Source organism: Cnephaeus nilssonii (assembly GCF_951640355.1).
Source record: "Cnephaeus nilssonii genome assembly, chromosome: 7".
NCBI classification, from domain to species: domain Eukaryota; kingdom Metazoa; phylum Chordata; class Mammalia; order Chiroptera; family Vespertilionidae; genus Cnephaeus; species Cnephaeus nilssonii.
In genome coordinates this window covers 73,043,263-73,327,290 of record NC_137078.1, presented here as the reverse complement: position 1 = coordinate 73,327,290, position 284,028 = coordinate 73,043,263, and the positions used below count along the sequence as shown (strand labels likewise).

General features: G+C 44.4%; 3 protein-coding genes across 14 annotated transcripts; 2 read left to right on the top strand and 1 right to left on the bottom strand.

Moving 5' to 3' along the window:
- The first annotated feature begins 103,760 nt into the window (after positions 1-103,760).
- Positions 103,761-240,813, top strand: SCMH1 (Scm polycomb group protein homolog 1). 10 transcript variants are annotated; one of them, XM_079777382.1, is made up of 17 exons: positions 103,761-103,900; positions 132,780-132,861; positions 139,159-139,284; positions 144,936-145,004; positions 145,433-145,456; positions 156,179-156,249; positions 168,003-168,237; positions 182,539-182,627; positions 188,981-189,224; positions 212,228-212,460; positions 216,873-216,999; positions 223,391-223,591; positions 225,556-225,747; positions 230,438-230,632; positions 233,786-233,851; positions 238,584-238,726; positions 239,715-240,813. In XM_079777382.1, exons 3-17 carry the CDS (start codon positions 139,272-139,274, stop codon positions 239,838-239,840), a joined length of 2,028 nt encoding a protein of 675 aa, XP_079633508.1. In that variant the 5' UTR covers positions 103,761-103,900; positions 132,780-132,861; positions 139,159-139,271; the 3' UTR covers positions 239,841-240,813. The 10 variants fall into 10 exon arrangements, with proteins under 10 accessions (XP_079633508.1, XP_079633512.1, XP_079633516.1 ...); XM_079777386.1 differs by lacking the exon at positions 233,786-233,851; XM_079777384.1 differs by lacking the exon at positions 132,780-132,861 and having other exon boundaries at positions 103,765-103,900.
- Positions 240,814-240,941: 128 nt separating this feature from the next.
- SLFNL1 (schlafen like 1) lies at positions 240,942-248,754 on the top strand. The gene is made up of 4 exons (XM_079777396.1): positions 240,942-243,828; positions 245,406-245,927; positions 246,210-246,353; positions 247,008-248,754. The coding sequence occupies exons 1-4, from the start codon at positions 243,442-243,444 to the stop codon at positions 247,128-247,130; spliced, it is 1,176 nt and encodes a 391-aa protein (XP_079633522.1). The 5' UTR covers positions 240,942-243,441; the 3' UTR covers positions 247,131-248,754.
- Positions 248,755-250,134: 1,380 nt separating this feature from the next.
- CTPS1 (CTP synthase 1) lies at positions 250,135-281,519 on the bottom strand. Of its 3 annotated transcripts, none has more exons than XM_079777393.1 (19): positions 281,387-281,519; positions 277,995-278,173; positions 275,833-276,003; positions 272,647-272,747; positions 271,690-271,806; positions 269,197-269,280; positions 268,702-268,782; positions 264,003-264,154; positions 262,783-262,915; positions 261,443-261,531; positions 260,116-260,210; positions 259,386-259,448; positions 257,351-257,394; positions 255,903-255,999; positions 254,580-254,635; positions 254,393-254,489; positions 253,697-253,841; positions 253,078-253,169; positions 250,135-251,059 (listed from the first exon to the last, which is right to left on the bottom strand). In XM_079777393.1, the coding sequence occupies exons 2-18, from the start codon at positions 278,158-278,160 to the stop codon at positions 253,085-253,087; spliced, it is 1,776 nt and encodes a 591-aa protein (XP_079633519.1). In that variant the 5' UTR covers positions 278,161-278,173; positions 281,387-281,519; the 3' UTR covers positions 250,135-251,059; positions 253,078-253,084. The 3 variants fall into 3 exon arrangements, with proteins under 3 accessions (XP_079633519.1, XP_079633521.1, XP_079633520.1); XM_079777395.1 differs by having other exon boundaries at positions 250,135-251,062; positions 253,083-253,169; XM_079777394.1 differs by having other exon boundaries at positions 250,136-251,059; positions 253,083-253,169.
- Positions 281,520-284,028: the final 2,509 nt, after the last annotated feature.

The window sequence follows — 284,028 nt, the reverse complement described above, 5'->3', positions numbered from 1 at the left end:
ACTGGGCTGGGGAAAGAGGACCTGGGTTCTGGGCCAGGCTTTGCCACATTTCTAGCTTCTCCACCTGCAACGAGGTCTTCATCGGCTCTTAGGGTACAACGAGGTCTTCATCGGCTCTTAGGGTACCTGTGGACATAGTTTTAGAGCCTGGATTCTCAAAGTTTAAAGTGTAGCAGAATCCACCTGAAGAGCTTGTGAAAACATGTTGCTGGACCTCACAGGGTAAGCCTGGGTTGGGGCTGGAGACTTAGCATTTCTAACAAGTTCCCACGTGGTGCACTGAGGACTACACACTGCAAACCACTGGTTTAAACTCTGTGGGGTGCTCTTGCAGGAGCTGTTGGAAGAAACACTTGCCCCAAAATTCATCCTGTATGGGGAGAAGCTCTCATTCACTTAACAGATATTTATTGAACACCTGTGATGCTCCAGGCACTGTTCAGGCCACTATGGCAAGAGCAGCAGCAGAGACAGATGGGGTTCCTAGCATAGGCTAGGGGAAGAGTCGTTGTTTATCAGATCATCATATGGCCTCAGAAGGGGAGGCTGGCTGAGAAGCTGGGCAGCCCATGACCTCATCCCACAGGGTTCTAGGCTGGGTCTCCAGTCACCGTACCACCTGCCTGCCTTTGCTCAAAGTATGCCCTCTGCCTAGAACACCCTTTCCTCTCCTACAGGACATGATCAGAGATTCTCCCATTCTTCAGAGCTCAGCTCAAATGTCAACTCGTCCCTGACACCTTCTCTAACCCCAACTCTCAACACTGTCTCTGTTCCTTGCTTGCCCACACTACGTCCTGTTCTTCCAGCCATGCCTTATGTCCCTTTAGGACAATATTTCCTTTGCCAATCAGGAAACTGAGGCCCAGAGTGGGGAGGTGACTTGCCCAGATGGAATGGGCAGGACTAGAATCCCAAGCCATCAGTCATTACCAGACTCCTAGCGAGGCTGGAGACGGCAACTGGCAATAGTTCTCTGGGATGTGAGAGGGCTGGGCCCAGGCCATGGGAGACAGCCTCTCTCAAAAATTCCTTCCTTCCAACTGAAGTCCCAAGGAGTAGGGCTAAGGGTATGGGTGGGGGGTGGGGCTAAGGGGGCCCCTCCTCACCCCCTGGGGTGAAAGCAGGCCCAGCTTGCAAATGCCTGGCATGGCATCTTCCTGAGTCACATCCCCGTAGGCAAGGGTGGGCATGGGAACATTCAGCTACCCCCCATGCCCCTCTGCATAATGTGCACACTCTCCAGGTGGTTTTGGTTAGAGTCGCATGGGCTCTGAAATCACTGCTGGACCCCCTTCCACAGTACTCACATGCCCTCCCTGCCTGGGAGCCCACACTGGGAGCTGCCCTCTCAGGTACTCTGGAGGCCAGGCAGGCCTCTTGCCAGTCTTCAGCCCTGGCCCAGCCTGCTCTGTGAGATGGAGGCCTGCTGGGGGCCATACCAGAGCTGGGAGGATCCTTAGCTGGGGGCCTGGCACAGGCTGCCATTGCGGGGCTGGAAAGCCAGGTTGGCAGAGACACCCTGACTCAGGCTGACTCAGACTCTGCTTAGGCCCTTGCCCCACCCAGTGTCCACAGCTGCTGCCTGACTCTCCTCTGGGACCCACATCTGGCACACTCAGCCCCCCTCCGCACACACACCCACCATGCCACACACTGACACTCATTCTTCTTTACTCACAACTTGGCCCCTGCGCACACATTCATTATGAGGCAGTATAACAGTGATTAAGAGTGTGGGCAAGTTGCTTAACTGCTCAAAGCCACTATTTCCTAATCTATAAATGAGTGTCGTCATAGCACTGACTTCATAGGCTATTTGAAGAATTCAGTAAGATCATGAATATCAGCACCAGGCTCAAAGTAAGCGCTCAATAAAAGCTTGCCGTTTTTATTACTGTTGGGGTTGCCCCTGCATCTATACCTTCCCTTTGTACCTGTCCCAACTCACACTGCCCCATCTGCTCTCACCACGCACACACTTGTGCCCACTCACACACACTGGCTCACTTACATGCACACTTGCACATGTCCCTTCCACTTGCATCCCAATTGCACAGGCCGGAATCTTCCTATGGTTCTTGGCCCCAGGTCTCTCTCTCAAATTGCCTTCTCCTTCCTCCCTCCACTCCCCTCCCCTCCCCCATGCTTGCTCTCAATCTGCCATTTACCCTCCCCAACACTCCCACGTTCATTCCTCCTCACCAACAAGCCCCCACTTGCTTACCCTTGCATTCCTCCCCTTTCACACACAGACACATTTGCTTCTGCTCACACTTTTCCCAGGCTTAAACATGCTCGAATTCCAATGCATGCACACTCTCTCGCTCGCACACAGACATGTGCTTTACCCACTCAGCTCCTGCTTGGATCACAAAACTGGTACGCGTACACCCAAACAACCCCAGTGCGTGCCTCGGGACCTCCACTGGTCCAGCCCCTCCCAGTAAGGAGCACACAACACACAGCTCTCCCAACAGCACTGCTGTTGGCAGACACCCCTCCCTGGGCCGCAGCGACACGCCCCTCACCCTCAGAGGGCTGTCTCCTCCCCTGCTGCTTCCCCTCCTCCAGTCTCAGTTCCCCGGCCTCTCCCAGCTCTCAGAATAGCCCCTGCCATTGCGGCCACTGCCACCTCCGCTGCTGCCACTGCTGAGCTGTCAGGGCCGCCAGAGCCCGCTTCCCCAGCGCTCGGTGCCAGCTGTCCCGGCTCACTCGGGGCAAGTGAGGACAGGAGGACGGGCTCTCCTGAGGTCTGATGCCCATAGCTGCTCAGCACCCCTCTCCAGAGCCCACCTGGAAGACAGTCAGCTCTCAGAGGAGGCCACTGCCACTTGCCCAGCATTTTTCCAGTCCCCAAAGGGCTTTGCCTCTGTCCCCAGATCCTCGTACCACCCAGTGAAGGCAGAGACAGCGGATGGCTCAGAGCACCCAAGGTCTGGGGAGGGAGAAGTTTGCTCAAGAAGCACTGTGGGGTGGGAGCCAAGGCTGACCACGGCCAGCCTTTCCTAGCCCCTTGTGGGGGGCTCCAGAGGACCCTCCTCTAAGCCACACCGTTATCAGGACCCACCCCCAGCCCCCACCTGTCTGTGCACAGCAGAGCCGAGCCTGGTTGACATCTGATATCACAGTTGTCAGGAAAAAAGAACAGCGCAGGAGTGATGTCTGGGGATGCCTCTGCATGGGGAGGGGCTGGTGTCCAGACAGGCCTCCAGGGTGGAGGGGGGAGCGTCTGCAGGAGCCAGAGGGGACATCAGGACAGCTGGGAGAGCCTCCAGGGCAGGCTCAGGCCTGGCCCAGGGACAGAGGCAGGCAGTGGGTGGGGCCGAGCTGACGCTGTGCAGCTGAGGGGACAGTCCAGCAGGAGAGAACTCCTGACAAGACCCAAGGCTCCTTCGCTGACTCCGCAGTCCATGCCTGGGGCAGAGTTTTCTGCTGGCTTTGGGAGGCAGCTTGGCCTGGCAACTGCTGGGTGCCCAAGAACACATGGCACAGGCCAAAAGGACCTTGTGTCCTCCTGGGCCATGGCCGGGGGGGGGGGGGGCGGACTTTACCACCACAGACAGTGGTAAAGAATTAGTGCCCAAGTGAGCTGTTGGTAAAGGCCAAGCCCGTTCCACATGCCATCCGATTCAATCCAAATTCTTCTCCCCGTTCGTTTTATTGAGTATTTACTGTGTCAGCCCCTGCAGAGCACCTGGCAAGCATTAGCCAGAAGAATCTGGCCCCTTGCCAGCACGGACTTTGCCCATCTTGTTCACTGCTGTGTCCCCAGGACCTAGAGCAGGAGCTGGCACAGAGACCTTCGATAAATATTTGTTAAATGACGGAATGAAGTCATTTCAGTCTCACAACCACAGGAAAGGCAGATACTATTATTCTGGGTGAGGAAAGTGAGGCTCAGAGGAGGAAAGTATAGCCTCCTACCTCCGTGGGACTCAAACTGGCCTCTGGGTTTGCTTCTTACCCAGCACCTAGTGGCTGAGGGAAATGAGCTTAGGGACAAATCACTTCCCTTCTCTGGGCCTCACTTTTCTCATCTGTGAAATGGGAATGGCTATACTTCCCTGTGGAGAACGATGAAGACCACAAGCACAGAGCAAATGTCATACAAATGGATGTTCCCTTCATCCTTCTCCATCTCAGGTTAGCCCTGATCTTCTAAATTTCAGCACAGCCAGCCCTGGGGTCCACAAGTCACCCTCTTCCAGTACTATAGGAAGTCGGTATATTGGTTTGCTAGGGCTGCTGTAACAAAGTACCAAAGTGACTTCAACCCGCAAGTATTTATTTTCTCACAGTTCTGGAGGCTAGCAGTCTGAAATCAAGGTGTTGGCAGGGTCATGCTCTCCCTACTAGTAAAAGCTCTAGGGGAAAACCCTCTTCCTAGCTTCTGGTGGTTGGTTGCAGGCAATCCTTGCTGTTCCTTGTTTTGCAAACAGATCACTGCAGTCTCTGCCTCCATCTTCACATGCTGCTCTTCCCTGCCTCTTCTCCATGTCTCCACAGGCCATTCTCCTCTCCTCCTCCTCCTCCTCCTCCTCCTCCTCCTCCTCCTCCTCCTCCCCCTCCTTCTTCTCCTCCTCCTCCTCCTTCCTCTTCTTCTTCTTCTTCAATATGTTTTATTTTAAATTGATCTCAATAACAGAAAGGAAGAGGGAGAGAGAGATAAAAACCTCAATGATGAGAGAGTCATCAATTGGCTGCCTCCTCCACGCCCTCTACTGGGGATCAAGCCTGAAATCCCAGCATGTACCCTGACCAGGAAATGAACCGTGACCTCCTGGTTCCTGGGCTGATTGATGCTCAATCACTGAGCCACACAAGCCGGGCTCTCCTCGTCTTGTAATGGCACCAGCCATATAGGATCGGGGGCCCACCCTACTCCACTATGACCTAGTCTTAAATAATTACATCTGCAGTCTTTATTTCTAAATAAGGTCACATTCGGAGATTTTAGGAAGAGCATGACTTGGGAGAGGGGGCCACTATTCAACCCAATACAAGGGTGCCATGGGAAAGGTACAGGACTTGGAGGCAGGCAGGACCAGGCTTGAATTCTGCCTCCTTCACTAAAAAGCTGTTTGACTTCAGACTTCTGTGAGTCCTGTTTGTTACTGTGCAAAGTGAGGACAACAACCCTGACCTCCCAGGGGTGTTGAAGGGAGAAGAAGTGCGTCTTGACAGCAGCGCCTGGCAGAAGAAGACCTAGCACCTTGCCATGGCCTCGCTGCCCTGCCCTCCCCTGCCCTGCCCATGTGACCTCTCCTCTGGACTGTCCTGACCCCAGCCTGTCATCTTCCTGGTCCAGGGATGCCATCAGAACACGGGGCTACAATGTTCTGCTACTGGCCCTGCTCTTGGCTACGTTCCTCAGGGGCTCTGTTTTCTGATCAGTCAAATGGGAGGGAGGCCTGGAGCATATGATCTTGAAGGTTCCATCTGAGGCTGACATCCACAGAGCCCTGGGACCTCCGTGCAAAATACCAAAGTCGTTTGGAGTTCTAAAAGCCGTGACAATTAGAGAAGGACCCCAGAAAAGGGATGAGGTTTCTAGCAGAGGGTTTCCTCTTCCTGCAGCCAGGTCTCCCCAGGGCCCCCCAGGCCATGGAGGCAGCAGACTTTCCCAGCAGCGAGCCTGAGTCTGTGAGGAGCCCCCAGACGCCAGCCCACAGCACCTGGGTTCGCTGTTCTCTCCCCAGCACCTACGGCCCCAGCCCTGGGCATCAGGTGGCTATGGATGGATGCAGTGAGTGCCAGCCCCGTCAAGGACTCGCTGATTACCCTGGCCTGGTCACTTACCTCAATCTCCCCATCTGCAAAATGGAGATCACAACACCTATCTCCAAAGTGGCCACAAGGATGAAAGGAGGTAGCATGGGGGAGAAGGACCTGAGTAACTGCTGGGAATTGTAAATATTTCTCTCTCTGTCCTACATCTTGGTCTTGCCCTGTGTCCCTGGGTGCATGGCAAATGTCACCACCTCCTCGACCCTGCAGCCTGAGGAGTCCTGGTAGGAGAGGCCGTGGACTCCTGGTTAGGATAATCAGGGCAACCAGCCCAACAGAAGTGCTGATTGGAGGCTAACAGTTACAGAAGGCCAAGCGCCATGCTGTGTGTGCCCCCTCCTTCTTGAAAGCCCACTCTGCAGTCGCCAGCACTGTTCCCATTTAGCAGATGGGGAAACTGAGGGCATCTGCTGAGGAAATGTCACAGGGCTATTGTGAGGATGATAATAATAACAAATAATATTCATCAAGTACTTAGTAAGTGCAGCCTCTATGCTAGGTGACTCCATAGTTCTCCCTTGATCCTGAGTTAGCCCTGAGAGGTTGGGATTGTTTCAGAGGGGGCAGCAGGGCTCAGAGAAGCAGGATCTAAGCCAGTTTTCCAACCCTAAAGCTGCAACTGCTTTTTCTCACCTGGTTGCTGCCTGCACAGGTGGGCAATGCCAAATATGGGTGGCACAGGTTACCTAGGCCAAGGACAGCAGCGATGGGAGATGCCACTTCTCCCCTCTCATATATATATATTATTTTTTACAGAGAGGAAGGGAGAGGGATAGAGAGTTAGAAACATCGATGAGAGAGAAACATCGATCAGCTGCCTCCTGCACACCCCCTACTGAGAATGTGCCTGCAACCAAGGTACATGCCCTTGACCAGAATCGAACCTGGGACCCTTCAGTCTGCAGGCCGATGCTCTATCAACAGAACCAAACCGGTTAGGGCTCTCCCCTTTCCTTTTTAACCCTAGCAATTTGATACTTGAGTTAGAGTTAGACTAAGTAAGGACAGGCCAAAAATGTGGTCCATGGAAATGATGTCATCCACCCCTCCTAAACTCTCATCTCCCAGGTGCCAAGAGATGGCCCCCTTGGGAGGCCTTGCCCTGCCCAGTGCCCTGGGGCCTGGGTCCAGCCCCAGCTTGCTTTGTCGCCTGGGAGCTTCTCCATTGCTCCCCTAAGTGCTATGCATGGCCCAAGCCTGGTCCCACTACAATGACTGCAACTCTAGCTGCAGGGCGCAGGGCGCAGGGCGCAGGGCACAGGGCGCAGGGCTGTTGTGTATACCCAGGCTCTCTCGCAGCTGCCCTCCAGAGGCCCCCTCGCTGGACAGAGGGACCTAGTGCTGTACACACTCCCCAAGCCTAGCTGCTTCTGCACACTTGTCTTGAGCCTTTATTTCCTGTCCTCTGCCCCTCAACATGGAGGGAGCACAGGAATTGAGCCCAGCAGGCCTGGGTTCACTTCCTGGCCCTAACTCCGTGACCTTGGACCCTTCTTGTTCCTGCGCCTCAGTTCCTCAGTCTAAGCTGCATGGGTCCTCCTTCACAGGCCCCTGGTGAGGACGATGATGATAGTAATGACATAGATAATAACAAGATTATTTTTCAAGGGACTATCAAGTGCAAGCTCTATGCTAAGTGATTCCATGGCTCACACTGATCCTGTATCAACCCGGAGAGGTTGCTATTATTTTGTTGTCATCCCCATTTCACAGATGACGATGTGGTAACTGAATTTCCTGGGACATCATAGGCACTTGACAAGTGCTGGTTCTTTCTTATGGCTTTTGTTTTGCAACAGTCTAAATTCACAAATTAAGTCAGCCATGCTCAAGCCAAGCACTGGTGTACAACCGTCCTTTCCACCCAGACACCTGCAGGTGTCCAGTTGCTCTGTGACTCCAGCGCAGCAAACTGGACACCCAGGCTGGTTCCTTGTTCTGAGATACTAGAGGCCCAGGGCACGAATTCATGCACCAGTGGGGTCCCTCAGCCTGGCCTGTGGGATTGGGCCGAAATAGGCTCTTTGACATCCCCTGAGGGGTCCTGGATTGTGAGAGGGCTTAGGCCAGGCCAAGGGACCCCACCGGTGCACAATCGGGGGCGGGGAGGGACGTGGGAGGTTGGCCAGCCAGGGAGGAACCACGGGAGGGCTCCAGGGCATGTCCAGCTTGTTTCACTCAGTCCCAATCGGCCAGACCCCAGCAGCAAGCTAAACTACCAGTCGGAGCATCTGCCCCCTGGTGGTCAGTGCACGTCATAGCAAGTGGTGAGTGGCCTTAGCATATCATTAGCATATTATGCTTTGATTGGTTGAATGGATGACCAGACACTTAGCATATTAGGCTTTTATTATATAGGATTTCATCCTTAGAACCCTACCAGCTGAACTTGTGAAGAGGCTGTGCCCAGGTCAGGAGGCATGGCTCCGAGCCAGCCCTGCCAGTCTTAACTCCTCTGACCCTCAGTTTCTTCTCTGTTTATATCTGACTAGAGGCCCGATGCACAAAAATTCGTGCAAGAGTAGGCCTTCCTTCCCCTGGCTGCCAGCACCAGCTTCCTTCCGGCACCCAGGACCAGGGCTGCTTCCCTCCGTCAGGAAGGATATCCGGTCTAATTAGCATATTACCCTTTTATTATTATAGATTTGTGGTTATATATATATTTAAAAAGTAGGTAATCCAAGACTGTTGGCTGCACAGCTTCTCCATCCAATTTAGCCATGTACATGAGTCAGAATTAAAGACCAATTACCAACACTGACCAGCCCAGTACACAAGGGAGCCATAGACACAGGGAACAAACCAAGGGTCAAGTGTGGAGTGGAGGGGGCATGGCTCTCCGGGGACGCCGCACGGGCCCTTTGTCCCACAGGGCAGCCCTTTCCCCCGCTGGGAAGCATAGAGGTCAATCTTGTATTTGATTGCAGGAACTATCTTCAGTTTGGTTTATGGCTCATTCTCTTCTTCCGTTTTATCACAAAACTCTTACTTCGTTTCCTTGCTTAATTGTATGTGTCATTTTGTAAAAATTAGGATCTACCTGAAATCCCTTTTTTGGAAGTAGAGTTGGCATAAATGATGGATGAGGGCAAGAAGCCCAGATGCAGGACGTAAGTGACATGCAGGGTGAAGACAGAACCAAGGCATCAACCTCACAGCCCTGACAAATTCCTAGCACCTTTCAAAACTCAGCTGTCACCTCCTCTGAGAAGCTTCCTGGACGCCTGGATATATCAGTCCTTCTTCCTCTATTCCCCATGCACTTCTTCTGTTCTCACTCTGGGCTGTAATGATCTGTTTCCGTATCTGCTTACTCTAGTAGTGTGTGACAGCCTCTAGCACTGGGTCTCTACCCCACTCATTTCTCAGGCCCTGCACAGGAATGGGGTGGGAGGGGGTGGAATATGAGAGGCTTCACAAAGGTGAACATTTGAGCTGATCTTCCAATAATTTCCTGAGCACCTAATATATTCTAAGAAATAAAATCTCTCCTGATTGATTAAGGATCAAGTAAGAGCCGTGGAATTACTTAGCATGGACTCTTTATAAGTCCTTGAAGGCACGGAGTGAAGGGGAGGTGGCTAGCTGAGCCAGGGATCACAAGAGGGGGCAGGAACACCAGAGGCAAATGATGGATTCAGTTCGGGGGCATTGAGTTGGAGGTGCCTGTGGGACAGGCAGGGAAGACATCTGTCTGACAGGCACTGATACACAGCCCAGAGCTCTGGGAAGAGGTGTGGGCAGGAGATGTGAATTTGGGAGTCCTTGGCACAGAGATGGTGAAACCATGGGAGGTGCTAAGCCCCTGGGGGTGATGTGGAACAAGATATGGAGAGAGCAGAGGGCTAAAGGGGGATGTTGGAGGACAGCAGCACATTGGGGAGTGGGAGTAGGGGGAGCAGAGCAAGAGTAGACACAAAGGATTCTGGGAGGAGCTGCCAGAGAGCCAACAAAGGGTGGACTCATGAAATTCATGAGAAGTGAGTGGTGAAAACAAAAGGAACTAGTAAATAGAGCAAATGTTACAGACAGGTCAAGAAAGCAAAGGTCAGATGCATGTGCTACAGTATTTGCCTTCTCAGACCAGTACAGGCCAAAAAGTGAGGCAGCAGCTGCCCACAGTAAATACCACCAGCCCCAACAAGGGTGAGCCAGCCTCTAAAGCTCCTGTAAGAAATCTTAGTCAGTCCCAGGTCCCCGAGAGGCAACATGCATGAGGTCCTGCCCAGTCTCTGAACAGCTCTGAGCCCCAGTTCCTCATCTGTGAAAAGGGATGATATCCAAAGTTTAACCAGGGCTGTGTAAGAATTGAATGACATCATTGTAAGATACTTGGTACATAGCGGGCAATGAACAAAAGTCACTGCTCTCACTCTTTAATATTAAAATGTCTACCCCTGATGCTGATCTTGAACCATGAAAATGTTAAATTCAGGTCAGTTATTCTTTTTTAGGTGTAGGAATCCCTTTCCCACGTCCCGCGTGGTCCAGGGTTCCGGTTCAGGGTTCGAGTTCTGGAGAAGGGCCGCACACAAATGAAAGGAGACTTGAAGAAATTCAATTTGGCGAAATGGGGGGCCAGGCGGTAGTCCAACTCTAGTGGGAGAACTACTCCCTGCTCTGGCCCTGCCATCCCTTTTATTGAGACTTTGGGGAAAACATCTTAGCCAGGATAAACAGAAATTTACATGGGAAAAACAAAGGTGGAGGCTGCTTCAGCTAACAATGTCTCAACTAAAGGGTGAGTGGTTAGAGCAATTAAGGTTGTTGACCAGCCTTCCTGGCTTCCTGTCAACATCTCTCTTTTACTGAAACTGATTTGTTTCTGGCATTTAGGGAACACAGGGAAGAGGGTACATACTTTAGAAAGATTCCCAAAGAAGTCACATCTGTCTTATTTTTGAAGATGGTTGGCGTGGCTGCCAACCTCCCCTCCTGCCCCATCGTCCGTGCTCTCCCCAGAGAAAAGCGGTCATCTGTGTGGGATCTCTCCACTCAGAGGGTGGGGAAGCCTGCCCGGCCAGGCTGAGAAAGGCCGGGTGGCTAGGGAAAGCGGAGAAAGCTATGCCGAGTGTCATGGAGGAGCTGGGTGAGGGCCAGCCTAGGAGAGTGAAGCCAAGTCACAAATAACACTCGCATAACGTGCTGAGCGAGGCACACTCACATAGATGGTCTCAGTTGTTACTCCCAGCAACCTGTGAGAAGGGAGCATTCTCCCCACCCCGGACAGAAGATTCTGTCATGTAAAGTGATTGGCTCAAGGTCATACAGGTGATAGGTGGTGGCTCTGGGATGGAAAGCCACACCTGTGGTCAGGAGGAAGCCAGCTGGACTTGAGAAGCCAGGAAGGAAGCAGACGAAGGAGGGAACCTTGGCGATGTGATGTCCGGGTTTTACTCTAATACGTCCTGATGTCACAGGCACAGGGAGGGGCCGGGTCCTGGCCTCACAACCATCCATGGAGGTGAGACCGCTCTGGAGAGACCCACCAGACACCTGAGCAGATGGAGGTGTTTCCATCTAGCAAAACTTTACCTGCAAACTCACCTCAAAATCCTCACCTGTTACTCAGAGAAAGAGTCACGACAAGGAAGAGGACAGGAGTGGGAGCTGCCTGCCTGAAACGGAGCCCCACCTGTATCCACAGTGGCCAGAGGAAGGAGCGAGCAGCCCACCTGCGAGGTGAATCCACAAGCGCCTGGAGTGGGGAGCGGAGCGGGGAGGGGTCAGACCCCTCTGAGCTTCAGTTTCCTCACCTGGGAAACTGATAAGGAAACCTACATGGCAGGGACACATAAAGAGCACCCTGGAGAGTTCCTGGCTTCAAGCCCAGGCTTCTTTCCCCTCTCACTTCCCCTCTCACTTCGAATTTGCCAGATGAGGAGGCCCAGGGAGAGGCAGTGACTGTCCACGCCACATATGCAGTGCGCCACGATGAAACCCAGACTGGCACCTCGATCCCTAGCCCTCAGGCACTAGATTGTGCTTTCCTCCCGAGTCGGGGAGACGTGTTAGCCACAGACCCGAGCCAGTTCAGACCCCGTTAATAGAGGTGGAGTCTAGAGCTGCCTTACACTGCCCAACACTGTGGCCACTAGTCAGTCACCCATGGTTACTACCAGTGAGTGCTTAAAACATGGCTAGTTCCAAATAGGACGTGCTGTTCATTGTAAAAAGGAGCCAGATTTTGTAGGAAGAAAATTTTGAAGATAGTTCATGATTTTTATATTGATCCTATGTTGACATGATATCATTCAGATATATTGGGTTGAGTAAAATACAGCTTTAAGTTAATGTTACCTATCTCCTTTTACTTTAAGGTGGCTGCTAGAAAATTTAAAATTACACACGTGGCTCATATTATGTCGCTATTGGAGCAGTATAGGTCTCAGATGCAGGAGGAGCTAGGGCTACCTCCTCTGTGCAGAGTGAAACTGAGCTGAAAATTCCAGACCACACATCTCAAGAGGCACTAGGCAGGGGGCAGCGTGTCCAGAGAGAGGGAGGGGGTAGGGGAAGGCCTCAGAAGGAGGCCACAGCATTGCACAACTCAGGGCCACCTGGGACCGACATCACAGTCCAGTGAACTATATCACTGAAGGGACAGGGGGAGGACCTAGACTGAGACTATTTGGAGAGGAGACGTGATCACTGTCTCCAAATAGCAAAGGGCAGTCATAGGGCTACGGGAGCAGACGTGTTCTGTGGCCTCAAAGAGGAGAGCTGGGCGCGGATGGAGAGCTATAGGGGAAGTGGTCTTCACTCAAGGGCAAGCCAGGACTGTCCCCAACGGGGCTGTGCTGCCTCTTCCGGGGGTGTGGAGGGTGAACGGGGCCTGGTGGACTTGCCTTGGAAGGGGCTAGCATGGAAGGAAGACGCGTCCTGAGTAGAATATGCCCTCACACCTGGAGCCTCTGGAGCACTCTAGGCTGGGTGGCTGCTCCAGGTCAGGACAGAGGGGCTCCCTGAGGTCCCAGCCTAATCATAGTACCAACACAATAACTGCTTACAGTGGTCTCTCCTTATCCATGGAGGATAGATTCCAAGAGCCCCAGTGGATGCCTAAAACCGCGGATAGTACCAAACCCTATATAACCTGTTTTTTCCTATACGTGTATACCTATGATAAAGTTTTATTTATAAATTAGGCACAGTAAGAGATTAGTAACAGTAATTAATAATCAAAGAGAACAATTATAATGATATCTATAATAATAAAAGTGTAATATGCTAATTAGACCAGGCGTCCTTCTGGACGACCTTCTGGATGAAGCTGGGGCTGTGAGGGAAGCCCTGGTCCTGGGTGCCAGAGGGAAGCTGGTGCCAGCAGCCGGGGGAAGGAAGGCCTACTCTTTTTAAAATTTTTTTATTTTATTGTTTAAAGTATTATAAATAGTAGTACATATGTCTTCTTTTTTTCCCCATTGACCTTCCCCTGGCCTCCCCTACCCTCTGGCACATGCCCTCACCCCGCCCCCCCCCCCAATGTCTGTGTCCATTGGTTATGCTTATATGCATGCATACAAGTCCTTCAGTTGATCTCTTACAGGAAGGCCTACTCTTGCATGAATTTTGTGATCGGGCCTCTAGTACTGTAATAAAAGTTATGGCTTTGGACCATTATTAAGCAAAATAAGGGTTACTTGAATACCAGCGCTGTGTTAGGGCAACACCCAATCTGATAACTGATAAGTGACTAACTGGTGGGTAGCATATACAGTGTGGATATGCTGGATAAAGGATGATTCACGTTCAGGGCTGGATGGAGCAGGACAGCATGAGATTTCATCACGGTGCTCAGAACAACACACCGTTGACATAAGAAACGTCCAAACCTGTAGAGAATTTTTATAAGAGTTTATTTGAGCCAAATTGCTGACATATGCTGGGGAGCAAGATCTCAAATGCTCCTGAGAGCAACGGTTTTGCAGCATGTTTTATGCATTTGAAATTAAGGAGGGCATGTAAGGAAGATTGGAGAAAGCAAGGTGGGAATTGGATTACAGGATAGTTAACATTATGTGCCCTCTTGAGGGTTAATACCCCTTCCAGCGGTATTCTGGCATTTCAAAGGTGTGTTAACCCAGATGCACATGAACAATGGGTAGGGCTGGCTTAAAACCTTTCACTAAAGAGGTGATAGGCTTGGGGCATGACTACCTTCCCACCATGACCTGCCCACTTAGGAATTTATGGTCAGCTTACCCTGTGAGGTTATGTTCCAAGAACCTCTTTTTCTTTCTTTCTTTCTTTCTTTCTTTCTTTCTTTCTTTCTTTCTTTCTTTCTTTCTTTCTTTCTTTCTTTCTTCTCCACAACACAATTTAAAATTTACAAATTGTTTATTTCTGGTATTTTCCATTTAATATTTTTGCACCATGGCTAACTGTGCTTAACTGAATCATCAGAAAGGAATGCCAGATAAGAGGGGGACTACTGCATTCAGCATCTACTTTGTGCCAGGGAACTTGACACATATTATTAGCAGTCCTCTCATCTACCCTGATGAGGTGGCTACCGCTTCCCCATTAGGTGGGCAGGGAAACTGAGGCTCAGAGAAGAGGACTGGACAAGGAGCCTTGTCCAAGGTTCCCCAGCCAAAATGAGGTGGATTTGGAACCTGTTTGGCTGAAACTGGTGCCCACAGGCATGGGGCAGCTTCCTCGGGGAGTCAGAGGGGCAAAGGCCAGCTGAGCCCTTGGGACTGGCTCGTTCTTCACAGGGAAGCCAGGGCCCCACTGGGCTCTCCAATTAGCAAGAGCAGAGAAATCAGAGGCAGCAACAAGCTCTGCTAATGAGCTGCCACATTAAACAATGAGTCACACTTCCATACGGTGCCGCTCCAGCCCTAACCCCGAATAAACAAGCTGTGAGAAACAGTTTACAAAACAGCGAGGTGTGACTGTCTCCCTGCTGCCGCCCGCCCGCTGCTGCCACCACCACGGGCACTGCAGCCACCACTGCAGCCACCGCAGAGCCCACGGCCCACGCCCACGGGCAGACAGAGGCGCAGGGGCTGGCTCGGAAGAGGGGCTCCAGAGCCAGTCCTGGCTTCTGAGCTCAGGAGAGTCCTCATCTCCAGAATGACCTCAGGACAGACCCCATGTTCCAGCTTCCACTGCCATTCTAGCCATCTCCTAGGATTTATGGGCTCTGTCACTTGGGCATTCTGTGGCCTGGGTCTCAGTTCTCCTGTCTGATCATATCAAGCTCACTTTCCAGTTGTGATGGTTCAGTGTGATTATCACATAAACTGCCTACCACTGTGCTGGCACACAGTAGGTATGCAGTAAACCATGGATCCATTCCTCCCCGTGGAGGGAATGCAGCTCAGAGGCAGTCTCGTGGAACGCTCCCAATAATAGCAACTGCTTTCCTTTTTCTGCCCTATATTACAGTTATTTGTGCCCCTGGCTTACCCACCTTCTGATGTGTGGGATCCTGTGGATAGGGACTGTTTTATTCATTTCCGCACTCCCAGGGCCAGCACAGGGAGGCAGCATGGTAAAGTGGCAAGAGCAACAGACTTCGGGGACAAATCATGCCCCTGGCAGTTAGTTATTAGCTGTGGGATTCTGGGTGACTATGGTAAAAATCATTTCTTGAACCCTACCCTGTGCCAGACAAGTGCTTCATGTACATTATCTCATTTCATTCAGCGATGGGTATTCTTATCCCATCTCACAGATGAAGAGCTGGATTCTCAGAGCAGTTAAATACCGTGGCGTGGTGGCTTTGCAATGTGTCAGATTGGCTCCGCTGAGCTACTTTCCCCAGAACTTTCTTTCCTATGTGGTTCTGGTTAGAATCTCCAAATGGTCTTGCTTCTTTAATTGAACCTGATTGATACTCGAGGCACAGGAGGTATAAAGTTAATAATGGAGCTGTAATTAAAAAATGTGCCTGATACTCAATTCTAGATTTTTTAGCTATTCTACCCTGGTAATAATAGCTAATACTTTATAGTAAACATATGCCAATTATGTTAACTCATTTAATACATAACAATTCCATAAGGTAGTTTTTATTATTATTTCATTTTTACAGGTGAGGAAACTGAGGCTCAGAGAGGTTAAATAATTTTCCAAGGTCAAACAACTAATAAATGTTTGACTAGACAATCCATTTTTAAAATCTGTTACATTATTCTGCCTCTCACCTCTAATATACTATAACTCATTCTCTAAGCCTCATTTTTCCTAATCTGTAGTTATAGGGCTTCCAGGAAGATGAAATAACAGGAGTGGATTTACCTTCTGTCTGGAGCAACTGAAAACCTAGGTAAAAATATATTAAACAACAAATTTTAAATATTGAACATCAAGCAGCACAAAATAGCAATTCCTGAGAGAGGAAAAACTAATGAGGTGAGCCTTACAATTGCCAACTTCTGCTTGGAGAGAGTTTCCAGGCTACAGCACAGGGAACAGGGTCCCAGCTGTTTCCCTGTGTTAAGGAGACAGAGCAGGGAGGCTGGGGAGGGCAAAGCAACTAAAGTTCAAAGGCAAAGGAACTTCACAGAAGAGCCCTTTGCAGAGAGACAGAGAGCTTCAAAGATCTGCTGAGAGTTCCCCTCAAACCTTCAACAGAATATTAAACAGCACTTGTATGTGAGGAAACTACCCAAGTTTGAAGAAAGAATACCACAATAGAGCAGAGGAAACAATTTCCAAAGTACATACAAGATCTGGAATGGTTTGTATTTCTATCAACCAGAGTGAAAAACCTCATAAATTACAGGGCATCAAGGTGATTCCTTAGAAAGGCATTGCTTCAGTAGTGGGGGATAAAAAAGGTAATGGTCCCACCTAATAAAGTTTAAAAGTAAGTCTCAACAGAATCATACTATTTTACAGGAATTTGACAGCATTCTGAAACAAAGCTCAAGAATATTTATAGGAATATTGAAATGACTAGCACACAATAAGGTAAACTTCACAATGTCTAGCATCCAACCAGAAACTACCATGCATGAAAACAAAAAAGGGAACAGGAAAATACAACCCATAAGGAAGAGAAAAGTTAGTCAATAATAACAAACCTAAAAATAACCCAGAAGATAGAATTAGTATATAAGGACACTAAAACATAACAAACATAACTATTTTCATATGCTTAAGAAGCCATAGGAAAGATTGACCATCTTCAGTAGAGACTGGGGGGGAGGGGGGAGCGAAGGGGGGGAAGGCTCAAATAAAACTTCTAGAAGATGAAAAAAATACCATGTCTGAGATGAAAAATACACCAGATTGGATTAATAGCCGATTTGATAACACAGAAGAAAAGATTAGTAAATTTGAAGACATGGCAATAGAAAGTTTCCAAAAGGAAGTATGTATATAGAAAAAAATTTTTCATGAACAAATAATCAATGGGCTATAGCCTAAGAGGCCTAATATATGTATAATTGGACTCCCCAAAAGAGGACAACAGTAGAAAAATATTTGGAGAAATAATAGTCAAAACATTTCCAACTTTGATAAAAAACTATAAATCATGGATTCAAAAATTTCAAGAAACATGAATACAAATTCACAAAGTCACATTTATTATTACAGTGTTAACAATAAATTTGCTTAAAAGCACTGATAAGAAGAAAAGCTGAAACACAGCCAGAGAAAGAGAGACATATCACATACAAATAATAAAGAATGACAGCAGACTTTTCATCAGAAACAGTTCAAGTCAGAAGACAATGATACATCTTTAGATTACAGAATGTAAAAAATAAACAAGAAAACACATCAATCTAGAACTCTATACCCAGTGAAAATATATTTTCAAAACAAAGCTGAAATACATTTTCCAAAATAAAAAAGCTGAAATAACTCATCACTAGCAGACCTGCACTACAAGAAATGTTTTAGGAAGTCCTTGAGACAGAAGGAAATCAGTCTCAATTTCCATACCACATGGAAATCTGGATCTATACAAAAGAATGAAGACCTCTGGAAATGGTAACTATATGGGAAAATATAAAATACTTTTTTATTTAAAAGTCTTTAAATGATAATTTAATGGTTAAAGCAAAAAATAATAAGTATTCTACGTTTACAACATATATAGAAGTAAAATGTATGACAATAATAGCATAAAGGCTGGTGTGGGGGAAATTGAAGCATATTGTTGTAAGGTTCTTTTTCTGTAGATGACATGATATAATATTACTTAAAAGTAAATTGGGATAAGTTAAAGATGTATACTATAAACCCAAAGTAACCACTAAAAAAAAAGTTATAGCTAATTAAGCCAATAAAGGAGATAAAGTAAAATCATACAAATAACCAATCCAAAAAAGGTAGGAAAAAGGGAAATAAGTATATGTGGGACAAATAAAAAAAAGTAGCTTTAAACCAAATCACATCAATACTCACATCAAATGTAAGTGATCTAAAAGCCACAATTAAAAGGTCAAGATTGTCAGATCATTTATCCAAAGGAAGATTCAACTATATGTTGCCTGCAAGAAACCCACTGTAAATATAAATATTTAAATATAAATTTAAATTCTATAAAAAAAAACTGATAGAATTATAAAGTAAATTAGAGAATCTACAATTACAGCCAGAGATATTTCAATATCCATTTCTCAATAATTGATAGAACAAGCAAGCAGAAAATCAGGAAGGATATAGTAGACTTGAACAACACAATCAACCAACTTGACCTAATTGACATTTATAAAACACTTCACCCAAAAACAGTAGAGTATTTAAAAAATTGATTTAGAGAGACAGAGAGAGAAACATCAATATGATATGAGAGTGAAACATTGATCAACTGCTTCCTACACACATCTCAACCAGGGATCAAACCCATAACCTGGGTATGTGCTGCTATGAATATTCATGTGCAAGTTTTTGTGTGGACAAGTTTTTTTATTGTATTCCTAGGAGTGAAATTTCCTAATCAAACAATAACTCCATGTTTAAGATTTGGAAGAACTTTCAAATTGTTTTCCAAAGTGGCTGTACCATTTTGCATTCCCACTAGCAATGTATGAGAGTTCCAATTCCTCCCATTCTCACAAACTGTTATGGATTGAATGTTTGTGTCTTCCCCAGATTCATATCCTAACCCCCAAGTGACCATATTTGAAGATAGGACTGAGAGGCGATAAGACGTAAAATGAGGTCATAAGGGTGTGGCCCTAATCTGAATGGGTTGGTGCCATTATAAAAAAAGAATAGATACCAGAACTCTTTCTCTCTCTGCACACACCCCAAGAAGATGCCATATAAGCACACATCAAGACAGCAGCCATCTATAAGCCAGGTAGAAAGGTCTCATCAGAAACCAAATTGGCCAACACCTTAATCTTGGACTTGCCATCCTCCAGAACTGTGAAAATTTTCTTTTGTTTAAGCCAACCAGTCTGTGGTATTTTATTATAGTAGCCTGAGCAGACTAACATACCAATACTTGTTATTGTCCATCTTTTTTTTATTATAGCTATCCCAGTGAGTTTGCAGTGACATCTTATTGTGGTTTTGATTTGCATCTCCCTATGATTGAAGATGGTGAACATATTTTCATGTGCTTATCAGCCATTTGTGCATCTTCTTTAGAAAAATGTCTATTCAAATACTTTGCCCATTTTTAAAAATTGAATTATTATTTTATTGTTAAGCCTATAGATACTCTTATACACATATAAAATGTTGCATACAAAGTCTGTTTGTTACAACACATTGGAAATAACCCTGGTGTTCATCATTAGAAACTGCATAGTTCATCCACACAATGAAATATTACACAGCTGTAAAAAAAGAAAAAGTTCACAGAGTACTTTATGGAAAGACCCCAGAATATACATGTCAAATAAAAATAAACAAGGTGTATAGATATAATTCTTTCCCTTTTAAGAAAAAGGGAGAAATATTAATATATACATATGTATGTGTGTGTGTGTTTTCTTATATTTCCATAAAGAACATTGAAAGGAGCCATAAGAAACTTTTTAAAGTGATTACCCATGTAGTGAGAGATGGGTAATGGGATTGACAGAAATAGAAATAAAACTGAGCCTTCTTATTTATACCTTTATATATTGTTTTAATGTCTGAACCATTTAAATGTTACTTATATGAAACATAAATAATTGAAATATGAAAAGTTTAAAATTTCAGTAGAGTATCTGACCCTTAGCAGATGTTTCCTCTGGGTGTAGGCCCCAGGCTGCCCCTTGTGGATGGATGTCCTCCATAGTGGGGGGAGAGTAAGACATGGCCACACCAAGTTCCAGGTTTGCACCATTCTGGACCCCAGAGGAAAGAGAAGCATTTTCTCATCCAGCATTCACAGATTTAAAAAATCTCAAGGAAGGACTCTTATTTGCTCTGCTTGAGTCACATGCTCATCCCTGTAACAAGAAGCTGGAACTGCAAGGTGTGAGGCAGGAGTGACAGGTTCTTGTGATGGACGGTTATAAGCACAGCCCTGTTCTGGAGAAGCATATGGTTTAGTGGAAATAAAAACAGCTCATGTTTCCTGAGTGACTATTCTGCCAAACATTATATGCACTCACTTGTTGAATTCTCACCACAATCCTCTAAGGCTATCATCACCCCTTCGGTACAGTAGAGAAAACGGAGGCACCTGCCCAAGTTCACACAGCTGACAAGTGATGGAGGTGGTCTGATTTCAGCCCTAAGGTAGAAGGGATTCTCAGGATCTGGTGACTGCCTGGGAATGGTGATGGGGAGCGGGGAGAGGACATGGACAATGACTGAGGTTTTGAGCCCAAATGCCTGGCATATATAGTAATGCCACGGGCTTCCAAGACCTGGGGTGGGCTTGAGGCTTGGGAGGCAAGGTAACCTAAGTACATGAGACTTGAAGCTAAAAGCCTAGTTTTAAATCCCAGAACTACTTCTACATATGGCCTTGGGCAAGTGCCTTTGCCTTTTTGCCTTTTTGAACCTCAAGCTCCTCATGTGGGAATGATGTATTTCTCTCCAAATAATAAATGATAGCTAATAATAGTATTTTTGGAAATTTCCCAGTAATTATAGCTACGGCTGCCATTGCAATCATGAGGAGGGGTGGGAGGTGATGTGCTCTTTTGAACGTCTATTTGCTCTTCCAGAAGCTCTTCCCCAAGGCCACTTCCTCCTGAAGCCCTCCCCACTGTTGTTGCTCAGGGTTCTTGAGTGAGTACAGTAGTCCCCCTTTCCCACGGGAGTATCCATTCCTGAAACCACAGATAGTACTGAACCCTGTAAATACTATATTTTTCCTATACATACATACATACTTACTAGTATGATAAAGTTTAATTTATAAATTAGGGACAGTAAGAGATTAACAATAACAATAATAAAATAGAACAATTATAATAATATGCTGCAATAAACGTTATGTAAATGTGGTCTCTTTCAAAAGATCTTACTGTACTGTACTCACCTTTTCATTTAAAGAAAGCGCTATACAGCTGCTCTTTGGTGTATCCGAATTGTCAGCATCATCATGAATCTTGTACTTTGGGACCCTTATTAAGTAAAATGAGGGTTACTTGAACACAAGCACGGTGATGCATCGGCAGGTGATCTGATAACCCAGACAGCTACTCAATGACTAACGGGCAGGGAGGGTGTGCAGTGTGGACACACTGGAGAAAGAGATGGTTCATGTCTCGGGTGGGACAGAGTGGGACGGCATGAGATTTCATCATGCTACTCAGAATGGCACATAATTTAAAACTTACGTATTGCTTATTTCTGGGATTTTCCATTTACTATTTTTGGACAGTGGTTGACCATAGGTAACTGAAGCTGGGGAAAGCAAAACTGTGATAAGGGAGGATGACTGTAACTCTGTTCTGCCCCCACAGGGTTAGTTGCTGCAAGGGGACAGGAGTGTCTCCATTCAAGTCCATGGTCTCCCTCCCTCCTTTCCTTCCTCGTCACTCTTCTTCTAGAATCTATGGCATCCTTGCCATCAGGCCCCTGCAACGCGATCACCTGGGTGACAAGAGACCCCAGTCTTCACTTCTAAGCACCTTCATTACCTAGAGCCCAAAAAACAATTGGAGTGAGGTAAAGCAATGGGTGTCAGAGGTTGGCCTCCAAGACCCTGGTGGGGCTCAGCAGCCACTCTCCCTCAAGTCTGATGGCCTGATGAGCCTCCCCAGCCATTGCTTCTTTCATTTCTGGGGCCTGGCTGCTGACCCTGGGTGGAGGGGAGTCAGAGGGGGTCTCATTTCCTCCCTGTGAGATTTACAGAGGGCTGAACCAATGTAGGGTCTGCCTTGCCCTCTGCTGAGGAATTGGGACTGATTAAACACCTACTGGGTGCTGGGCCCTGTAATAAGCACAGCCAGGACACAAGAACGAGGCTGCCCTTGGCCCGGGAAGGGAAACAGCTCATCCTGGGGCTGAGGGCAGGGCAGGAAGGTAGCCTGGGAACCCAGGGAATAGCCTGCTCCCTCCTCCTGCCAGTCGCCATATGGTGAGGGGCTAAGAGGTCGCTCCCCAACCTGAGACCTGCCTTGGGGTGGCACTGTTGGGGTGGGGGTGAGGGAATACTTGCTAGGGCTTCCAGGCAGCAGCCCCCTAACCACCTGCCCTTCTCTGCCCTGTCCCTCTCGCCCTTTCGCGTGCTGTCACACGTATTAAATGAGATAACCAGAGTAAAGCACTTAGCATCCTGCCTGGCTAACAGTGAGCACTTGATAAATGTGAGCTTGTCGTCATGCCCCGCTCCCACACACGCTGTCCCACACGGTCTGCCTTGCACAGGCCTCGCACATCAGCACTTGCAGCGGCTCTCCGACACCGGCATTCCATTTGCACACAGATGCACCTCTCCTCCTCCAACTCACATAAACACACACTCACAGGGGCACCCTCATCACACACAAACACACCTCCTACCCGCCCCATGTTTCCTCTGTGCTGAACTCCCCTGGCAGGCTCCTGGGCAGGGGCTGAGAGGCCCAGTGGCAAGGGCAGGGCAGTAGGGAGAGGCTTGCTTCCCATGGCCCAGCCCATCACAGAGGCCTGGAGGGGACCTGAGGCTGGAGGGCGGCATGGGAGAGGAGGTGGGCCATGAGGGGGGGGGGGTGACAGTGTAGTTCATGGGTGGGTAAGAAGACTGGAGCCCAAGACCAGCCTCTGAAAGAGACACTGGGGTGGAAGGCAGAGGGGTGCAGAGAGGCACACCGAATCCCTACGAGACCAAACTGGGAGCAGGGGCCTGGAAGGGCCATCCCTGACCCACAAGGCCTCTCCCACCTCAGGTCAGAACCAGGACCTGAGCCTGAGGGCCTCGAGGCTGACAAGAGCCTGGGATAACATAAGCAGAGGACCAAGGACTTTGCCCTCTCCCCATCTCCACCCCAGTGTCATGTGCCAGAGCCATGATCCCTGGACAGCCAGGGGCCGCCAGGTCTGGGACAGACAGGCAACATGAAAAGAAACAGGAAGCCCGGCCAGCGTGGCTCAATGATTGAGTGTCGACTTATGAACCAGGCGGTCATGGTTCGATTCCCAGTCAGGGCACGTGACCGGGTTGTGGGTTGCGGGCTCAATCCCGAGTGGAGGGCATGCAGGAGGCAGCCGATTCCATGATTATCTCTTATCATTGATGTTCCTATCTCTCTCTCTCTCCCTCTCCCTTCTCTCTGAAATCAACAAAAAATATGTATTTAAAAGAAAATAAACAGGAATTGTGGCCTGGGCATCAGAAGAGCAGGGAGATGAGGGGCTGAGCTCCAACAACTGCCTGGTGCCATCAAGGCACACGCAACACAGACTCCTCCACAGACACGCAGACACACCACACAGGGACATAACCCAGGCTCCACAGATGCAACCCAGGGACATGCAGACACACACTCAGCCGCACAGTAGGTACCTCTCCGCTAGCTCACATACCCACATACACACAATACACTCTCACACGGCAGGAAGACAGCACCCTGAGCCCCCCAAGATACACTGAAACGCCCCCAGCCGAAGGCCAACACCGCCAGCAGCGATATCCCTCCCTCCCCTGCCTACACTGATGATCTGGAAACCGGCACACCGGCTGTAGGATGCAAATGTACAGGCACACAGACACACATGATCTCAAGGACACACACACACACACACACACACACACACACACACACGGACACATGTGCCCAGACCTGCGGACACTGCTCCTCACACTCAGTTCATCCTGAGATTCTCCTTCCTTTTCTCCCCAGTGCCCTTCCTAGTCTCTATTTCCATCCTGTATGTCTCTTTAGAATTGATTAGTCCCTTTAATCCTTAGCTTCCCCGTTTGCTCACTGAGAATTCATGCATGTGCACACATATCACATGGTGGTCCTGGGATGCCCTGGGGAGCAGTCTCAGGTCAGAGGGCATTCCCCTGTCACATTGAGCCTCTGGAAGCCTGAGGATAGGGATTTCAGCAGGGCGTGGCCTCCTGGCTCCTGGTTCAGACCCACTAGGAGCCCCTCTCTCCGCTGCTCCTGCTACTTTTGCTACTGAGTTGCAGTTCCAGAACACACGGTGTTTCCCTGCACCTTTGTCCTCTGTGCATGCAGGTCCCTCGGCCTAGAATGCCCGCCCTGCTCCAGCTCTCAGTGGGTCTCATATTTCTGAATTTCATGAACCAGTTAAAAACTCAGAAGAAAGTTTGGGGAATGACAAGTTTCCATGTTGTTAGTAAGGCTATTTAAAATATGAGTGCCATCCTCTATCCACCCTAATTTCATTTAAAAATGCTTTAACACCAACAAAGTAGGAAGAACATAATCTCAGGATGAAGGGTAATCCTTTATGTAAAACCCATTGCATGGTCCTTCTTTTCCTCACTTCTCCCATGAGCTCCTGAAAACTTTCTCACAGCTCAGTGCTTGGAACCACTGAGCCCTCAGCTCACACCGCACCTCCTTCTGGAAGCCTGCCCCAGCCCCGACACCCTCCCCGCCAACTTCCCATCAGACTACTCTGTACTCTGTACACATAGTCACATGGGGATTGTTTACTGAGAGCCTACTCAGTTAAGCACAACCAAGTACTTAACATGGATTATCTCATTTATCCTCGTAACCCCGAAAGGTGAACATTTTACAGATGAGAGACTGTTTAGGGTCTCCTCCCCCACCCCCACCCCCACCCTATTCCTATACTTTCTGCTGGAGGCACTGATAGAAAGTAGCAGCATGGGATGGCGGGAATAATTCCAAAGACAGGTCTGGCTGCAGATCCAGGCTCTCTGCTTGCTGGTTATAGGACTGGGGCAATCACTTCATCCATCTGAGTCTCAGTTTTATCATCTCTGTAATCTATACACAGTAGGTCCTCGGGTTACATCAGAGACCCGTTCCTACAGCGTGACGTAATGTGATTTTCACCTACGTCACTCACATGGAGCACATACACAGCAGTAATGAAGTGAAACAGTAAAAATAGTTTAAAAGAAAGATAACAATTCCTGACCTTTACTTGTGGTAAATAAATAAAAAACATAAAGCAAATATGTACATACGTCAAAATGACGGAACTTTTTTTTTATATAAATAAATGGGAGATGGCGACGTAACCATGAAATGATGTATGTCGAGTCCGATGTAACCTGAGGACTGCCTGTATATAAAACTCTAATATGCAAATAGACCGAACTGCAGAACAACCAAACAACCGGTCGCTATGATGTGCACTGACCACCAGAGGGCACGTGCAGAATGTGGCAGGTGTCGGCAGCAGGCAGCAGAGCATGGAACATGGTGGGTGTCAGCCGCAGTGGGATGGTGGAGCAGGGGCGCCAGACCAAGGCGGGGTGCTGGTCACTGTCATCGGGTGAGCCTCTGCTGATTACTGAAAATTCTTTGCTCCCGGTTCCCCTCCCCCCCTGCCCCGCACTCATACCTGCTACTGGCGCCAGCCCTGCTCCCACCCGCAGCTGGAGCCCGGCGTCAGCCCCGATCACTTGGCGCTGTCAGCGGGTGCGAGCAGCGGCTGCTGGCCCCTGAGGGGCAATTGGGGTCGGCAGCTGCCTCTCACACCCACTGCCAGCACCGGAGCCACCACTCGCACCTTCTGCCGGTGCCAACAGTGGGTGGGAATGGCGGCTGCTGGCCCCAGTCGTCCCTGAGGGCTTCACCTCCCCCTGCTCCTGAGGGGCAATCGGGGCAGCAGCCGCCACTCACACCCGCTGACAGTGCTGTTCCCAATCACTCCACGCAGTCAGCAGGTGCGAGTGGGGCCGCTCTGTCAGCGCGTGAGAGTGGTGGCAGCGGGAGCAGGGCTGCCGGCAGACAGGGGACCAGGGGCTGCGGCAGGAGGGGCTGGGCAGGGGCACGGAGGATGGGCCGAGACCTTGCACTGTGCCCACCGCAGCTTCTCAGCCCACAGTTCCTTTCAAGGTGCACAAATTCGTGCACTGGGCCCCTCATAGAATAATAATACCTGCTTCACAATGTTGCCCTAAGGGAGTACAAGTAAAGCTCCTACTGTAGTGCCTGGCACCTGGAAGACACTGGGCAGTGGGGGTTACTCCTCTCCCATGTCTCCAGTCTCCCCTCCCTGATCCCCCGTGACTTTCTCTATACCCCATTCTCTTTAATGTCCTCCCACCTGTCTTTCCAGGATCCTGTATTAGACCCAACCACTTTCCTTCACTCTAAAGTGGGAGTGCTCCAGGAGACAATCCCTGGCCCTCTTCTTTTCTATCTACGCTCCCTGGCTAAGTGATCTCACCTGTCCCATGGCTGGCACATCACCTGCACCCTGGCTCCAGAATTCAGATCACCAAGCCTGATCTCTTCAGAACTCCAAGCCTATGTAGTCAACAGCCTGCCTGACACCTCCCATGTATCAGACTTGATACATATAAAACAGAGACTTGATTCTTCTCAGCCTAATCCATTCTCCACAAATTTTTCCATTTTGGTAAGTCACACTGTTATAACCCAGTTACTCAAGCCAAAATCACATTTGATGCTTCTCTTTCTCTCACCCCTCACCTACACTCAGTGGCAAATCTCACTGCTTCTATCTTCAAAATACAGCCCAAACACTTCATTTCTCTTTATCTTTATTGCTGTCACCACAGTCTGAGTTCCCATCCTCTCTCATCTGGTTCACACCAAATACATCCTAACTGGTTTTTCTCTGCACCCACTTTTACTCCTTTAAGAGACATATCTGAAAGTATGTCTTTAGATTAGCTAAGGTGAGTCCTTCAACTTGGTTCTTTTTCCAAATCGTCTTGGCTATTCTTATTCCTTTGCATGTTTCCCATACATTTTAGAATGAACTTGTCACACATACACACACATTTGTTGGTATTTTGATTGAGATTGCTTTGAACCTATATATCAATTTAGGCATAACATACATCTTAGCAATATTGAGTTTTCCAATCCATGAATATAGTCTATCAGTCCATTTATTTAGGTCTTCTTTATTGCAACATTGGTTCATAGTGTTCAGTATAGTGGTCTTGCATGTCTTTTTCTAAATCTATTTCTAAATATTTTATGTTTTTTATGCTAGTATAAATTCACTTTTTTAAATTTCTCCTTTCTAATGGCTTACTGCCAATATACAGAAATACAACTGATCTTTGTATATTGACTTTGTATCCTGAAAATATGTGAAATTCTATTCTTAGTTTTGAGGGTTCCTTAAGGTCTACAAATAAAAGCAGTTTTACTTTTCCCTTTCCAGTCTTTATACTTTTATTTCCTTTTCTTGCCTATTGCCCTGCCTAGGATTTCCAGTACAATATTGAATAGAAGTGATGAGAACAAGCATCTTTGCCTTGTTCCTGATGAGAAGAGCATTCATTCTTTCACTATTAAGTATGGTATTAACTGTAATTTTTCCATAGATGTCTTTTATCAGGCTGAGAATGTTTCCTTCTATTCCTAGTTTCCTGAGAGGTTTTTTGTTTTTAAAATATGAGTAGGTGTTGAATTTTGTCAAATGCTCTTTTTCCCCATCTTTTGAAATGATCTTATGGCTTTCCTCCTTTATTCTATTGATGTGGTGAATTAAATTGACTGGTTTTTTAAATGTTAAACATTGCATCCTTCAAATAAACCACACTTTGCAACAATGTATTCTCTTACTTATGTATTTCTAAAACTTGATTTGATAATATTTTGTTAAGGATTTTTGCATCTTTGTTCATGAGTGATATTGAGCTATAATTTTCTTCTCTCATAAATGTCTTTGTCAGGTTTTTGGCATCAGAGGTGTGTTAAAGATTGCTGCAAATTCTTGGCTACTTTCCCATTGAGAGGTAGAGTCTAATTCTCTTCTCTTTGAATCTGAGCTGCCTTAATGACTTGCCTGACCAACAGACATGCCCTTCCAAAGCTAGATTATAAGACCCTTTGCAGCTTCTTCTCGGGCCACTTGGAATGCTTGCCCTTAGAGCCCTGAGCTGCCATGTGGGGAATCCAACCAGCCTGAGGCCGCCATGCTATGAAGGAACCTAAGCTAAGCAAGAGGTCCTGTGGGGACGGAGAGGAGGATTCCCAGCCAGCTCCCAATTGTTATGGCCGCCAGACCTTTGAGTCACCAGCTGAGGCCCCAGACATTGTGGGGCATCGATAAGCAAGCCATTCCCAGTGTGGTCTGTCCAAAATCCTACCCCTAGAATCACAAAATATGATAGTGAGAAATTACTGTTTTAAGCTACTACCTTTTGGAATAGTTGTACAGAAATAAATACCAGCAGGAAGATTATGCTGGGCTCATAAAATGAGTTGGGGTATGTTCCCTTGTCTTCTATTTTCTGAAAAGGTTTGTGTAAGATTGGTATTATTTATTCCTTAAATATTTGATAGAATTTACCAGGAGAGCCATCTGGATGGAAAATTTTTACATTTTAAATTCAATTTCTTTAATAGATATAGAGCTATCCAGATTTCCCATTTTTTTCTTATAGAATGATCTTTTTAAGTGTCGATAAATTATATCACTCCCCTCATGAAAACCCCCAATGGCTTTCCCTTACACTAACAATAAAATCCAAAGTCCCTTCCATAATCTATAGGGCCCTTTAGGATCTGGCTCCTGCCTGCCTTTCAGATATCCACTTTGAGCCCCATTCCTGATATTTACAGGGATGATTCCTTAATGTCGTTTAGATTTTCAGCCGAGTGTCACCTTCAGAGGAGGGTATTTTTTTAAACCAATAAATCAAAATAATATTCTCAATGGGTCTATAATATAGACACTCTCTACATCATATTATCCATTTTAAAAGGTTATAGCATTTATCACTAGTTGACATTAGCTTTATCTTTGGTTTACTCATTATTTTTACATGATTGCCACACCTCCCTAGAATTTCAGGTCCATGTGGCAGTGACCTTGTTGGTTTTATTTACAGATGTGTCCATGGAGACTAGAACACCTTGTCACATAAGGTGGTAAATAGATGTTTACTAAATTGTTTACACGTTGCCCTGGACCCCCCAGTGCTGACCTGGGTGTAGGTGTTGAGAAAATGCTGGGAAAAGAGAGCTAGAAGGGGCTTGGCCTCTACTTTGATTGGTCCCAGAAGTGGTCAGCATTATGTGTACCAGAACAGGCAGTTTCCGGTGGCCTCACCTGCCCACAGGTCTGTTTGTTTCCTATGGGGGTCTGACTCCATCCAGCCCGGCTTCTGCTTCCATCTCCCGCAGCTGGGCGGTAGCTTGGAGGCCATTTAGGAGAAGGAATCCAGGTGCAGCGTCTAGGAGCGAAGCATGGCTACTAGTTCTAGTTCAGAAGCCCCTCAGTCCGGGTTTTTGAAAAGTCACTTTCTCCCTCGGGTTCTCGCTTGACACACTGTAAGTGTTCAGTCGTTCTTGAATAAAGATCCATTCCGTGCCTACATTTCAACGATTCTACCTTACCCCCATCCCCTGTCACAGGTGAGGAAACCGAGACACAGAGAGGCTAAGCCACTCCACCAGGGTCACACAGTAAGTTACTACTGAAGGCCTTGGAGCTCGGAGATGTTCCCCTCAATTTACGATCCCACCAGCAAGGGCATCAGTTTCAGAGATTAACAGCTGCAAATGATGGCATCCAGTCAGCTGGCCCGGCAGCTCTCCGAAGTGCATCTCCAATTCAGGTTTATCTTCATTAAGCAAGTAATTCATTACCGGGCGGCAAGCATTCACATCAGAGAGAGAATATTAAAAAAGTAATTATATTTTTCACAGTGCAGCTTTCTGGGTAAATTGTATGCAAATTGCTGTCTAAATCAGGTTGGCAGACTCCATGCAGGTCTCGGCACTGTTTGAGGGGATATTTTAGAAGCTGGACTAGTCATCCTCCACTCACCTCAGTGAGTGTCCCGCATTTCAGCCAAGAAAGGCTCAAAAACAGTAGCCATAATTATTATTCCTTAACTCCACTGAGCCTCAGTTTCCTCATCTGTAAAATGGGGTCCCTACGAGGACCAAATAAGGGAATGGACAGGACAGTCTCCAGCACAGTACCTGCCTGGCATGGACACGGGAGGCATGTGACTTCAGGAAATTGCAAGACAGATTCAGGGAGGACCACTGACACCTAATGGCCCTGAGAGAGGATGGGGTCAGCTGCTGGGCTGGAAGGAGGGGGCACTGAGGAAGGATCAGGGGCCTGCCTTCCTTCTCACCTCTGGGCTATGCTTAGCGCCCAGCCATGATTAAGCCCTGAGTAACGATCACCCAGCAGGTGCACACAGCTGCCCAGATTTGCACTGACCTCCTACCTCTGGGAGCCAGAAGGTCCATGCTGAAACAGGGGGCTTGAAGAGCAAACACATCAATTCTCTTCGTTTACAGATGAGAAAAAGAAGCCCAGAGAAGGGTGTGAATGACCCAAGGTCACACAGAGGGTAAGTGATGGCATCAGGACCAGAATCCCAGGCCAGGGGAGCTCCCATACACACGGTCAATACCCATCGGTCAAAGGGGCACTTTAGGAAGGCCTGAGATGGAAACTCTGAAGTACGATTTGCACATTTAGTGTCATCAGCTTTATCTCAGCGTTGGGATGTAGTCCCGGGATTTGGTCTAGGGCAGTTCACTTCCTGTCTGAACCTCAGTTTCCCTGTTTGTCAAATGAGGCCATTGGAAGAGATATCTCTATGGACTCCTCCCATGAGACTTGTATGGAGGATTTTAATGACATCCTTCCCCTTGCCCCTGGGCACAAACTCTGAGAGAAGCCCGGGGATTTCCCAGGGACCTCGAGGCAGAGGCAGTTGGGCCTGCCCGAGGGGGTCTTTATAGCCGTTCCCAGCCTACCCTGCCCTCACGGGGAACCAGCTGGCGGTGAAGGTTTAGGGAGGTGCATAGTGCCTCTTGTGTTGGGGGCCACCTGCTACAGAGCTCTAGCAGCACAGAGCCCCAGGCCAGAGGCTAAGGCTACCCCAGAGACAGTCTCAAATAGGACCACATAATCCCAGCAAATGTGGCTACAGTGCAGCATAGAGCTACGTTGGGGGCCATGGCTATGCCTGGAGCTATATTCCTAAGCACACAGCTGTGTCCAGACACAAACTCAGGCTGGCACACACAGCTAGACCCACGGGAGGCTCAGAGAGAACAGGCGCCCACACCAACCTGGCCAGACACCACTACACCTGGTAACACCTTCACACACAGATACCCAACAATACTGGGCCACAGCTACGCCCTGGGTGGTGGTCAGCCAGTGGGGCACACCTAGGCATCTGACAGCACCACACGTACCCTGAAATATCCGGTTACATCCAGACACCGAGCCCCCTGGGAGACCAGGGGCCTCCTCTCTGACCCAGCTCTTGTTCAGAAACCGTCACCTGTGCAGACCCTCAAGTCCACACTCGTGGGGCTGCTCACAAGTCTTATCACCACCCCTGGACAGCAGGCTCCAGGCAGCACACGTAAACACCTGCTTCTGTACATGCCCTGACCCACGATGTGCTGCACCCTCTATCTGTGAGGTCCTTCGCACGTCTTCCTACAGCATCATTTCAGAGCATCCAGTTGTGCAGGGGATTTTAGAGAACAGCCAAGCCACGGCTCCTGTCTCCTCACCTTGATGTCTCGGAGACACAGCCCAGGGAGCGACCAACCTCAGACCTAGCTGGTCAGGCCTCTACATCCATCCTGGAAGCTGGGTCCGCTAGGCTGAGGGCTGGACGTGAACTTACAGAGCTTTCCCCAGGCAGTGAGAATGCCCCAGGCCTTGGGAATTTCTCTCTAGCTGGCCTTTCTTTAACTTACCTTTCCAGAAGAAGTTCAAGGCTCTCCCGGAAGGCTTTCATGACGTGACGGGCAGCACTGCCCCTGGATGCAGACATGGTCAAGAATTGACCCAGGAGTCAGGGGCCCAGGGGCCTAATCCTGGCTCCTGTGCTAACACGCTGACTGACCCTGGCCCATCCCTTCTCTCTAGGCCTCGTTTCTCCTTTTGCACCATGAGGGTGGGTCGGGTGGAATGAGGAGGATAGCATTGAACAGAATTTGAAAGTCCCTTCCACGCTCATATTTCTCAGGCTCTTCTCTCCCCAAAGATCAGGGCCGGTGACTGAAAAAGCCAGAACCAGACCCCGTCTCCTGACACCACTCCAGGCTGCTGAGCCCAGGCTCCCAGCAAAGGCAGAGTGGAGCAGTGGAGAAAGCAGTGACATCCAAATGAGAGAGGGGGCTGTGGGCATGCGCTGTGCTTCTGGAGGCCAGGGATTGCAGTTTGTACCTGCAGCTTCTTCCTCAGGGCCTGGCATACAGAGGTCACCCAGCAAACATTTGCAAATTGAATCCAACCCACTCCTTCCTAGCCATGTAGCCTAGGCAGGAAACTTTGTGTTCTGTGCTTCGCCGTCCTCCACTGTGAGGTGGGGACAACAGTTCAAGCCTGGTTACAGGTGGTCATACGGACCCTGCAAGGGACCCGCACAGTGTCTGACCCAAATGGGGCCCCACCAACAGGCATCCCCACCCCTGCCCCTCAAGGCCCACTCTCACTCCAGCTGTCTCAGGAATGGGACTCCCTGGAGCCTGCCCAGCTTATCGAGTGGGGGGGGGGGGCTTGCCACAGGAATGGGATGGGGACAGGGGACAGAGGAGGGACTGTGCATGCCAGCATACTGGCAAGCAGCTTGGGCTGATGGGAGCAGTTTGCTTCTCACTCTTTCCTTACCGGGGACCCTGCAAAACCCTGGAGAGCACGCTCACCAGCTCCCCCACAGATACAGAATATGCTGGCCCCGGAGGTCATCAGTCATAAAGTGTCCCCCAAGGAAAGGAATCCTCTCCGAATCAGCCTTGGCAGGCTTTGCCAGGGACAGGTCGCTCGCTGCCCCCAGGGCCGCTAGGTCCACGATCAGGCATGTGTAGAGCCACACTTACCTCCTGGAACTTCCCTCTGCTGGTCCCAGCCCTGCCCTCGAAGGCCCTATGAAGGCATCTGCTTGCTCCTTCTGCTGCCAGCCCAGAACCTGCAGACCACCCCAGTGCCCCACCCCCGCCCTTCACCTCCTGGACCTGCAGGCCAGACAGCAATTCAGCTGTTGCTTCTACATCATGGATCTGAATCCTCTCACCTGCTCAAATATGCCCCTGTGCATCCAGGCACGTGCTCACATATGCACACACACACACACACACACACACACACACACACGCTCGCACTGAGCCTCCTCCCAGGGTCCAGTCCATCCCAGAAGGGCACACCAACCCTCTCTGCACAGAAGCTGCTCCTCGCCCTCCTCTTCCCCCACCCCCGGCGTCCCCATGGCCACAGACCTGCCCTGGGGAGCAAGGAGCAAGGAAAGATGGAGGGGGCCTCAGAGGACACATCTCCCACCGGGAGCCCTTCCTCTTCCCCCACCGCTGCCTTCTGCCACTCTCCTATGTCAGGGCCATGCTGATGACACCAGAAAATCCATCAAATGCCACCCCCATGTCAGGTCATGTCACAACATAATTAAAGCATTAGATCTTCGTGATGAAGCCGTTGCCATCAATTCTGAGAGTGACTGATCCAATCTACAGAAAGGGGAAATTTCTCTCCGCCCGCCACCACTGCCACAGCTGCCTTCCCCTCCCCAGAAGGGAGACAGCATGGCTTGTTCTATTTAGGGCTCTGGACCTCAGGGAGCCAGGAGCTGCGCCGCAGGGAGGAGGGCCTGGCCTCGGGATGTGTGCTCCTCCTGCCTCTGGGTTCTCTGGGGAACAACACAGCCTGGAGACTTGGGGACTCCGGGGCTCAGTCACGGACTCACTCTGTGACCTTGGAAAAAACTCCCACCTCCGATTTCAGTGCCTTTTTCGTAAATGGGAAGTGGGAGGTGGGAAGGGCAGGGAGGAAGGTGTCTTGATCTCTAAGGACCACAGCAGTGGAAGAAGCAGGAGGGTCAGACGACTTAGGTTCACATCCTGACTAGCGGTGAGGCTGTGGTCAAGAGAGTTCTCTTTTCTCCTTCCCCTCACCTGGAGGAAGGGGAACCTACTCATGCCTCACAGGATTCCTGTGAAGGTTAAAGGACATGGGGAATGTAAGGACCTACCACAAAAGAAATGTCCCAGTTGCTCAGTGCTCCCATCCACCTGCCCTTGAACTCCTGGAAGGCTCTGGAGTCTAAGGTATTGGTCCAGGCGCTAGATCTAGGCCTGGTCTTTCTTAGCACAGGACTGCTAAGTGGAGGCACAAGGATGCTGGAACTACAGTGACAGGGGCAGATGGAAAAGACAGAGAAGCAGGGACAGAAGTGCTGTCTCTGTGGCTTCTCAGATGACATCACCACCTGGAAGTCTAATATAGTAGGAAAGGGAGCCAGGCTAACGGGAACATGAGGTTAGGGATGACGCGGGGGGCTGGGGGGGGGGGAAGAGGCACTGATGGCTCAAGACCCTCCGTCTATGGCTGGCATGTCAGAAGAGAGGGTGGGCAAGAACCGGGCAAGTAGCTGGAGCCTCAGGAAGTGAGGGCAGAGGCAGAAGCAGGGAGACCAGTTTGAGGCCATTGCAGTGATCCAGGCGAGCGATGAGGATGGTTCAGACTGTTCGAGCAGGAATTGAGGGATGACTCCATGGTCTTCGGTCTAAGTAATTGCGTGTTACTATTTATAGAGTTACCATTTATCAAGTTTGAGTAGACAGTGGCGGGAGGAGGTTGGAGGTGGTAATCAGAAATTTGTTTAAAGTTTGAGATGTGTAATAGACACCCAGGTGGAAATGTTGAGCGAGCAGGTAGATGCACAAGTCTGGAGTTCAGGGCAGAGGTCTGAGCTGAAGAAATACACTTGAGACTTGAGAGTCATCAGCAAAAAAAAAAAAAACAACACAAAAAACAGTACCTAAAGCCATGAGCTAGGAGGAGACCCTTTGGGAAGTGAGGGTAGGCAATGAGAAGAAATATAAGGACCAGTAATTGGAGCAGTGCAGCATTAAGAAGTTGGGGGAGTGGAGGGAACCAGTAGTGGAGACTGAGCAGGGGAGTCACAGGGAAGAGAAAAGCCAGGCCACTGTGGGGCCCTAGGAGAGGAATGAAGAAAGTGTCTCAAGGGGGAGGAAGTAATCATCTGTGCGAAGGGTAGCGACTGCTCAGGTGAGATGAAGATTGAGAACCGGCCACAGAAAATGTGACGTATAGAACTGGAGTGCTGGCCTCATGGATAGCAAATGAAGTCATGCCAGTTCAGCAGCAGGTAAGGAGGCTTAGGGTCAAGTATCTCAAAGCCAGGTTGGAGGCCCTACGATTTCAGCCTCAGGTCAGGCGAATTGGTCCTGGGAGCTGGGAGACCTACTGCAGTTAAATCAGGTGAGGGCAGCTACGGGGGGAGAGGTCTTTAGAAGCCAAGTAGGGCCTGAAGGTCAAATTGGACCATAAATTCAGAGTCAGAGGCAGGATGCAAATGCTACAAAAGCCTGCTGAGAATGTTTCATGTGTCAGGCACCATCCAAAGCATAGAGGGGAGGACCCAAAGGCATAAGACATGGTCTTTCCGGTAGATGCTATCCATCTAATAAAGGAGAGACACAATGGATGGTTGACTTTTGTGCTACTTTAAGTACCCAGATTTGCTCCTGGAACTCTGATTACCACCTCCAACCTCCTCCTGCCACAGGTCTCCCCAACTCCATTTTAATCAGAAATGGAGCGGCTGTTAGTATAAATGGACTGCTATTTCTAAAGGGCTCTTCTGAACCATATAGGTTTTGCGTTTCTGTATTCTGACCTCACTTCTTAATTCTCTTGTTTTGGGATCACCTTCTGGACATGACCTTTAGGGTCTGCGTAAGCCCTGACCCTTTAAGGCAGCCATCCATACAGGCCCCTGAAGGTGGGCTGCAGACCCCCATAGAGCTCCTGGACACCCGTGGCTTGTTCTGAACCTGCTCCCATGCCATCCTGTCCCAGTTCTGCTTCCTTTGTGAGGGGTGTCCCAGGATCCACATGTACACCCCACTGATGGAGCACTCACTACCTCCTATCTTTGGACAGCTCTGAGTTTTTCCTCCATCTAAATCAGCAGGTCCACTTAAGGTCGGGGGTCTACACTCAGGCACCACAGAAATGACCCCAGCTCCCCCTTCACACTAGCCTTGCCGGGTTTGGAGAATGGGGGACCTGGTGCCTGACCTTGAGGATTTTCTTTCTCATGAGGCTGCTGAACCAGCTCAGCGCCATCCCTCAGGCTTCTAGTCAAGTCTGCATCTTGGGTCACTAGCTGGAGGGGTGTGCAGAGCAGTGTCTCTGCCTGTGTGTGCCCAGATGTATCTGTGACTTGTACCATGTCTACACTTGGGGCCAGGGGTTTGCAGGTAGGTGTGTGTGTGTGTGTGTGTGTGTGTGTGTGTGTGTGTAAAAGTGTCACTCCATATGTGCCTGGGCTTGGTTGTGTGTATGAGCACATGATGTGTGAGTATTTATGACTGTGGCCGTATATGTGTAGGCCGCTTGTGACGGCCGGCCAGTGACAGGCTGTGTGGGATCTGGACACTGACTAACTGGGGTCGCAGTGTGATCTGCACCTGGAGGACTTGTTAGGGCTCTATGTGGATGTGACCAGCCATGTATGTTTGAGTCTATGACTCTGGTTAGATTGTCTCTGAGTATCTGGTTGTGACTCTGTGTGTTAAGAGTGTTTGTGTGACACATCGCAATTTAATGCATCTGTGAGACTGTTTGTGACCGATTGCAACTTAATGTGTGTGAGTGACTGGCTGAGGCCTTGAGTGTGTGAGAGAATGTGTTCCTTGTGTGCCTGCACGCCTGAGCATGAGGATGGGGTTGTGCGTACGTGCTTAGATGCATCACTGTGCCTGTGTGTCAGCGCCGATGGCTGTGTGTGCACGACTGTAGCTCTGCGTGTGTATAATGATGCAATGTGTGTGTTGTTACTCGTGTGTGTGTGTGTGTGTGTGTGTGTGTGTGTGTGTGGCTGTGGCTAAGTGCACATGAAGGTGCCTGTGTGTGGAGGTGGAGGTGGACAGGGTGAGGACAGTGCAGGATAAAAAGGGGACTTGCTTGAAAGGTCTCCCCAACCCCATTTTAATCAGAAACGGAGCAGCTGTTAGTCTGAATAGACACTGCACAACGGCAGACGTCTTAATCTCTTCTGCATTGTGATTCACTCAGCAAAGCCCTATTACTCAGCTTTTGATAGGAGCTTACTTGTCTCAAGTGTTTTCATTATTGCCCTAATACTATCTATTAACATACTGGAGGGAGCTCACTGCTGTCTGGAGCTGGCATCACTGGGCTTTTAAAGATTATGGGCCTTGCAAATACATAACATTTTACTGCCTTACAGACGTAATTCACTGGGGGGAAAGGACTCACGTAAAAAGATAGGTAAATAGATAACCAAGTAGGGGGGAGAAAGGGTGCTGGAGGGAGAAGGAGAGTCTACGATCCAAACGCGGCTGTCATCTGTCAGCTCAAATAATCACCTTTTGGGAGGAGGGGCCAGACAGACATGTCTCATTTGGGGCAACTCTAGCCTCAAATCCTTCATCTCTGGGTATCCTGGGGTGGGGGTACTGCTTGGGCCCAGTCCAGACAGTAAGACTCCGGGCTTCTCTGAGGGGTGGTAGGAGGTGCCAAGTGGGACAAGATGCAGGGAAGGGTGTGAGGGAAAAATGGCAGAATTAGGTGCCAGGAGGCCCAGCTTCAAACCCCAATTCTGCTGCTGATTTGCGGGGTGGCCTATGCTGCCATCTCTGTGCCTTGTTTCCTGAGCTCCAAAGGTGTCAGCCCTGGTCTCCGCAGGGGCTTGAATTGAACAGATCATCAGTAACACATCAACCTAATTCCTGAGAAGAAGTGGCTGAAGCAACAGTATCTCCAGCATCTCGGACCTAGCAAAGAGCAGCACTGTCATCTGGTCTACCCACCACTTCTCTTCTTCACATTCCTGCCGTGTGAGTGCACACCCACGGTGAGAGGACTCTCACTACTTTCTTTTTCCTTTTTGAAATATGAATATACCGTAAACATTTTTGCTTGTTCTGGTGGTTCAAGATGGTGTTTGAAGCACATACAATTTCCTCCCCTTCTTCATCAAAGTTCATTGAAATTATAGGAAGATATATAAAAAGAATACATAAAAAATAATAATACAGCCATATCAGCCCAAGAAAATGAGAAATGCTGGCATCAGCAGATCAGGAAAATTTGAAGATTTTCTAGAAGATAAAAAGCAGATAGAGTCAGATTTATGGAGAAAAGCAGAGTGGTTAAAGCAGCACAGAAGAAATTGACAAAAGAGATAAAACTGTCTTTTTCAATAGAGCCTTGGGGAGACTCCAAGTACAGGGAGCAGGGAGCAGGCCATGGTGCAACCATCAGGTAAGGAACTGTGGAGTGAACAAATAGCTAGCCAGTCCCTTCCTCTCCCAACATCTTTAGCTTTATTCCCTGATATGGAAGCCTGGTAGACCACTTTTCAAACAAAATGAAAAATTTACCTTAGAAAGTGTGGTCAGTGTTGGTGGCAATGAACCACCCTCTCAGTATTCACATCCTTATGGAGTTCCCTGCACATCGACTTTGGCCAATGGAACATTAGCATTGGCCATGGGCCAATGTTGTTGGCTAAGGGGACATTATCAAGAATGATGCAATTGGGGGGCTTGTCTGCTTGGAATACTCTCCTTTGGAACCTAACCACCTTTCTATAAGGAAGTCCACACTATTCTGGAGAAAGAGGCTCTGAAGGATTAAAAGCCATGTGGAGAAAGAGGCCACCTGGTGGAGAAGTTAGATGCACTGAAGCCTTCTTGGGCCTTCCAACCTAGCCCACCTGCCAGATGAATGCAGCAACACAACTGGGCCCAGCCAATGCCTTATGAAGACTGAGCCCAGGCAACCTATCCTATATAATAAAAGCCTAGGTGGCATCACGCCCTTGCACAACATCGTCACAAGATGGCCACCACAAGATGGCCGCCACAAGATGGCCACATGCACAGCGGAGGCAGGGCCCGGTGGCCACTCTGCAGTGAGGCCTGAGGGTCCTGTGGCTCTGCGCGGCGTGGAGGAGGCCAGTCCCAGCATCTCCGCCGCCTCACGCTGAGGAAGCAGGTCCCGGCAGAGGAGGCGATCAGGCCAGCAGGGCAGGGCACTTGTGGTTGATCAGGCCAGCAGGGGAGGGCAGTTGGGGATGATCAGGCTGGCAGGGGAGCGGTTAGGGGGCGATCAGGCTGGCAGGCAGAAGCAGTTAGGGGCAATCAGGCAGGCAGGCAGGCGAGTGGTTAGGAGCCAGTGGTCCCGGATTATGAGAGGGATGTCCAACTGCCAGTTTAAGCCTGATCCCACAGGAATCGGGCCTAATCTGGCAATCGGACATCCCCCAAGAGGTCCCAGATTGGAGAGGGTGCAGGCCAGGTTGAGGGACACCCCTCTTCCCTCCATGCATGCATGAATTTCGTGCACCGGGCCTCTAGTAGAATCATAAGAAATAAGAAGTCATTGTTGTTTTAAGGCACTTTATTGTGGGAAGTTTTGTTATGTGTCACTAGATACCTGACAGGGGAGATTGACAATGTAGGTGCTGGGATCAGAGAAGCAAAACAACTAAATCTCTGTAGTGGGATTAGAAGGGAGAAAAGAAAGAGAAGACGATGAGGCAGTCTGCTCAGGAATGAAATATAGTAAAGTACTTATATATAGAATAAAGTCTTTGTTACTTCAGCAATTCTAAGGGCTCTCAGCCTGCTTGTGTGCAGTCCCCTCACTCCTCCTAAAGGGAATCCCACAGTGAGCAAGCCCACTGCATCCTCTCACTTACACAGAGCTGCAGATGGCCTCCCAGGAAAAAGCTCATCCTGGAAGCAAGTCTACACAGCCATGAAAGAAATTCACACCAGTCTCTTGAATATATTAACCAGCCTAATTTTAAATTTATGAACCTGAAATGACCATCATGGAACACCTTTGAGGCAAATCAAGAGTATGAAAACAGCAAGATGAAAAACCAAAATAATTCACCTTAGAGGAAATGGAGATAATGTAGAAAACAGAAGGAAACTTCAAAAGGATCTAGGTTGTATCCTCAGAGAAAGCCCAAAGAAATTTGCTTTTATAAATTAAGAGTACATTTCTATGGAAAAGAAGCAATCAAATTAAAAAAAACCATTCTTGAAAATTAAAAACATGAAGATAGTCAAGAAAATTCCCTAGATGGTAGAGTGAAAACACAAAGAGATACAAAATGTGAGAAGATTAAAGACCTAAAACTTATAGGAGTTCTAGACTGGACTGAGATAACAGAGACTAGAGGTGATGAAAATTTAAAGATATTATTTAAAATATTTTGAGAGCTAGAGAGATCTGAGTCTCAAACTATAAAAAGGCCCACCAAGTTGTAAGCAGGAAACAATAAAAAGACACATATCCTGGCAACATTTCTAAATTACAAAAATAAAAACAAAATTCTCAATGCATTTGGATTATTTTGAACCTGCAATTCTATGTCAGCCAAACTATCAAGCATGAAAGCAAATGCAAAATTTTTTCTGATAATAAAGGACAAAGGAAATTTACTACTCATTACTGAGGAAATAATTTATGCACTGCAGAAAAAAACAAAGGAATTCAAAAAGAGAATGTCATAGGATTTCTTTAATTTTTAAAGGAAACTAGAAAATGTCTAAGATTCTGAATAATAAATAAATACAAATCTATAAATATTCATACAATTTTTAAGAATTGTTTAATATAAGAAGTATATAAATAAAGTAAAATAATAATACCTGAAACTAAAATTTCAACAAAATATGAAAGACAAGAGGGAATTTAAAATAATATTAGAAGCAAAAAGTGTTTAAATAAGTTTATTAAAAATTTAGATCACTAGAAAACTAGAAATAGTACATATAACTTGCCAAAAATAAAAACACAACAGAGCCGGGCTGGTGGGCTTAGTGGTTGACCATCAACCCATGCAAGAAGAGGTCAACAGTTCAGTTCCCAGTCAGGGCACATGCCTGGGTTGTGGACTCAATCTCTGGTGGGGGCTGTGCAAGAGGTAGCTGATCTATGTTTTTCTCTCATCGATGTTTCTTTCTCTCTCTCTCTCCCTTCCCATCTCTCTAAAAATAAAAACCCCACATATTTTAAAAAATAAAATAGAAATAAAGAAAACTTGGTCAAACAGAAAGCAGGGGAGAATTCAAACATATCAAAATCAAAATAAATGTGAATGGGTTAAACTGCTATTAAATGACAGAGACTTTCAAAATGGGTGAAAGAAATCTCAACAACATACAGATTGTACATATATGTATACAATAATATATATGTGTGTATACAAGCATATCCACACACAATGCAGTTATTTTAAAGAGTCACATTTAAAATAATATAATACAAAAAGTTTAAAATAAAAGAATGGAAAATAAATAAATGCTAACAAAACAAAAATAAAGGCATAGAAATATCAGTATATGCCTTTAAAAAAATTGATAGATCAAGTAAACAAAAATATGTAAGGCTATAGGAAATTTCAAATAATAGAACAAAAAATTGAGATTTATATAAGAAAATTTATTAAATTGAGAATACACATTTAACACATTCTTTTTAATATCTATGTTACATTTGTAAAAATAGGCCATCCATTAAAATTTCTTAGTAAACTCTTAATTCTGAACAGTGGAAGTCATATAGGCTACATTTTCTAACTACAAAGTTTAAAAAACTGAATTCAAAGACAAAAGAGTAGCAAAACAATATAGCAAAAACTCAGCAACTTAAAAATTTTCAAACACTCTTTTATGTTACTCTCAGGTTAAGGAGAAACTCAAAATTGAAATGACTGTCTATAAATGAACAACACTAAGAGCACCATATAATGAAACCAATTGTCGAGGCTAACGCTGCATTTATAGAAAAAATGCATAGCCTTGGACACATTTATTGGAAAACAGGAAAGAGAATCAAAACCAAGCAGCTGAGAAACGGAAAACTAGAATATGGAAAAGAAAACCTGTATAGAAATGAAGAATGAATAGAGATAAAAGCAGAAAGTAATGAAATGAGAAACAAATATAGGTTTGGTAAATAAAACCAAATGCTGCCTCTTTCACTTATTTATATCCTAATGGCTCAAAAAAAAGATAAAAATTCTAATATACATACAAGAAATCAGATTATCAAAGATATACTTCTAAACATGGCATCTGGCCCAGAACGGAATTAATGGTGAGTTATAGTAAATCTTCAAGGAACAAATAACTTCTGTTATATAAATGGTTATAGAGCATAAAACAAAGATGGAAGATGTCTCAATCCATTCTGTTGGGCTAGCATAACTGGAGTAGGCATCTGTTGTTTTGGTTCCTTGGAGTTCATTCATCCTTCTAGCAACCACACCCTGCTTTTCCTCAGAAAGAGCTCTCTCCACCCTACTCTATGTCTATGTACTTCCAGGGCAGGTGACATCATCCCTAGTTCCAGGGCTGGGTCCACAAACTTCATCAAGTTTTGCTTTTCCCCAACTACTGGAAAGAGTCAAGCATGTGATCCTGTCAAGAACAATGAAGCACAAGAGATTTTTTTCAGTGACTTCTGGGAAAAAGTTGCCCTTGACATTAAGGTAGAGTAGCCATTTGCCTGCCATGTGGAGCCTGAGACTAAAGCTGACACAAGGCGAAAGCAGAATCAAGAAAGGAGAGAAAAGTTTACATTGGTTACATCATTGAGCCCTGAATGCAGCCATGCCTTGAGGTATGCCCTCCTCCTGACCCTTCAGCTCTCTAACCAAAGATTAAATCCACTGAGGTTGAATCTTCTGTCATTTTCAACGGAAGTCATTAACCCTGACATACCAAAGCTGAATGAAAATATCACACACCAGAAAGTAGTACAGCCCAATCACAATTACCTAGTCGTACAGTGCATAAATAAAACGGTAGCAAATTTAATCTAGCTATATATTATAAGACCAATAAATCATGACCAAAGAGGTTTTATCCCAAGAATCAAGCATAGACTTTAACATTACAAACTAAATTGTTTTTTAATTCACTATAATGGTACATTAAAGAAAGAAAACTAAATGATGGTCTCTATAAGATGATAAAGATCTGTTATAAGCTTTCTTAACCAGATAAAGGATTCTGCAATGGTCAGTTTTATACATCTACTTGGCTAGGCTATGACCCCAGTTATTCAATCAAACACTAATCTAGGTGTTACTGGGAAGGTATTTTGTAATATAATTATAGTCCATAATCATGAGATGTTAGTTAAGGGAGATTATCATAGATAATCTTGGTGAACCTGATTCAATCAATTGAAAGGCTTTAAAAGCAGAACTGAGACTTTCCAGAAAAAGGTATTTCACCTTTGGGCTGAAGCATCAGCTCATGGCTGAGAGTTCCAGCCTACTATAAATTTTAATACACATCTCCTAGTAGCTCTGTTTCTGTGATAGAGCCCAGACTGATACAGGCTTCTAATTGCAGCAAACATCATACATACCTGTGGACCACAGGTAACATTCCTTCTCAGGCAGGGACAAGACAAGATACTCACTCTGACCAACATTTAAAAGGATGATTGGAAAGGGTCTTACTGGGAAGATGCAATACACAGACGAATGCCCCTTCCTCCTAAGGATATCCATGTCCTAACCCCAGAACCAGTGAATATGTTAAATTACATGGCAAAGGGGACATTGCTGGTATGATAAGTTAAGGGTCTTGAGAGAGGAGATGATCCTGGGCTGTCCAGGTGGTCCCAATGTAATCACAAGGGTCCACATAATGGAGAAGAAAGAGGCAGGAGATTTAGAGTCGGAGAAGATGTGAGTGAGAGATGTAGCCATAAGCCAGGGAATGTGGGTGGCATCTAGAAACTGGAAAATGCAAGAAAATGGGTTCTCGCCCAGAGCCTCCAGAAAGAATGCAACCACGCCAACCCATTTCAGACTTCTGACCTCCAGAATCTATATTATAAAAGGCCAGTGGCCCGAAGGCTGGAACGCCAGAACAACCTAACGACCGGTCACCAGGATGTGCATGGAGCACCTCTCAGTCCCTCCCCCCCCCCCCATCCCACCCCCACCTGTGAGGCCGGGCGGGGCTCTCAGTCTGGGTCCTGCCCGCACCGGGGTGGGGGTGGGGGTGAGGGTGGGGGGATGGGGGAGGGTGAGGAGAGAGAAGGCGGCGGGGGGGGGGGGCGCAGGGAAGAAGGCAGGTGTGGTTTGAAGCCAATAATCTGTAATCATTTGTTACCTTCTGTATTAGTAGGAAGCTAATACAGAAGGCAATATGTAAACAAAGACCTGAAGGAAGAGAGCGTTTAAGACAAGTATGTATCTGGGAGAACTGAGTTTCAGATACAGATAGAAGGAAAAGCATAAGGGAAGGCTTGCTATTTCTGTCCCTCTAGCATGCAGCTCAAACCTCAGAACTCTATACTTGCATGGGCCCTTCCCAGACCCCAGCAATGCATTCATGTGGTCATATGTGTTGCAAAAATGTCAAAAGTAAGATATCATAACCACAATTGGTTAAGACCACTTGATCTCTTTCTTGATTTTTCTACCATATCAATTCTCAGCACTGGAATGGCCACAGGCATTTAGGGAAAACTGAGTTGGAGATATCTGTAGTTTGAGTACAGTGGGCTATATTTGTGTGGTCCACAGTTTATTCCATGTTATTGGAAGTTATTGCCAGCTGCCTTGGAGCAAGAACAGCTTCTAGGAATTTGCCTACTACCCACTGTGTTGACTTACCCAGGATGGTGACCTGAGAGCTTTGAGTATTGTCAGCTCAAAGAATTTTTAAATATTAATCACTGACCAAGAAAATTTGAAAGACCCAGAAATCTTAGTTCAGATATAAAAGATACTTGATAGAGCTTTCCAAAATTTGACAATTCTAAAAATTCACCAATAACAAGTTATGAAAGTAGAAGAAGCTTTTAAAAACTGTTAATAATAAAAAAATTAAAAAAACAAAATTTAATCAACCAGAGTAGAAAAGACTTTTTTGTATTCATTCTTTCCATGAAAAATACCTTGTCGTATGAAAAGATTTAACAAAGAATATGAAGCAAAAAAAAAAAAAAAAAAAAAAGGGGGAAAAGTAATATAAAGGTATGCCAGACAATTAATTAATAGAAAATATTGTTAGTGAATTAGGTCAGATGTTTGTGGTATTTATCTGCCTTTTAAATTTTTGTGATTTGCTATGATTTCTTTTTTTCATATAAACAAATATCTCCTTTTATTCCTAATTTAGTGATTTTCATCTTTTAATTTTTTCTTAATGATCCCCTCCCCCCACAACTGAAGGAGAGAAATGGTGTAATAGCTGGAAATGAAAGTGAGCTCAAGAGAAGAATGCAAATACATATATTTATATATATTTATCTACATACATATAGATACACACACGCACATACCAGGACATCTATAATAACTTTCTATTAAAGTATAACACATAGAAAAGAGTACACAAGTCATGAGCATCAAACTCAGTAGGTTTTCCCAGTTTCACTTATCCACATAACTCCCACCTAGATCAGGAAAGAGGACGTTGCCAGCATCCCAGAAAACCCCTCACGCCCAGTCATCACCTGTCCCTTTCTCCTCAAGGTAACCACTATTCTAACCATAAATTAATTCTGCTATTTCAGTCATACACTATGATTTTCACTCAACATTGTTTGTGAGCTGTTGAATATAGCATTGCCATTCATTGCCATTGCTATAAAATAGGCCCTGTATGACCATTCCACAATCCCCATATCCATTCTGTCCCTTGAAGAATGGGCATTTGGATTGTTTACTCTTTGTGCTGGTATATTTAATGTTACTCTGAACATAATTGAGCATGTTTTTTGGTGCACAAGCATATGCATTTCTGTTTGGTTTATACAATAGGTGTGAAATTGCTGGATCATAGGGTAAGTGTATGTTCAGCTTTAGCAGATATTGTCAAGTAGTTTTCCAAAGTGGTTGTATCATTTTACACTCCCACCAGCTGGGCAATGCAGTTGTTCCACAGCCTTGTCAACACCTGGTACTGTCCAGGTCTTTTTAATTTTAGCATCCTTGGGAAAGAGATTTAGCTGGGAGCCAGAAGGATAAATAAGAATTATCCAGACCAGGAGAAGAGAAATGAGTGTCCATGGAGAGGCAAGAAGTTGGGGGATATGACTAGGATGTAGTGCACAGGTAACTGGAAACCAGAAGCATCCCCAGGGAAAGGCTTGGCGACTGATTAGACATGAGGGGACAGGCGGGAGAAAGAGGAGTATCTGCATTTTTAAAATGTTAGCCTCAGGACTGCATGATTTATGTTCAGGAAAATTCACCCTTCTTAGGTGTACAGTTTGATGAATTTTGACAAACATGTACAGTCGAGTAACCACTACCACAATCAAGTCATAGAGCACTTCCATCAACCCACAAGGTCCCCTGATGCCCATTTAGACTCAACCCCTTTCCCCAATGGCCAGTCCCTGGCAACTACCGATCTGCTTTCTGTCACTATAGTTTTGCCCTTTCCACATTATCACAATGGGATCATACAGTGCATAACCTTTCCGGCTGGTTTCTTTTATTCAGCATAATCCTTTTGAGATTCATCCATGAGATTGTGTGTATCAGTAGTTCAGTCTTATTACTGAGATGTAGTCCATTGTATGGATGTACCACAATTTATTCAATTACTCGTTGATGAGCATTTGGGTTTTGGGAATTTTTGTTTTCTGGCTTGGGCTATTATGAAGAAAACTGTTGGGAACATTCATGCACCGGTCTTTGTGTGGATAATCTTTTCATTTCTCTAGGGAAAATACCTGAGAGTGGAATTGCTGGGTTCAGAGCAATGTCTTAACTGCATAGAAACTGCCAAACTGTTTTTCTAAAGTGTCTGTATCATTTTGTATTCCCACTGGTAATGTGTATGAATTCCAATTGGTCTCATTCTTGCCAGGACTTGATATTGTCAGTTTTCTTAAATGATGATTATTATTACTTCAACCATTCTAAAAGTTGTGGGGTAATATTTCATTGTGGTTTTGATGTGCATTTCCCTAATGATTAATGTTGTTGAACATACTTGCATATGCTTAATTACCATCTGTATCTCTTCTTTGGCAAAATGAGCCTCAGAACTTTTCATTTACATTAAATTCTTTGCAAAAGTCCAAAATATTAAATAATAAATAAATATTAAATACTAAAGCTGGGGCCAGGAGTCCTGGCTGCTCAGTTTCTTCTACTACGGTCCCTATTGTCCCTCCTCCCAAGCCCTGACCTTTAAGAGGGCTCCACAGAGCAGTGTTCCAAACCAGCTAGACGCTGGATAGCTAGCCTCCAAAGATGACTTCCCAGCTAGCCACACCTTCCTGTATCCAGGCCCTTGTGTATTCCCCTCCCATGCCAAATCTGGGTCAGCCAATAAAATACAACAAAAGTGATGCCTCATGACTCCTGCAGTTAGGTCAGAAGAAGCCATAAAGCTCCCGCTTTAGAGCGCGCTCTCTGGGAGAAACCAGTTGCCATGTAAAAAGTCTAACAATGTCAAGACCACTGTGCTATGAGAAAGCCCAAGGTAGCCATGGAGAGAGGTAGCAGGGAGAGAGAGAAATAAATGCCTGGCCAGCCCCCAGCTACTCCAGCCTCCCCAACCCAGACACCAGACATGTGAGTGAAGGAGCCTCTTGGATGTCCCATCTAGTCAATCCTTTGAATGACTCCAGCCCCAGCTGTCTCTGACTACAACCCTACCAGAGTCCACAGTTAGAACTACCCATTGAAGTCAATCCTCAAAACCATGAAGATAATAATAAATTGCTGTTTTAAGACACCAAGTGTTGGAGTGGTGTGTTATGTAGCAATAGCTAATTGGAACATGGATAATGACCAGTCTTGGGGTCTGGCTGACTTGGAAAGATGGCGGGATCTGAGTCGGGGAACAAGAGAGACGACTTTGGATGCTGCCGCGTTCCTTCTTTTTTCTTTCTACATTAAAACTCCCTGGATGTCATCTTCTATCCTTACACTGTCAGTGCCAGAATCGTGGGTGGCTACAAGAAACGGAGACTGAGCAAGAAACAGGAACTGAGAAAGTCAAAGCAGATGCCAGGCCCAGGAATGAGCCCAGCTCCGACAAAATAATAAGAACAGTAATGCCTTACATGTTCTCAGTCCTTTACAGTTTCTAAAGCACCCTGAAATGTGTTATCTATTTGACCCTCATGCCAGCTAGGTGTGGGGGAGTATTATGACTCCCATTTAACTGGAAGAAGAAACGAAAGGTCAGGAAGGTTAAGTGTGGTAGGGAATTAGGACTAATTCAGAACTGCCTTCGGATGGGGGCTGGGAGCAATAAATCATTTAAGATAAAAAGTTGGTAAAGATAAAGTCAAGGCCTAATTATTTACTGAGCACCTACTGACACTAGACTATGTTCTTGCCTCATTTACTCCTCCTAACAATCCTGTAAGGTAGATGAAATTACCATCCTTATTTTGCACCAGGTCTCTGCCACCACCACTCAAAGGTGTTGCCCTCACCCACCCAACCCACCTTGTCTCCATAAGGTCATTACCAATTCACCAGACACTGGCTCTGGGGCTGGAACCTTGTGCCTGGATGACGAGCACAGCGTCCTGGCTGACCTCCTTACCACGCCTGTGCCCCTGGTGTCCTCACTTCCCTTAATCCTCACTTCTGAGCATGCCATTTCTATGCTCAGAAACCCTCAGGGGCTTCCAGTAGACGAGGCTTTTCATCAATCTGCCACCATGCCTGTTCCTAGTTGTAGGGATTCATTCATTCATACATTTCACAACTAATTATCAAATGCTTGCTGTGTGTCAAGCACTGTATGAGGAGGACAGCATTGTGTACAATAAGATAGACACCTTCTTTGACCACAGGACACTGCAATCTAGCAGTGTATATAAACGAGTTCCCTAAGGCACAAAGACATTTGTAGAGAATGATGGAAATATACTAAAGGGAGAGTGACCTAATCTAAGGGTGAGATGAAGAAAGTAGTGGAATGAAAGGGAGAGAGTTGAGGGAGAGAAGCATGTGCAAAGGCCCTGAGGCAGAAAGGTGCACATGCAAGGAGAGAAGGTGAGATAAGAAAGAAACTAGATGATGTGGGGCTTTACAGGTCTCGTGAAGGATTTGATTGTGAAGTGAATATAGAGCAGAGATGGTGATGAGGAGTTTTTGATTAGTAGTTTGACCTGTCTGCTGATTCCACTTGGACACAAGATCGAATCTCAAATAACTGGTTCCTGGATCTGGTCTCCCAGTGTGGAGCTCTTACCTCATCAACTTTCCTGTAACTCTGTCCTGTACACATTACCCTCTGGCACTGGTGGAAGCCTGGAGGAACAGAGATAATTAATTGCCTATCCAACATCCAACCATTGTTCTTAACAGAAATATAGTTGGGCTCAGAAATTTCCCTTCCTATGTGGGGCCTGTGCTTCAGAGCAGCTGGTCCCAGCCCCAGGAGAGAATTCTGACTGGCATGAGTCAGTGTTGACAATTCCGCTCCCCTGCCAGTGATAGATTTAGAAACTGGCATACAAGGAAGAGCCTGATGGGAGACTTCTGGGAAGGGACTCTCATTCAGAGACACCCAATAGGAGAGTGTCTTTTCTTCACAGGACATTGTGTTGTCTATGTCTAGATGGGATGCCTGGATCTCAGGCAGCCCTTTTGTGATCATGAGGACAAAATGAACACAGAGTAGCAACAAAAGACTGAAAGTGAACCTGTGCCCTTGATGACATCATTGAGTGACTGTATAGAGCTCCTTCTCCTTCTCCAGAGGGAGTTCTGTTATATGAGATCATGCATTTTCTCATCATTTAAGACTGCTGGGTTTGAGGTGTTCTGTCACTAATATCCAAGAGCCTGATATACTTCTGGTCCCAGGCACCCCTGCTCATCTCCTGAGCCTCTGAGGCTGACCCCTGTTCATATGCTCATATCTGACCCCAGATTTTGAGACTCCCTATCATAGCATTCCTTTTACCTTCCAGGACACTCACCTTGTTGGCAATCTGCATATGGCACCATAGCCCCCTTTCCCTTTAGCCCCCATCAATCTAGCTTTAGACCTTTCACCATGCCTTAGACCTTGGTTCCCTCAACATAACTTGTATCTTTTTGCATTGCATCCATGCCATTATAACTGAGGATAAAAAGGCTCTGTCCAAGTCCTGGCTCTTCTCTAGCTGAGCTGCCCTTTGTCTGGTCCCCTGGCTTATTCAGTAAGAAATCAGACAGAAGTTTCTACACGTGTTGGACATGGCAAGGCTGTAATCAGGAAACTAAGTCAAAGTCAGAGCTTGGGAAGATCAGGAGGCAAGGAGGAAGGCAAATGCAAGATGGTGATTTAGGACCAAGAGCTTAGAAGGCAGGTCATGGAGGAAGTGACTGTGAAGAGGCCTGTTTGGATTTTAAAAAACAACAACAGTGTAAGTTATGGAGACAGGTCTGCCAGGCTGAAGGAGTTGGTTGAAGGAGGTGAGCAAGGGTGGGTGCCCCTTTAGATACCTAACATCCCATCCCTCCTCCTGTCGGTCATCACCCAGTGTCTAGTGTAGATTTCTATGTTCCCCTTCAGTAAACTACTAATTCCCTACTTAGAGTGGTTCAGACTTTGACTCCAAATCAACTCAACATACAGAACGCCTACTCCTGCACTAGGTGCTAGAAATGCCATGATGAATAAACAACAGCCTCTGCCTGCTAGAAGCTCATTGTCACCAAAATGGTTTGCTGTCCCAGCCCCAAGTCTTACAGAATCAATCTGTCCCTGTTCCCCATTGCTAAAACCAGAACATTCTCCTCTTCCCTCTGCATCCTCTTTTCCTTGTGATTCCACTGAATATTTCCCTCTGCCAGAAAGTTTTCTCTGACTCTCATTTTATGCCATTCCAGCAACTCTTGGAAATTCCTATTGAACTATGTCCAGCTGGGACTAACACAGCATGTATCCTTTCAGCCTTCAGAGGTAGGTGGGTATATGTGTGTTCACCTCATTACAGCCAAAGGTCATGTCCTCCAATGCATTGCCAACTGAACACCTTTGGATGGCAACCTGAGCCAAGGTCTTCCTGCCCTTTACTCTCCCCAGGACCCCCGTCCTGCTTCTCTCGATGTCTCCCCTTGATGTTCTGCCAAGACCTCAGCCTCATCTCACCCCAAACTGTCCTTCCAACCTGCCTTCCCTCCCATTGCCCCATTCTTGGATTGTAGCCACATCAGCCGCCCAGGCACACTGGCTCAATACCCCTGACTCATTCCAACAGACACACACACGATGTTGTAATAGCCACACGCAAAACTCAAAGACTCCACAGCTGCACAAGATCTTCACCCTTATGAATAGCACCCTCAGTCACATGACACAAAACTCCCACTCTTTCCTACAAAACTCATGTCAAATTCAGAGGCATGGTCAGTCCCACAAAAATAAAGTTGGATGGCCCTAACCGGTTTGGCTCAGTGGATAGAGCATCAGCCTAGGGACTGAAGGGTCCCAGGTTCGATTCCGGTCAAGGGCATGTACCTTGGTTGTGGGCACATCCCCAGTAGGGGGCGTGCAGGAGGCAGCTGATCGATGTTTCTCTCTCATCGATGTTTCTAACTCTCTATCCCTCTCCTTTCTTCTCTGTAAAAAATCAATAAAATATATATTTTTAAAAATAAATAAAGTTGGACACATCAAATCATGTGTATGATAAATATATGTACACACTCACATATGCACAGCCCTGGGTGACAAGGTTTTCACCAGGAGCATTCTGGGAAAATGGAACATCGTAAAGCCCAATCTTCTTGAACCCAGACCCGGGCCCTGGACCCATCAATTCTGCTGGGGGAGGAGGGCAGGCAGTGCCTTTCCTCTGTGCTTGACAGCCTTGTGAGTTGTGCCTGCTTCGTGGGCCTTGGTGCCGTAATTCCCCCTCCATGCCCACAGGATGGCTGCCCACCCTGGCATTTTGCCCAACTTAAACTCCAGGCCTGCCTGGGCCTGTCTTTCTGGCCCCAGAGCCAAGCTGTGTCCACAGCTGGGGATGGAAGTAGGGACTGAGGTCCCATAAGGCTCTGTCTCCCAGGAAAGAGAATCACAAGATGTTTCTATCTTCCAGGATGCCCTGTGCTGAGCAGTTGGCCAGGGACTCCAGGACAAGCTCTCCTCTATGCCCAGACCACAGTCAAATCCATCTGCCTTAAACAAATTGGCAAAGAGGATCCCAGCAGCCTGACCCTGGGGCTGCTAGAAGCTGCTGCTTCCATCACTTTGCCTTCCCTTTCCTCCACCTCCAAACCCACACTCAGTCTGCCACAGCTCTGGGCTGCCTTCCTGAGGATGGGCAGTTCCTGAGCCATCCCAGGAGCTGATGCTCACTGCTAGGGCAGTGGCAATGTGGATGCACAGACAGGATGAATTACTTACATACTAGTGTGACAGCGTGGAGGACCTGGGTGAATGGAGGAGATAAGGCAACAGGAGGATCTGACAAAGATCCAAAGTTACAAGGCAGCTTGCTATTGACTCCAAAACAAGGAGGACAGTTTTCCTTTTCATCTGCCGAGAGCTGGGCACAAGGCTGTCCCTCTGATTGCAATGCAGGGTCCGGTTCAGTCCTTCTAACATGCTGCTAGCCGATTCTGGGGAATCTTGTCAAGAACTGCTCTCTTAAACCTGTTGGCATCCTTTTCTGTCTTAGAACGTTATTTATTTACCTTTTTCCCCTCTCTGGTCCTCATTGGGGAAAAGATCGAATAAGCAAATGTCATTGCGATAACTGACCAACCATTTGGAAAACAACAAAGCTGAAATCATACTTCACTCTTTACACAAAAATAAATTCAAAGGGATAAAAACATAAATGGTAAAAAGTGAAACCACACAAGTACTAAAACAGAGTGAATATTTGTATTATCTTAAGGATAAGTGGCCTCTCTAAGCATGACATGAAATACAAAAGTTATGAAGAAAAGGCCTTGTAGACTTAACCACATAAAAATCAAGTACTTATGAAGGACAAAAAAATAAATAAGATTGAAAGTCAGGATGAGGTAGAAAAACATTAGGAATATTAGCTCTAATCTATAAAAGAACTCCCACAAACATCCAAAAAGATAAATATTCCAATAGAGAACTGGGCAAACAACATGATGAGACAATGCACAAATGAAATATGAATGCCCATTAAGAACTAAATATGCTGATCAAAGAAATGCAAATGAGAAATCAATTGTCACCTATCAGGGGGCAAAAGGTTTTTCAAAAACTGACAAGGGTATATATCACTGCCAATGGTGTAAGGAAAGGAGCTCTCTCCCACTCTGTGTTCATGGATTGGAAGACTTAATAGTGTCAAGATATCACTACTACACAAAGCAATACACAAACATCTAGACCAATAGAATAGAATGAAAAGCCCAGAAATAAACCCTTGCATATATGGTCAAATGGTATTTGACAAGTGTACCGAGACCATTCAATGGGGGAAGGGATAGTCTTTTCAACAAATGGTGCTGGTATAACTAAATATCCACATGCTAAAGAATGAAGTTGGATGCTAACCTAACACCATATACAAAAATTAACTCAAATGGATTAAATACCTAAACATAAGACCTAAAACTATAAAACTCTTAGAAAAAACATAGGGCAAAACTTCATGACATTGGACTTAGCAATGATTTTTTGGATTTAACAATAAAGGCACAGGCAAAAAATAAATACATTGGACTTAGTGACAATTTAAAAATTTTGTACATCAAGGGTGAAAAAGTAACCTGCAGAATGAGACAAAATATTTGCAAATGATATATTGGATAAGGGATTAATATCCAGAATATATAGAGAAATAATACACACAACAAAAAATAAACAAACCAATTAAAAAATGGGCAAAGGATTTGACATTTCTCCAAGAAAAATACACAAATGGCCAATAAATACATGAAAACATGCCCAACATCCTAATCTATACTAATAAAAGGGTAATATGCTAATTAGACCAGATAGACCAAACATCTTTTGGATGTCATTCCAGATGTCCGTCTTTCCTGACAAAGCCAGGCGTAGCCGGCCTGCAAACTGTCCGTGGCCCCTCACCCAGGCCTGCCCCACCCCCAGCGGGGACCCCCACCCCAATCAGGGGCATGGCTGGCCTGCAAATCCCTCAGCCCCTCTCCCCACCCAGACCCCCCCCCCAGCAAGGACCCCCCCACCCTTATCTGGGGCCCCCCTTCAGGGCAGGCCAGACTGCCCCCACTCATGCACCAGGCTTCTATCCTATATAATAAAAAGGTAATATGCAAATTGACCCTAATGGCAGAACGACCAGAATGACCGCTGGACCAGTCACTATGAGGTGCACTGACCACCTCTTAGTCCCTTTCCCTGGCCAACAGACTCTGATTGCCTGATGGCCACCTGCAGCAGGGGTGGGGCCAGTGAGTAGGCGGGAACATCCAACCTCTCGGTCCCTTCCCCCAGCCATCAGTCACCAATCACCCAATGGCGAACGGGGAACCAGGGGTGGGTGGCGGTGGGGAGCAGAGCCAGTTGTGGGCAGCCAGGTAAGATGGCCCTGATCGCAGGCCAGGCCTAAGGACCATACCCATGCACAAATTTCATGTGCCGGGCCTCTAGTTATTAAAGAAATGAAAATCAAAACTATAATGAGCCCTAGCCGATTTGGCTCAGTGGATAGAGCAACAGCCTGTGGACTGAAGGGTCTCAGGTTCAATTCTGGTCAAGGGCACGTGCTCAGGTTGTGGGCTTGATCCCCAGTAGGGGTCATGCAGGAGGCAGCCAATCAGTGATTTTCTCTCATCATTGATGTTTCTGTCTATCTCTCTCCCTCTCCCTTCTCCTCTGAAAGCAATAAAAATATCTTACCTTATAATAGACAAATATGCAAATCGACCACACCTTCGCCACGCCCACCAACCAAGCCACGCCCACCAACCACGCCCACCAGGAAACGGTTGCAGGGACGTTGGGGTGTGGCGGAGCCCAAGGCCGGGAAAGCCTCAGGCGGAGGCTTTCCTGGCTTTGGGCACCAGCGGGGAGCCTGCACGGATCGCAGGAAACCACTGGGGGTCGGGTCCTGCGATCGGTAGCAGGGATGTTGGGTGCGGCCGAGCCCAAGGCCACCGCCCGGAGCCAAGCCCCGACCCTGAAAGAAGGCAGAAGGCGGTGGCCACAGCCAAGGCCTGGGTCCCCGGTGCCGGCAGAAAACTGGTGCAGGCAGCCAGGTGAATGAAGGTCTATTGCACGAATCTTTGTGCAAACGGGCTACTAGTTTTAAAATAATAATAATAAATAAATAAATTACCTTTAAAAGAAACTATAATGAGATACTACCCCACACCTTTTAGGATGGCTACTATAAAAAAACCAGAAAGTAACAAGTGTTGGGGAGGATGTGGATACTGGAACCCTTGTGCATTGTTGGTGGTAATGTAAAATGGTACAGCCACTATGGGAAAAAGTATGGTGATTCCTCAAACAATTAAAAATAGAATTACCATATGCTTCAGCAATTACACTTTGGGATAAATAACCAAAAGAATTGAAAGCATGGTCCTGAAGAGATATTATATACCCATATTCATAGCATTATTTACAATAGCTAAAACGTGGAAGCAACCTACATATCCATCAATGGATACATGGATAAGCAAAATATGGCATATACATAAAATGGAATATTATTTACCCTTAAAAAAGAAATAAATTCTGATATATGCTACAACATAGATGAATCTTAAGATGTGCTAAGTGAAATGAGCGAGTCGCAAAAAGACAAATACTGTAAGATTTCACTTCTATGAGGTGGTACTTAGAGTAGTCAAAATCATAGACAGAAAGTAGAATGGTGGTTGCAGGGCCTGGGGGCAGGAGGAAATGCTGTGTTATTGTTTAATGGGGACAAGGCTTCAGTTTTACAAGATGAAAAGAGTTCTGGAGATGTATGACGGTGAGGGTCACACAGCAATGTGAATGTACTTAATGCCACAGGACTGTCAATTTAAAAATGGTTAGGATGATAAATTGTATTGTTGTATGTATTTTGGCACAATAAAAAAAATTGGGGCCCTAGCCGGTTTGGCTTGGTGGATAGAGCGTCAGCTTGCGGACTGGAGGGTCCCGGGTTCGATTCTGGCCAAGGGCACATGCCCGGGTTGCGGACTCCATCCCCCCCAGTGGGGGGCATGCAGGAGGCAGCCGATCGGCGATTCTCTCTCATCATTGATGTTTCTGTGAAATCCCTTCCTCTCCCTTCCTCTCTGAAATCATTAGGAAATATATATGTTTAAAAAAAATTGGGAATGTCCTGGCCAGTGTAGCTCAGTTGATTGAGCATTGTTCCATACACTAAGAGATCATCTGTTAGATCCTGATCAGGGCACATGTCCAGGTTGCAGTCTCGATCCCCAGTAGGAGGAGTACAGGAGGCAGCTGATGGATGTTTCTCTCTCTCTCTCTCTCTCTCTCTCTCTCTCTCTCTCTCTCTCTCCCTCTCCCTTCTTCTCTCTCTAAAATCAATAAAAACATATTTTTAAAAAAATTAGGAATAAAAACCTAAAAAAAAAAAAAAAAAACTTGACAAGGGCGTCTATCATTGGCAAGGATGTAAGGAAAGTGACTCCCTCCCGCACTGCTGGTGGGAGAGATGAGAACAGGTTGAGTGTCCTGGAGGCTAGCCGGCCAATATACCCACAGCTGTAGCGAAGACATGCAGCCCTCACTACACACCAGGCATCCTTCTAAGTGCTTTACATGTAATAATTTCTTTAACCCGAACAGTAATCCCTCAAAGTAAGTCTTATCATCATCCCTATTTTACAGATGAGAAAACTGAAGCCCAGAGAGGTTAAGTAATTTGCCCAAGGTCCCTTTGCTAGGGAACAGCAAAATTGGTACTGAATCCCAGGCATCTAGCTCTACTATGCTAAATTATCCCAAAATGCTAATTGTGCAAACCCTTTGTCCTAGAAATTCCCCTCCTGGGAATCCATCTTAAGGAGTTAATTAAGCAAGTGCACAGAGATGTGTATACAAGGATGTGGCTCTCTGTGTCTAATATATCAGAGGAAAAATGGGAACAATATAAATGCTCATCAGTAGGAGATCCATTGACTAAATTATGCTACTTCCATAAAAAACAGAATGCTATGCAACCATTAAAAAAGTATGAGGTATATTTCTAATTCACTGATACAGAAAGATTGCAACAACATATTGTTGAGTGGAGAAACAGGTTGCAAAACAGCATGCAGAGTATGATCCCATTTAGGTAAAATTATACATATATCATTCAAGATCTGAAAGGATGCTCACCAAAACGCTAAAGGTTATTATCTTGAGATGGCAGAGATTTCAGAGAATTTTTATTTTCTCCTTTCTTCCTTTCTTGTGTTGTTTGGATTTTGTGCAGTGAGCATATATTATCTTTGTAAGGAGAGGCAATTTTTTTTTTAAATGAGCCTGCTGGAATTGGTGTCTCCTTATTTGTATCTCTCTGCACTTTGTTCAGCCAACCTATAATGAGAACCTACTATGCGTTCGGCCCTGGATTGAGAGGCAAAATAGGGAAAGGGACACTCAGAAGGTATGGTGTGTGTGTGTGTGTGTGTGTGTGTGTGTGTGTGTGTGTGTGTGTGTGTGTTTCGAGGGGCGGTGGGGGTCGGGGTGAGGGAGGACAGAGACAAGCCACGGTGGGAAACCTGGGGAGAGAGACGCCTACACTCTGCTTGACTGAGACAGAAATCGGGCTGGAGCAGAAAAGGCTCCAAGAACATGCACCAGAGAGGAGGAAAGATGAAAAGGTACAGACACAGGTACTTGGTATGAGCACCATGTCTCACTCCCAGGTTGGCTAATGCTGTCCTGTTAATGAAGTGAGTGATTAATAGCCAAGGGGATAGAGAGCTGGTATATGAGATTAATCCCAGTTAATGAATCCATTGTTAACGGCATTAAATAGCAACGGGGGGTGAGGGGAGGCAGCCTCCTCTCAGCACATCCAGGCTGGGCTGGCTCTACAGCTCCTGGGGTGGGGGAGAGAGGAGAGGAGGCGGACAAGTGGTGAACATGTACCGCATACCTACTGGAACCGGCACTTTCTCATGCTCTTCTGTGCTCGCCCGGTGGCTTCTATATCCCCCTTTCACTGGGGCTGGGCTGTGAAGATGACAGCTTGTCCCTGTGCCCATCCCCCCACCCCCAACTGCCCGACCCTCATAGACCTGACTCCAGGCCAGGCTCTGTCAGTCAGGCCACACTCCCTTTGAGGGTCTGCTGAGTGACAAGGTCCAGGGAGGGGGTGGAGGGTGAAGAGAAGCAGTCACTGGTCACTGGAGACAGGAGGACATGAAGGGACGAGAGGAGCTCTCCCAGAACCAGGGCATGAAGGGCCCTTCATGGAGGCAGAGAAAAGGTAGGCGGCAGAGTCCTTCTTGGAGGACAAGAGTCCAAAGGTGAGGTGGCCTGGCTGTGCACTGCCTCTCTTCCCCGGGACCCAGGCCTCAGGACTGTCAACGCATCAAAATAGAGAAGTCTCTCTCCCCAGGCTGCCTCGCCACTGGTTCCAGCTGACCACCTAGGGCAGGGGTGGGGAATGTCTAGCCAGTGGGCTGTATACGGCCCATGAAATCATTTTGGTCTGGCCCTGCCAAGGCATTAGGGGTGAGTTAATTAAATGTTTGACCAAATACAGCAGGCTAATTTTTAAGTGGGTAATTTTGTATGGCCTGCGAAGGATGTTATAAATCTCCAAATGGCCCTTGGCAAGAAAAAAGGTTCCCTACCCATGACCTAGGGCCATCTGAGTGGGAGCCTTGGGCCCACTCCTGCCCATCCCAATGCTTCCCCGGTTGTAGCAATAACATCTCCTGAGCCTCAGCTTGTCTGGTTCCTATGCTAGAAGCTGAACGTAAGCTGATTTGCTTGGCCCTCACAATAACCCTGAGCAATAGGCGTTACTGTTCCCATTTCACAGATTAGAACACTGTGGCTCAGGGACAGACACTGCCTTGCCCCTGATCCCGCAGCCAGTTAGTGGTAGAGCCCGGATTTGAAATCAGTCGTACTTGGCTCCAAATCTATGCTCTCGCTGCAACTTCTTCTTCCCCTAGACCAGTGGTCCTCAAAGTGCAGTCTCCCCCTGCAGCAGTGGCGGTAGCACCGACTTGTTAGAAATGCAGCTCCTGGGCCTCATTCCAGAACTAGCGGGGGTGGGCCCCACGTGTGTGTTTTAACCAGCCTGAATGCTTCTGAGGGCCACAGCCCTGTACGCTGCTTGCCCGTGGGCAGTGGAGGACTCTTCCAGGGTGATGCCCGGTGAGCCCCCTGAGTCCTCCTGCTCCCCCCCACACTGAAGCACCAGGGGCCCTTCACTCCGACAGGTGCACTCTGCGTGATTTCATTCTATCCTCCGGCTTGAAACAACATTTATATGCTGACAACTTCCCAATTTATATCCTCAGTCCTGACACCTCCCCTGAACTCTCATCCATCCAGCCACCTACCTGCCATCCCCATTTGGAGGTCTCAAGGCATCTTGAAATTAAAGTCCCCAAACCTGTTCCTCCCCCTCTCCCTCCTCTCAGTAAATGGCAACAACACTGACCCAGTTGTTCAGGCCCAAAGTCTTGGAATCGTCCTTTTCTCTTTATCTCAAAGCCCACATCCAAGCCAACAGCAAACCCTGTTGGTTCTGTTTGTGAAATATATTTCAAATCTGACTGTTCTTTACCACCTCCGCATCTACCACTGTGCTCCACACTGTCTCTCTTCTCACCTGGACTCACACCGTCGCTCCGTAATTAACCCCTCTGCTCCCACTCACGCCCCTTACAGTCTTGTCTACAATCAGTGGCCAGAGTGGTCCTTTTAAAACGTAAGTCTGAGATTATGTCACCTTCCTGGTCAAACTCCTCCAATGGCTTCCCCAAAAAATACAGAATGAAGTTCACAGTCCTTGCCTGACCTCCTAAAGCCCCATATAATCTACACCCTCACATCCCTCACTTTCCTCCGATCTCATCCACCTCTCACTTCACCTGCCCGCCACACCACAACCACACCTGCCTTCTTGCTCCACCTTGATTACGGCAAGCAGGCTCCCACCGCAGGGTCTTTGCACAGGCCACTGCTTCTGCTCGGAATAGCCACGCAATTGCTTCATTCAGTTCTCGGCCTCCTGCCTCCTGATCCTCACTCAGCTTTGTTTTATACACAGCACTCATTTCACTTGACATTGTGCCATAGATTTATTTCCTTTACTACCTCTCTCCCCTACCAGGCTGTAAACTCCATGGGGACAGGGACTTTTCATTTGCTCAGTAACTAGAACCATGTCGTCCACGGCAGGCACTCAATCTGTATTTGCTGAATGAATGAGTGAATTTCTCTGTACTTCTCTTCCCCCACTTGTAAAAATAGGCATATTCACTTCATAAAGTACCTACGAAGACTGAATAAATATGTTAAAATACACAGCTTGTGATTGACATAAAAAAGGTTTTTTGGATCTTCCCTTCCCTTGCTTAAGAATCCATGCTGGCTCCATATTTCCTACCACCTTCCGCGTGAGCCTTGACCAGGCCAGGCCATGCTGGTCAAGAGCTGACCAGGGTTTGCCAAGAACTGGCAAATAGCCGGACTACAACTCAATCTGCCTTCTCTCTGCCCCTGAAAGAAACCAACAATAAATTCTCATCTACATGATGCTTTACAGTTTGCCTTACCCTGATGTCAAACAGTCTTCACAACCACCCAAGCTCATACCGTTATGCCACTTACAGATGAGGACGCTGACCTTGTGAAGCTACGGGATGGTAGCTCCCGGGTGTGGCTGAGATGGGAATCACCCTGAGTCATCCGAGGCCAATTCCCCCACTCTTTCTTCTACTTCAGGGTTCTAGTTCCCACCTTTCTCTCCTGCCTGGACTGCCCTTCCCTCTGCGCCGAGTCCCAATTCTACTCCTGCTCACCTGTCTCCTCCTCCTGGAAGCCCTCCTGACTCTCCCTCTCTCCTCCAAACTTCGCTAGGACGTACTGCATCTGTACTCTCTTGCCCTGTTCCCTGATCCTCTCCCATGTGTATCCTCTCCTCGACTACAACAGTAGTGACACGTAATTTTTAAATTACATTTGCTATATAGGCAAACAGATCAGAGAGATATAGAGGAAAAAGTCAAAGTTCCCCTTCACTGTCCCCTCCCCAATCCCACTCCTCCTCGGAGTAACCACTGCCAACAGTCTGGCCTGAGGGCTGGCAGCCCCCTCCCAGGCATTTACCCACCTACACTTGCTCTCACGTGCTAACAACAATGCTTAGTAGGTGGGATCATGCCACACCTATTCTCCAACCTGATTTTTTGACTCGGCAATAGTGATCGTGCCCTGCGCACGCACAGCCCCCTTTGGAAGAGCTGTAAGACCGAGGATGCGCCACGATTCATTAGTCCCCTTCTCTGGTGATGGACAGGGGGCCGTTTCTGATTGTCCGCCCTCAGAGAGCACCTGCCCCAGCAGCCCGTGGGGACCTCTCTGAACACACGCGCGTTCCTACAGGGAGGAGAACTGAAGTGGAGTGGCAGGAGCAAGGCTGCCCTTCGAAGAGGCTGGGCCACTTTAGACTCCTTGGTGGCCCACACACTGACCCTTCACTCTGAATTTACAAAGCACTTCCACAAGCACTATTTTATTTGCTCCTCACAAGAACTCTGAGAGGTATCGAGTACCATTTCACAGGCGAAGACTGGAGTTCAGCCCCATCCTGTCACTCTCCAGAGCGGCTGCTCAGATCTGAGCTGGTACAGACCAGACAGGTCCCCAGACCCTGAAAGCGGGGTGTGTGGGAGGGCACATGTGCCCCTCAGGAGTCCCAGCGGGGTCAGGAGCAGCAGAGGAGCAGGGGGACTTGGGTGGGGGTGTAAAGGTGGGGCACTTGGTAGGGGCTCAAAAGCCTGAAGAGGGCCTTTCTTCCCACTCCTTCCATGGCTCAGAAGAGCCTGGGCTCAGGCTGAGAAGCAGGGCTGCTATGTTGCCATGGAAACAGAGGGTTCCTCTCTCCCTCACAGCAGGAATCACGGTGATTGGGGGGTGGGGGTAGGAGGAGGATGTTTCCCTGGCAGCACCAAGGGTTGAGGCTAGGAGGCCGGTCACTCTGCCCCCTCCTTCTTCCCCCTTCCTCCCCCCATCCACTGTTGAGGCCAGCAGCCAGCAGGAGGTGCGGGGTGGGTGCAGGGGTGCTGGTATAGATCAGGAAGGGACACAGTCAGTGGGGTGGGGTGAGGTGGGGAGGCAGAGACTCCCAAAGGAAGCTGCAGAAGGTCCCTCCTGTTAGACCGCCCACATATCAGGGGCTCCCTTACACCCCAAGCCCTGCCCAGGTTCTCTTACAGGGAGGACACAGCCTCCCTCCCATCCACTCACAGTCACACAGTCAACCCCACTCTGTAGCCTAGCATGTCCACGCTGACCCGAGGCACATGTGTAATGAACTTCTTGTGCGTGCACACACACACACACACACACACACACACACTGCTAACCACACACACTCAGAGTCATGCACTGATATGCTCATGTGTTGACGTGTTGACACACTCATTCATACACAGTCACACCCAGATAGGCAAACCACATGCACCTGTTACCTGATGCACAAGTGTGGTCACATATTCATGCACACGTGCAGGCACGCACTCTCTCTCCGCCCCTGGGACTGTCAGTCCTGGAAGCGCCTTGCCTTCTTCATAACTCCTCCTGCTCACTCCCCCTCTCCTTTGTCTCTTTCTTCCTGCCCCCCCCCCCACTACCTACCCCCACCCCCAGCCCTCAGCCTGTCCTTGGCGGGAGCCCTGCCCTCTGGGCTCAGCCTGGAAGGAGATGTTGTCATTTCCAAGGGGGCAGATTCTCAGACACAGACAGCGCTCAGCCTTGGAAAAGCAGGAAGGGCTGGAGGGATGCTGTGTCAAGTTTGATGCCCCGCCTACCTCCCTTCCCTTCCAGATGACACTCCTGTCTGATCCCAGCTGAATTTAAGAGCAGCAAAACCACCCCCCTCCCCAAACAAAGCAAAGCAAACAAAACTCTCCTGCAAGCTTGCCACTGTAAAAAACAGTGACTATCTGAATAGCCATGGTTAATAATAATAGGCAGCTAAGTGGCTAATTATTGAGGGCTTGAGTACTAAGTTCATGGCCCCACTTACTCTTCATATCAACCTCCAAGGCAGAGAATAGTATATCGATTCCACAGAGAAGGAAACTGAAGCTTAGAGAACGCATGTAACTTCCAAGTGTTGGGGTGAGACCTAAACTCAGGCCTGCGAGACTCCATTGATCTCTAACCAAGAGATCAACTGCCCGTTTCCACGCAGCGAGCTCCTGCACTGGGCAGGGCACTTTAGCAGAGATCTGGGTGTGGGCAGGATGACTGGCACAGGAGAGCGGACACCTGCTGGTTGAGATAGAACACTAGACATCTCCCTCCGTAGGGCCCGTGGTCATTCTCTGCCTCGATCTCAGGGAGCCGTCACAGGTAATCTCTGGGACCTGAACCCCCTGCTCTGTGTCTGGACCACTCCTCGCAGCCTCTCCTCTTCACGTCACCAGCTTGTTCATCCTTCCAAGCCCCAGTTGCAAATTAGTTCTTTTGCAGAGAATTATTCTAGTTCCATTTCCCTTCTGGCCCACTCCAGCCAGGCCCAGAGAGCTATTAGAAACGACTACAATGTCTCATCAAGGTGCTATGCTAAACACACATTAGCTCATTTCTAAGGAGAATTCTGTTCTCGGTCACTTTTTTTCTCCTCCCTGCTACACTGAGATTATATTCTCCTAGCATTTTGAAGGTAAAATGTGTTTTTGTAAGTGTCCTTACTTGACAAAATTTTAAGTTGCCAAATTCTATGAGTTTCATTTTCTTTCTTTCTTTTTTTTTTTTTTTTATAACGGCTCACTCTTTCTATTTATTGTGCTTTTGTGAAAACAAGTCTTTAGGGGACACTGAATGGCCCCAAACATCGGCACTCATTTTTCTTTTTAACTAAAAGGGTCTGGGAACTACTGATTGAATACTAATCTAACCTAACCCCTCATTTTCACGGACAGAAAAAATGAATCCAAGAGAAGAGGCTTGTCAAAGAATTGGCTTTATTTGTGAGTTCCACAAGCTCTGGGATCAAAAAACCTGATTCAAAGCCATCCCAACCATGGTGTGGGCAAGTCAGTAGACCAATGAGAACCTCAGTTTTCTCATCTGTACGATGGACTGATCTGAGAATCAAGTGAGACACTGCAGGGTTATCACTCTGAAAGTATAAAATTCTATCAGGTATTAGTCGTCACATAACCCTTCAGCTGCAAAGCTGGAGCCATAACCCAGGCTCTGTTACTGCTCCATGCCCTGCTGTGTTCAGTTGGGACAAGGATGGGCGGTGGAGTCAGAGTCCTGGATCAAACGCCAGCCCCTCCATTCACTAGCCGTGGGACTGTGAGCAAAACCCCTCACGTCCCCATGGATTCTTTACCTGAAAACAGGGGATTATAACACTCACTTTGTGGTTGCCGGGATTAAATGAGTTAATATGCGGGAAGGGCCTGCCCAGTGCCTAGCACATGGCTGGCTGACAATAAGTGGGTGTTTTCTCCCCTTCCCCTCAGACTCTTTCCTCCCCAGCTGTCATTCTCTGCATTTCTTCAGTGGTGACCAATCTCCTGCTTCCTTTGAAGGAAGATTTGATTTTGGAAAGAGCCCAAGGTCACGGAGAGGCTCATCTGGCCAGGGAGGCAGACGCTTAGTAATCAAGCCCAGGAAGGAACACCCTTTGGATGTGCAGATGGGTTCCAGCCCTTCAAGGGGGAGGACGAGCTTCTCCGGTGCCTCCAGCGCCAGCTTGGAGAGAGGCCATTCTTGCTGGGAGCCATGGTTCTACGCTGCCGGGCGTCTTCTGGGGGCCACGGAGGGGAGCAGACCTGCACCCCCCGGACGGGGGCAGTCAGCATTGCCAGCAGTTCGGAGGGGATGGTCCTGGCTCCTGGGACTGCCTCCCCTCCTTGCCGAGCCGGATGTCAGAGCCAGAATGACACATCGCCCAGTCCACTCCCCCATGCTTTTTAAATGAGAGAACGAGGCCCTCCCTCCCCCACCTGCTCTCTGATGGACAGAAGTGAAGCTTCAAGTGCAACTCGGAATGCCCGAGCTAGAAGCTGACCTTGGCGATATCCAGCCCAACCTTCTCTTTTTTCCCCCACCCCACTTTGTAGATAAGGACGCGGCAGGCAGGGAGAGAAGCCATGTGCCCTGGGCACGTGCTCCCAAGGCAGTGACAGAGCTGCTGTACACCCCAGTCTCCCGGCCCGACCAGTGTTGTCCTGCCGCCCGGCCCAGAGATACAGCTAAGCACCGAGGAGCAAATGACTGCTCTCCCCGCCTCTCCTGAGAGCACCCTCAGAGGCAGGGGAAGGAGGGCCAGCCCAGGAAGAAACCTGGGAGGACAGGAGGCCACCCCAGGAGGTGGAATGTGTGCTTTCATCAAGGGTCCTGTCAGGAAGCCCTGAATCAGCCGAGGGGCCAGCGGGCAGCAGCTCTGTCCCTGACTCCCAGGGCCAGGCCAGCCCCCTCCTCTTGGGCCTTCAGCTTCCTCATCTGGAAGAGAATGGGTGCTGCACTGCCTCCACCCCTGGCCCTTCATCCCTCCACCAAGGATGGCCCCTCGGGTCCCTCGGCTTGACCTGATGGCCAGGGTGGCTGGGATGCCTGCCTCACTCACTCCCACAGCGCTCACTGGATGAACAGCAGGAATCAACAGCTGCAGAATTGTACCTCACACTCCCACTTCATCGGTTTCCAGTATCATCTTTGCCCCTCAGTTTCCCCAAATCTCCCCACTCCTTCGGCGGCAGCAGCTGCTGGGGCCTCGGCCTGGGAAAACTGCGCCACCTAGGGGCGCTCAGCCTCCCCTGCAGCTTGGCAGAGGGAGGAAGGCTGGACCCAGGCATTGCCTTGTCTCTCAGAGCCGGCTCTGATCCTTATCTGTCCTCACTACTACTTTGAAAAGGGCAGGTCAGGGCTTTTTAAGACGAGGAAACGGAGATCAAGCAGCAGCAATGTGGCAGAGTCCAAACCACAGCTCAGGCCTCCTGATCCTCGCAAGCTTTTACTGTCTACCACCCACACCCCCATTCCAAGGCGACCCAGGGAAGGAGTGACAGTTCAAACAGAAGAGATGAGTAAGTCTTCAACAACTGCTCTTCAGTGGGGCAGAGATCATCTTAAATAGCCGTGAAACTTATTGTGTTGGTTTCAATAAGGACTTAGGATGGACGGAGCCCGACCATGGAGTGGCCTGGTGGCAACCCCAGGAGATCGACAGACTGGGGGTCAAGTCCTTGCTCTGTCAAGGCCTCAGCAGGGCCATCCCCATCCCCCATCTGGGAGAGAACTCTCTGAACTACCTAGGAAGCTGTATCAACTTTTTTTACCCCTGAGTCCTTGGGAGGATTAGCAACAAAGTATGAGAAACACCTGACACCTGGCTGGTCTCAGCAAGTCTGTCCTCCAGGCAGCAGCCAGAGCAATTCTATCACTCCTCCACCCAAAACCTGCCGCTGGCCTCCCAGCCCAGAGCGAGAGCCCAAGTCCCCACCGTGGATCACCGTGGACCAGAGGACACCTGGGAACTGCCTCCCCTCCCCTCCCTCACCACTCTCCTCCTCCACCCCCTCACTCCCAGCCTCCTCTCTGTTTCTATACGCCCTGTATGGTGTTTGCTCTTCCTTCCATCTGGAATGACATCGGCATAACCTGTTCCCTCACTACCTTTAGGTTTTTACTCAAATGTCATCTTCCAGAGAGGGGTCTTCCCTACCTAAAATGTCACCCCCCCCCACTTCCTTGCACGATTTTGCTTTTTCTCCTTTCGCATTTGTTACCACCTCACACACCATCTATACACCTAACTTATTACTTCTCTTGTTCATTGTCTATTTACCATTCACTGTGTTCCCTGCTGAGTTCTTGCCATACAATAAGTATTTATTAAAGGTGTGGATGGCAATTCAAAAAATAATTTTTAAAAAATGGGGAAAAAAAACAGAAGAACACTGACCTTCCCAATGCCTCTTGGAAACTCAGAAAATAGTTAACATGTTTAGGGCTTTTCTGTCCATAAAATCTTTTCCTATAAAGCCTTCAATGCGGGGCCAGGAAAGGGGTGGCCCGCACACGTTATGGGTCAGGAAGTGGAGGCTCTGCAGAATGAAGGGCTGGGGTCTGGGTCACGCAGCTGCTCAGGGCAGAGCCAGGAGAACCCAGTCTCCAGGCTCGGAGGCTGCAGAGCTTTCTTCTTCCCACGTTTCAGCGGCTTCCATGGAGCAGGGGACCTGGAAGTACTTACACTGAAGCACTTGGTTGAAGGATTGTTCTTAGCATAAGTACAGTACTTAAGTGGCCACCCAGTCAGCTTTCTGAAAACTATCCCAGGGGACCAGCAGAGCCTTTCTTGACATCTGTGAAAGCTTATTGGATACCAAGTCCATGGCAAGATCTTGAGACCAACCCGGGGCAGAGAAAGCCAGACTGCTCAAGCCCGTGGGCTAGCTTCTCAGAGCAAAGGCCACTCGCAGACGAGCCCAGGGGCACACATGGACTTTGAGAGAGGCAGTGAGATGTCTGGTAAGAGAACAGGGCACAGGAATCCTGGGCTGGAATCCCACCTCCATTGGAAACTTGCTGTATGCCCTTGGCCTTGCCGCCATTCGGTCCAAGAAACCTTTCCTGGCTCCTGGGCCATAAGGCACCCATGCTTACCTCCGGCATAGCCGTCAGCACATTGCTTTGATATGTCAACCTCCCTTCCTCCCTAAGCCAGTGGTTCTCCATCAGGGAGAATCACTCCCCCTCGCCCCCCGGAGGACATTAGGCAATGTTTGAAGACATTTTTGGTTGTCACAACTGGAGGGATGTTACGGCATCTGGTGGGTACAGGCCAGAGATGCTGCTACACACCCTATAATGCACAGCCTCCCACAAGAATTATCCGGTCCACGTGTCCAGAGTTGCTCGAGAGAACTCCCGGAGGAGTAGAAAGCGTCTGATTCTACTCTGCACACCCAGTGCCCAGCGTGGCACGTGTGAAGCCATCCATGTGTTTGCCGATTGCAGAAACCCCCGGGGTCCCTATGATTTAAAGCCCCTGACTCTCCCCTCCTGGCCCCACTCTCCTGACTGGCCAAGCTGGTGGACCTGGGGTTGGAGGTTGGAAGGCCTTCACAGAAGAAGGGGGTTCGAATCACTTTTGCCTGTGGTGCGTCTCCCTAAGGTTCACAGTCCCCAGCTCTGCCCCCACGTCACACCTGTCTCAGAGACGGCACTGGGCTTTAGAATCAGACCCACGTGAGTTTAAGTCAGATCTCTACTCACTCTCTGTGCCCTTGGGTGAGTCACCTCTCTCCCCTTCTTCATCTGTATGTAAACTAGGAGCACAATCCCTGGCCTACTCCTACAGGGCTTCTGTGAATGTGTGTAAAGCACTGGGCCATCATGAGAAGAACTTCCTATTGAAGGTGACAAGTTGGCTGGTTCCAGTTGGAAAATCCCGAGTTTCAACAGCCCAGGTGGAGAGGACAGCTTTCCTGGAGAATCTGTGCTCACCACGGCCCCTCCCGCAACAGCCAACTGTGATGCCCAGGAGCAGGGTCTTGCCCAAATCAGCAAAAAAGCCAGCCCCACCTGGCCGGCCTGGCTCAGTGGCTGAGCATCAACCTATGAACCAGGGGGTCATGGTTAGAATCATGCCCAGGGTTGCGGGTCTCGACCCCCAGTAGGGGGCATGCAAGAGGCAACCAATCAATGATTCTCTCTCATCATTGATGTTTCTATCTCTTCATCTCCCTTCCTCTCTGAAATCAATCAATAAAAAAAATATTTTTTTAAAAAAGCCAGCCCCAACAGGATGATTCAAGAAGATGTGCGGGGTCGAGAAGCAGCCCCCTGAGAGCAGGGCTGTGCCTGAGAGGTTTGCCCTGACGCTCACCATCATGTCTGGCACCTGGTGGGCTTTCAGTGAACAGCAGTGGACAAGTGCATATTCACTGTTGCTCCTGATGGAGCCCTACTGTTTCTGTGTCCTGCCCTAGCTGTGTACACAATCCTACAACAGCCCTATAGGCAGGACTCCATCCTATAGGTGCAAAGGAGCTGAGGCTCACAAAGTGAAGCTTCGTGCCCCGCATCACAAGTTCATAGGTGGCGTCTCTGGGATTTGAGCTCAGCTCAGTCTCTCACTGAAGCCCACAGTCTTTCCATAACCCTCCCTGTATCCCCTCTATCCAGGGGACAGAAGCTCTTTTGAGAAACAGTTCTAGGAGCAGGCCCCTCCAGCCCAAAGGAACTCCAGTTTGCACTGTGGAGAGAGACCAGGAGCCAGCTGGGATTCTCACTTCTTCAGGCCCCAGCCCCCCAGTCTTGTCCTCGCCAGTGTGGGGGTGTCCCTGGAGCTGGGAGAGACCTTAGTAAGCACCTAACGCCATTCCCGGCAGAGCCTCCAGTATCGAGGTCCAGAAATAGGCCCTTCTTGCCAGCAACCTCGGAACCCTACTCCAGAACTTCTGATAAGGTTTAAGTCCCTCAGCTAAACTCCTGGGACGCATGTAACAGGGCTTGCAAGGCTGGGTCCTCCGTCCGTCATTTCCTATTCTGTCTCCTGCCAGTCTCTTCAAACACCTAGTGTTCCACCTCTTAGGTCAATGTGCCCTTGCTAGAACCTGCTGCCACCTCCCCCCTCTCTGTCTTTGCACACGCTGTTCTCTCTACCTAGGAGTGCCTTTTCTATCCTGTCAGCCAATCAAATTCCTTCCAGTTCTTAATGGGCCTGCTTATCCATTAGGCACAGCAGGCACGGTGCCTCGGCCTGCAACACTTTTAGGGACCCACAAAAATGTTTTCATTTCTTTTAAAGTCAGAAGGAAAAAATAAACTACAGGTCAAAGAAAATGTTTTAATATGTAATCTTAATAATTTGTCTTTATACCAAAGAAGTTGTAAAATATACTTTCAATTATGTATGTGTGCATCACTAGTTGTAATAATGTATACGTGTGGCCCAGTGGTTGTAGCTCAGTGGTTGAGCATCAACCTAAGATCCCAGTTAGGGCACATGGTGGGGTTGCAGGCTCAGTTCCCAGAAGAGGGTGTGCAAGAGGCAGCCGGTTGATGATGATTCTCTCTCATCATTGATGTCTCTATCTCTCTCTCCCTTCCTCTCTGAAATCAATATATATATATATGTGTGTGTGTGTGTGTGTGTGTATGTGTATATGTGTGTGTGTGTATGTGTGTGTGTGTGTGTATATATATATATATATATATATACACATATATATACATATATACATATATATATATATATATATATATATATATATATATATATATATTAGAGGCCCAGTGCAAGACATTTGTGCACTCAGGAAGGGGGGGGGTGGGGGGAGGTGGTCCCTCAGCCTGGCCTGTGCCCTTTTGCAGTCCGGGAGCACTCGGGGCTTAGGGCTGCCACGGAGGCAGGAGAGGCTCCAGTCACCACCGCTATGCTCACCAGCCATCAGCCCAGCTTCTGGCTGAGCGGAGCTCCCCCAGGGGGAGCACACTGACCACCAGGGGGCAGCTCCTGCATTGAGCGTCTGCCCCCTGGTGGTCAGTGAGCATCACAGCGACTGGTCGTTCCCACCATTCGGTCAATTTGCATATTACCCTTTGATTATAGGATTTTAAAAGACTGTGTGTGTGTGTGTGTGTGTGTGTGTGTGTGTGTGTGTGAAGGAAGAGGCTATGAATGTAAAGTGTCTACGACCCACTAAAGTCATAATGTGGGCCTGTCCTCAATCTTCAAACCCAGCTGTTGAGTCACTTCCTCTAAGAAGTTGTACCCTGAGCACACCCCCAATAGAACTGTCTCTTCTGTGTCCCCACTATCCATTTCGTACCTGGCACAGGGTGTTATAACCACTGCTAACCTGTTTTTCCATTAGATGGTGAGCTTGGTAAGGTAAAGGGCCATATATTATACATCCTCGTGTCCCCAGCATCCAGCTCGGGGCTGGCACATGGCAGGTACCCAGCTAATGTTACTAATTCAGTTGAAGCTCCTCATACCAATAAGGAACAAAGGCCTGACCTCCTCAGGTCACCCAATCATGTACGCAGCAGAGCTGTGTCTAATCATGTATTCAGTCACATATGCCCATTTCGGACCAGACACTATCCTGGGCAGCAAGAATCCATCGGTGATAAAGAAAGCAAACATGGTCCTGCCCTCATAGAGCTTCTATCTGCCGGCTCCTCTTGCCAGTCCCCGTACCTCATACTCTCTCATCATTTCCCCCTCCTGCTGCACAATGTGTCCCCAACACCGATGCAAGGAGAGAAAACACTGATACCCACCCTCCTTCCCCACCTGCTCCAGTCCCTCGGGCCCCACTGCCTGCCTCTCCCACAGGGATTGCATTCCTCCTTCCCCTCTGCTGGAAGGTGACTACTCCAGTTCCTGTGTGCTCATTAATTTCACGCTCCATCTCCTGCGTGACTGACCTACTTTCTGCTCTTTCCCCACGTGGCTGCCCCGCAGCACTGGGTCTCTCCCACACCTGGGCCTGGGTTTCCTGAAGGCTCTCCCTCTCCCTGCAGCCAGGTGTTCCTCTGATGCCTCAACCCTCCCTCCCCCTGCATCGGAGGCTTCCAGCCTGGGGAGAGCAGGAGCATCTCTATGTGGACTCACAGCCCTGGATTCAAATCTCAGCGCCATCCCTCCCAGGCACAGGGTCCTAAGCAAGTCAGGTCCCAATCTGAGCCTGCTTTCCGCATTAATATGCGAATCTACCCTGCCCAGTGGTTGTAAGATACCGGCATCTGTAAATGGGCAGGCATGGCAAGTACACATTCAAAAATATCCCTTGTCCCAGCCCCATCCATGGACCCCCTGCCCCAGCTGCAATCCACCATTTCTAAGGGAGCCTGGTACTTCTCCCTCTGCTGACAGGTGCCCAGGTCCTGCCCGGCCAGGCCCTTTTATCCTCCGGCCTTCTTCCTTCAAGGCCAAATGCAGGCTGTACTCCCCAGTCTCCCATCCCCCCACCGTCCTCCCTCTCCCTCAGCCGGTATTTATTTACACCCCACCCCACTCAGAAAGGGATGTGAGGCATGGCTTTTAATTGGTAACCCTCGTTTGGCATTCAGCACAGGGACTTACATCTGGGCTTTTCTGGGAGAGCCCCAATGTCAAATACCCTGCTTCCCTACTGCCGCGAACGCCTGGCAGAATAACAATAGCTCACATTCCCTGTGGACGGCTCAGACAGAGGCTCTGCTCTGGGGGCTTTCCACAAATCCATTCATTTCATCCGCACGATGATTCTATGAAGTCGGTGCTATTTTTCCAGTTGGGAAAACTGAGGCACAGAGAGGGGAAGACCCTCGTCCAAGGGGGTGGCACTGGGATTAGAACCAAGGCAGACTGGCTTCAGAGCCCAGCCCTAAGCCATTACTGAGGCAGCTAGACTACAGACTGCCGCTTGCACTCAGAACTGGCTAAAAAAAAACCCACAAAAAACTCTTTGAAAAAAACACAAAAGTGCCCCAGACGCTGTATGTAACTTTCCATACGGCAACTGGGACTGACTGTCTTCTCTCGGGCAGGAGTTATGGTGGCGTTGGGGCTGACAGGAGGGAGCTCTGGGTTCCAGGCGTACCCCGGGGAGGCCGGTGCTGTGCCAGCTCCCGCAGGTCACACTGCATGGCTGCTCCGTGTGAAGGCGGGGGGGGGGGGGGGGGGCGGGGGGGGCGGTGCTGAGTACACAGGGGCCGTGGGATCGTCTAATCCACTTCGGGGCTGTGAGCACCAAGGACACTGCACCAGGGAGTGGGCAGCACCCGGTTTCAGAATTGCAGTGCAGAGATGAGAGACATCGCCTGGCAGAACCTGCCAACCCCACAGACTCTATCTGAAAACATAAGGGGGCGGGGCAGGGTGGCCGCACAGTTTTAACGCAGATCATGGCTTTCCACCCACCTGGCCCAGTCGGAGGGGCCTGAGCTCATGGAAAGATGCCTGGACAGGGGTCCGCCCGCCCCGTGCGGGGAGGCGCTAAATCTCTGCACCACACCACCTGAGCTGTAGAAACAACTTTTACCCCACGGTGTTCATTTAGTTTCATTTACATGTTTGTTTCTGATTGTACAGGTAAAACATGCTTATTGTGAACATTAAGAAAGAGTTTAAAAATCATCTGTAATCCCACAATCCAGACATAAGAATCGTTAACACTTTCGTGCCTTTTCTCCGAGCCATTTTTCCGTGTCTATGTGTTTTTACATCAGTGGGATGCTAACGGTATAGCATGAGTATCTCCCATTCTGAAAACTCTTTAAACCAGCGGTCGCCAACCTTTCGGACCTCACGGACCACCAGTGGTCTGCGGACCACCGGTTGGCGACCGCTGCTCTAAACCATGATTTTTAATTTTTGATCCTCTAGGACTTCCCACAACATCTTTATTCTTTTTATTGAATAGTTAGGTTATTTTTGATCAACCCCATTTCAAAACTGCAGCGGCCGTTGGAGCAAGAAGCGCTACTGCCCAGTCATATACGACTGAAAGAATAAATGAATGAATAGGGTCAGCCCAGATGTTTAAGGCTTTGAACATTCAGAGAAGGGGGGTTTGGACCTGATGCTGTGGTTGCCAAGGGGGTGAAAGGTCTTGAGCTGGCCATGAGCATGCTCTTTGAACTCTCCCAAGGCAGGTCAAAGCCTGGGCCAGCTGGGCCGGTAAAGGGGCACTCCCGCCCCCGGAGACCGGCCTAGGAGACAAAGCGCTGCAGGAACTCCAGGGAACTTGCCAGCCAAGCTCCCCTGGTGGCACAGGACTGAAAGAGGCACTCGCTCTAGTTTTCACAGCATTCAAAGGCAGAACTGTCAAAAGCTGGCCCCCAAATGCTCATATTATGTGGGAGAAAGTCTTGGGGAGAAAATGAGGAAGGAGGGGAATTATGCAATTGAAAACATGTACGAATCCAGACAGAGTAATGAAGCACAGACACAAGATTCTGCACTCAATGGAAATTGCATTTAGCCATGTTTTGTGGTTTGAGAAAAAGAGAGAGACTGACTCAGAGAGACAGATGGAGACACACGGGGCAAGGAGAAAGAGAGGGGGTGGGGGGGAGAAGAGAGACAAAGATGCAGAGAGAGGGGAAGCAGCAGCCAGATGGAGCTCTCAAAGGAGAGGAGGGAGCTGTGGCCTGGGGTGAACGGCGGCGTTGCCTTCTCCCTGTCTCCTCGCCCCTGATTTTGCAGCTGGGTCTGCAGAGGGTCAGCCCGACAAGTCCCAGGGCCTAAGTCAGGCCTGACCTGGACAAGAAGGAAACCAGGAGACCTTCACCCTCCAATCTGGGGCCTTGGGATTTTTTTCTCTTTTAAAAAAAATATTTTCTCTATTTCCAGGTTTTTTTTTAAAAAACTAACCACTGATGAAATACTACTTAACAATAAAAAAGGAACCAACGATTGCTACGTGTAACAGCTTGGATGGGCCTCCAGGGCATTCCATTGAGAAAAAAAAAAAAGCCAATCTCAAAAGGTTAGATAGATACTGTATGACTCCATTTGTATGACGTTCTAGACATGACAAAATATAGAAGATAGAAATGGGAGATTAGTGATTGTCAGGGGGAGGGAAGCGGGGAGGAAAGTGGGTGCGTGTGACTTTACAGGATAGCACAAGGCAGCTCTTTGTGGTGATGGGGAAGTTTTGTATCTTGACTGCAGGTTACATGAATCCATGCCTGTGATGAAATGACACAGACCTATACACACACAACTGTACCAATATCAGTGTCTGTTTTTGATATGGCACATTGGGAGAAACTGGGTGAAGGGTCATATGACCTCTCTGTACTATTTTTGCAACTTTCTGTGAATCTATAATTATTTAAAAATAAAGTTACCCAAATAAAGTTAGGGGGATAAAAACAGATCACATATTCTTATAATCAGAAAAGCTATCCCAAAATGTTCAGTGCCACACAGTTAAAAGCTAAAGTAGTCATGACAATAGGTCATGATCTAAGGGTTATACTCCACATAGAAAGTCTTGCTGAAGCAGAAATCCTCCCTGAGAATAGAAAGCTGAACAGAAACCCACTGGGGGATTTGGAGAGAGGATGGCCTGAGAGGGCCATGCACTCTGCTTCTTCCTGGCTGTGTGACTTAGGGCAAGTCACTTCACCTCTCTGGGCAGATTCCTCACCTGCCAAATGGGTTGCTATATAGATGAAAGGGACGGCACTTATGAAGTGCACAGTGCTCGTACTAGGAAGTCCCTTCCTTCCTTGAGGTAGCCATCAGCCATGACAGGGACACTGGCCCACAGGGACCCTTTACCTGTTGGGGCCAGAGAGGGAGATTAGCACTGAGAGGGCCCTTAGGAGAATCTATTACATGCCACCAATCATGCTATCAACGTTTTTGCGCCCCACCACAGTTGGGGGGAAATATCCATTTTCCCTTGAGAAGGTCTTTCTGGGAGTATGTATTTTAGAATAAATTTTAAGGGCATCACAAATGTGATAGCACTGAGAGAAAAATGCTCTGGCTTTAAAACACAGACAGAAACAGTAATTCCATTCGTATTTTTAAACTGCAAAAGATGAAGAGAAATCTTACTGCTGTGGTAACTGTAAGACAATAAAGATGCTAGCAGGTGTGGGCACCTGTTCGGAACGGGTCACGCAGGTGGGCGGCCGTACATGGGTGGACTGAGGAGGCCGAGTTCTTGGGAGCAGGGAGAAGCCCCCATCACCTGGATGCTGAGGCCTGCTGGCGGAGACACTGAGAACCACGAGGTTTGAGTCCAATACTTTCCTTCACAGACGAGACCCCGAAAGGGGGAACAAGGTACTCGGTTCTCAGGGTCCGCAGTGGCAGGAGGATAGGCTTTCGGAAATACATCAGTGTGGCGAGTGAGGCGGCTTTCAGAGCAGCGGTGCAGCCTCTCAGAACAGCAATGGCGTTTTAGTGACACTTTTCAATGTACGGAATGCTTTTGTGGAGCGATTTCCTTTGCTTCTCCCAGAACCCTCCTTCCTGCGGTAAGCCCCCCTCCACCCAGGCACCCAGTGGAAGGTCAACCATTCACCGCTTGAGTTCCCCCAGTGACAGCAGCCCACTCCTTGTTGGACAGCTCCTGTCGTCAGAGAGCTCTCCCGGCCAGCCAGGTGTGATGTCTCTGACCCAGCCAGTCGACCCCACACACAGCCTGTCATTCCGCCATTTGAATTTAGTTCCTGTACATTTTAAAGATGAAAACATCTCTATGAGTCCCCTTGTTGAAATTCAAATATGGCCATGAACACCTAAAGCCCCGCGTCAGTGAAGACCTTTGAGGTGCCGTGTTGGCAGGAAGTCCCATGATGGAATGACTTGGGAGAGTCAGGGCGCAATGAACCGGGAGCCTGGGAGGCCCGGAGGCCCAGATACATTTTATTCGGGCGGCTCTTTGGGTCCTCCAGGGCCTGTGTCTCCCTGGGGAAGAAAACAGACGCATCCAGAAACTCCTTTCTTTCCGGTATCTGCACCCCTGGCTGCTGCAAATAGTCCTATCACAGATAGAGTGTCTCCACTCTGGGGAGATCCCAAGGGTCCAGAAACTTCTGGTCAAGATGGTGCTGTAAGTTCATGTTTTGAATCACACCTTCATGCACTAAACTCTTAGCAAGGTAGAGAAAAAGATAAATTTAAAACAGGAATAGCCATCTTCAAACCAAGATAAACATCTTTGTGGACCAGGAATGCAACCGACGCACACAGGGTGACATCATGTGGAAGCTGGGGGTCTGGGTGCAGAAGCGGGGGGAGTAGCCAGGAATTGGATTCCCTTGGGCATAAAGGGCTCAATGAGGCCCAGGTGAGGCCAGGGCCAAGCCTCGCAAAGGTTCAGTGACAGGATGTGAAACCCCCAACGGGCATCACAGGATGAGAGCCTTGAGTCATCAGTATGAAAACTGGTCTGGACAGGGTCTCAGGAGTCCAGGACGCCTTTGTAGTGGCTTTTACATTTTCTCTTCATCTTTGGTGTGCTATAGTTTCAACATGTTTAGGTGTGAATTTACTTTTATCTGTTCAGCATTGAGTATGCACTTTGAATCTGAGCTTTCATGTCTTTAATTCTGAAAAATTCTCAACTGTGATTTCTTTAATCTTGCTTCTTCTGCATTCCCTCTGTTCTCCTGGAACTCCTATATAGCATCCTGTCAACCTATACCCCATGACTCTTAATTGTTTGGGGCATAGAATGCCAGTGATCCCCCACATTTATTTTCCCCCTTTTCCTTAGAAATAGACTTTCTTACTTTTTAATGAGATACATGGCCACTTGGAATAAAGATTACACTGCTCCGTCTTCCTTTTGGCTACATATAGATGTATAGCTGAGTTCTGGACAGTGGGCATAAGCATGAGTCTTACGGAATTTCCTTGAAATGTCTTTAAAGCAAGACAGAGTGCTATTCTTTGGCCTGTCCTTCTGTTATCTGGAAAATACATGAGATGGCTGGAGCTGATGGAGCCATCTTGGACCACAGAGTAGAAGCCGGAGAGAAGGAGCCTTCATGAGGTTACCCTAAACTTCCTAAGGCTCGCCCACTCTTCCATGCGAAAGAAATGGAGTTGGCATCGTTTTTGAGCCATGGTTATTTTCCTGTGTCTTAGTTTCCTAAAAGCAGACCCAGAGACAAGAATTTGGATGCAAGTAGTTTATTTGGGAGGTGATGCGAGGCAGCACAGCAAAGGAGTGGGGAAATGAGACCGGGAAGGGAGAAAAGCCAATAAAGGATTAGATCATGAGCAGGTCACCGCTGAGGGCAACTGAGGCTCTAGCTCACTGTGCGACCTGGGGAGACTATGTGAAACAGGCTGCATGATTTCCCCACCAACGAGCAAGGAAATTAGAGCATTTTTCCATGAACTAAGGTCTACTGGTTGAGGGTCTTTCCTGGAACTAATTCCCCCAGTACTCTGCCTGCCCCTTGTGCAAGCTGAGCATGCTCCTACTGCCAGAAAATGCCCTCGTCCTCTACAGAGCTGTCTTCAGGTGACTGTTAGGGTCAGCCAAGGAAATTGCGCCAGACAATGACAATGTCTACAGCCTATATGTTGCATTGGAACCTCTCTAACTTCTATACTGCTCTTTCCCATAACATATCTCGTTATCTCTTGTTGTATCCCAAGTGAAAGTCCCAATTCTCTCTTCCAAATAATTAATCCTATCTTCTACCATGTCTAATCTAGATTTATTCTGTCTTCTAAGTTTATTTCAATAGCTCTGTTTCTCATTTACAAAGTTTCTAAATGATTTTGTCTCCTTTCTGTTTGTTTTTTAATTTATAATTTATTAGCCTATTTTTATGGATGACAGTTATTCCTGACTTTATTTGAAGAGCTTAAACATTTATTTTGAAGCTGTTTCCAGACAATTCTATTGTTTTACTTTTGTCTGTAGAGGCATCATTCTCCCAATTATTGATTTTGCTAGCTTTCTTCATCAGCATTCATTTTCCTTGTGTATATCAGAATTTTAGTTTATGGAATTCTCTTGGGTGGGATTAGTTTTTCTCTACATATTCAGCCTGCCTAGTGGTTTGATGTTTTCTCTCCAGACTCCAGGGACCCATCCACAACGAGGTTTATGTTAATGACCCAGCCTCTCATCCTGTGATGCTGGTGGGGTCTCACATGTACAATCACTGAACCTGTGCGAGGTGTGCCCTTGGCTCATGACATAGAGAGAAAACCCAATTACTAATGTATTAAACCAACTACTATTTATTGAGTGTCTTCTTTGAGCCAGGCCTATTCTAGAGGTGGGAATACAATGATGACCTATACTTATATGACAGGCTGAAGAATAGCACTCTCTCTTGCTTTACATATAAGTATAGGTCATCATTGCCCTCAGATTGGTGCCCTCAGAGAAAAATAAAGCAGAGTAAGGGAGTAAAAGTGATTGAGGGTGAGGGTTAGAATATCTTAGGTGAGTTGTCTCTGTAACATTTGATTAGAGAAATGAATGAAGTGATACAGCAAGTTATGCACAGATCTGGGGGAAGAGCATCGCAAATGGAGAGAAGAGCAAGTACCAAGACCCTGCATGGAAGTGCGTGTATGTTTAAGAAGCAGAGAGAAGGCCAGGGATCCAGCAGAGCGAGCCAGGGCAGAGGGACGAGCAGTTGTCTGCAGAAGTCTGGGGCCAGATCCTACGTGTGGGGCCTTGGTGTGGCGGCGTGCTGGAGCCAACTCAGATGGCTCTGGAGTGCTTAATGTTCAGTGACGTCATGTTGGAAGCTTGAAATTGGCATGGAGGGAGGATGCACACCCAATTGGCAAGTGCTACAAATCCAGGGCTCCCCACCCTGAAAGCCTGTTGTTAAGTTTTTACCAGCCACCACTGCTTGTAGGCACACTGAGAAAGTCCTTCTAATTGGAATAAAAGGCCATTGGAGGGGTTTTGGACTGGGGAATAACTGATATGGTTTCATTCTAGCAAGATTCCTTTGGAGGACAGAACCCAGAATGCTAGAAGGGAAGGAGGGAGATGGATTAGGAAGCAATTGCAGTGGACCGGGCTAGAGGGATCCGTGGATGGGGACCTGGTCTAGAGAGGTCACAGGGAAGGAAGCTGCTTTAACTTCGTGTTCTATTTTCTGGTGTTTCTTCCCTTCACAACCTGTTTAGCCTCTGTTGATAGAGTGATTCCACTGGCTGGGAGAACGTATTTTTCCGGAAAGAGCATAACTTTGGAATTAGTGGGTCCAGGTTCAAATCCTTGATCTACATCAGTGATGGGCAACCTTTTGAGCTTGGTGTGTCAAACTTCGCCAAAAAAACTGAGCATAACTCGGGTAGTGTGTCACTTTGAGGAAAAAACTAACTCCAAGACTCTAGTCGCAAATGTTTCATCCTCAGGAGCAGCAAATGTTTCATCCTCGGCAAGCGGCCGCGTGTCATCAGAAATGGCTACGCGTGTCAGTGCTGACACGCGTGTCATAGGTTCGCCATCACTGATCTACATCTTCATAGTATCCTTTCAGAGGAATTATTTAACCACTCAGTCACAGTGCCTTGTGTGTAAAATTGAGATAATACTTACAAAGGGTGGCCATGGAAGAGTAAAGAGTATGAAATTTCTCTTAATCCTTCTTTCCTGGGGCACAGCACCCTGGGCTGCCAGGGTCTCTCCCTCTGTAGGCCCATGTCCTAGAGAAGCAACAAGAACAAAACTGCCCATCATCAAGGTCCCCAGGTTTCTTCCAGTCCCTCCTGGTTTCTAGGTGGACTACTAGCGCCACTTAGTGTTCAGTCTGGTTCCTGCAGGCCAGCCTTTCCTGGATGATTTCATATATATATTTATTTTTTATTTTTTTTATTGATTTTTTACAGAAAGGAAGGGAGAGGGAGAGAGAGTTAGAAACATCAATAAGAGAGAAACATCAATCAGCCGCCTTCTGCACACCCCCTACTGGGGATGTGCCCCGCAACCAAGGTACATGCCCTTGATCAGAATCGAACCTGGGACCCTTGAGTCCGCAGGCCGACGCTCTTTCCACTGAGCCAAATCGGTTAGGGCCTGGATGATTTCTTGATCGTGAATCCCCTCAAGGTTAAAGACGCCTTTGGCTGATGAAGCCAACAGCACATTAACCGTCTTAACGTTCATTGTCTGACCTGTCAACAAAGCTTGCTCTCTGTTGTCCCTGAATCCCTCTTTGCATGTCAATCTTGCCTCCACACCCAGAATGTAGAGGACAGGACCTGTATCTGCAGAATCCACTCCTATTACTTGAGCAATTACTTTGTGTCAGGCCCTCTGCTTTAATCCTTCGGGCGATTACTTTCTTAATGTTCGTCTGGAGAAACTGAAGCTAAGACATATAAAGTGACTCACTTAATGTCACTGGTTAAGCAACCACGGTAAGACTTGATGCCAGGACTCTGCAAGTCTAAGGGTCTTTTCCATAAAAGCATCAGCACAAGCTGGACAACCAGAGAAGAGATGTTCAGCAGGTCCATTTATTTATTAGGCTCTTTTAAAATTGTGAAGCAAAGGACACTGACCAGGACTCAGGAGACCCACATTCAGCTTCAAGGTCTGACATAAGAAACTTGCTGAGTAACCTTGGGCAGACCAATACCCCTTTGTGGTCTTTGGCATCGTCATAATTAAAGAAAAAAATGGAAGTAGGTAGTCCCCAAACCTCCCTCAAGTCCTGATGTTTAACAGTTGCAGAGCTGAGAGGGCTCTAGATGAAGGTTAACATTCTGGGCTCTGAGGCAGTGAGATCTTGGGTGAATGACTTATCCTGGCCTCCATTTCTTTGGCTGCAAAGCAAGTATAGTGAAAGTGCTCACCTCCCTACCTCATAGAGTTGTTAACTATTAGACCCTCTCAAAACAGTTTGGTTCAGAACAGGTGTTACATTCATGTTCATTTTTAAAAAAATATTGATTCTACCTGCTACCTAATTATTTTTGTTGTTGTTAAATCTTTGAACCAGATCACCTGAAAGTGTCATACATTACAAACATGGTTTTCCATTGTTTAATTTCTGCAAGCTCCAAGACACGGTCATACATGTAGCTACAGAGAAGGCAACACAAAAGGTCATACGTCTGACATACAGGTTCCGCATAGGATCACCCGGATTACAATTTAAATAAAACTTTAAATGCTTAGGACAAAATGATGCCTGGAGACCATTATTGTATCCTAAATTCTTTCATTCAAAATAGCTTGGAAATCTAGAGCTCTGAGTCTTAAACCGGCCACTTTGGACCTTTTCCTCATAAGGTAGCTGATGAGTGAACTAGCTAAACATTCATGAAGGCCCCTATTATGGGCCAAGTACTGGGATAGGTTTTCACATAGTTAAATCAGAAAATAATATGAATTGACCAAGGGACAAAGAACCCCTGGGCTGGGCAGGGGAATGGTGTGTCTTCTCTCTCTTATTCTTGGAGATCTCTGAAACAGGCAGGCGGGAGGCTGGAGAGCTTGCTAAGTGATGGGACCAATCCCTTCCCCTCTCAGGGTCAATCACCAGCCTCTGGAGCAGCACTGCCCAGCAGACCTTTCTGAGATGATGAAACTATTCAGTACTCACTCGCCACAGGAGCTCTGAGCAACTTGAAATGTAGTTGGTGCAACTGAGGAACTGGATTTTAAATTTTATTTAATTTTAATTAAATTTAAATAGTGCCTTGTGGCGAGTGGCTACCATATTGAATAGAGCAGCTCTATAGCTAGAAGGCAGGTAGGTATCCTGCTGGGGAGATAAAGAGGTAACGGAGACACAGAGAAACCAAGTGATTTGCTTAAAGGCAACTAGTGACTCTGTGGCAGAATTGAAAAAAAGAACCTAAATCCCTTATTCCAGGACAATATTTTCCCAGTCTCACCACTGCATACTTGGAGACTTCTGCCATGCTCCTCAATGGCTCCATGCCTTTCTAAAGGTTAAGTAGCTACCCCTGACTGCAACGTTCTTCTACTCCACACCCACTCTCTCTGCTTGTAAACTCCTACCCATACTTCAAGACCCAACTCAGACATTATGGCTTCTCTCCATCCCTGGCATTTCCTTGCTCTGTCCCCATTTTCCTGCAGCATTTTGCCTACTTAGCTACCAGAACACTCATGATGTAATTATCTATTTATTTGTCTCCTCACTTAATTAGAATTCCCTAGAAGCACAGATAGTATTTTATTCTTCTTCCTATCTCTACAACCCAGTACAGGAGACTGGTCAACAAATATGTGTGGAATCAACATACTAAATGTACTGCAGTTTGCAGCTTCAAATAAAAACAGACCTTTCCCAGAAGATAAGGAAGTATAACTAGCAATCAGGATATCTGGGTTTTGTTCGTGACTCAATGCTCAGTTGCTATTGTGGCTGTGGGTAAACTGTGCCCCCTCTATGGGCCAGAAGGGGTTAGACCGGGTCATTTTCAAGGCCCTAGTCCCCTTGAAGATCCTGACTCTGAGGGATTCCTGGCTCAGCAACTTGCGCAGGGGGTTTCAGGAACGATGGTGGAGGTGGCCACACACTGTGGCAGGAGCAGCTGGAAATGAGGGCTGAGGTCATTAAGGCTGAGGGGACACCAGGCCAGAGAGGACAAGGGAGCCCTAGACACAGTGGAGGGAGGCTGGGAGGGCAGCAGAGATAGGAACAAGGGGAGGACAGGAAAGCATGGAACCACCCAAACCAGACAGAGCAGAAAGACTGGGGGAAAACAAAATACTGACTATAGAACACCCATGGTTAGATTATCATTTATTCATTCACTCACTCACTCATTTCATACATTCACTCAATAAATATTTATTCAAAGATTTCCTGGGCTCAGGGGCTCTTAGATCGTTAAACAAAGAAACAAGGGCCCAAGGTAGGAAAATGATTTATTGCAGGTCACCCAGGAGTTACTGGCAGGTCTGGGACCAAGAGCCCAGGTGCCTGCATTCTTAACTATACCAAACCACTGTGCCTATGGAGAGCCAGGCGTGTGCCTCGCTGGTGTGCCCAGCACCAACTCTGAGTTGTCAAGGCCTTAGGCAGGGCAGGCTAGTCCTGCCGGGAATGGCAATTTCTTCCCGATAACAAGGGAGGGTTAGGTTGTTCCTCAGCCTCCTAGGGCCTCGGTCTTTGTGGAGCAACTTAATAGAATGAACCCTGGACGTGGAGTTAGACTGTTCTGAATTGAAATCCCCGGAAACTATCTTTTTGTAAAAACAAACAAACAAACAAAAAACTTGGTGAGTATGGACAATCACTCATCTTCCAGAGTCAGTTTCCTCATTTATAGAATGGAGACAATTATTTCTCACAGGATTATGAATGAGATAATGTGTGACCATGCCTAAAAGACATCTGTAAATGTTTTCTGGATAAATAAGATGAGAAAGGAGACAGACACCCTGACCGTGGTTGGCGGGCCTGGCATTCACTGCTAGGCCATGGCGTTCTCCTGCTGAACATAAGCAAGTTCACAGAACACCAGTGCCAGACAAGGTCACTGTAATCATGATGCAGCAAGACAAAAAAATATATCACTCCATAATCACGTGTGAATAGACAAAAAGAACACTGGGCAAAAATCATAAGATGACCAACATCGCCCTCTTCTGGGCAACATGAGTGATGGCTGTTTCTTTACCAGTTAGAGCCTTAGACTTTCTGCATTCTCTCTCTCAGATAAAAAATAAGATACCCAATCACTAAATTTCCTCTACCTTCTGACGGTCCCCAACCCAGACCAAACTCCTGCTTATAACAGGCCCCTCCTAATGCCTGCTTTCTGAGATACCCTACCCCACAGGTCCACAAGGAGTGCCATGTCCTTTGTGCAGCAAGTAATAAACACAACATTGACTATGGGTTTGCTCCTAGTGGTCTTTGACTAAAGGACACTGGCAAAGATTTAAATGGTGGAAGCTCAATGCCCATGATAGAATAGTAGACACACACACACACACACACACACACACACACACACACACACACACCTTTCTATGACCCCTCTATGTACATACCTAGACAGTATAAAATTTGTTTGTTTGTTTGAAAGATCTTTCCCTCAAATTATATAGTATGGCTAACTTACTACTCTTCTTATGAATGAAACTGGGCCTTGGTCTAACTAGCTCTGGTAAAACCTGGAAATAACCATCATGGGCAAGGGAAGAAATGGAGACAAGGAGAGAGATTAATATTTACAGAAATTTTACCACATGTCATACTTTACCTTATTGAATCATCACAACCATTCTGTGGGATAGGTACAGTATCATTTCCCCTAGTTTACAGATAGGGGAACTGAGGGTCACTGAAGTTGGTAAGCGTTGGGGCCAGGATTCTAAATCGTGCTGACTCCAAAGCCCATGCTTCTTACACTCAGTCTGTGACTCCACTACCCTCCCGAGAAAGAAGAGATAAGCAGAGCTGGGCCAGCTCTGTCCCCCATCCCTGAGCACCCTGGCTACCTGGCCACCTGAACTCAGCCTCTCTAGCCCTATAGCCCCAGGCAAGGCCTAATACTTAGTCACACACGAGTAAAGCATAATCTATTAGAAATCAAAAGCCCTGCATGAATTCTCATTTTATGAGGTAACTGTGGCCCAGGGAGGTAAGTCCCCTTTCCTACCCGGGCTTCCTCCAGCGGGTGCTGGAGCTGGCCCCTACCAGCCTGAAAGGGACAATGGCGAGTATCTCTTCCCAATTCAGTGTTCTGTGTCTCTTTGGTGGGATGTTATCAGCTTAGTGTATTTATACCATAGACACTTGGCAAATGCTATAAATCAGGGATTTTTGTTTGTTTTTATTTTGCCCACCCCCACCCCCACCCCACCACCACCAAACAGCCAGTTATTAAAACATTTACCAGCACACCACTGGCTTCCTCCTTCCAGTAAGGAAAGGGAATTATAAGCATTCGTTGCGATATGATCGGGAACAGTTTCCGTCAGAGTACAGGCAAACTGAACCTCAACCTGGCTTGGCTCTAATTTTATCATAAACATCCATGCGTTCTGTGATTTCTTTGCATCAAAATAATCTGAAAATATTTCCTGAGTCAGAATCTCTGGAGGTAGGACCCTAGAATCTGCATTTTAACAGGTCTCCTCAGATGCTTCTTTTGGTTCCTGTATTACAGCTACTTATCGTTTAAGTCTCAGCTCAAATGCCACCTTCTCTGTGAACCCCTCCTTAGTTCTTGTTGGCAGAATTCACCCCTCCCCTCTCCATTCTGCTCTCTTAGGACCTTGTACCGCCTTTCATATAGCCCTTTTCATATGTATGATAGTTGTTTTTGAATTCCGTTTCTCTATGACACTAGGACCTTAAAGCAGAATTGTTAGAAAGATGTGAAACTAATTTGGTTTAAACAAGTCTCTCCTCCCAGCTGGCCTTGTCAAGAGACTACTACAGCCTCTCCGGCTGAACTGCGACTCCACCAAGGCTAATGAGTGTCTTCATTTCAAAGCAGAAGTCTCCAGAAGCTCACTGAAAGTCAAGAAAGAGCTAGATTGTTCTGCACCCAGTCACATTCTCCTCTGTAGCTCCCCACCCCAGCATGTTATTCAGTAAATCTTTACTGATTAAAAAGAACCGGATTGTCATTCAATGACATACACCAAAGGCTGGGCCTATACTAAGAGTTCAGAGATGAGTAAGACAAGAAAAGGACTTTGAAGTTGAAAGGGTCTGATTCAAAGCCAGACTCAATTACTGACTAGTTGTATGGTCTTCAAACCTGGGACCCTCCAGTCTACAGGCCGACGTTGTATCCACTAAGCCAAATCAGCTAGGGCTTGAGCAAGTTCTTTAACTCCTCTGATCTCTGTTTCCTCAGCTAAAGAGTGGGTAACAGTGCTACTCCATAAGCATCACTGTGGGAATTACGTGACAGCATATGTATGCTGGCACACTGCAGGTGCTCAACAAATGCTAGTGCCGTGCCCCTTGCCCATTCACAGAGAATCACTCGTCATGCGGGCAATACTTACGGTACACGAAGATGTGAGCTGTAACAGATACGCAATGCTGGGGGAGCACAGTGAGTGGAGGGATCAGAAAAGGAGGAAGGGGGAGGTTTCAAGCAGGATGACCAGGACTTGGCCAGGAGGACATTCCAATCAGAGGAAACAGCATGCAAAAAGCAAGGCACCTAGTCTTCATTTCTGTCTGCTCCCAGAGGCGGCGGCATCTAGGCCCTGAATTAACATAGAGATAAACCAATCTCCTTCTGTGACAGCTGACTGATGTTTTTTTTTTGTGTGTGTGTGTGTGTGTTTTTAATGTATTTTATTGATTTTTTTTACAGAGAGGAAGGGAGAGGGATAGAGAGCCAGAAACATCGATGAGAGAGAAACATCTACCAGCTGCCTCCTGCACACCCCCCACCGGGGATGAGCCCGCAACCAATGCACATGCCCTTGACCGGAATCGAACCTGGGACCCTTCAGTCCGCAGACCGACGCTCCATCCACTGAGCCAAACCGGTTTCGGCTGATGTTTTTCTTTCATTGCCATACTGGAGACAGTGTCTTCTCTCTCAGCCACAAATATGAAATCATCCAATTTGCAGCTGAGTTAATGCTGAGAATTGAAATGCACTGAATTCCAAAGTTCTGATTCTAAGAAGAATGTTAAATGAGTCTCACTCCCAGTGCATGCGACACATTTTTAAATATATTTTATGGAGCTCTGTGCTGTTAATTGAGACATATGTATAACCTGTGAGTGTTGTGGTTGCTGTAGGAACACTTGGAATCTAGTATTTTTATATCCATGACTTCATGATCTTAATTACTTAGACTCCCAGAATCCTAGAATGTTAGTAATAGAAGACCCCTCAGAGGCTCAACCTCCACATCTTCCTGATGGAAAAACTCAGACCAAGGCATGGGAAAGGAGCTGTCAAGACCATAGAGCAAAATCCTTAATTTCTGACACTGGAATATAAGCCCCTACGCTTCAAATCCAGTGTTCTTTTTCCTGCTCTAGGGTTACCTACTTCTCAGGGACTATTATAAGTTAAAAGTCGGTCTCTTCAAATTGTATACTTCAGTAACAGATGTTCATTTTGAAAAAGATTAATTTCCTCTGGGTCTAATGGACTGCATTCAATAAGGTCAATACTAAAACGATGTATCAAACCTCAGATTCTTGACCATCTCCTTAGTTCTTAGGTGATACAATCATAAAATCCTATAGTAGCAAGGGACTTTAGAGGTTTATCTGGTTCTGCTTCCCTTCCAACACAGAAATAGCCTTCTGGAGCGTACATAGTGATGCGTTCATTTCTACCAAGGGGATTTATCCCATTGCTTGGTCACAATTCCCTGGTTCATTGGGCAGAATTCTGTTTCTCTGTCTACACTACCCATTAAGGAAAGGGAAGGAAGGAAATGGTACTCATTTATTGAGCACTATTTGAGTATCAAATACATGTAAGAGGCTTGAATATATTGCCTCGTTTGATTCTTAAAATATCCCTTTAAAATAGATGTGATCATCCCAATATAAGACTGGGGAGGAAAGTTCAGAGTTTAAGAATGTGCCCAAGTTCACCCACTGTAAGATTCAAGCCCATGTGTCACTCTGTGGAATGGCAAGGAGCCCTGTCTCCCCTGCCTGCTGTAAAGCCCTCTCAGCACAGTTCATTAGAGCTTTCCTTTTAAAATAATCCACCTGCTTAAACGCTTTGATGGTAAAACAGTCTATACTCTCCAGCTTAGTATCCAAGACCCTTGATAATCTGGCTCCAACTGCATTTTGCAGGCCCATTTCCCTCTGCTCTTCCAGAGCACCTTACGCTTTCCATGAGGTTTCCTTTGTTTCTGCACATGCTGGACTTGCTGCATATGTGTCCTTCCCTTCTTTCTCTGCCTAAAAAAACCCCTTAGTTTTCCTTTAAGTTTCCCCCAAATGTCACCTCTTTAGTGAAGCCTTCCCCTGGCTCTCTGCAGAATTCATTCCTCTCTGCTTTCTCCCAGCACATTGCACACACCCCTGCAATAGCCTCTTTTGCATTGCACAGTCATTTGTAGTCCAAGATCCTCAAGAACAGGGATTGTATTTTACTTTTCCTTGCATTCCCAGTGCCTGGCACTTCATAGGTATTCCATAAATATTTATGAAATAGAACTGATGCCCAGCTGGCGTGGCTCAGTAGTTGAGTGTTGCCCTGTGAACCAGGAGGTCACGGTTCAATTCCCGGTCAGGGCACATGCCAGGGTTGTGGGCTTGATCCCCAGTGTGGGGCGTGCAGGAGGTGGCCAATCCATGATTCTGTCTCATTATTGATGTTTCTATCTCTCTCTCCCTCTCCCTCCCTCTCTGAAATCAATAAATATATGTATTAAAAAAGAAAAGAAAATGTAAAACCTACTCAACAAAACTACATAAAGATATAGGATTATCTATTTAAAAAGAAAGAAATAGAACTGAAGCTCAATCCTGTTACAGATGTTAGTGCTTCAGTTATGTGAAGACCCCGCTAAGGCCTTGCCCCATGCCATTCTATTATATACATAATGTATTATATTATATATTGTTTATTATATACTAGTGGCTCGGTGCATGAAATTCATGCACATTAAAAGGGAATTAATTAGAAGAAATATTTTAGTATTGCTATTTGCCCTTTCTCTATAATAGAAGTGTCAGAGATGAAAGAAAATTAGTAAAATGTATATGAAAATCCTGTCAGAGTCTGGGGCGCGCCTCGGGACCTAGAGTCAAGTCCCCTCCCACCACCTGCACGAGCATTGAAAACGCAGGAGACCCAGACCCAGCTGGCCCCACCCCCATTGGGTGAGGCCCAGACCTGGCCGGCACCACCCCCATCAAGCCCCTCCGGGATGGGGGCCACAGCCTTAGGTCCCCCGGCCCAGCGCTGGGTGGGGGGGCACAGTCTCAGGTCCCCTGTCAAGCCCTGCCCAGTGAAGGGTGCAGCCTGAGGTCCCCCAGCCCAGCACCGGGGTGGGGGGCACGGCCTGAGGTCCCCCATCAAACCCTTCTGGGCAAGGGGTGCGGCCTGAGGTCCCCCATCAAGCCCCGCCAGGTGAGGGGCATGGCCTGAGGTCCCTGTCAAGCCCCATGGGGCTGGGGGTGCAGCCTGAGGTCCCTCGCCCCAGCCATGCACCATGCAGCCTCAGGTCCCTGCTGTTTGGTCATGACATTACAGCGTCCTGGCTAATTTGCATATTCCTCTATTATATAGATTTTATATATCATTATATATAAGTATATATTCTACTAAAGGCCCGGTGCATGAATTTGTGCACGGGTGGGGTCCGGCCGGCCTGCCCTGATGGGGACCCATTGGACCAGGCCAGTGGCGGGGGGGAGGGCTGTGGGTGGTGGGCTGGCCGGCCCTGCCCCTGATCGCGGTGCACATCATAGCCACCAGTCGTTCCAGTCATTCTGGTCACTCTGCTGTCCTGGCCACTGGGCTTTTATATATATATAGACTAGAGGCCTGGTGCATGAAATTTGTGCACGGGTATGGTCCCTAGGCCTGACTGGCAATTGAAGCATGAGTGTCTGGCATGGAAGGGCAGGTCCCAGCTGACCTCTGGGCCCTGGGCAGCACCTGGGCCCCCAGGTCCCCAATTGCCCCCCTCTGCCTGAGTCACGGCACCTGAGTCCCCATGCAGAGATGTGGTAAGTGTAGCTAGACATCGTGGGTTGGGGTGCGGCATGGGCCTCTGGGTCGCCCAGCAGTGCCACACGGATGCCGAGCGGGCAGCACGCTCTCTCCCAGCCGGCCTCGGCAGACTGGCTCCTGCGCGACCCCATGGTGAGCCTGACCGGCCCTTGCAGTCTCGAAAGCCCATTGGGGCCAGCAGCACCTCCACTGCCATCCACTGCCAGTGTCTCGTCACCGATGCCCACCATATTCTGTGCTGTCCCCTGGTGGTCAGTGCACATCATAGCGAGCGGTCGAACTCCCGGTCGAACTCCTGGTCGAGGGGACAATATGCATATTAGGCTTTTATTATATAGGATATCTTCTATTGATTTCAGAGAGGAAGGGAGAGGGAGAGAGAGAGAGAAACATCAATGATGAGAGAGAATCATGGATCGGCTGCCTCTTGCACACCCCACACTGGGGATCAAGACGACAACCTAGGCATGTGCCCTGACAGGGAGTCAAACCTTGACCTCCTGAGTCATAGGTCTACTTTCAACCACTTAGTCACGCCCACTGGGCTCTTGTTCTTATTTTAAAGGAGAGAGAATTAACACTCCAGGGGTCAACTTACCCCAAACAGCCAAGTTTTACAGTGACAGAGTCGGAGGGAGGGAGGGGGACCGGTTCTAAACATACACTCATGAGACACTGTCTCTGGCTCTTCAAACGGCACTTCCTCGAGGCCCTCAGATTCCCCGCATGCCCCCCACCCTCCCTACCTGCCATCAGAGCTGAGGAGGGTGGAGGATGAGAAGGGCCATCTGTGGTTCACCTGGGAGGGGCGAGGGAGGAGGAGGGAGGGGCAGAGCTGGGAGCACCACAGACTCCAGGTGGGAGTTAGAGGCAGTGATCTGGATGCTGATCGCCCTGTCCCAGAGTCTCAGGAGCATTTCCTTCTCCAGAAGTACGCAAGCATTGCCTTAGGCCGCGGGACTTGGGGCTGGTCTCTGCCATTCTGTTCTGTGGTACGGGATCCTCTCTGTTTTGGAAACTGGAGTCAGGGATTGGAGTCAGACCACCTGGGGAAGCCCTTTGCATTGGACCCTGAGACCTTTTGTGTCACCCGTGACCTGGTTCTGGGCACAGCTGATCTGTGTGTCCAAAAGGGGGCTTCATTTTCCTAGTTTTCAATGTTTGCTTTCCATAATACTGTACATTCTGTTTTGTTGTTTTTTGTACCAAAAAAAAACCATTTGCTTGTTTCCAATAAGTACTTGTCATCACTGAAGAGAGGTTGGGGGGCCGGGGGGCCATTGAGGGATTAGGGCAGCCAGCCAGGAATGACCTGCCTCCTGGACCTCTGGATGGGAGGCTGATCGTGAACATTCCACGTCCCTAGTGTGGAGCTCAAACTAAGGTCTGGGTTTTACAGTCAGACCCTCAAAATGGATGGCCCCCTGACAGCAGCTGCTGGAGACCCTGCCTTCCCAGGGGCCGAGTGGAACATGGGGCCTTTTTACCCCTCCCCCCACATCATTCCTCACGCTCTGGCTTCCCTCCAGTACACCCCAAAGCCACCATCTTGGCTGCCACAGTTTCCACTGTCTCCACATCGCCTTCAGGGTGGATGCCGTCGCCTCCTGCTGTCTCCCTGCTTCCTCTTCCCCCTCAGTCTGCTCCTGACACAGAAGCCAGCGGGTCCTCATCTACAGCCCCAGTGCCTCCGCCTGCACTCAGGGGATGCCAGGTTCTCACGGGCCCTCGATCCCTGCAGGATGTGCCCCCTGACCCAGCCTTGACCCCCTTCCATTCGGCCTCTTGCTCATCCTGCTGCCCCTCCGTAGTGCCCTCTGCCTGATGCCCTTCTCCAGGCATCGCCTGGCTCTCCTCCATCAGTCCAGTTTCCCTCAGTGAGCTTCCCTTTGTTCCTCCCTCGCGGAGCCCCTACGTGGCTTCATTCCCATGTCTTCATGGTGCCCGTGCCCTCTAACAGCTGCACCTCATGTCTGTCCTCCCCACACCCCTGTCCTCTCCTGGTGGAACGCACACTCTGTAGGACAGGGAGGCTGGCTCCCTGCTGCTCTGCGAGCACCCGGGCATCACGTGGGACACAGTGGGTGCTCAGTCAGTGATACGGGGTGAGTGAGATGCTCAGGCAGTGGTGTTAGGTGTAAAGGCCATTGGAAGGCAGACTCACTTGGAGCCGCGGGCCGGTGAGCTCTCCGCACAGAGCTCAGCGCGGGGCCTTGGGAGCCAGCTGGTCTTTTCTTGCAAGAAGGCGGGAGGAAGAGAATGAAAAAGGAGCAGTGTGTGTTTTCCCTCAACTTCTTAAAAGCTGATAATCTCATTCCATTCTGAAAGCTATGAATAGAAACCCTTAGGTCAACCCTGTGAGACAGGTTCTGGGATTATCTGAGATTCCATGGAGAGTACGCAGCCTTTGCCTACCACAAGGACGGTCCTTAGTAATGGCCAGCTTTTAGTGCTGTGATTCGTGCACTGGTGTGTGGTGGCCTGTGAGGGAGAGCCCAGCGGCTGTGGACCCACCCTCTGAGAGGCTGCTACCGCTGTGAGAGGGCCACGTACTGACCACCAGGGGGCAGCTCCTGCGTTGAGCATCTGGTCCATCCATCGGTCGTTTCGGTCGTCATGGTCACTGCCTTTTTATATATATATATTTTATCCTAGTTATTTCTAATCTAGGCTAAATATCCCCTGCTCCTTCAGCTGTTTATTGTAAAGTCTGATTTTCAGATTCTTATCATCTTGGTCATTTGCTTCTGAGTGATAATTTGTTAACACCCCTCTTTTAAAATATGACACCTAGGTTAAAACGTAATAGCCCAGATAAAGTCTGGCTGTAGCAGAATAAAGTAAGAGAGTTATGACTTCTGAGTTAATGTAACATTTCTTTAACCTTTACTGTGTTCCAGGAACCTCTGCCTATCTTATTTTCTTTAACTCTTGCAATAATCTGGTAAGGTAGGTGTTATTTCTCCCATCTTATAAATGAGGATACTAGCCATCTGGCACTCTAAGTGTAAGTTAACTTAAAGTCACAAACCCAGAGCACATAGTGAGCTTGTGGCCAACTAATATCTTTTAGATCATTTTCACATCAACTGTGGTCAAGTTTTTTCTTTCCCAGTTTTCAGCTAGTGACAGGCTTAAGGGCAACTGAGGACAACAAGAACCAGTGCCCTTAGAAGGGTGTAGAAGCACAGCACAGAGAAAAGGCAGGTTGGATTAATGACCAACTTCCTAACAATAATAGCCTCCATCTCAAAGCTCAGACAGAGCCTGGAATTTCTCAGCCACACAGCTTCCTGGAACTATTTTTATTTGGTATTTTACAAGAGGAACAAGAGCAGAAGTGCCTTAGATAAACAGTGCGGTCTGAGGCTTAGCACTCCTATGCAAAGCCTTTACACCATCAGAATCTGAGCAGCCAGTCCAGTCGAGGCCCTGGGAGTTCAAGTAGACAATGAAGAGGCTGCCTCTTTGGTCCGTGACCTGGGCCTGAGAGGGCCCCACTGTACACATTTACTCCACAAATATTAACTGAGCACCGTTATGTTCCAGGTAGTGTGAGGTTCTGGGCCTTTAATAAACGTAGAGAGACTTCCAATCTTCTGGAGCTTACCTGCAGGTGAAAGACAGGCACAGAAGCAAATGATATGCATAAGACTTAGCGAGTGCAATGATGATAGAATGTGCCCAGGCCACTCAAAGAGCAAGACAAGGAGCATTTAATCCGTCTGGGGTGAGGATGGAAGAGAAAGGATCAGAGGAAGTTTCCTGGGGAAGGTAATCTTACTAGTAATTGATAAGTAGGATTTAACCTGGTGAAGGCAGAAAGAAGAGACAGAAGAAAAAAGTATGAGCAGTCTCAAATGCAAGAAACAGCATAAGTTTCCATATAATATGGGAAGAATTATAAGCAGTTTGGTGTTTAATTAAAGTTCAAGAGGCTGGGAGGTAGATAAGATTACTAAGTGTGTGCTGCGTGTTAGGCACTATGAAAAAACCCTCACAAATGTTAATTCACTGTGTGACCTTGAGCAAGTTACTGCACCTCTCTGGGCCTCACTAGTAAAATGAAGACTAGATGAGAGCCATGGTCCCATTTAGTCTCAGCCTCTGGCATAACTGAGTGGGAAGGCATTCTAATCTATATTCTGTTTACTGCGTTTACAGAAATTCCAGACAGGTTTATTGAGCATCATGGCGTCCCCAAGTTACAGGCAGAGTATTTAAGAGGAAGTAAATTCTATTAGACTCAAAAACACTAACATTTACCAATGTGTGTAAGATACAGAAATGATAGAGATTAAAATAGCTATCTGGCAGGGTAGGCAGTGATAAAAGTTGCTGGAAAGGGTTGGATGGTGGGCTGTAAGGAGCTCAGAGTTGGGAGCTCATAGTTGGCTAGAGAGTTGGAGCGAGGCTTCTTGAAGGAGATGGTGTTTGTGATGGGCCACAGGATGCACAAAATGGTGAAGAAGAGGATGTGCAGAGGCATTTTCAGCAAAGGAAAAAGCGAGAGCCTAACAAAGCCAACCCAAAACTATACTTATGTCCCCCACCTCCCCCCTTTTCCACCTCACCCCACTCCTGCAAATCCTCTGCTCATCCTACCCTACCCACTCTCAGGATTCTTAGCTGACAGTTGAGACTCTCCATAGCTAAGGGTCATTCTCTCTGTCCAGCTTACTGATCCGTGTTTCCCCTATATAGACCCTCGGCTCCAACGTCACAAAACTAGTTGCCTTTTCTTAAATGTGCCCCTTGATTTTCTGTCCCTATCTAATTGTTCCTTCTCCATACAATGCCTCATTACCCCAATACTCTCCCTCCTCCACTTCCAACTTTCCTACCACTCAAGGTCCACCTAACATGCCATCTATACTAATAAAAGGGTAATGTGCTAATTAGACTGGGACACCTTCTGGACATCCTTCCGGACAAAGCCATGGTGGCGGGGCCAAGGCAGAGGTGGTTAGGGGCGATCAGGACAGGAGGGGAGGGCAGTTGAGGGTGATCAGGCTGGCGGGGGGGGGGGGGGGCACTTGGGGGCAAGCAGGCTGGCAGGGAGGACCAGTTGGGGGCGAGAAGGCCTGTGTGTGGGGCAGTTGGAGGCAAGCAGGCTGGCAGGTAGAGTGGTTAGGGGCAATCAGGCAGGCAGGCAGGCAAGCGGTTGAGAGCCAGCAGTCCTGGATTGTAGAGGGATGTCCGACTGTCCATTTAGATCGGGCCTAAACGGGCAGTAGGACATCCCTCGAGGGGTCCCAGATTGGAGAGGGTGCAGGCTGGGCTGTGGGACACACACACACACCACACACACACACACACACCGCATGAATTTCGTGCACTGGGCCTCTATAGTCTTCTTTATAAAGCCCTTCCTCAGTCTCTTCTAAACACCACAACATTTTGATTACATTTCCCTGAGGCACTTACAACTTTCTGCCGTGTATTGTTCTTTTCCTCATGAGACTGTAAGCTCCTTGAGGGAAAGTGCTATGCCATTTTGATGTCTCTCCCAAGGGTCTTCACTGGGAGCACTCAATAACCGTCCAGATGGCCAGCTCCCCAGTAAACATATGGGCTGTGAGCAAAGTGTTCAAAGGGAAAGTCTAAAAGAACCTGCCTTTTGACCATCACTGAGGAAGAACTACAACCATCCTGTCATCTTTTGGTTATCCAGCTTCATCCTGGTGTTTTGGTGGTAATGAGCCCACATCTGGCTTTAGCCGTCGGCTCTGTTATCCCACCCTCCTAATTGTTTCTAGGAGGTATAGAGTTCCTGGTGAATCAGATCGGAAAATTGCCAACTATTCTTCTGATTCCAAATGTATAGAGATGAAGTCTGGTCAAACTGCACATTTAATGTTCTTAGGCAGCCTTGAAGCAGAAAAGAAGTTAGAAAGGCCAATAAGAAGAAGGTGAACAAGGAAGGGAAACATACAAATCAACAAGGAGGTTAAGGGCTCTTATGTGTTCCAGTGCCCCTCGCCCCACTTTCTTTAAGCACCAAAAGACATATTTTCCTTTTCCTTCACCAACTCTCCTTGGGGTCAATGTCTACCCACTAGCACGACAAAGTAAAATTCTGTTCCCTTGATTGTCAGCCCCAGAATAATCGCTTCTTCTTTCTGTCCCTTGTGGAGCATTCTTCCAGATTTATTCCTTAATGTAATGTATAAAACAGCAGGCTTGAGGGTTGTTTTGTTTGTTTGTTTTTGTTAGCATCCTTCTTTAAAAAAATTACATCCTGACCAATTTGGCTATTTTCTTCTCTCTCCATTGCCTCTGTACTTATTGGCTTCCCCCCATCCATAACCCTTTTCAAGGGTCTGGTCATAGCCCAAATCCACTTTCCATCTGCCTTTTGCTTTTTAAACCCCTTTCATCTCTTTAAAAATTCAAACATTAGCAATTAATGAAATCTGTGATGTGCTGTGCCCTGGGATGCTAAGTGGAATAAATCAAAGTAAAGAACTACCCTCAAGGAAACTAGTCTAACTTAAGACACTACAATGTGATACATTTCATACAGAGGTGATAGGTCATTCTTCCTAAGAAGTGCCAGAGTTTTGAACTGGATCTAAAAAAGATGCAGGGCTCCAGAAGTAAATCTGTACACTTTGTTATTTTTTCAACAAACATGTAGGAATATCTTTTTCATGTGATGCCTGAAACATTGGAGCTACAGGTGTGAACAAGGTTCCCGTCTCAAGAAATTTTCAGCATAGGAAAGTTTTAAAATGAATTCAATCTAATAATGACAATACAATGCATATTGTGCCATAGAGAGAGTTACAGAACAAACTGCCATAGGAATTCATAGAGAAATGTTGAAAAGATGATTTCTCACTGGGTTTAGTAGGCAGAATTCTAAGGTGACCCCCAAGATTCCTGGCCACTGGTGTACACATCCTGCATACTCCCTGGGACAGTGAATATATTAATTTTACTTCTATGATTAGTTTGTTATATGGCACAGTTGCCCTTAAGTAGGGAGTTAATCTGGGTGGACCTGATCCTACTTACTAGTATAAATGTCTTTAAAGCTGATTTTTTTTTTTTCTGACTGGTTAAAGATGGGGATATTTGAGAGATTCAAAAAATGAGGGGGATTTGATGTGAGACAGATTCTCTGTTGATGAGATGGAGCCACATTTCCACGAATGTCTTTATGCTTTTAATACATGTGTACATGTGTCCCTAAACAAAACTGGTATTGTTTTGCTTATTTTTAAGTGTTATATGTGGCATCATACTGCTTATTATTTTTGTTCAATGCATTTCTAAGATATTTTCATGTTATATGTAGCTCTAGATGAGGGGTTAGCAAATTTTTTGTGTGTTGCCAGAGGACAAATATTATATAGGCTTTGAAAGATATAAAGCGTACTGTAGCACAAAAACAGCCATAGAAAGCCTGACTGAATCCCAATAAACCTTTACAGTCATGTACCACATAACATTTTGATCAACTAGGGACCAAATATACGCCAGTGGTCCCATCTATATATATAAAAAGCTAATATGCTAAGTGTCCGACTGTCCAACCTGTCGCTATGATGCACACTGACCACCAGAGGGCAGACGCTCAATGCAGGAGCTGCCGTGACAAGCACAGAGAAACAGCACTGTGGACCTGGCACCCACAAAGCAACACTCGACTTTCCCCAAGTGGGACACAGGCCCCACCACCACCCTAGAGTGACACCCCACCAAATCACAGCCAATGCTACTGAGACCCCATGGCACAAAATGCGGCCCACAGCCCAGCCCAGCCCAAAATGGTTGCTGTGGGCACCGGGTAATGACGTCACGTAGCAACGCCCAGCGGCCACTAGCATATATATCAAAATCCCAAATGCATCTCTCTAGTGGCCACTAGCCTCCTTGCAGTTTCTTCAGCCCAGGAGCATGACTTGCTTTATAGCCAGGTGCAAACATTTTGCACTTTAACCAAATGTCTGTGAAGCGTTTTCCCATGCCTCATCTCATTTGATCCTCACAGAAGTCCTGGAGTAGGTAGATAGGATACTCAGTGAAATCCTATTTTATTTTCATTAGCCAGAAAACGGAGATTTAGAAAGCTTAGAAACTTGACCCAACTGAAAAGAAGAAATGGTGAACCTTGAAAATGACTTCAGGTTTTCTCACTGCACCGAATATAGTCAAACACTGCTACAGTTAAATATTTTACCCTTTGTTCTCCCTGCATGATTTACAATAATAATCTGCTTCATGTTGTGTTGCTGACAATTACCTGAAAGAGAAGTTGGGGTGCTTCACTGGGCTGGAAAAGTTTAGCTAAACCAGAAAGCAGGTCTAATTAAGCAAGCTTATCTATATATATAAAAGCCAAAGCGACCATCGCAACCGAATGGATGACCGAACAGGCTGCGTGGGGCAACTAGGCCGGCAGGAGGGTTAGTGAGGGGCAACCAAATGACTGAACAGCAGGCTGTGTGGGGCAGCCAAGCCCGCAGTGAAGGGCGACCAGGCCAGTGGGGGGAGGGGGCGCGCAGTTGGGGGCGACCAGGCCGGCATGGGGGGCAGTAAGGGGCAACCAGGCTGGCGGGTGGGGGCAGTTAGGGGTGACCAGACAGACCGGCAAGGGGGGAAGTTGGGGGCAACCAGGCTGGCGGGAGGGGGCAGTTAGGGGTGATCAGGCAGGCAGGCATATGAGCAGTTAGGAGCCAGTGGTCCTGGATTGTGAGAGAGATGTCAGATTGGAGAGGGTGCAGGCTGTGCTGAGGGGATCCCCCCGCCCCCGTGCATGAATTTCATGCACCAGGCCTCTAGTCCTATATAATAAAAGCCTAATATGCTAAGTGTCCGGTCATCCAGTCGTCCGTTCAACCAATCAAAGCGTAATATGCTAATGATATGCTAAGGCCACTCAACAGCTCACTATGATGTGCACTGACCACCAGGGGGCAGATGCTCCAACTGGTATATTAGTTTGCTATTGGGGTCCAGCCTATCGGGACTGAGCAAGATGGGCCAGACATGCCCTGGAGCCCTCCTGCGGTCCCTCCCTGGCTGGCCAACCTCCTGCATCCTTCCCTAGCCCGGATCGTGCACCAGTGGGGTCCCTCAGCCTGGCCTGCACCCTCTCACAATCTGGAACCCCTTGAGGGATATCAGAGAGATGGTTTCAGCCTGATGGCGGAATGGCTGGCCGCTATGACATGCACTGACTACCAGGGGGCAGATGCTCAATGCAGGAGCTGCCCCTGGTGGTAAGTGAGCTTCCACAGGCAGGGGGAGCACTGCTTAGCCAGAAGCCAGACTCACGGCTGGCGAGCGCAGTGGTGGCGGCAGGAGCCTCTCCCGCCTCCACGGAAGTGCTAAGGACGTCTGACTGATGGCTCCTGGACTGTGAGAGGGCGCAGGCCAGGCTGAGGGAATCCCCGCCCCCACTGAGTGCACGAATTTCATGCACCAGGCCTCTAGTCTATATATATAAAGCTCTCGCTGGTGCCAATTGCACACATGTGTTTCGATCTGTCATTTGTCGATCATGAATTTGGTTGACACTTCTATTATAAAGGGCGAATAGTGATATTTAAATATTTTTTCTAATTAATTTCCTTTCAATGTGCAAGAATTCATGCACCAGGCCACTAGTAAGATTATAATGAAGCTAAAAAATTCCTATTGCTTAGTGATTTTATAGCTGTTGAAACATAGGCATTACTCATGTGTTTGTGATGATGCTGGTGTAAACAAACCTACTTGTTGCCAGGCATATAACAGCATAGCACGTACAATTATATACAGTACATACTAGATAATAATAATAAATGACTGTTACTGGTTTATGTATTTACTATACTATACTTCTTGTTATTTTAGAGTATATTCTTGCTACTTATAAAAAATTGCCATAAAATAATATGCTATTACACCAGCAGCAGCTTCATACATCTCATGTTTACCCCCATCTCTTGATTGCATCATTTTTTCTTGTGCTTCATTTAACCTCATGTTGTTTTCAAGTTTAATAAAAAGTACTTTCATCTGCTATGGATACATGTTTTTGTTAATGTGAAAAGAACAGATACTCAGCACTTTGGGGGAACTGCTCTTCAAAGGCAGTTTTCCAGGCAGCAGAGGTGTTGATACAATTGTTTTCCTTCTCAATGCCTGAAGAGCTCTAGAGGTATGTGAAGGATACTCTGTGCTGGGTAGCTTTGAGGACCTCTGCCAGGATTCCCACACCCACTCACCCTATTATTGGCAACCTCTTCCTTTCCTCTCGTTTGCCTGGACTTGACTGGTTCTCAGAAAATGGGCAATGAGGAGAGGAAACAGTGTGCTAGGGTCAGAAAGAGTGACAGCATCCACAACACACACAAGTATAATCCTCACCACACAGGAATGAATGGAAATAAAGGAATAAAACACTCATCTTAGTGCTTTATCAGCCCATCACCTGTCAGGTGGTGAGGCGATACCAAATTAGGAATAAAAAATCCAGAGTCAAATGGGTCCTAGCTCTGCTGTTCACCAGCCCTGCACTTTCCTGCTCGTCCAGAGAAAAAGCCTACATTTTCAGGCTCAACAGTTGAACCTACTATGAATAACAAAAAGTGTCTACTATCTCAACCCTCCAAAGATTACAGAGTGTTGGGACTGTCATTTGTGCTTTCTGTGGGGTAGCTGGATAAAATTGGATAGCTAACATTTTAAGAATCCCTTAATTCTGCCTGGCATCCCTGTGCCTTGTGAAAGCAACCCTCAAGGCCTGACTTGGATCTTGAAAGTTCTTTCTCTTAAGTCACTTGCCAACTTAAAACTTCAATAGCTACTTATTTTCATACAGGGGTGGGAGACATCCAGCCTGAGAAATCATTTGGTCTGGCCCTGCCAAAGCGTTAGGGGTGTGTTAATTAAATGTTTGACCAAGTACAACAGGCTAATTTTTAAGTTGGTAATTTTGTATGGCCCGAGAATGATGTTATACTAGTAAATATCCAAATGGCTCTTGGCAGAAAAAAGATTCCCCACCCCTGCCAGGTATTCAGAAACCTATTGGTCTCAGGACCTCTTTCCATTCTTAAAAATTATTGAGGATCCCGAAGAGCTTTTTTACGTGCACTTAGTTATTTCTATCAATATTTACCATATTAGAAATTAAAACTGCCCTAGCCGGTTTGGCTAAGTGGATAGAGCATTGGCCTGTGGACTGAAGAGTCCTGGGTTCGATTCTGGCCAAGGGCACATGCCTGGGTTGCAGGCTCGATTCCCAGTAGGGGGCTTACAGGAGGCAGCCAATCAATGAATGATCCTCTCTCACCATTGATGTTTGTCTCCCTCTCTCCCTTCCTCTCTGAAATAAATAAAAATATATTTTTTTAAAAATTAAAACTAAGAAATTTCTAAAACTTTATTCGTTTAAAATTTACAATAAATAAACCCATTGATGTTAACATAAATGCACTTTAATGAAAATATCTATATATATAAAAGCCTAAGTGACCGGCCGACTGGCCAGTCGCTATGATGGGGCAGACGCTCAATGCAGGAACTGCCAGCTGCGGTCACTTGGCAGCAGTGGTTCTCCAGTGACGCACCCGGAACCAGAGAGGAGGGAGCCCAATTCCGGGGTGCGTCACCCAAGAACTGCCCTCTTGCAATCCAGAACCCCTTGGGGGATGTCGGAGAGCTGGTTTTGGCCCAATCCCTGCAGGCCAGGCCGAGGGACCTCACCAGTGTACGAATCCGTGCACCAGGTCTCTAATGTTTCATAAAATAAAGTATTAATGAGAAGAGTGGTGTCATACATTTGTGTAAATCTCCTTAACACCTGGCTTTACAAAAGACAGCTGGATTCTACTATCTGTTTCTGCATTTAACCTGTTGCAATATCTTATGTCCTATAGTCTGTGGAAAACCTCACTTGCATTAGCGAGAGAATGAGACTGAAAAAGCACATGTTTAACATTGTTTAAAAATTAATTTTGAGCTCACTGACTCCTGGAAGGAATTCAGGGATGCCAGGGGTTCTGGGACCACACTATGAAAACCACTGGCCTACAAAATAAATTCTAAGTTAGACATACAGGGCATTCAATGTCATTCTAGACATACAAGGACCTCCACGTTCTGGCTTCCTTTTCCCTGTTTAACGTCAGCAGCAGCAGCTCCTAGGGTCTCCTGTACTCCCACTACACCAGTCACAACAGCCAACCAGACGGTATCCTGTCTTCGTGCCTTTGCAAACATCCCTTTCTCTGCCTGAAATTAGCTTCCCCTTGCAGACTCAAGAGCTCAGCTGAATCTGTTTAACCCTGGATTGCCCCCTCTGACCCACTCCGACAGAGCTGACCCCTCCCTGCGGGCAGAGCACAGGCTGGGAAGTCCGCAGGCTGGAGATGAGCCTCCATCAGTCCTTCCCTGGCTGGGTGACCCCGGGCAAGTGGCTTCACCGCCCACGCTGGTTTCCTCGCTGCTGAAATGGGGCCAACCCGGGATGGAGGTGGCCGTTACCCAGAAGAGTGCAGCGAAGAGTGCTAACGGGCACCAAAAAAAAAACAACACCAAAAAACCCCCCAAAAATGACCGTGTGCGCTCGCTGAGTGGGTGAGCCGCTGAAAGACCGCGGGGCTTATCCTTCCTGGGCATTTACTTTCTAGATGCCCGCACAGTTCCGGGGGCTCCCCATCCCTCTGGACTAAGCGCTGTCTCGTCAGAGAGGAGGCCCCTGGGGGGAGGTGCGAGGTTACGCGCTCAAGGTCACCCATCCCACAGCGGGTCCCGAGCGAGGCGGGGGGCGCAGCTCTTCGCCCGAGGCAGCGCCCCCCGTCAGCCCGCCTGTGAGGCCGAGACCCGGCCGCTCTCGGTTTCTGTCGTCTCCCTCCTGGGCCCACGCGTGGCCTCGGGGAGGGAGGCCCGCGGCGGCGGGATGTGAACCCGTGTCCCCTAGCTCTCTTCAGGGCTGGGTTTACCCTAGTTGAGACGCCGCCTGGAGAGCGGGTCAAAGGCCGGAACCGGGCACCCCGGGCGGAAGGCGAGAGGCCGCCGGCGCTGGCGGGGCTCGGCCGCTCCGCGGCGCCCGCTCCACACCGCCCCGCCCCCACCTCCCCCGCCGCGCGCCCTCCTAACGGCTCCGGCGCGCGCCACCGCGCGACGGGCGGGACAGGGGCGGGGCCTGGGAGCCGCCGCCCCGCCCCCGGGCAGCCCCGCCCCGCCCCCGCCCCCGCCCCTGCCCCGCCCCCGCGCTGCTGCCCGGATCGAGCCCCCAGCCGCTCGCCCGCCAGCCGCCCTCGGGAGCCGCCCCCACCCGCCCCTCTCGCGTCCTCCGTCGCTCCTGCGCAGGGGAAACATGGCGGCGGGAAGGGAGTGAGCGGTCCGTGCGGCCCCGCGCCCGCAGGTAAGCGCCTCGGCGGCTGCCTCCACCAGCCGGGACAGCCCGCTGCTTGAGGGGCCTGGAGGACCACGGCCCGCCAGGGCAGGGAGGCGGCGGCGGGACCTGCCGGCCCTCTGCTCCTGCCCCTCGGGACCCGGCTGTCTGTGTCTGTCGGGGCCGGTCGGCCTGTCGGTGGTCCGAGCGTGGTCGCGGCCCTTCCCCACCTCGTCAGCGCGGCCCGAAGGCCGGTGGCCGGTTCTGCGTCCGCGGCCGGGCTGGCGGGTCCCAGGGTCCAGCCGGCGGCCTGACGCGGCAGGAGGTCCCGGCCCGGGGAACCCAAGGACAGAGGGACCTTTGGAGGTGCGGCATCGCGGGGCGGTGGGTGCGAGAGTCGCCCTGCCCAGGCCCGAGGGGGCTGGGGTCGGCTTTGAGCCGAGGGCGGGCACTCAGAGGGGTTGTCAGTCTGCGCGCCCGGTCTGTGGGTCTGCACGGACGCCAGAGCTGAGAGATGCCGTGGGTCCGGGCCCGGGCCCAGGTGGAGGACCGAGGTCGGCGGTGCGAGGGGCCCGGAGCTGTCAGCAGCGTCCTCCAGGCTGGCTCCGGCGTCGGGAGCTGCGCGACCACTCACTGTGGCGCTGGAAACGGGCGGGGAGTGTAAGTTTCGTACCGCAGACCTGGGGTGGGGGTGGGGGCGCTGGGCACCCAGGTGAGCAAGGTGCCAGGAGGGCTGGACACCTGGGCAGTGCTGTGGGCCAGCCCCGAGAGCAATGAGGAAGTTTCCAGGAGATCTCTCTGGAACCCAGGTGTTCCGAAACCCAGAACACCTCCAGACCGGAAGGGAATTTAAAAGTGACCCAGGGTCCCTTTCTTCCATCCCGTGCTAAAGTAGCTTTGGAAATCCCAAATTCTACCGTGATATTTTGACCCACCTGTTTTTACACTTCCTCCAGTGATGGGAAACTAATCTCTTCCCAAGGAAACCCTTTTCCTTGTGGACACTCTTCAAGATACCTGAAGATAATAATCATACTCCTGGAGTCATGTCTTGTCTTCACTAATTCCAGTTCCTTCACTTGATTATTATATGTGGTGGTTCTCTAATCCCTTCTCTGAATGATCTCTAGTTTGCCCATATCCCCTCTAAAGGAGAGCTTCTTAATGTGAATGAGCAAGTATTAAGTTTCTCCCAGAAGCTCCTTGGCCCCAAGGATTGACCTGTTTAAATAAAAAATGCTCTAGTCCCTTCCTCATTTCTGTGCTGTTTTGATCTTAAAAACAAAACAAACAAACAAACAAACAAAAAAACATCTAGTACTGTTTGTTCGAACAAATGGGAAATGTTGGGTTTGCCCTCATTTTTTAAATGTCTATAAATTATTAAATGAGCTAATGTATATTAAAGTGTTTCAATGCACCATGCAAATACAATATTTTAATTTTTTTACTCTGAAAAAGGATTGAAACCTAGTTGGTGCCAAACTGCAATTTAATATTTAGTTGGAAAGGGAAATGCTTTATTATATTGAACTTTATGCTCTATTTCTAACTGCCAGCAGACGGCCCAAAATTACTATGAAAAACATTTTTTTGTTGCTCACTTACCAGCATTAATTTTTACTTGCTTTTTCATTACTTAGCCTTGGTATGGGGTTAAGTTTTTAAAAAGGGTCTTTTACCAAGGTCTTAAACCCCTCCTAAGCATCCCTGTTGGTTAGTAATTTTTTAAGCTCAGAAGAGCTGTGATGGCCTTGTAGATAAAATGCCAAGCTCTTGTATCTGGGACCCTGTTCTAGTTCTAAGCAAAGTTTTGATGTTTCCATAACATAGACAAGTACATACCAGGAATCACAATTGGTTCTTTATCCTTATTCATACATGTTCATTTTTTAAGTTGTTTAGTGGTTGAAGTTTGTAGTATATGTGTCAAGTTTTGGTTTCTGGTATGTAGGTTGGATAAAAATTTGTATAACATTATTCTGTACAGACCCAGGAAAGGTTCTGGTTCTTTCCCTTCATGGGACTTGGAGTTAGTAGTAGGAAATCCTAAAAACTGTGAGAAAGAACTGGTGTGACTATCCCACTGAAAATTTAAGTTGAACGTGTTCTAACCTTTACGTTTATGCATCTACTGTTGTGTCAGCACTATGTCATGTATTGTGTTTAGCTGGATCTACAAATATGAATAAGATACACTTCCAATCTTAGTTCTAAATGCTAAAATACTACTAGTATACTCAGAATAAGAGGTAAGAGCTATGCATATAGTGCTTAAGGTTAGAGTGCTAGCCTAGGACTTTGGGGAAGACTTTGGGAACAGATGAGACCTGACCCAAATCTAAATGTTAAGGAGGAGTAAGTCAGGCAAAGATGAATGAAAATGTGCTTCAAACAGAGAAAACAGCTTGAGGAAAGTCATCAATGTGAGAAAAGGAGTAGCTTGCATGGATAATCACAAGCAGTTTGGGACTGCTAAGAGTGTAACAGTGAAGACATAAGTGGTAAATTGTGAGACTGGAAATACATATCATGGTAGAGTTTGTATGTATGAGTATCTTGAAATTAATTTAGTGAGGGATTTTTAAAAAAAATCACTGAAAGGTTTTTTATCAGACATGGTTGAATAACATCTTTGAAATGTGATCACAGGGGTGAGGAGAAAGGAATGGAGGCTTTATGATTGATTGGGTATGCAGATGACAGGGTGAGGAGTCCGGCATGATACCCAGGTTTTTTGTCAGGGTGACTAGGTGGATAGTGGTGACATTAACTGAGACAGGAAACACTGGATGATGAGTTCAGTTTTGGACTTGAAGATTTTGTGAGTTCTTGAGTTAGGTCAATGAGCAAATGTGGTGGAAGTAAATTAGAAAAAAAAGGAGGTTTTGGTCAGAAAGTGGAATATTGGAGTTAAATCATCTGATTTGGAGCTGTTGTAGGTCTCTGTGTGGGTAGCTGGAGTACAGCAGAGGTGAAGGTAAGTGAAGCTGAGTATGACAAGGAACTCGGAGGCTCTTTTATTAAATGAGTCTTCTGTGTGGATTGTGAAGTGATTTAAGATGCTAGAATGTGGGGAAGAGAGACTGTTGTGACCCAGGTGCAGTGAATATAGGTGATTCATTGGGAGGGTGAGTAGATAACAGATGAGAAGGGTAGAGAGTGATATAGCCAGATGGCATAAACCTCAAAGGAGGAGGGGTTTTTAAATACAAGAGTGGGAGAATAAAGTTGTTTTTTGTTTAACTTTTCTGGAAGCAGACTTCTGATTTCTTCATCTTTATTTGGGACTCATGTTAATCACTCAGTTTGCTCTGAAGAGTCTGTTCTTGATCTTGGAAAATAGGAGGGCAAATACTCTATATCAAATCTTTTCTGCCAATACTTAATGGCAAAGGCAATGGAGGTTTTTCCTGATGATTAGTGGGTAGATATAGGAAACAATCAGATCTATCTGGACTATGTCACTTATTGGCCTTAGGATTGTAAGCAAATTGTTTAACCTCTGAGAATTGCAGTGTCCTCATCTTTAAAAAATAAATTCCTACTTCATAGGGTGTCACAAAGATTATAAAAATAATGTGTGTGTGTGCATAATTACTAGAAAAGCAATTGGTGCTTTGTAGATGCAAAGTAAATGTTAAGATGTTAGTTCTTTTCCAACTACCTTTAGGGGACTTCACCTCTGTTGGGGAAAATAAAGTTTTTTTTGTGCTCAACCTAAATTATAAGGCAATAAGTACTTTATGGGAGATAAAAGCAAAATGATGTAGGAATTGAAAGGAGGATGCCATCATTTTCAACATTTGGAAACAAGGTTGACATCACACTCAAGATGAATTTCATTTGGGTCTTGGAGAACAAATTTCAATAGATTTAATGATTTAGGTGAAGATACAAAGTAGGGAAAGTATAAGATATCTTTGTTAAAAAATGGTAGTCACCATAGGTTTGAGTATTGTATTTGTGTAACTCAGTTGTGAAAATGTGGCTAAGGAGATGGGCTGGGGCCATTGTATTAAAGACCTGAAACTATGGAGTTTGGACTTGATTCTAGATATACTAGGGAGGTATAGATAGTACATCTTCTCTCACTACCTGTTTCCTAACTAAAATTTATAAGCATTGATTAAACCAAGGAAGACATTTCACATTCAGAAATGTTTCTATGTAGGCCAAGTTTAGGTTAAACACATAAGTGCTAAGCCCGACCAGCATGTTTCAATGGTTGAGCATTGACCTAAGAACCTGGAGGTCACGGTTCAATTCCTGGTCAGGGCACATGCTGGGTTGCAGGCTTGATCCCCAGTGTGGGGCTTGCAGGAGGCAGCCAATCAGTGATTCTCTCTCATCAATGTTTCCATCTCTCTCTCCCTCTCCCTTCCTCTCTCTGAAATCAATACAAATATATATATTTTAAGCCCTAGCTGGTTTGGCTCAGTAGATAGAGCGTTGGCCTGCAGACTGAAGGGTCCCAGGTTCAATTCCAGCCAAGGGTACATGCCTGGGTTGCGGGCTCGATCCCCAGTGGTGGTGGGGGGAGGGGGTGCAGGAGGCAGCCAATCAATGATTCTCTCTCATCATTGATGTTTCTATCCCTCTCCCCCTCTCCCTTCCTCTCTGAAATCAATAAAAATATTAAAAAAAAAATAAGTGCTAAGATTTGTTTTGTAGTTGAATCTTTGCATTAGCCTTGTTTAGTAGATAGGCTTAGTGGAGTTAAGAAACATAGAAGATCTCACTGGCAGAAAGTGACTAAAGATGCTCTGATTTCAAGTTCTTTTTTTATACTACCATAGTGACTTAGATTTGGGAAGAAGCCTGGGTTTCTCATTAAAGAACCCAGGGCTGGTCACTTGCTTCTCTGACCCTTAACCTTTTGCACTCGGATGTCGAGTGTGACTTGACACGATTAGCATTAGAATAAAGGAATCGAGAAAAAAGCAAGCGAGTGCAAAGGGTTAATTCTTGGGAATCGAACCCCCACCTTCTGGTGTATGGGACGATGCTTCAATCAACTGAGCCACACTGGCCAGGGCTCCTTAAATTTTGAAGCATATAAAGGCTGCTGCATTATTTTTTCCCCCTTCTGTATTATGTGTTACAAATGTTAGCTTTTAAAATTAAAGTATGTACATATTGTATATTCATTTTAATCACTATGTCTATTGCTCATTGATGTATTATAGGCACATCTCTAAGTGGTTTCTTATTTATTATAATTGCTTTTATTCATAATTACATAGAATTTCCTCTAGGACATTCAAACATGAATAAAGGCTATTTTAGTCATTATGTCTTTTAAAGTATTATAGAAAACATGAGAGCCAGCATACTTGTTCTTGGAGATATTTGAGTGGAGAACAGACAACCATTTGTCTTAGAGGATTTAGAATGTTGGACTTCCAACCCTGATTTTTTTATGTTCTATCTTATCTTCAGGTGCCTCAAGGGACTTCTGGAAAGTCTCCAAACCAGATTAAATTTGTCTCTAATATATGTGTAAAGAGACAAAATTATTCATACAGCCTTGGCCAATGTGGCTCAATTGGTTGGGTATCATCTCATGCACAGAAAAGTTGCAGTTCGATTTCTGGTCAGGGCATATGCCCAGGTTGCAATGTTTCACTCTCACTTCAATGTTTCTCTCTCTCTCTCTCTCTCTCTCTCTCTCTCTCTCCTTTCTCTTTCTCTAAAAATCAATTTAAAATCTTTTAAAAATATTCATAAACACTATTATAGCAGAAAATTCAAACTAGTCCAAATGCCTATCAATAAAATAATGAAAATATTATGGTATATTTACCTAATGGAAATGCATACAATAATGAAAATACATAAACTAGACCTATATAGTAACTTGGGTGAATCTCACAAATAAAAGTTGTGTGAATAAAGCAAATGGCAGAACACATTTATAAAGCTTAACATGCATTATTATTTAGGGAAGCATGTTTATTATTTAGGAAAGTGGTGTTTTGAATGTCAAGGAAATGGCAGTTGTTAAGTTTCAAAAAGAAAGGAACAGTTAGCGTGAAAGTTTCTAGGCAGATAAAGTAAGAATACTATAAAAAGACCATTGGATAACAACAGCAACAATAAATCATTGTGCTCTGAGGTACAGTAAGGGATACCAAGATACTAGATAAGTGGATATCTTAGAATAGTAGTAATTCAATCTACCAGTTCTGTGGGCCAGTTATTATCATTCCATTTAATTATGGAGAAGATGGAGTCAGGGAAGCTATTCAAAATAGAGCCTCTCTATTTTTAAGCATTTGATATATCAACACAATTGAAAGGATTTTAATCCTCTGCTGTCTATATTATCATTTCTCTAAAAAGTAATTAGGGTTAATATTGATAATTTTGTTTATGTCTTCTGTTTAATAAAGATAGAACTTAGGCTGTTGTTAGTGTATTTTCAGGATTGGATGATATTCTAAAGATCAGTATTTCCATCTCCAATATTTCAAAGGTAAGAAGGTGAAAGAGACCTTATTAGCAGCATGATATATGGAAAGAATTATGGCTTAGTGACTGAGTCCCAGTTCAAGTTCCTGTCTGTCATTCACTGGTTCTGTGATTTAGGCAAGTGGGAGCTGCAGTAGGTGATCACTAAAATTTCTTACAACTCTCAGGTTCTGTGACTATTAGGTCAATTATTCAGTGAACAAACTGAGGCCCAAAGAAGGGACAATTTGTAGAGTCATAAAAACTGGAATTTGATTCTCTTGACTCTTGGTTCAAGAAATCTGATGGAAGAATCATCACATATTTGAGTGGCTGCTATATATCAGGCACGTATTTAGTACCTGAAAAAACAAAGGCACATGAAATTGCTTTAGAATTTATCCACTATAAAAGTAATAACCAGCATCTTCTGTTTGTTTGTTTATACATATACTGTCTTACTCCAGAATATACCTAAAGCATACCAACTCTGTGTAACATGCCATAACTACAAGTCTGAAGGGTTCCTATACCCCCCCCCCCCCATACAGCTTAATAATTCACTAGAACAACTCACAGAACTCAAGAAAGTACCATACAGGTTTATTATAAAGGATACAAATCAGGAACAGCCAAATGAAGAAACACCAAGGGTGAAGTCTAGGAGAGTCCCGAACCCAAAGCTTCCTTGTCCTCTCTCTCCATGGAATCAGAGCACATCACCTTCTAGGATATTCACACGTTTCAGGAGTATACAGTTTGGGGAACACAGATCAACCCATACTAGTCTACCCTCTGCCCTGTCCCCCCCAATTCATTCATGGTACTTCCCATGTGCAAAAGTCATTCACTTCATCCCAACATTCCCCAAGGTCTTAACGTAGTCCAACATCAACTCTAGGTCCAGAATCTCATGTAAATGTAATTAACTCAAAAATCTCATCTTCTAAATCATCTAAATAAGGTATGGGTGGAACTCTGGTATGGTCTATATGGGGGGAAAAATTCTTCTCCATTTGTGGATCTGTGAAACCTAGAAAACAACTTATCTGCTTCTAAGGTACAATGGTAGCACAGGAATAGGAAAGTTATTTCCATTAGGAAAGGGAGAAAATGGAAGGAATAAAATGGTTGCTAGTCTAAAGCAAATTTCACCCATCGGGGCAAATTCCATTTGATATCAAGGCTTGGGATAATCCTGTCTGGATACTCTGTCCTCTGGCCTGCTGGGACAGCCCCACCCTTTTAGCTCAAGAGGACCCCAGTGGTTCAGTCATCTGTGGTGCTGCCCTTGGTGTTATTCTTCCTTCATTTTGTTTTCTTCTCTCTCCCTTTCAGTCCAGGCTGGAAGCACTTGTGCTGGTATGAAATTCTCAAAAACCTTGTCAGTCTCTCATATAATTCATGGGGCTGGGTAATCATGTATATACTGTATAACCATATCTCTATTTGATTTTTCCTGGGTAACCATGTGTATATACCCATATCTATTTCTAACTTGTGCAGTGGTTGATTGTATCCATGAGTCAGGCAAATGATTGTCCAGCCACACCCTTGGCACTGTCTTCAGAGCACGCTGTCTGTCTGGATAGGCAGAGAATTTTCCAAATCACCAAGTGCTGGGTCCTTTTTACTTAACAGTTTATTCTTTAGTTTATCTCTTCTCATATTTTACTATATAATAAAAGGGTAATATGCAAATTGACCTTGAGGGCAGAACAACCAGAATGACTGCTCAACCAGTCACTATGAGGTGCACTGACCACTTCTTGGTCCCTTTCCCCGGCCAGCAGGCTCTGATCGCCTGTTGGCTAACGGGGAACTGGGGGTGGTTGGCGGGTGGCGCCAGGCCAAGGCCCCTGCCCCACCAGTTGCCCCAAACAGAGGGCAACCTGCGGCAGGGGCGGGGCCAGCAAGCAGGCAGGAACGGCCAACCTCTCAGTCTCTTCCCCTGGCCATCAGGCTCGGATTGCCTGATGGCAAATGGGGAACTGGGGGTGGGTGGCAGCAGGGGGCAGGGCAGCTGCAGGCAGCCAGGGAAGATGGCCCTGCTCACAGGCCAGGCCTAGGCACTGTACCCATGCACGAATTTTGTGCACCGGGCCTCTAGTTTTACTATAAGCACCAAGTAAAAGTAGATCACAATGTCAACAATTTTCTTAGATTTTCCTCAACTAAATAAGTTCATCACATACAAGTTCACCCAATGGCTGAACACAATTCAGACAAGTTTTTTTTGCCACTATTACAAGAAGTGTCTTTCCTCCAGTATCTAATAACATGTTCATCATTTCCTTTTAAAACCTCATTAGAAGCACCTTTAGTGTTTTTGTTAGAGCAGCACTCTACTCTCATCAGTACCAAAATCTGTATTAGTTTCCTGGGGCTACCAAAAGCTGGAAGTGCCGAAACCGGTTTGGCTCAGTGGATAGAGCGTCGGCCTGTGGACTGAAAGGTCCCAGGTTCGATTCCGGTCAAGGGCATGTACCTTGGTTGCGGGCTCATCCCCAGTAGGGGGTGTGCAGGAGACAGCTGATCGATGTTTCTCTCTCATCGATGTTTCTAACTCTCTATCCCTCTCTCTTCCTCTCTGTAAAAAATCAATAAAATATATTAAAAAAAAAAAAAGCTGGAAGAGGCAAGGAAGGATCTTCTCCTGCATACTTCAGAGAGAGCATGACCCTGCAACACCTTTATTTCACACTTCTAGCCTCTAGAACCATGAGAGGATAAATTTCTGTTGTTTATTACATCCAGTATATGGTACTTTGTTATGGCAGCCCTAAGAAGCCAAAATGGGTGTTAACCTGGAGGTACTGGAGTCATTAGTGAAAGACAGTGAGTGTATGTGGTATCTTTTTGTATCCCTAGGATTTCCTGCCATTTCTCTTTCTTCTTTTAAATCATATTTGTGTCTAGTTGCACTACAAAGTTTACTTTTGTTGTGTTAACAGCTTATGATTTGCCTTTATCTCAGGAGAGTAGCCTTAAATCATTGGTAGGGATCTTGGTACCAAGGGGCCTTCAAACTTTTGGAGGAGTAGGGCTTTAGTTTTATAGACCTTCCTTCTGCTAGAATGCCTAGTACTGGTTCTCAGTTTCCTTTCCATGCATATGTTGTAATACCTCCTGCATCCGGGTGAAACAAGAACAACTCCAGTGGCACTTCATTCATTTAGCTCTTGGATAGGCATTTGACCCATAAATGATGAGTTACATGAGGCCTTTATCATTACTTCTAATGGACATCTGTGATTTTCAGTTTTGAGTTATTTTTAAAGACCACATTCTTTGCCTATCCTAATGAGGAACTGTACTTCTTTGGATTTCCCTTAGTGCCAGTCACAGTGTTGGCAGGTCTCTTAGAAGATACTATATAAATATTGTTTTATCTATGGCACTGCTAGTGAGAGACTAGCTCTAGTGATAAATAAGAGATGTTAGTTGCCAGGGCTGTCATTTCAATTTATCTTGCTTACAGTGAGCTCATTAATAAATTGTCACAGTGGTAATATGAAAATAATGAACCTTCTGGAGGCCCAGCTGGGGCACAAAGTGCTAGCAGGGACCTTCAGGGCAACTGCCATTGTTATACACAGTTCAGTTAAAGGATTTCAGGCTCTTTTCCCCCTTTGAAACATTTATATTTTGCAAAATTGAAATTCTTTTTTTAACACTTGTGTACTTTCTAATTGTACTTGAATTCAATTTAACAAACATGTATCTGATGCCTACTATCATCAGACAGTGTGTTAGACCCTAGGGATATAAAGATAAATAAGCCATCCCTTAGGGCCTCACTGTCAAATAGGCTATAGAGGCATATAAACAATACAGTATTTAAATGCTATTAAGTATAAACCAGATATCAACATAGCACAGAAGAAATTATTATCTAGGGAAAAGTGCTAAGAAGGCTGAGGAAGAGGAGATACATTGATTTCTGAGTTAAATTTTGAAGGATCAGTGCTAATTTGACAAATGGAGTGTGTAATGGGAAAAGGGACTTCATTATAGATGAGTTGAGGGACTATAGATCATTTAAAATAACTTAGGGGAGGAAGGTAGAGAGAAGGAAAAAATGGGTAGATGAGGTTGGAGAAATAAGTAGTCAAGGGCCAGATCTTAAAGGATTTAGGTTTTGAAAGGTGTAGCAATGCCAAGGACTTTGGTGGATTTCATTCTATGGGCTACATGAATCTATGGAAAGATATTAAACAGAGAGTCGATATGATTGACTTTTTATTTTAGAAGAGTTATTCTGGTTGCCATACATATGGTGGAATGGAAGTAAAGAGAGACCAATCAGAAGACTATTGATTAGTTTTGTGCAAGCAAGTAACAATATAATATACTGTAAAGAGCATGACCTAGATTGTTGAAAATCCTAGTTCAATCACCTACTAACTCTCTAAACTAACTCTAAGTTTTCTTTTCAGTGAAATGGGAATAATCTCATACTGGATGTTATGGAAAATCATATAAAGTAACATATATAAGTGGAATTGCTCCCATGAGCTAAATATAAATCTAAGATGTTATATTTTTAACTTCTGTTTTTATTGAGTTTTAAGTAACTTATAGCCAAGTATAGGATTTCTTAAAAAATTTTTTTTAAATTGATTTTTAGAGAGGAAGGGAGAGGAAGAGAGAGAGAAAAAAAAATCCACGTGAGAGTAAAACATCCATCGGCTGCCTCCTACACGCCCCCTACTGGGAATTGAGCCCATAACCCAGAATCAAACCCACAACCCAGGCATATGCCCTGACCAGGAATAGAACCAGCAACCAACCTTTCAGTGCATGGGATGATGGCCAGCCAACGGAGCCACACCGCCAGGGCCCAAATGTAGGGTTTTTAAGAAGCGCTTTTATTTTCCTTCTATTCTACCACTGTCCCAGTAAAACAAAAAGAAAGCCGAAAGGTTACAAATATTTTATATTCACGTTAAGATCCATATTTTAGAGTTTTCCAAACATTTTAAAAAATAACATAACTGAAGTATTTTTCTTTGGCTACCCTGCCAGACTCTCATTTGGAGAATTAGGCTTAGTATCTTTTTTGAGTTAGTAGTGCAATAGGAAAAGATCAGAGCCTTAGCTCAACAAATGAGCTTTTTAGCTGAGAAATAGCATCAGAGTTTACTCTGCTTCTGTTTCTTCAAGTGCTTAATAAGGATAACATGAGTAGATGTCCTAGCCATTTTGCATATTTACTGTGAGGATCACCTTCTTTCTATAAGTGAACATTCATTATACTACTATCCAAGATGCTGTTACAAAGAGTGTAGTAATGATTCAGATCAGAATTTTAATTTCAAGGGAATTATAGTGCTAAAAGAACTGTAAAAGATGTATACGAATAACTAATACAAATAAAATAATATGTAAGTCAGCTAACTTTTAAAATTATAAAGGAGTGAAACTAGAAGTCATTTATATTTGTACAGTATATTGTAAAAATATGTTTTCCCATGCACCAAGAGGTCACTGGTTCAATTCCTAATCTGGGCACATGTTCCATTGCAGGTTCGATCCCCAGTGAGGGGTGTGCAGGAGGCATCTGATCAGTGACTCTCTTTTATCATTGATGTTTCTATCTCTTTCTCCCTCTCCCTTCCTCTCTCTAAAATCAATAAAAACATTTTTAAAAATGTTTTATAAAGTATATTTCATATGTTTTTATTATTTAAAGTGCTTCTCCAAGTAAAGCTGAGATAGAGTCACTTTCTTAGATACTTGTGGAAAATCAGTGATAAAGATAGATTTAGATTTTATAAAGATTTTTAAACCTACATACATATTTTGATCCCAGGCTTAAATATTCACTAATATCAGTATAACTTAGTTAAGTTACTCTCAAAGCCTTAGGGGTGATGTGTGTGTGTGTGTGTGTGTGTGTGTGTGTGTGTGTGTGTGTGTGTAATGGAGATAATATCACTTGCCTTTCAGATTTGTTGTGATGAAATAGTCATATATGTAAAAGTGCTAAAAAATAAACCACCCAACATTCTTGCCTTTAGTCTCTTTGCTCTAGCCTACCCACCTTTTCACTGTTGTCCAATGTTGCCCAATTTTGAGTTTTGATACAGCATCTTCTCTGAGATATTTTTTAAAATTTTATTTTATTGTTTGAAGTATTACAAATAGTAGTACATATGTCTCCTTTTTCCCCCATTGACCTTCCCCCGGCCTCCCGTACCCCGCGCCCCAGTGTCTTGTGTCCATTGGTCATCCTTATATGCATGCATACAAGTCAGCGGGAAGGCTGGGGAGTGTTGTGTGGAGGGGGGGGGGGGGGAGGTAAGAGATCTCTGAGATATTTTAAAGTAGTTTTTTTACTTGTGAAAAATTTCAAACATATAACAAAATTAAAAGGATTTTGCAATGAAAAACCTTATGTTCACCATCTAAATTTTACTATTACTTGTAAATATTGCTTATCTGCTAGTATTTATGTATCCCTCTACCTACCTAGCTGTATTGAAATTTCTCTGGTGATTTTTTTTTCAGGACTTTTCTGAAAGATATTTAAATTAATTTGGAGGCCAGGAGTACAAATGCATTTCAAATATTTGTAATTAAATAGCTTTTCTATTTAAATTGCTTTGTTCCTATGAAGAATTTTATTTACCAGGTTGTTCATTATTTTGATCTTTTTGTACTATTTGTGTTCCTACCTTCATTTCTAACCTTAATTCATCCTATTGCATTTTCCTGAGAATGCCATCAGCTAATCTTTTTTCAATTTCACATTTAGAGTAGGTTCTTTATGGTAGTCCTTGTTGTCTTTTTCTCCTTTTAAAATTAATAAAAAGCAATACTGTACATTTTGTGCCTAGTGGCAAACAGTGTAGCTAGAAGCTTTGTTTGATTAGAGAGAGATGCTAGCTAGCACAGGTCTTAAAATCTCAGGTATCTCAATACTTTCCATCAACTCCCATTTCTTGTTTCTTAGCTTGGGTGTTTCCCCAGGACAGCTCATCTATTTAGAATGCCTTAGGAGTAAATACAATCCTTTACCTATGTTTGGTTAGAGTCTCTCAGCAATTGATTGATTTTCTCCATTATATAGCTCTATTTAGATGATATATTACAGAAATTCTTCAAAGTTTCTGGTTATTTGATGGTACTCTTTCCTATTTTCCATTGCTGCTAAGTAGCTGGATACTTTCTCATATTTTTAAAATCTCATATTTTTAATGACTTTTAATCAGATAGAATTTGCCATTAAGTTTTGTAGATTTCCTTAATACACTGTGAGGACTGTATTCAGAAGTCTTTGAAAAACCAAATAATATTCATGATTATGTCTCTTAACTACTTTCATCCTCTCATTACTTTGATCCTGTAAGATTCTAGAGTGACTTATAGATACTAAAGGCTCCAGCTTGTTTTGTTTCATTTTAAGAGATTTTCTACAAAATTTCTCTCAGAAATCATCTGAGTTTAAATTCAAACCACCCAAAATGTTATTCCTTTTTAAAAAATATGTCTTTTATTTATTTAAGGGAGAGAGAGAAACATCAATCTGCTGCCTCCCATATGCATCCTTACTAGGGATTAAACCTACAATCTGGCCATGTGTCCTGACTGGTAATTGAACCTGCAACCCTTACAGTGCACAGGACAATGCTCAACCATCTGAGCCATACTGGCCAGGGTGAAAATACTATTCTTTAAATTAAAAAAGTAGTTATTGTGCTCTAGTCATATAATTTTTTAGTTGCATGCCTTTTTTTTAATGATTAGACTTCATTCATTTCATTCAAAAATACTTATTGAGTGCCTCCTCAATACCAGGTACTATTCCAAGTGCTGGGATATAGTGTTGAATAAATAACACTGATGAGGCCCCAGTAGAAGACACAAATCCTATATAATAAAAGGCTAATATGCAAATCAACCAAATGGCAGTACAACCAGTTGCTATGATGCGCACTGACCACCAGGGGGCAGACTCTCAACACAGGAGCTGCCCCCTGGTGGTCAGTGCACTCCCACAGGGAGAGTGCCGCTCAGCCAGAAGCCAGGCTCATGGCTGGCAAGCGCAGCGGCAGTGGCGGGAGCCTTTCCCTCCTCCTCGACTGCGCTTAGGAGCAGTGAGACGAGCAGTAAGGAGCAGCGAGCAGGAGGGCGGTAAGGAACGAGGGGTCCCGGACTGCAGGAGGGATGTCTGCTGAGGGGGTCCCACACTGTGAGAGGGTGCACACTGGGCTGAGGGACCCCCCCCCCCAAGTGCATGAATTTCATGCACTGGGCCTCGAGTAAATAGATAAGGAACATATTAAATGGTGCTAACTGCTGTGAAGAATTAAGAGTGATATGATAGACAGAGTCTGGGTGACTACTCTAGATTGAGTGGTCAGGGAAAGGTTCTCTGGGGAGGTGGCATTTACTAATAAGCTGAGACTTCAATGATAAGAAGCCAGCTATATGAGTATGAGGTGGAGCACTCCAGGTAGTATAAAGTCCTAAAGTAGTAGGTAAGGAGCTTGGCCTGCATCAGGAGCAGAGAAGGCCAGCTTGGCTTGAGCAAAATGAATGAGAGTGGTAGGAGAAAAGTTGGTAGAGGTCAGGGTCAGATCATGAACAATTATGGGGGTCAGGGTGAGGTACTGCGATTTAATTTTAAGTGCTATGGGGGAGTCTTGAGGAGATTTTAAGCAGGGGAGTGACATGATCTAATTTACATTAACATATAATCAAGATAGAGACATAATGGAGACAGTCAGCCAATGGTGAGAGCCTCTAACCAAACATAGGCCAAAGATTGTGTTTATTCATAACTTGGATATACTAAACTAGAGGCCCAGTGCACGAAATTTGTGCACTCTGTGTGTGTGGGGGGGGGTCCCTCAGCCCAGCCTGCACCCTCTCGCAGTCTGGGACCCCTCGGCGGACATCCTTCTCGCAAGTCTGGGATCCCTCTCACAGTCCGGGACCCCTCGCTCCTTACCACCCGCCTGCTCACTGCTCCTTAGCTCAGCCGAGGAGGAGGGAAAGGCTCCTGCTACTGCCGCTGCGCTCACCAGCCATCAGCCCGGCTTCTGGGTGAATGGTGCTCCCCCTATGGGAGTGCACTGACCACCAGGGGGCAGCTTCTGCATTGAGCGTCTGCCTCCTGGTGGTCAGTGCACATCATAGCGACTGGTTGTTCCACCATTTGGTTGATTTGCATATTAGCCTTTTATTATATTGGACTAGGGACCCAGTGCATGAATTCGTGCACCTTGAAAGGAACTGTGGGTTACGAGGCTGTGGTGGGCACAGGGGCAGGTCTTGGCCCATCCTCCGTGCCCCTGCCCGGCCCTCCCTCCATGGTCCCCGGTCCGCTGTGTACTGGCAGCCATGCTCCCGCTGCTGCCGCTCCCACGTGCTGACGGCACTGGTCCCACTCACACCGGCTGACAGCACGGAGCAATTGGGGCTGGCGCCAGCAGCAGGTGTGAGTGGCCGCTCCTGCCCCGATTGCCCCTCAGGAGCAGGAGGAGGTGGAGAAGCCCTCGGGGTGATCAGGGCCAGCAGTTGCCACTTGCACCCACTGATGGCGCCAAGTGATCGGGGCCAGCGCTGGGCACCGGCAGTGGGTGCAAGCAGTGGCTCTGGCACCAGCAGCAGGTGCAAGTGGGTTTGGCACCAGCAGCAGGTGTGAGCACTGGGCGGGACCGCGGCACGCGGGAGCAAAGAATTTTCAGTAACCACCAGAGGCTTGCCCCGATGACAGCGACCGGTGCCCTGTCTTCGTCTGGCACCCTGGCTCACCTGCGCCACCATCCCGCCAGGTTCTGCACTCTGTCACCTGCTGCCGACCCCCGCCATGTTCCGCACGTCATAGCAACCAGTTGTTCAGTTGTTCCGTTGTACGGTCTATTTGCATATTAGGGTTTTATATATATAGAAGAAAGCCCAGCTTTCCTGGAAAAACTCTAAGCCTCAGAAACAAGAACTAGGCCAAATTACCTTGCTTTGAATCCAAGCTCCACCATTTACTAATTTACTAACTGTGTAACTTTGGGCAAATTATAAGATATCTCCCTGCACTGGTTTCCTCATCAGTAAGATGAAGATAATAATATTACCTATCTTACTGGGTTGTGAGAATTGAACTATTTAGTATAAGTAAAGTACTGAGAACAATGCTTGACCCATAGTAAGTACTTAATATTTAATTTTATTATTTATTTCCTCTAGATATGGATTGTCTAATATAATAGCCATGTGTTTAGTGTAGCTGAAGTACTAAATTGTAAATCTTATTTAATTTTAACTAAATTTAAAAACATCTCTGATATAGGAAAAATTTTAAGTATGTTTTGAATAACTTAGTATATGAATCTTTTCCAACTGTAAATTTTATGAAATTTGAATACAGGTCAAGAATTTCTAATAAAAATTTAGCATCTGAATTGAGATAAACTGTAATTGTAAATACACATCAGATTTTGAAGACATTATAAGAAATGTAAAGAATTCGTTGATTTTTATGATTACTGGCTGAAAGGATAATATCCTCTCTAATAAAATGGTAATATGCAAATTAACCATCACTCCGCTACATAAGCCACGCCCACCAGCCAAGCCACGCCCACCAGCCAATCAGGGTGAGCATGCAAATTAACCCCCATCCAAGATGGCTGCAGCCACAGAGAGCAAGGTTTCCCAGGTAACAGAGCAAGCCCAGCTTTCCCATAGCCGTTGCAGGCCTAAGCCTCCACTCAAGCTACAAAGTTTCCATTATAGAAGGTAAATTCAAACAAATGGCGGCAGAATGGAGCTTGAGAGAGCAGGCCAGGGTTGCCGGCGGCAACAGGGGAAGCAAAGCTTTCCGCACACCCTGTTGCCGCCGGCAAACCCGCTTAAGGCTACAAAGTTTCAATTGTAGAAGGTGAATTAACTGCCACAGAAATGGCTGCCGCCTGGAGGGAGCAGCAGGCTTGGCTCCGCTCCAGGCTACAAAGTTTCAATTGTAGAAGGAAAATAAATTCCAGATACCAGGCCTCCGCTTGGGTTCCCAGGGGGCGTGGCCGGCCTGCAAACCACCAGAGACCCCTCGCTCAGGCCGCCCCACGCCCCAAGGGAACCCCCACCTGATCGGGACACCCTTCAGAGCAAACCAGCTGGCCCCCACCCCTGTACCAGGCCTCTATCCTATCTAATAAAAGAGTAATATACAGATTGATCATCACTGCAACACACAATATAGCTGCCCCCATGCGGTCAAAGATCCTTCCCCCATGTGGACACAAGATGGCCACCACAAGATGGCCAGCAGGGGAGGGCAGTTGGGAGGCACCCGGCCTGCAAGGGAGGGCAGTTGTGAGGGACCAGGCCTGCAAGGGAGGGCAGTTGAGAGGGACCAGGCCTGCAAGGGAGGGCAGTTGAGAGGGACCAGGCTTGCAAGGGAGGGCAGTTAGGGGTGACCAGGCTGGGAGAGGAGGGAAGTTGGGAGCAAACAGGCTGGCAGGGGAGCAGTTAAGCATCAACCAGGCTGGCAGCGGAGTGGTTAGGGGGTGATCAGGCTGGCAGGCAGAAGTGGTTAGGGGCAATCAGGAAGGCAGGCAGGTGAGCAGTTGGGAGCCAGCAGTCCTGGATTGTGAGAGGGATGTCTGACTGCCCGTTTAGGCCCGATCCTGGTGGGATCAGGAGTCCCAGATTGGAGAGGGTACAGGCTGGGCTGAGGGACAACCCCCCGCCGTGCACGAATTTCGTGCACCGGGCTTCTAGTTTAAATATATTGTGTTAATTAAAATGAATTCCTAAAATTATTTTTTAACTTTTTAAAATGTGACTACTAGAAAACTTAAACTGACATACGTGGCTCAAATTATATTTCTGTTGGAGGACATTGCTCTGAAGCATGAGGCTTGGGGAAGGGCAATGGAAGAAGCATATGGCCTGGGGGAGATACTTTTTCTAATTACACAAATACCCCTGGAGATTCCAAAAAACCTTCACCCAGTGGAGCCTCCCTTCCCATCAAATTAATTCTACTCCTCCCTTCTTGCTGAAAATCATTGCCTTTAATGATCCTGCCCTCACTGATAAAGTGTTTTGTAGTCTTCAGATATGTCAGGGTGGGGAAAAAAGTTATGAATTACTGCTCTATGTTAAAGAGTATTGCACATGTTAGACACCTATCAATGATTTTGATGAAGTAAATATCTGGAGTTCTCTGAACTAGTACTACCATATAAAATTGTTCTCTGAAAAAAAGTCTACCACTAATCCTATTCAATGAACCCCACAGAAGTAAAATGAGGAAGAATTAAAGTAGATTTTAATTCAGGGATAAATTGCTGGGTTAAAAGCTGAGGAAGGTAAAAGGTGTTTTATTCTCTAAAAGCTAAATTTCTGGGATAAAAAAAAAAAAACACTCAAAAAGCCATGCAACCATAAAGTTTTGTCTCAGAAGTGAAACTGGACATTTTTCTTTTCTTCTCATGCTTCTTGGTTCCTGCTCTTTCCATGATTACTAGTATATACAAAGATTTTCTGACTTGTTTAAAGAGGCATTATTCTCAGCAGTTAACACAAAAAAGATTCCTAGTAAATACTGAGTAACTCTTAACAAATAGTGCCACTCTTCTGCCTTAGCTGTTTGGGATGCTTATTATATATTCTTTCTATATCACTCACAAATAGCTTTTTTAAAAATCTATGATATGCCCTAGCTAATACCAGTCAAAAATTATTCCATGCCCTCTCAGTCAAGTAAGTTTTCTAGAAAAGTGAGTCCTTTCCTTAGATTGTTATACTATTTTGGATTCACACAGACATATTTCACTGGATGGCCCTTTGGTCTTATTGTTACAATGAAGAAAGGTAGTCTCAAAGTTTCCCAACCAGAAATGGGTGTATGGGTAATTGCCTGAGTAGCTTGCAGAAAGATAGCTGATATTATATGATAAATTTTCCTTATTTCAATAATTTTCCTTATTTTTCTGTGAAGCTATAAAATCAGATATTTGTAGAGGTGGATGATGAGGAAACAGAGGCAAGACCTGCCTGAGAAAGCACTATAGAGTTCTAACCTCCTAGTTTTCAGGTGAAGAATTTGAAGCCCTGAGGAGGGTGACTACTCAGTGATAAAAAATGAACCAGGCAAAGTTTAGGTCTAAGTTACCTACCTCTCAGTTTTTTGGTACATAGAAAACATAATGGTCTCAAATGTCTCCATGGCCTAAGCAGGGGAAGATTTAATCTAGTTCAGGGCTCTATGACTAAGGAGGTAGTTTCTTATACAGGACTCTATCCTATTAGACTCTAATAGAATAAAGTTGGTCTTGAGATCTCTGGTACCATGTACATAAACATCTTTTAAAGATCTGCTTGGGCAGTATGAACCGATTTTAAAAAGTGGTAAATGAGTTAATAGTTTCTTATGGGTCCCCAAAGCCATATGAGTCTGACCTCAGATTTTAATTTTGTCACCAAGAAAAGGTTTTATTAAGTAACTCCTGTCTGTAGATGGTGACATGCACTCAAATCTTCACTCTAGGAAACCTTGGGGAAATAAGTCACTTTTAGAATCTTAATGTTCTGAATAGTTATAGGTTTGTTTTATTCAATACACATTAAAACTTTATTTTTAAAATCATTTTAGGTGGAAAGTATTCTAAAATTGATTGTACCCTTTCTCCCCCCCCCCTCTTTTTAATTTAGTTTGTTGAGTCTAATTTAACCTTTTCTTTTTTTTTATTGTTTAAAGTATTACATATAGTACATTTATCTCCTTTTTCCCCCCCATTGACCTTCCCCCAGCCTCCCCTACCTTCTGTCGCATGCCCTCATTCCACCCCCCCCCAGTGTCTTGTGTTCATTGGTTGTGCTTATATGCATGCATACAAGTCCTTTGGTTGATCTCTTTCCCCCTCTCCCCAACACTCCCCAGTCTTCCCGCTGTAATTTGACAGTCTGTTTGGTGCTTTACTTCCTCTGTATCTATCTTTTTGTTCATCAGGTTATAATGTTCTTTATTTTCCATAAATGAGTGAGATCATGTGTTATTTTTCTTTCATTGCCTGGCTTATTTCACTTAACATAATGCTCTCCAGGTCCATCCATGCTGCTGCAAATGGTGAGAGTTCCTTTTTTATAGCAGCGTAATATTCCATTGTGTAGATGTACCATCGTTTTCTAATCCTCTCATCTGCTGATGGGCATTTAGGCTGTTTCCAAATCTTAGCTATGGTGAATTGTGCTGCTATGAACATAGGGGTGCATATATCCTTTCTGATTGGTGTTTCTAGTTTCTTGGGATATATTCCTAGAAGTAGGATTACTGGGTCAAATGGGAGTTCCGTTTTTAGTTTTTTGAGGAAACTCCATACTGTTCTCCACAGTGGCTGCACCCGTCTGCATTCCCACCAGCAGTGCACAAGGGTTCCTTTTTCTCCGAATCCTCGCCAGCACTTGTCATTTGTTGATTTGTTGATGATTGCCATTCTGACAGGTGTGAGATGGTACCGCATTGTTGTTTTGATTTGCATCTTTCGAATAATTAGTGACTTTGAGCATGTTTTCATATGTCTCTTGGCCTTCTGTCTTCTTTTAAAAATATTCTATTTAGGTCTGTTGCCCATTTTTTTATTGGATCATTTATCTTCCTTTTATTAAGTTGTATAAGTTCCCTGTAGATGTTGGAGATTAAACCTTTATCAGTGATAACATTTGCAAATATGTTCTCCCATACAGTGGGCTTTCTTGTTTTGTTGATGGTTTCTTTTGCTGTGCAAAAGCTTTTTATTTAGATGTAGTCCCATTTGTTTATTTTCTCTTTAGCTTCCATTGCCCTAGGAGCGGTATCAGTGAAGAAATTGCTCCGGCATATGTCTGAGATTTCTCTGCCTGTGGATTCCTCTAGTGTTTTTATGGTTTCCCATCTTATGTTTAAGTCCTTATCCATTTTGAGTTTATTTTTGTGTATGGTGTAAGTTGGTGATCTAGTTTCATTTTTTTGCATGTATCTGTCTAATTTTCCCAACACCATTTATTGAAGAGACTGTCTTGACTCCATTGTATGTTCATGCCTCCCTTGTCAAATATTAATTGAGCATAGTGGTTTGGGTCGATATCTGGGTTCTCTATTCTATTCCATTGGTCTGTATGTCTGTTCTTGTGCCAATACCAGGCTGTTTTGAGAACAGTGCCTTGTAATACAGCTTGAAATCTGGTATTGAGATCCCACCTACTTTGTTCTTCTTTCTCAGGATTGCTGTGGCTATTCGGGGTCTTTTTTATTCCAGATTAATTTTTGGAGAGTTCTTTCTAGGTCTGTGAAATATGCTGTTGGTATTTTAATGGGGAGTGCATTGAATCTATAGATTGCTTTGGGTAGTATGGACATTTTAATGATGTTGATTCTACCAATCCATGAACACGGTATGTTCTTCCATCTGTTTATGTCTTCCTCTATCTCTTTTTTCAGTGTCCTGTAGTTTTCCGCGTATAGGTCTTTTACCTCCTTCGTTAAGTTTATTCCTAGGTATCTTAATTTTTTTGGTGCAATGGTAAATGGGATTGCTTTTTTAGTCTCTCTTTCTGTAAGTTCACTATTGGTGTATAGAAATGCCATAGCTTTCTTGGCGTTAATTTTGTATCCTGCTACATTGCCGAATTCATTTATTAAGTCTAGTAGTTTTTTGATGGAGTCTTTCAGGTTTTTTATGTACAATATCATGTCATCTGCAAATAAGGACAGCTTTACTTCTTCTTTTCCAATTTGGCTTCCTTTTATTTCTTCTTCTTGTCTAATTGCAATGGCTAATACTTTCAGTACTATGTCAAACAGGAGTGGTGAGAGTGGGCATCCCTGTCTTGTTCCTGTTCTTAGGGGAAATGGTTTTAGTTTTTGCCCATTGAGTATGATGTTGGCTGTGGGTTTATCATATATGGCTTTTATTATGTTGAGGTATGATCCTTCTATTCCCACCTTGCTGAGAGTTTTTATCAAGAAAGGGTGTTGGATTTTGTCAAATGCTTTTTCTGCATCAATTGATATGACTGTGATTTTTATCTCTCAATTTGTTTATGTGATGTATCAGGTTTATTGATTTGCGGATATTGTACCATCCTTGCATCCCTGGGATAAATCCTACTTGGTCATGGTGTATGATCTTTCTGATGTAATGCTGGATCCGATTTGCTAGAATTTTGTTGAGGATTTTGGCATCTATGTTCATGAGGGATATTGGCCTGTAATTCTCCTTCATTGTGTTGTCTTTATCTGGTTTTGCTATTAGGGTGATGCTGGCTTCATAGAATTAGCTTGGAAGCATTCCTTCCTCTTGAATTTTTTGGAATAGTCTGAGGAGGATAGGTTTTAGTTCTTCTTTGAATGTTTGGTATAACTCCCCTGTGAAGCCGTCTGGCCCGGGCTTTTGTTTGCTGGAAGCTTTTGATGACTGCTTCAATTTCTTCCATAGTTATTCCCCTGTTGAGATGTTTAGATTCTTCCTGATTGAGTTTTGGAAGGTTGTATTTTTCTTGGAATATGTCCATTTCCTCCAGTTTGTTGGAATAGAGTTGTTCATAGTATTTTTTAACAGTCCTTTGTATTTTGGTGGGGTTTAACCTTTTCTTAATGACTCAGATACTTATAGTGTGTGTGTGTGTGTGTGTGTGTGTGTGTGTGTGTGTGTGTGTGTGTGAAGGATACAAAATTCCATGGGCTTTTAGTAGTCTATTTCTAATTTTCCTTTTCCCACAAGCCCATTTTTTAGTAGATATTTTTTACAGAATATAAGGTTTTTCAGGAATGCATATTGTTATAAAAACAGCAGGAATTAAGTTTGTGGATCCACAATAAAAAAAAAAAAAAGATTTGAAAACCACTGCCCTAGGTAGCTCCTTTTTATGCTAATAATAATTTCTTACATTTGCATAGTAACTATTTGCCAAGCCTCTTTGCACATATGTGGCCTATGATAAGTAAACTAGGGAAGGGATTGACTTCTTGTTGTTTTTAAACTATATATTAGGCAAGCATAATGGAACCTAAAAGAGCATGGACTTTGAAATGAGACCATCTTTAACTTTAGCCTTCCTATTTAGTAGTAGCCATGTGACCCTGGATACCTTAATCTTGTTTAATATCAGAACCTCAGCTTTTTTTTTTTTTTAACCTAAAAATGTCAAAATTATTGGGTGCTTTAAATCAAGTAATAAAGATAAAAATGCCTAGTAGGGGCACCATGAATAAATCTCACAAACAAAATGTTGAGTGGAAGAAAGTGTACATAAAATATAGTACATGTGATGTAATTTTATTTTTATAGCATTCAAAACAGGCAAAACTAATCTACAGTGATAGAAATCAAGGCATTGTTTATTCTTGGGTAGATTAATGACTCAGAGAGGAAGCAAAAGGAGTACTTCAGGTGCTAGTAATGATCTCTTTCTTGGTTTGGAGACACATTGTAAAAGTTTGTTGAGCTCCATACTTAGGATTTGTGTACTTTTCATTATGGGTATTATACTTTAGCAAAAAGGTCATTTTTAAAGTGCTTAGCACAGAACCTAGCACATAGTTAATGATGGTTCATTAAATTAACAGTATGAAAGTTTATTTAGAAAAGTGATCCTAGCCTCCTTTCCTTGTAACCTTTCTGTTTCTTTGTTATGGTTCTCGTCTCTTAATCCCAGTTTTATACCTAGCATATTTATACTGATGGTAATCTTAATTGGCGTTGTTGAAGGAGTTTAGGTTAATCAGGCAAGGTGAAATTGAATGTCTGACCAGTGTGATCTAGGAGTAAATCAGGAATATGAATTTTTATTTGATGCTATCCTCTGATCATTATGTGATTTGATGTTCTGCTTTTTAAGCGGAGATTAAATTGATATTTTTCTAATTTGTATAATATAATTTTGTCTTATATCTACTTTAGTATTGAATGTTTTCATGGTGGGATGTTGGACTTACTCTTTTATTTCTGGCACTTTTAATGCAAGCCAGTTACAGTGTAGCAGGCTTTGAAATGGTAGCTGTCAAACCTAACACCTTTTAGATTTTACATAAATTCTTATCACTGAAAGAGAACCAGACTTACTGTTTTTACCTTATTGTTTTTATACTACAGGTATAGAAATAGAACTTGCATACTTGGAAATTTATGTAAGATTCTATTGTAAAAACTTAGAATTGTTGAAAATTCAATCTAAAAAAATTGAGACTTATTTTTTCTGCTAGGTAATGTTTGGGATATAAAATAAGCCTATGACAGTCTCTGTCCTCAGGGAGGATGGAATCCTGTAAGGAGAGGTCTGTGAGGTAGGCAGAAATGAATTTATTTGCATTTGCTTTTGGTCTTTTGAGAGAAGGTTTCTGATATAGATATTAGCAAGACCCTCTAAACTACAGAGAACTGTGGTGATGATTGTATGGATGCTGATAGAGCCAATATACAGAGAACTGACTGACTTCTCAGTAATCAGTAACTTGACAAAAAGTTAGGAAGGTGGGGAAGTACTCCCTATCTATCAGATATTTATTTATATTAACTCATTAAAATAGATAATGCCATTTACCCCTCAAAGACCCTTTGGAGTAGACACTATTATTTCCACTTTAAAGATACATAAATTGAGGCCCAGAGACAGTAACTTGTCCAAGTTTATATAGCTAGTGACAGAGTTAATCTGTACCACTTGCTATATATAGATGGCAACATTATCCAAAGAAAGGATATGTCTATCAAAAGATAGCTTGGAATCATGCTAAATGGAAGGTCAGAAAGAAAATTGATAGGTTACATCTAGGATTATTCAGGAAAGGAAATGCTATGACTCTAGTACTTAATTTCTTGAAAGTCCCTGTGAACCTTTTTGTATTCCTGTTATGAACTGGTTGAATAGGACTGTCAAAATAGAACTGATGCAGATTCACCTGTTGCCTGTTTCATTTCTGTATGTGTGTGGTAAAATATACATGCCATAAAATTTACCATTTTAATTCATTAAGTACATTTCAATGTTATGTAGCATTTACTACTATCCATTTTTGGAACTTTTTCATCATCCCAAACAGAAACTCTGAACCCATTAAATCATAACTCTTCATTACCCACCCTGCCAAACCTCAATGAATTTGCCTACTCTAGTTAACAAATCTAAGTGGAATTATACAATATTTATCCCTTTGATTTTTGGCTCATTTCACTTAGCATAATGTTTTTAAGATTCATCCATGTTATAGCAAGTATTAGAATTTCATGCCTTTTTATGGCTGAATAATATTCCGTTGTATGAATATACCACATTTGTTTATCCTTTCATTTATTTATGGACACTTGAATCATTTCTTCCCATTGGCTATTGTGAATAATGCTGCTATGAACATTAGTGGACAGTGTTCATAGCAGCATCAGTCCTTGGTTTCAGTTATTGGTAATTCTATGTTCAACTCTCTGAGATTTTCCATAGCTGCACCATTTTTTATTCCCATTAGCAATTTGTAAGAGTTTTAGTTTCTCCACATCCTCACCAACACTTCTTATTATTGTTTGTTTGTTTTCATAATAGCCATCCTAATGGACATTAGTACAGTGGTATCTCATTGTAATTTTGATTTACATTTCCCTAGTAATTAATGAAGTTTAGTATCTTTTTGTGTGCTTATTGACCATCTGTATAGATAAATGGAGAAATGTCTGTTCAGTTCCCTTGTCCATTTTTTTAATTGGGTTGAAGGTTTTTGTTGTTGAATTATAGAGTTCTATTTTTTTTTTAATTTTTAAAAATATGTTTTTACTTATTTCAGAGAAAGGAAGGGAGAGGGAGAGAGAGATAGATGCATCAATTATGAGAGAAAATCATCAATGGGCCACTTCCTACACACTGCCCACTGGGGATCGAGCCCACAACCTGGGCAGTGCCCTGACCGGGAATCAAACCATAACCTCCAGGTTCATAGGTTGATGCCCAATCATTTAGCCACACTGGCTGGGCAATAGGAGTTCTTATATATATTCTAAATAGATATTAATCCCTTATCAGATATATGATCTGCCAGTATTTTCTCCCATTCTGTAGGTTGTCTTTTCATTCTCATGATAGTGTCCTTTGATACACAATGTTTTTCATTTTAATGAAATTCAGTGTATTGGGGGGTTTGCCTCTGCTGCGGGGGCCAGATATGGCGGGGATCTCCCTTTTCTGCGTCCAGCACGGAAAGAGAGATGAACGAACTGGTTCTAAGTGGAGGCGGCCAGGGATTGAGAAATAAAAGAAAGAAAACAAGAAAGAAAGAAGACGCAGAGATAGATTTATAAAGCTGGGAGCTGGGTGGAACCGCTGCCACCTCTGATGGAGAGGCAGGGACCCGGAGCCCACACAGCCCATTTATTTATATACTAGAGGCCTGGTGCACGAAAATTCGTGCACTGGGCGGGGGGGGGGGGGAGGTTTTCCCCTCAGCACAACCTATCCCCTTTCACAGTCTGGGACCCCTCAGGGGAGGTCCTACTAAGCCAAAGTCTGGCCTCCCTCTGTGGGAGGCGACCAGGATGATCAGGGGAAGGTGCCGCCCCCATCACCCTGCTGCTGCTGCCACTGCTGGCCCTCACAGCTGCTGTGGCTGCCTGCCCTCCTCAGCCCTTGCAGCTGCTGCGGCTTTGTCTGGAAGGACGTCCAGAGGACGTCCGGAAGACATCCTGTCTATCCAATCTAATTAGCATATTACCCTTTTATAAGTATAGATCCCCAAATACCGGAAGTATCACCGAAACTTAGGATCAAAGGAACTTACTTGCATTCTTGAATAGGCCCGAGCATTCCTGGTGCTTGACTGGATTTACATATCTAAGCCAGCTACCACCGACACCTGGGCAAGGTTAAAAGTCAGTACTGATAACATGTCCAGCCTTTTTGGGGAAGCATGTTCCCAGGGTGTGGCTCTGCCTGTCGCCCTGAGTTCAGCTGACAATAATTAAAGAAATGCCCATGTGCCTTCCCAGGGGGCCCTCAACATCTGCCTTAGATGTCATATCCAAGAATCACTGCAAATCCATGAAGATTTCCCCTTATGTTTCCTCCTAAGAGTTTTATAATTTTAGCTCTAATGTTTAGGTCTTTGATGCATTTTGAGTTAATTTTTGTATAAGGTGTAAGGAAAACATTCTACTTCATTTTTTTGCATGTGAGTATCAGGTTTCCCAGCATCATTTGTTGAAATGAGTATCTTTTTCCTATGAATGGTCTTGACACCATTGCAGAAAATCATTTGACTGTATATGTTACGGTTTATTTCTGGGTCCTCTGTTCTATTCCATTTGTCTATATGTCTGTCCTTATGCCCAGACCATACTGTTTTGATTACTGTAGCTTTGTAATAAGTTTTGAAATCAGGAATTGTGAATCTTCCAAATTTGTTCTTTATTTTCAAGATTAAGGTATTTGGGATCCTTTGAAAGTCCATGGGAATTTTTGGATGGTTTTTTATATTTCTACAAAAAACATCATTGGGATTTTGATAGGGATTGCATTGAGTTTGTAGATCACTTTGGGTATTATTGTCATCTTAACAATATTAGTCTTCCAATATATGAACACAGATGTCTTTCCATTTATTTATGTACTAGAGGCCCGATGCATGAAAATTCGTGCACTGAGGTAGGGGGGCCGTCTCTCAGCCCAGCCTACGCCCTCTCGCAGTCCGGGAGCCCCGTGATCCATTGCCCCACAGAAGTAGGCCCTACCCACCTGCTGCAGCACCGCCGGCCGAGTAGCCTGGACCTCCCCCTGGCCAGGGCTCTGCTATCAATAGCCCCGCAGAGGGAGGCCCGCCTACCCGGCCAGGGCTCCGTGATCGATCACCCCACAGAAGGAAGCCCTGTCCACCCGCCGCAGCCCGCCGGTCGGTGGCCTTGGCCTCCCTCTTTGGGGCAATTGTGGAGCCCCCCAAATGATTGCCCCGCCAGCCGGTGGCCTGGGTCTCCCTCTGCAGGTGATCATGGGGTGATGGCAGGGCCCCCGACCAATTGCATCGCACCCGCCTTGGCTGGCCTGGCACCAGTGCATGTCATAGCGTGGTTGTCGGGAAGGTCGTTCTGCTGTTTGGCGTTCAGTCGATTTGCATATTATGCTTTTATTATTATAGATTCTTTAATTTTATTTTAGTGTTTTGTAGTTTTCAGTGTATATTTTAGTTCATGTGGCTGTCATATTTCTCACAGTAAATTAATAAATGAACATTTCAGTTTACCTATTATTATTTAATGGCCTATAGATCTATCAAGATTCTATTCTATTTGTAACATAATTAGGATTTTGAATCCACAAAGCTGAGGGAAGGATCCTGGAAATTGGAAACCTAACCATATTGCTGCCCTTGGGAAACTATGTCTGGGTGTCCAGACTGCTGGTTTCCTCTGATAAAAACCTAATTTCACTGTCTGTCTTCTTTGGTCTACTGTACTTGTTCACATTTCTAATTTTTTCTATCGTTTGCTTCTAGATTTCTCCATCTTACTAAAGGAAAAACGATTCCCTATTTGGTATAGCTGATGGTACCATGCAAAAATAAGATCCTCGAAAAGGTCAGAACCTGTATTTATACCTAAGAGAAATAGAGCGTTACCCTCTGTTAGGCTTTGTATTAATGGACGTGTCACACAAAAAAAACAACTAGAGTGAATAAAAGAATCTCACCCTTTCTTGCCAATTTATCCTGCAATTGTGACAAGTCCTGCATGTTATTTATGCAGCTCTTTATAGTTTGCAAAGTGCTCTTCACAGAATTATCTCATATAGTCTTTACAGTAATTTTATGAAGTGGGTACTATTGCTATTCCTGTTTCATGGAAACAATGAAGGTTTATTAGACTATTCAAAATCGTGTTACTATGAATGGCAAGATATAGTCCTAGATCTTTTGCTTCTAAATCTTACCCTTCTCACATTGTAAGTTCATAATCAGTATCAGAATTTAGTAAACATGTAAGTATGGAAGCTGTATGAACATTTGAAATAATGTATGTAAAAGTCTGTGAAAATAGTTAAAGCCCCTTTATAGATGTAAAATACCATTAATAATTCAATATATCTTGATATTGAATGTCTAACATGATCTTTAGGATGACATAAAACGCTTTAGTATGTAATATGCCATTGTCTTAGTTTAGCAAACAAGGCTCTTCACAAGTTGCTGCCTACCTACTTTTCTATTCTCATCTCAATCACTTCCTGTCACTTATCTCTGTACCTTACCCTATTCTTTTACATCTATAATAAACTACTGGCTATTGTCCTAACACACTATGCATTTCCAGGAAGTATGATGTGGCACCATTGATGCCAATGATCTTGTTCAAGAAGCAACAAAGAGAGTTATGGCTTCTCTGCATTTTCATTAGCCACTCGTTGTTAGCTGCTTACTTGTTAAAGGAAATATTGATGTTCTCTAGGGGTCTCTCTGTGTGCACTGCAGAGATGCATAATTGCTACAGAGAGAGTGGGGGAGGGAGTCACCAAGGAGAGATCTGCTCCATCTTCTTTGTTCACATCTGCTGAATGCACAAGACAGGATTTATTGCTTTCTTGGCGAATGTGATTGCCTACCTTGCCTCCCCTCTCCCCTCTTCTGGTGGATCATCCCAGAGGAATATTACCATCTCATCACACTCATCTATGAATGGAGCAAAATAAATGGAAAGCTAGAGGCAAAGGATCAGGTGAGAGGCACTAGGAATACTTGCTAATGAGAGAGTGGCTGATTAGTGGCACATCCCAGACCAGTCCTCTGTCTTATCTCCTGCCTCCCCGTAGCTTGTCATCCATGACCACAGTGGGACAGTTGTTCAGCTCTCAACATTTCAATTTGATTTCTGTGCATATCGGCTTAGGCTTGTGGTTTATTAAAACCACAACTGTTACCTAACACTGAAAGAGTTCTATCTTGTCATAATGGGTTTTCAGAAGTACATTTGATTCTTCTTTTTCTACTTTCCAGTTTACATTTCTGGGAGAAACATTCTTCCTTCCCTGTTCTCTTCCTCCTTTCCCTTCCTCACCTTGTCTCTCATTGGTATGTGCATGTAAGCCTGCATTATTTTCCAAGCTCTATGAATAATTTAAAATACAGTTCCTATGAACATCCTCTGTTTAACTTAATTTTACCTTATTTAATCCCAGACAATATCTAATCTTATTCAGTGTCCAGATCAAATGTCAGTTTTTACTATAGTAAAATGGGTGGAAGATTCACATTCACATTTGATTGTAGTTCTTCCCATGCTGGGCTAATTTGTATTAGAAACATTTGTAAGGTTTCTTTTTCATTTGTTTACTTACTTTGAGGATAAAGATGGTGCTGTTAAGAGCATAGTTTTTGTTCAAATTCTGCCTTCTGACCGAACTTTCAGAAAGTTAATCAACCTCCCTGGTATCATTTCCTTATTTGTAAAAATGAATAATGATACCATACTAAGTGGTATCAAACGGGGGAGGATGGTCTTATTGAAATACTTAGCACAGTATCTGGCACATAGTAAACACTTAAAAATAAGAGCTATATAATGCTAGTAATAATTATTAATAGCAGTAATAATAATTATTAATAATTATTATTACTGCTATTTTAATATATAAGAGATAATTTACAACTGATTTTTTAAAATACATTTTTATTGATTTCAGAGAGGAAGAGAGAGGGAGAAAGAGAGATGGAAACATCAGTGATGAGAGAGAATCATCGATCAGCTGCCTCATACACGCCCCACCCTGGGGATCGAGCCCGAAACCCGGGGCATGTGCCTTGACCAGGAATAAAACCATGACCTCCTGGTTCATAAATCAATGCTCAACCACTGAGCCACACCGGCTGGGCTGATTTTTTTCTTTTTTTTTCCTCTTTTTTATTGATTTCAGAGAGGAAGGGAGAGGGAGAGAGAGAGAGAGAGAAGCATCAATGATGAGAGAGAATCATTGATTGGCTGCCTCCTGCACATTCCTTACTGAGGATCAAGCCCACAACCTGGCATGTGCCCTTGTCTGGAATCGAACCTGGGATCCTTCAGTCTGCAGGCTGATGCTCTATCCACTGAACCAAGCCAGCTAGGGCTGATTTTTTTCTTAATATCACAATACTAGAAGCCCGTTGCATGAAGATTTGTGCAATAGACCTTCCTTCACCTGGCTGCCGGCACCAGTTTTCCTCTGGCACCTGGGACCCAGGCCTTGGCTCTGGCCACCCGCTGATCGGAGCGCCTTCCGCCGGCCCGATCGGCCACCCGAGTCCCGCCGCCCGTGCCTCCCGCTGGCCCCATCAGTTCCCCCTCAGCGGCAGCCCATTGGGCCAGCGAGAGGAGCGGGGGGTGGGGACTCGCGAGTCCCGGCTCCCCGCTCCTCCCACCGGCGCAATCGGCCACCCCGAGTCCCACCACCCGCGCCTTCCGCCGGCCCCATCGGTCCCCCCTCAGCGGTGGCCAATGGGGCTGGCGGGAGTCCCACCCCCCACACCTCCTGCCGGCCCAATTGTGGGCGTAGCGGAGTGATGGTTAATTTGCATATTACCCTTTTATTATGTAGGGTATAAAGAATTTTTTTCTTGCTTCAAGGTATGACCTATTGTAATTGTTTTGTCACATTTCAAAAGGATGTTTCCATAGCCTTGTATATTTTTCTATTATATATTACTAGAGGCCCGGTGCACGAAATTCGTGCATGGGGGGGGTGTTGTCCCTCAGCCCAGCCTGCACCCTCTCCAATCTGGGACCTCTTGAGGGATGTCCAACTGCCCAGTGGGATCGGGCCTAAACGGGCAGTCAGACATCCCTCTCACAATCCAGGACTGCTGGCTCCCAACTGCTCACCTGCCTGCCTTCCTGATTGCCCCTAACCGCTTCTGCCTGCCAGCCTGATCACCCCCTAACCACTCCCCTTCCAGCCTGATTGATGCCTAACTGCTCTCCTGCCAGCCTGTTTGCCCCTAACTGCCGTCCCTTGCAGGCCTGGTCACCCCTAACTGCCCTCTCCTGCAGGCCTGGTCCCCCCCAACTGCTCTCCACTGCAGGCCTGGGTCCCCCCCAACTGCCCCTCCCTGCATGCCCGGTCACCCCCAACTTCCCTCCTCTGCCGGCCTGGTCTCTCCCAACTGCCCTCCCCTGCTGGCCATCTTGTGGTGGCCATCTTGTGTCCACATGGGGCCAGGATCTTAGACCACATGGGGGCAGCAATCTTGTGTGTTGGAGTGATGGTCAATCTGCATATTACTCTTTTATTAGATAGGATAGAGGCCTGGTGCATGGGTGGGGACCGGCTGGTTTGTCCTGAAGGGTGTCCCGGATCAGGGTGGGGGTTCCCTTGGGGCGTGGGGCGGCCTGGGCGAGGAGCCTGTGGTGGTTTGCAGGCCGGCCACGCCCCCTGGCAACCCAAGCAGAGGCCCTGGTATCTGGGGTTTATTTATCTTCTACAATTGAAACTTTGTAGCCTGGAGCAGAGCCAAGCTTTCTGCTTGCTCCGTGGCAGCAGCCATTTCTGTTGGGGTTTATGTATCTTCTATAATTGAAACTTTGTAGCCTTAAGCGGAGGCCTGGGCGAGCCAGGGTGTGCGGAAAGCTTGGCTTCCTCCATCGCCAGGGGCAACACTAGCCTCCCGCTCTTTCTAGCTCCGTGGCTGCTGCCATTTCTGTTTGGATTTGTTTTCCTTCTATAATTGAAACTTTGTAGCCTTGAGTGGAGGCCTAGGCCGGCAAGGGCAGGCGGAAAGCTTGGCTTCCTCCATTGCCTGGGAAACCCAAGCCTCCCTCCTGCTCTATGTGGCTGTAGTCATCTTGGTTGGGTTTATTTGCATATTTGCTCCTGATTGGCTAGTGGGCCTGGCTGGTGGGTGTGGCTTATTGGTGTAGCAGAGTGATGGTTAATTTGCATATTACTCTTTTTATTAGATAGGATCTTTATCTCAAAGGTTTCTAATACTAGAATCTTTACATTCTCTAGATCTGCACTGTTCAATATTGTAGCCACTGAACATGCATGTATTTAAATTTAATGAAAATTAAATACGATTAAAAATGCAGCTCTTCAGTAATTCTACACACATTTAGGTGCTGCATAGCCACATGTGACTAGTGGCTACTCATTAGACAGTGCAGATGTAGAACATTTTCATTATCACTGACAGTTATATTGGACAGCACTGCTTTAGATGTTCCTAGTCTATGCTCCTGCACTCCTTTCTCAGAAATCAAAAGAGGGTATATTTTCTAGGATGTTGCAGAGACTCCTGTCTTAATGTTTCAGGGCTCTGGACATCAAAGGACTCAGGTTAGTCTTCTTACTCCAGCCCCTTAGTGTCATTACTGTATTTTGAAATAAACAGAGGCGTTTTCACTTCCCCCAAGTAAATCACATTACCATAATTTTTAAAGGTCCCAATCAAAACTTGTGTCTGTCCTAATATTGTGAGTATTAGAATCCTTAGGGGCTAACTAGTAACAGGGGTTCTAATGTCCTTTTTGTAAATACATTATATTATTCCAATTCTGAGTTTTCTCTCTGAGAAAAGTAGTAAACAGCAAGTTTTTCCTGAATAATCTCTATTATCTGTATTTTGCGTGTTGTATTATGCACTTTTAAAGCCATTTTTTTTCATTTGTTCCTCACAACAACTTAGTGAAGCAAGTAGCATTAAGATTGCATTCCTATTTTACTGATTAAAAAACTGAAGCTCAGGACAATTAATTACTTGCCTAAGTACTTTAAGAAAAAATAAAGTTGATATTCAAAACAGGATAAAATTATAACTTCAAGCCCTGGCCGGTGTGGCAGATACCTGGGTTGCAGGTTCGATCCCTGGCCCCAGTTGGGACTGTATGCAGGAGACAACCAATTGATGTGTCTTTCTCACACCAATGTTTTCTCTCTCTCCCCCTTCCCTTCCCTTCCTTCCACTCTCTTTAAAACAATCAATGGAAAAAATATCCTTGAGTGAAGAGTAACAAAAAAATAAATAAATTTAACTTTCAGTTCAATATTTTGTTTTGTTTTTATTTTGTAAAAGAAAGATTAAAGGTTCTTTAGGGCAACTTGGAAACTGATGACTGTTGTATGAAGTACTCCGAGAATTACTACAGCCTCATTTGTCCTATGGCCATGTGTATTAGACAGGGAGGTCTGCCATAACAAAATGCCACAGACTGGGTGGCTGAAACTTATTTTTTCACAGTTCCTAAGGCTAGAAGTCCAAGGTCAGGGTGTTTGCAGGGCTGGTTTCTGGTGAGGCATCTCTCCTTGACTTACAGACAGGTGTCCTCATCTGGCCTTTTTCTCTGTATGTCTTTGTGGAGGGAGTGGAAAGAGGAAGAGGAGAGAGAGAGAGAGAGAGAGAGAGAGAGAGAGAGAGAGAGAGAGAGAGATCATTCTCTTCTTATGACACTAGTACTGTCAGATTAGAGCTCCACCTCTATGACCTCATTTAACTTTAGTTATTTCCTTAAAAGCCCTATCTCCAAATACAGTCACATTGGAGATTAGAACTTTAACATATGAATTTTGTGGGAACACAGATCAGTTCGTTACATTATGTTTATGGTGTTTGAATATCTTTTGATTTTTCTGGCTTAACCTAATTGGAAATTATATTTATATTAAACATTTTCATGGGAACAAATGTAGCAAGTATCTATATTCTTTATCTCTGCAGATATTGAGGCTTAGTTAAATTAAACCTGTGGTACTTGCTATAAGGTACTGTCTAACACTGAGATAGTCTAATAAGCAAAAAAATTGTGTCTGTCCTACTTTTCTTATAATGTAGCCTATTTTATTAATAGCTAAAAGTCTCAGTACTTTACAGGGTAACAAATGTCCACTTCTTTCCCACCCCAACTTTACAGATGGAGAAATTAACATACAGAGAAACTGACTTGTCAGAGGTCAGAGCAAGGTATTGGTGGATCCAGGGATAAATCCCAAACTTCTTAACACCTTGTCCAGTTTTTCATTGACTATGCAGCCTAGTGGTAAGTATCTTTTTACCTTTAGAGGTAAGAGGGATTAAGAGCCTTAGCAAGGACTGAATTTAAAGAATTTCTCATTACTAATTAGATTATTCATTATCCTTTTCTGTTAGCCATGATGCCATTTTTGTCATTAGCATGAATTTTTCAGGTCATGAAAGGAGGTTGGAAGTTTTGCTTTTTTTTTTTAATTTTCAATTATACTTGACATTCAGTGTTATTTTATTTATTTTTATATATATTTGTATTGATTTCAGAGAGGAAGGGAGAGGGAGAGAAAGATAGAAACATCAGTGATGAGAGAGAATCATTGATCGGCTGCCTCCTGCATGCCCCCCACTGGGGATCAAGCTTCCAACCTCAGCGTGTACCCTGACCCATAATCGAATGGTAACCTCCTGGTTCATAGGTCAACATTCAACCACTGAGCCACACCGGCTGGGTGGAAGTTTTGCTTTTTAAATACTTAAAAATATTTCTATAATGGTTCAACTGTACTAGAGATTATTATTAAGAAAGGAAAGAAAGAAAACCTATTTAATGAATTTTTTATCCATGTTAGGTACCATGCTAGAAACTTTGCATTACGTTATTTTACTTAAACTAGAGGCCCAGTGCATGAATTCATGCACGGGTGGGGTCCCTTGGGGTGGCCTGCGGAGATCGGGCCCCAGCTCGCGCCCTCAGCCTCTCAGCCCCAGCTTGTGTCCCTAGCCTCACAGCCCCGGAGCCCCGCAGCCCCGCCTGGCAACCTGCCTTGGCCTGGCGCAGCCCCCTCACCTGCTCCACCATCCTGCCTGCAGGGTGATCGATCGGAGCCGGACCCTTCACCTGGCTCCCTCAGTGCCTGGGAGCCGGGAGGCAGCCCTGCCCCCACCGCTGCTGCTGGTCGCCGTCTGCAGGGCAATCAGCAAGCTGGGGTTGAGAGGCTGAGGGCACGAGCTGGGGCCCGATCTCCACAGGCCACCCCAAGGGACCCCACCCATGCATGAATTCGTGCACTGGGCCTCTAGTTTAAGTAAAATAACATAATGCAAAGTTTCTAGCATGGTACCTAAACGGGAAGTCGGACATCCTCTCACAATCCAGGACTGCTGGCTCCTAACCACTTGCCTGCCTGATTGCCCGCAGTAACCCTCCCCTGCCCGCCCAATGGCCCCCAACTGCCCTCCCCTGCAGGCCTGGTTGGCCTCAACTGCCCTCCCCTGCTGGCCTGTTGGCCCCAACTGCCCTCCCCTGCCGGCCATCTTGTGACGACATTGGGCAGCCATCTTGTGAAGGCACGAGGGCCACCTAGGCTTTTATTAGTATAGATAGAGTTTAGGACTTGATCTTTGAAGGCTTTTAAATGAGGTAGTGACAAGTTTTATCCTATCCAAATTTTAGAAAATTAATACCAAAGTATGGGTTGAAAGGAAGTGAGATCAAACAGGAATTAAGTAACTGTTTTTATTGGTCAAGGTGAGAGATAATGCAATCTTAACTCAGATTAGGAGCAGAGGAAATGGCCATTTTAGAGGTAGAAATGATATAATTTGATAACCTAGTTGATTTGGAAGGCCAGGGAGTGCAGACAATTAAAAAGGATTTCAGGTTTCTGAATTGTTACTGTTAACTGGGAAAAGGACTACCAGAGAAGAAATACCCTGCCTGGTAAAAGGAAATAAAACAAAACTAGTTATTTAAAAATAGTAGCTACATATCATAATATACTCTGAAACATGGCCATTATGCTTAGAATGCTTGAAAAGTTATGACTAGTTCCTCTTTAAAATTTTTTAAAAATATTTTTTTATTGATTTCAGAGAAGAGGGAGAAGGAACAAGAGAGGGAAACATCAATGATGACAGAGAATAATTGATCAGCTGCCTCCTGCACGCCCCTCTCTGGGGACCAAGCCTGCAACCCAGGGATTTGCCTTGACTGGAAATCAAACCATGGCCTCCTGGTTCATAGATCGACGCTCAACCACTGAGCCACACTGGCTGGGCACTAGCTCCTTTTTTTTAAAAATATATTTTATTGATTTTTTACAGAGAGGAAGGGAGAGGGATAGAGAGTTAGAAACATCGATGAGAGAGGAACATCGATCAGCTGCCTCCTGCACGCCCCTTACTGGGGATGTGCCCGCAACCAAGGTACATGCCCTTGACCGGAATCGAACCTGGGACCCTTCAGTCCGCAGGCCGATACTCTATCCACTGAGCCAAACCGGTTAGAGCACTAGCTCCTTTTTTGATATGTGGAATTCTATTCTGTTCATTTAGAAATTGATACAGGGACAGTTATCTAATCCATTGAATAATTTATGATGATGCTTTAAAATTAAGCATTTTGTAAATTCCACACTTTGTAAATTTGTTTTCTCTCCTTTTCTTCTTTGTGTGCTGCTTTCTAGGTTCCACTAGTTTGTGCCAGGAGTTTCAAATATTCTCAGAAGTTCCTTTTTCATTGTCTTAAATTGAACTTTATTTGGTACCTTTCAACCGAGTTAAAGTCATTTTATTCATTTTTCTTCACCATTGAGTCTGGCTTTTGTTTTTTGTCTTTACTAAGATATTTTTTCTAAACTGCATTAGTCACTTTTAAATACTGTTTTATTAATCTTGCAACCTGATTTCTATTTATTATGGCTTCCTGAAGCAGTTTTACATACATTGGTAGCTCATCTTAAGTCATACAGTACTGAAAAATTGTATAAATAAATACACTATATATTGGTATATAATTTTTAAGGATACATTCCTTCTAATTATAAAAATAATTGTGAAAAACTTTAAATATAAATTCAGTTATGATACCCTAATATCTTTTGTCTCTGTCAGCAATTTTTAAGCCTGATAAACTTTGTAAATTTTAATAATTATTTAGAGGAGAACAGACATGGCAGATTACTAGAAAGACAGGGGACCTCAAACCAGGAGAGAAGGCGCATACTTGGAGTGGGACACTGACCAGTTCAACTGGAATGTGGTGGAAAAGGAAAAAGTCATAATACATAAGACCAGAGGAGTGACAGGAGCCAGATCCTGCATAGCTTTGTAAGGTATCCTTAACTCAGTGTGAAGCTGTTGGAGGTCCTAAAGCAGATAAATGACATTTTATGTTTTAAAATGATGCTCACTTTAACCCCTATGTAGAGAATATGTTGAAGTAGGGCAAGAGTGGAAAAAGGAAAACAAGTTAGTAGGCTGTTGTAATTTTCCAGGGTGGAGGTAATTGTGACTTGAACTACCGTGTGAATGGTGATATTAAGAGCAGTAGATGGATTTGGGATAAGAGCCAACAGAACTTACTGATGGATTGGATGTGCATGTAAAGGAAATAGAGGCATCAAGGATAATTTCAAGGATATCTGGCTTAAGCAACTAGGTGATAGAGATGCCACTTACTGGTTTGGGGAAAACAAAAAGGGGAACAGGTTGGCAAGACAGGCCATTTTGTTTTGGCCAGACTGTTTCAGTCTCTTCTGTTTGAAGTATCTGACTGATAACCATTTAGAGATGGTCTGTAGGTAATTGTATATGTAAGTGTGGAATTCCAAGAAGAGGTCAGTGCTGGAAATAGGAATTTGTGAGTTATCTCACTCGGGTTGTGAGCAGAAAAACCCTTTTTGAATGAGGCGATAATGTGAGAAAGTAAGAAGGCATTGACTATAGACAACTCTTAAAATAAGTTTTCTCTTTTTTTTTTCTTTTTTATTGTTTAAAGGGAAAAAAATAAATATACCTCATTATAACTAGTGAAATATTTTGCTTTAAAGCTTACTTTATCTGATCCTAATATAACTACCTCAACTCATTTTTGTTGGCAGTATTTTTTTAGTATATTCTTCTGTTCTTCCCTTTTTATATTTGAGGTTTATCTCTTGTAAATAGCATGTTTTTTAAAAATATAATCCAACCATATTTGTTGGATTTTAATTGGAATAATTAAAACATTTCATTTTCATTGGGAAAAAAATAAAGTAAGTTTTCCTATGAAGGAGAGAAAAGTTGAAGGACATAGCAGGAGAGAGATATGTCAGATTAAGAGGTGGTGTTTATTGGGTTTTTGTCTTTATTTGTTTTGATAGGTGAAGGAGTAGTAAGAATGCTGATGCAAACGATCTATTAGCAGGGGAGTATTTGCAAAGCCCTAAGAGGAGGAGAGGAAATGAGATCTGGAGCAAGAAATGAGGGTTGACTTTTGATAAAAACAAGGACACTTTATCCACAGCAACAGGAGACAGTCAGAAAGAATGATGAATGAGTAGCTTCATTCATTCACCAAATGTTAACTGAGAACCTACTACTATACTATGCAATGGGGATACTAGTATACCACTAAATAAGATGTGTACCTTTCTGAAATGAGTGGCATGTTGAAGGTTCCTATCCCTTTTTGTTGTTTTCTCAATGAACCCTGAATTAATGTACTCCCCTAAGAGCAAAGGTGAGGGAGGGGATATTTGGAGTATGAGGAGAGAGAAAGGCATATGAATTTGTTTTTTGGAAAGTAGAAAAGCAAGTAGGGAACGTGGTGTGATTTGCAGATGGTGTTAAGTAGCATTTGAGAGTTATGGCCATGAGTTTAAAGTGAGACCAGTAAACTTGCATTTGTTTTTCTTCAGTACTGAACTGTTGGGATAGGCATGGTATAGGGGAATAAGGGGCTTAAACCAAAGTTAGGATTGAGGCTTGTAGGGGGTCAAGAGTGTTTGCAGGAAGTGATTTTAATGAGAGATCACGGAATCTGAGCTGGGTAGGAAGAGAAGTGAAAATTTGATGGGTGATTGATGGTGAGAAAGTCAATAGACTAATCTAAATTTTCAAACAAGGAAAATGTATTTCCATTATATGTTATGTATCCTCTTTATAGAAAAAATTTAAATATATGAAATTAGAAAATAGAAAGGGGGAAAAGACTACAGATTGGGTGATTTAAATAATACAAATTTATTTTCTCACAGTTCTGGAAGCTGGAAGTCCAAGATCAAGGTTTCGGACGTAATTTTCTTTCTGAGTCCTCTCTCCTTGGCTTATAGCTGTCTGTCTTCTTCCTGTGTCTTTACATCATCTTTTCTTTGTCCTGGTCTGTGTCCGAATTTTCTCTTATATGGATGCCCGTCATATTAGATTAGGGCCCACCCTAATGACCTAATTTTAAGTTAATTACCTGCTTAAAGACCCTCCAAATGGTCACATTAAGATACAAGGGAGGATTTCAACATGAATTTTTGGGGCACACAAATTAGTTCATAACAGGGGTGTTCTTTGTTTTTCATTTTTTACATAATTGTTATTATTCCATGAATATAATTTTTATCCCATATTTTAACAGATAACATTATAACTTAAACATTTTCCTGTTTTGTTGTTTAGCCTTTGTAAAAGTTTAAGAGCTGCAAAATACGTTGTCAAGTGAATGTATTGCAGTAACTTAATTAGCCTTCTCTTGTGAACATTTAAGTATTCCCTTCCCCCTTTTTTGTTATTTATAAACACTACAGAAGCTTTTAAAATAAAAACCTTTTTTTCTGTATCTTAGATTATTTCCTTAGAATAGAGTCTCAGAAGTACTTTATCAGAAACTATTAGTACGTACTCCTCCATTGGAGAAGTATTGAATCTTATATTTTCTTTGCACCTGACTTCTTTTTTTATTTCCCACAGAAATAGACTGGAATGATGTTAGAAAACACAAATATGGTCATCTGTTGGAGTCTGCATCCCAATATCAAGGTAAGAAAAATATCCTGTTTAGCATGGAAGACTTATCTGGCATCTCTTACCATAAAACCTTTGAGTGTACAAAGAATTCACTGGTTAAAACAAAAGCAAATATTGTCATTTATAGAGGTATCTGTCAAAAGCAATATGCTTTGTTTTGAATTGGAAATCAGGAATTTTAGATTCTAAGTACAGATAATCCCAAATTAGCTTCATAGCTTTAGGCATAGTTAGTTAGCTTCTCTGGACTTCCATAGTTTTTAAGAGGCTTGGGTGGTATACTTCTACAAGTATTACTACTAAACTTAATGTCTTTTAAAATGGGAGAATTGGACTAGACAAACTCTTAAGCCCTCGTTTTACCCCCCAATCTTCACTTTTCTATCATTTTGGTATGTTTGTCATGATGACTTATGCTGTGACATTTTTTTCTTTAATAGAAGCTACTGACATCCTGGAGTTAGGTAAGATATTTTTCTTGTGTTTCTGTTACTAAACCAGGGATTAGATTATAACTAGGAAAAGAATTCCATGTGTCTGTCTCAAACTAGTGTATCCTGTGCTCTTCTCTACATAATGAGCCCATGTAATTCATCTCTGCTGCTATGTCAAAACCTCTTTATCAGGAGGCCAAAGATCAAGCTAACAGAAAGGAAGAGGGTGGGATTTAATTATAAGGAGGATGGGAACTGAACTAAACTGGAAGTAACCTCATAATTTACTAAATCCAGAACTAAAACAAACCCCCACCATCCATAAATAAGAATTTGGTAGGATATTCCCCAAAGAAATTATTTATGAGAGATATTGAACTGAAATGAAACCTAAGGATATTCTAAATTTTTAATTAAATAAAAACTAAAATATCAAAATATCAAATAACAAGAGTCAGGCTAATATTGCATTTGGTTTTCATCCCTGCATAGTGTACTTTAGGAGTAGGATTTGAGAAATATTGATATTGATATTTCTCTATCAGCTTTCAAGGTTCCTATATAAACATCGGTCTTAACTTCTTAGAGTTCTTTAAAATTTTTCTACATGTTACATGTATATTGATAGCCTGATGCCTTTATCAATTTTTGTTCAAGTATTTTTATATATTTTGTTACTGCTACTTCATTTGTTGAGCTCTGTTATTGTCTATTTGCTTCCTCCACTTTTTCTTTTAATAACATATTACTTTCACTGCCCACTGATAAAAATAACATAAAGTAGTAGAACATTAGAGTAGGAGCCAGAACTTCTGGGTTCTTTGAAAGCCAACTCTGCCTCTTAGAAACTTTGTGACTCTGATCCTTAGTTTTTGGACTTGACAAATGGAGATAATAATCCATTCTGCCTACTTAACAGAGTTGTTAAGAATCCTGTCTAATAAAGAGGGGGATATGCTAATTGACCCTCACGCCGTCGTAAAGATGGCAGCACCCACAGCCAATAAGGAGGGAATATGCTAATTGACTGCCATGCCCTCAAAGATGGCGGCGCCCAAAGCCAATAAGCAGGGAATATGCTAATTGACTGCCATGCCGTCAAAGATGGCGGTGCCCACAGCCACAAGATGGCGGCGCCCAGTCCCCTCAGTCCCGCCAGGGCAGCAGGCATGCGGCAAGGCCAGGTGGGCCCGGCTGCTCCACGCGCCTGCCTCCGGAGTTCCCCAGCCCCCCAGCTGCCCAGGACACCCCGAGGCTCAGGTAACCAGGGCTGGCCCAGTCTGGTGCTGCCGGCAGTGGCAGCAGTAGAGGTGTGATGGGGCGTTGCCTTCCCCTGATCGCCGAGTCACCTCCCACCCCCGAGGGCTCCCAGACTGTGAGAGGGGGCAGGCCGGGCTGAGGGACCCCCTCTAGTGCATGAATTTTCATGCACTGGGCCTCTAGTGTTACATAAGCTAAATGGATGTGAAAACATCTTAAATACTTAAATACTTTTCAAAGTTGGAGGATTATTATTTTAATGCTTTTCAGTAACTATCCCAGGTATAAATTTACTAGTCCAGAAAAGAGAACTTGCTTGCTTTTTTTCATTCACTCAACTTTTATTTAGCTTCTATTAAGTTTCAGGTACTTTGTTAAACAGTGATGATTTAAAAAAATTAATAAAAGATAGCCCTATCCTTAAGCAATTATGATATAATGTGATGAGCATGAAAATAAAGGTGTGAGTATGATGTTATAGGAGACAGGGATGTGGATGGATTTTTTTTTACCTGGGAAGACAGGTAAAGCCAGAAATTCTTTTTTTTTTTTTTTGGTTTGGTGTTTTATTTTTAGATGATAAATTAACAAATATCAAGCTATTGATCTAAAAGCCTTATGAACAATGTTTTTAAGAATGAACTACTGTGTATCTCAAAAATTTAGCTTTGGTCATTTTAGAATAACTGGGTTTTATTAAGGCTGGGTGTGCCACAACTTATTAACCATTTGAAAGTGCCAAGAATACATAGGGTTGAGGATATGACTTTGAAAAGAACTTGCTCTATCAGATATTTAAATTGATTATGAAATTATATGAAACAAAGTATTCCAGGTGCTGGAATAGACTGACTGATGAGAGGAACAGAATATAGAGTCCAGAAATAGATCCAAGTATATATAAGAAATTAACATATGATCAATGTAACATTGTAAATCAGTGGACAAAATGATTTATTCAATAAATGATGTTGAAGCACACTTATTGAATAAAGATGAAAAGGAAAGCTCCATGTTTGCCTCATTTGTCTCACAGAGTAAATTCCAAATAGATAAAACATTTAAATGTAAAAAAAAAAAAGAAACCTGAGAAATCCTAGAAGAAAACATGGGTTAATATTTTATTATATTGAAGTAAGGAAAGTATGATATGAAAACCAGAAGCCATAAAAAAAAAAAAAGGTTGAGGAATATAAGGGCAAATCCTATCAGATTGAGACAAATGTCTTCAACATATATGATAGACAAAGGACTGATATCATTAATATACAAAGAACTCTTAGAATCTTGAATAAATAGAATACCTCAGTGAAAATGACAAAATAAAATAAATATTGACTAATAAGCCTAAAAAGATCTTCAACTTTATTAGTAATCAAAGAATTGCAAATAAAAGCATGTGTATTTTCTTTTTTTCCTCACTAAGATTTATCAAAATTATGGAAATGGTTAAAAGAGTTTTTGCAAGGAACATAGTCCTTATGTATTGTAGGAATCCTATATAATAAAAGGGTAATATGCAAATTGACCCTAATGGCGAATGATCGGTCACTATGATGCACACTCACCACCAGGAGGCAGATGCTCAATGCAGGAGCTGCCCCCTGGTGATCAATGCACTTCCACGGGGGGGGGGGCACCGCTCAACCAGAAGCCGGCTCATGGCTGGCCAGCGCAGCGGCAGTGGCAAGAGCCTCTCCCGCCTCCGTGGCAGTGCTAAGGATGTCTGACTAATGGCTTAGGCCCGCTCCCTGAGTCAGACATCCCCCAAGGGCTCCCAGGCTACCAGAGGGATGTCAAACTGCCAGCTTAGGCCTGATCCCCCAGGGAGCGGGCCTAAGCTGGCAGGTAGACATCCCCCAAGGGGTTCTGGACTGCGAGAGGTCACAGGCCGGGCTGAGGGACAACGCCCCTCCCCCAAATGCACGAATGTTCATGCACCAGGCCTCTAGTTGTATGATAATATAATATATGCCTACTGTTTGTCCATTAATATCACTTTTAGGAATTTACCTTGAGGAGTTAATCTTAAAAATGGTAAAAGATGTGTGCACAAAGACAGATCCTCATCAAAAATTAGAAAACACTTAAATGATCATCAGTAGTATTTAACAAATTACTACTGTTAAATTATGTAAATTATAGTACATATAAACAATGGAACACTTCAGACAGTAATCTTGGAGTAGAATTTCTGGCCTAAAGACTATGAGTTAGAAGAAGGCAGACTTTGGCTGACTATAAAAGTTAAAGTCTGTTGTCTGTGTCCATCTGTAATACTATCAACAATAAAGATAAATTTTTTAAAAAGTTAAAGTCTATCCATTTGTACCATTAAACAATCTATACTAATAAAAGGGTAATATGCTAATTAGACTGGATGTCTTCCGGATGTCCTTCCAGACAAAGCCATGGTGGCGGGGGCCGAGGCAGAGGTGGTTAGGAGCTATTAGGCCGGCGGGAGAGCAGTCAGGGGTGATCAGGCCGGCAGTGGAGAGCGGTCAGGGTGATCAGGCCGGCAGGGGAGAGTGGTCAGGGGTGATCAGGCCAGCAGGGGAGAGTGGTTAGGGGGCGATCAGGCAGGCAGGCAGAGTGATTAGGGGCGACCAGGCAGGCAGGCAGAATGGTTAAGGGCAGGCAGGTGAGCGGTTAGGAGCCAGTGGTCCCAGATTGTGGGATCGGGCCTAAACTGGCAGTTGGACCCCGAGGGTTCCCAGATTGGAGAGGGTGCAGGATGGGCTGAGGGAAACCCCCCCCCCATGCACGAATTTCATTCACCGGGCCTCTAGTAGCAAATAATGTTTCTCGTCATTGTAGTATTAAAGTAGAGGCTGGAGGAACCTTTTAGGTCTTAATTTTTCTATCACTTCATCAAGATTCCTTTCTTGACCATCCTATCTAAATTGCCAACACATTCTTGGCACTCTCTTTTCCTCTTACTTTGCTTTATTATTTCTTTATTTGAAAAGGTCCAGGAATTATGTAATTATTATCTAGTGTCTGTGTTACCCTCGGTACCAGCTGATATATTGTGCCATGCCAGCACAGCCAAGGGTTCGGCGAGCCTGAGGGAGGGCTGGTGAAGGATGAAGAAAAGACAGACAGAGAATAAGCTGGGTCTAGGTGGATCTTCTGTGCCTTGCTGAGGCCACAGAACAGAGCCAGACTGCAAAGCTGATGCTTTATTTATAGTCAGGGGCAAACAAGGTAATTTACAATGTTCTTGTAAGTTTCACTTGTTTTGGCAGCACTTGCTGCACCTCCCACAGCCAATTAGCTACCCAGGAAAGATCTAGGAAGCAGTCACAAGATCAAGCTTAATTATGCGTAGAGGGCTGTGCCCTCCAAGCTGGGACTTGTTTGCAACTTTGCCATAGGTCAGTCCGAGGCTTAACCCTATAACCGCTCCCTACAATATATATTATTTGTTTATTTATTGCCTCTCTTCCCCTTTAGAATGTAAGCTTCTTATGAGCAGAGACTTTGGCTGTTTTGTTCTTTGCTATGCATCTATCACCAGTCCCCAGAACCAGGCTTGGCATATAGTAGGTGCTCAATAAATATTTGTTGAATGAATAACTATTAGAGAAAGGGATTCACAAATTCAACTAAGTGGATCTCTTGTACTTTACATTTTGGGGGTATTATTTCCTAATAATAGATGTAACTATCATGTTGTGTGTGTATAGTTTATAAAACATTTTCATTAGAATTATTCAGTAATATAAATTAGATGGCTGGTTTTTTTTTCCCATCTGTAAGGTCTCAGCTCAAATGTTTCCTCTGTAGAGCATCTGTCCATAACTTCACCATCTAAGATAATTCCTAGTCTCTATCTGTCCATCACATTATTTTATTTCCTTCAAGTTCTTATCACTTATGACCTTATTTGTTTATGTATTCATTGTGTCTCATCATGTACCATAATGTAAATTCCATGAGGACAGGTGCCTCCTGTTTTATCCCAGCACTTAGAATTCAACACATAGAGGATACTCAAACATCAGTTGAATGAATAATTGAAACAATTATATTTAACATTAGTTAATAATCTTCACAATAATTCTTTTTATATTTAATCCTCACCTGAGGATATTTTTTCCATTGATCCTTAGAGCAGAGGGGGGTGAGGGAGAAGGGAAAAGAGAGAAGAAAAAGAGAGAGAGAGAGAAGGAGAGAGAAAGAAACATTGATGTGAGAGAGACATTGATTGGTTGCCTCCCGCATGTGCAGGGGATTGAACCTGCATGAAACCTGCAACTCTTTGGTGCTCAAGCCAACACTCTAACTGCTGAGCCACACCATCCAGGGCTTCACAATAATTCTTGACCCCAAGTATGAATTATATTTCCCTGTTTTGCATTCACAAGGCAAACTGTACTACTTCATTAGCTTAAATTTATTGTAATTATATCAGATTATTTGTGTTATTATTTATTTATTATCTCTGCTTATCTCTAACTGCAAGCTCTGTGAACTTAGGAACCATGTCTGTCTTGTTCCCTTAACAATGAATACAGTGCTTTTGCACTTGGAAGTTAAATAAATATTTGTTGAATGAATAAATATATGTACAATCTTGTGAGATAGGTATTATCTCTATCTTTAGATGAACATACTGATGCTTGGAAAAATTAAGTAATTTGTCCAAGATAATTATTTGTAGAAACAAGACTTTAGCTGACATCTTCTGACTCTCAATATCACATTTTTTCAACTATACTCATAGTTTATAGACACAGATGTTGACCATAATAATCTAATGAGCTTTTGAAAGTACAGATTCTCACACCTCTTGGAGACTATTGAAGATGGGGATCCTCTGAAGATGGGGCCCAGAACTCTCTTTAAAGAAATGAGAAAAATTATTCAGGAGACTCTGATGATAAGCAACATTTAGGAATCAATGATGTATCTTGTGCCGAGCCAGCTCAGCCAGGTTCGGTGAGCCTGAGAGGGGGTGGTGAAGGATTGAGAAAAGACAGACAAAAGAATGAAAGCTGAGTCTGGATAGGACACTGTCCTCTCTGATGGAGAGAGGCAGTGCCATGGCCTGTAAGCTGTCTCTTTATTTTATAGCCAGAATCCACGAGGCAAAGTAAGGGCGTGGTTACAATGTTCTTATGAGTTTCGAATCTACTCAATCACATGCACCTGAACTCTATCAAGCCCACATCACTCAGACACGTGGGGCCACGTGTTCGGACCATAGGTTCAAGCTTACAACTATAGCCTCTGGCTATAATTGTGCTGGGAGGGCTCTGCCCTCCAAGCTGGGACTTGCACGTGGCAATGAGAGGACTGTGCCCTCTCATTAGTCCGAGGTTTGAACCTGTCCAAACACTGTAGCCGCTCTTCACATATCCCCCCTTTTTTTGTTTTTAAACACTTCTATTTACATCATCAAAAGCTCTAGGCAAATTACATAGCATAACCAAAACATCAAGAACAAACTTCTGGCTATTAACAGAACAACCAATACAGTAATATTAATGTAATACAGCAACAAGAGAGAACAAAACTCTGGCTATTAATAAAACAATAATAAAACAATGCCAATGCAACACAGCAATGAGAGAAAAACCAAACTTCAGACATGTTAACATTTTCAGGATATCTCAGAGTCCTTAGATTTAGCTGTGCCAAGACTTTACAGAAGACTGGCAGCTCACCAACGTTAGCATTGCCATAAACATGGTTGAAGGAGTAGCTTCCACTCCTTGCTTTTCTACCATCTGCTTGGCCTCAGTCATCTTCTTCAGCTGACTCCATGTTGATAGCTCAGTCACTTGCGTAGTAAGATGCCGCGATGCGAAGATGTCATCAATGCAAGGCTGGTCCCCTGGATCAGGCTGCTTGGACAGTTGGCTTTGGGACTGAGCCGGCTGGAAAGGCTGCAGTAGGGTCGATAATACAGTCCCCTCTACCTGGTGGGGCTGGGGCTGGCCCCGCTTACAGTTTGCCTTTCTAATGGGCAATGGATCACCATCAACATCAGTCTTGGAGCGGCATTCCTTTACCCAATGCTTTCCTTTCCTGCATCTTGGACACAGTCCAGGTTGCTTGCTCCCACTTCCTGTGGCCTTTTGATTTCCATCTTTTGCTTTACAGTCCTTAACAAAATGTCCTGGCCTGGCTTTAAACATCCTGCTGACCAGGATTTCCATCCTTTGCTTTACAGTTCACAACGATATATCTCTTATTTTCTACTATTTTCTACCGCTTATTTTCTACTTTCTCTTATTCTCTTTAAATGACAATTATGCTTTACAGATCTGTTTTTAATTTAAAAAATGCTTCAATAAGCATTGTTTTAGGGATCCTCTTCTTTTTCTGTTTTTCTACCTTATTTCTTATCTATTTTCTACTGCTTCACTAAGCATTGTCCCATGTTTTACACCCAGTAATAACCGAACCTCGCTCCCTACCCTACCTTCACTTTCTGCACGCGTGCCTTAAGGGAGCCTTCTTTCACCCCACAATTACAATTCCCCCATACTCAGGCCGTGTTTGGGCGCCACATGTGCCATGCCAGCATGGCCAAGGGTGAACCTGAGTGGGGGCGGTGAAGGATTTAGAAAAGACAGACTAGAGAAGAAAGCTGGGTCTGGGTGGGACACTGCCCTCTCTGATGGAGAGCTAGCGACAGCACCATGGCCTGTAAGCTGTCTCTTTATTTTATAGCCAGAATCCATGAGGCAAAGTAAGGGCGTGGTTACAATGTTCTCGTGGGTTTCGAATCTACTCAATTACATGCACCTGAACTCTATCAAGCCCACATCACTCAGACACGTGGGGCCACGTGTTCGGACCATAGGTTCAAGCTTACAACTATAGCCTCTGGCCATAATTGTGCTGGGAGGGCTCTGCCCTCCAAGCTGGGACTTGCACGTGGCAATGAGAGCACTGTGCCCTCTCATTAGTCCGAGGCTTGAACCTGTCCAAACACTGTAGCCACTCTCCACAGTATCTAGGGGTTGGCAGGCAGGTCACATCTAGCCCACTGCCTGTAAAATTTTAGTGGAACAGAGTCATGCTTATTCATTTACATATTGTCTGTAGCTATTTTCACACTACATGGCAGAATTGAGTATTTGTGGCAGAGACGGTATGACCCACAAAGCATGAAATGTTTACTATCTGATTCTTCACAGAAAGTTTGCCAACCCCTAATGTATACTTGGCTGCCTGTCTTATTCCTTTTTATTTTTTATTTTTATTGATTTGAGAGAGGGAGAGAAAGATAGAAACATCAATGATGAGAGTCATTGATTGGCTGCCTCTTGCATGCCCCCCACTGGGGACCGAGCCCGCAACCCGAGCATGTGCCCTTGACCGGAATTGAACCCAGGACCCTTCAGTCCACAGACTGACGCTCTACTCACTGAGCTAAACCAGCAAGGTCTGTCCTGTTTCTTTTGTGGTCATTTTGGTGCTTGAAGATGTGGTAGACATGATGTTTGTCTCCATTATGGGCATTATAGGAGATGCTCAAATATTCTTACAAATTAACTTATTTTGCAATTTATTTGATAATAGGGGACTAAGTCTTAAATAGCCTAGTCAAATATAAGAAAAATACTAATCTAGGCATGGTTCAAGCCAGTCAGCCTTCGCAATGGGTGAACTACTTTTAACAAAGAAATTTCTGTTCATTCTGTTGGTAATAGGGTGTTCCCTAAATGGGGGTAGATGTGAGGTTTCTTGCCTGTAAACAGGGATTGATTACCATAATTGATATGTATAATAGAGAACTGTAATTAATACCCTAATTATTTTGGTATCCCTGATGCTGCCATAAGTCTTAAAACCAAAGTCCCTTGGGTGCTTTTGGTTAGAACTCAAGCTAATACGAGCAATTACCCAGGACTGACCAAACCTCTAAACCTAGTATAGTAGCTGTTAGCACATGTAGGTATTTATTTTTAAAATTAAATAAAATTTAAAATATAATACCTCATTCACACTAACCGTATTTTAAGTGTTCCATAGTTAGAGGTGGCTGGCTATCCAAGACTCCTCATTATTTGACTTAATCCTTTGTAAGAATGGAATAATAATTTATAATGTTTCCTTTTTCTAACAGCAAATAGTGATAAAATGTATTCAATCCTTGTGTTAGGGCCATCTCAGCTAAGAGCAAACTCTATTAAATTCTGATCTCTTTAAATCTTGACTCCAGAAAATAATCCATCTCATTTACCCTATGGACAAACTATCTCTTCATGATGATTAATCATTGGCCAGTTCATGAAATGGCTTAGAACTGACTGTGATTTCTGGCCAAATCTATTTGGCTTGGTTAATGGTGGTGGGAAAGGGAGTCAATAGAGTATATAGTCTTGGCATCACCTTTGAAGTGATTTAGATTTTATCATTCAGTGACTCATTTTTATTCCCAGCATCTAGTGCTTTTTGCATGGCCCAAAGGGGCCCTGTGCTGCTCCACTGCAGAGGAAACTTCAAGAAATGCTGGTTTGCTACAGTGTTTTAGCTTGTGAGAGTCTCTGGGACCTTCTCTGCTCCATCATGGGGTCTCCTCTAGGTGGGTATTAGGGGGAGATTGGTAACTGGTTTAACCTTTAATAAAGAACTTGGTAATCTTTGGTGATCCAATAAGATATATATTCAATAGTCGTCTGTCCCTTAAAATGTTTCCCTGGCCCCAGGATAATGTCACTTTAAAGATTGCTTCCTTAATGCAGTGTTCCGTAAACTTTGAGAGGCTCTAAGGCCACTTCAACAGGCTAGAAGATTTGGTGGACACCCCTCCCCCAACCTATTTTTTAGTTACTATAATCAGAAATGCTACGCAGGACCTAGTTTTCTCTAAATTACCAGATCTTTGTCATATTGTACCTCAAAGCAATGCAACATTGGCAGGGATGGGAGTGGGGTGGGAGTGGGAGAGACAAACCCAATTTTTAGACTGAGGATGCAAGTATAATCTCACTCATTTTGGCTTTTCCTGCCCTTAAATGCTCTTACCTTGTGTGTGTGTGTGTGTGTGTGTGTGTGTGTGTGTGTGTGTGTGTAATTGAATTTAATTTTTTTTTTCTGAAATGGGATCCAACCATATTGGGTTTAAATGCTATCCCCTGATGGCAATAAGTGACCTTTCCAGGAATCAGGTTGTTCAGAAGGAATCTTCTCATCCATTTCCTACCTGTTCTGTTCTGTTTCCATGAGCTTCCTGAGCACTTCTTTGAGACACTGTTTTATCTTGCTGTGACATTTTGGATCACTTTAGGAACTAACATGAAAAACCCCTCAGGTCATCTTTAGACATGATTTAAAAACATTCATCTAAAATGATCCACTCAGGTCATCTAGATTCCTGACCCTAATATTCCTTTGAACCCCAAAAAGGAAAAGTTAAGTTTTGTTGTGCTCCAAACCAGTCTGAAAATAGCTTAATGTTTAGTGTAGATTACATCCTGAAAGCATTTTTTAGGAAGTTGACTGTGATAGAGATTTCTATTTCCTTTACAGGTCATTTTACCTGGGACAAATACCTAAAAGAAACATGTTCAGTCCCAGCGCCTGTCCATTGCTTCAAGCAGGTAATTGATTCTCAACATCCTTAGTAGGTGGGAGGCAAGTAGACTTTTTCTGATCCTTAGACAAGCAAAACATGAGGTGGGAGCCATGGGCTTCTCACCTGAAGGCCCTAGAGTAAACTTCTATGGGGAGAATACAACTCAAAACTCACTAGGAGTTTTGGCAACAGACATTCTCCTCAACTTCATTCCAAATAATACCTTTTTCTTCTTCACCTCCTTGAAGATATTCTGTGTTACTGAAAACAATAACTAATTTTTACTATTGCTATTTAATCAGACAGATAGAATACATAGTTATAGCCCTTGGTCCGCGGACCACTGTTGGTCCATGAAGTCTAAAAGGTTGGCGACTGCTGGTTTAAGGAAACCTTTGGAGCAGTGGTCACCAACCGGTAGTCCGTGGATCACTGGTGGTCCATGAGGTCCGAAAGGTTGGCAACTGCTGCCTTAGACAGTTCTTAAAAGGAGAGCAGTATTTGTTTCTCTGTACTCAACATCCTTGCCACAATCATTTCTTTTCATAACAATACTGGTACTGAGTCCCATCAGGGTAGGGGGAGTGTTTGAGGAGCTCATCAGAGGCCATTCAGAGCTTTCCACATAGAATTAAGTGCCTCACACAACACATAGATGGTATTAACTATATCTGTACATGATAAGGATGATAAGCAAAGACTGTACTGCTACTAAACAGAGCAATTTACATCTCCCTCTGGTACTAATGATTATTTCCTCAAACTGTCAACATTTTACTTTGAGTTTGAATCTTATCTATGCTCTAAATAAAAGTACAATTCAGGGCTTCTGCTCATTTGAAATAATAGGGGCTAAATTCATGTTCCCATCTAAAATAATTTTTAAAAAGACAAAATATATTAAACTGATTTTCAAGTAACTGAAAATCAAGCAACCAATCACAGTGATCTCTGGAAGATGGAGCCCCTTATGATTTCCCAGCTTACTACCTTAAGAGAGATTGAGCCCAGTACTCCGTAATTTGAGGATATAGAACTGAGAGTCCAGGAAACCAAGGTGGCTAGAATTTTCAGAACACATTGCCAGAGAGAAGAGAGCTGCGCAGAAAGCAAACAACAGAGATGTGCAGAAATCTCCCTTCAAGTATTCAGCAAAGTACTATTGTTCAGTATGTGCATGTGAGGCAGCTACCCAAAGCCAAGGGAAAAACCATCTGAAAGGTTTAAATGGAATAAATCCTGGCACTAGGCTAGGAATAGTACCTGGTCCCACCAACTAGACTGGAAATCTCAGTTCACATGGCATTGGGTGGAATACTCAGGAAAATTTTGCTCAGTAGTGGTAAATATTTAGCCTTAAAGTGAGCACTGTTCTGAGCCTGCCAAGCAAATCATAAAGCAAGACTCAAAATGATCAAATTATTTCCAAGTAACTTAGTTGCATCTAGGAACAAAGCACAAGAAGGGAATGCAAAAATATCTAGCACCCCAAGGAGGGCAGCAGGGGTATGGGAGACATCTGTAATAATGTCAACAATAATAAATATATATCTAGTACCCAACAGGTAAAATTCACAGTGTCTGGTATCTGATCAAGCCAGGTATGTAAAGAGGCTGGAAAATATAATCAATAATGAGCAGAATAATCAATCAATAAACCGACTTAGAACCTATGAGATCTTAGAATAGCAGGCAAAAATATTAAAACAGTTATGTTCAAAAGTTTAGCAGGGAACATGGAAGATATTTAAAGACTCATATTATACTACTATGTACAAAATAAAAACACACTGGATGATATTAATGTCAGGAGAAAATATTGGTAAACTTGTAGATATAGCAATAAAAATTCTTCAGAATGAAACACACACACACACACACACACACACACACACACAAAAGAATCTTGAAAAGATGCAAAAAACATTAGTGAGCCATAGGATGACTTCCAAGTTTATGTGATAACTCCATAGACTATGTAATTTTAATGCTCAAAGGATAGAAGGGGACAGAAAAATATTTGGAGATATAATGGCTAAAAACTTTCAAAAATTTATGAAAACTACCAGTATTAATCCACAGATTTAAGAAGTTCAATGACAAAAAAAAAGAAAGAAAGAAAAAAGAAAAGAAAGAAGACAACTACACTAAGGCATATCATAAATGCTTAAAATCAGTGATAAGAGAACATCTTAAAAGCAGCCACAAAAAAGTTACTTTGCATACAGGGGAACTAAGATATGAATGACATTATATTTTCTTGTTAGAAACAATGCAAGCAAGAAGGAAGTTGATTAACATCTTTAACGTATCAGAAGAAAAAAAATGTCAACCTAGAATTCTATATTCAGCAAAAATATCTTCCAAAAACCAAAGGTAAAATAAAGGTATTTTTAGACATACAGAAGCTGAAGGATTTTACCAGGAAACCCACTATAAGAAATGTTAAAGGAAGTCCATCAAGCAGAAGGAAAATGATACTAGGTGAAATTATAGAACTATACAAAGGAAAGAAAACCACTGGAAATTGTAATTACAAAAGTAAAGACATAAGATTTTTTTTATTATTTAAATCCCTATAAAAGACAATTGTATAAACAACAATAATATTGCATTATAAAGATAATTAAAATTTGTATAAATAAAATGTATGATAACAATAACTTAAATGCCAAGAGAAATCCTAAGTATAATATTGATAAGATTCATATACGTGAAGTAGTATAATATTATTGCAAGATAGGCTGATAAGTTAAATGTGTTTACTATAAACCCCAAAGCAACCACTAAAATAATAGAAAACAATTAGCAATATAGTGGAATTAAATCCAACCATATCAGTAATCAAAGTGATTATGAAAGGTCTAAATGCCCCAATTAAAAGGCTGAACTTGTCACATTAAATAGAAAGCAAGACACAATTATATACTGCTTGCAAGAAACTACACTTTAAAAAGAAAAGCACAAATAGGTTGAAAGGAAAATGATATACCATGCTGACATTGACCATATTAATATGAAAGTATATTTCAGAGCAAAGAATATTACCAGGGATAAAGAAGGAATTTTATGATGTGCTTAAGGGGTCAAATTCCTTAGATGAAGCAAAAAATTTTAAGAAGACATAAATAAGTCTAAAATTTATCTGCAGTCAGACTTTTAATAACTTTTCTATGATTAGAGAACAAGTAGACAGAAAATAAGCAAGTATCTGTATAAAAGATTCAAACAACACTATTAGCCAACTTTTGGCACCAAAACCACAAACAATAAAGGTGACCTGATTGATACTCTCTAACGACAATAGAATATGCATTCTTTTCAAGTGCACACAGAACATTTACCAGGTAAGACCATATTCTGTACTATACAATAAGGCTTGATAAATTTAAAGGGATTTAAATAATACGAAATATATTCTCTGATACATTGGAAATAAATTAAAAATCAATAGCAGAAAGTTATCTGGAAGATCTCCAAATATTTGGAAACTAAGTATCACATTTCTAAATACCCATAGAGGTATTTAGGAACATTAGAAAGTATTTTCATGTAAATGAAAATGAAAGAACTTTTAAGAATTTGTGGTGTGATGCCAAAGTAGTTTTTAGGGAGAAATTTCTAGCACTAAACACTTACATTCGAAAAGAAGAAAAGTTTCATGTAGCTCCTACTTTAAAAAACTAGGAAAAAATGGATAATTAACCCCAAATTAAGCAAAGAAAAAAAAATAGAGCATAAAATCAAGAGTAGAGCTTAAATCAATCAAATAAAAAACAGAAAAATAATAGAAAAAATATCATTGAAACCTACAGCTGATTCTTTGCAATGAGGTAAACTTCTGGGTAGTTGATCAAGAATGAAAAGAGAGAAAACATAAATTACTAACATCAAACTAAAGGAGGTAACATCATTATTGAGTCTATAGATTAAAGAGATATTAAAGGAATACTATGAACAAACATGCCTTTAAATTTGACCATTTAAATGAAATGGACAATTTCATGAATGACAAAAATTACCAAAGTTCACTTAAGGAGATAGGAAATATGAATAGCACTATTTCTGCCACAGATCTAAAATTTTTAGAAAATTCCAAGCCTAGATGACTTCACCAATGAATTGTTTCAAACATTTAAGGAAAAAAATAATGCAAATTCTACATAGACTCTTCTATAATGTTTAAGAGAAGGGAATACCTTTTGTCTCATTCTATGAGGCAAGCATTATTCTGATACCAAAACCAGGCCAACATTGATAGAAAAGAAAACTTACAGAGTTACATCCCACATAAAAATACATGTACAAATTCTAAACAAAATTTTAGAAAATTAAATCAATATATAAAAATAATTCATGACAACTGGAGTTTAGTTTCAAGAATCAAGGTTAATTTAACATTCAGAAATCAATCGGTGTAATTGACCACATGAACACACTATGAAGGAAAAAATAAGATTATCTAAATAGATGCAAAGAAAGCATTTGACAAAATTCAGTGTCCATTAATAAAAACTCTCAGCAAACAAGAAATAGAAGGAATTTTTAAAAATCCTAAACCTCAAAGGACATCTATGAAAAATCTACAGATAACATCACATAAAATGCTTTTTCCGTAAGGTCAGGAACAAGACAATGATGTTTTTTTCTTGCTACTTCTATTCAGCAGTGTACTACCAATGAGACCAGGCCAAATAAAAGAAAAGTGATCCAGACTGAAAAATTAGAACAAAAACTGAAGAAAATATATGGGAAGACTGACCATACCTAATAGTGGCAAGGTTATGGTGCAAATAGGATGTTCATAAACCACTGGTGAAAATGTAAAATGGTTCAGTTACTTTGGAAAATAGTTTGGCAGAAAATTTCAACATACTACTGAACAAAAATAAAAATCACTAAGTTAACTAGGAATTGAATAATACATTCTTAACTTGCAAAGTATTTATACCTCAGTACTAAAGCCAACATTTTACTCAGTGGTGAAAAGTAACTCAATAAAGTTATAATGAAAGAGAAATTTCCATTTACAATAGCAGGAAAAATTAATATCTATGAATGAACTAACAATATGTGAAACTTATATAAAGAAAATTTTAGAAAACAGCTTACCAAAAGCATGATCCATTAAAAATTCATAAAGTAGATTTTGTCAAAATTAAGAACTTCTGCTCTTCAAAAGATATTGATAAGAGAATGAAAATATAAGCCATAGACTTGGAGAAAATATTGGCAAACCACATAGCTGATAGCAATACTCTCCAAATTGATCTATTGATTTGATGTACTTCTTATCAAAATTCCAGATGCCTACTTTGTAGAAGTTGACAAGTTGACTCTAAAATTCACATAGAAATACAAGGGACCCAGAATAGCCAATTATGGGAAAAAAGAGAACAAAGGTAGATGATTTCTATTTCCTGGTTTCAAAACTTACTACAAATCTACAGTACTTAAGACATTGTGGTACTGACATAAAGATAGACATATAGATCAGTGGATTAGATTTGAGAGTACAGAAATAAACCCATACATTTATGTTTAATTGATTTTGGACAAAGATGCCAAGACAGTTCAGTGATATTTTCAACAACTAATATGGGGAAAACTGGATATCCACGTACAAAAGAACGAAGTCGGACCCATCCTCCACACCATATATGAAAATTGACTCCAAGTGTATGATAGACCTGAATGTAAGAGCTAAAACTATGACACTTAGAAGAAAACAGGAATAAATCTTGGTCTAGGCCAGTGGTCGGCAAACTCATTTGTCAACAGAGCCAAATATCAACAGTACAATGATTGAAATTTCTTTTGAGAGCCAAATTTTTTAAACTTAAACTTCTAACACCACTTCTTCAAAATAGACTCGCCCAGGCTGTGGTATTTTGTGGAAGAGCCACACTCAAGGGGCCAAAGAGCTGCATGTGGCTTGCGAGCTGCAGTTTGCCGACCATGGGTCTAGGCAATGATTTCTTAGATATGGCACCAAAACCACAAACAATAGAGGTGAAACTTGATAGACAAAATTAACTGCTTTCGTGCTTCCAAAGACACTATTGAGAAGGTGAAAAGACAACCCACACAATGGGAGATAATATTTACAGATCATGTATCTAATATGGAACTTGCATCTGGAAGATATGAAGAACTCTTACCACCTCACCAGTTAAATAAACCATGATTTAAATGGGCAAAGAATTTGAATAGGTCTTTCGTCATATACTAGTATATACACATAGCCAACAATCATGTAAAAGATGCTTAACATCATTAAGGAAATACAAATAAAAACTAATGAGATACCACTTCACATCTACTAGGGTAGCTGAAATAATGAAGGCAGACAGTAACAGGTGTTGCTGAGGATGTGGAGAAATTGGAACCCTCATATGTAGGTGCTGAGATTGTAAAATGCTGTAGGCACTTTAGAAAACAGTTTGAAATTTACTCAAAATAGAATTGCCACATGACCCATCAGTTTCACATTTAGGTATATACCCAAAGGGGAGAAATCAAAACATATGACCCCACAAAAACTTATACACAAATGTTCAAGGCATCATTATACCTAATAGCTAAAAAGAGGAAACAATCCAAATGTTTATCAACTGATGAATGGATAAGCAAAATTGTATATCCATATAATAGAATGTTATTCAGCAATGAAAATGAATGAAGTACTGATAAACACTCCAGATTAACCTTGTAAACAATGCACTAAGTGAAGAAAGGAGCTATTCACATATTATAAAATTCCATTTATATTAATTTCCAGAATAGGTGAATCCATAGAAATAGAAAGTAGCCCAACCAGTGTTGCTCAGTGGTTGAGCATTGATCTATGAACCAGGAAGTCACAGTTCAATTCCCAATTAGGACACAGGCCCAGGACACTAAACCATTAGTTGTTGAAAATATCACAGGTTTCATGCTCGATCCCCAGTAGGGGATGGGCAGGAGACAGCTAGTTAATGATTCTCTCTCATCACTGATGTTTCTCTCCTCCCTTTCTGAAATCAATTAAAAATATTTTAAAAGAAACAGAAGGTAGATTGATGGTTTTCAGGGGCTTGCCTGAGGGGAGAATAGGGGGAGAAGGCTAGTGGATATGAGGTTTCTATTGGGGGCATGATGAAAATGTTCTAAATTTAGGTGGAGTGATTTTTGCCTCTGTGAATATACTAAAAACCACTGAATTATATACTGTAAAAAGTTAAATATTCTGGTATGTGAGTTATACATATACCTATCATATGATTCATCCATTCCACTTTACTGTATTTCTGAAATATGTATGGAAATATAGAAAGTATATTCGTATATGTGGATATTCATAAGAGATTTATTTGTAATAGTGAAAAACTGGAAATACACCAAATGTTCATCAACATGATATACTACTCAGAAACAAAAAGAAATGAATTATTGATTCCATTCAACAATGTGGATGAATATCATAATAGTTATGCTGAATGTTACTATCTATTGTTTTAAAACCTTTAGCCAAGATCACACTTAATGGTTAAAAACTAGCTTTCCCACTAACATCTGAAAGAAGGCAAGGATGTCCCTCTCACCACTCCTTTTCAATATCAGCCTGGAAATCCTAGCTATTGCAATAAAATAAGAAAAGGAACTAAAAGGTATACAGATTTGGAAGGAAGAAATAAAACTCTCTTTGTTCACAGATGACATGATTGTTTATGTAGAAAATCTAAAAGAATTGACAAAAATACTCCTGGAACTAATAAGCAATTATAGTATGATTGCCGATACTAGGTTAATATATGAGTCAATCATTTTTCTATATGCCAGCAATTAAAAATTTGAAATTAAAAACAATCTTCTCTAATAAAATGGTAATATGCAAATTAACCATCACTCCGCTACATAAGCCACGCCCACCAGCCAAGCCACGCCCATCAGCCAATCAGGGCGGGTATGCAAATTAACACAAACCAAGATGGCTACAGCCACAGAGAGCAAGGTTTCCCAGGTAACAGAGCAAGCCAAGCTTTCCATAGCCGTTGCAGGCCTAAGCCTCCACTCAAGCTACAAAGTTTCAATTATAGAAGGTAAACAAATTCAAACAAATGGTGGCAGAATGGAGCTTGAGAGAGCAGGCCAGGGTTGCTGGCGGCAACAGGGGAAGTAAAGCTTTCCAAACACCCTGGCTGGGCTCACCCGCTTAAGGCTACAAAGTTTCAATTGTAGAAGGTGAATTAACTGCCACAGAAATGGCTGCCACCCCGGAGGGAACAGCAGGCTTGGCTCCGCTCCAGGCTACAAAGTTTCAATTGTAGAAGGAAAATAAATCCCAGATACCAGGGCCTCTGCTTGGGTTGCCAGGGGGCGTGGCCGGCCTGCAAACCACCACAGGCCCCTCGATCAGGCCGCTCCACGCCCCAAGGGAACCCCACCCTGATCCGGGACACCCTTCAGGGCAAACCAGCTGGCCCCCACCCGTGCACCAGGCCTCTATCTTATCTAATAAAGGAGTAATATGCAGATTGACCATCACTGCAACACACAATATAGCTGCCCCCATGTGGTCAAAGATCCTGCCCCCATGTTTACACAAGATGGCCACTACAAGATGGCCAGCAGGAGAGGGCAGTTGGGAGGCACCCGGCCTGCAAGGGAGGGCAGTTGAGAGGGACCAGGCTTGCAAGGGAGGGCAGTTGGAGGTGATCAACCCTGCAGGAGAGGGCAGTTAGGGGTGACCAGGCTGGCAGAGGAGGGAAGTTGGGGGCAAACAGGCTGGCAGGGGAGCAGTTAAGCATCAACCAGGCTGGCAGCGGAGTGGTTAGGGGGTGATCAGGCTGGCAGGCAGAAGCGGTTAGGGGCAATCAGGAAGGCAGGCAGGCAAGCAGTTGGGAGCCAGCAGTCCTGGATTGTGAGAGGGATGTCCGACTGCCCGTTTAGGCCCGATCCCACCAGGATCAGGCCTAAACGGGCAGTCGGACATCCCTCCAGGAGTCCCAGATTGGAGAGGGTACAGGCTGGGTTGAGGGACAACCCCCCGCTGTGCACGAATTTCGTGCACCGGGCTTCTAGTACCATTTATATGAGCACCTCCAAAAATGAAATACTTAGGTATAAATCTAACAAAATATGTATAAAAATTATCTGAGGAAAACTTTAGAACTTAGATAAAAGAAATAAAAAAAACCTTAAAAATGGAGAGAGAGTTCGTGATCAAGAAAAGGAAGACTCAATATTGTTCAAAATGTCGGTTCTTCCCAACTTGATCTATAGATTCAATGCAAGCTTAATCAAAATTTCAGCAAGTTATTTTGTGGATATTGACAAACGGATTCTAAAGTTTATATGGAGTGGCAAAAGATACAGAATAGCGAACACAAAATTGAAGAAGAAGAACAAAGTTTGAAGACTGACACTACCCAAATTCAAGAATTACTATATCGCTACAGTAATCAAGACAGTGTGGTATTGATGAGAGAATAGATAAATAGATCAGTGGAACAGTATAGAGAGCTCCAAAATAGTCCCACATAAATATAGTCAACTGATCTTTGAAAAAGGAGCAAAGGCCATGCAGTAGAGCAAAGATAGTCTTTTTAACAAATGGCACTGAAACAACTGGACAGCCACAGGCAAAAAATGACTCTAGACAGACCTTACTCCCTTCACTAAAATTAAGTCAAAATAAACCACAGACCTAAATGGAAAACTATACAACTCCTAGAAAATAACAATGAGAAAAACAAGAAGATCTTGGGTATGGTGATGACTTTTTAGATACAACACCAAAGGCATGATCCATGAAAGAAATAATTGATAAGCTGGACTTCATTAATATTAAAAGTTTCTGCTCTGTGAAAGACATTATCAAGAAAATGAGAAGACAAGCCACAGATTGGGAGAAAATAACATGCAAAAGACACATCTGCTAAAGGACTGTTTTACAGAATATACAAAGAACACTTAAAAACTCAACAATAAGAAAACCAACAACTTAATTTTAAAATGAGCCAAAGATCTTAGCTACCTCACCAAAAAAAGATAATGCAGAAGATTTAAAAAATGTGAAAAAAATATTTTAAATGCAAATTAAATACCACTACACACCTATTAGAGTGGTCAAAATCCAGAATACTGACACTACCATATGCTTGCAAGGATATGGAGCAACAGTAATTCTCACTCATTGCTTGTGGGAATGCAAAAGGGTACAGCCATTTTGTAAGACATATTGGTGATTTCTTTCAAAACTAAATACACTGTTACCATATGATACAGCAATTCCATTCCTTTGTGTTCACCCAAAGGAACTGAAAATGTTTGACCATGCAAAAACCTGAAAATGGATGTTTATTGCAGCTTTATTCATGATTGCCAAAACTTGAAAGATGCCCTTCCGTAGATGAATGAATAAGCTGTGGTATAGCCAGACAAAGGAGTGTTATTCAGCCCTAAAAGGAAATTAGCTATCAAGCCATGAAAAGACATAAAAGAAACTTAAATGCTTATTACAAAAGAAAAGCCTATCTAAAAAGGCTACATACATTCTAGAAAAGAGACAGTGAAAAGATCAGTAGTTGCCTGTGGTTGAGTGGGGGAAGGATGAATATGCAGATCACTGAGGACTTTTGGGCCAGTGAAACTATTTTGTATGATACTATAATGATAGCTATATGTCATTATACCTTTTTCCAAACCCAATGTACAACACCAAGAGAGAACCCTGCTGTAAACTGTGTGCTTTGAGAGATTATGATGTATCAATGTAAGTTCATCAGTTGTAACAAATGTACCACTGTGGTGGGGGATGCCGGAATAGGAGAAGCTGTTCATGTGTGGGGATAGGGTGTATATGGGAAATCTCTGTATCTTCCTCTCAGTTTTGTTGTAAACCTAAAGCTGCTCTAAAAAAAAGTCTTTAAAAAACAAAAATGAATTACTGATACATTTAACAATATGGATGAATATCAGAATAGTTATACTGAGTGAAGGAAGCTGGACAAAAAAACAAATAAAAAAAGAGTATATTCTCTATAATTCCATTAAAGACTAGAAAATACAACTCAATCTACAGTGAAAGTAGATCAGTATTTGTTCGGAAACAGGGGTCTGGGAAGGGCTAGACAGAAGGATTTAAAGGGACATGAGAGAACATGTCCATGTTCATCATCTTGATTGTGGTGATGGTTTCAAAGGTGTATATATGTATATGGCATCATGGATGTATCCATATGTCAAGATTTACCAAAGTGTATATTTTATATGAATTATAACTTAAAATTGTTTTTAAAGATATAAATTGATTTATACATCAATGTCAAAATAAGAAAAAAATTGACCCCCTCTCCCCCATAGTTAGTATGTGTGCTGGACTTACAAAGCAATATACTACATCACTTCATGAAGAGACACTTAGTATATAATAGGTAAATTGGATGGTTTCTAAAAAGAAAACATGAGTACCTAGAGAATTAGGGAGTTGGAGAAGATAGGCTGAGAGAGTATTAAGTAAGGACCATTTGAGGCACTCTTGTCCTTTTCTTACTGGTGTGAGTCAATATTTGATGCTTCAGTGGAAAGTAATTTTTTCCCCTTCTTCTTACCTTCCAGTGTTTCTTTTGCATGTAAATCTTCCTACGTATTAGGGAATAATTCACAGTGGTTTGTCCCTGGTCAAGCTATAGCCACTTTGAGTCCAAGGCATAAATTTTCAGGTTCCATCTAATATCCTTACTGAAAATGCCACTTGCCTTAGTCTGCCTAATCCCCATGGCTTGTTCTCCTCAGTCCTACACACCTCCAAGCAACGAGTTCAAGATCAGCATGAAATTAGAGGCACAGGATCCCAGGAACACCACATCTACCTGTATCGCTACAGTAGTTGGACTAACAGGAGCTCGCCTCCGCCTTCGCCTTGATGGCAGCGACAACAAGAATGACTTCTGGCGGCTGGTTGACTCAACTGAAATCCAGCCTATTGGGAACTGTGAGAAGAATGGGGGTATGCTGCAGCCCCCTCTGGGTGAGTAATTAGACCCAAGTCCTCTTTAACCAATTATCTTCCCAAAATTGTACATCCCATTATGGGAAAGCTTAGGGTCCCTTGCCTGCCTCTTCTTTTTCATATGGTCCAAAAGAAAAGGCCCACCCAAAGTAAAATGAGCTGTAAAATCTGGACATCTCCATCTCTACATTAACTTATAATATTCAAGCATCTCTCAAACTCTCCTTTTTCTCACAAAAAACCACACCCTTCATCCTTCTTTGTCAGTTCCCATTTACTCTGATAGACAGAATGGAAGGAGGTCTGGCCATTTAATCTGCTTCAAAAAACCATAGAGCTTTTAACAAATCCTACAATAATAACAAGAGGTCACAGGGAAATCTCCCAATAGAAAGGATGACTATTAGGAGGGTCCCTTATCTCCTTTCCCCTAAATTCTCACTTGGTCCTGGGATTTTCTCACTTTTAATTAATTATTCAGTAAAATGTATTATTTTACTTAAACTAATAACCTCACTAGATTTTTCTCCTCAAGATCAGATTCATCTTTTTCTTCTTTTGCCTTAATATACCTGAGAGATTTAGCCCATCTTTTCAGTTATTATGAATCATTATTGCAGTGAGTCTCAATGGAGGATAGAGAGAAATGGGTTATGGGTTATGTAAGGGCTATGTTCCCATCAGGAGGTTGTGCTACATTAATTGAGCATTAGAGAACATGTATTGTTTGAAAGCGCTCCCCAGGTGGTTATTTAGCATTTTCCCCTATTAAAAAAATTATTTGTAATGTAAAATTTCAAATGTATACAAAGGTAGAAAGAATAGCACTGTGAATGTCCATGTATCCTTTATCCTTGATAATTATCAACAGAGTCCATCTTGTTTTATCTATATCTTTACACACTCCCTGCCTTCTTCTGCTCAATCACCCATAGTATTTGTCATTAAATACTTAATATGTATAATTTTAAACAATTATAATAACATCACATAAATAAATTAATGATACTTTTTAATATCAACAAATTTTTACTCAGTGTTTAAATTGTCTCTGTTTTCTTTCTCCCTCCCTCTCTCCCTCCCTCCCTTCCCCCCCTCTCTCTCTCTTTCACACACACACACACACACACACACACACACACACAAACACACACTACAGTTTCTTTGAATCAGGATTCAAATAAGATCCACATATTGCAGTTGATTGATGTCCCTTAAGCCTCTTTTAATCTTTGGGTTCAACTCAATTTTTTTTTCTGGCAATTTATGTGTTGAAAAATCTAAGTCATTTGTCTTCAAAATTTTCCATAATTAGATTTTGCTGGTTGTATCTCTATAGTATCATTTAACATGTTTCTCTATCCTCTTTCCTAGAAATTGGTAGCTAGATCTAGAGGCTTGATCATGTTCAGGTTCAGTTTTTCCTAAGAATATTTTATAGATGGTGGTGTTTACTTCTATTAGGAAGCTTTTTGGTCTGATTGTCCTCATTTTTATAATGTAGTAGTCATTACTGCTTGTGGTCTTGATCTGGGCTTCCCAAATTTTCTTAACGGGTCAAATAGTAAATATTACAGGCTTTGTGGGGCCTTAGATTTTCTATTGCAGCTACTTAACTTTATCTTTGTAATGCCAAAGCAGCCATAGATAATGCATAAACAAACGGGCAAGCTATATTCCAGTAACACTTTATTTACAAAACGGGTGGCGTTGCCTGCTGGCTATAGTTTGCTGACCTCTGATTAAATTTGTCAATTTATCATGCTTGCAAAATGGGGAATTGTAATCTTACCATTCATTCCATTCATATAAATTAAGTGGACTATACCTATTAAAATAAACTTTCATCAATTATTTGTTATCCTTAGGCATAATTCATGTAAGAAAGATGGTTTAAATGCTTGATTCTTTTCTTTATTTACCCATTTTCAAAATAATGAATTGCTTTACTAACATTCTCCAAAAAATATATAAGGAGGGTTTTATTGTTGCTGTTTAGTATCATTAACTCAAGGATTCATACGTATTTGATATGTTTCACTTCATTGCACTAATTGTTTTTATTGATTCTTGAAGTATCCCATCTTTGGCCTCATATGAGCTTCATCAAGTTGTCTCCTAACTCTTTATTATTTGATAGCTCTCTTGGATTTTTGGAATTTAAAATGTTCCTTGCTCATCTTATACATTTCTTGGCCCAAATAAAGAATTGGCTATTTCTTTTAGGTGCCTAGGTTCCTTTTAGTGGGAGGTGGTATTTAGAGACTATAATCTAAGCACTAGAGTGCTCAGTGCTATTGAGTTGATCATTCTTTCTAGGTCTTTTTGGTATTGAGAGGTAGGAGCATCTTTTTTATTAGGATAAAAAAATCATTAGTTTATATTAATACTTCATACTAAAATTCAGGACAGTGGTGTTTTTACTGATTTTATCTTCAGTCTCTTAAATCTGTATTGCCTTTGTACCACCCCAAAACTCTAGTTTTCCATGTCACTAAAAATCATTTGTTTTATCCTACAATACATATATACAAGTCTCAGAATAACAATACCAACACTACCACCATTATGAGACCTAAACAATGTTTTTTGCAATTTTTTTTCTTACCCTCGGGAAAATCTAATGATGTTATAAGGTCATTTGCATTAGTTTCTCTCTGGGTGACCATTCCACCAACTTGATATAAACTTAGATTCACTTGTTTAATTTTTAATTTTTAAAGATTGCTTTTTTAGCCTGGCCAGCGTGGCTCAGTGGTTGAGTATCGGTGCACATGCCTGGGTGTGGGCTCAATCCCCAGTGTGGGGCATGCAGGAGGAAGCCGATCAGTGAATCTCTCTCATCATTGATGTTTCTATCTCTCCCTCTCCCTTCCTCTCTGACATCAATAAAAAAATATTTTTTAAAAATAGCTTTTTAAAAATGTTGCTTTATAAATACATAAACGATATACATTGTTCTTAAAGTCAAATCTATAAAACAAAGTATATTCAGAGAGATTCCCATCATCCTATTTCTTTTCTCTGCCATAGGTAACCAGTTTCTTTGACTTTTATGGTTTAAACTCCATTTTTAAAAATATAAACAAATATATCCGTGTGTGCATGAGGGTATACATACATAGATATGTAACCTCCACCCTCTTATATAAAGGACAGCATTTTATGCATACTTTTCTCAACTTTGCTTCTTTCATTTAATGATATGTCCTAAAAATGACTTCTTAGTAGTTTGGAGACATACTTCAATCCTTTTTATAACTGCATGGTACTGGATTGTTCTCAACCTACTTTATGAATCACTATTTAGAAGTATCTTGAGAGGCTATTAAAAATATAAGCTCCCAGGGATAGTGATGATCATCAAAATAAAAATATTTCCACAAATTCTCTAGAAATGTACAGATCAAATAGGAGAGTAAATCAAACCACCCATAACTCATGTCCAAATATAAGTAGGAGTCAAGAATATCACAGATTTTAATTACATGTTAATCTACATATTCAGATAAAAAGATCTGAAACCAGTACAGTCAGTAACAGATCCATGCCAAAAGGAAGTGTTTTATATAGGTGGGAAGTGCATAAAAAAGAGGACAGTGGGGGTTTATCCTAGCTAAAATCACCCCAGAGAAATATAGTCCCATTCAGAGTGGGGAATACTGAGAATACATCTAAAACCTATTGGATTAGAGCATTGGCTATTGGGGAATCAGAAGGAAGAGAGTGAATTGAAAGTGTAAAGAACTAGAGATAGCAGTCTTGGGAAGATAACTACTTTTGGGGGGAAAGGACACATAATTCTGAAGGAAAAGAAGGAAGCAAGGAGTAGCAATTTATACAGGAACAAAAGAGAATCATAAAATCAAAAGATATACCAACCCTCCCATCCCAACCCAAATAGGCTCATCTACTAAAGAAACTGTATTTCCCTATGCCAACAGAAATACTCAAGATCCCTGCCAAAACAGAACCTCCTGTTTTTGCTGGTCCAGGAAAATATAAGACATTTCAAATGATTAGTAAACAGCAGTCAACATCTGTAAAAAGTTTCTATGTGGGAAAAAAAAGAAAAGAAAGGTAAAACCATTTTAACTACTGAAAATCCTACTGCCAAAATCAATGACTGACCAGAGGAAAGCTGTTGTACAACAACTCAAATTCAATTAAACAAGTATTGACAGATAGGAAATACACTGAATCATAAATTTTAAAAGTCAAACTAGAAATGCACAATGTACATCACATAAAAGATGTGAAAATAGAGTTTTCCAAACTCAGGAAAAAATTGAAAAAAGATAAAATAATCTCAATTGAAGACTCAATTCCCGGGTACTTGGCTCAGTTGATCATTCCCATAAGCCAGGGTTGCGGGCTCAATTCTCGGTCAGGGTACATACAAGAATCAACCAATGAATGCGTGAATAAGTGGAACAACAAATCAATGTCTCTCTCTCTTTTCCCTCCCCCTTTTCTCTCTCTCTCAAATCAATTTTTTTAAAAAGTAGCCCCTGGCTGGTTTTGCTCAATGGATAGAGTGTCAGCCTTTGGATTGAAGGGTCCCGGGTTCAATTCCAGTCAAGGGCACATGCCTGGGTTGTGGGCTCAATCCCCAGTAGGGGGCGTGCTAGAGGCAGCCAATCAATGATTCTCTCATCATTGATGTTGCTCTCTCCCCCTCTCTTTTCCTCTCTGAAATCAATAAAAATATATTAATAAATCAAAAAATAAAATAAAAAGTAGGGAATCATCCAAATACTTTTTATGAGGCAGGTAGAACTTTGATATCTAAACTTGATTTCAGCACATACAACACATACAGAGTCATGTATGAATGTTGTTTTAAAAATCTTAAATAAAATATTAGGAATTAGAATTTAACATATTAAAACAATTCATAATGGCAAAGTAAAGTGTTTTTTTCTGGGAGTAGATGAGTGGATAAAAAAAAGCTGTGGTAGCCCTAGCCGGTTTGACTCAGTGGCTAGAGCATAGGTCTGTGGACTGAAGGGTCCTGGGTTTGATTCTGGTCAAGGGCACATGCTCGGGTTTCAGGCTTGATCCCCAGTTGGGGGTAGGCAGGAGGAAGCCGATCAACAATACCCTGTCTTCATTGATGTTTCTGTCTCTCTCTTTCTCTCCCTTCCTCTCTGAAATCAATAAAATATATATTTAAGGAAAAAAAGCTGTGGTAAATTTTACACAATGGAATACTAAGCCATAAAAAAAAGAAGGAAATCTTTTTTGCAACAGCATGGATGGACCTGAAGAGTATTATGCTAAGTGAAATAAGCAAGTCAGAGAAGGAAAAATACCATGTGATTTCACTTATATGTGGCATCTAATGAACAAAATAGAAACAGAGTTATAAATACCTCTGTTTTTTTGACAGCTGTCAGAGGGGAGGGTGGTTGGGGGGCCAGGTGAAAAAGGTGAAGGGATTAAGTAAAAAAAAAAAAATACCTCATAGACACAGATAACAGTATGGTGATTACAAGAGGGAAAGGAGGGTGGGGAAGATAAATGGAGATAGAAAGAGATTTGACTTTTGTGAACACAATACCATATATAGATGATGTATAATAGAATTTTACACTTGAAACCTATATAATTTTATTAACCAATGTCAGCCCAATAAATTCAATAAAAATAAAATTTTAAAATGATGCTCAAATCTCTAATAATGAGGAAAATGCAAATCAAAACCACAATAAAAAAAGCACTTCACACCCATTAGGATTGTTGCTTATTATCAAATAAATAGAGAGTAACAAATGTTGGTGAGGATGTGAAGAAATTGGAACTCTTGTGTATTGCTAACGGGAATGTAAAATAGTGCAGCCACTATGGAAAACATAGCAGTTCCTCAAAAATTTAAAAATAGAATTACTATATGATCCAGAAATTCCACTTTAGGGTATATAGGCAAAATAATGAAAGCAGGACTCAAGCCGATATTTTTTATACCTATGTTTAGCTGTATTATTCACAGTGAACAAAAGGTCAGAGAAACCCAAGTGTTCCTCAGCAGAAGAATGAATAAATAAAATGTGGTATATACATACAGTGGAATATTATTCAGCCTTTAAGAGGAAGGAAATTCTGACGCATGCTATAGTATGGATGAACCTTGAAGACATTTTGCTAAGTATTTCACTTCAAGCCAGTCACAAAGGACAAATACTATATAATTCCACTTAAAATTGAGAAATTCACAGAAACAGAAAATAACATGGTGGTTGCCAGGAGCTGGGAGGAAAGTGGGGAATGGGAAGTTATTGTTTAATAGGTACAGAGTTTCGGGTGCGGAAGATGAAAAAATACTGGAAATGGATGGTGGTCATGGTTGCACAACAGTGTAAATGTACTTAATGCCATTTGTTTTTGAGAAAGGGAAAACATATGCATATACACACATACACATGTATAACATGCAGGAAATTATATTTTTACAGACATAGTTTTATAAAAAGAAGCACTGGAATGTTACACCAGAAAATAATGAAAAGGTCACAATCTATTGGGAGTAAGAAAACAGTAAAAATTACAGGAAGGAGAATGAGACTTCTCTGAGAATACCCTTTTATATTCTTTTGATTTTTGAAATGTAAATGTTTTGCTTAATAAAATTTAAAAAGATGAATGAAGCATATTCTAAAATTGACTATAAACAGAAACAAACTGAACTGTGGGTATAATAGACATCATAACCACATTGAAAAAAGAATTAATTCAAATAACCTGAACACAGAATCTTCTCAGTATACTTTTTAATGGGGCATATTTTAAAGAAAAAGTGGAACTACAAAGAAATTCTGACTTTTTCTTAATGGGTTTGTATGTATTAAAGATAGAGCAAATGAGTAAATAAGATACAAATATAGAATGGGAGTTGAATAACCTTGCAATATAGAATTTGAATTGGAGTTATCTGTATGAACTCTTAACTTTAAAATTAAGATACCTTCAATTCAAATCATTCATGTACAGGGCTGGGCAAAAGTAGGTTTACTGTACCATTGTGACATTCTTTTGAGTTAATAAAGCTAATATAATAATCATAACCTGCATGTTCCATATATATATATATATTCCCCCCAAATTCTGTTTATTGAAAAGGCCTAGAAGCAATGACACCTCAGAAGCAATAAGCATACCTTGGTTTCTAAATCACATTCTCTAAAAGGAATCAAGATTTTTGGAGAAATGACTGATTCTAAGGCTGAGCAGAAGAGAAAATATAAGATGATTCTGGAACATTTTATGTCAGAAAGGAGAGAATTCTCAAAGAATGATGAGAACATATCAAAAGGACACAGGAGCCAACTTGAAGGGGTTCTTACTAACCAAAATTGAAACAATATGAGTATCAAAAAGAATAAAAATAAAAGAACAGTGGTAATAGCATCCACGGGTCCCTAGTGATATATAAAGAAAAATATCAAGAGTTGCAGGGAGCCCTAGCGGGTTTGGCTCAGTGGATAGACTGTCAGCCTGTGGGCTGAAGGGTCCTGGGTTCGATTCTGATCAAGGGCACATGCCCGAGTTGTGGGCTCGATCCCCAGTTGGGGCATGCAGGAGGCAGTTGATCAATGATTCTCTCTCATCATTGATGTTTCTATCTCTCTCTCCCTCTCCCTTCCTCTCTGGAATCAATAAAAAAAAATTTTTTTTAAGAGTTGCAGGGAAACATCTTCTTTACAGAATGCCAGCTAATAAAATATAGATGGAATGGTAGAAAATTACCATTTTAATTTATTCAGGGAAGGATAATCAATGAATGTTGAAACCAGAGGGTAAAAAAGCTTATTGGAAAATATGATATTCACATAATCTCAAAGTTCTTCCTACTGATTGCCTATTAACTACAAAGGGGAATTGCAGTGAGGAAATCTGCAACTTAACAACTGATCAGATTTAGTATCATCAATAATTTGACAAATTGACACTATGTGCCTCTTGAAGTAAAGCAGTGAGAAGTACTCAACATCACTTGTATAGTATTTATGCTAAAACTGTTTAGCATCAATGTAACTGTAAGGAAACAATCAGAAAAATTCCCAATTGTGGGACATTTGGTAAAATAGCTAGCCCAGACACTTCATGAAAAACAAAAGATAACAAGGCTATTGTAGATTAATGGTGTCTAAAGAAACATGACAACCAAATGCAATATGTGATTCTTTATTGGACCCTGTATTTTAAAAAATTAAACAAACATTTTGGAGATAATAAGAATATTTTAATTAAAGTTCTTGGGTATGGTAATATTGCAGCGTTAAAGGAGAATGTCTTTGTTCTGAGGACAAATGTACTGACATATTTGGGGGTGAAGTGTCATGATGTCTCTAACTTTCACATAGTCCAAAGGAAAAAGTATGTAGATATATGGAAACAAAATGTGGTGAAATGTTAGTTATTGAATCTAGGTGAAGGATGCATAGTTGTTCATATACTGGTTTTGCTATTTTTCTCTAGGTTTAAAATTTTTCAAAATAAAAAGTTTTGAATAAATTATGTATGTAACTATACATATATATGTGTGTGTGTTCATGTTCCCCAGGCCTCCTCTGGACCTCTCCCCAGAGTTGCTGAATCAGAATCTCTAGGTAATGGGGCTTGGGATTCTGCATGGTATATGGCTCTCCCGAGACTCTAATGCAATTGGTCTGTCTATATTTGGGAAGCATTGTTCTAGAAGAGCATTCTTCTCCATTAAAATCTTGTATGGCGTGTGTGTGTGTGTGTACATGTGCGTGTGTGTGTGTGTGTGTGCTGTTCACATAGGAACAATCATTACTCCCTTGCAGAGTCCTCTAGGGGGGGAAATGGGAAGGTAGAATGATTCACCAGTGAAGTTATCTCAATGCTGCCAGCCTTTTCCTCACATACCCTTGTTTTACTGATCTCTTCTACTAAAGACTGTGATGGTTTCTTCTAAACAGGTCAGTCTGGATCACTAGTTCTCAAACTTGGCTGCCAGTTAGAATCATTTAGAGAACTCAGTGTGTAGGCTTTAGAGCAATTAAATCAGAATGCCTGGGGGTGATTCTGATGTATTCTTTAATGCTCCCCAGGGGAATCCAGTGTCCAAGTTTGAGAGTCATTGATTTAAAGCAGAAGCTGGCCTCTGTGAGACCACTAGCCAAGTATGTCAGGATCCTGGTACAAACTCTCTGCTCAGCAAACTTGATAACATGCTCTGGTGTATTTGTGGTACATTGACTTGAAAGGAACCCTTTGTATGTTCCTGTCACTGATCAGCCTTCTCATTTGCTAAGTAGTCTCCAGGGCTTGTCAATAGAAAAGGGAATTTTTAAGATGCATATCTCATTTTCTGGTCACAGAAATTTGAACTGTGTATAGAAATGTGGGGGGGGGGGGTGAGGGGACAAAAACAAAATTTTAGAGTGAAGTAACTTAACCATGGTGGCTTAAATGCTTATTTATAAAGTTAATTTTTATAATATTTACTGAACTTCTTTTTTCTGCAGCAAAGCCCTTGGCATTGGGTAATGCCAGACCATTTATACCTATGACTATCTCAAGATTAGTCACAACCCCCACCTCCAGTTTAATTAACCTGAATTGTGTTTGAGTCTGTATATGGGAATGTAGCAGCAAAGTGGTGATAGAGTCCTATCAGGGGTAAAAGGAATCCTAACAATCTTTCCCAAGTACAATCACTTCTTCCTAAGAAAAGACAGTTTATTCAACATCTCTCTTCCAATTCATTTCTTGTTTCTCTCAGACTTGGGGTAGCATGGAGATAGGTCACCAAACCTCAGTTTGGAAGCACTGCGTTAATTCAGTATCCTCCTCTGACAAATATAGAAATAAGAAAAGAGAAATGAGTTGTTCGAGGTTGTACAGTGAGTGACATATTTCTGTACATGTATTTGTATATGTACATGTATGTAAACCTTCTCTGGGAGGAGAGAATGAGTTGGGAGTGTCATGGAATCATCTTGACAGCCATAGAGTCTAATAACTTCACCAAGCTTAGAATTATTATATAGGACAATGGTGGGGTGGGGAGTAGGGCCCATAACATGTGGTTCCTGGTATGAGTGCTATTCTGTTACCTGCCACCAGAGGGCATGAACTATGATTAGATTCTGGACCTGTTGCTCTTATATTTAAGTCCAGAGCTTCAAGAAGTCGCTGTTAAGTTTAAACAGCTGGACCCTAACATATTTAGTAGCCGCCCCCCCCCCCCCAATCTGGTGAGCACCTGGAAGCTTTTATGACTGGTTCCATGTCAGTATTTTTAAGGTAAGCATAGAACACTTGCAGCATGTCTAGGTTTAGAATTAGAGACCTGGCTTTGTAAAATTCACTCAGCCACTTAACTAGCTTAGTTGTGTGGCTACTGATAAGTTGCTTTACCTTGACTTTTAACCTTGAATTTCAATAGCCTCACCTGCCAGATCATTAATCATTCCTCTGCCACACATGATTTTTATAGCATTCATCAACTCCTGGCACCCATTTAATAAGTGGAGGTTTTCTTCTTTGTTCAATAAAACTCTTATGGAGCTTATATTCCAGTTGGAAAATACATACACATTACAAGGGAAAATAAAGAAAAATTCAGGCAGTGATAAGAGTTTAGGATAAATAGAAGGGAGTGGGATTTAGAAGGCTATTTTAGATATGGTAGTCTAGGAATGCCTCTCTAAGGAGCTGAGATTTCAGCAAATACTAATTGCTAAAGATTTGAGGAAAGGGAAGGGTTTTCGTGGCAGAGGGATGAAGTTTGGAATGTTTGAGGAATAGAAAGGCCAGTGTGTGGAGGACAGAGGAGTGATAGGAAATGAGTTATAAGAAGTAAGCAAGTTCCAGATTATGTAAATCTTGTTAACATACATAAAGTGTTTAGATTTATTTTGTATTATGGGATGTGAGCATAAAAGTGTGATCTGATTTATATTTTAAAATACATAAACATATTCTGACTTCTAAGTGGAAAACACAATAGGAGGCAAAAGTGGAAGCAGGGAGTCTCTGTTACAAAGCTGTTGCAGTAGTCTATGCAAAGTCTGACTGTGGCTTAGGTTAGGGTGATTAGTAGTGAGTGAGAATATATAACGGTGAGAAATTATTTGATTTAGGATATATGAGATGAAAGAGCCATCAAGACTTGCTAATTAATTGTATTTGAGGGGTAATAGCAAGGGAGGACTCAAGAGTGACTTAGTGTAGGCTTTTTGGTCTGGGTTTAATAGTGCATTAGATGAGATGAGATGACGAGGAAGTGAACAGGTTTGGAGGGAGTAGCAAAGTCAAGGGTTCTGTTTTTGCCTTAGCCGGTTTGGCTTAGTGGATAGAGTGTTGGCCTGCGGACTAAAGGGTCCCAGGTTTGCTTCCAGTCTAAGGCCACATACCTCGGTTGCAGGCTTCCGGCTCTCATCTGGAGCATGCGGGAGGCAATCAATCGATGTGTCTCTCTTACGTCTGTGTTTCTCTCTTGTCTCTCCCTCTCCCTTCTACTCTCTAAAAATCAATAGAAAAAAATATCCTCAGCGGAGGATAAAAAAATAAAAATTCAAGCACTTTTGGCTTTCAGGTAGAGTTATAGAATAAAGCAGTTGGAAATACGAGCATGAGACTCGCGGCAGAGGTTTAGGCTGGACATGTAAATTGGCAGTCATTATTTGACAGGAGAAAAGTAGGGATTGTGAAATGACCAGGCACTGAGGTACCCACCTGTCCTTTTCTTTGCAAGCACCCAGGCCACTGTTTAATTTGAGACCTTCAAATTGTCATTTTTCTTCTTCCTGCTTTCACAAACTTATGACTTCAATTCTTTTTACCTAGAGAGATAGTATGGAAGAATTGAGTGACGAAATATTTGAAGATATTAATGTGATGATTAATAATGAAGGCTCTGGAGACAGAGGAGTTGGGTTTAAATCCTGTCTCTTGAATATTGTATTTAGTAAAATTATAGCCTTAGATATTTTACTTAATTTCTCTGACCTCAGTCTTTTAATCTATAATATTATAAATAATAGCCAGCATTTGTCTAACATTTAGCATATACCAGGCAGAATTTTAAGTCCTTCATGTGTATTAATCCTTAGAACAACCCACTGAGGTTGTTTTCCCCACACATAGACTGGACCTGAACTTGAATTTCTTCGGAAATTTAAAATTTTTTTCTTTTAACCATGATAAAGGAAGAGTAGTAGTCAAGATTCTTTGGGCTATGAGTGAAAAAAACTAACTCAAACCAAGTTAAAGGAGGGGACAGGAATTACAGATTCATATAACAGAGAAGTCTAAGGCCTGGTATTGAGTATGTCTGAACACAGGGCTTTAAACACTCTCATGTCTCTCCATCACTTGCTCTACCTTGGCTTTATTCTCAGTTCTGTTCTCCATGTAGCAATGCCAAATCTACAAACTCTATCTAGCCATGATCTTGGAGAAAGACTCTCCTCCAATATGCATACCATATCAGAAAACAGTTGACCCAGCTTGAGATATACATGCACACTCTTGGTCTAGGGCAGGGATGGAGAACCTTTTTTCTGCCAAGGGCCATTTGGATATTTATAACATAATTCCCTTAATATAATTCCCTTAATATAAAATTATGCTACTATGAAAAAAAGCTCCTAGATTTACTGAACTTCAAGTCCCGCCTGTGGTTGCCTTGGCAGGGTCAGACCAAATGATTTTGTGGGCTGGATGTTCCCCACCCCTGGTCTAGGGGAATCTAATGCTCTTGAATGGCATTATTTTCCATTCCACAGTTAGGCAGAGAGAGCCATGTGACAGACATTCTCAACAAATCACATAGAATTAGGATGGGATTTTTTTTCCAAAAGCAGGGGGAAGGGAAGCTAGACAAGCCAAAAAAGCGATGGTAGTTTTAGATTAAGTGACAGGAGCATCCATATTGCTGTCGCCATTGTTGGTGTGATTGAGCTGCCCCAAGTTATCTTCCCGCGTTAGAGGCTTGGCTTAGCCTAGCCAGCTTTGAGACTGAAAGTTTAAAACATATAGGGTGGTAAATCTTATTAGTTCTATTTTCTTCTCCCTTCTTGCTTCTTCCCCAATAATTTAATTATAATCCCAAAAGCTGATTCTTCCTTTTTCATTTTATCTACACACTGTTGAACATAGTGGTTAAGAGTGTGGGCTCAAGGGTCAGATTGCCTGGGTTTCAATCCTATCTTTGTCATTTGCTCACTTAGAAATCTTAATCAGTTTACTTTATATATCTTTTCTCATCTCTAAAATGAAGATAATATCTACCTCACTGGGTTGCCTTGAGGATTAGATGGTCAGTGGAAAGTGATTGGCACAGTGTCTGACCCCCAATAAAGAGTTTTAAAATATCGGATTCTATTGTAATTTCCAGCTCTGCAGCTTGGGTGCAGCCTATCTGTTTTTTTGTCAGAAATGGGAAAACTGAGGTAGATTGGGAGGCTATGAAAAAAGTACATTACTAGATTTCGATATCTTAGGAGAGAGTTGAAGCCAAATTGAAAGAAGTACTTGGAACTTGTTTCCACGAATTGGGAGATCTAACTACAATAATGATCTTATTTTTATAATTAATTAATTAAATGGTACATTCTTAATTGGCTTTTCCTTACTGAATGACAATGGACAATTAACCTCTCTAGGCTTTTTACTTTTTTGTAAAATGAGTATCTTTAGACAGGATGATTCCTTTCATCTTCATCATTGCCTGATCCTTCATTGGTTAAGTAAAATTGAAGATCAAAAAGTGTTTTGTACTTGGTGTGTATGTGTGTGAAAGAGAAGTGAGAGAGCGCATACACCAAAGAATGAGAGAAAAAGAAAAAAAGTGAGTTAGTTTATATTGAAATAAACTAAAAAGATTTACTTGTATATTGAGTTTATCAGTTGACAATATTTGCTTTCTTCTTAAGAGGTTATTAAGAAGAACTTTCACACTACTGTCTAGACCATTTCTAAGTATTTGTTAATTTTATCTCACATCCATCTATTTTAGATTTTTCAAGGAAAACTTTTTAGGCGCTATGAATCTGTAATACTTGTCTTGGAGTCAGGCCAGTTGGTTGGGGACTTTGTTCCACTACTTGCTTTGCAACGTTACACTTGGGCAAGTTGCATTCCCTCTATGTGCCTCATTTTCTCATCTGTCTAATGAGGCATTTCCTCTATTTAACCTTTTAAGTCCTTTCCTCACAGTCTATGATTCTGTAACATATCACAGTGTAGGTTATGGAGGAGTAGCTGGATTCCAAAGGGTAAACTTGATATTGCCATTTCCTTTGAAACATATTTTTTATCTGTTGCCTATTATGTTTGCTGCAGGATTTCGGTTGAATGCCTCCTCTTGGCCCATGTTCCTTTTGAAGACACTAAATGGAGCTGAAATGGCTCCCATCAGGATTTTCCACAAGGTACGGTGTCCCTCAGATATCACCAACTCTAAATTGCTTAAGGTCATATGCTTATATTCTTTCAATTACTTAGCCTCTGATATCTACATTATATTTATGGCCTGAGGATGCCTTCTCAGAAACTAATTCAGCAGACGGATTGTTTAATACCGTATGAAGCAGCAATTATCCCCAGAGGATAATTATAAATATAGACTATAGATTATGATTATTGGTTTTTGGGTCCTAGCTCTACCAATAATAAGCTATGTCCTTTTGACTTCATGTATAAAGTGGGATTCTGTCTACCTTACAGGATAGTTAAATTAAAATGTGTTTACTAGTAAAGTATATAAAATGGGATATAAATCTAAAGGAGCTGTTCTTGTTATAGATCTTGGAATTTGTAAAGTTCATACACTAAACAGAGAGAAAGAAAGGAGATAATTTTTGAGTGCCTATAGTATGTTTGGAGTTTATATATACTATCTCACTTAATACCCACACTTAACTTTCTGAAACAAGAAATATTATTTCCATTTAATAGCTAAGGAAACAAATACTTTTGAATAAGGAACTTGCCCAAGATCACATGGCTAGTAAGTGGTGAAATAGGGATCAATAACCCGTATTCATTTTTCCTTATTTCTCCAGGGATGAGGCATTCAGTCTGCTCTCAGTTGAATTCTTTACCTTTAATGAGGTTAGAGTTATAAAGGGGACTGAATTAGTGTTGCCTGTGCTGCTATTAAAGTCTAAACCCTAAAGCACTCTGGCTGGTAACTTAAAAACCCTTTAACTACAGAATATCTTAAAATGTTTGGTGGGGGCAGGGGACAACAACTATTCTTTTAAATGCTTTGTTGAGCTTACTAAAAAGGAAAAAACTCACCCTAGCTGGTTTGGCTCAGTGGCTAGAGCGTTGGCCTACGAACCGAAGGGTTCCAGGTTTGATTCTGTTCTAGAGCATGTACCTCGGTTGCAGGCTCCTCTTTGGCCTGGACCCTGGTCAGGGCATGTGCAGGAGGCAACCAATCAATGTGTTTCTCTCACATTGATATTTATCTCTGTCTTTCCCTCTCTCTCTTCCACTCTCTCTAAAAATCAATGGAAAAATATCCTCAGGTGAGAATAAAAAATGAAAGAAAGAATACTCTCCAGAAGCTAAAATGAAGGAGGAAAACTAGAGTGTTAAGTGCATGCACTAAACCTGCAGGTATTTTTAGGAGCTTTCTAATAATCTTGTCTTTTACCAGCCACAGTAGGATAGAAGATGAGGCCTTGGGCCCAAGCAAACCAGGAATGGACTCGAGACTGCCATATATAAAACCAGATCAGATACCTCAAATGTTTACTCCTTAGTGAAAGACTGTTACATTGATGAGGAGAGTCTCTGCCTGGGCTCTGGGTAGGGGCAGGAATGGAGTCATCTCTTTGATAAAACAGTCTTTCCCTCATGGAAATCCAGGGTTCAGATATGGTACCTGTGTTGTCTAGAAACTCCAGAGTTATATGGAGAGATTTCTGAGTGCCCAGCAGAAGCAAATCCAAAACCTCTCTAGAGCAGGCGTCCTCAAACTACGGCCCACGGGCCACATGCGGGTGTTTTTGCAGTTTTGTTTTTTTACTTCAAAATAAGATATGTGCAGTGTGCATAGGAATTTGTTCATAGTTTTTTTTAAACTATAGTCCAGCCCTCCAACGGTCTGAGGGACAGTGAACTGACCCCCTGTTTAAAAAGTTTGAGGACCCCTGCTCTAGAGAGTTTGGTTGCTTTCAACCCAGATGTCATAGAAGTTCCCAAAGTGAAGTACCACTGAAGATTAGTACTCCCTTCAGAATTACAGAGCTCTCAAAAACTCTCAAAACAAATCCAACGTGGTGGGACATCAGTAGACACAACAAACAGTATGACTATAACCCCAAGGACTTTCAGAATAGAAATATCAGATAGATAGAGATTATAAATTAAATTTTTGAAAATGATTAAAGAATGAAAAGAAGAAATTTTTATTATTTTGTTGTTGTTGCTAATCCTCACCTGAGGATATTTTTTCCACTGATTATTCAGAAAGAGTGGAAGTGAGGGAGGAAGGGAGGGAGAGAGGAGGTGAAGGAAGGGGGAGAGGAGGGTGAGAGAGAGAGAGAAACATCAATGTGAGAGAGACACATCAATTGGTTACCTCCCACATCCTCATGACAGGTTCGGGGGTTCAAACTGGCAACCCAGGTACATACCCTTGATACTTTGGAGCATGGGCCAATGCTCTAACCACTGTACATCGGCCAGGGCAAAGAGAAGAAATTTTTTAAATGATAAAAGTATAAAACCCTATTTTTCAAAGACAGATTTAAGAAAAAAATTGAACATCTGTAAATGAAACTTAACCATTAAAACTGAAAATTAATAATAGGTATATAAGCAACATAGACATAGATAAAAGAGAATTAACTGAAAGACATGTAAGGAATTTCCCCAGAATGCAGCACAAATAAAGAAATGGAAATATTAAAGAGAAGAGACAAAGAGAATAATATTAGAAGGTCCATTGATATTGAATATGAAATCCAGAAGTAATAAGAAAAGAATAGAAAAGAACCAATATTTACAAAGATAATGACAGAATTTTCCAGAGTGAATAGTAAAGGTAAATATACAGCTTAAAACATCATGATGTAAGAGGTTTATGGGGGGGAAAAGGAAAACCTATGTAATATTTTCAACAATAAAGATTCAGAACCATCAAAAAAAAAATCATGGTATAACTAAAGTCAAAAGATCTGAGCAAGTACACAGAATTCCTTCAAAAGAATTGCAGTTAGGCTGACAGCACGTTTCTTGACAGCAGCAGTTCAAAACAAAGATAATAGAATAATATCTCCAAAGTTCTTAGGAAAAATAGTTGTCCATCTAGAATTTTATACCTAGTTAGAATATTATTTCAGAATGAATATAAAAGCAAGACATTTTCAAACAACCTAATGTAAGTACATGCCAACATATCTGCTGAAAGAACAACTGAAGAATATATTTCAGGAAGAAGATAATTGAACCCAGAAAGGAAGAAATGAGATGCAAGAAATAGTGGTGAGGAAAGACTGGTTAACATGTGGGTAAAGCTAATCAACCATTGCCTATAATTGTTTAAACCAATTATAATAACAAAAGTGATTAATTGTCAGCATAACAATGTGAAACTAGATTATCAAACACTGTTAACTCAGGAGTAATTAAAATATTCTAAGGTTTTTGTAATATGACTAGAGATAAAGATGAGTTTTAGACTGACTTATATCAACTATACAGTTATAGTCTTGAGGAGATCCACTGAAAGATTATAAATAGAATGGTTAACATCTGAATCAATGAGGGGAGGAGGAAAGAAAATTCAGTCAATTGTAAAGGGAAAAAAGAACCTTAAAAATCAAGTAAAATAGAACTCTAGGAAATACAATAAATTTAAATATATCAGTTATCACAAGAAATGAGCTTAAACTCATCAGTTTAGTTAAAAAGATTAGATTGTTTTTAAATATACATGCTATTTAACAAAAGACCCTGATAAAATATGCCCCAAAATGTTGAAAGTAAAAAAATATAAAAGATATACCAGGCAAATCGTTATCAAAATAAAGCTGGTGTTGCCCTGGCCAGTGTGGCTCAGTTGGGTGTCGTCCTGTGTTCAGAAAGTTTGCCAGTTTGATTCCCAGTCAAGGCACTATCCTGGTTGCAGGCTTGATCCCCAGTGGGGGGCATGCAGCAGGCAGCCAATCAACGAGGTTTCTCTCCTTCTCTCTTCCTCTCTCTCTAAAAATCAATAAAAATATATATATTTGTAAAAAGCTGGTGTTAACTATACTGAAATCAGACAAAGGAGACTTTGAGGCTAAAAAGCATTTAGAAGTCACTATCTAATGATTTTTTAAAAGTGCAGTTCAGCCATGGCCGGTGTTGCTCAGTGGTTGGAGCATCGGTCCACACACCGAAGAGTCTCAGGTTTGATTCCCCGTCAAGGGCACAGGACATATACCTGGACTGTGGGTTCTCCCCTCAATCCTGGTCTGGGCTCATGCAGGAGGCAACCATTTGATGTCTCTGTCTCTGTCTCTGTCTCTGTCTCTCTCTCTCTTTCTCTCTCTCTCTCTCTCTCTCCCCCTCCCTCCCTCCTTCCCTCCCTACCTCCCTTCCTCCCTCTCTCCTTCTCCCCCCTCCCTGCCTCCCTCCTCCTTTCCACTCTCTCTGAAAAGCAATAGGAAAAATCCTCTGGTTGAGGATTAATAAAACAAAACGAAAAAAAAGTACAGTTTACCAAGAAAAATGAAAGTTATAAATATGCATGCTCCTAAAGAACACAACCTCCAAGTATATAAAGCAAAATTTGACGGAATTACATGGAAAAATTGGAAAATCCACAATCACTAGTGGATAATTTAATACATACCTCTGAATAATTGATAAATCAAGCAGACAAAAAAATTATTATCAGTCATCATAAGCTAATCTGAATTAAATTAGTTGATCAATTTGTAAAAATCAGTTGCATTCTTACTTAACAAATGGTTTGAAAATAAAAATTTTAGCCCTAACCTGTTTGGCTCAGTGGATAGAGCGTCAGCCTGCAGACTAAAGGGTCCCAGGTTCGATTCCGGTCAAGGGCATGTACCTTGGTTGCATCCCCAGTAGGGAGTGTGCAGGAGGCAGCTGATCGATGTTTTTAACTCTCTATCCCTCTTCCCTCCTCTCTGTAAAAAATAAATAAAATATATTTTTTAAAAAAGAAAAAATTTAAAGATATCATTTATTATAGCAATAAAGTTACAATGCATCTAGAAAATGTTAGTAAAAATCAAGAGTTTTTATAGAGTAAATTTTAAAATGTATATTAAAGAAGGAATCTATATTAAAGAATACTTAACCAATGGAAAATGCTATCATGTTCATAGATGGGAGGGTTCAATATTATACATACAAAAGTTACTTTTTCCCAAATTAATCTACAAATTCATTGGGATTACAGTCAAAATCCAAATAGGGTTCTTATGTGGAACTTGAAAAGCTGATTCTAAAATTCATACAAAAGGTGAAGAGAAGAGCCAGAGAACATATATATATATGCATAGCCCATGGACATAGACACAGTACAGTGTAGTGAGGGCCAGAGAGAGGAGAGGGCGGGGTCTGAGAGGAGTTAAGCAAAGAGAGGGGCAAATAGGAGACATCTGCAATAGTGTCAATAATAAAAGTTAAAAAATAAAAATAAAAAGATCAAGGAGAAAGAATAGCCAAAACAATATTGAAGAATGACAAAATAAGGGGATTTTTTTTCTTCCAGATATCCATTTAATGAGATATGTTATTTGTGTAGGATCAGACAGTAAAGCCAAGGTAACAGAATAGAATGTACAACACTTTTTTTGTGAAATTTATCTAAGCAATTACATTGTGAATTAGCATGAAAGAGAGAGAGAGAAGAGAGAAGAGAACACTGCTAGAGAGAGTATACAATGTTAAAACTACTTTGGAATGCAATTTAGCAATATTTAATAAAGTAGAAGATGGGTATATTTATCCTATAATGCAGTTTTACTCCTAGGTATATATCCTAAAGAAACCTTCCCACATGTATACAAAGAAACAAGTGCAAGAATGGTCATTAAAACTTTCGAACAGCCCTGGCCAGTTTGGCTTAGTGGATAGGGCATCAGTCTGCAGACTGAAGGGTGCCGGGTTCGATTCAGGTCAAGGACACATGCCTGCGTAGCGGGCTTGATCCCAGTAGGGGTGTGCAAGAGGCAGCCAATCAATGATTCTCTCTCATCATTGATGTTTTTATCTCTCCCTCTCCCTTCCTCTCTGAAATCAATAAAAATAAAATATATTTTTTAAAGCTTTTGAACAGTTGGAAAAACCTTAAATGTCCATCAAAAGAATAAATAAATTGATATATACATATAATATCTTATATAATACCTTCTATTAGCAGTTAAAATGAACTAGATAAATTTTCAAAAACATGTTGAACAAAAAAACAACTTATGGAATGATATGTACAGTTAATACCACTTATATAAAATTTAAAATATATAAATGGATATGTACATGCATGGGGAGTGGGATAGGGGAAGGGCACAAAAGGGGGTTCAACTTTACCTGTTACATTTTACTTTTTTAAAAAATACTGAAGCAAAATGTCACAGTGTTAGGGTTACAAATATTTAGTATTTTTTGAAATTCATTTAAAAGAAAGACTAAATCTTCATTTTAAATCTTACATAGCAGTCCCTTTTTAATCATCCAAATGAGGTAGCAGTCTTTTGGCGTACATAGCCTCTCTCTTTGTGTCTAGGTCTATATATTTCTGTTTCTCATCTAGGAACCACCATCGCCTTCCCACAACTTCTTCAAAATGGGAATGAAGCTAGAAGCTGTGGACAGGAAGAACCCTCATTTCATTTGCCCAGCCACTATAGGGGAGGTGCGGGGCTCAGAGGTGCTTGTCACTTTTGATGGGTGGCGAGGGGCCTTTGACTACTGGTGCCGCTTCGACTCCCGGGACATCTTCCCTGTAGGCTGGTGTTCCTTGACTGGAGACAACCTACAGCCTCCTGGCACTAAAGGTAAAGGCCCATCTTTAAGCTCTTGAAATCAGGACCCAAATTGATGATGGAGATTACCTAGATCTCTTATGGTTAGTGTTTCTCCACCAATAAAGCTCACCAGTAGGCAGAGGAGGAGCAAGAGCCAGTAACTTAGGTAAAAAAAAACCACAAAGTCTACCTGAGAGTAATTAGCAACAATAGGAATAAAATGTCAAATGAAAGTAGGCATGGAAGCAGCAAGAAAAGTGCCTTGGAAGTGGTAGTGGAGCCATTTTTGTTTACCTGAGACTAAAACAGGATAAGCCTTATTGATCCAGGCTATATTCAGTTAGGTTTATTTTCTCACTTTCTTGCCTAGAGAACTGTGTTATGTTGATCAATAAATCTCTTACAGCAGTTAGGCAGTTCTCAGGAGCCAGAAGAGCTGAGTCTTTGTGTCCAAGAATTGCTGGACATGCATTCCTTTCTGACTACACACCATGCTGATAAGCAACATGACTCACTATGTGGTTGCTGCCTCAGAGGTATTTGCTGACTGTTTTCCTCTCCAATTCTGTGTATCTCTGGAGACCTTAGATTTTTAACAGAGATGACCAGGCTCAGAATGTAGAGAAAGACCTTCCAGTTGGCATTTTCATACCACATCCTTCAGTCATCCTTCTAGCACCAGGTTGTTTCCTCCAACACTCCCTCCTTCCCCACCCCAGACCCTCAGTAGGTTCTGTAATGTAACTTTCAGAAATAGCAGAACTTCAGCCATCTCAGTGTCCTGGCTAAGGAGCAAGTGATACAATGTGGAAAAAATGTGGTTACTCAATTCATTTCACAAAACAAGATGTTTTCTGTATGTGTAAGCCTGTTCTCTCTCTAATCGTACGATCTCTTCCTTCTTTTTTGCCTTCTGGTCATTAGTGTGCAAATGTGAGAAAAAAAAAAGGAAAGTAATGAGATTGTTTCTTGCTTGCAGTAAGTAGGAAAAAATACTAGTATTTAATGTTCTTTTACACACATTATTTCATTTTATCTTCCTGGTAACTCTGAACTAGAAATAATTATTTTCAGATATATTTTATTTATGAGAAAAGCGAAGTTCAGAGGATTAAGTGACTTGATTTTGTTGATATCCCATCTAGAGAGGGAGGCCTTGGAGATCTTTCAGTAGGACCAGCTGTCAGGGCCGTCACTTTGAGCCATATTGCCTTCACACATCTCCCCTCTACTCTCCCCATTCTCCCCTGGGCTCTCCTAAAAGCTTCATTTGAGACCCTGGATTTTGGCTTCCAGATCCCTGATATGACATAAGAAAGAAGCAGGGTCAGAGCATTGAACTGGGGTCTAATCCCAACTAGGATTAGAGCAAGTCATTCCAAAATGTGAGAGGTTGAACTAGATCGGGTGGGTAATGTCCAGTCCGCACTTGGGCCGTATAAGGCCCACAAAATCATTTGGTCTGGCCCTGCCAAGGCAACCCCAGGCAGGACTCAAAATTCAATAAATCTAGGAGCTTTTTTCATAGCAACATAAATTTAAATTAAGTGAATTATATTAATCAAATAATGTTATAAATATCCAAATGGCCCTTGATAGAAAAAAGGTCCCCTACCCCTGAACTAGATGATCCCTAAGGGCCCCTCCACCCCAGTAATGCTGTATAGTTTTCTGACCTTGGGGGTAACAGTTGATGCCTGTGACCGTCTCCTACTTGATTTCAGATCCCTCACCTCATCTACCAGCTAGTTCTGCCCTCTACTCATAGGGCTCTGCCCCTCTAAGAGGACTCCTGCATGCCAGCTGTTTCTCCTTTGCTAAGCCAGGTCCTTTTTAGCTCCTAAACTCCTGGGGCCAAGCCAACCTGGATGGATAGCAAATACCAAGCTTGCAACTAATCCAGGGTATTTGGTTATAAAAGGCAGAACCTTTTTTATTTTCTTAGCTCATCACTTTTTGTTTCTGTGACTTAAAATTGAAAACAGCTGTGTATTACTTTTTAAATTTAAGAAACCAAATAAAAAGTTCAGTGCATTTGGCATAGTCATTAATGCTAATTAGGCCTTTAGCCCTCATAATAATCCACTTAACATCCCTTGCTCTGATTTCAAGCTGGGCAAGCTAGTTTCATATTTTAGTTTAGCTTCCTATGTAATTTTACAACAGTAAGAGAACATGAGATGCAAGCTACTTCCATAGTTATATTTTTTTCTTTTTTAAAAAATAAATCTTTATCGTTCAGATTATTACAGATGTTCCTCTTTTTCCCCCCATAGCTCCCCTCCACCTGATCCCCCCCACCCCACCCCATGCCCTTACCCCCGCCACTGTCCTCATCCACAGGTGTAAGATTTTTGTCCAATCTCTTCCCGCATCCCTCACAACCCCTTCCCCCCAAGAATTGTCAGTCCACTCCCTTTCTATGCCCCTGATTCTATTATATTCACCAGTTTATTCTGTTCATCAGATTTTTTACTGACTTGATTTTTAGATTCACTTGTTGATAGATATGTATTTTTTGTCACTTTGTTGTTCATAATTTTTATCTTTACCTTTTTCTTCTTCTTCCTCTTCTTAAAGAATACCCTTCAGCATTTCCTATAATCCTGGTTTGGTGGTGATGAACTCCTTTAGCTTTTTCTTGTCTGTGAAGCTCTTTATCTGACCTTCAATTCTAAATGATAGTTTTGCTGGGTAGAGTAATCTTGGTTGTAGGTTCTTGCTGTTCATCACTTTGAATATTTCTTGCCACTCCCTTCTGGCCTGCATAGTTTCTGTTGAGAAATCAACTGACAGTCGTATGGGTACTCCCTTGTAGGTAACTAACTGTTTTTCTCTTGCTGTTTTCAAGATTCTCTCTTTGTCTTTTGCCCTTGGCATTTTAATTATGGTGTGTCTTGGTGTGGTCCTCTTTGGATTCCTTTTGTTTGGGGTTCTCTGCACTTCCTGGACTTGTAAGTCTATTTCTTTCACCAGGTAGGGAAAGTTTTCTGTCATTATTTCTTCTAATAGGTTTTCAATATTTCTCTCTCTCTTTTCTTCTGGCACCCCCATAATTCAGATGTTGGTACGCTTGAAGTTGTCCCAGAGGCTCCTTACACTATCTTCATATTTTTGGATTCTTTTTTCTTTTTGTTTTTCTGGTTGGGTGTTTTTTGCTTCCTCATATTTCAAATCTTTGGTTTGATTCTTGGGGTCCTCTAGTCTACTGTTGGATTTCTGTATATTATTATTTATTTCAGGCAGTGTACGCTTAATTTCTGACTGGTCCTTTTTCATATTTTTGGCATTCTCATTAAGATCCTTGAAGGTCTCACTAAGTTCCTTGGAGGTCTCACTAAGTTTCTCGGTGGTTTCTAGAAGATTCTTGAGTAACCTTATAACTGTGGTTTTGAACTCTTTATCCAGTAGTTTGCTTTCCTCCATTTCTTTCATTCGTGACATGTTTCTTTGTCTCCGCATTTTGGCTGCTTCCCTGTGTTGATGGAGTGGCTTTGTGTGGTAGGTGACCTATAGGTGACCTATAGGGCCTCCCCAGTCACCTGAGGTGGACACTCTTGGTGCACCCCTTTGTAGCGGGTGCACGGTCTTGTTGTAGTTAAGCTTTTATTGCTGTTGGTACACTGGGAGGAATTGACCTCCAGGCCAATTGGCTGTGAGGATCAGCTGTCTATAATGGAAGAACTGCTGTGCTGGAGACACCCTTATGGGGCAGGACTTGCTTCAGTGGGGTTTGGTGCTCACTGAATCTGCCTCTTGAGTATTGCACTTATGTATGTGAGAGCTGAAATCTGCTGTTGTCTCACACTGACCACTAGGTACACTGGCTTCTGGATCTCCAAGGAGGTGCAAGTCAGCTACTGTCTGAGGCCACCCAGCAGGAGCTATAGCGAGATCTGCAGATTTCTCCTCTTTGTCTGGGGTTTGGAAGTTTTGGAGCTCTCTGACCCAGCTGCAATTTGTTAAGTTAAGCTGGGAAAAGGCAGGCCATTCATATGCAAAAGCCGCTGCGCACAGCTCATGTGGGTTTGTAAATTGGGTGGGGCGGGGTCTCAAGGAATCATTAGGGAATGGCAAACAGCGATGGCTGCCAGTCAGCCGTTTCTGCGTCTCCACATTTCCGCGTCCCCGCGTCCCACGCCCCAGCGCAGTAAACAATGATTCCTGCGTGCACCTCTGTGAGAAAGCCACCCTCACTTTCTGACCCGATGCCAGACAGTCCAGTTTCTCCCCATAGGAGTCTGGATCCCCAGAGTCTCGCCGGAAACTGGAGTTCAGAGCAGTTGGTAGCTTGTATCTCCCTTCCAATTGAAAAAAACAACGCACCCAGTCGCCAGGCCGATTCGCGCACCTCCGTACCTCTGCTTTTCCGTGCCTCTGCACCTCCTACACAGTTTCAATGAGCTTTTTTCTTTCCTTCTAGTTGTAGAACTTCTACTCCACCAGCTTTCCCATGGTTCTGGGTGATAGTCGTTTTGTCTTTTAGTTGTAGTTTTGGTGTGGTTGTGAGAGGCAGCACATACAGGTGTATACCTTATGCCGCCATCTTGGTTTCTCCCATAGTTATATTTTTATTATAAATCTACTAGAGGCCCGGTGCATGAAATTCATGCACAGGTAGGGTCCCTAGGCCTAGCTGGCAATCAGGGCCAATCTGTGGGGCGACTGGTGGGCGATTAGGGGGCCCCGCTGGCACTCACCTTGGCTGGCCTGGTGCCACCTGCTCGCTGGCCCTGCCCCCTGCTGTTGCTGCCAGTCGCCTCCCTCTGCGGGGCGACTGGCGTGGTGGTCGGGGGTACTCCTGCTGGCACCCATCTTGGCTGGCCTGGGGCCTGTGGGCTGGAGGCAGCTCCTGCGTTGAGCATCTGCCCCTTGGTGGTCAGTGCGTATCATAGTGACCAGTCGTTCCTCCAGTCATTCTGCTGTTCGGTCGATTTGCATATTAGACTTTTATTATATAGGACTGCATTCTGGATTATACATCAGACTTTTGTGACTTCATATAGTGTGAGCTGGGTCTGGCTGCTCTCTATATGCTATTACAAATGTAGGAGTCCAGTAGGAGTGCTGAGCATACCTGTTGGAGTAAATGGTCAGCCAGGCCTCGTTTACCCTTCAGTCTACCCTTTTTACTTGTGGCATTGTACAGAGAGAAAACAAAATCTGACTCATTGCTGTGGTTGATGTGCAGGAGTATTACCCTGGTCTGGAGAGTAAGAATTTGATGCTTAAAAACAAATGTCAGAATATCTCTACCTCTTTTTTCCTGTGAAACATATAAAAAGTGTTTCCCTTACATTATGGATAGTCTCTTCCTGTTGTAAAACTACATTTAAAAAACACACTGTAACACTTTGGGATTCTGGGTCAGAAAGAGGGTTAGTTAAAATGTAATCCTAAACTACGCAAGAAGAAACTAGGGTAGAGGCAAGAATAACACAACCAGGGCTAACCTGTAGGTCACAGCACGTAGATTAACTAATGGACTGTCCTATTTTCCTCAGCCAGCCAGCCATTCAAGTTCTAACAAGTCAAGTTCTAATAAGTCGCAACTAAGGGCTGGTCATTGGATCAGTTGATGGGGACTCTGCCTTTAGAGTTTTCAGTTTTGTGAGCATCTAGACAGAGAATTACAACTTTGTGGTAATAAAGTTCAAAAGGGCCCCTAAAACTAAATTGGAGGATTGGAAGTTGAAGGTTAGGGAAGGCTTCCCAATGAAGTATCATGTAAGCTGGAACCTGAAGGATGGGAAGGGAGAGAAAGTTCTATTTAGCAGAGGAAACAGATGAGTGGAGGCCTGAGATTTTAAAAAAATGCAATTGAGGAACTCAAAAAAAGTTTAAATGACTAGCTTGTAGGGTGTAAGGAGAGGAGTGGAAAGAGGAAAGCCTGGGGAGGAAGGCACAGAAAATGCACAGCTTCCCTTTATATCATTTTAAGGATCTAGGTCTTTACCCCAAGAGCAATGAGAGCCATTGAATGGGCTTTAATTAGTTGAATTGCAGGTCAAATTTGTGTTTTAGAAGAACCATTCTGATAGCAGTGAAAGGATAGGTGGCTTCCAGAAGCTGAACGCAGAGATCTGAGTTAACAGGCTGTTCTAGTATTCATATGCAAAAGCCTCTGCAAGGGAGATGAGAGGGAGAATTGAGGCAGCGGCATTGTGGTAACATGGATAAGATTGAGGGGCTGGGCCTCCTTGGAGAAGAAACCTGGGTTCACAAGATATGTGATCAGTGCTGGGACCCTGCCAGCAGGCGAGGGGATCCCAAGGCAGGTGCTGGTCGTGGAGGCCATGGGGGCGTAGGCGACCAAGGAGACAGAACTAAACCTCACATCACCCTGCTTGGCCCCGGGGGATGGCTGGTTAGCCAGAGACGGGTAAAATTCCTCAGGGAAGGAACAACCTAAGACAGGCACAGTTGCAAAGGGGCCATCAGGAGAGAACTTGGGGGTCAACAGAGGTGGGGCACAGACCTTCAACCCCCCCCAAGTTTGAAGGGGCCTGAACCCTCACCCCTGCTGAGGGAGGTCTCCTTCCCCCATGGCTGCTTTGCTTCCCATGCCCAGCTCAAATCGGGACCCAGGTAACAGAGACTTGGCCGACAGCAGATGCCCTCTCACTGCAACAAGACTTGATGGAGATGTCTTGCACCCATGATGCGGGGAACTGGGGTCTTTGATATCTAAATCCAGCCTAGCATCAGGAATGCTCAGGGCCTGCTCAAGAAGGGAAATAATCCTCTCCACTAATATTTACAGGGACATATTCTTTGAATAAAGAAGCCAAAATGTGAATTCTTAAAATTTATTTTAATACCCATCACAAATATTTTACTTAGCAAGTAGCTACCACTGTAACATGTAAAATAATGTTAGTTTTCAATATAAGCATTAATGTGGGAGGTAAAATTCTTCTTTCTGCTATGTCTAGGAAGTTAGGATTTATTTCTACCTGCATCCTTATTAAATGGAACTAGTTTATTAACTTCATATTTATATTCCTAGCATTTGGGACATGGTTATTCAATAATAATTTCTGAGTGAAATATACCATGCTATATTTTCTGATTTCATTTCTATTCATTATCACCTAAAGTTAATATTCACTTAATTGTAAAAGTGAGAATGCTACTACAGTTTTAATAACGGATTAAATTATTTAAACTAATACTTTATTTTTCAAATTATGGAAACCTTATAGCCAAAAATAAGAGTGGCAAGGGACACTCATATCAGAGAGGCTCATCTCCAAGCCCACATTGACCCACCTCTCTGTCACTAAACATTTGTGTACCTCTATACCTGAACTATCCCCTTCCCTTCTACCCAACTTCTTTTTCTACAGCAAGCAGGACAGTGTCCTGTCTACAGGAAACTCTGGCACCCAATATGTCCCTCTTGTCTCCTGAGAAGATGTGTTTTACTAACCATGTGAGGAAAAGTGTGAGCACATTGGGTAATAAGTGAAACAAATTTTTGGAACTTTAATAAGGGCAGCCACTTGGCTACTTTTCCTTTTACCCTCTCAGATATATTAGTTCCAGACCCCCCCCTCCCCCACACACACATACATACACACACTGATATCTCTGTCCTTATTTCAGTTCTGGCCTTGTACTCTAATCACATGGTTACTCTAATCAGATGGAAACTCTGGCCTTTATCCATCTATCTATCCAACAATTGTAGAGCAACCTTGTGTTAGCAGTGTTAGGCTCAGTGTAGGTGATAAAGAAGAGCCTTCTTTCCAGATTGATTGAGTGATTTAAATAAAAAATGGGTGTGCAAATGCATAGCATCTTGTAGCACATAGTGGATGTCTACTATATGTTAGTTTTATCTGAATTAAGATGCCTAGACATCTAGGAAAAGGGAACTACATTTTAAGTACTCTATTTTGGTCAGGAAAAATATATGAGAGGAGGTTTGTGCAGTGAACCAGAACTCCTATTACTGGTTTTCCTCTTATTGTATGCTTGTTGTACACAAATAGAAATAGGAATATGAGAAATTAAAATGAGTGGCACTAGATTATGAAACAGGGGATCTGGGTTCTCTTACTGATTCTAATTATATCTTCCCAAGGGACAGAAAAATCCTGTTCCATGCCTCCCTTCCAGCTTCCTTAAGCTGACCCTTTAGAGTTTACAGTTCTCTTTCCTGCCTTCACTAACCACAGATACCTGAGAATGGTAGCAATTTTTTGGCATATGTAATGAAACAATTGGCATCTCTCAAATTTCCTGGAATAGCGAGGAGTAACTTAGGCAGTTCATATATTTGACCGACCACACCTGTTGCTTTCTTGGGAATACTTAGATCCATGTAATTTTCTTTGGCAAGCTCTTATTATAACATATCAACTTGCAAAGTCCTCCAATTTAAGTAAGTGTATGATTTTTGAGGAAATATCCTATGTAATAAAAGCCTAATATGCTAAGTGTCCGGTCATCCAGTTGTCCGTTCAACCAATCAAAGCGTAATATGCTAATGATATTGTAAGGGCACTCAACTGCTTACTATGACGTGCAGTGACCACCAGGGGGCAGACGCTTCAACCAGTAGGTTAGCTTGCTGCTGGAGTCTGGCAATTGGGACTGAGCAAGATGGGCTGGACATGCCCTGGAGCCCTCCTGCAGTCCCTCCCCAGCTGGCCAACCTCCCGTGTCCCTCCCCGGCCCCGATTGTGGGGTCCCCTGGCCTGGCCTGTGCCCTCTCTTAATCTGGGACCCCTCGGGGGATGTCGGAGAGCCGGTTTCAGCCTGATCCCGCAGGCCAGGCCAAGGGACCCCACTGGTGCATGAATTCGTGCACTGGGCTTCTAGTTACAGTTATAAATGAGAATTTCTGAATATCAATAATGACTAGAAAAACACACACAAATATTCATGCATATTAAGAAGATGAGGGAAACTTGGCAAATTCTTAAATAAAGCAAAGAAAAACAAGATCATAAGTGTGGGTGATATGGCAAAAAGGCAGGAGTTTGTAAGATTTTAAGATTCATTGTCTTATGCTACAGAAAGCTGACTGTGTTCATTTGACTGTGGCTGACTAGCAGGTGCTTCCTCACAATGTGCTTTCATGCCACCTCCCTGAGTAGCTTAGGCATCTGAGAAGACATAGCCCTCCACTTGCTAAAATTGCTTGAATCCTCTTAGCTATTGCCCTAGACAGCTAGTCAGTCACCCCTTTGAGTTTCAGTAATTTGAGGTTTTTGAAGTTGGCTTATGGTCCCATCATGCATGATTTTATTATCCTTCTGTTTTTCTCCAGTCTGTATAGATTTATCAGCCTAAGAAAACCCCAGGAAAACGTGAAATGTCTTTATAATTGCAGAGGTGCTCTATTCATGCCGTATGAATAAGGGTCAAGAGGGAAAGAAGGAGCTAGATGTAGAGAACTGCAAGTGTTAACTGAGTTAGATAGGAGCAGAAGGCAGCCCATGCTTTATTAGATGAACTGGAATTTAGGGGAATGGAGTTTCAGCCTTGGCATCAGCCCAGCTGGCAGCACATAGCTGAACCCAGCCAAGTTGAGCAAAGCTAATAAAGAACACATCCTCTAAATTACTATGCCAAGACCAATGATACACCGCTGTGAATGAAAACAAGACCCCAGTCCAGAAACTGATAAACTAAATGGATTTCCCTTGTTCTTTTTTTCTTTTACATGGTTTATGACATGGTTCTATGTCATGCAGATACAGATACACACACACACAAGCTGGGCTTACTTACATTTGATGAATCTGTTTCCAGTTCCATATATAGTATTCTTGCTGCAGAGGAGATCTGATAAAGAATTCTTTTCGGCAACTAAGATTCCTAACTAAGGATTATTGGAGAAACCTAGAAATCAGCAGTACCCTGATGTCCTTCATTATTATAATTAGGCATGTTTGGCTCTTTATCTTCCTTTCTTTACTCGAGGATATGTTCCTGTTTTGTAATTGCTTTCAGGGTAATATAGTGGAAAGAGCATGGACTTTGGAGACTAAAAGATCCAGATTCAAATCCTAGCTTTAGCTATGTGTTCTTTGGAAAGATAGGAGCAGAAGGCAACCCATGCTTTATTAGATGAACTGGAATTTAGGGGATTCTGTGAGTTCAGTTTTATCTTTAACATATCCAAGTGTAATGGTTGTCTCAGAAAAAGAACTTGTTTGATTATTTTTTAAAATACATTTATTAAATTTATTGGGGTGGAATTACAGGTTTCAGTTGTGGGTTTCTGTTTTATAAGATCTGTATATTGCACCGTGTGCCCACCACCCAAAATTAAATATTCTCTGTCACCATATATTAGGACCCCCTTCACCCCCACCCCCTTCCCTCTGGCAATCCCCACTATTGATTGTTTGAGTTGCAAGCTGAAGTGCCACTTTTTTTCATGGAACATCATCTTTACTTAAAATAAACAACTGACTTGGATATTTGGCAGACACTTTCTCCAAAATTAAGTGAGCTGGGCACTTCAAGGAAGACAGCCTATAAACATTTGTTGTGAATGGTAAATTTAAAGTTTCAGGCACAAATTAGAATTTTGAAAAACTTCTATTTACCAACATGAGCTTAACATCTTCCCAATATGTAAAGATTTCAGTGTCACCCTTTACTATGTTATATCCCATCTAGAAGTTATTTTGGTTAAGATTCAGCCAGTTGTCTTAATATTAAATATGAGATGTCAGGAAGGTAAAAAGCCATAGAAAGTTTGAATCTTGGGTTCAGAAGTCATCAAATTCAACCTCCCACCTGACTCAGGACTCACCTTAAGACCATCCCCTAAAAAAACTCATCTATCCCTCAAATTCTTCCAGAGCCAGGGAGATTATAACCTCTCAAAGAGCACCTTCCTTCTGCTTATGATAACATTAATGGCTAAAAATGTTCTCTTTCTTTTTTTATTTTGAGCTGAAATCTGCTTTCCCCCAGTATCTTTCCATTGGCGAATTTTGTTTTTGTTTTTTTTCTCTTTTTTTAAAAAATATATTTTTATTGAAAGGAAAGGAGAGAGAGAGAATCATTGATCAGCTGCCTCCTGCACACTCCCCACTGGGGATTAAGCCCACCACCTGGGCATGTGCCCTTGACTGGAATCAAACCCAGGACCCTTCAGTCCTCAGGCCGATGCTCTATCTACTGAGCCAAACCATCTAGAGCTCTTTTGATTTTTTATTGATTGTTAGAGAGGAAAGGAGAGAAAGAAAGAGAAACATAGATTTGAAAGTGAAACATTGATCCACTACCTCCTGTATGCCCCCTACTGGGGATGGAGCTGGCAACCCAGGCATGTGTCCTGACCTGGAATCTAACCGGCAAACTTTTAGTGCTCAGGAAAACACCCAACCAGGTCTCAAATTTGTTTCTTGTTTCATATGAAACCTTTTCAGATAGCTCTTGATACTCTTGTTTCTCCAAATATTTTTTTTCTTTAGATATTTCTGAGATTGGATAGTTTATAAGCTCATCAGCTTGGACTCTCTTCTTGATCCATTTCAATTTACAGTGTTGTGCCTAGAGTGAACTCTACACATCAGTGATGGCCTAACTAGTGTAGAATGGAGAGGCACTCTCACTTCCCTTAGAAGGGAATTATACTGTGACCTAACTGTTGAAGATAAGTGTTGTATTTTTTTCTATGTTTATATTCTCAGTGGTCACAGTACATGCTTAATGTTACCCCTTATTTAGTCTCAGCACAAGTTGAACTTCTGGACATAATGGCCATGTTAGGTAAGGGGATTTTCTGGTAGTTTTTGTATTTTGCTACTTAGGGGTAGGAATGGTAATTCATAAGATTTGGAAAGTGCTTTTATAATTTATCTTTTATCATAATACCCAGGTAGTGATAAACCAAGTATTTTCCTCAGTAAAAGGTTTCATCAAATAAGAGGATCCTCCCTCTTTCCCCATAACTTTTCTTTATTCAAATCAGTAGCAATTATATAGCACCTGATCTATAGAAACATGGAAGCCTTCCTTAGGTATGAATTCAGTTACATTCACATAGTAAGTAATTGCAGTATACTGTACAGCTAGTCTTACTAGAACTTTCCATGGAAAAGAATGTAGGTCATAAAATATATTAAACATCACTAGAGGCCCAGTGCACGAAATTCGTGCACGGGGTTGAGGGGGTGTCCCTCAGCCCAGCCTGCACACTCTCCAATCTGGGACCCCTCGAGGAATGTCCAACTGCCCAATTAGGCCTGATCTCAGTGGGATCAGGCCTAATTGGGCAGTCGGACATCCCTCTCACAATCCAGGACTGCTAGCTCCCAACCGCTCGCCTGCCTGCCTGCCTGATTGCCCTTAACTGCTTCTGCCTACCAGCCTGATCACCCCCTAACCACTCTCCTGCCAGCCTGATCGATGCCTAACTGCTACCCTGCTGACCCAATTGCCCCTAACTGCCCTCCCCTGCTGGCCCAGTCACCCCTAACTGCCCTCACCTGTCAGCCTGGTCACCCCCAACTGCCCTCCCCTGCAGGCCTAGGTACCCCCCAACTGCCCTCCCCTGCCAGCCTGGTCACCCCTAACTGCTCTCCCCTGCCTACCTGGTTTCCCCCAACTGCCCTCTCCTGCAGGCCTGGTCCCTCCCAACTGCCCTCCCATCCTGGCCTGATCACCCACAACTGCCCTCCCCTGCCAGCCATCTTGTGTCCACATGGGGGCGGCCGTCTTGTGTGTTGGAGTGATGGTCAATTTGCATATTACTCTTTTATTAGATAGGATAATAACCCATAATTCAAAGAAGTTAAGTGATTTTCAAGGACCTGAACCCAGCTGCATGGGTTTCTGACTTCAGAATTCATGTTCTTTCTACTGTAACACTTCACTTTTCTATGCCTCAAAGAAAGTTTAGAGATAACCATTAGGTAAATAAGTCTAAGATAATTGTGAGGAATATTGATTAAGATATTGAATGTTAAAGTACTTTGAGAATTGTGAAACGTGATTCTCATGGGAAGAGTTGCCATCAGTGATTTTGGAAATGCATAGTGAAATCTACCAGAAACTCCAGGGCCCTTTTTTACCTGGCAGGATTGGGATGAGTTTGAAATGTGTATTGAAAGTAGAATGAGAAGAATTAAGAGTGGAAGATAGCACATCTGGACAAGAGAAGTCAGTCAGTTTTCTAGGCCAGTCACTACCAGCTGTTCAGCCATAGAAAATATAATACTATAGCTCTCACAGAGAAAGGCTTTCATAATTGAGTAAGGCCACCTGTATATGTGGGTGTACAACCAACTATGCCAATTGAGATATTCCTAGGAAATTTAATTTTCATGGAAATAAAAGGAATAGGAAAAGCCATCTAGGGGCACTGGGTAGGACCCCCTGCCTCACCTCAGGATATTTTGAGTATGTGCAAGTTTCTCTGTCCTTTGTTACATTCCTGTATAGCTACTGGTAGTCTGTCTTTGCTTTATAACACCTGGAAGTCTATTTGGATAGGGGCTTATGGCACCTCTTTTTGGCTACTTGTACTTTTTAGTGACAGTGCATCACCACACTTTTTTCTTGTGTGTGTGTGTGTGTGTTTAGAATTATGTTAACACTAGAGGCCCAGTGCACGAAATTCGTGCACGGGGGGCGGGTCCCCTCAGCCCAGCCTGCACCCTCTCCAATCCGGGACCCCTCAGGGGATGTCCGACTGCCAGTTTAGGCCCATTCCCAGGGATTGGGCCTAAACTGGCAGTCGGACATCCCTCTCACAATCCGGGACTGCTGGCTCCTAACCGCTCGCCTGCCTGCCTGCCTGCCTGCCTGATCGCCCCTAACTGCCCCCCCTGCCAGCCTGATTGCCCCTAACTGCCTCTGCCTGCTGGCCTGATCGCCCCTAACTGCCCCCCCCCCCTGCCTGCCTGGTCGCCCCCAACTGCCCCCCCCCCCGCCAGCCTGGTCGCCCCCAACTGCCCTCCTCCCCTGCCGGCCTGGTCACCCCACGCAGCCTGTGTTCGGTCATCTGTCCGGTTGTTTTGGTCGTGATGGCCCCTGGCTTTTTATATATTAGAATAACATAAATAAAATAAAATAATATTCTCATCTTAACTGACTTGGCAAGAGCTAACCCACAATGGCATCAAAACAAAGAAGTATTAATTTTTTTAACTCCACATTAATATTGAGGAGTAATTATTAGATTATCTTTATTAAGAGTTACCCAGCCCTAGCCAGTTTGGCTCAGTGGATAGAGCGTCAGCCTGTGGACTGAAGGGTCCCAGGTTAGATTCCAGCCAAGGGCACATGCCTGGGTTGCGGGCTCGATCCCCAGTAGGGGGCGTGCAGGAGGTAGCTTATCAATGATTCTCTCTCATCATTGATGTTTCTATCTCTATCCCTCTCCTTTCCTCTCTAAAATCAATAAAAATATTTTTTTAAAAAGAGTTACCCCAGAAATAAAGTTCAAAATAATACCATACAAATTGAATAGGTGAAAAGAGGGAAAGTTGGGGAAGGCTTTTACAGATTTGCTGAAGGATGCCTAGACTATCAAGTAAAAGATACAAGCTAAGGAAAAAAATGATTCTGAAATCCGAAACACAGGGCATATAGTCAGATAAGATAATATAATAAGCAGTGCCTGTTCAGAGGGACTTACCAGAAAGAAATCATTGAAGTGTTTTAACCAACGGAGTGACATTATTGTGTTTGTGTTTTAGACAGATTCTTATGATCTTATAGGTAAGGACTAGAGATAATTATGAATTAAATAAAAGATACTATTAAAATTAATTTTTTATGTTTTTTTTTTACTTTTTTAAATGTGACCACTAGAAAATTTTAATGAAGTATTCAGATATGGCTCAAATTATATATCTCTAGAGAATCTGTGATAAAGCTAGCTTGAACAGTAAAAGAATTTAGCAATGTAATAAGATATATAGCTAGCATGCACAACTCAATAGCTGTCATATACACAAATAATAATAGCCAGTTAAAGGGTGTGATGGAAGGAAAAACCCTGTTTATAATAATATCAAGATGAAATACTTAGATTTTTGTATATTGAATTGTATTTCATGACCTTTCAAATTTTAATTTTTTAATGTAATAGATTTTATAGATGGGAGGGGATGCAGTTTATGTAAAAAATATTTTTATGTGCAAATACTACATTTGTAGCTTTTATTTCTTTTTCTTATTATGTTGAATAGAAGTGGTGATAGTGGGTATTTTGCTGTTGTTGTTGTTCCATAATTCAGTAAAGAAAGTCTTCAATATTTCACCATTAACTTTGCTCTTGGTTGTAGTTTTTTTTTTATAGATGCCCTTTTCTATAAAGAAATTTCCTTATATTCCTAGTTTGCTGATAATTTTTATCATAAATGGATGTTGAATTTTGTCAAAAGCTTTTCGGCATTTATTGAGATATATATGTTTTCTTCTTTATTTTGTTACTGTAGTGAGTTCATTTTTTTCTATTATTAAACACCTTTGTATTCCTGGGATAAACCCCACTTAGTCATGATATGTTGTCCTTTAATATATTGCTGTATTTGAGTTGCTAATATTTTGTTAAGGATTTTTAATCTATGATCATGAGAATATTAGTCTGTAAGTTTTATTTTCTTGTAATATCTTTATCATGTTTTGGTACCCAGGGTTAAGTTGGCCTCATAAAATGAATTGGGTAGCGTTACCTCTTCCTCTGTCTAAAGAGGTTTTGTACAATTTATTAAGATTTCTTCTTTAAACGTTTGCTAGAATTCACCAGTGAAGCAATCTGTGCCTGGGATTTTATATGCAGAAAGGTTTTAATTGCAATTTCAACTTTTAAATTATTTATAGAGCTTTTCATATTCTGTGTTTTATGTTCATTTAGTTAGTTGTATTTTTTCTTTATTGATTAAGGTATTACATATGTGTCCTTATCCTCCCATTGTCCCCCCACCCTCACCCCCCCTCCCCACGCTCATGCCCTCACCCCCCTGTTGTCTGTGTCCATTGGTTAGGCTTATATGCATGCATACAAGTCCTTTGGTTTATCTTACCCCCACCCTCCCCTACCTTCCCTCTAAGGTTTGACGGTCTGATTGATGCTTCTCTGTCTCTGAATCCATTTTTGTTCATCAGTTTATATTGTTCATCATATTCCACAAATGAGTGAGATCATGTGATATTTATCTTTCTCTGACTGACTTATTTTGCTTAGCATAATGCTCTCCAGGTCCATCCATGCAGTTGCAAATGGTAGGAGTTCCTTCCTTTTTACAGCAGCGTAGTATTCCATTGTATAGATGCACCACAGTTTTTTAATCCACTCATCTACTGATAGGCACTTAGGCTGTTTCCAAATCTTAGCTATTGTAAATTGTGCTTCTGTGAACATAGGGATGCATGTATCCTTTCTGATTGGTGTTTCTAGTTTCTTGGGATATATTCCTAGAAGTGGGATCACTGGGTCAAATGGGAGTTCCATTTTTAGTTTTTTGAGGAAACTCCATACTGTTCTCCACAGTGGCTACAGCAGTCTGCATTCCCACTAGCAGTGCATGAGGGTTCCTTTTTCTCCGCATCCTTGCCAGCACTTGTTATTTGTTGATTTGTTGATGATAGTCATTCTGACAGGTGTGAGATGGTACCTCATTGTTGTTTTAATTTGCATCTCTCAGATGATTAGTGACTGAGCATGTTTTCATATGTCTCTTGGCCTTCCTTATGTCCTCTTTCGAAAAGTATCTATCTAGGTCCATTGCCCATTTTTTTTGATTGGGTTATCTTCCTTTTCTTAAGTTGTATGAGTTCCCTGTAAATGTTGGAGATTAAACCCTTATCAGAGATAACCTTGGCAAATATGTTCTCCCATGCAGTGGGCTTTCTTGTTGTTTTGTTGATGGTTTCTTTCACTGTGCAGAAGTTTTTTTATTTTGATGTAGTCCCATTTGTTTATTTTCTCTTTAGTTTTCATTGCCCTAGGAGCTGTATCAGTGAAGATGTTGCTTTGGCATATGTCTGAGATTTTGCTGCCTGTGGATTCTTCTAAGATTTTTATGGTTTCCTATCTTACATTTAAGTCCTTTATCCATTTTGAGTTTATTTTTGTGTATGGTGTAAGTTGGTGGTTTAGTTTCATTTTTTTGCATGTATCTGTCCAATTTTCCCAACACCATTTATTAAAGAGACGGTCTTAACTCCATTGTATGCTCTTGCCTCCTTTGTCAAATATTAATTGAGCATAGTGGTTTGGGTCGATTTCTGGGTTCTCTGTTCTATTTCATTGGTCTATATGTCTGTTCTTGTGCCAGTACCAGGCAGTTTGGAGAACAGTGGCTTTGTAATTACAACTTGATATCTGGTATTGAGATCCCTCCTACTTTGTTCTTATTTCTCAGGATTGCTGCAGCTATTTGGAGTCTTTTTTTATTCCAGATGAATTTTGGGAGAGTTCATTCTAGGTCTGTGAAATATGCCGTTGGTATTTTAATGGGGAGTGTATTGAATTTATAGATTGCTTTGGGTAGTATGGACATTTTAATGATGTGGATTCGGCCAATCCATGAACACGGTATGTTCTTCCATCTGTTTATGTCTTCCTCTGTCTCTTTTATAAATGTCCTGTCATTTTCTGCGTACAGGTCTTTTACCTCCTTCGTTAAGTTTATTCCTAGGTATCTTAATTTTTTTGGTGCAATGGTAAATGAGATTTTTTTTTAATCTCTCTTTCTGTAAGTTCACTATTGTATAAAAACGCCACAGATTTCTTGGTGCTAATTTTTTATCCTGCTACATTGCCGAATTCATTTATTAAGTGATAATTTTTTGATGGAGTCTTTAGGGTTTTCTATGTACAGTATCATGTCATCTGTGAATAATGACAGCTTTACATCTTCTTTTCCAATTTGGATACCTTTTATTTCTTCTTCTAATTTCTTATTTCTTATTGTTAGCGCTTCCAGTACTATGTTGAACAGGAGTGGTGAGAGTGGGCATCCCTGTCTTGTTCCTGTTCTTAGGGGAAATGGTTTTAGTTTTTGCCTATTGAGTATGATGTTGGCTGTGGGTTTATCATATATGTCTTTTATTATGTTGAGGTATGATCCTTTTATTCCCACTTTGCTGAGGATTTTTATCAAGAAAGGGTTTTGGATTTTGTCAAATGCTTTTTCTGCATCAATTGATATGACTGTGATTTTTATCTCAATTTGTTTATATGATGTATCACGTTTATTGATTTGCAGATATTGTACCATCCTTGCATCCCTGGGATAAATCCTACTTGGTCATGGTGTATGATCTTTCTGATGTAATGCTGGATCCGATTTGCTAGAATTTTGTTGAGGATTTTGACATCTATGCTCATGAGGGATATTGGCCTGTAATTCTCTTTCTTTGTGTTGTCTTAACCTGGTTTTGGTATTAGTTGTATTTTTTCAAGGAAGTTGGCCATTTAATATAAAATTTCAAATGTATTTATAAAATTTATTTATTTATTTTCTTAATGTCTGAAGGATCTCTTTTATTCTTGAAGTTCATAGATTGTGTTTTCTTTTATTTTCCCCATATATTTTTATTGATTTCAGAGAGGAAGGGAGAGGAGAGAGAGATAGAAACATCAATGATGAGAGAGAATCTGCAATTGACTGCCTCCTATGGGATCGAGCCCACAACCTGGGCATGTGCCCCTGACCAGAACTGAACCCGGGATTCTTCAGTCCGAAAGCCGATGCTCTATCCACTGAGCCAAACCAGCTAGGGTGATTGTGTTTTCTTTATTTCTTAATCAGGTTTCTTGAAGGATTATAACTTCAAAGAACCAACCTTTGACTTTTTAAATTTTCTTTATTATATGTCTGCTTTCTTTTTTCATTGGCTTATTCACTCTTCATTGACTTATTTCTTATATTTAGTTTTTTTAAATTTAATTTGCTATTCTTTTTCTAGTTTTGAAATAGAATATTAGATCATTGATATTTAACCTTTCTTCTCTTCTAATGTAAACATTTAAAGCTATAAAATTATTTCTGAGCACTGCCTTCAGTAAATCTCACACATTTGGATCTGTCATATGTTTATGAATTTTAAGTTCCAAAATTTTTTTGACATTTTAATTTATTGGATATATGAGTTATTTAAAAATATATGTCTATTAATTTCTTAGCATTTGGGGCTTTCCTTATTAATTTTCTGGTTTTGATTTCTATTTAATTTTCATTGTGATTAGAGAACATATTCTGTATTATTTCAATTCTTTGAACTTTATTGAGGATTGCTTTTTTGCCCCACGTATTCCATAAGCAATGAAAAGAATGTATATTTTACATTTATTGGGTATAGTATCCTATATGTGTCTGGTTGATTGGTTATTTAGTTATTTATATTATTAGTTGGTTAATTGTATTATTCAAATCTTTTCTATCCTTATCGATTTTTTTTTTCAATTTCTTGACCTATCAGATACTGAGAGGTTAAAATCTCCAAATCATAATTAGGGAATTTTCTATTTCTCTTTTTAGTTCTCTAAACTTTTGCTTTATATATTTTGTGTTATTATGTACATAGAAATTTAGGGTTATTATAACTTTCTTCTGAATTGACTACAGTCACGAGCTGCATGATGATGTTTTAAACCAACAACAGATTGCATATACAAAGGTGGTCCCATAAGGTTATAATGGAGCTGAAAAATTCCTGTCACCTAGTGATGTCATAGCCTTCGTAACATCATAACACAGTGCATTACTCATGTATTACTCATTTTTTAGATATGTTTAGATATACAAATATCATTGTGTTACAGTTACTTACAGACTTGTAGCCTAGGAGCAATAGGCTATACCATATAGCCTAGGTGTGTACTAGGCCATAACATTTAGGTCTGTGTAAATACCTCTGTGATGTCGGCACAACAATGAAATCACCTAACAACACATTTCTCAGAAGTATCCCCATTGTAAAGCAGCACGTAACTATATTTTATCTTGATGAAATACCCCTTTTTAGTCATCATACTTCTTGCCTTAAAGATTATCTTGCCTGGTAACAATTTAGCCACGTGAGCTCTCTTTTGGTTAATGTTTACATGGTATATATTTTTCCATCTGTTTGTTTTTATATTCCTGTGTCATATTTCAAGTGTCCTTATATTTCAAGGTCCTCTTATAAACAGATATAATTAGGTTCTGGAGTTTTGTTGGTTTGGCATGTTAATTTTTTCCTATTGTTTTACTTAATCAACTTGTATTTAATGTAATTATTTATTTGGATTTAAGTCTATCATTTTGCATTTTTTTTCTCTTTGTCTAAGTTATTTCTCATTTCTTTATTCCTTCTTTCTTACCTTCTTTTGGATTAATCAAGCATGTTTTATTATTCCATATTTCTCTCCTTGGCTTTTAGTGATACATTCTTGTATAAGTCTTTAATTAGTTACCCTATGCCAATATGTATCCTGGACTTATTAAAGTCAACCTTAAATGTGTGTTCTAAGCACTCCCAAAATAATGCAAAATTCTTAACGAAGTTTGGATCCCTTGAACCCCCATTTTCATCCTTTGTGCTATTGCTGTCATAATATTTACAGTATATATGTATATTTAATTCTTATTAAATGAGTCAATAGTCTTTTTGTATCTACACACATATTTACCCTTTCTTATGCTCTTTATTCCTTCCTGAAGTTCTATCCTTCCATCTGGGATTACTTTCCTTCAGCCTGAAGAATTTCCTTTTTACTTTTTGTAGGTTAGGTCTGCTGGTGACAAATTCTCTCAGCTTTGATTTGTCTGAAAATGTTATTTCACCTTCAGTTTTGGAGGATATTTTTACTGGGTATAGAACTCTAGATTGACTAAAATATATAAACAGCCAACCTAGAGTTCTCTACTCAGTGAAAATATCCCTGTTCCTTGGATATGGGCCTTTGTAGGTTCTTGATTGAGAACTTAATAGATCTCCATCTCCTTATCCCTGAAAAACTACAAGAACTTGTCATACCCTTGAGAAATTTAGAGCTTAGTTCTTTGACCTCTCACTTTTCTTAAAATTTTAAAATCTTGAAGAGAAAATCAGCTGTGTTTGAGATAGAGCTCCTCCTTCTAGTGGGACCTTGTCTCCTAAAACCTCGAGATTATGGGAGATTTTATTCTACATCTTAGAAACTCTCATCCTTGCTTCATGTCTCTAGTATACAGGCTCAGAACTCAGCAAATGTGCCATGGGGAAAATTGGCCGCACACATGGAGCTCCTCAAGTTCCAATCTGTCACACCAACCTCTCTGATTTCTCTTTCCTCCAATCAAGCTCCTGACCCAAAATTCATGCCCCAAATTGGCAAATGCCCTCAGGAAAGAAAACAGTGTCAGATACCTCAGAAGCCCTTCCCACCCAGGTCTGGAATTCCAGTTCATCTAATCTTCATGATTTCTACAGTTCTGCAGTGTTATTTACAATAATTTATCTGACTTTTACAAGTTGTTGCATCAGCCACGCTGCACTGTCATAATCTATTACATTCTACCTAGAAACATAAGAAACATTACCTTCTACTTGTTCACTATAATGAGTTTTTTAACTAGTCTCTGTAGTTCTAATCCTGCCCCACCCCCTCCCTGAGCAGCCAGTGTTCCTTCTAAGTATATTCTGTCACTCCTGTGCTGAGAATCCTCCAGTTGCTTTCCTTCATACTTAGAATAAGTTCAGGTTCACTTTTGCAGTCTACAAAGTCCCACATGATCTTATCACTATTCCCTTTCTAACCTATTCCCCCTCCTCTCTCCCCTTTGCTCACTCAGTTCCAATTATATACTGACCTTTCCAATTCTCAAACACGCTAACATGTTCCCATCTCAGAATCTTTGCACTTGTTATATGCTCTCTACTTGTACAGCTCTTTCCTCAGATCTTCATAAGGCTTTGCCTTTATTTCATTTTGGGAGCTCTACAAATGTCATCTCTTCAGAGAGGACTTTCCTCACCCTTCTATCTCATTACCTTGCTTTAGTTTTGATCATAACACTTACCTAACAATATAGTGTATATTTATTAGTTTATTTTCTGTCTCCCCCACTAGAAGGTAAGCTCTGTAAGATGGAAACTAAGTTTTGTGCATTGTTCTATCCCCAGGGTTTAGAACAGCGCATAACCTATAGTAGGTGCTCAAGAAATATTTGTGGAAGAATTAGATATCTTGAAGAATTATCTATTTAAGGAGAAGATGAATGATTGTAGCAAAATTGAAAGTACTCTAACATAGATGTCTACAGAATGCTTTGGGAGAGGGGGCACTAACTTAGTTGGGATGCAGTCAAACAAGGCTTTATTAAGGAGGTGAGTGTTGGAAACTGAAAATTGATGTATGTCTGACCAGGAAGAATAGAGAACTCAACATATACAAATGGCTTGGCATTCAGAAAACAGTGGGTCTAGAACATGGGGACAGTTGACAGGAAGTGACATCAGACATAACTGGAGAGCAAGGCAGGGGCAAAGTCACAGAATTCTTTATCCTTGGATATCAGGATAAAGAATTTGGACTTTGCCTTAAAGGTAATATGGAGCAAAAATGTTTAAGGTAAGAAGAGATGCTATCAGATGTATTATATTTCTATGTGTTTCACTACTCCTCACTATAATAATCACATTAAAACATTAAGAAGATTGATGTAGAAAATCCCTGACTTGGTTGAAGAGCCTACTTTCAAAACATAAGTCCTCATCCCAACTTACAGTGTAACCTGGGGAAGGCATCATTTCCTCTTCTGAACCTCTAATCTTCATTCTTGGCAAGAAAAGATTGTAGGCATTCTGTCTCTGAGTCTATAGTTCTGTTTATATGCCTTGGGGAGAAAATTTTAATATTTTTCTACTGCATATACCAGAAATAATTAAACTTTCAATTCTAGCCAATCTAACTTCAGTTCTCTTCTGAGATTTTCTAATATTTAGGTCAGATGCCAGGAAACTAGCTTTTTGGGATAAAACTACCCAAGTGGAAGTAAGAAGTCTTTTTTTTCCCCCTCCAGCTGGGATGGGAATACAGGTGGGAGGAAGAGGTGATAGAATGAGTCTTTATCTTACAGTTGTGATTCCAAAGAGTCCCTATCCTACGTCTGATGTGAACACTGAGAAGCCCAGCATCCACAGCAGCACCAAAACTGACTTGGAGCATCAACCAGGGCAGAGGGGGCGTAAAACAGGAAAGAAGCGGGGCCGGACACCCAAGCCCCTAATTCCCCATCCCATCGCTACCCCATCCAAGTCAGCTGAACCTTTGAAATTCCCAAAGAAGAGGGGTCCCAAACCTGGCAGTAAGGTAGGTAAAAATGTGGTTTTTCCAGAAAGGATTCTTACCTAATAATAGACAAACATGTAAATTGACCGTACCTCCTCTACGCCACCAGCCAATCAGGAGTGATATGCAAATTAACCCAACAAAGATGGCGGGTAAATTTGCATACGCAGGTGGGGCGGGCAGCACCAGGCCCCAACTGCGGGGTCCCTTGGGTGTTGATTTTCAATGATAGCTGTTCATGGAAATTACTTGAGGAGTGTGTGTGTGTGTGTGTGTGTGTGTGTGTGTGTGTGTGTGTAAAATATTCCAAACAACAAGTCTACCCCTTCAGAAATTAGTGTTCCAATTTCCATAGATTCTGTTCAATTTCCATAGATTCTGATTTTGCTGATTTGGAGAGTATCCAGCCAACAGTAAATTTTAAGTGTCCCTGAATGATTCTAACCTATGGGTTAGAAGCCACTGCTTATGTTTATGCAAACACAAGAGCCAAATGTCCAGGTAAAATACAGAAATCTCAATTGTACAGCTCAATAAATGTTTACCTGTGTCTACACCCAGGTAGCCACCATCCAGAATGTTCTGTTGAATCTTTTCTCCATTAGCAATAAAGGCAGAATCAGCTACTTACCTTGGAGAGAGGAAAAAGAGAAAACAAAGAATGTGTGGGAATATGTAATAATACCTCAAAACAGTACCTCCCAATAATTTTATTTACCAGATTATAGGCTCTTACTCATCTGTGTTGTACTTACCGGCAGTCGGACATCCCCAAGGGGTCCCAGATTGGAGAGGGTGCAGGCCGGGCTGAGGAATCCGCCCACCTCCACCCCCACCCCCACCCCCGTGCACAAATTTTGTGCACTGGGCCACTAGTAAAGGACTATAAAGGGATAACTCATCCATATCCATCCTTCCTGGAAAGGGGTATGTCTGGCCCTATTCTTCACCTTGTGTATACTTTTAAGAGGAATTTACTAAGTTGTAATCCCTTTTTAGCTATTTACCTGGGAGTAGGTTATATTAGACATAGGATAGTATGGATAACAAACAAATTTTGACTTTGAAAGTTACTCACATTCAAGGGAATTCTGGTCTGTCTTCCATAGATGGAAGCCCTGCTCCTGATTGTTAACCTACCCAAAGTGGATGCCCAAGCTTGTAAACAAAAAGAGGAAATTGACTTTGTAAATGTATTTTTTCTATTCCTGCCCCTTCTTTAAAAAAAAAAATTATTGAATACCTACTACATATCAGGCTCTATATCAGGCTCTATACCATTACATATCACATATTCTTCACAAAACTCTAGGACAGGGGTCCTCAAACTTTTTAAACAGGGGGCCAGTTCACTGTCCCTCAGACCGTTGGAGGGCCAGACTATAGTTTAAAAAAAACTATGAACAAATTCCTATGCACACTGCACATATCTTATTTTGAAGTAAAAAAACAAAACGGCAAAAACACCCGCATGTGGCCTGTGGGCCGTAGTTTGAGGACACCTGCTCTAGGAGATGTGTAGTGTTAATGTTATTTAAGAGTTAAGTAAATTGATACTTAGAGATATGACTTCTCTAGCGTCACATAGCTAATAAACAGAGATGGGTCACAAAAACTTCTAGTTTCAAAGTCACTGCTGCCCTACCACATATTCACTCTCGCATTTCTTGAGGGAGATAACACTTACCTTTAGTGTAGGAAAAGATTCCTGAGTCAGGCTTCACTGAGCATTGTTCACTATGCATGACCAGTTCTTCATGCATATCTTCCCTACGGAAACCACTTATATGAAAGTTCCTCAGCTTCTTCTCTAGGGCTTCCTTTGGCATCACCTTCTCCACTCCCTCCCTACCTTTCAGGATTTCTCTGCAGCTTCCTCCTGAACTAGACTACCTGACTTCCACTCTGGAGATGATACCCAGTCCTCCTGGGAACTCCACCAATCTCACAAGTTCTTCCCTAGGTTTTGTTTGTTAGTTGATTGGGTTTTGTTTGTTTGTTTCTTAGCTCCAGCTGACTTCAGTCCTTCTAGAATGTAAGCTCCTTAAGGGTGAGAACCTAATCTTTTTCTTCTCTCTTTTTCCTATAGTGCCTTATATCTCAGTCTCTTGAGAGATATTCAGTATATGCAGGATGGATGGATGGATGGATGGATGGATGGATGGATGGATGGATGGATGGTTTGAGTGATGATGTTCCAATTGAGATTGTTTCTTACTTATTGGCTTTGAATTCTTGATGTCACATCCTGATCTTTGTATATAACATGTAATGCTCCTGACCTACTACCACTAACCCCTACCCCAGGCCCTGATTCATTTTTGTCTCCATAACTCTCTTCTCATTCTCATGTTTGGAGGAAAGCCTGAAGACCCTAGGATTACAAGGCTAGAGAAGCTGTGCTTTTGATTATGTGAAGACATTTTGAGGACAGTCAAATTAAAGAGGGAGAAAACTTGTCTGTAAGGTTCCAAAGACAGAATCAGAACCAAATAAGCAGAAGCTCAAGCAGACAGGTTTTGTCTCAGGATAAAGGAAATTTAACTAAAAGTCTATATTTAGTTAAATCTATTCCAAAATAGAAGTAGTGATGCCCTATCATTAGAGGTATTTTATCAGTGACTGGATGACTGTATGGAAGGGGTGTTTTCAGAGACAAGGAAATAGAAATACTGCGATGGAAGGTTGATTAAATGACCTTTAAGATCCTTCGGAAGCTAAAGACTATGACTATGATTGCCTCTGCTCTGTTTCCTCAGGCAGTCCCAAATATAGTAGCCAGAGTCCTCTTTCTTTCAAACCTCATGAAAGCAGTAATTCTCATCTTATCCTGTATTTTAATGGCCTGGCATTTGACTCGCTAATTCCCCTTCCTGTCCTTTTTACCTACTGCTATAAGTGTATATCCTTTCCATTCAACCCATAACTTTTATATTCCTTTGTGAAGCAAAGTGGTCTTGTGACTAGAGGCTTTGAAACCAGGCATACTTAGTTTTATATCTCATCTCCATTTGTTACCACATCTGTGACTTTGAGTAAGGCTGTGAGCCCCATAAAATGGAGATGGAGTAATATATGAATAGATATAATGCATGTAATTGCACCTATCTCAAATAATAATAATGCCCTCCATTTTTCTGGTTTCTTCTACAATATTTGGACACCTTACTTACCAGGATTGTTCCTTCAGGGACTCAGGAAATTCTACCACCAACTCAGTGAAGTTGAACCTTTCTACCCCAACTCATGGTTTATTTGGACTTATACTTTTCGCAATATCAAAACTATGAGGGGTTGTTCATAGCCCACGTATGCTTTCATAAGTGTTTGTGTGATTCCTTTCACAGGCAAGGCCATCTTTTAGTATATACTTGCTGTCATTGGTGCTGTCTCTTTAAATAATAACACTCCTAGAAGGCAGACAGGTTTATACAGCTCCCAACAGTGTGACCCTACATGACATTTAGTAAAAGGGGTTTCTGGACCTCAGTGATGAATATGTTTTCCTTGCATTCAGAAAGGCTTTTAGAAAACTTTATCTTGGAAAGAACCTTCTAAGATCCTTCTCCCCCAAAGGCTGCCCTGACCAGCATAGGAGAGATGCTAGGCGTCTCTCAAATCATCGTTATTACTTCCCCCATCATTGGTATTCTATACTGTATGCTTCATTGAAAAACAGTATTGACACTTATATGCCAAGTATCATGCTAGGAATGGTACTCCAAATCAGACTCTCAGGGAGCTCCAGGCTAATCGGGTACAGCAGTACATAAGTATAGAATGACAATACATGTGACAAGTGCAACAATGCAAAGGACAGAGATAGCACAGAAGAGACAATAACTAGAGAAAATCTAGATATTTGTCAGATAAAAAAAAAGAAAGGAAATTTCAAACAGAAGGGATGGTTTATTAGTATAAAGATGTGGACCAGGTATGGTTTTTAGAGAAGTATTATAGTTAGAGATTATTAAGAGTATAAGGCCGAAGATAATAAATGGCAGGTAATGAGCACAAGAGGTAGGCAGAGGATAGTAGTGTGTAGAGTTAGGAAAAGGTACATTTCCATTTTTCAAGAAAGAGAAAGTACCAAATAATGTCAAAGTAGACTTAAGCCATGATATTTTTTTGCTTTTGTCTGCACAACTAATAAAAAATCTGGAACTTAAAATCATAATATTGAATCTAGTATAAAAGAGAGTGAGTTAATCTCTGGCTGTACAGAAACCCAGATTCTTGTGCATAGATTCAGAAAATATTTACTAAGCATGTACAGCTTTGGACAAGATGCTGTGTGTGGGGAAAAAGATAAAACACAGTCCCATCTACAAATATATTTTCATTTCATGGGTGAATTAAGTACTAGAATAGAGGAGTAAGAAGACAAGTTAACCTATCATGGGTAGCAAATTTTCCCCCATCCATTTTGACAGAGAAAACCTCGGACTTTGCTGAACCCACCACCCACCTCACCAACAACCAGCACCCCTGAACCGGACACCAGCACTGTACCCCAAGATGCTGCAACCATCCCCAGCTCAGCCATGCAGGCCCCCACAGGTAAGAACAGATCATAGTACTAGCTGCAACAAGCCCCAGGTCCCTGTGTCTGTACTATCTAGTCTTGCACCAATATTAACCCCCTGTCCATTTATAAACCTAAATAAAATGTTTTTGTAAAAAAATTAATCTTTGGCATCTGAAATAGTTTCAGGGAAACCTCCATCCTGTCAAAAAACAATCAAAGAAACTTTACATCAGTTTGTCAATAGCCACACAAAAAACCAAAAAACTATGAGAATGTCTCTTCCTGCAACCCAGGTACATGCCCTTGACTGGGAATCGAACCCGAGACCCTTCTGTGCATGGGCTGACTCTCTAACCACTGCGAGCACACTGGCCAGGGCTGTCCCACAGTTCTTGAATAGTCTATTCTGGGTTGTTGTGGGGGAGGGGGGTAAGTGTTTTTTTTTCTACTTGCTTTTCAGTTTTGGAAATTTCTATTAAGATATCCTCAATCTCAGCAATTCTTTCCTCAGCCATGTCCAGTCTACTAATGAGCCATCAAAGGTGTTCTCCATTTCTGTGACAATGTTTTTGATCTCTAGAATTTTTTTAAATTCTTCTTAGAGTTTTCATCTCTCTGTATACCTTGCCCATCTGTCTTGTATGCTGCATTATCCATTAAACGCCCCCCCCCTAGTATATTAACCATAATTGTTTTAAATTCCCAATCTAATAATTCCAACATCCCTGCCATATCTGAATCTGATTCTGATACTTGCTCTGTCTCTTTGAATTGCATTTTTTGCCTTTTAGTATACCTTGTAATTTTTTTTTTTTTTGAGAGCCAAATGTGATGTACTTCTTAAAAGGAATTTTTGTAAATAGGCTCTTAGTAATGTGACATTGAAGTGAAAAGGGAGAAGTATTCTATAGTCCTGCGAGTAGCTCTCAGTCTTTTGGTGAGCCTGCGCCCCTGGACTAGGAATTTCACCAGTGCTTCTTAGTCTCCCTACCAGTGGGATAGCATGGCTGGAGGGCGTTGGATTTGGGTATTGCTTCTCCCAGGTAGGTTAGGCTCTGATAAAACCCCAGCAGGTTAAACTCTGGTGCAATAGTTTCTCCTGAGGGCAGACCTTGTTAAGGACAGAAAGCGCTGAAGTAGTACACAATGTTTCCTTTACCACTCCCCTACTGGGAGCTGGAGGGGATTTTTCTCCCATATTCACTGTGAGAACCTGTTCAAGCTTCCGGAGGTAAAACTCACAAAAGTGGGGATCCCCCAACATGACGAGGCCCCCTAGAGTTTTTAACTATCAGATTTGTCCACACTGAGCTTCCAGCAATTTGTCAATTACAGTTTAGATTTTCCTACCTTGGCTCTGGTTCCTGTGGAGGTTTCTGCTTATAGGTTTCTGTTCTAGTAAATTGTGATTCTCTATATCCACCTGTCTATCTTTCCAAATTTGGGGACAGCAGTTTGCCCTGTGACCTCACTTCTCTGATGGATTTAAAAAGGATTGTTGATTTTTTCGTTTGTTCAGTTTTTTACTTACTGTTAGGATGAAGTAGGTACTTCCAAGCTCCTTATATGCTGGACCCTTCTCCGAACTTTTTTTTTTTACAACTTCCAATTCTTTATATATATATATATGATCAATTTCAGAGAGGGAGAGAGAGATAGAAACATCAATGAGGAAGAGAATCATTGATCGGCTGCCTTCTGCATGCCCCCTACTGGGGATTGAGCCCACAACCTAGGCATGTGCCCTTGACCAGAACCCAGGACCCTTCGGTCCACAGGGTGATGCTCTATCCACTGAGCCAAAATGGCTAGGGCTACAACCTTCAATTCTGATATAGATGCAGTAGAAAACTAAAACATGACAGTATACAAAAATATCTTTATGACCTTAATATTGGGAAGGATTTTAAAAACAAGACAGTAAGTATAAACTAGAAATGGCTTATGACCTTTTATATACCTGGAAAAGGTAATATCAATATATTCAACTATTTTAAAATTAGGACAGCTCATTGCTCTTCCCCTTGGCATTAGTCAGAGTGGCTCAACAGGGGTTGGAGGATACACTTTCAAGATGGTTTGTTCACATGGCTAGCAAAGTTGGTGCTGGATGTTAGTTCTTCACAGACTTCTCCAAAGGGTAGCTTGGGCTTCCTCATACCATGGTGGCTGGGTTACAAGAGCCAGTGTTTCAAGAGACAGGAAGTGAATGATACCATTTTTTTTAATGTTTGAGCATCATTTCCACCATATTCTATTGATCAAACAGTCAGAGCCCAGATTCATGAAAAGGGAAATAGGCCCTACTTTTCAATGTGAGGAGAGTCAAAGATTTATTGACCATGTTCTAAAACCACCTTAGTCCATTCTCTGTACATTTACATTTTCTTCCCACTTGAAAAATTTGTTCTTCCCCCTGCAAAATTCCCCATGAAAAGTCTCATCAGTTTACAGCATCAGGCTCCAGATGTAGGATTTTGTCATCTAAATCAGATCCAGGCGCAAATCAGACCTCTCAGATGCAGTTCTTGGGTACAGCTCCTTGAGTGTAGTTCTCCAATGACCTGTGAACTAAAGAAACATGTTAACTGATATGGTGGTTACCAGAGAGGAAGGGGGGAAGGATGAAAAGGGTAATGGGGGTCAAATATATGATGACAGAAGGAGACTTGACTTTGGGTGGTGAACACACAATGAAATATATAGATGATATATTATGGAATTGTACACTTGAAACATATAATCTTACTAACCAATGTCACCCCAATAAATTTAGTAAAAATATTTTAAAATATAAAATAACAATGAGACACACTGGGGGAAGAAAAGAAGCATATTGTCTGTTCCCCACATATGCAACATACAATGGTGGGACAGGCTGAGGATAACTTATAGATACATCTGTTCAAAGAAAAAAACAGGAGCCACATGGCAGTCACTGGTCTATAGAAATCTAGCTGGGCACATGTTGACAATTCATTAGTTAGATCCAATACTACTTTCTAGGACTTTTTATCATTACTCATGTTTCTGTCCTCTGAATCATCATTCCTTTTCCATGAGAAAACTAAGATTGCCGGTAAAAGATTGGGGGTCTAAATGATTCATTTAGTACCAGCTCTTGTCCTTTTTTAATCATAGCAGGCAAATCTTCCGCCAGAATGATTCTCTTAGAAACTTGAGGGGTTTTCTGTGTATACTATTGGGATTTACTTCATTAGACAAAAGCTACAATCACAGATCTCTTGAAGATAAACCCTTCTCTAGCTTGGGCTACTGTGAGACAATGCCCTTAAAATTCTTAAAAATCCTGTTGTTTAAGGGAGAGAAGATAGGCCCTTGAGATTCTTATAGGGCCTTTTGGTCTCAAAGAATCTATGGAGCATAGATTTAAAATCATTCTGACATTGTAACAAGAGATTTTCTTCCCCATTCTGGATTTGACCCTTTCTCAATGTAGGGTTGTTTGTCTTATGGAGAGACTGTGAATGAGAAGCAATTTTATTTGTGAACTCTGCAAGTCCTAGGCTTTTTTATGTTTTACATTAGACTGTTTGTATGTTTGTTTTAAGCTGATTCCTCTCATTTTGTACTCTTATCACAGGGAGTAAAATCACCGTAGCTATTTCATTGAATTTATCAGGTACATTTCCTATTTCTATGTTACTTCAGGTGACAGTGCTGTCTAACTTTCCACCTGTCCTCCATCTTCCGATAAGATTTTTCTCACTTTCCTTTAAGTGTCCCCTGTCCTCCATCTTCCAATAAGATTTTTCTCACTTTCCTTTAAGTCTTCATTGATGGCCTTCTCCACACTCTCTTTGTGGCCCTTTCTGCTTCTTTCTGCTGCCCAGTCCCAAAGTCAGTGTCATGTGTGCCAGGCGTTTGTTACTGGAGCACCCTATTTCTGATACTACATTCTGTCCCAATAATCTTCTGCTACATAACAAACCACCACAAAACTTGATGGCTGAAAACAACAAGGTGGGCAGGGCTGAGTGGCAGCAGCTTGTCTCTGTTCCATGCAGTGTCAGCTGTGGCAGGCTGACCAGGGCTGGAGGATCACTTCCACCACATGCTGACAAGTTGGTTCTGCCTATTGGTTTCTCTCCACATGGACCTCACCCGGGGTGGCCTTGCCTCCTCACACATGGTAGGTGGGTTCCAGAAGTGAATGTCCCAAGAAACAGGAAGTGGAAACTGCTAGTTTTTTCAGCCCTAAGCTCAGAAACTGGCAGTGTCATTTCCACTATAGTCTATTGGTCCAATATCACAGAGATTGATGTAAGGAATGTCAAAGAATTTTGGGGCCATGTTTTAAAACTGCCACATTCTTCTAAGGGTTTCATTGTTTGTCTTTTATATTTCACCCTTTTAATCCGTGTAGAATTTCTTTTTTTAATCATTACTGGGCTGGTTATATTTTTCTTTGTGTTTCTTAATTAGGTGGAGTTCCCATACAGTGAAATATACAAACCTTAAGTGTACAATTTGATGAATTATAATCAGTGTAAGCACCCATGAACTACCCCAATTGAGTTAAAAGTCATTTCTGCCCCTTCTCCACTCCCCAGAAGTCACCTCATGCCTCCTTACAGTCTTCACTCTCATCTTTATTTTTATTTCTATCACTGTAGATTAGATTTTTCTGTTCTGGAACTTAATATAAATTGATATACTACATATAGTATACTCTTTCCCATCTGGTTTGTTTCTCTCAAAATAATGTTTGTGAGAAGCTCTCTATCAATATTTTTTTATAGTCACGTGGTATTTCAATAAGTGAATATACAACAATTTTTATATCTACTCTCTTGTTTATGGACATTTGGGTTTAGAACTAGTATGACTAAGTTGCTATGAATATTCTTATAATGTTTCATTTATTTTCATTACTCTTCTTATCTCTGAGTTCTTTCATTTTTATTTATTTTGTTTTCAGCAGAAGAGTCACGTTTTGACATGGAAGTTCCACTTCTTAACAGACTTCAACCAATCCTTCAATTATTAGATCTACCTCCACACCCACCTCCGGAGGCACTGGCCCATTCTTGGGCCTTTTGTGAATTATAAGATGAAACAGCTTGGTTCTCAACATTGCCCACTCTTGGTTAAGGATTTAGCTTTCTTAGGTCTGCTGAGTCATTACTACTTTGCCAGTCTGCTTTCCAGCTTCCGAAATTGTATGTTGTCTTCTCTCTGTTATCTGGCTCATTTTAGTGGGTTTTATGAGAAAACAAAGTTAAATATTTATTTCAATTCATTTTATTTCTCCTTTTTTCCTTTCTTTATTTTCACCTCTCACCTTCCATATCATTCCTCCTCCTTTCTATTTTCCATTTCTTCTCTCCATCTTGCTTCCCCTTAGAATGATAAAAGTGGGAGAGTCCCAGGAGAGCTCAGCCCCCTCATTTTACTGATGGTAAACATGAGGCCCAAAAAGGGCAGCATTTCATCCACAGCCCACACAGCTACTTCTCTTATCCTGTTTGTCTTTAATAAAAAAAAGAGACATTTTGTCCTCCAACTCCTTCAGTTAGTGAGCCATGACAGTGTGAGAAAGGAGAGTATCCCCTACTGAAATGGAAGCCTGGAAGGCAAATCAGGGAGAGTGTCATAGCTGAGCAGGCTTCCGTGAGTCCTTCGGGAGACCAAGGAAACAATTCTGTTTAGGACTGCCTCTTTAGCGTGCCCTTCCCCACCACGGTGCCAGGTGGAGGGTTGCAGTTAGGGGAGTGCCCAGCTATCATGACAGAAACTACTGAAACAAATACCTGGATGGGACCCTCGAGCCCTTTTCATATTTTTCTTTATTCCTTTTTTAAAATCCTTTTACTACTTTCTTGGACCTGAGTGTTGATATAGAAGATAAAAAGGGACTCCAAGGCCCAGAACAGAAAACAAGGCAAGTGACCAATGGTGCGACCATTCTAAGTCCAAGGCTGAACACACATACACACACACACACTCTCTCTCTCTCTCTCTCTCTCTCTCTCTCTCTCTCTCTCTCTCTCTCTTAAATTTCCATAATCCCACAATTCCTTAAACATATAAGGTAAGATACACAAAGAATATGTGAGCAACCAAGCACCAAAAATGAAAGTACACATATCGGGGAAATTGTTTAAATTTTTTTTTCCACTTCACAAAAAGCAAAGTGCAAGTTCCATGCCTTGGCTTTTGGTCAGGCTGTTCTTCCAGCAGGCTATGTTCCCAGAGCTTTTGGTCATGCAATTTGGGCTGGTAGCAGCTGGGCACAGCCACCCTCTACCTCCTCCCACAGTGTGTCACCAGCTTAGCAGCTGGGAGACCTACTCAGGACCAGAGTCCAGGGTACAAAAGACTGAAGAGAGCACTGTTGTCCAACTTCTCTACCCCATGGACTCATTAAGCTTTTTAAATTTCATTATTTGTCTCCTGCAGTTTGTATTTACTTAAACAAGAACGGCAGCACAGGCCCCCACTTAGATAAGAAGAAGGTCCAGCAGCTCCCCGACCATTTTGGGCCAGCCCGTGCCTCTGTGGTGTTGCAGCAGGCTGTCCAGGCTTGCATCGACTGTGCTTATCACCAGAAAACTGTCTTCAGCTTCCTCAAGCAGGGCCACGGTGGTGAGATTATCTCAGGTAAGCTCCCTTGGGCGAGAACTTCTCAATTGGCTAATTTCTGACAGGGCATCCTGATTCCCACTTCACACCTGAAGGCTCTGGAGAAGTGTGAAGGTATCCCTTCCTCAGAGAATCCTCACTTTCAACGCCCTGAGCACCTCTGCCAAGTAGAATACCCACACAGACTCTGTTTAGAGTCTTAACTGAGCCTCTAAACAGATGCCTCTACTGTGGACCTGCTTAGCTTCTCCATACAGAAAATATATGAGTATGTTGTTTTAAAGGTATCCCGGGAGATAGAAGAATCAAAAGGGGGCTATACTATGACAACAGGAGAGTTTCTCTAGACTGCCACGGGCCTCCCACCTGGCGTGAGGGAACCATATATTCTTTTCTCGATCTTTTAACTCCTTAGCTTCCCAGTTCAAAGCCAGCCCTGATCCAAGGGAGTTGACTGCCAGGGCAGAGAGGAAAGAGTCATTCCCTCCTCCTTTCCCGCTATGAGATCTGAGTCAGCTGCACAGTGTTCTGTTGTTTTCACTGAGAATATTTACTTTTTCTGCTGTGCCCCTGTTCTCTTTCAGTTCCCATAAGTCCAAAACCCTATTCTTTACCCATCAAACCTATGAAGACTTGACCTAAAGCCTTTCAGTCTTAACTGTGTGCTCCTCCATAATCTCTTGCCCCTTCCTTCTAACGAGTTGCAATATCCAACCTCAGGAAACAGTTGACATGGAAAATCCCATGAGTAATCCAACTGTATTCTTTCATGAAACATTTATTGAGCCCTTACTATATGTCAGAGGTTATTGCCAGACACTGGCCGGGGGAAGGGGAGAACGGAAGATGACAGGCTCAGACTCTGCCCTGGTGGAAAAGGAAGAATATCTCACAGCGAGAGGTGTTATAACAGAGAAGTATGTACAGGGTAGTGTCAGAGCCCAGACGAGAGTAATTGCCTGAGAAGAGGATGAGGTAAGCCAGGAAGGCATTGTTGCAGAAGGCTGAGAACTGCATAGGAAATCAAGCTTTCCTTTCCTTCTGAGGCAGAGGCCACGCCCTAGTCTCTCCTTTGCTTTTGTGCAACAGTCTGCAGGGACCTGGCTTCTTCACTGCACCTCTCTCTCTCTCTCTGTCTCTCTCTCTCTAACATATTTTTATTGATTTCAGCGAGGAAGGGAGAGGGAAAGAAAGAAATATCAATGATGAGAGAGAATCATTGACTGGCTGCCTCCCGCACACCTCCCACTGGGGATCAAGCTTGCAACCCGGGCACATGCCCCAACCGGGAACCAAACTGTGACCCACCGGTTCACAGGTTCACTGCCTCTCTTTAGGGCAATCACCTACACCTCCTATAGGTTTCTTTCTCTGCCCCAAAATTGGTTTCTGAGAACAGTCTATCCCCCCCACACCCCATTTCCTACTGCTCTCAGAGACAAATGCAGATGCTTTTAGCTTTTTAAAGACTAGACAGATACTTTTTTGAATAGAAATAGAGTAAAATAAAACGAAGCATGGCATAGTTCCAAATGTTGCTGAAATTCTAGTGCTCTTATACAGATCGGATTGTGCGCCCAAACCATTGCTGGCAATGGCTGTATTCTCTTCGGCCCAGTTCCTCTGTTCTTGGGCAGTTCTTATGGAAATAGCACCCTAAATGAACAGATTTCCTGGATGAGGCCCAGCCAACTGATGGAGCAGATAGAATTATGTTCACAGTTGTTTTCACAAGTTGAGTAAAATCCTTCCAGAGCCCCGGGTGCAACAGACTTGGCCTGGCCACTCCCATTACTGCAAGCCCTTTGGAGTTGGAGGCAAAAATCAAACCCTCGAGGGAGGGTGGGAGGGAGGGAGGAAACGTGGGCACTGATTGCCTTTGTGTAACCAGGTAAGCCTGAGACACGCTGTGGGCTGGCCTGCCCAGCGCTGCACTGAACTGCCCGCCTGACATGCTCAGCCCTGTTTACTTCACTTCACAGCCGTGTTTGATCGAGAACAGCACACCCTCAACCTCCCAGCAGTCAACAGCATCACCTACGTTCTCCGCTTCCTGGAGAAACTCTGCCACAACCTTCACAGTGACAATCTGTTTGGCAACCAGCCTTTTACACAGACTCACTTGTCACTCACCAACACAGAGTACAGCCACAGCCACGACAGGTACCTACCAGGTAGGAGCTGGGATGGGGCCTGGGCTAAGAAAGGGGGCAGGGCTAGTAGCAGCTCTAGGGAGGGCCTGGGATCAGCCCTCTGACCTGCTAGCCTGGCACCTGTTATCCAGAAGTCTGATTTTCTGTCCTTAACCTTTGCCCCATCTGGGACTTTTTGGTCTCCTCTCATCTTTACTGTCTCTTTGGGATTTTGTCCCCTCTCTGTAGAATGAATTTTCTTTCCTCTGGTTTTGTCCCTAAAAAAAAGGTGGTTCACGAATCCTCTTCTGAGCTCCAAACTGCATGTGGAGTCACAGTACGTCTCCCAGTGTGAGTCTGGCAGCAAAGGCCTACCATAGATCTCCCTTGCCAGCAGGAAGGTTTAGTCTCAAGCTACAGATTGAGAAATGTGCTCCTTGGTGATTGGCCATCTACTCTTTCCTTTGGCACGTAGCCCTAACTCCTCCTGCACTGCCAGTCTAGCAAGTCAATTCAAGTTCCTGCTGTTTCTAACTAGGCTGGAAAATAACTTTCTTAGTTAACATACCAGACCCACAACGGGAAAGCGGATGCCACGTGGCCGGATCAGTGACTAAGCACTTCCGAGAGAGGTTAAAGAGTGAATGGAACGCAGCATCTCTAATCTGGAGCCCAGGACACAGACCACAGGGAGGGAAGGAAAGGAAAGCTCGGCCCTAAACGTAGCGAGGTAGGTCATTGTTGAGAGAGGGAGGATAGGCCTTTAAAGGAGTCCTGTGGACTTGTCCTGGCCTGAGGAGTGGAGAGGTGGTGCTGTCAGCTTCAGAGCTGTGCTGTCTGTTGATGGGGGAGCATATAAGTCTGAAAGGTGCCCTCTTCTGACCTTCTCTAACCAGTCTTGTTCTCACACTGTCTTCCCTAGTAATCTTTTTATTATTATCTTAGCAGAATCACTTCTGATAAAGTGCCACTTCTGAAGAATGTGCTCAGGGAAGTGACTACTCACCCAGCCCCCGCCACCACCACCCCCTTTATTTTTGCATCCAAATGAGCATTGCTTACATAACTTATAAAAATATACCTGACTTTCAAATACTGCTTGTGGGGACCAGGCCATCTGGTCTGCGCAGACATATTTGTGACCCCGTCATTGATCCTTTTTCTTACCTAACCTGCTCTAAATTGTGTTCTTTCAGCATCAGAATCTCTGAGAACAGAAAAAGGCATTCTCACCTAGAGTTAGAATGTCCCACTTGGAGTCAGGGCTGAGCATGGTGAAGTTGGTGCAGACAAAGGCAGGCTATGAAATGTCCCCAGCTATAGGCAATCAGGAACTCTAAGTTGTACTTCAGTTATGAAAGTAAAGCCCGCCTGGGATTCTGGAAGAGCAGATACATGAAAGGGAGTAGCATGTCCATGAGTGTAGCTGCTAGTCTAAAGACAGATTTCTCGAAGAAATAGCCACTCCGAATTCCTCAATGGAATATGGTCATTAAGAACTAAGAGAAATGTCCTGGTAGCAGCATGCAGAGACTGGTAGCAGTGCATATCATGGACCTGCAGTCCCCAAGGTAATTTGGTATTATGCACTGGTAGCAGTGCATATCATGGACCTGCAGTCCCCAAGGTAATTTGGCATTACCTTTCCTGGGTATTCTATTCCAGTTTGCATCTGTCTGCTGATTCAGATAGGAGGAAGCAAGCTTTAACCTCTTATCCTTACCCCTCACCAAAGAGACCAATACTAGGGTTATCACATTCCACCATTGGCTGTCCCCCTTTCCTTCCCTCATTTTCAGACAGATTCAGTCAACTTTGCACCCTCTTGTGCTCTCTAACCTCTGGTTCTCATAGTGGGTTCCCAGCCACTTAGCTGCTCTCACCCTAGTTTTTATTTGCTTCCCTGAAATAAGCATTTTAACTCTGCTCAGGCAAGTCAGAGCACCATCTGTATTTCTGACTCCTCTGTGCTCCTTCACTTATCTGAATTCTGCTTAAATACTCCTAATGCTAAGTTGCTCACTGTCACCTTTGGCAATCAGTCTTACTGTTAGACCCTCTGATTGTGAAAATGCCTCTCTTTATAGCTGAAATCTGTCTTCTTTTAATGCCTGCCCACTGTTGCATTCTCTGCCTTCCCAGTCCTCTTCCCATCCCATGACTGCCTTTAGGGTTTTTGTCTCTGACTGTTCTCCAGATTCTACATTCCCAGGTTTTTCCTTCTTTGCTTCTCACCAGTATTCTGGTCACCCTCCGCTGGGAACTCTGGTTTTTAAGGTCAGCCTTGCAATACGATACTCAGAGAAGATCTGCCACTCACTAAAAATAAATGCATAAGGGCAAGATCCTTATCTGTCTGTTTACCTTTGCATAACCCCATCCCTAGCATAGTGGCTTGCAAATAAAGAGTGCTCAACCAAATGTTGTTGAATGAATGAATGAACTCCCTCTCATGCTGATTGTTCTCCTGTCTCCAGCATATCAACAGCAAATTTAATTGACATTGACCTTATGAGGTTCAGGATTTTCATCTCCATTTTGCAGATGGGTAAATTGAATTCCAGGAAAAAGACAGTGATTGTTGACTAGTGATTGTGCTAGAAATAGAGAACTCAAGTCTTCCAGCCTCAAATTCTGATCCCTGGGCCAGAGGTTTCAAAGTTTGCTTTGTTTTAGCAGAACTCCTTTTTTTACAAAGTTAAGATGATATGAAACTCTGGTGCATAGAAGTTAAAACCGGAGCTGTTTTGATAGAAACTGGGATGAGACCCAGAGCCCTATTTCCTTGGCCTCTCTCTTAAAGCCCCCAGGCCTGAAAGCATTGCCGTCCCTGGCATTATCCTAGTGAGGGCAGCCAGGGCCTCACAGATCAGCCTTTAGTAGAACCTCCCAGAGCCTCAGGAATGATTTTTTCCACTGCATCTCATTAGGATAAGATCTTATGGCCTTGCCTAGTCCAGTACCACCAGTCCAGATTTTCAGGTCCCTCAATTTAGAATTCAGATTTCAGTTACCATTCTTAGCATTGCTGAGAGGAAAAGACACTTACTGATTTGCATCAGCATCTGGTAAGCCACAGGCATTGTCATCATAATTATTTTTCACATCTGTTAGCTCTTGTGAGGCAGGTGGTATTATCTCCACTGAGTAAAATGAGGACTAGAAAGGTGAGATTGTCCTGCTGATAAATGCAGAAATTCTACTTTATCTATTTTTTGAGCTATTGCGGAGAACATACGTAGGTTTGCCACTCTTAACTCTGAATGAAGAATAACAACAACTTCAGCCTTTGTAAAGTTCATCCCATTCCATTTCCTCATTTGATGTTCTCAGCATGACAAAGGGTGGTTTTTCCATTTTACAGATGAAGAAATTGGTGCTCAGAGAAGACAACTTATTGAGGATGACACACCTAATAAAAGGCAGGAGCTCAGGCACAGTACTCAGGCCTTGCTTTCTGGATTGGGTTTCTGTCCTTGTCTCAAGGCAGGACAATGCTGTAGTCATCTCTCCTGGAAAATAGGAATCTGAAACCTCACCTGCAGAATGGGAGTGGATATGGTTTAGGTATTCTGGGGCCTCAGAGACTTCTCTCTTCAGAATCATTTCTAGGGGAGGGCTTCATTAGTTAAATTCCCTGAGATAACGGTGAAATCTGTCTCATGCTAGATTTGACATTAAGCCCATGGTTACCAAGAAATTTTAGGTGAGTAGCAGAAAGCAGTTCTAAAATCCTAAACCATCTTGCCACAGAGGTCTTATTGTATGCCAGACAATGAGCTTGGATTTATTATTTATTAGAGGACCTAAATGAATCCCAAGCATTGTCTAAACACCAGAATTCTGAGAAGAACCACAAAGGACAGTGATATGATCCAATTCCTGAGACACCCACCCATCCCCACCCCCCGTCATAAGCAGAGAATGCTGTGGCCAGGGCTAAGGAGCTGTTTTGATGTCTAGAACCCAGTGATGAGGCAGAATCTGCTTCAGGTTCTGCAGTGCAGTGCTTAGGGGCTGCTGCTGGTGTTGGGCCATGGCCTGGGTATAGAAATGTCAGGCTGAGATTCCCTTTACAAAGGTTTTCATAGCTACTTCCTTTTGATATTTACAAGCCCCTTGGAAGAACGAGGTCCGAGGGAAACACCTTGCCTGCAGAGGGCAGAGTCAAATTCTAACCCAGATTCTGGTCCTGTGCCCACATTCTCACCACTGTACATTCCAGCATCCTTGGAATGTTTCTGTAGAACAAGGCAAATATGAAGGGGGTGGAGGGCATAGGAGCAGATCCTTTGCAGACAGGCCTTTAGCCAGGCATCAAGAAGCTGGCTGAGAGTACTTCTGAAGTGCCCTCACCTAAGCAAGTGTATCTCTTCTCCAGCACCCTATTCTTTGCTAGCAGCTTATGTGTAAGGCAGCCTCTTCCTATTTTTTTAAGGTTCTTCTTATCTAGAAAAAGCGGAAGATATCTAGACCAGAAGAAACCTCAAAAACCATCTAGTCTAAGAGGAAGTATCTCTGAGGAGATCCAAGTCCAGAGAGAGGCACTGGGCTTGACTCAGACCACCTAGTGAGAGCCAGAGTGGTGACTGGTACACAGGCCTCCTGAGGCCCAGCCTAGGACTTCCTGTTCGGCTGCTTTTGCTCCATCCAGACAGGTACCTGGGAGCCAGCGCCACAGCAGTCCTTCTGGACTATTCCCTGCTCTAACTCTTGTTTTACTGTTTTCCAGGTGAAACCTTTGTACTAGGGAATAGTCTGGCCCGGTCCTTGGAGCCACACTCAGACTCAATGGACTCCACCTTGAAACCCACCAACCTTGTCAGCACTTCCCAAAATCTTCGAACCTCTGGGTACCGGCCTTTGCTTCCATCCTGTGGCCTCTCACTGAGTGCTGCCTCAGCTATGCGTAGACTGTGCGCCAGGGGTAAGCTTACCAGAGTTCTGGCCCTCCTGCCTTCCCTCATTCATTCTTTCCTTCCTTCATTCTTTCCTTCCTTTCTTCCTTCCTGAGCTCTGGGAGGCTAGAAGGGACTTGGCTCTGTTTCGCTGTGTCTGGTGGTTGGGCTAGGGTCTGGGCTTACCATTGTGCCTGGGGAGGCGACGGAAGCTCTGGGATTGGCTTGAGAATAATGGTAACTAAAACATAGTGCCAAAGGGACAGGGAAGAATTCATTCATTCCTTCGATGGCCACTTACTTGAACACTGTTTGGCATGGGGATGCAAAAATTGGTCACTTGTTGTCCTCAAGGAGCTCACAGTATTGTGGAAGAGATACTTAAATAGGTAATTGTAAAACAACATCTTAGTGTAGTTGCAGATATTCTCTATTCGTATAAAAACTGCAAGAAGGAACACCTAACACAAGCTAGATGTCCAGGGGAAGCTTCCTTGAGGAAGTGATGCCCTTTCTGAGACTTGAAGGGTGACTGTGTGAATGGCCCTATCAGGAGTGGTAGGGGAGGGAGAGCTTTCCACAGAGCACAGCATGAACAAGGGCAAAGGGAAAGAGCTAGCACAGAGTGTGCCAGGAACCGCATGCTGTTTGGTGTTGCTGAATCAAAGGAAAATACTGGGACTTCAAAGAGAAAAGCCTGGAAAGGTCAGGCTTATACCACAGAGGACCTTAAATGCCACATTGAAGCGTTTGGAGTTGATCTTGTAGGCAATGTGAAGTTATCGAAGGCTTTTAATTAGAGGTAAGACCTAAAAAAGTTTGTTTTCAGTAGATCATTAACTACTATGTTGAGGATGGATTAGAGGAGTGACAAGACTAGAGAGACCAGTTACAAGGTTACGAGCATGAGCCAGACCAGAAGTGATAAAGGCCTAGATTAGGGCAGTGGTAGAAGGTTTGTAGAAGAGAGACTAGGTTTGAAACTATTCACCAGGTAAATTTAGTCAAATTTGAGGATCGTGAGGAAGAATGGAGTGGGAATGTCTTCCAGGTTTCGAGATGAGGTGGCTGGATAAATGGTGGTGCCTAGAAGAGAAAGAAGGGTAGGGAGCCCATGGATCATCTAGGTGATATTTAGAGGTGGTGGCTATTCAGATCTGATTCTCAGGGAAGAGGACTGAGCTGTAGTTAAATATTTGGGAGTCATCAACACATAGATGGTAGTTGAAGCTGTAGGGTGAATGGCACCCATTTCCCAGGAGTATGTGTAGAATGAAAACCGTTAACTATGATGGAGTCCTGGGGACCAACAAAGTATAGGAGATAGGAACAGGAAGAAGATCCCACCCAGGAGACAAAGGAGTAGTCAAATGTGAGGAAAAACAGAAGACTTTAATATTGTGGCAGCCAGGGCAATAGGGAATGTTTTAAGGAGAGCACAGCAAAGGGTCAGTAAAATAAGGATGGAGAAATATCTACTGGATTTGTAGCTTCAATGTTGGTGAAGGGTAGTGAGGGCAGATGGCAGTGGGTAGGAATATCAAGGAGAGTTTGTTGAGAAAAAGAAAGACGATGACCTTCCAGAGAAGGTCTTCTGGAGTGGAAGCACACTGGGCATGCTTATCAGTAGACAACTTGAGCCTTCCAAGGAGAAGAAATTAAGAATATGGGAAAGAGGAAAAAGTAAGGCCTGGAGAGTTGTAGGAAGGATTAGGGATAAAGGGCACAGGCAGATAGCTCTTAAACCAGAAGGAGGCACACCTTGTTCTCTGACACTGGAGGGAAGATTGTGGCCATGAGTAAATGGAGAGGGGCTGAGTAAGGAAGGCTTAGTTGTCTGAAGATGGAACTGGTCCTAAAGAAGACGGGGATGCCGAAACCGGTTTGGCTCAGTGGATAGAGCATCGGCCTGCGGACTCAAGGGTCCCAGGTTCGATTCCGGTCAAGGGCATGTACCTTGGTTGCAGGCACATCCCCAGTAGGGGGTGTGCAAGAGGCAGCTGATCGATGTTTCTCTCTCATCGATGTTTCTAACTCTCTATCCCTCTCTCTTCCTCTCTGTAAAAAATCAATAAAATATATTTAAAAAAAAAAGAAGAAGAAGACAGGGGGAAATGGGTGAAGGAGAAGGAAATTGTTTGTGGGAAACACCAAGGTCCAGCTGTGCTTGCAGACTAATTTGGAAGTTTGCAAGAGCCATAGTTTTCTTCTGTGGTTCTTAGAAACCTAGATGTGGGGTAAGAAAAGAGTTTGAAAGTAAGGTTTCATGTTTATGTCGAGCTAGTAGGACAAGAGGGGGCAGGGAGTAAGGAAGCATATAAAGGAATCGAGGAGCTAGAGGGAGAGGAGTTTAGATCAACACTGGATCTGGGCAGGGTGGGGAAGGAGCAAGGCTTAGAGAAGGCTGAAGGATGGGGAACTGTAAGATTGATATGTTGATAATCTTGTTATGTCAAGGTTATAATGGACATAAGTCACAAGACAGTTGGGAAGACAGGGTTGAGGTCAGAAAGTGGCATGTTTAAAATTCTGAAATGATGTTTAAAATTGTTCCAAGTGATGGCAAAAACCAGACAGTGAATTTGGCAATTGGTATTTGAAGTAGAGTAGATGTGAAAGTCACTGGCAAGGAAGTTGAATAGATTGCTGATTGCCTCTGAAAATTATGGCAGGAATTGGGGTGGAATAGAAGGCAGTGAGCTAAATACCAAAAAGTCTTCATTTAACAAGGGGTAGAAACACTGAGATTTATAGACAATAGTGTGGCCTCTGAAGAACATGAGCTTTCATAGGAGGATGGTCTAAAAGTAGCAGTGGGAATATAGGAGATCTACCTTCACACCCCACGGCTGGACCTTTGGTGTTTCCCCACAAAAGGCCTTATTCTTTCACAGCCCAGGAATGTGTGGGCTGTAAAAGAATAAGGAGACTCCATTAGCAAGGCCTGCAATGGAAAGAGGTGACCTCAGGAGAGAGTTTTCGGGGAGGCTGACAGGGGAAGAAGCCTGGGATGCCCCTCCCCCTGTGAGGCAGCAAAGTGGAGCATGAGAAGCTCTGAAGTAGAGGTAGAACTGAGAGTTGATCCCCTGCCTTGAGATTTGGGTAAGTCATCTCACCTCGCACATCTTCATGTTCCTCATATGCAAAATGAAGATGGTGACATCCACCTGGTCTTTCCACAGGAGTGTTAAAAGGATCTGATGGAAGCAGGGATATGGGATCGTTTTGGAAACTAACTCATCCCCCAGGTAGGCGGGCATTACTTTACTGTGATCTTCTCCAAGGCCCTGCTTCCGTTAGGAGTGCCTCATGTGGCACTGGCCTCAGATGTCACTGTTGTCCCCAGGCATCTTTACTCTTCCTTTGGAATACATTGGTCTAATAGCCAATCGGCCAGGTCACGGTCTAGACCTTTTCTGATCCTGAAGAACCCAATAAGACTGTGAAAGGATTCCATTCAGTTGGCCCTAAAATTGTTTCTCTCATAGAATTTAATGGATGTCAAGTCTATCCCCTCTTATTTCATGATCCAGGATGATTGGGCATCTGTTTGTTAGTCTGGCCTCTGTGGAGGTGCCTCACCTGCCTTAGTCATTCTCAGATTGAGACCCTCTCCCTTCTTTGAAGAGTAACCACCAGCTATACCCATTGGGTGGAGGGGGAGAACCTTGATATAGTCTGTCTGAACAATTGGGAATAGGAAAAGATAGAGACAGGGCATAACTCATCTCCTTCCTGCCTGTGTGGTCTTGGGCAAGTCCCTTCCCTTCTCTGAGCCTCACTTCTCTCATCTCTAAACTGAAGATGATAATTCCTTCAGGAGCTGTTTTAAGGGTTAAATGAGTGGACGGTGGTGGGAATTCTTTATAATGTTCATATATCAGACCTCTCTTCACCACTCATCACTACCGCCTGGTGCATGCCACAGTCATCTCTTATCTGGACTATCATAGGAGACTCATTTACAACTTGTCTCCTTCACTTGTCCTTGCCCCCTAACACCTATTATGAACACAGACTGTGAGAGGGATTCTTAGTTAGTTATAAATTGGTTCATGTCACTCCTGTGCTCAAACTCAACTCATGTCACTCTGGTCTTGCAGTGGCTTACAAGGTCTTCTGTTACCTCACCACCACTTCCCTGCCCAGCACACACATACACGCCTCGGAGATGTTATTCCTGCCACTTTTCCTCATTTACTCTGCTCTGGCACATTACCTCCCTGCTCAACCCTAAATATGCTCATCACCCTCTGCCTCAAGGTCTTTGCTCAAATGTCTTCATCTCCGAAGAGTGTACATTCTAACAGGAATAGGCTAACAAACACATAATATATATAATAGTATTAGGTGAATATACATGTGTTTATAATATATACTAGAGGCCCAGTGCACGAAATTTGTGCATGGGGGGGGGTGTCCCTCAGCCCAGCCTGCACCCTCTCCAATCTGGGACCCCTCGAGGGCTGTCCAGCTGCCCGTTTAGGCCCGATCCAGGACTGCTGGCTCCCAACTGCTCGCCTGCCTGCCTTCCTGATTGCCCCTAACCACTTCTGCCGGCCAGCCTGATCACCCCCTAACCACTCCCCTGCCAGGCTGATTGATGCCTAACTGCTCCCCTGCCAGCCTGTTTGCCCCTAACTGCCCTCCCCTTCAGGCCTGGTCACCCCTAACTGCCCTCCCCTGCAGGCTTGGTCACCCCCAACTGCCCTCCCTTGCAGGCCTGGTCCCTCCCAACTGCCCTCCCCTGCTGGCCTGATCGCCCACAACTGCCCTCCCTTGCAGACCTGGTCCCTCCCAACTGCCCTCCCCCGCTAGCCATCTTGTGTCAGCTATCTTGTTGTCCACATTGGGGCAGCCATCTTGTGTGTTGGAGTGGTGGTCAATTTTCATATTATTCTTTTATTAGATAGGATTAGATAGTATAGAGGCCTGGTGCATGGGTGGGGGCTGGCTGGTTTGCCCTGAAGGGTGTCCCGGATCAGGGTGGGGGTTCCCTTGGGGTGTGGGGCAGCCTGGGTGAGGGGCCTGTGGTGGTTTGCAGGCTGGCCATGCCCCCCGGCGACCCAAGCAGAGGCCTGGTATCTGGGATTTATTTATCTTCTATAATTGAAACTGTGTAGCCTTGAGCGGAGCCAAGCCTCCTGCTTGCTCCATGGCTGCAGCCATTTTTGTTGGGATTTATTTATCTTCTATAATTGAAACTTTGTAGCCTTAAGCAGAGGCCAAGGCAGGCTAGGCAGGCAGAAAGCTTGGCTTCCTCCATTGCTGGGGAAACCCAAGCCTCCTGCTCTGTGGCCACAGCCATCTTGGTTGGGTTAATTTGCATACTCGCTCCTGAGTGGCTGGTGGGCGTAGCAGAGGTATGGTCAATTTGCATATTACTCTCTTATTAGATAGGCTATGTATACGTGAATAATACTGTGCGTGTGTGTGTGCGTATGCGTGTGCGTGATTTCTAGCTTCCCTTGGGTAGAGGAATTAGCTAAGATGATCCAAAAAGGACACTCAGTTGTATATCTTTGTTCTGCTCTCCATAATCTCTTGAGTTGGTTTCTGTCTTAGCATCACAGGGGACTTTCAGGGCAGGGAAAAGTGGCTGGCTATAGAGAGTTCTTTCCAACTTCCTGTCTACTGCCACCTCTAAAAAAGCCAATGGAATTTCTGTGGCTCTAATACAGCACACTTCTCCCCTGGTCTGCGCATTGCCCAGCCCCAAGCTTCATCGAAGAGGCATGACTGATTAAATCATTGGCCATTATGATTGAGCTCGCTCTCCAGCCTCTCCCTTCCCCAGGAGTTTGGAGGTGGACCTGAAAGGTCCAACTCTCTAGCCACCTGGTTTGTTCTTCTGGCAACCAGCTCCCATCTTTAGGGTCTTTCCAATAGTCACCTCATTGACATACTCATAATGAAAGGGGCTCATTATAAATAACCTTTCTTTATCTCACCACTTGGGAAATTTAAAGGATTTTAAGAGTTCTGTGCCATAAATGGGTATGAAGACCGAATATATATGTTTCATATTAGAAATCACAATATCAGCCCTGACTGGTGTGGCTCAGTGGATAGAGCGTCGGCCTGCGGACAGAAGGGTCCCGGGTTCGATTCCGGTCAAGGGCATGTAACCTTGGTTGCGGGCACATCCCCAGGTGGGGGCGTGCAGAAGGCAGCTGATCGATGTTTCTCATCAATGTTTCTAACTCTCTCTCCCTCTCCCTTCCTCTCTGTAAAAAAAAAAAAATCAATAAAAAACATATATAAAAAAAAAATCACAATATCATAAGGACATAGCAGGGGGAAAAAATAGAAGACATAGATGCATAAAATTATTTTAGGTAGTCATATGTGCTGGAAAGAAAAAACAAAAACTATAGAGTAGTGGGGTTGAGAGTGACTGTGAGTGTTCCCCCACGTCCCATGTGGTTCAGGGTTTGGGTTCTGGAGGAGACCGCACACAAATGAAAGAGACTAAGCAAGAAAATATAAATTTGGGAATTGGGGGCCAAGCGGGAGCCCAGCTCAAGAGGAAGGACTCGGCTTTGCTCTGGCCTTGCTATCCCTTTTATTCAGGTTTTGGGATACACCCATACCCCTTAGGCAGGCAATTCCAATAACAGCCAATCAGCAAGGATTTACATAAAACTAAAAGGTGGAAGTTGCTTCAGCTCCATTGTCTCAACTAAACAGTGGGTGCTGAGCTCTGACCTTTCAGAGCTCAAGGTCTCCAGCCTTCCAGGTTCTTTGTCACCACCTCTCTGCTAGTGAAGACAATGGGCGGCTTCCAACAAGTGACAATGGGGAATGGAGTACTTTTACTAGTAGATCAGGGAAAGCCACTCTGAGGAATTGGTATTTGAGATGAGACCCAAATATTGAGAAGGAATTGGGTATGCAAAGATCTGGAAAAAGAGCATTCCAGACAAAGGAAATTACAGCTCAAAAAATAAGAGCATAGCCTGTTCAAGTAGCAGCAAGAAAACTGGCTTGTCTGGATTATTGTGAGGGAAAGGTGGGGCGGGGCCTGGGACGTAAGGTCAGAAGGAGGAAGGGCCAGGTGATGGAGCAACTGCACGGCCAAGGAGTTGAGATGTCCTGTCAGGTGTGATGGGAGGCCAATGCATGGAGTTTTTAGGGACTGACACCATCCAATTCCTTTTTAAGTCTGCTTTGACTGCTTTCCCGATAATAGATTATTAGGTGATGTGATGGGAGAAGTGTGTAGAGGTTAAGCTGTAACCAGGGATACATGAAATGTGAGGCCAGTTATTTCCATAGAAAAGTTTCATAGGGGAGCTGGTCCTTGAAGTCAGCTCTTGCTTGCTAAGTTGGGGTTTGCCAAAGAAAAGAAATTGAAGGGAGAGGAGAGACACATTCCAGGAAGAGGGATGCGACGTACCAGAGATCTGTGGCAGGTGATGATCAGAATAGAAATCCCAGCTCCCACAGGGAAGTGGCGATTGAGATACAAGCTCTAAGCAGGGCACTAAAGTAATGCTGAGGCTTCTGGTAGCCAAAGCAAAACTTTCTGCCTCTGTCCATTAGCTATAGTGAGGTCAGCTCTTCCCCAGGGTTTTATCCTCCACTTTTTTCTCCCTAGAACCCAAGAATTGGGCTCTGCTCTTGCCCAGTTCCCAAGGTCTCTCCAGTAATGGTTACCAGAACCACAGCAAAAGCAGTTACACCCACCAGCCCCACACCGAACCTAAGTAAGCCCATTACCTCATTTGACCCTGACTCTAGTCCAGGATGAGTCACAGCCTCAGTGTAAAATTCCTTCTATTTTCAAAATCAGATCTACCCTTAAAGAACAAAGATTTAACTTACGAAGACCCTTTGTGGAAACCCTCCCTCCCTCTGCTGCCTCTGGTCCCTCTGCTGTTAGCTCACCCATAGGGCCTTTCAGGACACGCCGAGGAGAGTGGTGGGGAGTTCAAACCAGTTCCCGCCCGTGATGCCAGCTGTCCCTCTGTCCTGCAGGGTCGGACCGATACCTGGAAAGCCGGGATGCCTCTCGAGTGAGTGCCCGGGACCCCTCCTCATGGACAGTCGAGGATGTGATGCAGTTTGTTCGGGAAACTGATCCTCAGCTTGGACCCCACGCTGACCTTTTTCGTAAACACGTAGGTGCCCCTGCCTGATCTCTGTCGGGTTCACTTCCGCAGCCTGTAGACTCTTAAGGTTCCAGGTCCCTTGATACAGCTCAGGAGACCACACAAACTTAGGGACAGAATCTTGGGTCTCAGTCAACCCTCACTGGGCACTGAGTTCAGCCTACTCCGCTGGTGTGAGATCTGATGCAGCCACATTCCTGCTGGGTGCACGCCCTGTGGGCTCTGCAGCAGGGACAGGCCCTCCTCTTCCTAGGAACGCTGCTCTCTCGCCTGCCAGCCTTGGCCTGAGAATCAGGGGCCTTGGCCCACGTTAAAGAGTCCCTTGCCAAGTGGCCCCTAGCTCTCACCCTCATCAGGCCCTCATCTTCTAGCCTCTCACACATCTCTTCAAGTGACCAATGGCCCTGTGGCCAGGGACTACTCCTAAGCCCCACCTTGACCATTCTTCTGATTTGGGGCACAAGGCCATTTCCCCGGAGCCCCTGCTGCTTGGTGCAGTTCTCCCCTGTGGACACTCAGAACAGAACTGCTCCCTTCATTGGTCATTTAAACTTCCAATGCAGGTGGGTTTGGAGGCCGCTCTTAGCTCAGGCCTGAGGGCCTCAGAGCTGCCGGGTAGGTGCCTGCTTTGTGTCTAGCCACACAGATGGTCCCTGCCGCTTAGGAAGGAAGAGGACTCAGAATAACAGGGTCATATACAGCCGTGGGAAGTGACACGTACACTGACTGGGGAGGCTTCCTAGAGGAGATGGAACTGAGCTGGACTCAGAGGTCTGGGAGGGTTCAGCGGAGAAAGGAAACGGGTGCAAACGTGTGAAGAGCTTAGCGGGTGGGCTCAGCAATAGCTGTTTGTGGGGGAGGGATGGTTGGAGACAAAAGGTGGGAGACCAGGGAGGCTTTGGTGTCACAGCAGGTCCACTTGACTCCATGTGGCTGTACTTCCCTGGGGTGGTCAGACCAACCAGGCCTCTGATGGCGCCTCTCCCACGCCCTACAGGAGATCGACGGCAAGGCCCTGCTCCTGCTGCGCAGCGACGTGATGATGAAGTACATGGGGCTGAAGCTGGGGCCCGCGCTCAAACTCTCCTACCACATTGACCGGCTGAAGCAGGGCAAGTTCTGAGCAGGAAGACACGGCCTGACAGCTGAGGGGTGGAGCAGACAGGGCAGCATTCTCCGGCCAGCAGCCGGCTCCCGGTGGTTGGTGGCATTCGGCGCACCTCAGGACTGCAGGAGGCTGTGCGGAGCCCCCACTGCTACCCTCCATGTCCTTCCATGAAGGGCTGAGGAGGGTGGGGCCCAGGGCTGACGCTGCTCTTCCCCTCAGTGCTGCCTCTGTTCTGAGGCCCCCTCTATTTATTTCCCAAGTCTGGCCGGCCTCACAAGTTTAGACTGAACACCTGCCATGTGATGGCAAAGGGTTGGACCCCTGAGGCCTCGGAAGATGGGGCCCTTACCACCTGCTGGGCCTGGTGTGGCACCCACTGCCCCACAGCTCCTGCCTTCTACCAGATACCCAGATCCCAAACTCATGGTGCAAACCTCTACCTTTTTTAAAAAAAAGATCATTTTGTATTGTTATTTATTGTTTCTGGCACTTGGGCAAGCCCTTCAGTTCCTACTCCTCACTCCAAACATGGGGTTTCAGGTGGAGAAAGACTGCCCTGCCCTGGTCCCAGAGAGGTGTGGCCCCTTCACAGAGGACATTACCTCAGGGCACTTTCTCTTTGGGACAGACAGACCCATAAAGCCTTGACCACATCACTCAGTGTTGGGAGGACAGGATCCCTGTCACCTTCCCCTCTCTTCCTTACTGGGCCCTTCGCCCAGCCTCACTCATGGGAATGGGAGTCCCTGCCCGCACTGACCCAGCACAGCTCCTTGCCCTGGCCAGAACTGCTGCCGCAGAAGGTCGGGCCAATGATTTTAGGCCGAGAAGTCCCTAGGGTGGTAGGAGGAAAGGGTCTCCAGGCTGGAGTCCGGCTGCACCCACTCCGCTGTCCACATGCTTCCTTCGCAAGCAGGTCAGCACAGCTGCCCCGCTTCATCTGGACTTATTTTATGTTGACTTGTTTATAAATAAAAAGCAATATAGATGCCAGTGTCTTTTTAATCAACAGCCAAATCACTGTTTTCCAGTGGGTAGGTCAGTCCTTCCTCATGGTCTTAGTTTCTTCACATATAAAATGAGGAGCTTGGACAAGATGATCCCTGAGTTCTTCTAATTCCAGCAAATCCCTAACGAACAGGAGATTAGCCAGGTGTCTCCTGGGGCCCCAGAACTGCATGCCAGCAAGACAGCGGTGCGCGCAGCAGCTCCTCGAGCCTGAGCTGGAAGAACAGTGTTAAGGTCAGCAGCTCCAAGGAGCCTCCGTGGCTGGGCTCATCCACATCCTCAGGCAAAGAGAGGTACAGACTAACTGGGCCAGCGGCAGGTGCTCAAGGCCAGGGCCACACATCGCTGTTTGTCACGGGATGGCAGAGGAGGTGTAGGGGCAGCAGCACAGTTCAGTATAACCTGAGTGTCACTGTGTGCCCCACACTGCTCTACATGAGTTAGAATGAGCTCATTTAATCTTCACAGCAAACCCATTTTGTAGATGAGGAAGGAGAAGCTCAGATCACAGCCAGGAAGTGTTAAAGTAGGCATTTGAAGCCAAGTAACCCGACTTCAGGGCCACAGCTGAGGTTCCCGCCAGTCCAGCCATTCGCTGTCGCGCTCTGGGTCAGTCATTTCCTTTCTTTGAGCCCATGTGCCTGGGTTTGGGACGGGGAGGGGTGGGGGAGAGTGGGTAAGGAGACTTCTGAGGGGAAGGGCGTACTTGCCAGCTCTCGCCAGTGACTGGTTCTGACATCCTGATGAACTTAGAATGCCCTTCCACGCGGCCACTGTGGGTTTCTAACCACGGTCTCCGCAAAGCAGCCAGAGGGTCAGGGCTGCCAAGCCAGAGTAGGCACGGTTTTCCACAGACTCCTGGACATTGGGGTCTGGTAGGCTGTGCTGCTCATTCAGGGTGCTCTCCACAACGGCCTTGGCCTATTGTTCAGGGCTCTCCTCTACCTCGGGCATAGAGAAGGGCCTGGTGTCAGGGAGCCCTGGACCCACCTGTGTGCTCTCTGACCCACCCTGGAGGTAGCTGAGCCCAGTTGGAGCCTGGGATTGATGACTGAAGGGGAGGTGGGGGGGCACCAGGGGGCCTGCATGGCACTAGGGCCTAGAGCAGTGATGGCGAACCTATGACACGCGTGTCAGCACTGACACGCATAGCCATTTCTGATGACACAGCCGCTGAGGCGGCCGCATGCCGAGGATGAAACATTTGCTGCTCCTGAGGATGAAACATTTGCGAAATGTTTTTTCCTCAAAGTGACACACTACCCGAGTTATGCTCAGTTTTTTGGCGAAGTTTGACACACCAAGCTCAAAAGGTTGCCCATCACTGGTCTAGAGAGACATTACAGAGGAAGAAAGTACATCTTCAGCCCCGGGGTTCTGGGAGCTGCCCCGAGGGAGCCCTGGGGCCAAGCTGGTGTATGTTTACAGAGAGGGTGGGGGTGGAGGTGGGGGTGGGGAAGCATCCTCCTGAGGGACTTGCCACCCTTGCCTGCCCAGTGCCTGAGGCTGGCCCAGAAGGCATTATTGGCTCTCATGAGCTCACAGAGGGAGTTGCACAGGCCCCGCCCACTTCCTGCAGCCTTGGTTCTTGCTGCCACCCCACACCAAGCTCCCAAGTGCCCTAGGGAGCCGCTGGCCAGGGATCAGGGAGCTGTGGGAGCGCAGGCCACTACCTCCCAGGAAGAGCAAGGACATGAGGGTCATAGGCCTCCCTTGTCCTTCTATTCCTGTTGGTCCTGAATGCCCCCACCCCAGCCTTGGTGGCCCCCAGGCCCTGACAACTTCAAGGATCCAATCTGAAAAGATGCAGGCTGGTGGTACCTGCCACACCAACCAGAAGCTGGGTGTGGGTGGGTAAGTGGAGGGCTGGTGTGTGCACAGCTCAGGATCGAGGTCCCAGGCCTGGCGGGAGGCTGGAGTGGGGGTAGGGCCCCAGCTCTGCCCCTCATTCTGCCCCTCCTCACTTATGCTCTCTGAACCAAAAGGAGGACTCAGTCTAAACTAGTTCTTAGGAAGGGTCCACGAGGCTCCGCAAGTTATACATATATATGCAAAGCCCATTCTTCTGGGGAGAGGCCATAGCTTTCATCAGCGTGCCCAAAGCATAAAACCTCTGCTCTACAACCTCTGGCCGAGCCCTGCCGTTTCAGAGCCATTCTGGGCTCAGACCGGGCAAGCAGCAGCAGCAGTGGGGCCACAGGCAGGCCTCGGAGCCTCAGAGACCTGAGTCCTGGTCCCCTCTGTCCCTCTTTGGGCATATCTCCTGTCTTGCCCTCTGGACTGGAGGGGCAGGCACTCATGCTCTGTTCTCCGGCTCAGCCCTGTCTGACTCTCCTCTTTCCTGTCCCAGGCCTGGGGTGGCTGGCAGGCCCCTTCCTGCTAGCCCTCTGCCCTCCCTCTCATTCTGGCCCTTCCCAGCCCCTGCCCATCTGTGAACCTCCCAGGAGCTTTGGCACCCCTTTCTTCCCCTGGAGGGCCTGGGCCAAGCTGAGAGCAAAGGGTCCTGGGAAGAGCAGCCTGCAGTAAGGAATCCCGGAAGCCCTTCTGAGGGAGACCCCTCCAGGGGCCCCCAGGAAGAGATCAGCACAAACAGGTGCAGGAGCCGCTCATGGAGCCCCCAGGCAAGCAGTCTCTGCAGGAGCTCCCCACAGAAGAGTCCCTGCCTGAGGACTCAGGCCTGGAGGGGGCTCCCAGCACGCATATTCTCTACGTGGGCCACCTGAACCCCCAGTTCTCAGTGCCGGTGCTCACCTGCCTGCTCCGAGACACCCTGGAGCGGCTGGAGCTGCCAGTGGCGCGGGAGCACATCGAGGTGGTGAGGCGGCCGCGGAAGGCCTATGCCCTGGTGCAGGTGGCCACCTCTGAGGACGCCCTGGCTTCCCTCCGCTGCCGCCTGCAGACAGCCTTGGAGGAGCACCAGATCATCAAGGAGCTGGTGGCCCGCGGGAAGGAGCTGGTGTTGGGAGACGGCCGTGAGCCCACACACCACAGAGAGGTAAGTGAGGCGTTCCCGGAGCCACCAGGCTGCAAGCCCGGGAGCCTCACCCAGGGGTCTGGGTATGGATGGCCTGCACTGCCATCCATAGGTGGAGGGGTATCTTTGAGAAACTGGGGACAGATCTGCAAACGTGGGGACTGCTCCCCAAAATACTGGCCTGCAGCGGGCGCTGCCAGCTCACTCCCAGAGGGACACTTTGCCTCCAGCCAGAAGCATGTGTAGAAAGGCAGATGTGTGGGACTCCTCCCCGGGTCCTCTGCACCCCAGCCTCTGGGGCTGGGCCAGCCCCGGCCTCGGGTCCCAAAGGGGTCCTCATTTCCTTCTTGGACACCTCATTCAGTTGACAAACACCAGCAGCCGCTCTATGCCAGGCTGTAAAGCAGGGAGCCAGGGCTCAGCCCTGCCCTCAGGGAGCCCTCTATCTATGAGCAGAGCCAGACATGGCCGACAAAGCTGCATGGCGGCCTCCCGGGGCTGTGGGAGGACACAGGAGGGCCCTCATTGCTCTCGGGGAACAAATTAGCAGGGGGAGTGAAAGCCGGGCTGGGACTTAGGGAGTGGGGCTGGCATTCCAGGCAGAGGAACAAGGCACAAACAAAGGAACAGGGTGGGGAGGGGAATGTTACATGCAGCAGGGTGTCCCTGGAGCTCAAGCTGAAGGCTGCAGAAGGAACAAAGGAAGAAAGAGGGCAGGGGCCAGGCCTCCCAGGGTGGTGAGACCCAGTCAGTGGGACTGAAAGGTTGGCTTCTAGGGGAACGTGAGGGAATGGCCGCCTCCCTGAGGCCGTGCAGGTCACTCCATGAGACAGGGGATCCGGGTTTATCTTTCCTTTGGGGGTGAAAATGCCTCAGTGTTTAAACTGCTGAACTACACAGCTCTGGGACTTGAACTTCAAGATCAGTGAGCCTGATTTCGTGTTTGTATGGCAGTTTCTCACATTTGTGATACACCTGTCTTTTCTGGGCACTGCAGGGTGGATAGGAACATGCCCCTCATCGCCATGCCCCTGCCCACACTGAGCTCCCAGGGCTGGAGGCCTCTTCCAGAGCCCAGCAGGCAGGGAGTCCAGGGAGGGGCCGCCAGGGGAGTGGCCATGGGCTCATGCCCAGAGCCCCCGGACAGAGCAGAAACCATGGAAAGGGACTAGGGAGGGCCTGAGGAAAGCTGAAGTTCAGGAGGGCTGGCCAGTGGTCCAGAAAGTGATCAGCAAGGGTTTCAGGAAGATCAGGAAGGGGGTGGGGTCTCAGGGGCCCCTCTCAGTTCAGAGACCTGAAGCTGTCACATGGGACCTTAGGTCTCTCCTGGTGACCCAGTCCCGGGCCTCCAGGACTGGAAAGAGATTGGCCCACAGGCGTCCCAGCTTCCAGCCTGGGAAGGAGAGCTCTTACCCACCATGCATTTCGCAGTCCACCTGGGAAGAGGGCAGCCCAGCCTGGCAGAACCAGGGGCTGGCTCCAACCCTTGATCCAGCAGCCTTTCCCTCTGCCTGGGAGGGAACACGGGGATTCCTCAGTGGGCTGGGCCCCAGCTGGATGGAGGTGGGAGTTCAGGGACTCTTGCTCCACACCGGCAGGAGGAAAACAGAGGCCCGAGCCCTGGCCCCAGCCCCGGCCCCAGCCCAGGCCCCAGCCCAGGCTCCAGCCGCCCACCTGCCAGGCGCACCAACGCCCCACCGGCCCAGGCTCTGGGGTGGCCTAGCTCCATGCACCAACCCAGCTGCACGCGCTCGGACAGCGCCATCGTGCACCAGGAGATCCAGGGCCAGGAGCGGCTTTTCCAGGGCGCCTTCCTGGGCAGTGAGACGCGCAGCATGGAGTTCAAGAGGGGCGGCGGCGAGTACCTGAGCCTGGCCTTCAAGCACCACCTGCGGCGCTACGTGTGCGCCTTCCTCAACAGCGAGGGCGGCAGCCTGTTGGTGGGCGTGGAGGACAGCGGGCTCGTGCGGGGCATCCGCTGCAGCCACCATGAGGAGGACCGCGTGCGCCTGCTGGTGGACTCCGTCCTGCAGGGCTTCAGGCCGCAGGTCTTCCCTGACGCCTACACGCTCACTTTCATCCCAGTGGTCAACACCTCCGCCAGTGGCACGCCCCTCAAGGTGAGCCGCGGAACAGGAAGGTCTCTGGGGCTGTGTTGTCATCTGTCATTTCATCACTCTACAGTGATGGCCCACATCCACTCTGCTGAGCAGTGCTGGGCAGGAGGTGGTGCAAAGGGGAGTCCGGGAAATGGTGATGAGAAAAGAGACCTGGCCTAGCCCTGGCCCAGCCCCAGCCCCACAAGCTGTCCCCAGGAGCCGGAAGCCAGAACCAAGCAGGGCAGGATTTGGGCTGCACACTCTCCCGTGCAGCATCCCAGAGCTGCTGTTGCCCTTGGCCAGGTGATCCGCCTGAGCGTGCACGCCCCCAAGGCCCAGGCTGAGCCGCAGCTCTACGAGACAGACCAGGGGGAGGTGTTCCTGCGGCGTGAGGGGAGCATCCAGGGCCCGCTGGCCGTCCACGCCATCCAGGAGTGGTGCAGACAGGTAGGTGGCGAGGCTGGTCAGGTGGGATGGGGGCCCAGCTGAGCAGTCCTGAGCAAGCCCTCAGGTTTCCCTTGATGCTCCATTGCCCTGTGAGTGTGCCCAAGGGGCTGACTTGAAATTACCCTACCACCCGCCATAGTCCACCATTGTGTGGCAGGGGGAGTCAGCCGAGTAGAATATTGAGATGTTTTAAGACAACCCCGAGAGCTGTATACATTTTGGGGGAGGCCCTCAAGATAAGGGGCAGGGAGTGCTGGACATAGTCCCAAGCAAAAGCCTTTTCAAGAGGGAAACATCAGGTGGCAGACAAGCAGAGGAAGGCAAGGCGCTGATGGAGAGAGAGGACATTGGGGGAGGAGGGGCTGCCAACCTGAGCCTGCCTCTGGTACTCGAGGAGGCTGCAGGGGACAGGTCATCCCAGGGCTTGGGATGCTCAGCTTCCTCAAGACCCCAGGGCTGACTCCATCAGGGGTGTCTGCCTGGCCCGGGGACCAGGCTTCCCCACCTAGCAGTGCCAATCGGCGCCAGAGGCCTTGAGCCGGCCCCCCAGGCTCTCTGGGCCTTGCCCTCCTCCATCAGTTCAACCCTGGGAGGAGTGTGTGTGGACCTGAGATGATGTCAGCTTAGACTGCGGTTTCTACGATGTCCCCTCAGAAGTGGACAGCGGAGCTGAGCAAGCTGGAGGAGCGGGTGAAGGTGCTGACGGCCGAGAAGGAGCAGCTCCAGCAGCGGCTGCGGCAGCGCAGGCCCATCTCCTGCACCTGCTGCGTCCTGTGAGGGCCCCGCAGGCAAGTGAGCGCAGGGAAGAAGCTGGCACTCTCCCTGGGACATACAGCGATTGCCTATTTGAGCCAAAGACCTCCCAATAAACCCATCTGGGTGCTCAGAGGGGGATGGGAGCACCAGGCTTCCCTGCTCCTTCAGCAGAATTGCACACACAGGCTGGTCCCAGGTGGCTTCAATCCTGAGCAGACTCTGGGCTGTGTAGCTAATAAATTGCTCTTAGCATGAGCCCCAAGGAACCTCACCTTCAGAAAGAACCTGTAAAAACTTGGCCAGGCTATACTGGGGCTGGGCTAGAAGGGACTGTCCCTGTCCCCAAGATGCTCATCTTGCCCAGGCCGGGGTCTGTTGACTCCAGTTGACTAGACAGGGTCAGACCGGAATTTATCTTGGGAAATCCCCTCTGCAGATGGCAAGGCACCTCGGTTCCAGGGCAAGCAGGCAGCCCCAGCCCTGGCATGCTGGAACTGTGGTTCTCATAGCCCTTTAATAAATTACAGGGACCTGGAGCAAGAATGATTATTTCTAGAACATCTGGCCAGCCAGTTGGGTGTAGCTGAGTCATGAGTCACATGCCTAGTCTCCCTCTGTCCAGAAGGCCAAACCAGCCCTGGGCTCCTACCACACAGATGAGGGGAGGAGCCCAGATGGTCAGGTTCCAGTCCAGCCCTGCGTTAATGGCCGGGTACCTTGGGGGGAAGTGCCACCTCTCAGATAGTAGCAGTGCACTGGTCATCCTCAGGTACCCTGTTTCTCAGCACACAGGCACCTGCACAAAAAGGACCTGGCTTCCACTCTAAGCACCTCAGCCACTGGGAGTCCTGCTCAGCCATTGCCCCACCACCAGCAGAGCCAGAGGCTATAAAGCCAACGTCTGACCAGGGCAGGTCTGGGCTCAAAGCCCTTCAAGGACTCCCCATTACATTGAGAGCAAAGGCCAAACCATGGTCTACTCTACACAGCTCTCCCTGACCTCCTGACTCGTCTGCCTTCAACTCCGCCTCCTCCCCTTGCGCATGCATTCCAGCGACACTGACCACCTTTCATTACTTGTCTCAGGGCCTTTGCACTGGCTGCCTCCCCTGCCTGAAATGCTCCCCCAGACAGCTGCTTGACTTATTTCCTCCCCACCCTATTTTAAATGACACCCCCTCGCCAGCACTGCCACCCCTTTCCTGCTCACATGCAAGATGCTAGCCCAGGCATCATGATCCTGACACACTTATTGGGAAAGAGCTGATTTCTGCAAAGGCAGGTTAAGTCATGTTGTAGCCAGCTGAGAACCAGCCCCGGTCACTGGTTTTGAAGGACACCAGAGAAGCTTGGCCAGGTTTCCTCGCCCAAAAGCTTCTGTGCACTGATCAGTGGACACCAGGCACAGAAGGCTGCCCTTCTGGGCATTTCTCGGCTTCGGCCTCATCTGCCAACCTGGGTGGCAGGGTTGCTCAGGCTTCACGAGCCCTGGAAAGGCATCCGAGTCCCTCTTCTAGAAAGGGGCTTGGGATGCTCAGCTTGGCCAGGCTATACTGGGGCTGGGCTAGAAGGGACTGTCCCTGTCCCCAAGATGCTCATCTTGCCCAGGCCGGGGTCTGTTGACTCCAGTTGGCTAGACAGGGTCAAACCGGAATTTATCTTGGGAAATCCCCTCTGCAGATGGCAAGGCACCTCGGTTCGAGGGCAAGCAGGCAGCCCCAGCCCTGGCATGCTGGAACTGTGGTTCTCATAGCCCTTTAATAAATTACAGGGACCTGGACCTATGCGAGTGGCCAGCACCTAACAACTGTCATTTGAGGTATTTTTATAGGGAGAGGCAGGAACGTCTAACCACTGCGAGTGTTTGCAAACCTCATACCCAGCCAAGTCCTCACTGTTCCAGGGAGCGCTGTCACCAATGGGCATGTCAGAACCCAGTTTGGGGAATGGCTTCTATATGGAACCACTGGCTAGGAAAAGAGGTTACAAACCCCCCAATCAGCCACATTCGAAGTACAAGATGAGTATGGAGACCTCTGTGAGGGGACATTTTATTCTGGCCCATGAGGAACGGAGATGAGGCAGCCGGGCTGCTCTGGGTCCGGAGGGACACCAGCTTCTGGCCTCAGCGGCGACGGTGGCCTCGGGCAGTGAGTGGAAGACTAAAAAGAAACCCACTTCTTTTTAGACGTATGTATTTATTGATTTCAGAGAGGAAGGGAAAGGGAGAGAAAGGAACATCAATGATGAGAATCATTGATGGGCTACCTCCTGCACACCCCACACTGGAGATGTGCCCTGCAACCTGAGCATGTGCCCTGACTGGGAATTGAACCATGACCTCCTGGTTCATAGGTCAATGCCCAACCACTGAGCCATGCCGTCTGGGCAAGGAACCCACCTCTTTTCTGGATCTCTGATGGAGCAGCCAAATGGTGAGGAACATTTTTCTCCCCAATCCCTAAGGTCAATGAGTGGATGTTGTTGACCACTGAGACAGGTAACCCAGCCTGAGCCCTGAGCCTCGGCCTCACGCTGTGGAGGAGACAGCTGTGAGCAGGTGTGCTCAGCAGCCAGAAGTGGGTGCCAATGCCACCAACACACCACACGGAGCATGAACTCAGTATCGCTAAGTTTACTGGGAAGGAAAACCACCCAGGAGCCAGGGGAGCAGGAGGACCTGCAGGGGACAAAGCAGTGCTGCGCTGCCCGGCCACGTGCACGTGGGGCCAGGTCCCTGCTGGGCAGAGGGACGGCCTCCCTAAACAACACGTCTACTCCCCCTTCTCAAGCTCGAACAGCGCACATGGCACCCATGCTACTTTGAATTTCTATCTTTAAAGGCTGAGAATCTAAATGTGAAGTCTTTTGGGAAATTCTGGACCCCATTAAAAGGAAGGGCTCCTTTCTTAGTTTTTAAACTATCAGGTCATCCACGTAAGACTGCTCCCCTGGAGGAGAGCCTGGGACGGGCGCTCAGGTGACCGGAGGCACACAGGCATGCCTGGCAGTAGATACTTCCCATCTGCCAGTCCATGAAGGGCATGACAAACCAAGCACGTCTCTGTTCTGCATTATTTATTTCTTAAGTTAGAGTTTACACCAAGTCCAGCCAGAATAAGGACACACAGCTGTGCCCGCCGTAACGTCATGTAAAGAAAATAGATTTTCATATTGCCTTTCAACTGCAGTAACACCATCCCGGAAGGAAGAAGTCCCTCAAGCAAAGCTGTCGATATGTGAGAGGGTCTTAGAGGCAGCTTCCCCACAAGAGTCTCTGTTCTTTTTTGAGCGACCCCTTGATGCAAGGAGCGCTTCCCAGCCCCAGGAGAAACGCCCAGCCAGAGGACAGGGATTCTCAAATCATGCTTCAGAGAGACAGACTTCCTGCCGTTCATGTGACATCAAACTGACTGTCCCTCGGACAGCGAGTACCAGCCACAGTTGGCACTGAGAGTCCGCAGGCGCGGGGCAGTGCGAGGCTTCGTTTCTGGTTTCGCTGCTCTTGGCAGCGAGCCCGCAGGTCACCAGCACCAGGGTTGTAAGCATTAGCTAAATTACCCTCCATGCGCACCAAGCGCATGCGGCACGCTCTTGAGAATGGTCTAGGCCTCCCTGGGGAAGCGAGAGGCCACACACTCAAATCCACAGTGACTCGAGGTGGCTGCAGAAACGAGGCGCTCGGCGGGCACCCCAGCTGCCCCGTCACCGCTCCTGCCGATGTCCCGCCTCCCGTCTGAGGCTGGGGCTGAAAAGGAGAGTCAACACCAGGCAGCCACCGTGCAGGAGCCGATACACATGATGGGACATGCAGGTCACAGTCTTCCAAATACCCTTCCCCATAATAAAATATTCTTAATAAAAACATAATTTAAAGGAAGTGTCAAAAGCCGAGTGTAAAATCAAGCTGCAAACTCCCGAAGTCTGAAAGCTCTCTTGAAGAATCACCCCTGCTTAAAAACAAACAAAAAAAGGAAATTAGCAATTACAGGAGGTGTGCACTGTGAAATAGGAAAGCCAGAATCTGGAGTCAGCTGCTATGGTCAACTCTGTCTGTTCTCACGGAAGCCCGTGGTAGGAGCCTGACATGCATAATTACCAGCTAAAGGTATCATTCCCATAGAGCCACATGTTTTCAAGATCTTACAGGGACCTCTACATCTGCCCCAATACAAGCGCCCTCTTCAGAGCATCCAGCCTCTCACAGTGCCACGGACTGAGCTCTCCACTGAGGGGAGCAGTGAGAATGCCACATCCCTGACCAAACACCTACCCTTTCCTGTCCCAGTCCTTACTCCTGTGCAGCTCTGTAGCCTGTCAGCCTCAGCACACTGTCGGGTGGAGAGCACCGCCAGCCCATCTGGGCTACACGCTCACCCGGCAGAGGAAGCAACCACTGCCTCCCCCAGCACGAGCCTCCTCCTCTGCAGGCCCACCTCACTCAGGTGGCTGATCAACCAAGGCAGACGGGCAACAGCCGTGTACCCCTCGACCAGGTCTGCGCGGTGCAGGGGCCCACTGCTGGTGAGGGCGAGGGTGCAGGAGCCAGGGAGGCTACCTGCCCGGCCCCTGGGCAAGAGCTCATCTGCTCATCTTACCTGTGATGGGAACCCCCGCCCCATGGGACCAGTTCCTATCCCTGTTCTCCTTTAGACCCCGGATTCCTGACTGACACCCTAACGCCCTGCTTTTGCTGACACAGTTCGCTCAGTCATCTGAGCAGGACTTCATACGCTTCATGGCAGTGCCCACATCTACTACACTTTATATACTTACACGTCCTGTCACTACAAAGACAAACATTCAAAGTTTGCTCAATAATTATTTGAATTTTAAGGGATTTCCAGAATAAGCAGCAATCAACATAAAAGTATCACATGTATCAATATTATAGCATTTCCTGACGAAGGCATGAGGCTCTGCAAAAATGACAATTACCATGTTGTCACATCATCTGTCACCTCCTTCAAGATCTCCAAGTTTATGGATACGTGAAATATCAAAGGCTAAGAATCCCGTTCTCCCAGACTTAGTCAGATTAGCACCTGAATGCAGCAATCCATAGGAGACAACTGCTCAGTGACTGGTGTTCCCCACTGGAGTCCCCAGAGCAGGTGGGTAAGTGCACGTACTGGGCAGAGCAGGTGGGTAGCTGCACATACTGGGCAGAGCAGGTTGGTAACAGCACGTACTGGGCAGAGCAGGTGGGTAAGTGCACGTACTGGGCAGAGCAGGTGGGTAACTGCACGTACTGGGCAGAGCAGGTGGGTAACTGCACGTACTGGGCAGAGCAGGTGGGTAGCTGCACGTACTGGGCAGAGCAGGTGGGTAGCTGCACGTACTGGGCAGAGCAGGTGGGTAAGTGCACGTACTGGGCAGAGCAGGTGGGTAACTGCACGTACTAGGCAGAGCAGGTGGGTAAGTGCACGTACTGGGCAGAGCAGGTGGGTAGCTGCACGTACTGGGCAGAGCAGGTGGGTAGCTGCACGTACTGGGCAGAGCAGGTGGGTAGCTGCACGTACTGGGCAGAGCAGGTTGGTAACAGCACGTACTGGGCAGAGCAGGTGGGTAAGTGCACGTACTGGGCAGAGCAGGTGGGTAACTGCACGTACTGGGCAGAGCAGGTGGGTAGCTGCACGTACTGGGCAGAGCAGGTGGGTAGCTGCACGTACTGGGCAGAGCAGGTGGGTAGCTGCACGTACTGGGCAGAGCAGGTGGGTAGCTGCACGTACTGGGCAGAGCAGGTGGGTAGCTGCACGTACTGGGCAGAGCAGGTGGGTAACTGCACGTACTGGGTAGAACAGTACTTGGAGGGCTCTCACCCACTTGATGCCCACACTGACTGTACCATTTTCATTCTCTGGCAGATAAAATTTTAACACTAAACTCATGATATTCTTATAATTCTAGTGTTATCACCATTACAAAAACCAACAATAAAAACCTGGAGCTTAAAAACAGCACATACGTTACCATCAGTCATGATTTAGTGACGGAAACTTCAATTCGGTGATCTCGGAGTCCGGGGAGCTGCTCCCGCTTCTGTCACTGTAGGTGTCCCTGCAGAATTCAGACCGTTTACTCATCGTCTCCCGCCAAAAACTCGCCTCGCGTCCCTGCTTCTGTAAGCACCGCGCCCATAAGGACACTTCAGAAGGACTCCCGACTGCATCACCTATTTAGCATAAAGCTGTAGAGCTTCCAGTTACAAAGGTACACATTTGAGCTTTGCTGCAGTCACAATAGCTTACGCCCCAACCCAGGGTGACTAATTGGTTCTGGGTTAAGGTGCACAGCGGCTGACCACTGCAGCAGGCACCCTGGGAAAAATCACAGTTCCCCTTGGACCACAGGGTCCTACTTAGAACTGTAATCCTGGAACCCCGATGCTACAGATGGGGGACTCGACAGTGCTGGGGTAGGTCATGGGCGGCACAGAAGCAGCCTGAGGAAACCCAGGGACGAGAGGTCACCACATGTCCCTGTGAGAAGGAGCCTCCAGCCAGGCTCCTGGGCTCGGCTTATCACCAGGGGATGATGGCTGCTGTGTGGAACCAGTGACCACTGAAGAACTAGTGTGACCCAACCTGGGCGAGAGCCTGCAGCCCTTCTGGAGGTAATGCGGGAGCCTCCCCACGGAGGCCAGGAGGAGGCCAAAGTATGGCGGGGATGGCTTGATAGGTCTCGACAGGAACTCAGGGTGGTACTGAACGCCAACAAAAAAGGGATGATCTGAAACAGAAACATGCAAGAAACAGCTTCATCATGTATGTGCACATCACGTGTATTAGAGACAAAATCTTATTAAATGTTTCACATTTGCACAGACCCTACAATTATTTGAAACAGCGTCTTGATTGGAACCCGGGTAAAAGTACCCACAAGACGTGGGAGCAGATGCCCTCTCCCCTACCCGTGTCACCCTCCTGGCTGGAGGCACCTCCTCTCCAGGTCCTGTCCCTGGCTCCCCGGACGTCTGAAGGGTTGAGTCACATTAGATTAGATTAGAGGGGCTCAAGTACCGAGTCCAAGCTCCCATTCGGGAGAAGGAGGCACCGAGGCCAGAGCTGGATTGGCTGCCTGCAGGAGGCCCTGGCACAGAGCCATCCCCTGGGCCCTGTGTCCTGGGCTCCAGGCACCTCCTTCACCAAGACCCCCACCTCCTAAGACAGTGCTGCTTCCTAATTCTGTTAGGTCAAGGGTAGCAACTACATTTTTGTATTTCCCCACATGCCAAGAAAACCGTACTGTTTTCCATTAAATACAACACCCCAAGTAATCACCTTCCAACTCCACAATTTCCATTCTCTCTCCTCCAACATCTTGGCCAACAAACTTTAGGCCTTGCTCCTCCAAACACTTTTTCAAGACTGGATTCACCTGTTGAAGAATGAAGAATAATTTCTCAGCTTATTGTTTCCAAAGCAACAGAAAGGAGAAAAATTTAAGTCACAAAGCTCAATTCCTCACCTCAAATCTGTGGCGGTGCCTCTCTTCCAAGTAATCTGAATCTCCGTAGAGTTTCCCTGGCAAAAAACAAACAGCCAAAACCATGCGGATGTAAAGAATTCTGATTTCACACACACACAAAATCTATTCGCCACCACATCCTGCTCTCCACTTGTATCATCCACGCCTTTTATCATCTGGGCCTTTTGAAGATTATTTCTGATTCTCCTGCCACCTCAGCCACCCGCTCGCAGCAGTTTAGGCTGAGTTTGGGCTCTGACTTTCCGACCACATGGAGACAAACTGGAACAGAACCAGACTTTCACCACCACCCTCGCACCTGAGCAAACTACCCTGGAAGACAAATCAGGAGGCCCCGAACATCCAAAGCCCTGAGAGATGTCTTAGGACCATTATCGGCAAACCGTGGCTCATGAGCCAAATGTGGCTCTTTGGCCCCTTGAGTGTGGCTCTTCCACAAAATACCACGGCCTGGGCGAGTCTCTTTTGAAGAAGTGGCGTTAGAAGAAGTTTAAGTTAAAAAAATTTGGCTCTCAAAAGAAATTTCCATCGTTGTACTGTTGATATTTGGCTCTGTTGACTAATGAGTCTGCCGACCACTGTCTTAGGAGCTACACAGGTGCCCGTCAGGCCAGCACCGTGCGGTTAATTCACAGCCGTCAAAGCTCCGCAGCCCCTGCTGGCTACCCGTGAACAAGCGCTGCACCTGCAAGTGGCTGCTTTACAAACCCACGCGGCCTGCCAGGTGGGAGCCCCAAACCCAAGCATGTTAGAGATGGGAGGACTGACGGGTCACCTACTCAAGTGACTCAAACTCTGCTGCTGCTGAATCCCCAGACAGAGCTGCCTCTGCTAATATGTGCAGACAGAATTGTCCCAGTGGGCAAGAAAATGACATCTTCACTTCCTTAAATATATTCCTCCCCAAATTTTCCCTAAATCTTTAGCACCTGCTAGTACTTTTAGAATTAAATCTATTTAGATTGAACTTTATGAAACCGCCATTTTTGTGGGACAACAATTCCACATGGTTCAACCTCACAATATAGCAAAGGAAGAGGTTACAGTGGATTTCACCTAACTGCCTCATTCTGGTGACTTGTCCACACCCAAGATCCCCCTGGTCCCGACTGCACTGCCTGTGACCTTCCTAAGACCCACACCGTGGCTTTGCCTGCTTCAGTGCATCCTAAAAACGCATGACTGGGGAAGGAAAGGAACTTCTAAAGCAAGAACAGAATCAAAAGCGCCAGAGCCCAGCATCCCCCCAAGACACCCGTCCTGGAGGTGCCGAGCCGAAGGCCACCAGGGGGCAGCGCTTACTCATGACGGAGTTCTTAGTCTGAAACAGGGTTCTCCTCTTGCCCAGCCGCATGGTGCCGCCCATCTGCCCAGGATTGTGTTCTGGCATGTCTATGACCTGGAGAAGGGAAAACAAGCATGTTCTCCACACTCTGCTTCCGTTAGACAGACCACCGCACTGCATGACATGAGCCTGGAGGCTCCAATTCCCCAGCCGTTCCTGCTAAGGGGCGTTTGTCACGGGAGAAACGCCCCCATTAATCATTCTAACCTTCACTGGGGGGGCTGAATCCTCCCGCTGCCCTCATGAGCCATTCCTGCCCCCAGCACTGTGGACCCAAGTGCTGCTGGGCTGTAGCAGTTCTCACGAGGACTAACAGCCCAAGTACACCAGACAAGTATGTTATCACACGCTCCCTCCCGCTCCACGAGACCGATGAGCTGCTCAGAGGCAAGGGTGCTCGCCTAGGGTTCACCGAGCCCCGACAGCTTAGTGAGCGCCTCTAGAACAGAGCGGCCAGGGCCCCCAGCCCTGACAGTCAGTCCACCACTCAGTCCCGTGCTCCTCTGACCACCGACTGACCTCTCTGTGCCCTGCTCCTCCTCCTCCACCACCCCCCCCCCCCACATTTCAAAACCTTTGTTTTTCTCCTCCTGAGGTCTTAGTGTTAGCAAAGTTCAAGTTCAGGTCAACAAGCATACACTGATGCTGTGGAAGGGCCTTGAGATCAAGAGCTTTGTCCATCTTGTTTAACACAGCGACCTCCGTGTCAAGAACAGGCCTGCGCCCGGGGCTGGGGATTGAGACAAGGCAGGCACTGTCCCTCGCCCCCGAGCCACGCTCCTCTGGTGGGTGTCACACGAGTATGCCGCCTCAAAGGGCTCTGGTCGCCATTACACAAATCAGTACTATATTCCAGAAGTTCTTTAATGATATGCCCATTTCCCAGGGTTGCTGGGAATTAAGGGAATCAATATATAGGGGTGGGCAAAAATAGGTTTACAGTTGTGAGTATGTGAAAGTTTATTTTTATATTATTATTTACTCTTGTATTATAGATTTTTCCATACGAGCAACTGTCAACTTACTTTTGCCCCCACCCCTGTATAAAGCAGTGAACAATGCCTAGCACAATAATAAGTGTCCGTGTTTCATATCAGTATTATTATAAAGAACTCCTGGGAGCTAAGGGGAGTGGGGACAGAGAATTATTTTAATCAGGACCTCCCTCCCCAGCAGTTGGCTAGGGTGGTACCTGTCCTTAACTTTTTGTGGCAGAATGGAAGAGCAGTGAGAAATCACACAATGAACAAGAAAATCCTTCCTATCCAGTGGGTCTGAAAGGCAGGCCCTCAGGGCCCTTTGGGACGGACCTAAGTGGTCTCATTTCCTGTCTCTAAACATCATCTTCCATAAATGTCCCTTCCGCACCATGTAAGCCCTGGTGAGACTCAAACACTGGACTTACCACAGGATGGCTGGTATTGGGGTTAAACTCTGTAGAATTGGCATCTGAAAAATGAAAAACATTTGTGTTATGAAAATAATTACAAGCAAATCTGATTTTTTAAAAGTTTGATTCCTAAGCTCTAAATCACAATTACCCTCTTCAGTTTAAAGTCATTCAGTGATTGGAACAAAAACTAGGGACAGAGTTTCAAAGTTATAAAATAAACACACAAATGCATTTTTGCATTACATCTGTAACCCTCTGGGAGGTCAAAGCTGTACAAAATGGGGACATGGAAACCAATGACACAAATAATCTTTATTTAGATAACACATTCTTATGATGGTTCGTATACCATAATCTCAACTTTTTTCCACTTTTCGTTTCAGACTGTCTCTTTCCAAGATGGGCATGAACTATCTCTTTCGTGCTCAGCATCTTATACCAGGCCCTACTCAACTGCCTCACTCAATAGCTAAATCAGAAGTTAGCTGATTTCAAAACCCAAGTAACCTTTCTATCCTTTACTGAACTTATCATCTGACCAAAAGCAAAACCACTAAAGACTAACAGGAAATGCACTGAGCTCCTGGTTCTGAGTGTCTGTTCATTCTATCAGAACACGCAGGGCATCGTCCCCCTGCTGGGCCCAAACCCAGGCGAGGACTCAACTGAAGGAAAGCTCCTCACCAGGTGTCACTCATCCACCTGGGAAGCCGAGTGGTGGCAGGAGGGTCGACGGTGCCCAGAGCTGAGCTCTAGGGCGGTGGGGGGTAAGACAGTACCCGCCAGCTCAGAAGCCAGAACCTAAGGGCACGCTGCCTACAAAAGTGAGCCACCATCCCCTGAGCTCAGAGAAAATGTGAACTGACATCAGCCTGTTAACAGCGAGCTGGCCACAGGAGGGTCACAAGTACTTTGTAAAGCCAGACCACTGGTTCATTCCTTCACGTTGCTGTGTTTTTCTTAGAACTCATAAGGTCTTTCTGGAAATCTAGTGCCCGCCAGCTGGGCTACAGAGAACCAAGGGGCTGCGGCAGACTCTCCCAGCGGTGGCCCCAGTGAACCACACCCCAGGATTCACACCGCGAGGTTGTTCTCCTTGGCCACAGACAGCAGCAAGCTCGACAGGGGCTTGCACAGGGGGATTGTGGAAGCCAGTGTGTCTCCATGCCGTGAGGAAGCTCGGCTTGAATTAGTGACTGAGGAGCTGCCACGTGGAGAGACCTTGGCGATGTCCCTGCTGGGCAGAGCTGAGGGCAGGGCAGGGCGAGCTCAGCCACACTGCACGGAGGAAACCAGTCACCTCACAGAATACTGGGAAATAAACCACTGTGTGGGAAACCATCAGTCTGGGGATGGTCTGGACACAGTGATACCCTGAGCCAGGCCCAGAGCTGACACGATTATTTCCCATTTCCAGGCCCTGTGCTGGGACTATTTACGTATAACTTCATTTACTAGTTATAACCATGTGAAGTGGATACCATTACTAACCCATTTTATAGTAGTAACAGAGGCCCAAAAAGGCTAAGGAATGTGCCTAGAATCACCCATAATCTATAATAATAAAAGCGTAATATGCTAATTAGACCGGATGTTTGGACGACCTTCTGGATGAACTTCCAGACAAAGCTGGGGCTGTGAGGGCCGAGCCCCTTGCACGAATTTCGTGCATCGGGCCTCTAGTAAATGATAAAGTCAGAATGGAACCCTGGTCTAACCAGCTCAAGTTCATAAAAACTGCACAGCCTCACACAGGCCAGAGTTCTCTCGCTGGACACCAGCTCAGGCCGATGGCCACGGTGATAAAGTGTGAGGATTTCCAGAACAGGAAGTGCTGGGACAGAGAGCTAGCTCAGTTGGGCTCCCTCCTTCCTGGGGTTTCGCTTGGAGGAGGCCCGCTTTCCCTCAATAAACGTCCCGGTTAATGCACCCCAAGAGGTACTGAGAGACCGGGCGGGCCTGTCCTTCTCCACGGCACCCAGTGACCCAACAGGCACCAGGCTTTGTGCCCTCCAGGGATTTAAAAAGTTTTTAAGTAGACACTTACCTTGCCATCCCAGCACATTTCTTGAAAATTCAACCACTGCCAACTGCATGCCTAAGCACACGCCTTGCAGGTGGGAGAGAAACAGGAATGAAGTTCCATGGAAAAGGTGACATTCCCACATTTCCCACAGCCTGCCTGGGGCTGTGTCCTGCTTGTGCACAGCATTCCAACCACAAACTCTCTTAACTTCCTGCTATGAGCAAGGCCCCCTGCTATGCTTTATCTGCAATGGATTCTAAAAACTGGACCCAAGTGTATGTAAAGACTCCAGGTTTCAGAAGTTATTCAATTCCAATATTCTATTCAGTACTTTAAAAGTCCAGTTTTCCTACCCCCCTTTTATTCAGTTCCCATTTATAATTGGTCAAGTTGAAAATTCCTAAAATTTACAGCACGAGGAAGCATCTCAAATCACTTCGCTTAATTACGGTCAACTGGTGCTTCAAGTGAGGATGGAAAACAGTTCCCCGAGTCTTGCCTAAAGCCAAGTTCAGTAAATAAACAGGATTTCCTAACTGACACGTCATTCTTCGAAAATTCCATGACACCTACATGCAACTCACAAGTTTAATGTCTCATTTTAAAGGAGGGTTTGAATTTCTCCCACACAGAACCAAAAAGGCTTTGATTGAGCGACTACCTGGAAAGATGGCACCCGTGTTTAGGTCTGGAGATCCCGTTTCACTTACAGGCTACAGGCACCTTCCTTGTGCTCTGTTCTGCTTCTTACCCAGAAAAGGCTTCTTCTGCTTCCGAGCCCAGGAGATGGCTTGTATTTTTCCTTCCGTCCCTCGAACACCAAATCCCCCCGGAACCAGCACTCCACTGTTCAAGAGAGCACACCACAGGCGACCCCTTTCCACCAGTCCAGCTCGCAATGACCAGCCAAAGAGCCATTTCCAAGACACAGAAGCCATGAAGTTACTCCATACACTTTGCTACTGGACTACATCTGTGATTTCAGGCTGCCAACAAGCTGAATGGAAACACTAAGAACTTAGAAAACACACACAAAACCATGGGCTTTTCTCAGGGACGTTACAAAGTGCTAACAAGTAAAAAAAGATGGCATGCAAAGTTGTAATAATGCTACCCCACAGTATTTGTCCCAGGCATGGCCTCTTTCCTAATATTTAATTTTTATTAATATAAATGCCATTTTTTTAACCTCTGGGCTTACTGTGCTCCCCAGGTAGGAAGGGGCCTTTCCTGGTCAGCTTGAGTGCCACACTGACCTGGGGTCTCAACCACAGCTACATGGTCCTATAACATTCAATTCTTCTGGTGAACCAGAAATTCTTGCTCATGTTTTACGATTATAAATAGCAGCTGCTGAAAACAAACTACTTATGAGGCTCTACCAACAGATACTAATCAAATCTTCTCGATGAAAATCTCTATATATAAAAGCCTAAGCAACCAAATGACCAGTCGACCGGTTGCTATGACGTACACTGACAACCAGGGGGCAGACGCAGAACCTCCTGTGGCTCCAGCCCTCCCACCCCTCCCCCCACCCCGGCCAGCCCCAATTGGCCTTGATCAGGGCTGGTCGGCCAACCTCCTGTGGCTGCCGCGGCCCCCGCCCCCCCCCCCCCCCCCCCGCCTACTGGCCCAATGGCCCCAATCAGGATGGCCAACCTCCCGTGCCCCACCCCCACCAGTCTGCCCTGATTGGAACCTCCCATGGCCCCTCCCCCCAGCTGGCCAGTCAACCTCCCATGGCCTCTCCTTCCCCTGGCCAACCTCCCACCGCCCCGATCGGCCCTGATCACCAGCCAGGCCAAGGGACCCCACCCGTGCACGAATTTGTGCACCGGGCCTCTAGTCTTTAAATAAGCCTCACCAACAGATGCAATAAAACTAGAACAAGTTCTCTTCCGCTCCAACAACACGGATGAGCTGTATTTTGGTAATGTTTAAATCATCCAGTATGCAGTCTCTTCAATAATTAAAGACATTTAAACAAGCAGATTTACCACCAGCACACGGAAGCACAGCACTTTGCCTACGGACACAACCCCAGACCCCTGAAACCCAAGGGCAGAGCTACTCACTGGGCGCTGCAGAGCTTCTGCCAGGCCTCGTGGTAGCGCACAGGCTCCTCCTGCAAGGTGCTCGGCTCCAAGTCCGTGGAATCGATGTACTGGGCGCAGTCAGACAGGAGAAAAGAAGCAGGTTCATGACGCCAGAGCCGCGATCTGATCTTTCATAATTTCTGAACAGTATTATCAATGCCCCATCTTTCCCAATTTTAAAGTAGTTTTAAAATGATACCTGACTTTCAAATCCTCCCACTCACACCCAAGAGACCTCCCTGACTTTCTAGTCACCTCTCACCTCCACCATCTAACACAGGAGAGGCACAGACTACCTCCAGTGGATATAACAAATGAATGATGCAAAGAACTAGCAAAAAGTAAGCCTGGCAGTGTAATAAAATCCCACAATTCTTTAAGAACATGTAATAGGTCGTTCTACAGGAATCTGTTCACCAGCACAAAGCAAACTATCACCCTGGGAAACACTGGAGAAACAGGCAAACCCCAGCATCGCTGGTGAGGACACCTGCTCCAGCTGGGGAGCTGAGATGCTGGGGGAAACGTATGAAAGGGACAGGTGCAAGGTTTTCCAAAAGAGCTAACAAACACAGTACTTCCTCTATGCCAGGCAAAGCACTAAGCACTTTATATGAACTCATTTAATTTTATAATAGTCCTATGAGGAAGGTACTATCACTATCCTTTGTTAAAGGAGAGAAAACTGAGGCACAAAGAGGGTTAAGTAACTTGCCTGGAGTCACACATCTTGTAAGCGAGGGAGCCAGAATCTGAGCCCTGGATGTGTGGCTCTGGAATCCATGGACCTCGACACTCTTACCGCCTCAAGGAGACAGGCAGGGGCCAGGCCTGACAGTCCACCGCTCGGCTTCTGCCCACCACGTCACAGAGCAGAGCAGGTAACTGCTATTTACTGAGTGCTGCCCCCATTCCAAGCACTGACTCAGCAACTAGACATGTGTTTTGGAGAAACCTCCCAGCTCTATGTGGTGGATATCAGCATTCCCACTTCACAGACGGGGTAACTGGTACCAGCAATTGTGCAAAGTGCCTCTGGCCAGTCAGGGCTCCCCCATCCCCTTGGGCAATTTTACTTGGTTGCTTGATATTCAGATCCAAGCATTCACTGTCTCTCAGCTTCTATTCTGACCATTTCTCCCTTTATTATTTCCTAAAAATGCTCTATTGTTCTCTGAAAGCCAGGGGCCCACCATAAATCTTTTTAATCCTAAAAATATATTCTGAGCTTCAAAAATATAAAGCAGATACACAGCATCTACGGACTGCAGACAGCCTCCCTGTTCATGCCTCAGCTGCACCAGCACCACCCTCCTCACCTTGATGTCCAACTTGTGGTTGATGGCCAGGGCGGAATGCTCCAGGGCTTTAATGACGGAGGCGTAGGAGTCTGAGAACTTAGTGTACTTGCCCACAAGGGCAATAGAGCAGGTCTCCAGCAAGCGATCATATCTATTAATCAGAGGTCAAGAAACCACACATTATTTAGAATGTACATATGACCACGTACATACAATCACGAGACCTAAATTCCTTTTTAAAGAGAAGAAAAACAAGTCTGGGAAGAATTTACTGGAAGCAGCTATTACCTGAGTCCTATGTACCCAGCAGTGAAGAGCAAACCATTTTCAGATCAATGTGGCTGGCTTTTAAGAAAATGGGATTTTAGAAGCTGTTCCAAAGAGATGGCTTCAAAATCTCACACAAATTGTTTTACAAGAAATTAAAATCCCAAAGGACAAAAAAAATGACCAACAGTTCACAAGGGTTAATGTGTGATGAAGGTATAGTCAAATATGTTATAGGACATCCACACAATAGTCCATATTCATCACATTATAAAATGCAATCAGCAACAGAGCAAAAATATTTATAATATTTTATGAAAAAAGTCCTAAAACTGTGTGCCATTTTTGTAGCCACATGAAGATATGCATGTAAATGGACAAAGACTGAAAGGGAAAATGTCAAAATGAAAATATCACAGCAGTGGCACGAGTGGCTCCCCGTCCCACGTGCTTACCACACCCAGTGCTCTGGGCGCTGCGTGAAGACGTCTGCTGTGAGAGGTGAGCACGCACAGCCTCAGGAGAGTGGGGACAGTTTCCAAAGTGGGAGCAGGAGAAGACTGACTTCCTTGCTGATCCTTTTCTGGTGTAGGGTGAGTGACTGTTCCCAAACACAGCTCAGATATTTGGGATGCTACCCAGGAGTGTTCCAGCCACGGCCAGTCATCGGTGTGGGCTCAGGTATGTGTGCTAACCCACTGTCACTAGGGCGCCTGGTGAGTTTCTAGTCGACCGGAGACAAGGGTGTCAGTGTGTAATCTGAACTCACTTGTGACCTGGGACCTAGGCCAACTCTACCAGGACTTCCTTGTCCATGTTACAACTACACGAAGGCTGAGAGCCTTTCTTAATGCTCCTTACCATGTATAACCTTTTCTAACGTGAGTTGATAGCACAAGAGCTGAATTCCCTGAGCCCCTACAAAGAAGAGAAATAGGCTAGAATTCCCAACTCCTTATTATGAAGCAAACCTGTCAGCCATCTCTTTCCACTTCATCAGCATTCTTCGTGGCTGCCTCTCGATAGGAAGGTCAAGTCTTCGAAGAAAATAATCTACAACCCCCTGCTCCTCTAATAACAAGGGGACTCGGTAGATGGACGAGACATCATGGACACAGATCACCTGTTTAAAAAGCAGCAAAGGTTATTTTACAAAAACTAACTGGGCTGACAGTCTCCTACAAGCTATCTGACCCTGAGAAAATAACTAAATTTGAGAGAAAAAAGGGCAATTTTTTGAAAGATATAAATTACCAAAACCAATCAACTCAAGAAGAATTAAAAAATAGTGATTAATCTCTTATGAACATGGATGCAAATACATTTTTCATAATTTATTTTTATTGATTTCAAAGAGGAAGGGAGAGGGAGAGATAAAAACATCAATGATGAGAGAGAATCATTGATCAGCTGCCTCCATGCCTCGTACTGGGGATTGAACCCACAACCCCAACATATGCCCTGATTGAGAATTGAACAGTGACCTCCAGGTTCATAAGGCAACGCTCAACCACTGAGCCACAACAGCTGGGTGGATACAAATATCTTTAAAAAAAAAATAAAATCAAAAACTAAATTACAAATGTTGTCTAAAAAAAAAATTCATGTTCAAGGAGGATTTGTCACCAGAATAGTGGTTCTCAAATTTGGTTATGGAACCATTTGGGGGAGCTTTAAAAAATCCGTAAGCCTGCTGCACTCCACACCATCTCTGGAAGTAGGAGGCAGCATCAGTATTTTTTAAAGCTAAGTTTCAGAATCACTGAAAATTTAACAGTGGGACTCAATACATGAACAGATTAAAGGAGAGGAAAAGAATACCTCAGTGGATGCAGGTTTAATAAAAATTCAAAACCTATTCATAATAAAAATTATTGGTAAATTAGAAATTTTATGGAAAGTATAAAAAACCCAGAGCTAACATCATTTAGTTTGCTATTTAATACTAATGCAAAAGTCTGGAACAAGTCAAAACAGGCCACTATCACTATTTCTATTCAGTGATGAACTAGAGATATCAGCCATTACAATTAGATTTTTAAAAATGTATATGAACTGAAAAATAAACAATTATCACTAACTGTATACAATATTATTGTTTAATCCATAAAAAAAAACCCAAGAAAATGTATACGTAAACAATCAGAACTAACAGAATTTAATTAATGTTAGCTTGCCTTGAAATCAATGGGCAGAATTCAGCAGGGTTTCCTATATATGGATATATCTACTCAAGAAATATAATTTTTTAAAATATGCCATTCACATACTAAATTATAAATACCTGTGAATAAACCTAAAGTCTTTACAAAGTTAAACAAATCTAAAAAGCACCTTTATAAAGAAAATTATACAATAGTAGAGGCCCGGTGCACAAATTTGTGCACCAGTGGGGTCCCTCAGCCTGGCCTGCAGGATCAGACCGAAACCGGCTCTCCAACATACCCCAAGGGGTCCCGAATTGCGAGAGGGCGCAGGCCAGGCCGAAGGACCCCACCGGTGCACGATTGGGGCCGGGGAGGGACACTGGCCAGCCGGGGAGGGACCGTCTGAGGGCTCCAGGGCATGTCTGGCCCATCTCGCTCAATCCCAATCGGCCAGACCCCAGGAGCAAGCTAACCTACCAGTCGGAGCATCTGCCCCCTGATGGTCAGTGCACATCATAGCGAGCGGTTAAGCGGCCTTAGCATATCATTAGCATATTACGCTTTGATTGCTTGAACGGACAACTGGATGACCAGACTCTTAGCATATTAGGCTTTTATTATATAGGACTATTGAAAGATGGTCCTGTCAACTAATGGAACTAGAACTGGATATAGGCAAAAAGATGACTTTCAACTTTTATTGAAAAGTTACTATATATAAAAGTTAACTCACAATGGATCCTAGACCTAAACATAAACCTAAAATTGTAAAACTTTTATAAGAAAACATAGAAGAAAATCTTCATGATCTTGGTTAAACAAAGTGCTTAGATATTATAGCAAAAGTACAATCTATAAAGAAAAATAAATGGAGTTCATATAAATGTAAAAGCTTTTTGTGCTTCCAAATATACCATTAAGAAAATGAAAAGATAAGCCACAGACTGGGAGAAAAAATGTGCAAATCATATTTGATAAAAGTTCAGAATATATAAAGAACTCATAACAATAAGATAAGCAACACAATTTAAAAACCAGGCATAAGATTTCAAATTCAAATTTAAATATAGAAATACTTGTCACATTTTTCAAGTGAATAATTTTAATGACAACCTATTCTATTACAGAATTTAATTACTTCATTTGCTAGGATAGAAATATCTAAAATAATTGAAGAAGTGCAGAAACATTTTTCTCAGTCTGTTGAGATCTTGCTTCCAGGTGTGACCTCTGTTTTGGCTCAAATCCTATATTAAAACCCTAATATGCAAATCAACTGAACAGCAGAATGACTTGCAGGAACAACCAGTCACTATGATGCGCACTGACCACCAGGGGGCAGATACTCAATGCAGGAGCTGCCCCCTGGTGGTCAGTGCACTCCCACAGGGGGAGCACCGCTCAGCCAGAAGCCAGGCTCACCGCTAGCGGCTAGCAAGTGCAGCAGTGGTGGAGAGCGCAGCAGTGATGGGGGGAGCCTCTTCCCACCTCCACAACAGCGCTAAGGAGCAGCGAGCAGGCGGGGGGGGGGGGGGGGGGGGGGGGGGGAGGCACGGCGGCGGTCGGGTCCCAGACTGCGAGAGTGATCCTGGACTGTAAGAGGGATGTCCGCCTGCCGGCTTAGGCCTGATCCCCTGGGGTCCCAGGCTGCAAGAGGGCACACGCCAGGCTGAGGGACCCCCCGCCTCCGCCCCAGTAAACTATAACAAACTCATAAAATTTTTCTGCAGGTTTGGACATTCTTACTTTGACAAACAGAGCCACTTCAAAATGGAGTCGGATCTGCCATCTCAAAGGAACTGCCTTGTATATCTTACTCCTCAAACCTTTAGGATGTTTAAATAACCTCTGGACTGAGCCAAACCAACATTGCGTTCCAAACAATTGTTTGCAAAGCTAACAAGAAAACACACATTTTGACTACCAGACTGAAAATTAAAGGCATTGTTTAAATTAGCACCACCATGCACAGCTAAAGAGTAACTTAGCTAATTTGCAGCTATCGAAATTCCTTCTTGGACTTATTAACATCAACAGGAATTCCTTCCTTCTATTCATGTAATTATTCTGTTTTTCTTTCTCATAGAAACCTCTTGCTTTCACCTGCTAATTATAACAATATTAGGGTTTCTACCTGAATCAGTGCTTCCCAAATAGCAAAAACCCAAATTAATAACAATTGAAATACGTGATAAAAAGACTGTTCATGCCCAAGCCGGTTTGGTTCAGTGGTTAAAATGCTGGCCCCTGGACTGAAGGGTCCCAGGTTCCATTCCAGTCAAGGGCACGTACCTCGATTGCAGGCTCGATCCCTGGCCCTGGTCGGGCTGCATGCAAGAGGTAAACAATCCATGTTTCTCCCTCACAATGATGTTTCTCTCTCTCTTGTCTCTCCCCTCCCTTCCACTCTCTCTAAAAATCAACGGAAAAAAATATCCTCGAGTGAGGATTAACAAACAAACAAAAAAGGCTGTTCATAACAGTGAAATTCTTCTTACACATATTTGTTATGAATCCCTCTGAGAGGGCTCCCAGCTCCCAGCTCAGGAACCACACCCAGGAACACTGCCCTCACTCCCTGAAGCTTGTGCCATCATGGAGATGGAGATGACAGTAGCTCTGTAATGGGGAAAGGCTTCCCTCTTGCTCTATTCCCTTTAATGCCAGGCAATGATTTTAATGTTTTTATATTCAAATCCATACTCCTGGTAGTCTTGTAAATGGACTTCCCTTATTTTAACCCTGCTGCTTCATTCTCCCCTCTCTGTCTCCTGAACTTCAAATAATCTAGCAGCAAAACAAAGCATCTATAACTTAATCATAAAACCCTTCAAATCCATAAAAACTCTCTTTCGGCCAAACCTGAGCAACGCCACAGTCTCAACTTATCACAACTAGAATTTCTATACCATGCACCATACTTAGACATTACAGTTCCAAAATTTTGAATTTCCTGTACCACAGGTACCCTTCAGTAGCACAGGTAACAGAAAAGACTAAAATACGTTCAGAGCCTACAACACCTTAGCCACCAGGCACCAGGAATGTAAAGCTGAATAAGGTGAGCCCTGCCCTCAAGAAGCTCAAAGTCTATTAAGGGAAACAACAGACACACATAAGGGGCAGTATAATGGCTCACCACCAGCACCTGTGAGCCCAAAGAAAGATCAAACTGAGGCTGAAGTGTGAGAAGGTTTGACAGGTAAAGCTGCTCAGATAATACTGTGTCCTAGCTGGGCCCCAAAGGAAGAAAATGAATAGGACTGTGAGGCCAAGACGGACAACATTCAGCAAGGCTGCAGAAGATAGTATAAACGGGGAGAGAAGAGGCAGGAGAGGAAAAGTACATTAGGGAACCACAGACAAGGTCATGGAGTTATAGAGCCAACAGGTTCAGTTCTCCTAGGGAACAGTCTGTGGTCTCAAATCCTGAACTAAAGATAAGCCTTATGAAACTGGTTAAGAGACTTCAGGATAATCAGGAGCAAAAAATGATCCATGTGAAGATGGAGTTTCTACTCACTTGTTCAGGTTCAACATGGCAGAACATAGATATTTTCTCTTTCACTGATGTGTCGAGAGGATTTGCACACCTGCACACAACCTGGTAGTAAAGAGAGCAAGACAGAACAGCTTACAAAGCTGGGCTTTCTCCTAATTGAAATGAAAACAGACATCACACTGTTAAGCTAACTCCTAGCACAATGCATGCATATTATGACAATATTACCTGTTTGCAAAACTTAAAATTCCTAAATCCCAAACTGGAAAAACAGACCCGATTACTGCACTACAAGAGGCAAACGGGGTTTCCTCAATGTTCTTGGTTAGGAGGGAAGAGAGAATAAATGACTCGCATGACCATGTACATGCCAGATAAGGAAATATTTGTAAACTACAGCCCCAGTTCAAAGAACTAGACCTATTTCTCCACCATCAACTAAAAGCATGCCAAGAAAGCAAAGGGCTTGGGTGCCACAGAAGATCATGCTGAAACCAAGTAATAGGGACACCTTACCAGATCTGGGGAGAGCCCAAGGCCTCTGAGTTCCCGAACACTGTTCTGGGTAGGCTTAGTCTTCTGTTCCCCTGTTGAACTTGGCTATTTTACAAAAGAAAAAAAAAGTTACTTGCTCTATGGTAGGAATTTTCAAGTCTGACTTTTCCCTGAACCCCCTTTTTAATGGGGAAATAGATTTGATCCTTTATTTAGTTTTTATTTTTGTAAAATTTACACATCACATATTTTAGAGTCAAATGGCTCTACAAAGTTTGTCCTCAAGACCAGAGACAAAGCCTAGAGACAGCCAGCCACTCTTTCACTTTTAACTGATCCCTCTGGTACGCTTTATTGCTGATTCCTGACTTATAGTTTGAGGCATTTTTTATTGATTTCCCTGTTACATTCAACACATGCAACCATTCTGAGCCTGCAGCCCCCCACCTCACAATCCCTCATCAGTGTTTATGACTTGAAAGTAGTTAAATACTGTCCACCGTTAAGCCGTGTGCCATACTTTTCCTTTCTGGTCCAAATGTTTGTTTTCCATGTGGCTTTCTGTTTTGTTTTGTTGATATGCTGAGTTTTCTATGTATTAAATTATCTTTATTCTCCTCTCACACTTTACAGATACATTTGCTGGGTATAGAATTCTAAGTTGAAAATCATTTCCCCAAGAATTTGTAAAGAAACAGCTTCAGTTAGCTTCCAGTATTGCTGGTGAAAAGTTGAATGCCATACCGATTCTTGATGTTTCTCTTCAGAGCCCTTTAGAATTTCTTCCCCATTATTCTGAAATTTCACAAGGATGTGCCTTGGTGTGGTGATTCATTTTTCATTCAATATGCTAGGCATTCAGTGGGCCCTTTCAATCTAAAAACTCATGTCTTGAAATTTCCTTGAATTGTTTAGAGTAAAAAAATTTTTTTCTATAAAGGCCAGATAAATAGTTTAGGTTTTGTTGGCCATGCATTCTCTGTCACAACTACTCAACTCTGCTCTTTTCATACAAAAGCTGCATGGACAATACATAAACCTAAGGGTGTGGTCATATTTCCATACAATTTTCAAAACGGGCTGGGTTGATTTGACCTGTGGGCATAGCTTATGGGCCCCTGGTTCAGATTCTTTCCCCCTCCATTTGTTATTTTTTGGGACATCCTATTATTTGGATGTTAGAACTCCTGGACCATTCCTCAACTTTCTTGGTTTTTCTCTCTTATCTTTCTGTTCTACTTCCCAGGGTATTTCATCAACTTTCTTTCTCTTAAAATTTTCAATTCTGCTATCCAATTTTTAATCCCCAAGAATTTTCTATTCTCTGAACATTCCCTTCTTGGGTATCCAGCTTTGTCAAATTGATGCAGTTTATCTCCCTTTAATTCTAAGGATATTAATGACAGATTGTTTTATTTTCTCTAAGTTTCCTGCTCCCTGCAGAGCCTTAATTTCCTTTTTTTCCTATTGTTTTGATCTCTTGCATGTTAGATACTTTCTCCAAACGCCTGGTGATCACTGGCTACCAGGTCATATTTAAAAGCTAAGTGGAAGTTCCGTGAAAGTGCATGGACTTGTCCACCAGGGTCTCACTCTGGGAATTTGGCTGGCCTGTTTCACTGGGAGCCTCTGAAGGCAGTGTTTTTTCTCCTGGGCTAGTCATACACCCAAGGAGAATCTTACAATCTCCTACATGGAAGGTCCAAGCCTGGCTGTGATGTTTAGGAACCAAGTGGAAGAAGAAGACAGGGTGTTTCAAGAGCATCAAATTACACTTCCCCCCATGTTTTTAGTTCAGTATTACTGCCCTCAAATATCCCTAGTGTCTGCTCATTCAGAATCTCTCTTCAGAGAAATAAACCTCCAGTCTTCGGCCAAGGTGGGGGCGGGGCTAGTGCCCCGCATTGCACATTGGGAAGGATGGGGCTCATAACTGCTGTTCCAGAAGCAGTAAACCCCTTGCGGGGGGGGGGGGGGGGGGGGGGTCTAACTGCTTCTGGAGCAGCAGCTGTGAGCCCACCTCACTCCCACTCCCAGAGGTACCAGATGCTGCCCTTCCCGCACCTCTGGGGGCTCAGAAGGGCAAACTGGATTGCTTCTCTCTTTTCCTGATGCAGGCTGCGGACCCAGCTCTCCCAGGTCTGTTAAGTCAGTTTCTACATGTCCACCTGCTTTCTGCCTTCCTAATTTTTGTTACTGTTGACTCCTCTTCAGTATTTATCTTTGTGAATTTTTGTCTATATAAAAATTCCCTTTACTACAGTTGTCATGGGCTTCACCATGTGGTTAAAGACAAATGGATATGTTCAATCCACCAGCTCTAACTGCAACGTCCCTGATTATTTTCCCCAATGTTTCCCATTGGATCTTTTCAGAAAGTATGTCTGTAATTTAAAATTCACAAAGAAGTTTTTATTTTCTGCTTCCTGCAGCTCAAATATTTAAAACAGAAAAGGAGTGAAAATCATTCTTTTCTCCCTCCTCTCCATCACCCCAAAGTTTTGAATGACTTACCTGAGGAACAAGGCTGACGTGAATATTACAAAAGTTCTCTCTTTTGACCTTGAATTGGAACTGACGGAAGGCCTCAATAAAGGGCATGCTTTCTATATCTCCCACTGTTCCACCGAGCTAGAGGAACAAAGTTATTTTAGAGGTTAAGCGCTAAACCTCCCTCCTGGGGGTTAGTTTTCTGACAGTAATTAGGTATTTCTTTGTGCTAAAAGATTACTTTTTTTGGATGAGCTTACCATTCCCCAGGATTATCCTGGATCTTTTCAAGAAAAAGGTCAGGTGAAAGATGTACTAGGAATTTTATTTGTAGGAGAGTCACAGAGCAACCTAAAATCTTATCCACAAAAAACTTTTGTATTAAAAAGCATCAGTTGCAGCCTAGCCCACATGGTTGAGCATCTACCTATGAACCAGAAAGTCACAGTTCAATTCCCGGTCAGGGCACATGCCCAGGTTGTGGACTCAATCCCCAGTGGGGCGTGCAGGAGGCAGCTGATCAATGATTCTCTCTCATCATTGATGTTTCTATCTCTCTCTCCCTCTCCTCTCCCTTCCTCTCTGAAGTAAATATATATATATATATTTAAAAGTATCAGTTACAAACTAGCTGCTGGAACTTGAGTCTCCTATTTCGCAGGAACAGAGATCCAACAGCTAGGATCAGCAAAGCAGGAGTATAGAAACTGAAACCAAAGGAGGCTCATTCATTCAGAGAAACACAGATGTGTCACAGTCCACACCACGTAGATGCATAAATGCTGAAAAAGGAGAATTGCTCAGACAAAGTATCAGTTTTGACTGCACAGCCGATCCACATGACTGTGGCTATGCCCTCACCTGCCACATCACAGTTAGGAGGGTCAAGGGCTTCGCTGCTGATGGCTGACTAAGGAGGTGAATAGGTTCACTTGGCCACCTACTCAGGAATCACAGAGTTTAGAAAAGACTTATACCCACCTCGATAACACACACTTGAGGCTCCAGGCCATCCTCATCCACAGGTATTAAAGCCTGTCTCATCACCCACTCCTGGATTGCATCTGTGATGTGCGGGACAACTGGGAAGGAGAAAAAAGGGTGACTCACACTTTTCCATCAGCACAGATGAGGAAGACACACTTCACCTTTAACAACAAGTGGCTGCACTCTGCCTTCACAGAGAGGCAAAGGGATCACAAAAATATTTTTGAGACCACTCCTAAATGACCTTAAAAACATCTTGGGCTCCTGCTCCCACTCCCCACAGCCTCCTTTCCAGACTTCCCAGTTGTGGCTGGAGGCACTAGAAGAGAGGAAGGTTGAGAGTGGCGTCCTGACCCACATCAGAGTTCTTGCCCCTGAGTCGGTCCACCCTGGCTGCACAACCATAACCACACGGCAAACCACGTGGCCGCCCTACTGCTTACCGCTGCAGGTGGGCAAGTCCACCTGGGTGCTTTTCAAGGAACAAGAGAAACCAGGACCCTGCTCCATTGTTTCCAGATTCCCAGAGGGCAGACAATGCACTGCCGAGACAGTACAGTGGAGCAGAGCAGTTAGGGAGCACAGCCTCTGCGCTCAGAATGTCTGGATTCACGTCTCAGTTTCACCTCTCATTTGGGGTGGATCTTCGGGCAAATTACTTAACTATTCTTAAGCTCAATTTCCCTCTCCAGGAACTGGAGATAATAGCTTCCCCTTCATAAAGCTGTGGAAATTACACGAGACAGCACTGGTAGAATGATAAGTAGAGTGCCTAGCATGTCAATGCTCAATAAATGCCAGCTATTGCTAAAAACTTTTAAAAATCTTAACTGTTAGATTCTGATAGCAAAATCCTAAGGGGCAGAGATTACTGTTTAACTTGCTATGTCTAGAGCCAGCAGTGCCTCAAGCACAAGGAAATTCATTATCTATTCCATACACAGAAGCTAAAGTGATCTTTTAAAAATGCAAATCAGAGTTCACCACTCCCTGAATTTATGCTCTGAGTAAAATCCAAACTCCAGGCTGGGCCCAGTAGGCCCCATATGACCTTGCGGCAGCCCCCACCTCTCACCATCCCCTGGGTCCCTGTGCTCAGCCTTAACAGCTCCTCATTTCCCTGGTGAAGACCTTTGCAGCCTTGGGGCTTGGTACATGCCACGCACCCTCCTCCTTCCATTCCTCCCATGGCTAGCCTCTCGGCTCACACATCCTCTCCTTGGAGGCTTTCACCTGTCCAGCTGGCTCTCCCCACCACTTTCTCAATCTCTCTTCACTCTTCTTCTATCACAGCTCCTAACAGACACCTCATTCCCTCTGTGTGTAACCTCCACAAGGGCAATGGCCTCTTTGATCTTCTTCATCAAGTATTCCCAGCACCAGGGAGGTCTGACTACCTGGAGTGAGCATTCACAACACATTTGATGAATGAATGAATAAATGGACAAATACATTGGAGCCTAGACAAACAAACTGTATAATCAAGGTCATTATAATTCCAAACTGATCCCTTTGTGTGTGTCAGGAACTCAAGAGAAACACTTTACTGACTTAGCTCCTTTAATCCTCCTAACATCCTGGAGAAGTAGATACTGTTATTATCTTCATTTTACAGAAAAGGAAACCAGACCTGAGAGGTTAAGTAGTCCATCTATGCTCATAAAGCTGGTAAGTGGCAGAGCTAAGGTGTAAACCTGACCCGATTAGCCTAGAATCTGGTCTAAGGTTGCTCATTGTCAGAGGGACCTACCTTTGGCTTTTGGCCCAGTAAAGCCTAAAGCCAAAAGCAGATCTATTCTCCTAACCCAGGTGAAAGCCACTTTTTAGCAGCCCCAAAAGTTTGTATGTATGTCATTATACTAGGTCAGTGGTTTTCCAACCCCACCTTTTTCAAACCAGAACTTTTCTCAAATGAACCACTATGCAAACCCCAAGACAGCAAACAGATACAAGTGAAACTGGGCTGGTGATAGCTCAAGAGGACGGAGACCCACTTATCAGACTCCCCCTAGCCCATTTGCACTGATGAGTAGCCTAAAACCAATGCACATGATGCATGCCTTTTCCCTGTCACTACCTATACATAGACACAACAACAACCACCACACACACACACACACACACACACACACACACACACACACACAGAGACAGGCTTATTGTCCTAACCTAGTTGCCTTCATCACGTCACACTCATCACTGTACTGTATAAAGACAACAGCTCTCTGGACTCGAATCACACCACCAGACTGACAGCTTTGGTGCCGTCCACAGAGCAGTGATGGCTTCTTCAAGTTATTTTTTGAGTCAACTGAAGGCTAATAAAAGGCTAATATGCATAGACCGAATGGCGGAACAGAACAACTGGTCGCTATGACATGCGCTGACCACCAGGGGGCATGCGCGGAACATGGCGGGCGTTGGCCGCTGCAGGATGGTGGAGGTGAAGGGGGGGAGGGGGTGCCACACTAAGGCAGGGCGATGGTGGTTACTGAAAATTCTTTGCTCCTGTGCACCATGGTCCCGCCCAGCACTTGCACCTGCTACCGGTGCTAGCCCCACTTGCACCCACTGCCGGCACTTGGCGCCAGCCCCCATCGCTTGGTGCTGTCAGTGGGTGCAAGCAGCAGCTGCCTGCCCCAATCGCCCCTCAGGGCTTCTCCACCTCTCCCTGCTCCTGAGAGGAGATCAGGGCCGGCAGCCACCATGCACATCTGCTGCTGGCCCCACATGCACCCGCTGCCTGCGTCAGCTCTGCTCTCACCCGCAGCCTGCGCTGGGGCTGCTGCTTGCATGTGCTGCTGGTGCCCGGCACCAATCCCAATCGCTCAGCACCATCAGCAAGCAAGCAGCTGCTGCCAGCCCTGATTGTCCCTGAGGGCTTCTCCACCTTTCCCTGCTCCTCAGGGGCAATCGGGACAGCAGCCACAGCTAGCACTCGGTGGCATCGGGTGCGGGGTTGCTGGCAGACTGGGGACCAGGGGCCGTGGCGGGAGGAGCCGGGCGGGGCACAGAGGATGTGCCAAGACCCGCCCCTGTGCCCACGGCAGCCTCCCGGGCCACAGTTCCTTTCAAGGTGCACAAATTTGTGCACTGGGCCCCTAGTATTTCAGTAACAACACACAAAAGAAATTCAACTGGTTAAGATTTTATAAACTTTGAAGGTAAATCCAGTCTTACCTTGGACGGTTTTTCCCAAGTAATCACCTTTGCGTTCCTTGTTAATGACGTATTGGTATATCTTTCCAGTGGTCAGATTATTGTCCTTGGTGAGGCGGATGTCAAGGAAACGCTCATAGTTACCCAGGTCAAGGTCAACTTCTCCACCATCATCCAGTACAAAAACCTCACCTGCAGCAAACAGTGAAAATGTTTAGGGTAAATGAAAAATACACATGCCATGGCACAACTTACATGCCAAAACTCAACTAGAACAAAGTTACCTATACACAAAGCAATTTATTTCTAGATAACTAAATAGGACACAAACATAAAATCACCAACCATTCTCCAAAAGATAACTTCACACTCCAGTCTGTCAACAAACTTAGTCTAAATCAGAAATAGTTCTGAAATAGCATGGAATTTAAGAAAATTATAGCCCAAAGGGCTGTGGACATATGAGACTTTACAGTTAGAATGGCATCTGTTCTTTTCAACAAATGCCATACTTGAGCAAAGCAAGGTTTGAAATGTGATAAAAGCATGATTTGATTCAAAGCTTAAACAAGACATATATATGTTAAGGTCTGTTGATTCTAAAAGCCAGCTCTGGGCTACACTTTAGGCCTAAACAAAGTTGTGAAAATGAAAGTGTTTCCCATCCCTTTGTGTCACATTCATTCCTCCAAACGTCATTCTAGCAATTTTGCCCAGAATGGTTGGTTTGTTCCTACCATCACAATAAGAGACAAGCTCAAACACAGGAAAGGAAAAAAATGTCTTGTTTTCCCCCTCAGAGAGAGAGCTCATCCTCTGCTCAGGAATTCTGTAGGAAATATTGCCCCATATGTCCATCTTTTCCTATCGCTATTTACTACACATAGATTTTGCCCTAGTGACACTCACCAATTTTTACCTCAACATTAGAAAGTAGGAGTATGAAAACAGAATTTAAAAACGTAGGAAGTATGTTCTATTAGTACATCTCCCCCCAATTTTAAGCAATTAATCTTTTAGGTAATTCAAACAATCAGGTATTATACAGATGATAGGTACTCTCCTATCCTCCTTTAGCAGTTTCAACTTTTTACTCACCTCAAAAGATGCTCGTTTATATTATCCAAACTCTGTTAGCAAAACAAACTCCAGCATCTATATGTTGCCAAAATCCCTGCAAAGTGGTCCATTAGCCTGTTTGAATGGACATCTCCATCAAAGGAACACGCAACTTCCAGAGGTCAGTTACTTCCATCTTGGAAAGTGCTTGCTATTACCAAGATCTTTCTTATACCAGGGAAAACCCTATTTCTTTATTATCTTTTCACACATCCTATTTCTAAAGCTTGGGGCCAGCAAAAATAAATATAACCCCTGTTCTCAAATATTTAAAGAAAGTTGTCACCAGATTACCTATTTTCAATCGAAGTGACAGATTTTCATTCAGCTGCCAAAAAGATAATTTCTATTATTTCTGTAATAGAAACCTCTAAACTCTAATTACTACATAGCATATTAAGATTTCTACTTCTTCTCTGTCCAGGTGAGAAAAGCATCGTTCTGCTACTCTAAGGACCTTTTTAGAAGGCCAGAAATGGAAGTTACGTATGTCATGCAAAATACACACAATTTCCTAGGGCAGACTGACATTTCTTCTACGCACTACACCAGTGATGGGCAACCTTTTGAGCTTGGTGTGTCAGACTTCGCCAAAAAACTGAGCATAACTCGGGTAGTGTGTCACTTTGAGGAAAAAACATTATTTCGCAAATGTTTCATCCTCAGGAGCAGCAAATGTTTCATCCTCGGCATGCGGCCGCCTCTGCGTCCGCGTGTCATCAGAAATGGCTACGCGTGTCAGTGCTGACACGCGTGTCATAGGTTCGCCATCACTGCACTACACATTACTTTTAAAAAGAAAAAAGAGCCCTAGCCCATTTGGCTCAGTGGACAGAGAGTCGGCCTGCAGACTAAAGGTCCTGGGTTTAATTCTGGTCAGTTGCATGCTTAATCCCTGGCCCTGGTCGGGGCACATGTGGGAGGCAACCACTTGATGTGTCTCTCTCATACCGATGTTTCTCTCAATCTCTCCCCCTCCCTTTCATTCCCTAAAAATCAACGGAAAAATGTCCTCAGGTGAGGATTAACAACAAGTAAATAAAAGAAAAATGCACTTTGCTTACCGTGCTCATAAGGAGAGAATGTTCCTGCATCAATGTTAATGTACGGGTCAATTTTAATTGAAGTTACATGTAAACCACATGACTTCAGTATTGTGCCCACGCTGCTGGCGATGATTCCTTTTCCAATTCCTGATATAACACCACCGGTAACGAGAATGTACTTCATTTTACTTTGTGACCTGGGAGGAGGGAAAATTATAGGTTAAATATACCTCAATGAAATAAACGAAGGTTCAAACACCAGCTCTGCCACTTACTAGTTATAACCCTCTTGGAGCCTAGGTTTCCCTGTCTGTCACATGACTTCTGAAAGTTGTTACGTTGTTTTGGGGTCACTGAATGGCTTCAGTCAAATATGAGTTGAAAAACAACTGCTAATCAAATAATGTACCTATTTTTTAAAGCTTTGACAACCCTTAAGAGTCAACTTAGTAAAAAAATAATAACTTTAAGCTATTGACAGAACACTATGCCTCCAATGTTGGCTGACATCACCACCAGACAATGGAACACCAGGCAGGCACCTCATTATTTTCCCTACATGGGGAAAACAATTTCATCCTTGGATGAGCACTCTGGTTTCCCATAAAAGAAATGGTGTCTTTGGCTAAACTACAATGTAGCCCCAAGAAAACACAGCTCCTCTAGGTTACGGAAGACAGAATAAAAGGAAAGAACTTTAACATTCACAAGAAGTTGCAGTTAAACCTACAAATCTTTTAAAGGTAGCTCTCTTCTGCAGTTTAATAACTTACTCCTTTGCCAGCAATCTCTCCCAGGTCTGACCTGAAGAGTTTTATATATGGGAGGAAAGGGACAGCAGATAATAAACCAGTGTGAAGCACATAATGGGCGGGGGACTCAAAGAGGGTAGATTAGATTAAATTCAAAGAACCAGACAGTTGTGGCAGTGTCTGGAAGGAACAGACTCTATGAGAGATAAAAGGGATGGACAGATACAAGAACAGCAGAAACCAGGGGCAGGTAAAGCCGCACAGACAAACAGTGGAGGAGACAGGGGCAGGCTCGCCAGGGAGAATGTACCACGGGCCCTCAGCTTCAAAGGTCCAGAAACATCATTTGGTCAACAAACCTAAATGTGATCAAAATGAAAAACGCAATCGCCAAGGAGAAAAAGCGGTGCTTGCTTTGGCAAAGTCAGGTCCTTCTCTGGGAACACGTCATGGGAAGCCAAATTATAATAAAAATAAGCTAAGAAAAGGAACAAGGAAACAGGAGTTCTGCTTGGAGCAATCTCCCACCCTGCTCTTCCCCAAAGCAAGACACGCTTGGCAAGAAGATGAGAATGCTTAGAATGTCTTCCCTGACAGAAGACACCGTGACCATGTCCCGCTCTATCCTCTATTGCAACATTTCCAAAAGCATGTTCTTGGTTTCTACAAAACGCATATGGGGTTCCCAAAAAGGGCTTTAGAGACAGATAAATAAGAGAAATGCTGGAATGCTGGCTCAACAGTCAATTGGCTTCTTCAATGCAAGACCTCTCTGGGAGCCTTTAAGAAGGTAACATTTAATGTGACCTCCAAAAAAAAAGGAGTGTACAGCATGCAGTTTCCCCAAATTTATTTGACCCCATGTCCCTAACATTTGGGGGAAACACTTCTCTGACTGTTCCCTTAAAGTGAAATAGTTCCTTCCTGTCACATGAATATCAGGCTTGGTTATATTTTAAATATGTCCTAGCCAGGGATATCCCGGAGACCATGCCTGGTCTTACTGACTAAATGTGGATGTTCCTAGAAAATTCCTCAGCCACTCAGAGTGGGTTACAGAGTAAGAAGACTCATCTCACCATTTACATTTGAATTGCCCCAATTTTACTGTAAAAGGTAACGCCTCTCTTTAGGGGTGATTCTCGCAGTCTCCCACAGTGCCTGGCAATAAATATTCAATGTACTCAAAACCAGGCGGGGGCTGGCAGGACTCCTCCACGGTCCTGGACTACCCACTACTGTAAGTATTGTATGTAAGCGCTCCGGAGCCAGACACTGGGGACCACCATCCATCAGATTTAGGCCCACACCTCAAGTGGCAGGCAGTCCAGTTAAGAGACAAAACACTTATCAAGAAATGAGTAATCCAGGGATGGTGAGAGCAGAGGGACAACATGTGGAGGGGACAGAGGGGAAAGAGAGAGCAGAAAGCTTTCAGTGACAACACCAGGGTAAAGTGCCATGCATGACCCCTCTGGAAAGAAAGAGAAATCCACGGGAGGGACCCAGACTGCTCCCGCTGTGCTGCCCTGAGAGACCTGCAATGGGGGAAGCAGGGGAAGGGGGACCGTGAACAGGAAGGTGAAGGCTCTCCACAGAAAACAGAGGTAGAAAACAAGGGAGAAGGGCTGAGAAGGGGAAGACAGTGGGAGGTACGTTGGAAGTGTAGGCCAGGGGCCCAATCATGTGAAAATGTGAAAGTCCAATCTGAACTTTATTCTGAAGGTGATGGAGACATCGGAAGGTTTCCAAGCTAAGAAGTAACAAAAACCACGATGCATCACAAAGATGGGGAAAAAAAAAGAAAGCTTCTTTCGTTGTTAAAGGCCGTGAGATCCAGTTCCAGCTCCGCCACTTGTGTTCTGGGACCTGTCAAGTCACTTCGGCTGCCTGAAGCCCGAGTCCTTCCATCTGTAAAATGGGGGTGACACTCTCCACATCGCATGTGTCACTGCTGAAGATTCAAAATTATAACGAGTGCGGACGAGAATGCGCCACGCAGACCCGGGGAACTTAACTTGAAAACGCAACATCTTCACCCCGGGCGGCCGGGAAGGGAGGCGGCCGGCCGCGGGGCTGCGGGGAACAGCACCGGGAGGCTGTCAGGCCCGGCGAGCTCCAAGGCCCCTTCCGCCACGGGACTCGGGGCGCGCCGGCGGGGGCCGAGGCCAGGCCGCGGAACCCTTCCCACCGCGACAAGCGGGTCTCGGACCTTAAACCCCCGCCCAGCGAAGGGACGGCCGTGCCCGGAGGCCGGAGGGACGTGGCCCCAGGCAGTCCGAAAGGAGCAGCATCCACGGGCTCCGGCGCTCAACGGCCCTCTCCGTCCACGCGCCATCCCCGGCCTCCCGCGGCTGGGCCTCCAAACTCGGACCCCGTGGCCTTCCCGGCGGCCCCCCGCCCACTGCGGCCCGTCTCCCCAGCGGCGCCCGGCCACGCGGCCCCGCGCGCGCGGGAGCCGGCTCCTAGCCGGTCCGGCCGCCCGCCCCACTCCCGTTAGGCTCGCAACTCATTGGGCAGGCCGGCTACCCACATCACCGCTGATTGGTGCGAGCGGTGTCCGTCACCCGGCGGCGAGGCTGTCCCGCGCGGGCTCAGCTCGCGCCGCCGATTTCTGCACGGAGGACAGCTCCCCCGGGACCCCGGGTGTCAGCCTACCTGAGGCCCGCTTCAAATCCTCCAGTCGGCTAAGGAGCTGGGAGGGAGACGAGCGTGCTGGGCCCCGGCAGCCAGTGAAGCAGCCCGGCCGCATGCGCCCGGCAGTCTTTTACCGAGGCGGGCCCTAGGCGGTGCGCACGCACAGGCGGGGGCGGGGCGGGCGTGCGGACCCTCCCCAGGGTGGAGCCGGGGTGCGCAGGCGCAGGGCAGACTCGCTCTCCTACCCCCTGGCGGACTGGTCTCCGGGGTCCTCCACCTGCTGACGCTGGAGAAGAAGCTGTTCCAGGCTGGGCAGGCTCCTTCCTCATCTAGCTCCCTTTCCCCCACATCATCCCTGACGGTGGCTGGTCCCGTGTCACCCCGCTAACACTCACTGAGCACTCACGGTGCCACGCGCTATGCTGGGCTCCAAGGGACCCTGTCCGAGGTCTAACGATGTAGTGCAGCCCACTGATCAGCTAATTTACACTTCACCATTTTCATAAGTGATGGCTGCTGAAGTGCATGCCAGGGAAGTGAGACTTAGGAGGGGAATGGGGGGGGGAGGGGGTTTGACTAAGTCTGGTGGGGGCTGGGGATGCAGGCGGGGAAAGTCTTCCCTGTGTGGACAAAAAAGGAGCCACAAGCTAATCTGACTAATTTAGGGAAGGCAGCATGGGGGCCTTGCAAACTCAGAGACCTAAAGTAACCACAAAGGATGGTCTGATCTTTAAATTCAAATTTTAAATTAAAAAGCAGTGTATGATGGATAGCCATGTCCTAGGCCAGTATCTTCTCTGACAAAGATCAACTTTGACCTTAACTGAACCTATGTCTTTTTGCATCTATGATAACATACCTTTGGAATGTCAGGGTAACTTGTAATTTCCCCTTTTCCAGACCCCTCCGGATACAATCAATGCGTCAGGACACCAGGGCAAGGAGACCACAAATTCCCTCATTGTTATTGTTACCATGTTAATTATTAACTATCCTGTACCCACCTATGTAAAAGAAGTGTGTGTTGCCCTGCAGGTGTGGCTCAGTGGCTGAGTGTTGCACCTGTGAACCAGGAGGTCAGGGTTCAATTCCAGGTCCTGCGGGCTGGATCCCCAGTGTGGGGCATGCAAGAGGCAGCTGTTTAATGATTCTCTCTCATCATTCATGTTTCTTCTCTCTCTCCCTTCCTCTCTGAAATAAATTTAAAAAAATTTTTTTTAAAGAAGCATGTGTCTATCATTTTACTTTTTATCCAATCTCAGAGGTTTTCCCCCCTTTGCTTTCTCCCACCTCCCTAATCTATCACCAATGGATTTCATGTAACCCAATTATATCTCCTTTGATGGTAATTTATTTTTAATATATTTTTTTATTGACTTCAGAAAGGAAGGGAGAGGGAGAGATAGAAACATCAATGATGAGAATCATTGATTAGCTGCCTCCTGCATGCCCCCCACTGGGCATGTAGCCCACAACCTGGGCATGTGCCCTTGACTGGAATCAAACTCAGGACCCTTCAGTCCGCAGGCCCACACTCTATCCACTGAGCCAAACCGGCTAGGGCCTTTGATAGTAATTTATAAAAATAGGTGAAAAATCACCATTCTCCAGAACATTATCTCGATACATTGAGAGTCTTCTTTCTGGCAATTGTCGACAGTTTGGCTCAAATAAACTCACAAAAATTCTTTACCGGTTTGAATGTTTCTTACATTAACACCTGAAGTTTACTGGCAAAAGAAAGGGAGGGAAGAGATCAGGGTAATAATGAGGCAGGAATAAAAGCCTGTGTAAAGGTCCTGAAGCCCAGAGGAGCCTAGCACAGCTGAATCGGAAGGCCAGTAACTGCGTTGGAGAGGGATTAACATGAGATCAGGCTGGAGAGAGGGGCAGGGCTATATGATGTAGAGCATCATAGACCAAGTTAAGGATTTTTTCCCTCCTAAAAGCAGTGGAAAACCAAGAAACTTTTGAGGAGGGTTTTTTTTTTTTTCTTTTGAGTAGTGAATTAGGTGCACATGGTTAATTTTTTTCTTCAAACACTTGAAAAGTAAGTCATCTCTGTACCCTAGTATTCCTGTTTTCTACCTCAGAAGCAATTTGTCACAAGTTCTTTTCTATCTTCATTAAAGAGTTTTTGCTTTTTTAAGGTGTGATATGATCAAATTTGTATTTCAAGAGAATCACTCAAACAAATGGATTTAAAAAAAGAGGGCTTCTGACTCTTTCCAAATCTAGATCGCCCCCGCTCCAACCCTGCCAAGGTGCCCAAACTGCACTCAGCTTCGAATCTAAAACGTGCTTGGGATGTGTTTGAAGTGTATGTGACCACGCATTCTTTTAAGAAGTATTTGGTGTTTATCAAAGTGCCTGGGACATGACAGACACTGAGAGCATACTTGCTGAGGCAATGAAGATCCTGTAGGAGATTTAAAAATGAGCGGTTTACTCAGCTGCTCTTCTAGGTGACCCCTGGACACTCCCTTCTTCCGCAAACCTCTGCCATCCCCTCCCCCATACTGTCTCTCAGCTGATGGTCTTGCTTCCTATTTCACTGAAAAAAAGACAGAGAGAGAGAGAGAGAGAGAGAGAGAGAGAGAGAGAGAGAGACCACCAGGAGAACTTCCTTGAGCTCTCACCACTGTATCCATCAACCTTTTATC

What these genes read in the sequence shown, in the direction of transcription:
- SCMH1 (XM_079777382.1), top strand. An exon ending in TATGCTGCAGCCCCCTCTGG is followed by an intron (nt 168,238 to 182,538) that starts GTGAGTAATTAG and finishes TGTTTGCTGCAG; the next exon opens with GATTTCGGTTGAATGCCTCC. An exon ending in CTGACCTTTTTCGTAAACAC is followed by an intron (nt 238,727 to 239,714) that starts GTAGGTGCCCCT and finishes CACGCCCTACAG; the next exon opens with GAGATCGACGGCAAGGCCCT.
- SLFNL1 (XM_079777396.1), top strand. Translation starts at nt 243,442, where the DNA reads ATGGAGCCCCCAGGCAAGCAGTCTCTGCAGGAGCTCCCCACAGAAGAG. An exon ending in CCAGTGGCACGCCCCTCAAG is followed by an intron (nt 245,928 to 246,209) that starts GTGAGCCGCGGA and finishes GCCCTTGGCCAG; the next exon opens with GTGATCCGCCTGAGCGTGCA. An exon ending in TCCAGGAGTGGTGCAGACAG is followed by an intron (nt 246,354 to 247,007) that starts GTAGGTGGCGAG and finishes ATGTCCCCTCAG; the next exon opens with AAGTGGACAGCGGAGCTGAG.
- CTPS1 (XM_079777393.1), bottom strand. Translation starts at nt 278,160, where the DNA reads ATGAAGTACATTCTCGTTACCGGTGGTGTTATATCAGGAATTGGAAAA. An exon ending in CAGAAGCTCTGCAGCGCCCA is followed by an intron (nt 260,211 to 261,442) that starts GTGAGTAGCTCT and finishes TCTCTTGAACAG; the next exon opens with TGGAGTGCTGGTTCCGGGGG. An exon ending in GGAAATTGTGGAGTTGGAAG is followed by an intron (nt 253,842 to 254,392) that starts GTGATTACTTGG and finishes TTTCTGTTTCAG; the next exon opens with ATCATCCCTTTTTTGTTGGC.